Here is a 252096-nt window from a genome sequence, read left to right as displayed (position 1 = left end):
GCATATTTTTTTCCATGAAATCCTATGGGAAGTAACTATAATGTGCTTTATACAGGAGCTAATTGGGGGTGAATCTGTTTTTTTAAAAATCATGTATTATGTGTCCAGCCTTACCTGCATCTAAGGACATTTCTTGGCTGAAGTTTGCCTCATTCTGTAGTAATATAAACCTTATCAGTAAAGTAAAAGACAATTATGCACAGGTTCAATCTAGCTAAGACAAAGAAAATCAGTCTCCTCAGTTCTTCCCTTCAAGTACACTTAACACCACACAATTTCCAGTGTCTCCTCTGCAGTGATCAGCTGTCCTATCATTACTTGCCTTTTTTTTTACCTTCTTTATATCGTTTTTTTTTTTCTTTTCTGTGCATCTTTTTCTATCTAGCGTTCATTAAAGATAAAAGCAGCCTTTTCTCTTGCCTTGTCTTAACGCTTTAAAGTAACCAAACAGGAGATCTATCTAACAACCAAACGCGTTCTAAGAGGTGAGAGACAACCCACCTTGGTCCCAGCTTTAGTGTCCTTAATTAGTAAGTGAATGGCTGTGTAACTCATGCTTTAACAAAGCAATTCCTCACGTGTGTTTGGTGAAAAAATACGTTGTCCAGTGTCTCTTGTTCTCTTCAGAAACAATTTCCTCTGAGTCTTTCTAGCTGTTTTTATTTTAGTTTATTTTTTGTTTGTTTGTTTGTTTGTGTAGGAATCTTCTGCTCTCCGATTTTATTTATTACAATGACCCATGTATACATGCTTATGAAATTAAGATTTGATACACCGATATCAATTTATTTATGTAACTAAATCACTGTTTTATAATCTTGTTATTAATGAGTCAATAATTGATTTTTTTTGTTTTTGTTTTTGTTTTAATAAAAGTTAGTTTTTTGAAATGTACGTTCATGTCCTGTCAAAGTTGTTTTTTGCACCCTGACAAAAAAACACAGGGTTTTTTTTTCTTCTCCTTCTTCTTTTTTTTTTTTTTTTTTTACAGCTTCTCTTTTGTCTCAGAGAGTCTGCCATGGATCATTATGGGACGCGGCCTGTGAGCTAGAAGGCGTGCGTTGGTCGGCGTATCAGCGAGCGCCAATCAGTCAGGACGGTTCAGATCACCATCAAACAGTGGTGTCAGGAGAAGGCAGAGAGGGATCACTCTTACTGGCAGCAGCTTTCACGGTATCAGCCCGGCAAGCTGACGAGGAATATGAAATGTATCAATTGATATTCCCATGGTCTTTGTAGCTTCTGTCAGGCAGCCAGGCTCAGCCAACCACAATAACCTGTTTACATGCATCCAACACTGTGGTGCCACAGGATGACTAAATCAGTGTATGTAGTTTGTCAGGTGTATGTGCGCGCGCATGTGTGTGTGTGTGTGCATGTGTGTGTTTGTGTAGATGTGTTTTTGTGCATGCTGTTTCTTGTTTGCATGCTTTTGTGTATCTGCATGTGTCTTTCCTGTGTGTGTGTGTGTGTGGGTGTGTGTGTGTATGTGTGTTAAGGCCTTCAGGGAATGAATGGGAACAGGTGGTAGCTCCAGACTACAGGAGCTGCTGACAGCAGTAAGGTCCCCCGACTCCCAGCCCCTCATTAAACATTGACACAAAAACACTGCAACTGTCTGTGTGTGAACAGTAATGAAGCACAGACTGCTACACCGGTATACACACCGCAACTTAGCACAGCATGAGCCCTCAGTCCGCACACGTGTCTGTGTGTGTGTGTCTTCCATCTGTGTGCGCTCATTAATGAGGCACATTTGTCCATAGAGGTGTCCACTTGGATATTGAGGAATTCGTCAGGTTTAGCAACAAAAGCACCCGTCGGCTGTCAGAGGCCAAACAGAACTGTCCATTTGTTATGTGATGGATGCCTGCCTGTGAGAAATAGTGTGTGCGTCTGAGCATAAAAACACGCTCATGCATGTGTGTATCCATGCGAATAAGCTTACACCTGTTCCTGTGTGTGTATGTGCAGGCGTGAGAGAACATTTCCTGTGCGTCTGACCTGTGCTCAGGTCCCTGCTCAGTTCCAGTTGGTAATGACATCCCTCGGGTATAGTGCAGTACAGCAGCCTCCTCCGGTCTGTCTCACTGTATACTTCTAATGACATCATGATCACAGACTGGCCCCTTTCATGCCAAAAACCCTTCTCTTCACCATCACCATCAAAACTCTTATCTGGAGCATCCACTCCCTCTCCTCTTTCTCTTTTATACACACACACACACACACTCTCTGCCATGGCTTTACAGCACATCAAGGACTTGACATTTTCTTGCAGAACTGTAGATCTATTATGCTTTAAAGTTCCACCTACAGAAAGCACATTTTGAAGCTGAATAAAAAGAAAAGCATTTCTGAGTTTCAAATGTGCTGATTATAATGGCAGGTGAATGCTGCAAAACAAAATGTAGTGTATGCTGCTTTTTTATCTTTACATTAAAAGTCATAATCTGCAGAAAGGGATCAATGTTTCTCAACATAAGAACACAGGAGTCTCTTCAAGCATCAGAATCACTGAACCAGATTTAATTGTATCAACTTTGTTTCTGAGAAATCATGCCCCCCACTGCTCCAGCTCACTCCCTATAGTCTTTTCTCCAACCAGGAAACACGCTGTTGTATAGTGTTGATAACAAGCTCCATGCACACCAGTGATCACCTGCTATGTCCATCTTCACATACAAACCTTAGTTCATGTATTTTTTCACTTGTTATTCAACAGAATGGTGTGTTTTCAAAGACATTTTTGATAGAGTGATAAAATATTTGTTTAAATCCAGCATATCCGCATAGTGTCCACCCGCTCTCATCCTCTCCGCTGGAGTGTATATTAAATCTTCTTAGCAATGCCTGGTTTCATTTTATCATTCTAGGTAAAATCAGGTGTGAAGGGAAAGTACGTGTAACATATGGAGTCCTGAGGTAAGTTGAGGTTCTGTCTAAATACTGTGATACCCATGAGCCTGGGCCTCCATTGCTAGAAGAAACCAGTAAGGGTTATGAATCAGAGATGTAGCAACTTTAAAATAATTTGTTGTTGCAAACACTAAGCTATCATTTTACAATTCACCACAGATTGACCCAGAATTGGAAATTGACCAAATTTAAACATCTGAATGTTTCATGATGCTTACAAAACATTTAGCTTCCGCTCTCTGTTAGCATAAACACAACTCCAAAGCCACTCTAAGTGGTTGCATACTTCTTTCCTTAACAGTCATGGCTGACTTCTTTCCTTAAATTTGTATGAGCAGAAGCTTGACATGACTCAAAGAATCAGATATTTTCTAAAAAAGTTTCTCATCTTTTGCACTGATGATTTAACAAAGACAGTCTCATATTCATCAAGGCACAAGTTCTCCCTGTCTTCAAAATCTTCTCATTTTAATAATCTTTTTAGTACTTTCATAGTCAAACTATGTATCTAGGAAAAGCCCAGCCTGAACACTTATGGTATTTGAGAGTGCAGTCTATGTGCAAATATTACCTCTTTCTGCAAAAGGTCCAGGGCCTTTGTGGTGCTTCAAGCTTGCTATCATTACAAGAGCACAAAAAAGGATCATAGTGTTCTTCAACACAGCCTGCAGCATCAGCCCCGCTACCACAGGGACTGTCTTCCTCTCCTCCTCTTCTTATAGAAGGCCGTTGGAGTTTGATCTCCTCTCTCCCCCTCCATCGGCCCTGAGGCGTCTGATTAAATGCTAATTAAAGCCGTTAGCGCTGCTATCACTGCTGCTAACTCCTCTCTCTCTGTCACAGAGATTAATGCCCCTCGTTCATCATCCCACCTCGCCAAGCCTGAGTACCTGCTCGGCTCGCAAAACCTGATCAAGTCATCAGCCCCAAAACCCCTCTCCTCTGCTCCCTCCCACTGCATGAAGATGGACGAGGGGTTTAAATTTTAATTTGAAAATTGCCCTCAATTACTTCTGCGGTGACCACTTGCTGGAGCTTCTCATGTGGTTGAGTGGGAAGGGGTTACAGCAGCGGGTCAGTGGCTGTGATGAGCGATAAGGGGACATTAATAAGAAAGGCAGAGGTTCATTTAAAAGCAGAAAGGACAGTGGGAGCAGCTTTCTCATTATTTAACTCCCCCAGCTTTATTTAAAGGACTTTATTTAAGGATACCAAGTTAATGTGTCCTCCAGGACAGACGGTTAAAGCGCCTGACAGAGTGAGAAAGTTACGGCCATAACTTACACCCTGAGCACACACTGTGGTGCCATCTTTTTTACCTCTTTTGACATTCTCGCCGTTTTCAGGCAGAGCAGAACGAGCCTCGGAGGAACATAAAATGTTAGAACAAAGTTACACACATCATTTAATTTTATTCTTTCACAATTTCTGGCCCACAAATGTTTTATTGGTTCCAATATCAGTAATCATTATAAGCTATTGGAAGATATTGAGCTATGTATAACAAGTCAGCCAAATGTCATTTGAACTACCACCAGATCAGCAGAGCAGCATTTTGGAATATGCAGCTACTCTACAGGGCCTCATCTGGTGTTTGCTGTGCTAATGTTGCATATCACTTTTACTGAATTGCACTCCTTCTGCATGATAACATTTTTCCTCTTTCTCAAATACACTTCTTAGCAAACAGGTTGTTAGTGTAAATGCTATGCTATCCAGGTCTTTTGGTGTGAATATGTGCTGCATGTCAAAGTTTTGTTCACATTTTCATTGTAGAAAGGGTTTTCTCTACTGTTCATTCCCACGCCCTACCCACTTTGCAGCTTGAGCAACAAAACTGAGCCAGAATTATTGTCATCCAATGGTTTCCAAAGGCAATTAACAAATATAAAGAGATTTATGCACCTGTGACCTGACTGCTCCCACCCAAAAATACTTTCACTTCATCTCTTACTGTTATTGCCAACTCTCTGCCGGATGCCTGTCCAAAGGCTTTAAATCTGCCTTGCAGTGTTTAATGTCACAATGAATGCAGAGAAATGGAGGAGAAACCCACTTGACTCCTTTTCCTGTGCTAATGTTTTATAGACATAAAACACATATGTAACAAGATGCCACGCCTACATTGCATAAATGAATTGAATTCGATATCCTATAGCATGTCAATGTTACAGACTTTAATAAAGTCACAGTAGAGCTGAAAATGACTTCATGCTAGCTTCCACATTCTTTTACGCTTGTAGAATAGCCCTCAGAGCCAAAGAGGGCTTCAGATTCCAGGTAATGTGTCATTTAATAGTCTGTGCAGTGTGCATTGAGGTTGTGGGGCTGCACTGCAGGAATAAACAACACCACAGTCAAGGTTAGCAGGCTTCACAGGAAGAGATAGCTTTTACATTCCTTTGCCGGTTGATTAAAAGCCTAAATGAGTAACAGCATGATGTCCCCCACTCACTCCGTCATCCAGTCTGATTTTTTTTTTCTTTCCGGCAGCAGCAGGCACCATGCGTCCGGCGAACTGGAACAAAGAAGGGGGAAGAGAGACGTGGAGAAAGAGGGATGGAGCGACAGGAAGAGGGGAGAATGAGAGCATATATCAAGGCCGTTTTCAGTGACATTTGTGCTCTCGGTGTGGAGAGCCACTATGAATATCAATATGAACCCATGGAGAGGAAACGTTGTCTTTTTTTCTCTCACTGGGCTATTCATGCACACAAGAAATCTATTCAAGTCAATGTAATGGCCAATCTCGGAGCCTGCGCATGACTGTGTGAACAGTGCAGCCACGTCTCTACATCTTTTCTTTCCCTCCCATGAGTGTGGCTGGGCTTGTATTAGTGAAAAACACTTTATGTCAAGTGCAACTGTGGCTAACACTACAGTATGTTAATCAGATTGGATTAAATGCTTGCATGAGTTGAGCTTAACGGCACCAATCAGCAACAGCTACCAACCAACCAACAGTTTTCTCAGTATAATTTTTGGTGTTTTCACACAGCCTCTCCTCTCCTCTCCTCTCCTCTCCTCTCCTCTCCCTCTTCCTCTTCCTCTGGTGCTTAGAGATATAGAGTCAAAGGGATGCAAATCTACCCACTTCCTTCCTCCCATCCCCCATCTGCAAACACAGATAGCCCCAGGCCAATCCCAGGCCTTTCTATATGCAGAACCAGTGACAGGAGTTACGCACCATTCTCCCCCTGTAACAAACTGTTCTCTCCCTAACAAGCGACGAGCCACGCTCTCACTGGGCTGGATGTATGAAGCTGTGTGATTGGTTTGGTACGGTAATAACAATACGGGAATAGTGTGCTGGCTGCCTCTTCCCTTTCGCATGTGGATTTTTCCTCCTCCTCTGCTTCCCTACTCACCTTTGTGGGTGTATGAGTGTGTGTACGCTGTATCTGTGTATGTGTGATTGTGGACTGTTAGCTCTAGGCTTATTACTTTAAGTTGTCTCCAGCCCCAGCACTAATCCTTGTCTTCTTCAGGGAGGGATAACAATAATACAACAAGATCCAGAGGTACTAATGAAATCCTATCAGGTTCCTGAGTCTGAATGTCAGAGAGAGAGAGCGAGAGAGAAAGAGAGGTGGAGAGTGTATGAGGTATTGATTGAATAGAGACCAAAGCAAGACAGAGATAGAGAGGGGAGTGAGGAGGACGAAAGAAAGGCAAGGAAGTGTAGTCATGAAGAGAGAAAATAGTTATTGAAGAGCAATGTTTGAGGAGAAACATTGTGAAAATAATCAGAGAGAGAGAGAGAGAGTGAAAGTAAGAAGGGGACTCATGCTGAAGGGAGCGGAGAGGACTTATGGCAAAAGAAGAGATTAAGAGTGGATGCTAAAGTTGGGTGGAGACAGACAGTTTTCTCTTCAGTGACTGAGCATGCAGCAGCTAAAACACATCAGCTCTGACTTGAATAGGTTTCAGACCCAGACCAATTCTCCCTCTGCGTCTCCGCTAGACCCACCATTCACCCCTGGGATTGAATTAGGCTTGACCCATTATACAGTTGCTATGGGGACCCTGGCACCTCCACTGACGAAGTGAGAGCCACGCAAGGCTGAGTTGCTGATCTGAGTGAGTGTGTGTGTGTGTGTGTGTGTGTGTATTACTGATATGTGTGCTTGTGCACTTAAAATTTATGAACAGGTTGAAATAATTGGGCACTTTTTCCATATCTTTTTCTTTTAGTGTATTGTCAAATCGATAACAATCGACGGTTCCTTTAACTTAAAGAAATGATTAAGGAGACATAAACTCACCCACTTTGTCTTCAGAAACTCCAGATGTCTAGTTCAAGTTATTTAAACATTTTTACAAGTGTATAACAAAAATAAATTCATGCTGCCAAATTTGAAAAAAATTATGTTTTTGCTTTTCAGTCTTCAAAGCTGCATTATTCTGTTTTATGGCCATATACAGTAGAGACAGAAATACATAAGTTAAAGTGTTAGCAAACAGGTGACTGCTACACTGCAGCAGACATGGAGAAACATTAGCATTTACTGTATCTGGAACCCTGTTTCTGGCAATCTGATGAATGTAGGTCCACAGGTCTGTTTCAGTCTTTCCCGAACCCTGAGAAAAATGTGTAGCCCCTGCTTTAGCTTTATCTGATAAATGCTCCACCCGTGAACAGAGAAATTAGCAATATAGATCAAAACCATTTTTTGTACTCGGCTGTAAACATGTTTATTTCTGCTGCAAAATTGGACATTTTAATATGGGGAGGTCTATGGGGATTGATTCACTTTTGGAGCCAGCCTCAAGTGGCCATTCCTGCACATCTGCACTGCATTGTTTTGCAAAAAAACCCCAGCTGCCTTTTGTGACCATTGAGAGGAGTGGATGAACCAAAACAGTAAAGTTCCATCTTGTAAAACTAAAACAATGAGCTGAATGACATTAAAATGCTGCCTACAGCTGAGGGGAACTAGCCAACAATTATCTGTGGGTTCATTGCTACGAACAACCCTTTTCTCACAACAACAGGTACTCATTTGACTCATGAATATATTGGTATGTGCAGCTTTAAGAAGAGTTTTTTGGTTAATACCATGCCCATTATCAGTGTAGGGAAGGGTTGAAGTGTGTGTTTGTGGAGATGTACTCAATAGTTCTTCTGTGACCAAAGTGAATTCCAAAAGAAGTTTTATTTGTTTATTTATTTTCTATCTATCATTATAATTATTATTATTATTATTGTTTGTTTTTGAAATGTAATTTCAGCCTCTAAATAAATCCGGTATAAATTGGTATTTCCAAAGCTTTCCAAGTCCCTGTGGCATGCAGACACATTTTTCAATTTCCTTTTAAAAACATTTTGTACATTAGCAAGGACACAGCACTTTTTAAAAATAATTTCATTGCATCTGAATTTATTCATGTATTTCTTTCTTTAATTTTACTCATATCCCCTGAGAAAACCAGCGCAACAGAGATCCCAGTTAGCCGCTTATAACTGCTCAAGAACACGCGCACAAACAATTGGAAACTGGAAACCGGATATCATGTCTGTCTCTTCACACTGGAATTTTGTCACCAACACAGTTCTAATGGATGACCAGAGGAAGGATGCCACCCACAGCACCATCTGGCTAATGCCCCGTCCTCTGCTTATGAATTACGCTAAATTGCGCCCAAGAGAGAGAAGCCACATGTTCATTATGAAAGCTGCAGGGGTATTAGAGATCCCCTGAGTCGCACCAAACGAGCTGTATGTCACAGGACGGCGTGACACACAACACGGTGCCATGAAGCGGGGGAAAAAGAAGATACAACCTTCTCCAATTTTAATAAGATGCATTCATCAGGCAACCTTGACTGAGTTCTGACAGGGTTGGTTTTCTATTGTTTGAACTATGATCAACTGTTCTGTCAGGTAGAGTCTGTTTGGTTTGGCTGTTTGGTAAGTCATGCTGTTTCACAATCCTGCGTCCAGCATCCATTGTGGGATGGGAGAAATAAAGAGAAACTAGTCTGATGGATGTCACCCTCAACACCAAGTGACACATGGACCTGAATTGAAACACGGTAGCCATTTTGTGGCAAAATGCTTACAACAGCAGACAGTGTTCACAAACCACCATTAGGTGTCTTTATTTGTGTCTGGACCATCATGAGACCAGCCTAACAGCATCTGTCAGTCCCTGCAAACCCCCCTGGTACCATAAAAGACTGGGCCCCCTCAGTAAGGGAACCGAGGCTGGAGAACCCAGTGGGGACCAATAGGAAGGTATGGAGAGATATAAAATGCTCTGTTGTATTCTTTCTTTTTTTCATTCCACCACGGTGTGTGCCGTGCATTGCCATGCAGGCAGATGGGGGAGGTGGAGGTGGAAATAAAACATGCATGAGTCGCCTGCAGCCCAGGAAAATAATTACTGTCATTTAGCAGACATGTAGAGGGGAGCTGCGCAGCCTGGTCTGCCCAAAGTATACTGCCACACCGCCTGCATACCGATGAACTGAAGGGGAAACAGAGAGGGAGGGACGGACTGAGTGGGAAATAGTTGTGTGGGAGATGGCACAATGTTTCCTTGTTTGATGGTAACAGATGCTGTAGTTTATTTTAGGGATGTTTTCATATGTCACTCACGTCTGACAGAAACCTTGCACAAGAAATTAAAAGAAGCTCTTCTTTTCTTCTTCTCACAGGAGTTTCAGTTCGGCACAATGCAGTGCAGTATGGAGTCCTGTTCTGGTTTCAGAGGCACAGTATATTTCTCCAAAGATCAGAGAACAAGATTTGACCTCTGTGTCTTGACTGAGGCTAAATCATGCACTTTCTCTCTCTTTTACTCTGTCACTCATCTCTCCCTCTTCCTCCTCCTTCTTCTTTACATCTGTCCACCTCCTTCCTTTTGTCTCCTTCCTTCCTTTTCAGTTGCCTGGAGTCAGACCACAGAGCAAATTTATAGGTGCTGGAGGGATGCCAGTGGAGGTCAAATGCGTGAGCGGCTCCCTGTCTGCCTCCCTTTCATTCTTTATGGCTGATCTAGTGGCAAAGCCTTCATTACCCTGAATTATACGCTGCGATTATTACCTCTCCCCCCGGCTCATGCAGGACGGCTCTGGCCTTATCATCTTATCATCTTACCCAGGAGGAACGTAATGCAGGAACTCTCAATATATAGCGCAACATCTGCCTCCAACATGACTCCACTGCGGATCTTTGAACTTTACATCCTCACATCCACAGAATGTGATGTATGTGGTGCATGACAGGGACCACAGGCTTATTGGTGGGGAGCTATAATTGGCTGCAGAGGCATTTTGTCTGATGGGGGTGTGCATATGCAGATGCATACTACATATCTATATGTGTGTGTGTGTGTGTGTGGTGGTGGGGGGGGGGGTGTTAATTAGACTAACTGGTCCCTATATTATTGGAAATGGCAAGTTCTTCTCTCTGACACAACAGCTGAAATGCTGTTTCATGTAACTTAGTCCATCTGCTTTCCAGAAGCTGTACCACACCTCAAACACAAAAGTGTCTCAAATGTGCTTAAAGTATTTGGGTGTAAAGCCCACATTTTGTAAAATATTTTCTGTTGGCCCCTCAGATGTATCAGCTCTCACATTTTTATTTGCAGTTACTTCTTCCCATCTGGTTTTGATACTTGAGGGAAACCCAGCGATGACCCAGCTGCAAAGAAATCTGGTTGCTAAACTAAAGACTCAATTATATCATTTATATCAAACAGTACAGACAGTACTTTGTTGTTGCTACTTTTCTCACCAACACACCTCCATTACGCATTACCACAACAGAGGTGCAGTGTGAAGCCTGATAATCTGGGAAACCAGTAGGGTATTCAGATTGCTGCAAGCTTTGGCATTCGAGATATGTTGTACTTCATCACAACTCATTTTTGAGTGGGCACAGTGAGAGAACCTGTGTTGTATCATGGTGTAAATATCAATGCAGGCACAGAGGGAGGTAGTAGAAAAGGACTGGATGACACATACACTGCAGTAGGCTTGATCATATCAGCTACAAACCAGAAATATCTGAGTTTTGCCTCACATATTATTTCCCATAATATCAGACACTAAGACACTAAATTCATTAGTTATAGTCAAAACATTTTTGTAAATGTGCACTAGGTGGAGCTGAGTGTGTTATATCAAACTTGAAATGTGTCATTATGAATCAAATTAGAGTGTTAAACTTGTAGTAAAAAGCAGAAGCAATTTTTAGATATTTGATGAAGATGTAGTATTGTCACAATGTAAAATACTCAATTAGAAGTAAAAGTAAATAAGTAAAATTTAAAATGTACCTTGTGTAAAATTACATAAGAATCGGATTGATTATTATTAAGTTTATTAAGCAGCACTACAATTTCAGATATATATTCTGCTGGATAATTGAATCTGTGACAACATCACACTTTATTTTACATACTGAACAAATTGAACAATTATTAAATTTAACTAGTAAATATTGTTGTTACATGCAATGAAAAGTATTACATTTTCCTCAAAAATGTACCATAAAGTAGTAATGAAAACAACAAGGCTGGCAATATTCTATTTTTCTCTTGTCAGCAAATCTCATGAAAAGCCCAAAACTTTCAATGAATTGGTCCGTACAGCCAGAGCTTGATGTAGCTTATTCTGCTGTGTCCTAGAGCTCCACTATTGTCCAGATATTAAAAATATACTAATGAGCCACACTGTTGCACTGCTATCAGAAAAAAAGGTCCAGTCAGGGTCCACTTATGTTATCTAGTGTACAACTGCTGATAATGTACCCTCAAAGAGTCATAGTTGATCGTTAAGGTACAAATATTTACCTGTTCAAGGTTGACAGGGTACATATGAGTTCCAAACTGAAAAAAAGTCCATATCTATACTATTTTTCCAACATATTGGCCTGAGATGGGTGGTTAGTGTGTTAGGGTTACCAACAAAACTGTTAAAAAATTGGCTTGTGCATGCACTCACATTAATTAAGCCTAGGTTCCAAGATGGGAAAAAAGGTATATTTTATTAATGTTAGTGAACTTCAAGAGAACAGGACAGCAAATATACTCATTTTGAATATTTATCCTGGAAAAAACATTTTGATTAACAGGCTAAATAAATTGCTCCAATGGTGAAATTTGATATTCAATTTGAGGGAGTTCACACATGTATTAATTAGGGTGACCATATTTTCAAACGATCAAACTGGGAGGTTCATGCACACACATATATGCACTTATACATTGTAGGTGTTTTCATCAGAACAGGACACTTATGTCATTTTTTTTTTGTATAGCACCTTTCTTAACATATTTACAAAATGCTTGTACAGAAAAAATTGTACATACTGAAATAAAACAACAGTGTAAAACAACAATCACAAAATTATAGTAGAATGCTAGAAGTGCAATGCAAACACCAAAAGAGCAAACAAGCCAGCAAGAAGCATAAAAGAGGAAGGAAGGAAGGAAGGAAGGAAGGAAGGAAGGAAGGAAAGATGGACAAAAACTGACAAAGAGCCTTTAAAGAAAGTTTCCTTTCAGAAGATTGCTGGATACTTTACGCTTTGCAGCCTTTTTTCTTATGAAGAGTTTCTTTTTACGAGCTGTCCGGAAAACCATGGCTTATGGTCTTAATTTGATCATTTATTTTGGTATTTCCACCATGTGTAACCAAAACAGTGACAGAACGAAGCATTTTCATTGGTAGCCTACTTGATAAAGGAAGGAGTATAATACTCCCGGAGATCTTTAGAGCTCTTTGGCATGACCGTTAACCTTTGGGATACTGATCCATTCTGTCTGAAAGTAAGCAATTAGTAAAAAAGGTTGTTGTAGCAGCTATAGCAGACTTTTCCCATCTTTCACTTGCACTTGATGTGCAAACTAGAGGATGGAGCTTTCAATGAAGGAGCTCTTTCCAGAGGTGGGAGGAGTCAGGAATAAACATGACAGAAGAAGCACAGAGATTCAGAGGTAATGATATGCTGAATTGGAAAGTTAAGGATTTAGTGCTTTATGTTTGTTCTATGTAACCTTACTTTTCAAAATTAAGTGAACTGAAGTGGATGGCTAAATAGCATCATCTAGATTATTACCATCCTAGGTTTAGCTAGCTAGCTACGTCAGCCATTTAGCATCCCTCCAAAAATACAGTGCATGACCAAAGGTATGGCTTCATAGACCATCTCTGCTGTATGTTTTATCTAAGGTTTTGTATGATTGAGTTGAACAGAAGGGCTTGCTTGCTAGCTAAAAAAATCGCTATAGCCCAAGGCCAGCTAGCCAGCCTGGGTGTGTTCACTCTGGCTCAGGAAAAAGTGTTAGCTGAAGTAGAATTACTTAATTTGTTGTTTGGTTAGAAATATACTGACAGATATTTTGTCAGTTAGTGTATGTGCATTGGGTGGTAGTGACTGTAAATAACTATGATAGTGTTTCCTAAATGTAGAATCACACATTTGGGGGTCGATCACCGATCAGTGAGTTTCAATAAACCGATCACCGATCCAATCATGTCTTCCTTGTCCACGCTCCGTTTCTAAAACTCGGCATGCTCCTCCTCCTCGGTATAAGAGTAAATGAGACAGATAAAACACAAGCCATCTGCAATCTGTGCAACAGGAGCATATGCAAAAAGTATAAAATGCATAAAATGCAAAATATTGGCCGATCCGATATAGCCGATCAGATCGGCGTAAAGTCTACCAAATTGTTATACTCTTTGTCCTTTTATGTTCTTGCAGCAAGCACATCGTGTATCTTAACACAGCATCATCTTAACCTCAAATTAAGAGCTAAGGGTGGGAGAGACAGGAATGCTGGCCAACAGGTCCTGGTACCTCCAAAGCAACATCAGGACATCCTTGAACAGCAACTCCAGGTGGTTAGTGATGTAGTCTGTGCATTTATGATGATGCAGATAGTTTATTCAACAATTGATAATAACATCTACAACAAGGGCAGGTAGGCTTGTCTTTTCAGACCTTAACACTGTAGTCACCTCACGATAGCTAATCTAGGAGTGCAGATTTCCATCTGCATCAGTTGCCTGGGGCCTGTCAGCATTTTCATTGTAATGGATGGCAGTGAAAAGAAGTCTGAAACCAAAATCCCAATGAAATATCTAATTGAAATTTACTGAGGTCAAGGATTCTTTGAATATAAATCTAACAACAAATGTGATCAAACGTAGCAAAATACACTTGCACACCTGCAAAGCATTCCAGTGATGGAGTAGACCAGATTCTTGGGAACGAACTTCAGAACAAGACTGTGGTATGTTTAAAAGAAGAGGTTTGATACTTTGGGCTCATTTTACTGATGTCCTTTGGAAGGCTTTTCTGGAGGATGATACTGGAGAGCTTCTTGCATGCCTTTGTGCCTTGTGAAAAGACAAGCATATTATTTTTTGAATATAAATCTAACTACAAATGTGAACAGATATAACAAAACACACTTGCACAGCTGCAAAATATTGCAGTGAATAAGTAGACTAGATTCTTGGGACGTAACTTCAGAACAAGGCTGTGGTATACCTGAAAAGATGTTTTTCGAATGTTTTTCTGGAGGATGATACTGGAGAGTTTCTTGCATGCCTTTGTGCCTTTTGAAATGACAAGTATACTATATTCTATGTTGCAGTTGTAAAAACTGGCTTCCACAATCTCCGTCTTAAATAACACATCCATCAAGAATTATGATGGATGTATTTGAAATAACTCAGTAATATATGTGGTGGGGTTCTGTAAATCACAGTTACTTGAATTGAATGATGCAAGTCCTGTTTTTGTGCTGTGCTCACAGGTGATAAGTGAAATTGATATGACAGACACATATTGGACAAGATGCAGAGCATATTTTCACCCATGTTCTATAGCCTACACATTTGTGTTTTGCAGATATTGCAGTGTAGCTATTTAGGCCTATTTGCTTGCAGGTACAGTTTGGATTGTAAGATAGAACTTTTGACATTGTGTTGGGCTTCTTTTGAAAAGAAATTGTAAGTAGCCTAAAAGCCTAGGTTGAAAATTCAGTGATCTTACCATAGTGACAAGTCAGCACATTCAAATGGAGTGCACCCAGCTAATGATCCTTCAAGTGAGTGACTTCACCTACAGCTCATAGAGAGGCTTTGGATCTAAAAAGTACTATGTTTGTTATGCTTCCTAATACAGTGCATACTTGGCTTCAGCCTTTCCTTTTCCTTTTCACCAGTGGGGAGTGAGTGCAGGCAGTTGGGAAATTCATTGCCCTCATGGACATGAATGTTCTGGACATGAATGACTACTGAGGTCCACTTGGCAACCACTTGCGTGACTGTGATGAGGTGGGCAAACGTCACATGTGGTTTATGATTGATGGTTGCTATGCAACCACAGCTTTGCAGTCCCTTTCTTTGCTGAGGCCATCAAATGTCTTGGACACAACAACACACCTCAAATGAAAATATGATGAACATTTAAGTTATTTTCTAAATAAATAAGTATTTAGTTTTTGTTATATATAGGTAATGTAATCATAACATACAGATTTCTCTGCTTTCACTCTTTCACTCAATTGCTGCAGCCACAGTGAGAGTAACCACATCTTGTTGCAGTATGCACCAACATCCACCAGGTGGTACACATGAGCAGACCAGACTGCATCTCAACTATTTCTGTCTCTCTTTTGCACACATGCACACCTATACATATGGATAGTCACTGAGAATTTCATAAAATTTCAAATGACTTTCATTTTATGTGTAATGAATTTGAGACTACATTGATAAAAAAAAAGGAAAAATGATGGCTATGACGACCACATGGTAATTATTGACTACCACAAGAATTCAATTATTATTGGATTATGTATTTGGATAATTCTGGCTTTTATATTTTTTTAGAAGGAAGGGAATTAATATGACAACTACAACACACACCCTTCCACACATACCACAAGTCAGAAGTGTAAAATGTCTGCGCTTTGATTCATGAAGATGGGTTAGGGTTAGTTTTGGCACACGAGAGCCAGTGAGTCTATGGATGCTACCAGTACCTGTTGCAGATCTTTGAGGAGTGAGTGGATTCGTATATCTGTATGCATGTTATTGCACAGCAACAAAAAGGTAATCACACACAAATAAAGCTTCTAAAACAATATTTTTGTCAACTTAAAATAAAATATAATAATGCTTGTCTGTTAAGTCAGAAATTAATGTAATGTGTGGATGAATGAAATATGTGATGTCTGCAAACAAAACCCTAACCCATCTGGCTTGTGGATGCCTAGGAGGAAAGAGGAGAGAGAGAGACCTAAATAGGCTGAGGTCTAAACTACCCAGGTGCAGATACACTCTTAACGTCCTCTCCAATCTCATCCACCAGCACCTGAGTCAGGAAGCCCACATCAACGTATTAGGCGAAAGGCAGAGAGAGGGACATCACAGGTTGAACTGTTTCCTTTTTTCATTTTCTATTTCCAACAGGTGCCTGCTGTAATCAGTGAGGATGAGTCCCTTTATTGAGAGGCATGTGCACATCTTGCATATGCAATACAAGAAGATGCAACCTGAGACCTCCATAGTCAAAGACAGACATGCAGTGAACTTTTGCATGGTAGCACATATGGCATGACAGTGGAGGATGTACTGAAGAAACACCCTTAGGGGTAAGTAATATGAATTATAGTACATTCAGTCAATTTTCAGCTGTTCAAAGTACTAGCACCAGAAGTAAGGGCCAAGGAGCAATTGGATGAATGATGAATGACAGAGCTCTATCAGAGCTGTCAGGACATTTATATTTTAAGTAGCTAAAAGTCACCCTTTGCCAAAAACAGTCCCATTTTGTAACAGACAGCGCCACAGCGGTGCACTTGGACCCAAATGCAGAGACCAAAGGAAACACCAGGGATAAAGAAAAAGGCCTTTAATATTGTAATTGAAGGCAAAACACAGGCTGAGTGAAAACTAAATGCAAGGCTGGACAGAACAGAACACAATAGAGAATGACACTGAGCAGAACAAAAGATCCAACAAACCTGAACTGCCATCCAAGACTTAAATAAAGACAGAACAAATACGTTGATGGGGAACAGGTGACAAGGGCAGGGTGGGAGTTGATTGGTTAGGAGGCCACTGGAGACAGGGCTGACAAGACTGATACATGACAGGTGTGAAGGCTGGGGGAAAAGCACTGAGGGCTGGGCTGGGCTAAAGATCATGGTGCAGGGCAGGTTGGGGAGGAGTGCATGAATACAGAAGGGAACCTTAGCAAACTGAAAATCTAAACCTAGAAAACACTCTAACACAACCCAAATATAAATAAGCAAAACCAAATGACCAGAAGGGCTGAACAACAGAAGTAATAAGACCAGAAACCACAAACTACAAGTCCCTCATAACAATGGTTAATATTTACAAGTGTGTTGGGTGAATGTAAACGTATATGTGCTCAGGGACCTATTTGTTATGGTATCACTCCAGCTGGTGAATGATGAAATCTATGACATCCCCTAGATCAGCATATTCCTTGTGTTTAAGCTGACGCATTTTGAGCAGCCGGATTAAGTGTCTCTTGCTAAGAACTACTCCATGTCTAACCACAAGTGACTTGAGTATGTCATTCATACCCATATTAACATAAAATGAAATCAATTCAAAGTTGTCCATGTTTACAGAGCCTCAGCAACAATCAACAGTATCTTCATGGAAATAATAATTAACTCGTGGCCACGCATTAGTATCTCATGATGGCCATGAGATAATTAACACATGGCCATGCGCTGATTATCTAAAAAAAAATGCCCATGCCCATGAAGCCAACTTTAATATGACTTGGGGACTGAATGACTATAAGTCAACTTTATTTTACATTATACAATATATAAATAAAAATATATAAATATACAACATTATATTAATCTTTCAGACATCCTATGTATCGTAAACATGGGGAACATGTGCTACCTGATAGTGATGACAATGACATGGACAATGACACTGATCTGAACAATGACAATGATATGGACAACATGGATGCACTACTGAGAAATATATAGCTTAATTCTTAAATGTAGAAAAAAAAATCACATCACACAGGCTGTCTAACAGGAAACTGTAAATGACATACATTTTTATTTTGTTTTTTTGAAGAAAAATATGGCATTGTTATCACTTACCATCTTCAAGAAAATGGGCTCATTTTGTAATGTCCTGAGCTAAGAGAGGTGATACTGCCTAATGATTGTTTTGAAAAAGCTTTAGTGGCTGTTACATTGACATACATGTTGAAAGAACATTTTAAGTCAAACTCAAGTTGGTTGAACCTGTGTATTGTGTTACTTCAAGGAACATTCCTCCTTCAAAGTTAATCCACATGCCTTGCGCCTGCATTTCTATGAAGATGAATTTGAAGCCATCAATCCCTTACACTCAAAGTGAACCAAGGTTTGTGCTTTCTATTATACTGTAGGCAATCTTATAGCACACATCGATCAAAACTTAAGCATATCCATCTGGTTCTTTTAGTCTGCAAACATTTGTAAAATGTGGTTTACAAACCATCTTAAAAACCATGTTAGATGATCTTAAAAAACTTGAAAGAGATGGTGAATGTGACAAAAGCATGTCTACTTTACATAATGCATGACTTAATAGAAGGAGTTGTTATGCTCATAGTGAAGCTAGTTTTGTGCCAAGCACACAAACAGACACACAAAACCATACAGGAAATTAATGAAGAACTACAACAAGTAGTGATTGGTCAAAATGTTTAAAAAAACAAACAAACAATCAAAACAATAGACCAGTACAATTTTCTGAGTAAATGAGAGTAATGCAGAACTCTGGGATTACAGGGTCTACCACTCAGAAATGATGTCTGTTTAGGCTTTTGCCTTTTTTAATGGTGTTCCACCTTGTTGCATTTATTGGTATGTGTTCCTGATTGTAATTGCCAAAAAATAAAAAGGGAAAGTCTATTTTAAGCTTACATGTTAGTGAATTTCATACAAAACTTAAGGCTTTCTTTGGGGATGTCATCACTTGGAAATAGCACTATATGATACATCATCACATGTTATGGTGCATGCACTTTGAAGCAAAGCACCAATATTTTAAGACTGTTACAAGTAGCTGCAGAAATCTTATTAATGTAGCAAAAACTTTAAGTGACAGGCACCAGATGTGACAATGCTGGGAGTTTTCCCAAGACAACATTCTTAATGAATCTGAGACGGTGACAGGAACAAGAACAGATACTCCGTATTCATCGCTCCCATTAGATCAACAGAGATGTCTTCCTACTGTACACCGGAGTGAAGGTGCGGTAAGCCTCTTGTCTCAATGCCTTATGATTCCCACCTGCATGAATACAGAGTTAAAGTTGATCCTCAATGGAGTGCAATTAAACCAGGACAAGAAATGGACTTTCAGTTCCTTGATGTGAACAATATTGATGATGAAGTGTATGATATCCTTCACAACATCTGAAACGTTTAAGGGAATTGTGACTTCGAAGTAAGAAAAAAAGGGGGGTTGTGTTTGATTGAATTAATACCTTATAAATCTGACACATTGTAATACATTGATAAATGTGATTTTAAAAAGAGAAATATAAAAATAAATTGTATGACTGAATGGTAAATGTTTAAACTGTAAAAAAGTGTAGAAATGACACATTTAATTTGCTGTATTATTAAAATAAATAAAATATAGCCTACTTCCCTGTGACCTTAGTACAACGAGTGAACGCTGGCGCAACTTGCTGCCGCTGCTCGCCGGTAACTTTTTAACTTTTTAGACTTTTCTGACCCTGTAACTGCCTTCACTGATGTTTAGTTTCTAGCACGAATCAAATTCCAAAACAACAGGTCATACAATTCTGAATGCAATTCAGTAGCATCTTTAATTAGACCCTCTCCACCTGGTAAACACTTGCTTTTTTCAGACTCCTTGCTTCCAGTTTATGAAGCATGTATCATCAGGGTAGTTTTCTCATATTTTAAAAACTATGCTCCCTCTAGAGCTACAAAAGACAACTGTTTTCACTGGCTACTAACCATGCCAAGTAAATGTAAAGTCTAAGAATGTCAGTACTAGACAATTCTACAAAACTTTGGATTCGTTCAAATTCGATTCGTTAAGATATTAATTACAGGCCTGTGATGGGACGCAAATACAGACATACTACACACCCATCCACCTCCACATCCTTACTTTGTGCCTTGCTGCTACATTTACAGCACATGGCATTTTGCATTGTCACAGAGTTGTAGCACTGGAAATAACTCCTAGGATTTTGGTAAAACTAGGAACTAGTAAGTTAAGAACATGTAACTGAATATTGTAAGTACAGCACAAATATGTATACCATCATTGCATGTCAACCAATTATTTCCTCCTACGGCTTACTTCCTGGAAACATGAGACAGACTGAGTGGTAAAGTGAACACAGAAGAAGGCCATGTAGCTCATAGAGATCCTGCTCAGCCACCAAGTCTATCAGTGGGCACGATTACAGAACTTGTGCTGTATCATGACCTAACTGTAAGCACAGACTCAGTGGGGGGGTTGTAGACAGGAATTGTATGACACGCACACACATACAGACACACGCGCTGCCCCCACCCCTCCTAGTGTGCTGCTATATCAGGCAGCCAGGCAGGGAGTCAGGGAGCAGTAACAGGGCTATTAGGACTCCCAGGGACCCTATCGATCTCCTTATTGATCCCCTCCTGCCTCGGCTGGTCCAGACAACTGTAAGGGTTTATACAGCTACTACAGGAAAGAGCAATGGAACACTACAGGCAAGTGCACATGTAACAGCAGAGGATAGACATGACAAAAGCAGTAAGCGAGGAAGCTTTAGTGAGAGACTAGAGGCTGGAGTATCAGTGAGAGTGAAAGAGTGGAAGAAAAGGAAGATTTCAAAAGTTTAAAACCTTATTGTCATTTCTCCCTTCCCTTTCCTGCACTTTCTGTACTTCCTTTCCTTTCTGTGTAACCATGCTGGGATCAACAGCATACAGTCAGTCAGATATATTTGTTATCTGGTTATCTGTAATAGCATCTCCAAAGTGGTGAAATGACACCATAGCTGAAGAGCAAATGAATGGTTTTACAGCATAAAGATGTTATCCAACTCTTGGAACGAAGAAGATTTATAATCTGTGACAAAACAGGAAAAAAAAATCTAAACCACAATCCCCAGTGTGACAGAGCATCATGGATATCAAAACCAGGCAGACTGGAACCTTCATGCTGCTTCCAACTGGATCACATTAAAGTTACATATGTGACTGAGAGAACTGGGATGGATGGATGGATGGATGGATAGATAGATAGATAGATAGATGGATAGATCTCTCATCAAATAGTGTTTACCAAGCAGAGAGCTGCAGGGCTCACTCACTATCCACTGTTCTTGGTGAAAAACACTAATACAATGTCGCCCCCACTGGACCTCTCATGGTACTACTACTACAAATATTAGTCCATCTTGCACGTACTGTACTATATATGCATAAACTGTCCATGTACATATGACACAATCATCTAAACAAACTAATAAATTATATTAACTCTCTCTCTGTGTGCCTTAGGTCCAGAGTTGGGGACCATAAAAAGAGTGAAGTTGTGTACTGCCAAGTGTGTAGTCTAACCCTGAGGTGTATTAATGACAGAGGGGATGGCAGGCACTCATCAGAGTCCAGCTGATTAATAACTGGCCCTTCACACCTTCACTCACAACTAATGGCTCTCTGTCTTACTTTGTCTATAATTATCACTCAATAATGAGGTCTAAAAGAAGACACGGTGTATGTGTGTATATGTGTGAAAGAGCAAGAGAGAAGGACAACTTAATTTGTGGGGTTATAGCCTACACACTAAATGTATTACATGTTTACAGGTTTGCAAGTTTTTCCTTATCATATGGGCTGCATCTAAAGTCCACATTTAATCTTTATAGCATCATTGTGAACAGTTTTAATTGGAACACATTTTTAACAAAGACATAATGTTTTATGAATTATCCAGGGCAACAGGGACATTGTTTCAAAAAATAAAAAATAAATGTTACCATGACCATGAGCCACAACATCCTCAGTGTGAGTCTGACAGGCTCTTGAATAAAGACCTAAAAAGATGTTTAATTGTTCTCTGTTGTACTGGGGTGCAACAGTGACAGACGAAAAATTTGAATAAATGAATGAATGAACGCAAGAGATACAGATGCTTCTATACAAAGCATGAGGAGTGACTGAATGGTTTGATGAGAATGCAAATTATGCAAATCATACCTTATGGCCTTTGCAGACACCAGATCTCAAACTAGTAGAACACTTAGCAGATATTTTGGACCAATAATGATCTTGATCACCATCACAAAAAATCCCAAATGAGTTTGTATCCTTTAGATCAGGGGCAGACAAATAGCGGCCTATGGGCCAGATCTGGCCCTTTAGCACAAATATTTGGATTCTGCTGAGAGCAAAAGTTTTGACTTTGACGCTTTACATCAACAGTTTTTCATAACTTTTCACAAATCTAAGTAACAAAATAAATATAAGCCTTGTGTAAATCCAAATAACACAACCTTAATAGATCTAATACCACACACACGTGTTATTTAAACAGTACATGGTGGTGAAATTAAGTCTAATAAACCTACCAGTTTTAATTTCACGACTTTAGCATATTGGACGACAACAGTTTGTTCTTCACAGACACACAATTAAGTGGCAGTCTAACATAAATGGCATATTGAAACCATTTTTTAAGGCAACAACAGACTTTTCATCAACGATAGACGAAGCAGGCCCTATTTAGTACATCAGAAGCAATGAAGCAATACAGACTTAATTTTGTATGAGTCATTTTAACCAAATGAGAATTAAAACTAATGGGAAACAGGACATCTGCCTTCAGATATAATCCTAGACAGTATTATCAATTGATTTTAGTTTTAAACAAATTAAAATAAATAAACAAGACAAATATGGTGGTGTCTCTACTGCACTGGTTAACAGCCTCCCCAATGAAATATATTAAATGTGGAATTTATGTCAGGAAGTATTGAAACTGTCTTGACAGTTCTTGGTGGCCCAACATCTTGACCATACTTAATGCTGGTTTTTCCTATGATTTATCACCAATGTGGGGAACTGACCCCTCATGCTTTTTGTTCATGTGGCAGTTGCAATGAATGTGTGAAAAAAGGTCACTGTAATCTTCTAGCTACTGTATGCAGCAGCTGTAAACCTCTAATAATACCAGAGATAATGTCAACTAATCTGTTAATGATAGGGACCCTCATAATTTATGTGCATGTGTTTTTGGTCTGATTATGAGGGTCCCTCTCAGGTTTTTTTTTGTGTGTGTCACACAGGTGTATATCAGACCACCAACAGCTTCTTCCAAATCTGGGCACCAAAGGCCCCAAAACAAACCCTCTCATACAATGATTTCATACAAAGAAAACTAGCCCTCAGAGGAAAGGAAGAAAACACTTTGAAATCGGATTTCTCACCAACAGTGGATCTGTTACCGCCTGAAATCCCCATGAGCAGTATTGCATTCCCTGATGAATATTACAACACAGCATAGGTGAACACTGATTATTTGCAGACTATCTTCTATACACAAAGAGCATTTTAAGGGCCATTCTCCTCTTCTCTTGAAAGTCATGCATGCATGCTATCAGTCCTGATGATTTGTGATAACAGCACTCAAGATAGGGTTGTTAGAAAATACACTTCAATAGGGATGTGTTTTTCTAACATTATCATTACAGTATTCAAAATAGACTAAAGTATTGTTTGTCTCACATGGTGTTACAGACTGCTGAATATATAGCTCAGCCACAAAAATTTATAAACTGTTTAACAGTTATATAGTGGCGCTATTAACACTCATTACTTGATAATTTCTCTCTGTTAGGGAGCCGATATCTGACCTGGGCATCAGACAAAGTGGTGTGTTAACGTGTTGGAAAAAACATTGTTGTGGTGCAATATCTAGATACTACCCAGGCTGGGCTCAAGGGATTAACTCTATACCGATAAGACCGATAAGAGTCATAAAACTATCCCACTCTCAGAGTGCTAGTAAGAGCTCTGATAGCTGTGCTGCATTCACAAGTATGGGGATGAATTTCATTCATACCATCCTAGAATAGCTTGCTGTGCCATTCATAATGAAGTGACTTATTAGAAAGCTGACCAATAAACAAAGTGCAAGGTGCACAGTGGAGACCAAGGCATTAGAGATGGAAAATTACAAGTTATGCAAGAGATAGTTATGCTATCTTTGATCTAGCTCTGTATTCCCACACTTCATGAAGGGGACATGTTATTTAAAGAAAACATTTTGTTTTTACAGCAATTCACACAACATTACCACTGTGCAAATAATGATTGGTCTGATTTTTTCCTAGATGCAATTGAAGCACCTGCACCAGCCTCAGTAGCACTGAGAGATATTTTGTGCATATGCAAATAAAAACAATGCAAAAGCCTTGCTGAAGAGGATAATATTGAAAATGCTGACAGAAAACTTGTAAATGTAAGAATTGGTGTTTTCTTAGGACATTACTTTGTTCCAAGTGAGATGCACAACAGCATAGTTTATTATTCAGCTTAATGTAACAAGTAAGTCATGTTTCCACAGTCAAGAATGGTTGCACATCACAGGTTTTAATGACAATCAAGGTCAAAGTGCATGAAAAGCATTCAAGGCTATCATTCATTGAACAGGATTTACATAATCTTAGATATGAGAAGAGAGAGCAAGAACAAAAGAAAAGATTCAAATAGAATAAAAGAGAAACTGACTACATTAATGTGTATAGAATTCAACAAAACATATATATATATATTATCCAATTACAGGCACTTGAAGAGTTTTTCCCTGATTTAATAGTGTGAATTAATCCAACACATGTATATTTATTACATTAAATAAAATTTGCAAAGAAACAGGATCATGTGAATGATAATGATACATGCACAATGGTCAGAGAAGATGATAAATATCTTTATTTTCCGATGGTGCTGATTTTATTTTATTTGTGCAATGTCATACTGTGTACGAATGAACCACTCCTGAAGGCTCCTGAAAACAGGTTTATGGAAAGACTACCTTGTGACTGTGGTGTGATAAAGCTCACGTAAACTGTTTTGACAAAAATGTTGTGCAATACTGAAACATTTTATCAGCATGTACTGTCTCATACCCTGGGAACACTGCCAGCTGTGTAGTTGGTGCCGATGACTACCATCAATTTAACAAGCATCAAATAAAAAAATTTACTTGTATACATGGGCATGTCTATATCACTTGCTTAAAGTCTACTCAAATATGCTTCCTTCTGTTGTGTGCATGAAACACCTGCTTTAGTCAAGTGTTGAAATCTATCAACCTCATTTGTAAATGATAGTTTTTTTCAGTTTTGTGGCCAAACTAACATTTTTGAACGCCTGGTGCTGTGGATGCAATTAGGTGAGAAGTGGGTAAACTTTGTCAAAAAAACAACAAAGCATGCATGAAGGTCAAATATATATAATATAGTTAGATGCAAATTTGAACATATGCTAATTTACAAAGGTTTTTGCAATTTATTGCCATATCTTTCAAAATAATATGAAAAATATTGTGGCCGACAAAAAGTATATTCTGCATCATCAAATACAGGAATTTCTGGACTGTTTCTTCATTTGTGCTGCTTGAAACAAGCATATTCGGGAAGTAACACCTGACTTAATCATCCACTCATTCATACCTGTAATTGTGGTCATCAGGGCACATGACAAGTCAGCAGTAAACCAGCCTCATTCTTTCCTGTTTCTCTGGAACAGGTTTGTCTTTCACCTTGTTGTTTTTTAGCTGAAACTGTGGATTCAAGTGCAATTTCAAACTTGTTACTCACTGAAATTACAATCTAAGGCTAAAAAAAGTAAACTTTTAAATATAATAAAATAATTTAAATTAACATGATTTTAGCACTGGTATTGATTAGACTATTTCCATTCTAGGTATTCTGAACTCCTTATATAACATTTTTTGAAAGGAACTACCCAGAAGTTATTTATTTGTGTAGCAATGCGTCTTTCTTACATCTTTAATCATCTGTGGACCCAAATTTCACAACAGAAGAGGCCTTTAGCCCCACTCCTGACACTCCTAATAGTAGAAACCTTGGCACAGAACATTTATAAGAATTATATAAACATTCATGAGTAGAGCCTGGTGTGCAAACAGATAATGATTACAACTGTTGAAAATATTGTACATTAATAAGCACTTATGTGTCTTTATCTGTGTCCAACTACACTATAATGTGTTGTATAAACCATTTATACACATTATTACAGTGTTTATGCTAAATAGGAAGATTAGTATACAATGTTACTGAGAGATGTTTTCCTGATTCATTTACAGCTAAACACCTGAAACTAATTCACAAATTTAGGTTGACAGTCAAATCCATTTCTAGGCAATCTGAAGAATTTATTGAATGTGTGAACCATCAATTTCAGTCAATTGTAATAGATTATCAGCTCTTGACTCAAATAGTCTTCTCTTTCTTCCTTGCTGCAGTATCTGCTCTATCTCTCTCATCATTCTGACCTCAGATTAATACTGTGTTAATATACAACTGAGGAGGCAGGAAAATCCCAGCCACCTCCCCTTTTGTCTGCAGAGGCAAAAACACTGTCAAAGACTCACACACCTTCAACTGCAGCTAATTTGTTGGTACTCAAACTTGGTGAGAGGATTTATATACACTATAGGCAAGTCTGACATGGTCTCTTCTGAACAGGCACTAAACCAATCAAACTACAAGACTTCTACTACTACTAACCTCCTGTCTGATACCAGTATAATCAGAAAAAAGAGGAAAACTGCATCTGGAAAATCCAATAAAGACAACAACAAGTGAGGTAAATGAATCATGAATGTGAAGAACCACATATGTTCTCTGGTCCGTATGGTCCTGCCTGGCATCGGATTTGCATTGATATGCATGGGGGCCTACCTGGTGTCCGTGGAGAACGACTCAGAGAACACTTGGAGCCTCATCCCTTCATATATCATGATTGTGACCGGCTTCCTTGTGGTCCTCGTTGGGGTCTTCTGGACCATCTGCCACAGCATAAAGAGCAAGCTACCCCTAACCCAGAGAGGTGGACCCCAACAGCATTTCCAGGTTTATACCATTGAAAGGTAAGACTGCTGGTACCATCCATTAAAAATGAATATTATGTGAACAACAGCAAAAGGCAAATTTATATCATTGCCTGCATTTATGGATAATGAATAATGGCAATAATAGAAATGTGAATAATTACAATGATGAAACAGCTTACTTAAACTTTTAAACTTTTTTTTACCTGGTTCTGTTAAAACAATTAGCTTTTTTGTAATTTAAATACTTTAGGAAAATACTTACTATAACATCAGTTGTAAATGTAAAACACATCAGTTATACTTCCTCTCCAAAAGAGAGGAAGAAGAACTGTTTGCTTTTTGTCTAAGCATCAGGTCACTACAAATAGAAATTCTCCCATATACATTTTTATGTATTACACTTTATTTCAACTATTATTCTCTTTTATATTGTGCCTTTTTAACATCTGGCTAGGGGCATAATAAAGCTTAGCTAAACTAAAACTACTGTTTTTTTCTCCCCTGTCTTTTTAGACCCAGCTCCTTCCCTCCATCTTATGAGGAGTCCCAGGGCAGCCATATCTCTTTGGATACAGTCCCTGAGTTTGTGGTCATGAGTGAAGAGGGGGTGCATGTAGTGATAAACATGGCTCCTCCGCTCTACAGCCAGGACAGCTCAGAGGTCCCAGACTGCACATGGAGCTGGGAGCAGCCTCCAAGTTACAGTCAGGTGGCTCAAATGCTGCAGGAACAGGTGGATGCAGAAGAGCAGATAGAAACTTTGTCTGGACGCTGATGGAAAAGACAATTTTGACTAACAGGTTGAGCTAAAAGGGAGGAATGCCGATTTGAGATGGACATGACTTCCTAAATAAACTAAGAAAGAAATTCCAGAAAAGTGGGAGATGCCTTCAAATGTGGTTGGATCACTCAGCAGCCAAATGATGGACAACAGTAACGTGTTGACATCATTTTTGTGCCTTGAATCCAAACCTCTGAACTCTAATGTCTGAGCTGACCCTATGTCCACAGGCCTTTTGCAGCCTGAAGGTATTTACAGGTACAGAAGAACTGCCTGTTGGGTTAAATAGTGGTTTTGTGTTGGTTTCCTAAAGCATGGAGAGGCACCACGTTTGAGTTACTGAACTACTTGGTAGTGTGATACAGTATTAATGTGGTTGGATCCATGGACATTTGGATCAATACAGAGCACTGTCACTTTTGCTGTACCTCCAGTTTATGTACTGTTATATTTGTTCACAAGTAACATTAAATACAGCTGTGTGCACGGAATTGAATGTCCCTGTTTCAGGGTGATTTGTAATATGAAATAAAAATATAAAGTTGCCTATGCTGCACTGTGTTATATACTATATTGCAAACACATTTTCTGTGTGCAAACCTCTGGGAGATTTGTTTACACTGCAAAAAGACAAAACCTTTTCCTCTTTTCATTTTCAAAAGATACAGAAATCAAAGGGACATTTGACACCTAATTGCAGCCTAATTGTATTTCAAAGTTTGTTTGTATGTAACCAATACAACTTGGCTAAACTGACTATATTTTGGATTAATTCTAATTGAAAATAATCTTTCTTGATTGTGCCACAACAATTATGAAACTCAATTACAAGCATTAAATAAATAAGTTAAATAAGAGAAGACAGTGGGACAATACGCCAAAAATGTCCCCAGGCAGACTGAAACCAGAAATACTGTATTTTGATCACATGGCAACCACAGGAGATTTATGCCTAATAAGATTTTTTAAGTTACTTGTAGCTGTGTCAGTGGTTCATTTAGTATATTATAATACTAGTGCACTTTGTATCTTGAGCTAATAACATCTTTGGCTCAGAACAATTGATTGACTGTTCAGTTTGTGCTGAACCTGACACCTCAGTTGAATAGTTCACCACCATTAAATTGCTGGTGGGGCAACAAAGTTCTGTAACTTGTTTTGCAGCTTATTTGTTTTCATAAACAAATTAAAACAGCAGTACTTGGCACTATCTTAATTCACCACCCATCACACACCCATCTACAGTATTTGATATTAGACCCTGACATAAATTCCAGTTAAAACATAAACCATTGCCTTAGCAAGTGATAAACTATTATTGATCCTCACACATGCTCTGAAATAACCCCTGACATTATAAAACAGTTGGATGGAGCAATAACCTGTATTGGCTGACAGGTAATGTCTGGCTGACTGAGTGAACATATCCTTGCGGATATCCACTGGCACATCCTCAACTCATAATGACGGCAATCAGTGTGTTTATGAGTTTCTGCTCTCAGTGTCCCATTCAGGCTGTATAAAGATCAACCCTCTCCCTTTCTTATCTCATCACAACAGCTTCAACACATTTCACACTCGGTTCAAAAGCAGGTGCTGTGCTCGACAAATAAAGACCCTCTTTACCTCCAGGATGTTCAATCAGTGCATGATATATAGTATCTGCGCAGCGTGGTGCTGTTAATTATGAAAAATGTGTTTAATTAAAATCCAAAAACGCCTCAGGGCAACATACAGTATCTCACTCTGATGTATTTTTACTTGTCCCCATTATACATGTCCAAGTCAATTAAAAAAAGCCAAGTGCTACACACAAAAAAGTTTATTTGGATAAAAAAAAGAAGGAATAATATATTCAAATATGTTTGCATAGCATTCCCAAAGGCCTAAACTGACAAATTAAAGAAAAAATAGGCCAAATAACACATCATTCTAAAATATATTTTCTTTTTCTTTACTTAGTTTTTTATTTTATATTTTGAATACCCTGTGTTAAATTTAATTTTTGTAATCAAACATCAACTAATTCTGTTGTGATTCAGTGTCTGCTTTATTTTAAACTTTGAAGTAAGCTACTTTGCATGAAATGGTTGATAAAGAACATTGTGGTATATATGAGTGTATGAGCAATATGAAAGGTGAGAACTGTACTTTTGTATAAAAACTGCATGGTTATTTAAAAAAAGATCTCTTAGGCTCCATCAATCAATAATTCTTGGCAAATGCAAGGCACAACATAGAATCAGCCAGGCTCACATGCACATTCATAACATATTTGCTGTTTACACATTTTTCATTATGTATCGTTGCTAAATTAAATAGCTCCCTGTTTTAACCACATAAATTTGAATAAATGAAAGATGATAGTGGTCAAAAACAATTGAAAGAACAGTGTCAAACAACAATTTTCCTTTTCAAACAGATTGATTCCAAGAGTTAGCACCAGTAGCCATGAACTCTTTTGCCGTCATGTAAGGAAAAATGAAATAGAAATTAAAAATGAGACTGAAGCTACAGTGAATGTGTATTTGAAATTGCAGAAAATTACAGGGCAAAGTATTGTTGATGTTTTCTTGTGTCTGTGTGAGCAGGTAGATGCATGTGTGTGCATGTGAGTGTGTGTTTTTCCTGGTTGCTCATGTGATAATGTTAGGGCCACGGCGTCCTGTCCTCTCATGGATGTTGGAGATCTTCAGGGCGATAGCAATGAGAGGACCCAGCACCACCTACAGTAACAAACATGTGTTAATAATGTACATAGTTGTATTTCACACTTTCAGCACCTATGACCATGACATGAAATTATGACTACGAGAGCACTGATTATGACATGGAGCCTCTCACACTGACAGTAAGTGGTCAAATAGCAGCTCATGTGGCAGATATCATGAGATTTGTGGTCCCAAAAACAACAAGCAGACAAACAGATAGTTGAAACAGATTAGGAGCAGATAAACTAGTTCAAGTTATGTCATCTTGTTATGGCCCCATAAAAACTGTGTCAACATGCATAAACATTTTACAGCCTAGTTTGTCAGTTAGTGCTTGTTATTCGTTATAGATGATTCATTCATTAAATCAGAAAACTGGGAACACTGCAGTGCAATAAAGAAAAAGGAAATGCTGAGTTGTGACATGACAGGAGTTTCAACTAGACCAGGTGTAACTAAACATTTTTATCTTAAAATATATATATGAACTATGAAAGAATAAGGAACAATCAGTTGGATGCTCATACAGTAAGTATATAATGGATGCCCTACTAAATTTGCCCTACTTAGGTACAGTACATATTGCTTAAGAGTTATATGAGATGACTCAGCAGTTATGTTGTTTATAACTCTGAAATGCATAGGGGGTGAGTGATGGGATGCAATGCACACACATGCGCGCACACACACACACACACACACACACACACACACACACACACACACACACACACACACACACACACACACACACACACACACACACACACACACACACACACACACACACACAAAGCACACGAACATACATACATAGCAACAATGTGAGACTTAATGATGTCATGTGGGCTGCAAAGTCTGACAGTCTGGCTTTGCTGCTCTGAAAAGTATATATGAAAGTTTTTGCAGTACTTTTAATCTGACCTAATAAGTAAATGGTCTAATCATGTACTATATGCCACATCTGATGATTTATGCGTGTTGGGTAAGGAGCACAATGGAATTGAATTTATGATCTAACATTGATCAATTGGTTCAAGGTGGGTCAGACAATGGGGACATGTAAAACATAAGTGTTAAGTGACATACTTTTTTTCCAAAAAATAATTCATACTGGTTTATGCATGAATCTGCAGTAATTTAGCCAGAAGAGCTTACTATGTTAATTCTGTGTCTTAGGAAAATATCAGTCAATATTGATGAATGAACCACCTTGTTTGCAAGACTAAAAACCCTCAATTTGAATTTGTGATGACACTTTAATGTTAAATCATTACATAGTCAGCAGGTTAGTTATTGATTTTGCTGCCCAATACGATTCATGTTTTTGCACCAAAATTAACCATGCATTAATCACATATTGTGGATGCTAAAGTAAAGACTTTATGCTCAAATAAGGATTTTATGACTGTAAAATCAGAACCCTATTCATTGTTTATGGATCAGTCTCTCTGATTTGCAGCTTTTGGCCTTCATTGCACAAACTGGGTCATTCCTCTTTCTAAAAGCAGGTACTGATTAATAAAACTGCATGGTTATGTGGCCAGACTTAAATGACACTGTTTCACCACCATAACTGTAGCTTTACAACCTCTCAGCATGATTAAAGTACATTACCTATTACAACAACCGCAACCACACAAGAAGCGAGTGTTATTAATTACTCCAAAGTCTACAGGTCAATCAATTGCAATAGGAACACATGAAGGTCGATTTCACGATCATGATCACTGCACAGGGTGGTGTGTGAGTACCAATGTAGTTGTAAATATCATTGTGCTTCTGTTGTTGTTCAATCTGATTGATAAAAGACATTAATATGCTTAACTATTCACACACTTCAAGTTAACCATTCAAAAAGATTGGAGTAAGAAAATTCTCTTTTCAAGATGTGAAGGAAGAGGTGATTCTATCCCAAGATTATGACCAGTGAAATAAAACAGCTGGGGCTTTCTGTCATGAACTTTATTTCTAGGGATCTGAACCATTTTCTTTAACCCAACAGATAACATGCACTTTCTTCAACTATTACATTTTATACGGAATCTATATACGGGGAAGAATTTATTATTTTGAATCTGAAGAATCTCCTCATGAAACATTTTAGCTGCTATTGTCTGATATGTTTAATGCATATAAGATAGTAACTTGTAACTTTTCAAAAGTGTAGGTCATCTTTTTGACCATATGTAGACACATACATTTACACACACACACACACACTTAATTTTTTGATCTCTCATGCACACACACACACACACACACACACACACACACACACACACACACACACACACACACACACACACACACACACACACACACGGTCACAGACAAACCAGACAATCTGTACCTGTGTCTCTCTGTTGTGTCTCTCAGGATCTCTCTCAAAGCTCTCAGCATAAATGCGGATGGTGGCGCCCAACCCTCCACCACTCCCACTCATCCGAAACACCAGACGAGACGTGTCACTGAAGACGATCCTTAAACCCTTGAAACATGCAAGTTGTTAGTATTATCAGTTAAACTGTTTATCTTTTCAATGAGCTGTTCTTTCATTTTATCTTACTAATGAAGATAAAAGCCTACTAAAGATTACACATTTAATTGATAAAAATATGAAAAAGAAGGAAACACATGATTGCATTTATAACCAGCAAATATTTGGTTTGTTGTTTTTTTGTTGTTGTTCTCTAATCATTAAATTTACTAATCAATAAATAAATATAAGAGACAAAAGTGACACTTTATTGAAGTCTCCCTACTTCAGCATTTTCAAGCAGCACACTAACATTTAATTAATGGTTTAACACATTTAATGTGTTTGTTAATTTACAGTTTTGTAAATAATTATGCTATGAGGACATATTTTATATCATTACAACTATGTTTTACTTTATTGTCATTCATTGTCTGTTTGTATACCAATCTCCACTTATGGGCGGTGTAATAACTGACAAATACATTAATAAACACTAATATTTGCTAACATTACAGTGGGTTATAAGCCATGTATTACAAGATTGTGTACTGTTTTTAAAAGCTAATACAGGGACTTGCAGTAAAGCCTTACAATTCAATTCAAATACAATTCTGTTGCAATAACTATAAATATCCACTAGATGTCACTAGTATCAGCTACATTTCCACTGTATGCAACAAGGAGTCCTATACAGACTGCTTGTATCCCCTAGTAATGTCTGTCAAGTTATGTGAGCTCATGACTCCAGTACTATTTCGCAAAGCTTTATAAAATCTAACCATGAATTTACTACAAAGATGCATCTTGACTATTGTTCTATGTTCAGGTTGTATTAGAGCAGATTCACACCAAGTAAAAACATCCCATTTTAATCGGCTCAACACCCTCATCTGTTTGAACTTTTCAGGAAAAACAGGATACTGTTGCGTTGGGGTAACCAGCTACGACTCCATCTGGCTGACGTAAGGAAGATAAGACCCTTTGACTAATGGATGGGTGATGACTCTTATCTGTCCTAAATTCCACAGAGCTTCTTGCCTTATCCCATTAGAGCAAAACACAAGCTCAGGGGTAAAAGACTGTGATATGTTTTGAAAAAAGCAAGGAACATGAATGTGATGTGAATATCCTGATGGATTTCATTAAACACACCCTTGACACTTAATGCTTGGTGATGTGACAACCTTGACTCCACTGTGCTATAATTGTAGTAGTGGAGTAGTGAACACAAAATATTCAGATTCATCACCTTATAGACAAAAAAAAACATAATACATGTCTCGATATTAACACATCATATCTAGTTTCTTCAAGAATAGAAAATGGAGTTTTATGAAAAAGTGGGTACACTGCTGCAGTGCGACAGACAACAGTAAACCTAATCTAAGGCCTTTACATAACACCTTTACAAATTCGGCTGTGGAACTAAAAGGAAAGTACCTCTGGTTTTCATTCGCCCCCTGCCTAATCTGTGTTTGGCTTGGCAGGATAACATATCAGACGCTGGGTGAGGAGAGACAGTGATAATGAGAGATGTCCGTCCGCCTGCCTGTCTGTCTTTCTATCTGCGAGTGTCAGCTCATCTCTAACTATAGAGTAGCAGTTATCAGGAGGCTGACTAATGCCTGTTAAAAACACCGTCCTCTGCAGAGCTCAGAGGCCCTGAGTGGAATGCATACCAGCCACAAATGGTGCAGGACGTGTCTGTCTGTATGCCCATCTCTCTCACTCTGTACCAAGAAAACTGCAATAATTAATTTTTTTGTCTAAATCAAGTGAAACTGAAATAGACTTTTTGACATTTATGGCCCATATAATAAATTAGTATGTCATAGAAATGCAGGGTTTCTAAATTATTAAAAGAAGCAGTAGCTAAACTCCACAAATTTGGAGAAAACCCACTAGCTAAGGTAAAGGTAACCCTTAGAAGATCTCAGTAACTGATATCTCAGCTTTGGTGTGGCTAAGATACTTTTAAATCATATATTTTAAAAATGTATTCAATTGTAAATGTATTTATATTGATTCGATATAAATGTTAATAATAGACAGGAAGACATCTACCTAGCAAAACAGATAAACATACGTTTACCATCTGTCTATCTATCTATCTTTCATATGTGGACAATGCAGAATGAATTCAGTAGCAGACTACAAAGTCACGTCACACTACTGCTGTGTAAATCCCTCATACTTTGTTGTGTGTGTCCATGCATGCGTATGTGCATGCGTGTGTGTGTATCCATGTGCCAACTTCTCCCCCTTCAAACACTCTTGCTGTGGAGAGACGACAGCTGATATAACTCTGTCCTGGGAGGAATGTGTGCTGTAATAACAAACACTGGGGGCAACTTGGATGCTAAGGATTTACTAGCAAGGTTAAATCAAATTTTAGGGTGACTGACTGACTAGCTGTTCAGCTGCTGTAACCATGGTAACACTGAGGAGTAGTGTTCACAGCAGGATAGTGATAAGACGTTCCTCTTAATGCTGTAAAGGCACCAGAGGTGAAGTTGATGGACTAAGTTTCCGGCAAGCAAAAGCGTGAACATATGTAGTCCACTCAAGTGTAGGTATCCACACTTATCAACATGGACAACTGGTACACAAGTAAAAGCACACAGTGTGTGTATGGCATTAAGTAAGGCAGAGGCTGAGAGGTGCCGACGCCAGGAATGAGTTTCCACATATTTCTGGGCACAACAGAACAGAGGGAGTCAGCTGGGTAAAGGGGGTGTTGGTGGGGGTGGACAGGGAGGGTATGCTGACCAGGAGAGTCATCTGTGTGTAGAAGAATACAAATGTGCTGTATGTGATGTGTATGTGTACATATGTTTAGGGTTTGTAATGGAAGATAGACTGTCATGTCCAAACATGGAACCTCTAAGTGGGTGGTCTGGCTCAACAAGAGAAAGAGAGAGAGAAAATGTTTGATTGTAAGATGTTTTCAGGCAGACCTGACCTGATGTGAACAAACTCTTAAGTCACACTGTCTCATCCACCTCAGATTTATGTTTGACCTAAAATTCTGAAGATCTGGAATCTGTGCAAAAAGCGTGATTGGTCTAGTAGGTGTTGAGATCCATCTTCAGATTGGTACAAGGAAGTAACACATTTTTAGGTTGGATATAAATTACATGACCACTGAAGATCTCTAGTACCTATTGATGAAGTAGTGCCTCATCACTGGCCTACTTAAATGTCTAAGGACCTATCTATTACATCAAATCAAATCTTGTGACTTCAGAATGATTTAAAAATGTGCACCCACATTTTTATTTATTTATATAAATTAGTATGCATAATGGCTAATATTATGCACATTTGCTAAGTGGTGAGTGGTTGAACAGAATGTACTGTAAATATACTTTATAGTATATTGTATTGTACATACAATATGTAATTCTAAACTGTACATACAGCAAACATCACCGCCTTTCCTCTTCCTTGAATTATACCATGGTTATTCTTTCCTTTCTTTTTTACAAATAAAATGGAGCAAAACAGTGTAAACCAATGTTTCCTGCTGCCACAGATATCCACTTTTACTGTGTGGTTAGCAGAGCACAAAATAAGCACCACCCACGAGTCAAATGCCGGTAAAATAAGCATGTGGCTGGTAGATTTGCTTCATTCACCAGCCAAAAAGATCTATTGAGTGGCTGGTAAAATTTTAATATTCACTAGCAATTTGGCTGGTGGACAAAAACGTTAATTGTGTACCCTGTTGGATGTAAGCCCTCACTAAAATATCCAATTTCATGTAACAGTTACCATTGAATGTTGAATGTTACCTACTTAAACCAAACTGAACTTCAATCACACAGGAACACCAGTAAAATGTGACTGTACCAAAAGACACATAATACGAAATACCTTTTTATATTTTTATTAAAGATTCATTTATAATTTCATTTTCTTCACTAAATAATGAATCTGTATGATATAGTTTTGAATTCTAGCTACAGGGCAGTCAATGTTCTTGTAAGCAAGATAAATTATGTGCTACATTAAAGTCAATCATCTGTAATAAATGATTACTATTAAATGTATCTGAAATCTTTATGTTGAAGTAATGCTTTTTTTTGCCAAATATTCTTCGTAGATTCCTTCATCAAGTGTAATAGCCTAATATTCATATTGTTAATTTCCAATCCTTTCATTTCATTACATAACTGACCTGGTTTCGAGCCACTGTTCCATCCACGGGGTCGATGTACTCGAAGTTGTCAGCCCTCTCAACGCTGTATACATGGTCTCCTACAGCAAACTTCTGACTGGTGAATGCTTTATCTGAGATTACTGAATCCAGATCCCTCATCAGGTAAAAGGCTGCACGTGGGTCCAGGCCTTCATAATCAAACCTGCCAGTCACAAAACATGAACAAACACACACATGCTCAGTTAGAAACTTGCATACACAAATAAACTGTACAAGTGGTTGGATGGCACAAAGAGAGTAGCTTGGTTGTGAGGAAAAAAAGTCAGGTAAAAACACAATTTTGAAGTGTTGCTGTTTGTTACATTATGTTTTTACTGTATTAAAGAACTTTTCTACTTTTATCTCTGTTACCACAAGTTGGTTTAATGTTCTAATGGCTTTTCGACCACATCAGTCATTGGACCGAGACAGATTTTCCTTGTTTATGCTTTACAGACGTTTTTGTCTGGTCCCTGGCCTGTCCTATATGCCCTCTCCATCAACGTGCTGTGGGAACTTTGTATCAGATTATGGAAGCTCAGTGTGGGAACATGAAAAGCTGCAGCAACTGTCACTGGGAACATTGACTGCAGTAACTATCTCTGCCTCTCACAGGGGAGAGGTTAAAATAAGAACAAGTGACAACCAGTGAAGAGGGCTAGAGGGGAAGTGGACGAAGGTGAAGGCCTAGGAGACATATCAGGCTTCGGTGGGGATACAAGGGATTGAAAATCACTCAAGTTGGTCCCAGAGCCTGTCTATTTAAATAAATTAAAGACATGCTGATTCAAACAAGGAATGTGGCTCCATGAGAGATAAATTAAATGGCTCAGCTGGTTACCTGCAGAAGTAGTTGCGTCCAAACTTGGCCCAGTGCTCTCTGACAATCTGCTCAACACCTTGTTTCCTAGCAGCCATGATGGACAACCACACCAACACCGACCACAAACCATCTTTTTCACGAATGTGGTCTGAACCTGGAGGAGGAAGAAGTGTGAGAGAAAACTAGTTGCATGCTAATTCATTATTTAGTTAGTTATTTATTAATTATAATTTGTTTATATATTCATTTAATTTGATTAAATTGGTCACAGTAAATGTAGGCCAACTCTTAGCACAATGCGTATTGTGATGATCATCATATGCCTTCAAAGAAACAGTGGTTCTTTATTGATGGACATGTATGTGTGTTAATAAAATGACCTTTGTTTGAAGAGGGTTTAGAGTCTTGTGATGTGTTATAATTAAGTTGTTAGGATGTTCTCTAGTCTCAGCTATATGTTTATAGTATCTTGTTAGATGATGTGATGACTGACCAATGGATCAGAGCTTCTTTTTCTAGTTTCTTATAAAAACCACACCCTCATTTCCCATCCTTGAGATAGGAAGGAAGATTCCTGTAATCCCCATATTGTAAAATATTACATTCTTTTAACAACCGGAAAGAGTTTTGTGTGCTTAAGGCTATTTTCTGTGACAGAGGATACCAAAAGTCAAAAGTCATTAGCCTTTCCATTCATTGAGGAGCTGAACTGAGGCTTCAATAGATAACATTACTGTCATGTGCCTAGCACAATTTCAAGGAATATGGGAGTGGTACTGATCTTCACATCACAATCTTGGCAGGAAATATCAAATTATTCCTTTAAGTGTCTGAGACAGAATACTCTCTTCAAGATCCTGGATAAATAAACAGTTTTTGCCCGTTTTACTAATTACTATATAATAAAAAATAACCCTTAAAAATAACAGACTTGGTTAATAACCTTTTTTGATCACGCACTAATTTACCGCTCCACAAACACAGCTTATAACCAGCTTATAACAAGCAGATATAGTCAAATATAGTTGATTGACCGCTACTATACTGCATGCAACACAAGGTCAGGGTGGCCTTGGAGACCTACCAAACATCCCAACACAAGTATAATGTCTCCACACATACACACAAACAGAGGAGCGTTCACACCCTTAAGTCTTTTTCATTGGGGAGCTATTAGTCTGTTCTCGAAGACAGCTGCGCAGTAAAGGTGTCTGTTAAGGAGACACTTTAATAAGATGGAATATGTTAACAATGTTTCACTGTGAGGGCTTGGAGCTGAACTTGCATGTTAAATGTATATTTTAAAAAGAGATAAGAAGTGAGATAAATCATAATGAAAAAACAAATCTATCTCTTTTATGGTATGTATAATTCTTCTTTTGTTTTCTTCACTGGACACTGAAAATAAGAAGTGTACTTATTAGCTCTGTCCAACTCTAGCAGTATACAGCTGTTAAGAAACCAACAGTTGTCAATATTTAATCCCTGTCTGACTGTCTGTCTCCCTTTGCCACATGTGGTCACATAATCTTATTATTGTATCAACAAAGCAGAACCAGACAGTTTCACTCTTTTTTAAAATTCCTATCACTTTCTCTTTTTAGCTCAACTCCTGTAACCTGTTATTGCTGTTAATAACAACCAGACTTACAGGCGCAGCCAGCGTTTTTGGGGGAGTATTTCTCTGTGTTCAGTATAGCAAAGTTTGACAGAACTGGTTAAATTAACACTTGTAATAGTTCATGCTGTCTGTGTGTGTCTGGGTAAGTGTATGAGAGTTAGTAAAGAGCAGGAGTGGTATACAGCTCAGATGATTTACTATGCAGGGCTCCCTCTGAGCTTTTGGCCTTACATGGGTAGACAACGAGTAAGCTCCCATAGTCCTCAGTGCTCTCTGCGTCTCTGTTCCTTCTAGTTCTCTCCTCCTCGTCAATATTTCTCATATTTGGACTCTCCCAACTCCCTCTGCTCTCTGCTTTGCTACAAGCTTCTCCTCTCTTCTCCTGTTCACACCCACTAGGCCTTTTCCTCTCACTTTTTCCTGTCTTGTTTCATTGTCCTCAAAAGTCAAATATATTCTCCTCAATATACACAATAAGCCAGCAAACTGAAAACAAAGGAAAAGATAGGACTAAATGTTTGTTGCTATGAGATCAGTAATGGGTGCTGAAATTAGAGAAGGTCAGAGCTGTAGTAAGACGGGCAGTGGGAAAGGCAGGGAGGACAAGCAGCAGGCACCAGACAGCAAATGTGTGTATCATTTGCGCATGCACATTGTTTATATTTTCTAATCATGTAAGTGTGTGTGTGTGTGTGTGTGTGTGTGTGTGTGTGTGTGTGTGTGTGTGTGTGTGTGTGTGTGTGTGTGTGTGTGTGTGCACACATTCATAGAAAGCATTGCCACTGGAGGTCTGCCTGCATGTTGCAGTGATTCAGGGAGCCCCTGTCTCCTTTTATAGCAGAAGAATGGGGATTATTTACACATGCAGCCAGGGTCATAGCCCTCACATCTATTAGATTCTGACTAGAGCTGCTGGCAGTCAGAATACACTACTTACAGCACCCTTGGATTCTACACCGAGAAAAAGGCTTTGTGTGAAAGAGCAGTGAACAGAGAAATTGTGACCAGTTTAACCTTTAAAAAGATCATTTTTGTTTCAAAGTACTTGGATCTTATTTTAATAGTTTTGGCAAATATTCTATCAGGAATAATATTATTGTTTTCAGCAAGGAACAGGGCAAGGAAGCTTTCAGACCATCATACAGGTTTGAAAGCTGCACTGATTAATATCTTAACAATGGGTCAAATGAGTGTGTGTTGCTTGTAATAACAAAACCATCATCAAATTTTGATGTTGCCTACCACTGTGGAGCATTTTAGCATCTTTCAGCATCTTGTTTTTGTTTGTTTTGTGAGTGAAGCATTTAACTGCTAAAGAGACACATGTTTCTCTCAGAAGCTGGTGGAGAGTAAAACAGAGCTACATGGAGGCTGAATATTTGACTGTTTGCTAACATGGTCATTTTAAGTTTTTAAGCATTTTTGCATCTCTTCACTCAAAAGGCTAAAAAAACTAATAAATGCTGTTTCAAACAATCCTCAAGGTTATAAGGTATAAACTGGACTGGACTGGATGTCTGAATGTTAAGGTCCCGCTGCACATTCACCGCAAGAGCAGCAGCTGGCCAGTGCAGTCCTCCAGCCATGGCCTTGTTTGCAGGCTCCTCAACAACAGTTGCTGCTGAAGGGAGGGGATTTCTTAGTCACACACACACACTCATATTTTCCAAGCTGGTCCAAGGGTTCGAATCAGTGACCTTATACTTACATGCTGGCAGGCTAGTGCTGCCCTTTGTCTGTATTCACATTTCTGTAAGCAGTCTTCATAAGGGGAGTGTTTTGTTGTTTGGACTGAGTGAGTGTGCTGAGGAGATCATACCTGTCCCAAAGCTCTCCTCCCCGCAGAGGGAACAACGCCCAGAATCCATTAGGTTCCCAAAGTACCTCCAGCCTGTGGGAGTCTCATACAGCGCCAATTTCATGGCTTTGGCTACCCTACAAACATACAGAGAAGAATTAGAAAGAAACAAAAACAAAGTTAGAGACAAAGATTGTACTTGTAAACATACAATGTATTTATTTCCCTCTAATATCTAATACCAGCCTTTCCCACTTGTGATAGAGGGATAAGCTTACAAACAATCCCATGACCTTTGAGATAAAGAAAACCAAACGCTGTATGAGAAGCATAATCTGCCAACAGCTCATCCAATAACTTAATAAGGCAAAGGCAGCAAGAACAAAGTGAGTTAACCTTTTAGCTGATGTTTGCTTTGAAACTGAGCCATGTGCTCGCATAGAGAGAGGAGGAGAGCATGTGTATATGTGTGTATGTAGAAATATGTGCATGTCAGGGTCACATTAGAGGTGGACAATATATAGATATTATATTGTTATCGTTATACTGTGACATGGCATAAATGTTGTCTTGTCCTGGATTTTAAGGCTGCATTACAGTAAAGTGATGTAACTTTTTGAACTTACCAGACTGTTTTAGCTGTTCTATTATTTGCCTTTACCCACTTGGTCATTATATCCACATTACTGATGATTATTTATCAATAACCTCATTGTGTAAATATTTAATGAAAGCATCGAATGTCATCCCTACAATACTATGGCAATATCAATATTAAAGTATTTGGTCAAAAATAGTGTGATGTTTGATTTTGTCCATATTGCACAGCCAAAGGTCACAGGGATGGATAAAGGTGTAGAGAGTACAATATGTGGGAGGAGAGGGAGTGCAAAGAACCAGACTACAAGGAAGACGATCTAAGACAAAAGTCAAATAAAAACAAGGAGTCAGATTAAAATTTCAATAACATGATGAGGAAAGCAGTAAATATTTAGAAAAGGGTTGACATGTTTTGACAAAAAATTTCAAACAGATATAAATTTAACTTTATATTAAATAGCAAACAAGCACAAGTAATCAGAATAATCAGATCATAGCACTTTGACTCAGAGCCAGAGCCTTTCCTAAGCCATTTGGGTTTTGTCTGTTTCTCTGAAAATCTGAAGCATGTTCATAATGTGTCTATGTCTATGTGTCTCTTTAACCAAGGTAAAATAACATTAGTTTTTTTGTTCTTTTACATTCAACATCGTGGAGCATATTTCTCACAGAAGTTAGAGGAGACCAAAACAGAGCTATAAAGAGAGTTAATATTAATATTTAAAAACTCAACAAGTGGCCAGGAATACAACTCCAAATAAACACTGGTATGGCTCTGTATCTGCTGGATGTGCTGCTAGATTTGCTAACAAGTTTGCAAATAAAATAGAAAGATGATAGACCAGACCAGACTTTTGTTGGAAATGTCCTGACTACAGTCCAGTCTTGATTTGAGTCATTTGAGTTTAAGTAAAAGGGCACATTCATTACTGAGTCAAAATGCAGGGAGTCTCTCAGTATTATAAAAGTTACCACCCTGAGTCTGCTTACAAGATGTTTAGTTTGCAAAAAAGATGAACACCCAGAGTCCTCCCCATTCCCAACAGATTACTCCTAACCCACATCATCCACAGCTCCTTGGTGACTGCCGCAAAATGTAAACTCAATTCCCAGGACTCAGCTAAGAGTCATTGCACAAAATATTCAAGCAAACAAAACAGTATTTCTCCCAAAGACACAAACACATAGAACTGTCAGTCAGTCTTTAATATTCTTATATGGTAATGTATGTGGATGTGGGTTTGAAGTGGTGGTATACTGATCCACAAAATCATCATGCACATAAATAAACACCACACGGTACCCAGGGCAATTGTTTACATGTGGATGGGTTGAATTACCAAATAAGAGTAAACTAACTTTATTCCCCTCTAGGGAATCACGAGCTGGAACGGAAAGCCTGGCATTCCAAAAAGAAAACAGAAAATCTGGCCTTCTGACGAGCTTTTGACGTTGTAAACCGCACGTCCGCAGCCAACACAAGCATCAAAACTGACCCCACCAGCTCTCAATGTTCAAACAATGCTGCAAAATTGTTGGGACAAGGCTGTTATTAACACTGAGAGAATGGTGAGAATAGTGTTTTGTCAAGTTTGATCCTTGCACCAGTTAAGCTTTAACTTATCAACAGCACAGCTGTGGAGCACACCCACCCAAACATAGTATACACACAGAGAGACAGAGAGAGATAGAGAGAGAGAGACAGAGAGAGAGAGAGAGAGAGAGAGAGAGAGAGAGAGAGAGAGCCAGAGAGAGCCAGAGAGAGAGAGAGAGAGAGAGAGAGAGAGAGAGAGAGAGAGAGAGAGAGAGAGAGAGAGAGATTTGAGACAAGAGCAACAAGCAAGTTCAGCATGGTCTTTCTCCACTCAGACATTTGACATAACTAGGGTTGCAACTAATGATTATTATCATTATTGATTTATCTACTGATTATTTACATGATTAATTAACTATTCTTGTGGTGTGACAAATGGTAAATTGACTGCACTTCTATAGCACACAACCACACAATGTGCTTTAGAATACATGTCAACATTCACCCATTTACACACATATTTGCTGATCTTCCAATAAGTGGATGACCTGCTCTATCTCATTTTTGCCATTTTTGCTTAAAAGATTGTTTTAACAATTATTCAATTATTAAAATTGTTGCTACTCTAGACTTTATATTCCTTTAACAAAAACACAGTAAAAAAATATATTCAGGATATAAATCCTATAAGCTGACCTGAGGTCAGCCTAACTGATACTGACTGAGGCCAGATAGGCTTGTTGGATACTGCCTCCATGTCCACAGGCTTTGCCAAAACAGAAAAATGTTGGCACATAAGTATGATGGAAGACACAAGGAATACACTTGGACAGTTTCTATTTAGGGCTATAATCCCCCTGTGTGTAGGTGTGACCTCTAAAAAGGTTTTGCAGTCATACCATGTCAATTTTTTCTCACACTAGTAAAGAACAGAACTTCAGTTTAATGAATCCATGTGTTGGCAAGTGTCTTAATCTAATACAACACAATAATTAATGGCAGTACTTCATCCCATGTTGAAACACTGCCACCATTCTTGACTTTTGCCCAGTAACTTAAATCAGTACATATAGTAATTTGTTCTGAAACTGCCAAAGTGTACGATATACAAATTAACAGCCAGCCAAATAATATCAGGTCATTCACTTTACAGATAGATTTAGAAAACAATTCATACAATGATTGATTAAATTAGCAGATGCAAAATGCATCAGTCAGTTTAATTTGTCACAGTTCATTCTTCACCTTGGACAGTATATTTAACCAAAATAGTGGAAGCTCAAAGGACCAATTACTTGCTTTCAGAGCTCTAAACAACATCAAATGACCCACCACTATGACTCCCCCCCCCCCCCCCCCCAAGATTTTCAATGAGCTAAGAGAAAATGTACACCTCCAAACAATTGTTTTTAGATGGCACATCACTGTTGCATGAAATGAGGCTACAATGTAAACAAAAATGATTCTTCTTCTATTAGATTAAATGGAATTGAACAGAGTTAGAAAATATCTGTCTTTGATTGATTTGGATGCCTTCTCTCCATCCAGACCAGGCTTAAGGTTTTAGGCTAGGTCTATCTCCCATTATCCTCACTCTCTGGGCTCAAACTTAAACTTACAAACTTAAACACAAACGGACATGCACACACACTTACAGTGGACAGTGAACACATGCAAGCACACACTAAACAATCAATAGCTCCTTTGCTTTGTCTGTTTTTCTCATTGTCTTTATATATCTCTCTCATTCCTCTCCAGATCTGGGGAGTGAAATATTACCAGCTTCTGGCCTTGGCTTAATATTTGACCAAACATAGCATGCAATGCCCTCTCTCATCACATCACCCTCTGAAGAAAGCTCAGCCTTGACTTAAAAGCTTTAGATTGGCATTCTGACAAAAAAGCAAAGCATGCTGGGTCTTCACTTGTAAGTTCCTCTTGGCCTGAACTGGACAACACAACATAGACACTCAATACTGTGAAAAAACTGCAGTGGCTTCAGTAGCCAACACTGAAAACAACACTGAAAACACTTAAAATAAAGAACTTCAAGTTTGTGTAATTAGTGCTACCAAAATACTTTTCTGATATCAGTTCAACGCCATTTTCTCTGCTTTTCCAAGACAGTGTCAATAAGATATTTGTTATTTCATGACACTATATTCAGGGGAAAATTGTGCTTCTTGGGTCAATGTTTGACTTGGCTATGCAATTTGAGTTTGATGATAGCATTTAACAGTTTTTCAGCATTACAAATAGATTTTATATTTTTTTAAGTACATAAGTCAAACCCTACCAAAACTGGACTGTACAACCCCTGTTGTGATTAGACAAGTTAAGTTCAAACAGTGTGAATGGACACAATCCATCATAATGTACTTTATTCTCTGAAATAGTGCAATAATGGCTCCTTCATGCCAGAACCCAGACTGAATCTCTTGTTTGAGTTGTGTCACCCTCCATCTGTGCTAAAATATTGTGTTTGTTTGTTTGTGTTTTTTTTCTATTTCTCATTCGAACAAAACAATGATACAAATAACAACATGATACAGATACAATACTCAGAGGCATTGTGGGACAAAATGAATTAATAAAAGAAAAGTCTGTGCTGGGTGTAGTCACTGGTAGCACATTGTGTCTTACAGGGCCTTACATGTAGGTGTTGCTGGCTGTTAAAGACATTAATCTTTTCATGACCTTGTTCATCCTATAATCAGCGCAACAGCCATTAAAACAACACATTTGACTCCTCTATTATGTAGTCTTAATCATCCACTAGTACAAGCACTTGGACTTCATCCTGGCTACAAGCTCAGTCTCTCTTCTTATAACATCTTCCCATCCCTGGAGCATAGATGCATTATAGGAGCTGGATACCAGACTGACAAAATGGTGCCCATGCCTTGTTTGTCAAGGTGTCCTGTCAACAGTTTTACAGACATCTCTGTTACACAGGTGGTTTATGCGGTAAATGCTTTTGGGGCTGCAGGGAGATTTTTGACTGCAATACTGTAAGTGACCACTGGGGAAAATTGGCTGCAAGTCTGTACAGTGGAGCCTTAACCAGCTCTTATAACACATCCATGCCCTGAGGGGTTAAAGGAGAGGCAGATGCTTCCTCTACCCAAAGTACCCTCCCACTTTCTCTTCCTCTGACCCCCTCCCTCCCTCAGCCACTTGCTAACAGTATGAGACATAGGCACACATGTACCCCAAAAAAAAGAGCCATATTTACCACCTGTGCCTACAGCCTCCTGTCCATCTGACCCAATAATTATCCTGAACAAAAAAACATCCTCTGCTCATCTGAACACATCAAATAGATTGTACTTCTCTCCTTTTTGCTCTGTCTTCTTTCTTCTAGACTCCCACAGCAATGTACATACTACAAACCATCACATTTATCAGGTTATATACAGCATAGTTTGCTTGACTACGCATAAACATACAGCAGGGCGGGTTGCTCAGTCTAAACACTCACTCACACACACACACAGGCTGCCTGCTTTCCTAAAAAGGCCTACACTTGGGTTGAGTCCAGGGTCAGACACCATACTACTAAGTGCCTCAGCACTTCCCAGACTTTGTTAAAGACATGCAGATATTAGCATTACATGTCTGAAGGCAGCAATATTACTTTAGGAAATCAAGTGGCGGTTATAAAACTTAAGAGTTGAACAAAGTGACCTTGTACAATGTCCATAATTATCATTTAAATGTTCATAGAAGAAGTAGGTGTGCATTGCATAAGTCCACATACTCCGGAGAAAAGAAATGAAAATCATATATAATGCAATTTATTTCCCCTTTCTTCAGAAAGCCCAGAGCATGATTTTATCTGCAGTTTAAGACATCATGCTGTAAGGTAATTCTACTTCTCAGCAGATTGCACAACCAATTTAGTTTCTAGGAAATTTAATTTTCTCTATCTTCAGTACTAAAAATGTAAAATGCAGAGAAACAGAAGAAGATATGTGAAAAAGTAAATTATGAAAAGGCCATTTCATCTACAGTAAGTGTGTATGAGTGTGTGTGGTCTGTCATAGGCTACTTTTGGGGACACATTTCAGACTGAGGACCAGTTAAATGGGGACAGTTTGTCCAACTGGGGATAAAAGTCATGTCCCCAGTTGGGGAAAAGCTGTTTTTTAGGTCAAGGTTAGGGCAAGAGTTATGGTGAAAGTTAGGGTTTGCAGGAATTGAATGCAAGTATTTATAATGTTCCCAAAAGTGACTGTGATCTGATATGTGCTGTATGAGAGATCGGTGGCCTAGGGTTGTAGTGTGACGTGACATTTGTAACTCGTGTCTCCGTTGATATATGTGTGTGTGTATTTGAATAGCTATCATTATGAGAACCAATTTGAGTTTTATACGTGAGAAGTAAGGATATTTTAGCCGGCCTTCTGACACACCTTCAAAGGACTGTTTGAGGCTTCAGACTTGGTTTTAGGGTGATGGTTAGAATTGGGTTTAGGCTCAGTTCAGAATAAGTGTTATGGTTAGGCATTTAGTTATGATGTTTAAGGTTAGGGGCTAAGGAATGCATTATGTCAATGAATGTCCTCACTGAGATAGCTTGTGTGTGTGTGTGTGTGTGTGTGTGTGTGTGTGTGTGTGTGTGTGTGTGTGTATGTGCATATGTATTACCCCTGGCAGATATTAAGGAAGTGACCTCACTGCCAATCCTGATCTCCAAGGGTTTCACAGTTATAAGGGAAAAGTGATGCAGTATGAGATATGTGAAGTGTGATGTTCATCAAAGAATTTTGGTCATATGTGTTAGTAAAAAGGCACCCCGACACACACACACATTACTTGCACACTGCACTGCTCAGGGCATAAGATGTGTCTTATGATGTTAAACCGTAATAATCACACTGAAAGAGCTGCTTGAAACTTTTGCTCACATTGGCCCCATGTCAGGAACACCTCATATCACACACACACACACACACACACACACACACACACACACACACACACACACACACACACACACACACACACACACACACACACACACACACACACACACACACACACACACACACACACACACACACACACAGGTTTGTTCTGCTATACTTGTTTGGACCCTCAGTTACATAATACATTCCCTAGGCCTTTATCCTAACTTTAATGTTAACCATGACCACTAAATGCCTAACCTTAACCCTTTAACCTAATCTGTACTTAAACCCAATGATAAGCTTTACCCTAAAACAGGTCTGTCCCAAAGTGAAGATGTCCTCACTTTCCAAAAATGTCCACATATGCACACAGGCACTCCTATGTCAATCCTGTGTGTATGGATGTATCTATGTATATATGTTACCTAGCAGTACAGAAATGTGTGTGATGTTACTGTACATTAAAAAGCATCAGTTAGGAGGGGATAATGGCCAGTAGTCGTATACCTGGTGACCACTTTTGTAGCTAAACCATGAACCATAGCAACAACCTTAGCAAAAAAGGCAACAGAACAAATGTCATGCGTGACCGATTTGATGTCAGTTCATTGACGTGGTTTCTCAGAGTCTAGTGTTGTATTTAGAAAATAAACTGAAAATGCATGAATTTAATCTTGGTGAAGACAGAACCGTGTTAAAATACACACATACATATTGCTCTAAGCTAATTATAGTTGTTTTTTTCTGGATCGGTCATTGTATTAAATGACACATTTCCATTGAGCAGCATTCTGCTGAAGGCCTCAGTGGGGTGCAGTGTTGGGATCCCTCCTACTGGAACAATGTTAATGGGGGTGACTTTAACTGTGATCATATCCTCTCACTCAGCACCCTCTGCCCTGCTCTCGTCTTACATAACAGAAAATATTTATAGGCTGTGAGTAAGTAAGTGTGTGTGTGTATGTGTGTGTGTGATCTTACAGTCTTATTCAAAGTGGTTGAGTCTTCATCTGAGTGTGTACTCCCTCTCAAGAGATTGGGTTGTGGCAAGAATATGAGAGTTTGAAGTGGTGTGACAAGAGAAAGAAAGCCCCTTAACAACTTGTGAATGTAGTGTGTGTGTTTGTGTTATCAAGTGTGTTAGTGTGTGTTCTACTGTACCTGTCGAGGGCAGTGCTGGTGGCCATACTCCTGGCAAAGCCCTTAACCCCCAGCTGTCTGAAGTAGGGGATGGTGGAGAGGTTGGCAGCCATGATTGCTACTGAGTCTGACGGGTTCACAAAGAAGCCATTTTCCCCAAGGATCATGTATCGGTCCTGACAACAACACAAAGTCATATAGTGCACTGTGAATTTTCTCATGTGAACTACTTATTACATATTTTGTCTAATAACATAGAATGAGAGCTACAATCCAACTAAACCTGATTGATTGGCATTACAGGGTGGCTGGTAATGTTCTATAGTTTTCTTACTGCCAACAAGTCCCATGAAAGACCAAAACCCACAAGGTCTGTGTATTCCACACCCTTTACGCTATTATTGGCTGGGGGTTACACATGCCCAAAAGTTGACACCCAGAAACGTCCTAAACACAGCAAAATAAAAAATAATAAAAATACAGGCAGAAGATGAGGTCTTTCCAGATATATACACAACCACAAACTTCTATTGGGTCATAAGTGATGATTAAGAGGGATTATTATACATGTATGTCTATACATTGTTTTTTGTTTTTGGGGGGAAATTCCTACTCATTCTGCCATTAAGTAAAGCAAATACAAATGTCCATAAATGTAACAAAAGCATTGTATTGATTCAAGACAATATGACTATAAATCTGTTCAATTTACAATTGAACAAATTAGAGTTCCAGCCACAGGTTACTATTGAATCCAGTGAATTTGTATGAGCAGTTCTACTGTTAAGTCCTGTACAAGCCACACCTAATGAGCAACTAACTTCTTTCTGCCAACAACCACAATTACTGTTGAGACTTTGAAAGATATTGGTTACAGTATTATGTAACAGCAACCCAAAAAAAGAAACATTCACCCAGTGAGATTACAACTGCTGGTGCTAATGACTGTGAAGATACCAAACCTGGGGGGAGAAACAGAGCAGATATGACATAATTCTCCTGATGCTAAGCTAATTTACTTAGCAGAATGTGTGTGTTGTGTGTGTTGTGTGTGTTGTGTGTGTGTGTGTGTGTGTGTGTGTGTGTGTGTGTGTGTGTGTACAGCAGAAATGCATATTGGACGACTAAGTGGAAAAAGTGAGCTGCCTGTTGGACCATCATGGATATACTATTATTCAGTCTTATTCATCACCTTTCCCCCAGTTATCAACCAGCCTATATAAACAAACACAAAATAAACAAAGCTGTCCTTGTTATCTACAGGAGAGTTACACAGATTCATTTTTTATCAATAATAAAAAATTGAACACATTTATGTGAAAGCAATGACTGAATGTCATAATCTAGGACCTCTTTCAGCCTGCATTGTCAAGAATTGTGGCTCCATTACAATTAACTGTCATATAAATAACAGGTATCATGTCAGTGCTATGTGGAACATTTAGCATCATTAAATCATTGTAAATGTACTTTATGAATAAATAAAAACATGATTGCTGACAACTTTGACCAGCCTCCACATTGCACTTTGTATTCTAGTTCATGGGCTTTCAACCAAATCTACTATTGTTATATGGTATAAAGAGAGATTACTTTATGTTGTAAATCAAGAGACACAGTAGTAAAGCTTTCAGTGTTTCTGGAAATATCTGACAGTTGGATGAGATAAAGTCCTATAATTTATTGGCACTATACATTTAACAATGTTTTCTGATCTGCACCACTTTGCCAAGATTAGTGTTGCTGCAGCTGCAATGAGGTCATTATTTTGTATTTAAATGATCATTCCTTAAGCTGCTTCATAGCAAAATACCCATCACCACTGTCAATAAAACTACTACATTACTACAGCTTTACTCAATTTTATATTTACTTTAATATTTATGCAAATACAATGCCTGATGCTTTAAGCTTTTTGCATGTTTCTTTTCTATATGCCATGAATATGAAAAAACCCTTAACTATGAAATTATATGCACTGAAGACTGAATCAGTAGGTCAGTTGAGGCTGAAGATGTTTTTACAGTGGCACTATACTACAACAAAGGTTTTGCTAACATTATTGCTGTTTTTATATCCGGCAATTGTCTATGCCAACACTATTGATTTGATATAATTATGGTATGTCATATATCAGGATTCTAATATTGTCAGCATATAAAGTAAATTTTAAAATCGTTTGCCACATTTCATTGTTAAATTTGTGAACACAGCTGATTTGATGATTTGATGTATGTTTAGAAACGTAATAAAAAACATCACTTATGATGATGTCTTACCCCATCTGCATCAAATGCAGCTCCAAAGCCAAAATCCCCTCCTTTCATAGCATCTACCAGAGAGGTGGCATAGGTCAGGTTAGGCTCAGGAGGCCGACCACCAAAGTCCTCCAGAGGGACACAGTTGACAGCTGAGTTAGCAGGGGCCCCCAACTCATCACATAGGATCCTTCGTACATAGGGGCCCATCACTTTAATACAGCATGACGAGAGAAGAAAAGCAAACGGTGTCATTGCCAGTCACATTAACAACAATTCTGGGTTCATGTGATAGAGATAATGAATTGTCTCACCTCCGTTCATGGCATCTATGTGTATCTTTAGCTGATTTGGTCCTGTGAGGAGACTTTTTATGGCACTAAAGTCAAAGATGTTTCGCAGCAGTTGCAGATACACATCCACTGAGTCTACAATCTCCACTGGATACACAGAAAAGGGACAATTAGTGCTGAATATGTACATGCATAGGTGGACATTTATTCAAGGAAGTATGAGCCACTATTCATGCTAACATATAATATTAGTGATTTGTGTTCAGTACACATTTATTTAGAGAAGTGTGTAGGGGGAAAGTGGATGAGTGATTACTGTACCTCTGAAAGGTTTGAACTTGTTCTCCAGGTCAAAATCATGTCGTCCCAGCCTGGAGAGGTCAATGCGGAGGTCAGGGCAGATGGCATACTCCTCGAGTGTCCGGCTCACCTGATAGATTCTCTCCATCACTGTGTCCGGGGATGGTCCTTTAAATACAATGCAGGAAATGCAGTACATTATTATCTGTAAACTAAATGCATATTGGTCATAATTTACAGATTTACATCTTAAATCTATCTCTGGACTCCATCCCTTCTCATTTCTCACCTCCATTTGCCACATTGAACTTGACTCCAAAGTCTCCACCGGGGCCTCCAGGGTTGTGACTAGCTGTGAGGATGATTCCACCAATGGCCTTGATCTTCCTGATAATGCAGGAAACAGCCGGAGTGGACAGGAGGCCATTGTGACCGATTACCAGACGACCAATCTGCATAGCACAGATATTAGTTGAGGAGTGATGTTAGCTGGATATAATCCGAGGATGTAGCCTCCAGTAATAATATTTTCAGTTGAGCTAAAGTTGTCTCATGAGTGTGAAAGTTTAGGGATCTACTATTTTTGCAAATGCTGAGTAAATATAAAATCAGGCAAAGGTGTTGAGATACCTATAAATATAGCAACAGGCAGTGGTTCTTTCTCTGGCTGTGACACTAAATCATAAAAAAAAAACTGTCCAACTGTCCTCGCCTCAACCCTATTCTGAAAAAGAGCTCATTGGTCTAAATATGATTAAAAGCAACACTGGCCCAAACAACTCGTCATTCTACAGGTGACCAGTTGACAGCCCACTCTAGACAGCAAATGATCGGCCCCAAGAGTGTGCCTAAATAACTGAGCGGCACTCTCTATTTATACAGTAATTGTATGCCACTTACAGTATAAAGTGGTAATACCATCAGCATCCAATAATTCCCCTTGCATATCAGCTATTCTAAATAAAAGTGTCCTCACTGGGGAGGAATTTATTCTCCTGACGTCAGTGTATCCTCGTAACATCCGGCAAGCTGTATGTGTTTAGAAAGGACAGGCAGAGAGAGCAAGAGAAGGTGTAGAAATAAGTGTAAGAAATGCTTGTAGTCTGTATATTATGGTGTTTAATTATGCATGAATACAATTATAATTACGGATATACAGTATGGGTTTAATTATATATGAATACTAAGTGCAAAAGCATGCTTACAATGTTTATCTTCTGTTGCAACAGCTACAACTATCCTGACTTTTGGTTCACTGCCAACATGAGAGGGTATCCCTAAAGTGTGCAATTTGGCCCAGGAGAGACAGAACAGCAAGAGGTGGGGGGAACAAACGTAGGCAGGAAAATAGAGCAGGATGGATGGAAGTGCTGATAAGGTTGACATCAAGAGACATTTGGCTGGGCCAGCAGAAAAAAAAGTACTGATCTCAAAAACAAATTATATTCCCTTCAGATTTTCCTTTGGAACTCATCCAAATCCATCACAAAGATCTCAGAGCAAGCGTTTTCAATGAACTGTGGGGATTTTCCTGCTCTCTGTTGCTCAATCTCTGTCTTTCCGTTTTCATTTCTCTGCTGCTGACACTCGGAGTTCAGACACATGTTGGAGTGGTGACAAGTGTGTCAATACCACGACTTATTACATTTTTGACTCATCTGAAATCTGATGTAATACTGTATCAGACAAAAAAATGCATTGGTTTCAAACTATGTGCTCACAATACATTGGTCAGCTTGATAAATTTTTGTAGCTAAGACATTAGTCGATTATCTGCAACCATTTTAATAATCGATTAATCCTTGAATTCACTGGCTTTAGCCTCCATTCAAGTTCCAAATGAAAATATTGGATAGTTTTCTCAGTCTTCTATGAGAATACATTGAATATTTATAACTTTTGGACTGTCATGTCAAGCAACTGCTGTGACCATTTGACATTATTAGCTGACATCAAACAATCAATCGAAGTGGCAGATTAATCGATATTGCAAGATGCATCGATATTGCAAATGATTCTTACATAAGTGGTTCTCAAATTTTGTGATGTCAAAACGGACACACATTACACAGACCCCCATTTGATAAGATTTTGTTGCAGGGTCCCCCAATCTGATAAGACTTTTGCTTACACATTTTATTACAGAACATCTGAAACCCATGGCCAAATTACTATCACACATTCTGTCATTGTATTACGGATAGAATTATAGTGAAAATAAATAAACCCTCTTTGCGGTGTGGACCCCAGGAAGTCCCTCAAGGACACCTATGGGTCTCTAGACCGCATTTTGAGAACCACTGTCTTAGTAGCCCTAAATTATAGGTGGAGTCACCAAATTAACTGCATCCTTAGAAAGATGCAGTAATTGGTGACTTCACCATATGAACATATGAGTATGAAGCTAAAACTGCCATGATTCATGGCAAGTAAATTCAATCTTTGCTCTCCATTGAAGTGAAAATCAGCAGCTGAGACCAAATTTAGATTTGCCTGCCTAAAGTTTGGTACTTTGCCATAAGTCAGTTTTAGTGGTTTCTAATAAAAAACATGGTGAGGCCTACTTGTATCAACCAACTGGAGATACATTACATCCAAATATGCTGGAAGTGACTTGAATAAGAATTTACAGAAAGTTTTACAACATGTTGATAGTAGAATATAGAGTACATGCATGAGAGTACGTGTGCTTCACCCTGTCTTCTCACCCCGTTGGCAGCTGCCATCTGCACTATCACCTCGATGGCAGCTCGGCTGAAGTAACGGCCGTCGCTGCCCACCACCATGGTGCAGCCTTGCCGGTCCCGCAGGTCGATGGAGGACAACACACTCTGGATGTAGTTCTGCAGGTAGTTCTTCTTCCCTTCGAACACCGCGGTCTTCCTCCGCAGTCCGTTGGTACCGGGCCGCTGGTCGTCGAAGGGGGCGGTTTGGACCGTCACGACCGGGATGGGGCTCGTCTCCATCCTCCTCGTCGGTTCCCAACGGGAGGACGCCGATCAGAACAAGTTGGAGTTCGTTTTGGTGTTGGCAGTTGGTGGGGTCCGTGCGCAGAGTGAATATATTAGTGATGTGGTGAATTAATAGCTCAAACCTGTCAGCCAGTAAAGTACAGTACAGTTGTTCTTCCCTGCTGAGGAGGAGAGCAGTGACAGCTGTCCCACACACTGGGATGAATTGGCTGCAATGAAAGGAAACACCCGGTCAAAAAGCTTGTCACCTCGGTAACTTATGTTAGAGCCAAGAGAGCTGCATCCCTCTGAACTGAGCTGAACATCCAGCAAAACCGTCCCCTGCAGTTTGACAACTCCCTCTTTTCCTAATAAGCCGGAACAACTGACAGCAAGAAAAAAAAGACAGCAGGGAGGGCCAGAATCTTCAAGGCCTACAATCAGCTGAGCCCCTGGCCAAAAATAGACCTCTGACTGATGGCAGAGGGGAATTGTGTTGGGCCCGGGCTGCAACCGGACACTGCCTGTGTCTGTGCTATATACAATTCCCGGTATGAAGCCATATGCTGTGACTTATGGAGTTCATTTGATTGTGAATGTGAATGAATGTGATTTTTTTTCTTTTTCATTTGGGTCAAGGTTATGTTCAGATCTTAAATATTTATATCTCGGGTTCAATTATCTAATCTTTGACCTTGCAATAATGATCTTGCAATCCCTTTATTTAAGATAAACTTTTTTTTTTTTTTTTTTTTAAATTGTGCGACACAAATCTTACATAGCAGACCCATACTTACAAACATAGGCTATAGGGGGTGCAGAAGTACAAACAAAACAATATCAAAGCCAAAAGGCAGCAAAAATGCTTTACAGGTCATTTCCACAGAATTTCTCCAGAATTTCATATGTTTTAGCAGCTTTCTTGTTTCTGATGTCCTTGATTGTGACAGCATATCGGTACAGTTCTTGTCTAAAGAGTAAAATATTTGGTTTAGATTTGGCCCATTTGTTTTTATGGATGTGACATTTCCCCCAAACGTATGAATGATCAATTGATTATTTATATTTATTTGAGATAAACTGTTTACTTCAAGTGTGAGTCAGCCGACGTCAGGTCTGCTCCAAAATGTGGTAAACAGCGCCACCGTGAGGCAGGAAAAAAGAATTGAATGCTTCTTGTGAGTGACAGGGAGCTTTACATCTTGCCATCCGAAAAATAACAGCCTAAATAATAACCAAACTGATCAGTGTGTACACTTATAAACTTTTCTTTTTGAGAAATGGGGTCAGGGATGTTTTGTGTTTCTGGTATGCACATCAAGATTTTCTAGAGAAATATTTAATGCAAAACTTTTTTTTTTTAAGTGAACGATTATAGTCTGATCTCTATATCAGCAAACTCCATTCAAATGCCACTGGGGCTTCAACGCCCATAAGTTCAGAGCAGCATCCATATTCATTTGAAGTTTGGAAATTTTGCCTAAAAAAATTATATCTTTACAACTGCCAAAAATACAACTGCGTTTGGGGTGACGTCGAATCAGATGCTTATTTAGAGGATGCAGGCCTAAATAAATGGGAGTACAAGTTTTAATGCTTTAGGACATGTTAAAAGCAACTCATTTGGGGGGCGTTTTCAACTGTTTTATCACCCCAGTCATCATATGCAAACTGCAAATGAGGCAACTTGTTCTATTCAGTTATTCTAAAGCTAACTATGCAAACTGTATAAGTTATATTGTTTAACATTACACATTTGAACATACAGGCTACTAGTTTTAACTATCTTTTAACTATTGATGCAGAAAGCAAAACAACATGTAGGCCTACAAATTTAAATGACCAAATATGGGTATGCAAAGTCTGCTTTGTATAAATCAATGTATTTCTAAACCTAAAAAAATAGTGTCCCACATTGCTACATGTACTAATTCTGAAACGATTTGACACAAGGAACATTAATATATTTGCCATTTTCCTTTTGAGTACAATATCTAAAAATGATCTTGTGATTTAACAAGGAAACATCTCAGGGATTTCATAATGATATTAGATGTTGCTATTATGTATTGGATTCATATGTAAATATGGCGTACAAGTCAGAATTGCAAACAGTGTCCCACACCTATGTAAGTAAGAACACTTAAAACAATATGCATCATTATTTTTATACATTTATTTTTACACGTTAATTAATAACAAAACACATTCATCATCGAGTTTTCACTGTATCGTCTTCCACAAATATATTACCACTCAATCTTATTTACATTGCTTCCGTTTAAGACATACTTTTGAATGTCAACGCACATAAATATCATGCAGTTAAGAAATTTCTTTAAGAAATGGGCTAAACGTGTCTTCACATAGCGTCACACATACAGACACTGTAATGTTTCATATGCAGCCAGAGGCTTCAGCAGCGAGGGTATGACAGTCTGAGATGCTCATTTATTAAAGGAGCAGTGCTCAGCATGGCAGGAGGGCAGAACGGAGTCCTGGGAGTCTGCAGGAGTGTCGGAACCAAACAGGCAGCAGGGCCAGACATGAGATGAGCGTACCCGAGGGCACTGTGTGGGCTCTGCTGGAGATTTGGGTTTTGTGGACTGGTGGGAGAAGGTTTGCTCATGATGCTCTCGATGCTAAAGGAACACTTTGCCTGTGGTCCAGGCTTTGGATCAGTGGGCTCTGTTGTGCAAAGTTGCGCTCTGAAGTCTTTAGGCTCACTGCACTTCCCGTGACTGTTCAGAGTTTGTGGTAGAAGGTGATAGGAAGAGGGGGGCATCATGATCCCCTCCTGCAGGGGCATGTACCGGATAGGAGCAGAGGGAGGGGGGCTTACCTGGCCCCGCACAGAGTATGGTTGCCCATACGGCCGGTAGCAGTTCAAGTTTGAATAAAACATAAGTCCGTCTTTTCCAAACTCGGGCTGGTTTCTCTTGAACCGCTTCCTGCGTCGGAGGAAGCTGCCGTTGTCGAACATGTCCTCTGAAGCGGGATCCAGAGACCAGTAGTTACCTTTGCCTGGGTTCCCAGGCTCCCTCGGGATCTTGATGAAACAGTCGTTGAGAGAGAGATTGTGCCTGATGGAGTTCTGCCAAGCAGGGAACTTGTCTTTGTAGTAGGGAAACTTGTTGCTGATGAAATCACAGATGCCACTCAACGTCAGCTTCTTCAGCGGGCTCTGCAGGATGGCCATGGTGATGAGGGCAATGTAGGAGTAGGGAGGCTTTACCGAACTGCTCTGGGCTTTCCTGGATGGCGGTGCGTCTGCACAGAAGCTGTTCTCGCTCTCTCCCGAGGAGTCAGGCTCCGAAGAGTCAAATTCAGCACCTGATTCTGCTGAGGAGCCCGGGTCCGTAGAGCAGTCATTTCGATAAACCCTGGTAGACTCATCCTCGCCCACGATATCAATCTCATCCTCCTCCAGAGGCAAGGCGGCCTGTTGTGAAACTTCAAATTCACTGGAGAGAGTCATGACCAAAATAACTCGACTGTTTGCGGTGCGTAAAAACCAAGAGGCCCTCCTATTCATGCGTAAAAGCGCACCAAGTGCCTGGCTCTTCTCAAGCCTCGTGTATCGGCTGTTTGCCGTAGTAGTAAGAGCTGATGCTTTATATGCTGAGAGACGGCTGCCCTGGAGGCCAGTCCCATTAACCCTCTGAACCTATCAGAGTGGCCACTCACCGCGGGGAGCCAAAGAAGGCAAGCACACAGGTGGGGGCATGGGGAGTTAAAATGAGCACGGGCAATTCATGCAAAATTTACGGACGGCAATTTGCTCCATTTCAGCCAACCTGGCTAACTTTATGTATTAAAGCCAACAAAACTTTGTCACATACAAACTAAATATCCTAAATAAGAAATGAAACTGCTTTAAAGCTTTAAGGAGAGCCTAACTGAATAATGACAGCCTAAAACCTCTCTAAAAGCTTAACTTGGTGATTATTCACTACTTCACCAGTGTGGGCTCTACACATTCCCAAAAACCCTTAATGCTACTTTGGCTCATGACTTTTTGCACCCCTGCAACAAATTCTGTGGACACCTTGACAATCATTAAATGGTTTGTGCAGCTTCTAGATGTTAGCATTGTCTATTCCAAGCATAGGCCATCAAGACAAATTCATCTGAAGTTTAGATTAACTCTTCATACTTTAATCGTCTGGTATTCGCAGTGGGAGGTTGGATGTTCTTGGGAATCATAACACCAAGCCAAACCCGTGATAAGAACCAAGTGTTTCCCCCTTTAGACCCCCGCGGGTTCGTTTAGTTTGCCACCTCTGGATGCCCGCGGGTGCTGTGACCATGAAAATGGCCATGGTAGGGCTCCCCGCAGCCAGCAGAGAAAAGAGGCAATGGTCGCCTTAACGAGGCCATCAGCATCAGAATCGAGTAGGAAACGGCTCAGCTACACGGTGCGCTCTGGGCTACATGAGTCAGCTCGGCTTTACGACCGGGATGAATAAGCAGAGCCATCCTCAAAGCAAACTGGTCCAATAGCGGATATGTGCTAAAACCGTGCTGGTAACCATCTCCATTGCAAATGACCGAGCTGGGAAAACTCCACCTATTTCCTCACCTGACTGTACCAATAAGGACTAAAGTAACACATACAGGAAATATAAAGTGTTGCATCCACAAGCTTAATTGAAGCTGTAGGTTACAGCACTCCAGATGTTTAACATTTAGTCCTAAATGAAACTGATCTTGATATTTTCCTGTGCTTAAGGAATATTATCACCTAAATATTATGAAACGTGAGGACAATATTGACAGAGTGATCAAGATGATAAAAATTAGAAACATTTCAAGATAACAATTTAATACATTCCCACTGGAAACAAGTCAAATATATATTTTTAAAGATTAAACACACACAACTGTTTAAATGTGGTGGAAAGCTGAATAAATGTAAGAAACCATCCAGTTTAGATGGGCAGATGTGGAAATAAAAAGTAAACAGGTGTTTGCAGGCTACTAACAAAATGTTTTTGAACAATAATTAGAGCTGATTTTACTGGATCCAACATTGGAAACTCTTTGAATGTCTTTTATGAGAACAAAAAACTAAGATTTTAATGCTTTTCCCCCCACTGTGTTTAGTATCATAGTGAACTTACCACTTAAAGACAAAGGCACTTTGTCTCTGTTGTTATGTTAATGCCTGCCATTGTCAGCTAGAATCAGCCAAGTTTACTAATGATTTAAACCATTTTATTTGTTTGTAACAAAACGTTGGCACAGAAATATGTTCAGAAAAACTTTATTGTTCATAAATAAAAATGCAGAATGTTTGAAGCCAGAAACATAAGTGAGGCCATTTCATTTAGCAAATTACAGTCTGTGATCACAGCTTGACTTGTATGTCACTTTGCAACTTCCAAAACTAGGAGGGGCTCTGACCTTTAAAAATGGCAGATTTTACAAAAGCCATCTTTTTAAAAAGGTACAATGTAATGATTAAATGTATGGATCTTTTTAGCATCTTAGAGGTCATGTTGAGAAGCACATCACACACCATTTAACTCTAGAGCAACATAAACACTCTGACTTTGATATACTTTTAAAATAGGTTGTGATAATTTATCACAATTTAAAACTACTGTATTGATCACTACTTTACAGTAACCTTAGCCATCCTCGGACGTACCTCTTCCTTTTCTTGAAAAGGAACTGGAGTGAACAGCCCCGAAATGTTCTCCAGAATCAACAGTTTTAGCTTTTGAAGACGAGTGCAACACTTCTAACTTCTCTTTGCTCCTTGCACTACAGCTGAGATGAACTTTTCCTGCAGAATGTCCTTGTCCAGGTTCCTACCTGTGGGGCAGAGCAGAGACATCAATGAACATCAATTTACAGTGAGAAGCATTAACATAGCATGCATGAATTTATATCATACAAGATCAGGTCTAGCCCAAGGCAGTAAAATGCGAAAGAAAGAAAGAAAGAATGAAAGAGAGAAAGAATTTCTACATTTTGACACAGGCAAACTTCTCTTTATTTTATGGTTTGATCATTTCCTTGCAATCTCCTGAAGAAATCCTTGGAAAGAGCTACAGTATGTAATGTGTTACTAATCATATTTTCAGAGAATCTTACTTGAAAGAAAACTATAGTGTTTAACTGTATGCTTGTATTGTATTGTATGTATTGTAATTGTATATTTACAAATTCAGCATTTTCAGCTGTCATGTGGCTCCCAAATAATTTGGCCCAAATTGCAGTGTTCTTCCAGGGTAATTCCAATTTGATCATTTCATTGTAACTCTATTACTTTGCTGCCCTCAGAGTGTTGAAAAAGAATTGTGTAAGGATACATGAGTGAAAGACGTGTGTGTTTCTTTACCTATAAAGACCAGTCGGCTGATCCGCGAGTTCTCCTCCCAAAGCTGTGGAGTGTCATTCAGCTCATACAGCTCGTGGACCCCCTGCAGCATCACTTGGTGGGCTTTACCTTCAAATGATATTATGCCCTGAAAACACACAGAAACACATAAGTCACATGCCTCAAGTAACACATTAACTGACAGTGAATGAAGTGTTTGGAACTGATTAATACAGATAATAAAGCAGCAGTTATTGATCACTGCTGCCACCGGGCTGGCTATTGTGCTTTACTGTACCTTTAACCTGATGACAGTCATGGGTTGCCCTTCTTTGTTTTTGAACATCTTTTCCCATAGGAGATCCTAAAACAGTGGAAAATGGGTATTTACTTTTCAAAGGACAGTATTATGTTAGAGCTAATTAGTAACGGTAGCAGGAAAACAAAAAAGAGAATCTGAATGATGCAGAGTGTGTACCTGGATGAAGAAGTTTAAAGCGTCCTCAGAAAGATCACCAGCTACTTCAAACGTCACGGTTAAAATAGTCTGAGAATGACAAATAAAATATCGAGATGTTGTCAGAATATACACAAAATTCGGAAAATTACTTTATTGACATTCTTGCTCACAATTTGAGTACTTTCCAACATTTCTCACTCAGATAAATAACAATTTAAAATAACCTAAAATGTTCTAAGATTCACATTTTCACTTCAAATACAGGCTTTTATTTAAAACCCATTTTAACATATATTTTTTTGGTTTACTGAAACCAGCAAAGTCATTATGAACGTTAAACAAAAGAAGTGTTTTTACACCCTATTTGATGACTTTGTCAATGACCGTGTCAAAAACCACAACTCTGCTCGGCACCTGAAACCCAGCAACGCCACCCCTCTTTATCTGCCTACATCCCCCTTCTCTCACTCTTTTTTCTCACACGCTCCCTCCTCTCCATACTTCCTTACAGCATTAAAAGGGCACTTTGCAGATATTTGGGGGTTTTGTGTTTAAGTGTTAAGGTTACACACTTCCTTGTCATTTGGTATAACAACAGAAAAACAGCATTCTCATTTACATGAAAAGAGCAACATGGGGAAAGGGGGGGGCAGGGGATAAGGGGGAGGGTCTGGGGGACGGTTGAGCTTCATGCGGGAAAAGGGAACCTGGAGAAAACAGACAACAATGCCGTTATTTACACACACAAACAACCCTCATCTCTTCTCATCCTGTGATAAAAGTTCACGGGTATAAAGCACAACTGAAAACAATATGTGGCCTAATTGCTGTGAGGAGTCATTGGCTCAAATGCTTGATGACATAATCATGGGATAAATATTTTTGACATATCTGATGTTTAGATATTTGGGATACACTGCACATCTTCTGTTAAAATGGTATACTAGAGGTTTCCCATTCGTAACTGACACTCATAGGCAAATTTAATGGGTGAAATGTGGTTTATACATTATAGTTTATGACAGCTGGATTCAATTTAACAGCTGTAAAGTCATAACACCAAGCTAAGACTCTGGTCAGTGACTGTGTGCCCAGTGTACTGAGGATTATTGTGTGTCAATGTCTTTGCTGTATATGACCCAAATTGAGTCTATTTGTAGTGTAACAAGAAAAAACATCAAAAGCCTCAAGTTGATCTCAACACAAAAACCAAAGCTGGGAGGGAGTTTTTACTACAATGTCGGAGCCTCAGGGAATGCAGGGCACAACTTTAGCCTCAGGAGAATGCATCCCCCTAATTCTGTAGGAAATGATGTGTTAAAATAAATTAGCAAACAAAACAAGGCTAACTTTAAGAGTTGTGAGGAGAGTAAGTATAAAGGAGTTGAGTGAATAAAAACTAAAGAGATACAAACAATACCTTGTCCAGATGTGGTCTGGTAGACTTCACAAGCTTGAGCTTCTCTTCTAGACTTTCAGAGGAGAAAAAAAAACATGACATAATTTTAATTTTTATTCCACAAAAGAGATAAAAATCCCACTTAGAAAGACTATAAAAAAGCTCACAACCAGTTGTATTCAAGAAAGATTTAAATCAGACTTTAAATGTGTACAAATGTATATCTCATATAATTTGCACACTGTCGTTACAGACTGATCAGTGCTACATCTTGAGGTTTTGTATGTGACATTTTTAATTTCTGAAGCTGCATTAGCAGCTTGTGTCAGTGAAAGAGTTAAAATAATAATGACATAATTGTACGATTTAAAATTATTGAAGAAACTGCATTCCTCTACTATATTTCTTTTTTGTCTTGTGGATTTCTGGATAAAGTTACTTTTTGGGATTATAAAACAAGAAAAACCTGATTTTTCTGATTAAACTTCTCACAACTGGTAGACACACAGAACCAGTTATGAGGATTTTCAAGTAGTTACTGCTTTAATTCTAAGTGGTACAAGCCAAAAAGTTTAAGAACCACTGTTTTAAGCATTTTGTGTTGTCTTTCTTACATTGTTTGCCTGTAACTTATTATTATTATTACTGCCCATCCTGCCCAGGGAACACTTGTAAGGGAGGTTTCTAAATTAGGTTTTCCTGGTTAAATAAAATTGGAAGACAGTGTTTTTTTACTGCTTTCCTCTACGTCCTTTCATTTATCTGCAGAAGGAGAGTGGACAATGTGTTCTGCCTTACAGTATGCTGTAAGGCCACTGTATGCTGTATCAGTGCCTAATGACACAGCCCTGAATGGACTTGTGAAAACTTTAGAAATGGCAATTAAATCCTACAAAACACCCCCAAACAAACTACAGCCCTTGTTCTTTCCATCAGACCTCCTCGTCCTCCCCCCCTCTCCCTGACCTCACAAGGAGGCTAAATGTTGTGTCCAGCAGCTTGAGCCCTTCGTGCTGTTAGTTAGTACCACACAGGCGGAGCGGCGGGGGGCCGCTTCAAACAGCCAGCGTGGGATCTAGAAGAGGAGGGGCCCCGACTCTCAAAGGCAAGGGGAAAGGAGCTATCTGTTGGGACAAGGGGGACTCCTTGGGAGCCAGTGGACACACACAGCTCTAATCCTCTGCAGCTGGCCTCAGAGACACTGACTAAGGGCATGTAAGAGAGCTTTAACACTGCGGCCCGTTTCATTCACATGAAGGGATGAACACTGACTCTATTCATGAGAATGACATTCTACAGGGGATACAATATGATGACCACCCTGGGGTGTAACAGGGGGACGCTCAATAAAAGACTCTGTTAATTAGAGAGAAACGTGGTGAGCAACAGTATCAAAGAGTGTTGGGTACACAGTTCAGACAGACTAGAAACAAAAGCCATCAATTCAGAAAGATTTCAGCAGTTTAAAAAGGCTCTTGATATTACACTGCAAGTTGTAAAATCAAACATTATAGATACTGTACATGTGCACATACACATTGGTATGAGCATATGTGTTGTCCAATTACTAACAACTGTAGCACAGAAATGTCAAAGATATGTTCGAGGTCACATAAAAACAAACCAGTAATTAATTTGTCCACCAGAGAAAACACATTTATTTATTTACTATCAAATGTCATGCTCCATTACTTTATGTGGCTTTTCCATGTCTGGCCAGCCTGGTGGAGGTATGGGGCCAATAAGGAAATGGACACTGGATAGGGGTGGATGGGGACACTAGGAGGTTTTGTTTTGATTACTGTCACTCATTAATGTCTCTTTGGTTCTTCCTTTTTGAGGAAAGTTTTAATAAATAGATCTAGAAAGAAGAAATGTCCTGCAATATACATTTCTTACAAATTTAGGGGATCCCTATAAAAAAATATTGAATGGATCACCAAATATTATGTAACATTCAATGACAACTTTAGATGATATGTTGTTATCTATATTGGTATCAGCCTCAGAAATCCAGTAAAAACATTTCAAATTTGACAATTATACACACATAATTATGTTGCATTGCTAAATTAAATTCAGTAAAATATTTATTTTCAAAACTTTTTAAAATAAAACTCTAAAGTAATAGCTTGTCATTTTTGGAAATATGCTTATTCACTTTCTTGCTGAGAGATAAATGAGAGTCTGCTTGTTGCCCTAATCACCAGTAAAACAGTAAATAATTGTTGTTTTTTTAAAACAGTTTTATTCAGATTTAAAAATCGAGATGAACATGTTAGTTATTGTGCTTTAGAGGGGCTGGTAGACAGATTTTGTTACCTTTGGACAGAGCCAGGCAACCTATTTCCCCCATTTTCCTGGTTCCCCATGTTTCCTGTTTAGTCTTTATACAAAGCTAACTGGCTGCTGGCTCCAGCTATAAATTTAGCGTTACCGCACAGACATGTGAGTGGTATCAATCTTTCAGCAAGAAAGCAAACGAATGCATTTAACTAAATGTTAAACGACTGCTTTAAAATCAAACCTTGGTCAGTGTAAATGTGAAAATAGCTGCACAGTTACACAGTGTTATGATGTACTGAGCAGTGTTATATCTTGGATTTTTTCACTTCTGGATCTGCACTTGCAGTCTGTGTATTGAATGATAACCATCTGAAGATTGGATGGTACAGTCTTTGCCTTTGAACAGACATGGCAAAGATATATTTGCAGCAATTCAGAAACACAGACAGTTTATTTTTTCAATTGCAAAATGTCTCATTTTATCTTGGTCACAATTCTTTAATAACCAAATTTAAGCGAGACTTATATAATGTTTTATGTGAAATAACCAATTATCCACTGATATATTATTTAGTTATTTTTTTCATTTGATTTTCTCAAAAATTATATGGCATGTTTTCTTCAGAGTGAATACTTTTTATGTACATGAAACCATTATGGTACAAAATCAAACTTACTTTGCTCCATCATTACTGTCGAACGAATGTAGATCCAGAACTTTAGAGAGATCAACCCTGTGGAAGAAAACCACTGATCATTTAATTTTACCCTCACCCACTTTCATTTTAACATCAAACAATAACATAGAAGGTTTAAAGTAAGCAAGAAATTTCAGTTTTTGCAACAAGTTAACAAAAAAGAAACATGTAACAAATAACAGAACGGTGACCAAGTGGAACAGGTTCTGACTGGCTGTGAGAATGTTTTTCTGATTAACCCCTCTCTGCACGGTGTCTTTCATCTCACCCTGGTCTGAACTCTGCTAGGGGGGCAAAGCAGAGCGGAGACACACCCAAACCTTTGATACACACTGCTTGTGTTAGTCAGATGTTACCTGGGTCCAATAACATGCTAACACTGAGGGAGCATAAGCACGCATGCACATTCACACTCATATAGCCCTGTCGACTGGACGACCTGGGGTCAGAGAGCAAAGACTTGTGGGTAACTGGACACCAGTGAAGGTTTGGTGTTTACTCAGGGTGCAGCCGTTTGTATATCTATACGTGTGTGTGTGAGAATTGGGGTGCAATGTCACGCCTAAACTGCTTCATCTTTGATACAAAGATCTGAGCAGGAGCCGCACGTGGAGTTCATCTGTTACACTCAACAAAGCAGAAAACTGGCCACAGAAAAGCTTATCACACAAAAATAATCCCACTGTGCTTAGAAAAAATAACTTACCTTGATCTCTGTGTCTCTAAAATCTTGACAAGGCCATTTATAGACCTGAAGTGAGAGGAAAAAAATGTTCATATCAAATTAAACCTCTCTTGTTTTAACATATCTCCCTGACATCTCTGTTGTTTGTGACGGTATGTACAGGCTAAATCTAACATTACATTCTCCAAACATTCACACAGCTCAATAGCATTAGTATAAATAAAAATAAATAAGTAAATAATTTAAGGCTGACCTGACAGCATCTCTGATTTCTGCGAGTTCCTCTTCATTCACCAGGTCCACCTTATTAATAACAGTCAGGTCAGCGAGGGCGATCTGCCTAAAGACATGAAATACATACTGTGTTTATTTGGCTAACATGAACATGCTCTTGAAAAGTTGCAAAAGAAAAATCTACACCAAGAAGCCCCAAAAAAATGAATGAATAAAATTGCAAAATGAAAAACTCCAATTTCCCCATCTATGTGTGTTCATGGGTGGCAGTGGACGGTGTCAAACTCAAATGGGAGCCGAGCGCTGTTTAGTTTAGAGGTGAAAACACAAACAAAAGAAGAAGAATGCAAAGGGTCATGCAACTGGTCTTTATTCATCAGTGTATTTGTTCAACAAAAACACCACACAGCTGCTGGAGGAGACAAACAGAGAGACAGGCAGGCGGGTGGGCAAGAGTACGGTCAACAGCAAGTTATGAGACCTGGTGTGATGGATTTAGTCTTAAAAAATGAGCTTACCTGGCTGCCTCATTGACCAGTCCATTAGCTTTTTCCTCTGTTAGTTGCTATAAAAAGGGAGAAATGATTGCATATGTGATTACAAAATGAAAAAAAAGGATTCAATGTGCAAAACTGCTAACCCTAACCCCAAAGACTTCCTTCTTTTAATATAATCTTGAGAAAAATATGTATATATAAATGGGGAAAATGCTCAACATTTGCAATAGCCAACGCAAAATGTGACAGATAAATTGATAAAAAGAAAAGGTCCTACATTTCATCTACCTCTCTCAACACATGAAACCACAGGAGATCACTTTTCATTTGGTTTGTGTCCCATGGTTGCACCTGGGATGCAGCGTTTTCCAAAGCACTTTAATATGTGATAACAGACAGAGCAGGAGGTGTTAATCTAGATCCTGACCCCAAGTGTCAATCTGACATTAGTCGGTCACTCTCACCTCTGATGGAATGAATGACAAAAATGTATTAAAAAAAATCTTAATAGAATGACCGATCGCTGCTTTATTCAACAACCTCTGTACCAGGAAACAAAGGCCTCTCTGTGGGCATGAGGCTGAGAGCTCCAGTTAAGTTGAAACCCCTCTGATTCATATTTCAATGGACACATGAGGGTAGAGGCAGGTGAATGGATGTGACAGTCCTATTACAATGGTCATAGCTCTGATATCAATTACTCCTTCACTATGAGTTATCCTCTCCTTCTTTCTGTCACGGATTCCTTCATCTTGTCTCTCCGTGCCGCAAGGACAGAGCAGCACCTCGGCCATAAAATGTGTCACCTCACTGAGCATGACACCTTCAAATTAGAGCCCATTATCTAGGTGTCATTTGTCCTGTTCCTTTTAAATACCATAGGGAGGGCAGGATGTGTGTGTGTGTTGCTATGCGAGGGCAGAGTTACAAACAAGTAAGTCACAAGTTTAACAGGTTATTCTGGCCTTAAAGTCACAATGAACACTATTCATTTAGGTGTTGCTCAGTAGCTAATATTGCTGATACAAGATTTGGTCTACAACTTATGACTGAATCAATCAATTAATCTGAAAAATGCCCTTTACAATGCCCCACTGTCCAAAGCGATGACTTCAAACTACTCGTTTTGTCTGACCAACGGTTCAAAATTCAATGAATTTCTATTTACAAGCAAACAGACAAAGAAATTCCCACATTTAGGAAGCTAAATGAATGCTAAAGGAAGTAAATGTTGAGCATTTTTGCTTGATAAATGACCTGAGCAACTAATCAATTATCAAAACTGCTGATTGACTTAACGTTTGAACAGAAAATAAATGTTATATTTATTGTACATTTGTTGTATTTATTGTATATTGTTGTATCTATTTATTTATTTGTGTACCACAGTGGAGTAGCACTCTTAATCACGTTGTACTGTAATGTACAATGACAATAAAGGCATTCAATTCAATTCAATTCAAAAAAATATAATACAGTAAAAGCCACTTCAAAGTTTCCTTATATCACATACCTTAAGACCAAACTTGGCATCGATGACAGTGATGATGCCTAGGATAAACAAAATGTTTGTGATGGGTGAATCACAGGAAGTACCACAACTTGTTCACATTCTTCTAGCGACTGCTGCTGCTGCCTTTTGGTGTTTAGTTTTGTCTGTTTGTCTGAGTCACTTTCTCTGACTTATTTGCAGCACACTTTTGGTCTACTGGCCTGTCACAACAGAGAGGACAGCTGAGTATTCGGTGTAAGGAGTGAGACAGCAAGCTTGAGAACACATGCACACACACACACACACACACACAAAAACAGATACATGAACAAGACAAAATATGTCCCGACAAACAAGGCAATTACCATTTAGGCAAGTCATAAAAAACTGTCTCATCTAAACTGGACAGCAGTTGGAGCTGTTACAGCCTCAAAACTGGATGTCTGAGTAATAACGTTGGATTTTTCTTGTTAATCAGTTCCATGGTGAAACAGTTGAGCTTTTTAAAGTTTAACAGTGTGACCTTTAAATCATACAACCTCCATTAATCGTACAATGTTTTGAAATGGCAGCAGCTTAATGCATTTCTCCTCTTAAGTAATAATATAATTAATAGTAATACCAGTCACACCGATAATGTCTGAGAAATCGAGACTAACAGATTAAACACAAACAATATTCGCAACATCGTCACTGTGGGAGGGACAGAGATTTAAATGCTCTGTCATCACAAATTATTCTAAACATCTTACCATCCAGATAGATGTCACTGCCAAGCTCTGCATCCACCCAGAACATGGAGGCCACAGCTCCTGCCAGAGAAATCAAACTGTAGATGTAAGTGACTGACATGCGTTAAAACATACAAACATACACAAAGTGTTAGGCAGGGAAATGTTATCCAACTAAATAAACGCCCTATTCTTCTTTTTGTCTGAAACTGTTCTTCTAAATTAATAACTTCTGCATGAGGCTTTAAAAAGACTAGAAAAAGTTGACAATATAAATGTGGCCCTTGGCACATGCAATTTATTATACTGTCACACATCAGAGATTTTTGAGATGAAAACTGCAGCTACTGAATACTGTAGCAGTCAAAAGTTTGGACACATTTTCTTATTCAAGCGAATGGGATGGTGTGTCCAAACTTTTGACTCAGTTTTGGTACTGTACATATTACGACTATATTGAAATAAATCACGTCAATCATTCAGTCAGAAAAAGTCACATTTTAGTTGTGTTTAGTTTAACAGTCTCAGTCTTCAAATATATTTCATTTAAACAATAAAAACAGTAAAAAATGTCACATCCTCTGCTGAAACCTGTGTATGATTTTTGTCTGATAAATGACTTACAATTTACAAATTATCAGAATTGTTGATTCATTTTCTGTCCATCAACTCATCGTTTCAACACTGAATGCATATCTTAAGTTTAAGTTTTTAAAATGCAGCAGAGCACTATTTTAAGAAACACTGCAAGCTTTTTCATCTGGGTGAACTCTGTGGACCAGATAAAAAACAAGAAGCTTTCAATTGTTTATCTCTTGCTGATACATTTGGTTTGTTTCCATTTTCCTGTGGACGAGGTTATTATAAGACCCTATGTTACCATGCCAGCCTCAGCTTGCTCACATAATGCACTTTTGTCAAACTGCCAAGCGAGAATAAGAAAGCATTGTAAATATTTGATGGATGTGTAATGAAAACACTGTTTTTGAGTGGCATGTTTCACATAACTCATCCAAGCCCTTCCTGGATGGAAGGGGAGAATCCCCCAGGGAGCCTTTATGATTGACAGTACTGCCAGGGCCAATGACAGACCCGTCCTGGTCGATAACAAGCCTGTCTCAGCCAATGACATGACAGAGGACTCAAGACAGCCCCAGTCTGAGCGTGCTCTGTTGATTCTGCCTTGCCACCAAAAGGTGTGCGTCTGCCCATGCCGCTACCTCCTCTGACACCTGTCACTTGACGACACACCCCAATCGGCACAGTGCTCACCGTGTAATGGCCTAATATTGATTTCCTGATTCAAACCTAGGAGGAGAACGGCTGCTATTTTTTTGTTTTGTTTTTTTGCATCGCTGATGGAAATAAGCTCCTTAGATGCTCCTGTCACAGCAACACAAGACTGTTAGAAAATACATAACTTCTGATTGGAGCTTTAGAAAGACATTAGCAGGTTTTCAACATATTAAGATTTTTTAAATTACTTGATCTCATAGCTTGATCCATAAAATACTTGTGAAAACTAGGTGAAAACCCTGTCTTGAATAAGCCTTACAAACTGAACCAGGATCTGCTTCATAAAGCCAAAGCAGAGCTAGTATGAGCAGTGTACGTCAAGTCTGGTTTACTTCCTGACTTTGAAACACAGATCTGAGACATCACATCAATTCACCATCAAAAAAATGGAGATATATATTAAAGACAAAAGTACAATGTTAACAGCCACAAAGCAGCATATCTGAAAAATATAATGACGCCACTGAAATAAACAAAGCTATAGGGAACTTTTGGCAGATTTATTTAGACTTTGACACTTGTTGAACTTGTGTTATTTCAGTTTGATTTTAACTGTTTATATTCATGACATCAAGTCCTGTGAAAGTAACATTTTATAGCAAAGAGGATAAGGTATTAAGCAATAAGCTCTTTCAATTGGATTCTGCCACTTGGTTTGTTTAACAGTCTCTATATGGTTGAAATGCTGTTTAAAGACCTTCAGTTCTGCTGTTACTTTGATTTAGTGACAGTTAAATAGAAAACAACCATGCAACCTGCTTATTAGCTTTATTTTTAGCATTGCATGTTGTTGTTAGGAAATCAAAACCGTAAGATAAACAATTAGCAAAGATGTACAAAAAATCATATAATGTGAATTTGGTTATTTCTTGCATTAAATCAATGCTTATGTTTGTGAGTCAACTGTCAAATCTGTGTGTGGGCTAAAAGCAGGACCAGGATGCCTCTCTGCCTTTAGCCCACACGCAACCCACCTCCTGGTGAAACAGCTGATGACTCCATGAGGTTTCAAAGAAGGCAAATAACTGTCTACATGCTCCCCAGGCGAGAAATGTAACTTATGTTCAAGATCGGGAGCTTGAAAAACAGTGAAAAACACTTTAACTACAACAGTCTACTTGACATCAAAAACTTCTCTTCTTTTAACTTTGCAATTGTGTATTACCTGGATCAGCAAGTCCTGTAGTTTCTAATAAGATGTAGTCAAACTTTCCTTTCTTCTCCATCAGGTTCTCTATGGCTTTTAAACCATTGTCCCTGAAAAATAAAGAACAGTCACTGTTGATGAAAAATGGCTAACTAAATGTAACACAATGCAATAACATGTTATATTTTCAACTTAGTACAAATATCACACTTAAACTAGTTAAAAGTAACAAATAAGTACTGTGTAATATCCCCATTTTCACATTAGTTGGTGCATGCAAATGGTGATACAAAAGGTTAATAATTTCAACTAAATTACAGTATTTATAACAAAAATGAAGTAACAAGTTAAAAGCAACTGTAATTATGATACATTTTTATCTATCTGAATAGGTTATAGTTAATGAATGTACTTGACAGAGCAGCAAAGGCAGCCATTTCTTAGCTCCAGCCACTCCTCATACAGCTCTCCATCCTGGCTCACTGCGAGCGACTTCTCAAGGGCGCTGCCTGCAGGGAGAGGATGCAAACTAGTGATCAGGATGAAGCCACTGATAGAGACTGAGCAGTTTTCCAAAGCCAAACAGAACAGGTTTTAATGTTCTGTGAAACTGCTCAAAACATCATCATTTAACATAATCACATGAATCTACATAAATGTATGAAAAATGACAGAGACTAATAACAAGGTCCTAATCAAATACGATGCATGCTATTCTACAAGCTGTGTGTGTGTGTGAAAACATTCATGAGCTTGTTGGAGTTCAAAGTTGTTACTATGCTGCTCTCTAGTGGCAAGTCGAGGGAACAACACAATAATTCAAGTTAAAGTACAAACATATATCATGGAACATCTTTCTTTGTAATAATATTACCAGTTTAAATACTTCCTAAGGAGCCTTTTAGTTTACCTTCTCCAAATTCATTGAGAATGACCGCAATCCGTTTGTTGTGTTGTTCTGTTAAGATATAGTTCAGGAGGGTTGTCTTTCCAGAACCTAAAAAGAGACACAAATATATAATTTGTAAAGAATAATTAAGCAAAACAAACCTTGGTTAAACTATATTATTACAATAGATATACCCTTGTCTAATACTAATGCTGTTTGGGTTGTAGTGAGGATGGACTGATATGTGTGAGACTATAATCTCTTTTATAAGCTCATTAAAACTGTCTGTAGCACAGACAGTCTCTCACCGAGGTAGCCGGTGATGATGGTGACGGGTATCTGGTCTGCAGAAGGACCGGGCTGGGTGTCGATGGGCACCAGCTCTGGGCAATCATCCTCCTCCTCCATCACCATGCCATCCATACCAGAAATAACGTCTGTTAACAGTGACACTGAATCAGACACAAACACATTTCATAATCCATTTTGTGAGCAGGATTAATACATTTGAGAAGCTCCTCAATCCCACTTGAGAGGAAAACAACTACCGACTAACATTAAATATAACTAACTTACGTTTAAAAACTGTATAACACAACTCTGATTACTCATTGTGTTATTCATTTAACATGATAAAGATTATCCACATACAGTGGTTGGTGGACAGCTGCTTTCTCCTGGTCATTCTGCTCCATACAAGTCTTGACAATACAGACAGTATTGAAGAATAACATGGACTTGCTTGCCACAGTATTAACACTCAGTGAAAGGGTAACGTATCTATTATGTGTGGCTGACATTGACTTTATTTGTCTTACAATATTCTGTGTAGGAGCCTATCCTGCCTGCAGCTGGTTCAAAATGCAGCAGCGAGACTCCTCATCAAAAAAGAGAGACCATATATCTCCTACTGGCCAGTGACTACCACTTAAGCACAAATTTGGTTTTAAGATGACTATATTTGCCTTTAAAGTATGTGTAAAGTAAGAATAAATATGTGTTCTGAGTTTGACATACCACAGAAAAGTGTGTTGTTAACCACCCTGCCAAATTTCAATGATTAAAAAAAATTGTGGTAAGAAGTCGCTGAAACCCCGCCCCCTATCAAGTGTCACCTGTCAATCAAAGTCACCATCTCTACCAGAAACATGGATGCTACATCTGAGAGCTTACTGTTGCTAACTCAGCTGCTAGCCCGGAGGCTAGTTCGCAGCTAACTGTAGACTAGTAGTAGTGGTAGTAGTGTGCCCTGAATGTATATATACCTCTACAGCAGCAGGGGTGGGTTTATGCCAATCACCGCAGCCATACATAATGCAGAGGTGATTTTTCAGGCCCGCCCACTAAATCTTGAACACAGAAATCTTGAAACACAGTTTGTGAAGCCTAGCTCCACAATTCAAATCTAAATGGTTGAAATGCATTTATAACCTATTTCATGTGTTTAGAAGAAAATGTCTAAATTCACTTTACACGGTTTTTAAAGCACTGCATGGTCAGGCACCAGGTTACCTCTCTAAACTGCTCATCCCCTATTCCCCCTCCAGACCCCTGAGATCAGCTGGTTCCCTTTCCACGCAGTTAAAAACCAAAAGGTCAGCTGTTCGGCCCTAAATAGTTGGTCACTAACTAGACTAAATCTTCCCCCTTCATTGATATTTTTAAACCTTGTCTGAAGACCCATCTCTTTTCAGCCTCTTAAATGTCATCATGAAGGCATGCCTAACCACAGTCTGGCTTTTGTTTTGTTTGTTCGTTAGATTGTAATCCTCAATCAAATAATCCCGTAATTTGATCTGTCTGTAAAGCACTTTGTTGTTTTTAAATGTGCGTTGTAAAATAAAATCGACTTGTGTTATTCTACACTGCTCAATTTGCCGCCATAGCAAAATAAACAAACATTACTTGATTTACGATGACAATGAATAAATTACCTGAGTAGTCCTGTCAAATATAGGCTACAGATGTTCAAAAGTTCAGGTCCTAGTCGTCCACTGCTGCTGCTCTACGTTTTGACAGAGTGCAACACAAACTAGACTCGGTTGAAAAAGGAGAAGCAGCGACAAAGGTTCCGCTTTGGGGACGCAAAGTCTGCAGGAGAGTAAAAGATTACAAAGAAAGGAGAGTGAGTAAGAGAGACGCAGTAAACCAAAAAATAAAATATAAAATTTATAATATTTTCATGTAGATAAATACACAGACATCTGGTTTTCCTCTGTCTCTCTTTGAAGGTAAAAGTGCTGTAATATCTAGTTTTAACCAGAAGAGGACGACAGAAACCGTATTAGTGTACACAGCGGCGCTCCAGTATTCACAATTAATAGAGAATGATGCTTAGCCTATGAGTGAAATATATGAGGACTTTCAGCATAGTCTCATATTAAGAAAATATATAATAAACCTGTCATACAAAGATTCTTGACTAATACGTATGTTGCTGTATGATATCTCAAAATAGGCTATACAATAGGATGACTCAACTCAACTCAAATTATAAAATGTTAAAGTCACAGACCCACCGTGTATAAACCTTTTAAAATAACAACAATATAATAATATAATGATAACAATATCAATATATAGCAGAACTGTTGGATTGGACAGTACATGATATTGTGTCTATGTAACCTCTTAAGTTGCTAGTCTTAGGATCTTATTTTGTGAGCTTTTTTAAAGTCCTTTTGGAAACAATATATTTTTTCCCCATCATTTGCTACATGTGTGACAATAATACAATCACAGAAAACAATTAGGCATCATAATGCAGTAAAGATAACATAAAGGACAGGATGTAACTTTCAGTTCAAAAGTAAAAGTAAAAAAAAACCTACCTAAAGATAGGCAGTAAAATCAGATTTTAAATCTAAAAAAAAAAACAATCATTGTAATATACTAATTGTATGTGAACATTTCTTATTGTTTATGAGTTACTTTCTAAATTCAACTGAGTCCATATTATGGGCAATACATTGAGAACTTGGATTTATGTGAAATTTCCCCAGTATAATTAATAAATGCACGAGTCACGTTAAACTTCCTAATTTTGTTTTCATATTACATTATTGGCTTCCAGCCTAACTGAATGGTTGGTTTGAGTACAGCACAGCAGGAGTTGAATGAGTGACATCACTGACTCAAACTTGTTTCTATATGGAGGAAACTGAGTGTTAAAAACTGATCATTTTCTCTCCCCTACTATATTACTATTTTTTTTGTCACTCATTAGAGACTGGATTTGTTTCCCCTCTCACTCTTACCATCTCCTGTCACTCACATATAGTCTAGCCACAAGAGAAAACTGTTAATGTCCCCTTCCAGTCAAAAGTGTGTTTTTCTTCTTGTTCCTACAGTTGAATGTTTGAGCTTTACTGTGCAGAATGATGTATGTGCAGAGTGTGACACTGGAGGGCTGTTTTCACATTCACCTGCTGAAAGTGGAAAGTTTCTCTGTGCCTATGAGTAGGATTTAATATATCATAATATCAAAAAATAATTTGGTTCAATATTCAATTTAAACAAGTGTGATGTGGAAACTGAAAGCCACCTGTGCACAAACACTGAGAAGTGACCTGACAGTGAAGTAGGAGTGAAACTTGTGACATTTGCATAGATTCTATACTTTTAAATGAGGGAGGAGTAGGTCTTATATAGGCCTAAAGTAGTTTAACTTGGTAGGCTACTTATATTTTTTCTGCAAAAAAACAGTCACACTTGTTTCAAACAGAGTAATGTTTTATGTCTTAATGCCCCCTGGAACTCCTTCAGGAACCCACTAGGAGGTCCTGAGACCACAGTTTAACCACAGTTTTTTATTTATTTTTAATGTTTTTAAAGGAAACCTACAAACAGGCTGATCTCGGCAGCGAGGGAGAGCTTCTCATCCAGCGTGTCCTACCCCCCCCCCCCCCCCCCCCCTCTCTCTCTCTCTCTCTCTTTCTTTCTCTCTCTCTCTCTCTCTCTCTCTCTCTCTCTCTCTCTCTCTCTCTCTCTGTCTCTCTCTGCGGGATGGCTCAAATCAAATGCGGAAGTTTACACCCAGGAAAGCTGGTCCCGCCGCTACAAGCCAGATGAGTGTTGACATGACAGTCGCGCTGTAGCGAGGAGTGGAGGCGGCGTGTCGGTGACGGCGAGCTGGTCAGACCGCAGAAAAACACCGAAGCCAGAGAGCGGCTGAACCGGACTGTGCACACTCCTTTATGGCTTCTTTGAACAGCGCCGAGCGACGCGCTTTCGCTCTAAAAATCAACAGGTAAACTTCTTTTCATAGGAAGGTCTGGTTGTTTTGGTAACACTTGTGGTTTGAGTAGTAAGCGTGAACTCTCGGTGCCTCCCCGCAGACGTGTCTTTGACAGTTGTGGAGGGATTTCCACAGCGGAGCAGGCAGCCACATGTTGTGAATGTTAATACTGGCAGGTCAGTTCATTTTTGTCCCGGGAGAATTAAAAAAAAAAAAAAGAAGCAGCCTGGAGGATACGAAACTGTCAACTTTTCCTCACGAGAGCGTTAAGGAGTTATTACAGGATATGGCTAACTTCTTGTTAATGTGACAGCCATGTGATCAATCATGAATACACGAGTTTCTTTCATTATTTATGCAGCTGTCTGAGGAGTGGAAACAGTACTGAACTTATAGTAAACTGGCATATCTTTACTGCATCATTGTTGTTTCTTCCTCATGAGGATGCTGATTCTATATCTAGTTTTTCTAATGTGATCATTTCCTGTGGGGCATAAAGTCTGAGCTGTCTGTAGAGCTGCTGTAAATGAAGTGGGATGTGGTCATAGTTCCTGCTATGTCACTGACCAGGTGTGGAGGAAGTATATACATGGAAGCCCATTGTGTATGCTCCTCTTGTAAGACTCATTAAAACAAATACACTATCACTTCCCATGATTAGTAGCGCAGTACAGGCATGTCAAGTTTATGCCTAGCAGTCTCTTAAGTGTGTAAATCATGTCAGGACTGAGTGTTGTACATTTGGCTCATTATGTTGCAGCAGTTTAACAAACTTTGCACTGGGGTTCATTCACACTGGAAGTGGATGAGGGGCAGAGCGGGTGATTAGTTTTGGTCAAACTTATGAAGGACCAAATTGTTTACTCACATTTATTTTTGTAGTCCACAAACAGCACTCTTTTAATCCCCTTTGATCCTCTCTTTTTCTTTTTTTTAAAGCAATCTTGACCAAAAATCTGTTTCATTGCTTCTGCAGCTTTCACACGCTTTTATATGTGTGCAGTTTATTATTCAAAATATTTCTGAAAACTACTGATTTTCTTGATTGATTACGATCATGAGTTTTTGGTCTATAAAATTTCAGAGCACAGTGAGAAGCACCAAATACAATATCCTAACATATAAAGTGATGTCTTCAAATAATTTGTTTTATCCCACTAATAGTCAAAAAGATATTTTCAATTTATTATGATATAAAACAGAGAAAAGCAGGAAATCCTCTCACATTTGAGAAGCTGGTGCTAGTAAATTGTTTGTGTTTTTGCTTGAAAATTAATTGAATGTCAAAATATCTCCTGTCGGGTCTGTTATTTCAACTCTAGTCCAAAGTTTTTAGTTTTAGTTTTAGTTTTTTTCATCTAAAGTGTAAAATCCTCTTTTCACTACCACTCCAGGGAATGTAACATACTGTTGTTTTTCATAGCCAGGAGAAGTCATGTATAGGTGCTTTGCTGTGCAGAGCTGAGCTCAGCTGCTGAGTGGTGTAAGGGATCTTGGGTCAAGCCTAAATCCAGTGATGGGCCAGCAGAGGGGCTGCTTACTATAGAAGATGATGTACTGTCGTGGAGCAAGCAGTTCTTGAAGTGTATAGTTGAGGCATTTATGAATTGTCATAAACACTGCCTGGAAAAGAACCCTGAAGGATTACACCTTCCAGGTACATTCAGTGTGGGTATTGTGAGCTTTAAAAGAAGCCTAACAACCAGCACCAGAATCAACAAACATCTAACGGAGCTTCAAAAAGGGACATATCATCTGTGGCCTAAATTATGGACGTATTGGTCAAAAAAACTACAACATCACATCAAATGTCATGGGGAACGGCTGAGAAAATCATAGCAACAAGAGCCAAAAACAAACTTCTATGACGAGGAACAGTTATCAGAAATTGAAACTTAAGTCTATGATATTTACAAGGCTGAGAAACCTGTTAACTGGCACTATATGTCCTATATGTTCTTTATATAGTTCCTTTCTCAGTCTCTCTATCAGGATGGACTGTGAAGGAAATCCTGCACACTGTGGACACTGTGTCTCTCTGGTTTCACTTCGCTTTTTGTTAATGGCAGTTTAAAATCAGGAAATGCATTTTTTTCTTCATAAGCAGAAAAAAGGGTGGAAAGAGTGGAAAGGAAGTGCTGAGAATATGCCAGTCAATAATGCACAATGCAAAGATATACAGCCAAGTGCAATGTAAGATTTTGGTGAATAGTCAGAATGTAGCTAAAACCTCAATAGATTACATTACCCATAAGCATATGGTAACAGGTGTGAGGACAGCTGTGGACGTGGGGCCTCTGCTGTTCAATAATCTTAAGTGGCAGGGGGATCCAGATTGAGTTGCATCTGATTTCCTCTGGGTTCTGGCTTTTGACATCTGTTTGGTCAACCTTCATAGCCTCCTTTGAAAACATTTAATTAATGACCTACCCTGTGGTCAAGGTATTAAAACTCAACAACAAGTTGTGCTTAAAGTTTCCTGCGGTCACTTCTTTATTTTGCTTGGAGCAGCCTGTGTGACTTGAGTCATGCCAAATGACTGCTGTGTTTGTGTGTGCCTCCCTCTGACAGGAAACTGAGCTGTGATGGTGCTGATAGCAGTAAGACCCATTAAGTCTGGAGACATATGATAGTATGAGACACACAGTGGGGACATCCCTTTGGTCTGCTTCCCTCTTGCCATGTACATCACACCACTCAGTTTTTTTTTGTGTGTTTCCTGTTTGGCTCAGATGACAGAGCGAGGATTTATGGGAGAAGGGAGAAGATGTTTCAGGCTTCAACGTGCAAACTGAAGCAGTTAGTCACCTCCAGTGGATTGACTTGATAATAATAATGATAATGGTAATAATTGTAGCCTGTGGCTGAGCAGCCTCCCTGGTGGGAGTTACATCATGAGAAGTCAATGTAAATAGCTGCAGATAATCAAGAGCAGAATAATAGATTTGGCTATTTTGGTGGTGGAAGTGAGGTGGGGGCTATTAATCAGAATGTAGCTGTGAGAAGCAGTGATACTGCAGCTTTAGAGCTGGACTCGATTTCAGGAATGCTTGGGCAACAATTCCAGAAATGCTGACAGAAAGGCACCATATGCACACACAGCAAGTGCAGGCCTGCCATACACAGCATGACGCAACAAAATGGCCAGCTTCTTTCTATAGGAGTGGGATGATTAAAGGGTTTCTCGCTGGAACCCACAAAAATCTTACTTTGGGTGTGGGTTCTGTGACCTTACAGATATCACCAAACTTTTGTTAAGGCACATATTTTAAGAAATATTGCTTTTAGTATGACGTAATATAATATCACAGGATGTTGAAACAGCTCTGAGCTTGTATTGCTCACATGAAATCTTGAAGTCTAACAGGACCCAGCAGATTTGACAGCTCATAAATACTTGAAATAACGGGGTCACACACCAAGCTGCTTGAAAAAAAGTATTTTATTCTGATTAATGATAAATCACTTTTGGTCTTCCTCATTTACTCTGAATAAGTGATTAGTTCCTATGTCTTCCTCATACAGGATGACTGCACAGATGATTACAGTGTGTTATGACAGTATAACAATGGATATTCCAGTGTTTTACAACTAGTAACAATCAAAGTCTGGTTAACACAACGTCTGGAATGCCATTAGGCTCCAAAATAGCATTGTTTTACTGTAGTAAATGGTATAATTAAATAAGTAGTCATAGAAAAAAGGCAAAGCAATGAATGGTTAATTAGTATACTAATCACTAGTATGACATGACGACTGCTATAATTGATTTTCCGATTATATGATTCAAGATATATTTTCAGCCGTTTTACTGAGAAAGAACTGGATAAGTTGGTCCTAAAAATGTACTTGATGTTTTTTAACAGTGTTCCTAATCTGTCACCAGCAGTGTGTGATTAATAGCTGGAGTTTGATGTCAGTAGTAATTCTGGCTCCACATGGAATCCCTGGTAGCAGCTGTTTCAGAGTACCATCCTCATCAGTGTTGATTGCACAGTCTAATTATATCACATAAAAGAAAAAAGAAAAAGGTAATCATTGTCATCAGGCTTAGTTTTTAGCTAGGAAAATGCTTTCTTATCAATTCATCGTAAAAAGAAAATACTTTGCTTCTGTTCTGTGGAAATGTCTGATCCTAAAGAAGATATATTTATTGACATTTTTCAATTGATTTTTTGGAGTTTGGCATGATCTTAAGATCTTGAGACCTGTGATAGATACAATTGTTGTGTTTACATGCACACAAGAAATCAGGTTACACAGGAAATCAGACACAGCGTTTGCATGCACTATAGCAACCTGGTTACTGTATAATATGCCCACATGCAGAATGCTGGTAATCTGATTCCACCACTAACATAGCTTTATTGTGGATGGGGGGGGTAGCAAATTCCACAAAATGTAAAGTTTCCCTATCAATCTCAAGCAGTTTCTCCACATCATTACTGTATGATGTAATGACATTGTACCTTTAACATGAGCAAGCTGATGTTGTGATAGTATTTGCTGCAATGTCAGCACATTCATGTGGTTCTTTTTGGAAAATAAAACATTTTAAGAAAGAAACTGGTAATGACGGACATTTTAGCAAACTACTTTCTTCAGGATAAATGTACTTTTTTCAAAGCATTAATGGGTATTTTTTTGTTAGGATCACTGATCAATAGGCTGTAGTTTTCAACAGTATTTATTTAGCCCAACCTTTCATTTGAATTGTGCATTCAAGACATTTGGGCAGTGTGGGTTGCAGTATTGGCTGACATGCTGGTCCTGGTGCTGCTCAGATTTTATCACAACAGAATCAAACTGAACAAGCGTTGGTGAAAAATGTTCCTTTCGGGGAATGGCACACAACGGTCATTCTCAGAGATCTCAGACCTGAAGCCCTCTGCACCAATGAGGCCCAAACAAACACAGAAGCTGCTATCAAGACCAAAGCAGTCAATTTCAGTAATAGCTTTTTTTTAAAAACAGAAACAGTCAGTCCTAGTTAAATATGTTGTAGACATGTCCCTGAACTCCTATTCAATTCCTAGTCAAACAATCTTTACTTTTATTCACTAATGCTTATGATTTTTGTGTCCTTTCAGTTAAAACATAGCAAGTTGATAGTCAAATATTTGGCCCTTTTGAAGTAGTTGGAAGCCTTTGGGTTGATCCAATACAATAATTTGTTTTTTTTCTCAGTTTTGGTGGTTTCAGTAAAGAGTAATGATCAAGATGTTGGTCAGTATTGGACTTATTGCACAAGCTGCTTTCGGGATCATAATGCCAAAATGACGAAAATCCAAAGCTCTGCTTTTTGTCTTTCTGACAAGAAGAGCTTTGGTTTGCCAAGAAAAAGGCATTTTAAAGAGACTGACAGATGCTCTCTGGTGTGACAAGCTGTTTGTCTACTAGTAAAATAATGCCTTCTTGGCTCTGCTGGCAAGGGCTGATTACTGTTTTAGTTGCCCAGTCTTTTTATAGACAGATCATGTGTGTTTGTATATTAGCAAGCACCCGCATGCATTTGAGAATGTGTGTATCAATGCAAGTTATACTTAATACACAGTATATAATGCATGCATGGATATGGATGAGCTTTGCATAGCAATGAAAGATATTGAGGGAGGGCACATGTTGGTTGTGTGGTTTGGGCTCAGTCTATACACAGGGTAGGGCATGTTTCTTTACAAGTCTAGTTATGAGAAGATTTTACAAGGTTTAAATTGCCATGGGTACATGCTCAATAAACCCACCAGAGAATCTGTCTTCATGCATGAAAAGGAATTCTTGTTTGCTCTGATGTTTTCTTCTGTTTTTTTGTGTTTTGTTTGGTCAGCAGCTGAATAAAACCATTAAACTGGAGTCATCAAAGCCTTAGGTTGTCCACAGTAGGCATGTTTCTTCTGTGTTGCTTATTTAATCTAGTTAAAGAGGCAGTATTTAACATCAGAATCACATAAATCTCAGCAGCCCCATTCCCCTGCCATTCTCATTTCAAAGTGAAACACGCTAAAACCAATCGGACTGAAGAGGAGACGTTTGGTACAGAAGTCGTAAGTCTGTCTTGTCAGTTACTCTCCAGATAAGACGGGAGGTGGAGTTGTAGGAGTGTCAGTCCTTGTTGACTTGAAGCTTTCTGGTGCTTCAGTTTCTTACCTCCAAGCCCCTTAAGCTCTGCAGGTTTATGTGATTTGACTCATTGCATTACTAGGAGTGAATCTCCCCACATTGCCTGTCGACATTAATACCATAAAAAGTTGCTGTGTGAAGAGATATTATTACGGTGACGTGCATGTGGGAGATGGGATGTGAAACAAAACAACCAACAATCCTTGTCCAACAGCCTTGGTGCAAAGCCAGTAAACCAAAATGATCCAGTAGACCTGCTCAGTGACCATTAGTAAATGGTTTTGGTTGTCCAGGTGTGCTTTTGCATGATAATTGTTCTGAGTCAAATAAGGCTTTTAAACATGTTGAGGTTTAGACTAAGAGTGGCTTTTGCACAAGTTAGAATTGCATAACAACGCTAATGCTGATGACAGAGTAAAGGTGATAATGTGGCCAGACATACCTTTTGTGTGTGTATGTGGTTGCACAATGGAAAAGAGTATGGATATGTGCCTTGTGATTTGCAGCACACATTTGCATTGTTTTAAACTTTTTTAGGTTTTACTTTAGTTCGCCCATATTTTGTGATGTTTCTCTCTTGTCACTGCTCTCGAGTTTTAAGCGACTAGTGGAGCAGTTTGTGTTTGAATGAAATGCCGCTGCTCTCTTGGACTTTGCTCTTTGTGTAAATTTGTATACTATTCCCCCACCCATTCCTTGACCTTTGCTGGTATGCAGTTACTGTATTGAAGCAATATGTTGTGAGTTTGACAGGAGAAAGTATATCACATTGAAATCGATAGTGTTGTGTTTTTCATTAAAGCCCTATTATGTTGAACTGTAAAATATCACAAATGCATGTTGGGACATTGAATATTAGCTGCTGTTTATTCTGGCTATGTAAACTGACCCTATGATAGTTTTTTAATTGAACATAAATATTATTTAGATGTCTTACAGATTTTACATGCTTCATGACTTTGCAACTTCAGTGCTTTTAATATGGTGGCATTCCTCCATTGCATTGATGTTTATGGATTTGTGTAATTAATAACAGGTCTGTTGTAAAAATGGCCATGGGGACTTAATGAACAAATGAGACTGACCAAAAGGGAGGTAGTTGGCAATGTTGCCCTTAAACTTTTCCCTGTGTAGTAATGAACTCTTTGTGACACACACATGCACAAATGCATTCTGAATTTTCAATTTCCAAACTATGCATGAACAAAAACTTTCACATACACATGCTTATACTCACAAAACTGGCCTTTCAGCATTTAGACACAGAGAATAAAGCAGTTATAGTGTAGGGTTTGGTAGGGCTCCAATGATATGGTAGATTAATTACAAAGTAATAGACAGCGCATTAGCTCAGTGATGCAGTGAGATGAATTGTGTGCAACAAATTGGGACACTGTTGTTTCGTTCTCCCCTCTTTTTGGATAGAGCTACAGGCAAACACACAAACACTCACAGATGCATACACACCCACCCCATCCACCCAATCTATTTGAATACCACTCCATTCCTGTGTCATGTTGATTTCCTGCTTGTCCTGACCCTTAAATCAGGACACCATATTTACTCCACTGGCTGTATGGCTGCCAACATGACAAAGCCTTTACACAGCCAGCAGAGATGTGCTTCTGTAAAGAGCGAACAATGGTTTGAATGGAATCACCACGGCTCACCAATTCAAACTAATGCGAGTAGGAACAAAGCTGGAATTTCTGTTGCATCTCTTATTAAGACACACAGTGCGAATGTTGGTTGCAACGTACAAAAGTTGTGGTTTTCCATGAGGTTGGAGATGTTTTTTTATGTCTGTTTTCCAACAAAAGGCTTTCAAATCCCCACATATTTCCTATAGTGATATAATGACTATTATTCTCTGGCCACTGGTCACCGAGCCTAATGAATCTGTGAGAATGAAGCCTAATTTATGTGTTTCCATGTTTTGTTCCAGGCATTCGTCTGCAGAGATCAGGCGAAACTTCAGTGGGAATTATGGCTTTAATCACAGTCGAACCAGTTCCAACGCTTCAGCCTCAGTGTACCTCAATGTGGTGAGTTTTACTCTATAAAAGAAAAAACAACACAAAAACATTACCTTTTTAAAACTAATCTGTAATTTCTTATTTGTATACATCAGGTGTCAGGTCTATTACTGATTCATATCTATCTAGAATAATGTGTCATTAGCAAAGTCAACATTATGCATTTGAACTAATGTGTGAAAATAGCTGCTGGCAGGTTTCAGAAAAGAATATAGGTCACGAAAGGCATTTAGAATTAAATAAAGTGAAAATGCATTCAAGTTTTTAAATGACAAATTCCTTTTCGAGATCAGTATTTAATATTCATCATGCAACAAAGAGCAATATACATAAATTGAAAGCTGGTGTCACCTGTCAGAGTGGTCAGCAGATACACAGTATGACAGCACAGCCTGATACCCACTGCAGGGCCAAGTCATAGGTCAGAACATCATTTCACATTAATGTTGAGCCCCTATTCACTTTGCGAGATCATGACATCATGACATCACATGAGAATCCATCTTGTCAAGCCTCAAGTAATGTGCTTGTGTCTGAACCACCGGTAGTTTGGACCAGTCAGCGTCACAATTCCAGCTGCCTTGCAAGATAAGACAGACATTTTTTTGAAAGTGCCTGCCCTATTCCAAACAGTTTCCATAGATTACTTCTCAGATGGTTGTTTAACAAACCATGTTGTCAGGTTGGGCCTCCATAGGAATACTTCATTATGTGTTGCTAACTGTGTATAAGTGGAGTATACACTCACACAGCTTTAGTGCTTTTGCTTACACCACACACAGGGCTTTAAGCATATCTTCCTCACATCCTCTTAACTGCCATTAGCTCTGTGAATGTCTGACTCAGTGTGGTGTCTCATCTTTAAGATTATAATTTGAATCATGGAAATTCTGCTGCAGCATAAATAGCAGTATTTACAAAAAGCAGCTGCCTGTATTTCTGCAGTTTTTTTTAGGAAGTATCTTCCTTCTTCTTACAATAGAAGTGATAAAAGTATAGTGATGGAAAAATGCTTTTATTATTATTATTATTATTATTGCATTTATTTAACAGAGATTGTAAAACGAGTGTCTCTTCTACATTTTCTGGAGAGGATTGAATACCATTGATGACAGGTTGTTTTCCTGCCTCTTTAGTTGAAGCCAAGTAGAGAGTTAAGAGTGATTCCCGCTCTCTCAAAAGCAACCAGACAGAATGATGCACAGTAATCCTTTGCAGGGATTTGTTCCCACTACATTCTTAGTCTCTCTGTGGTACCCTGTGAACCTCTGTCTCTGCCTCCCAGATTCATATATTCCACTGTCAGTCTTTCTACTTTTTTTTTCTATTTCTGTCTTTCCCTCTCATTTCTTCTCTCTATGCAGCCCCACATATCTCTCATTGAAAGTTTTCTAAAGCTCTTAGGCGCTAAGTCTCCTGACATATCGGTGTACATGACTGACTGAGCTGCACCCCTTTGATACTTTCCCAGTGATGATCCTTCAGCTAGTCAGCTGACAGGGTCTGAGGAGGAATACTTGGGGCATCCATCCCACCCCATCTTGTAGTATGCAGTGTGGTTAATCTCTAACCTGCTTGGGAAATGGGTCAGTGCCTTGGCTACTGACAGGCCCTGGATGGGGGCCTGCTTACCTTGCAGCTTACACGAGCAAATCTTTAATATGGCCGGATTTGGGATACGGGAGAGAGGTTTTAATACCATAATCTCTGGGATGATAGTTTCCCATTATTCAGCAGTCGCATCTAGCACAGGGATCAGGGGAGGGATGTTTGTCGAGAGGAGGGAGGCATGTTTGTTGTGGCAGTTGTGACGTGGATCACTTTGTTCGTTATCACATTTCTCCCTCTCTTACACTCCTCCAATTTTTAGTGCCTGAAATGACGAATGTTGACTGTTTGTTGTAGGTTTGATTTAAAAATGGAGAGATCAAGAAGAAAAGCTGCATATGTTTTTGTGTACATGTGCAGTGCCTGTGTGTGTGTGCGTAAGCAGCATGCACGTGTGTGTGTCTCTTAGTTTCTGTTCCTGTCTGTTGAAACACCAGTTGATGGAGGGACGCCTCGTTTATGTCACTTCCTGATAATGTCTGGTCCCCTTCAACTCCAAACTGCACTCTGTACGCTTGCGACGGCTGTCACTACGTTTTGCGGGTACAAACAGCCCGGCTCAACTTCAACTCTCTGATAGACTTTACACACCCCTTCCACTTTTGGTAAAGCTGATTGTTTCTTTTGTTATCTACTGGAGTTTTCAGCTTCTAGGAATATGTGGATCATTTTTAAGAGGATCTGTGCACTACATTGTGGCTTAGTTTCAACAAAAAGCATTTAGCGTTAGTAGGTGCTCACTGCAGGTTCCCATATCCGGAGTACGCCATTTTGCGTGCTTCCTTTTTTATCGTTCAGTTTTCAGCAGGGTAAGTCTTCCGTATTAGCACAGCTGTTATTTAATTAAACTATAGAATTAGATAATTAGTGCATTTAATTGTTTAAAATGTCATGATCCGGCATAAGGTGGCTATATCTTTTAAGAACTTTGTTGTGATTGCTTCATGTCTGTTTTGTCTTGCAGGTCATATTGTACATTGAACAATCGGTACATTGATATTGTTGTTTAAATTGATGCATATTCCTAAAAACAGCCAGCAATAGTAATTGATATTGAAGTTATTGGATTAAAATGTGTAATTTTACTAAAAAAAAAGTGAATTTCTTGTAGCCTTTGTCTGCACTGCACAGCTGTTTTGATGTAGATTCCTTCACTTCCTGGGTAAAAATTATTTTCACTCTCATAAATTCTTGCCAAGGTATCAACTTTATAGTCAGCTCTTACGAAGCTGAGATAAAGTCTTGCTACTGATTTGGCAAGGAGATGCTTGTTTGCTAGCTCCCCTCATGACTCCATAGAGCAGCAGGCGATGATCAGAGGCATGCATAGATTTGCATTCATTTGTTTCTGTTAGCCTGCACCCTAAATAAGAAAAAAGAGGCCATGTTTCAATGAATCCCTGAACTTTGAGACAGAGAGCCAGAGAGATGCACATATGGAGAGGACCGCCACTGTAGAAAAAAAGTTGACAGCTCCTTCTCAAAAGGTTTCATCTGTAGGCCTGCCATGTATGATATTAATCATACGCTTGCTTTGTTTGGCTGTCTGTGTATTCTTTCCTTCTTGTGTTACATGCTAACCCTTGTAGTCTAGTTTGCTCTTGAGTGCTCAGCAGAGAAAAATATTCCTTTGGGTGGATTGATGTGTAAAAACATGTCTGAAGGCAAATGGAATTTGCTTTGCTCTCCAAAGTTGAGTATGGCAGTGACTCATGCTGCAGCAGTTATCTAAACCTCGTCTGCGTCTATTATTTGTCAGTGTACGTATGCCAGTGGCTGGTTTGGTTTTGTATTTTTCTCTCTCTCTGTCTCCTGTAACACTTTCTCTCTCAGTCTTATTCTCACTCTATCGCACACTACTTGTTGTGCAGGAGCTTCCTGTGTGGAACGGTGTGCATTATTAAAGCTTAAATATTCTTTTTTGGATAGTGCTAATGCAGATTTTTTTTTTCTCCTAAAATGATGCACTCCATAGGTTGAGAAACTTTGTATGGGCAGTTTCATTTGAATTATTTAGGAAGTCTGCCAGCATGATATTATGTTCTAAGTTTATCTCCAAGCTTTTGCCTACATCAGCCTGCATACTGTGATCAGATTGGAGTTCTGCTCAGTTTGTTGCCACTGTTTATTGAAACACCTGCTTTATGCAGCTTCCCCTTTTACAGCCATAGCTAGACGGGCATCACAAAAGAGACATGTCTTATCACATCTGTTGTTATTTTTTTCTTCAGAGAGCCCTTCCTAATGATGAAAAGCTAATTTATTCTTCCCCGTCAAGTGCCACAGAGAATTTGTTTCATTGTGGGTATGGATGATTTGAACAATATGTGCTGATTCAAAGACCCAAATGAAAATTTCAGCCCATTTGTACTGTACATACAAGTGATTACGGTACAGTTTTGCCTTTGATCTTCTGCAGCTGAAGTGTGTGCTGATACAGTTTACGTCTAAAAATAGGTCCACAGAGAAAACTGTCTGATACAGGCCAGTTTGTTCCAGTTTCTATTTATGCATGTGCTTCAATCTTTTGTTCCTCGATAGGTATGAGGTATTAAAAAAAAAAAATCATGATTCAACATGCCTAGCCACACCTCCCCTGTCTTTTATTTTTTTCTCAGTCCTCTTTGGCATTATTTCAATACAACTGAGGGCTGTATAAACTCAATCAACCATTTGTTTTTCACGAATGATTGATGCATTTTGTCTAATGTTGTCTCCTTTTGTTTTTGTCACCTTAACCCTAAACATGAAGGGTCTCGGGACACTTTACATCTATGCTTTTCTGACAAATAAGGAATCTTCCCCCTTGAGAAGCTCCAGTGATTCTCTGCTCTATTGAGATATTTAATTAAGATATTTGGTGCTATTTATCCTAATACTTACATTAATCTCATCTTCTTCTTCATCCCCAATGCTTCCCTGTCACCATCATCCATCAATTGTGCAGCCTCAGTCGTATGAAGCGGTGGAGCCTTTGGATTTGGAGGAGTTCTTGATATCACAGCTAAGAAGTGGAGACTCAGCCCTGATGCAGGAATTTGGAGACTTCCCAGAAGATGACCTGAAGGTGGAGCAGGTGGAGAAAGAATGGCGCACCGTTCGACACTCTTACCCCGAGGATGGGTGGGTCACAAGAAGACAGACACAAGACAAGACAAGATAACAAAATAGATAAACAAGGCAATAGGGAAAAAGGAATGAAGAGATTATTAATATAAGAGTACAGACAATTACAAATTAGTGTGTTTTAGCCCATGATTAGTGGAAATTTGTTTTTGGCTGTAAAGTAACAACCTTCATGCAATCAATTACTGAATCCTGGTCCTGCAAGAGTTTGGCAGGTTCCTGTTGTTAACATGGAATGGGACCAGAAATATTAGATTAAAAGGAATTTAGCAACTTTTGGGTTCTGAGTTACAATAACATTATAGACACCTAGTAAAGTGAGCGTAAGGGGTTACAATAAGAGATACCAGATACCAGACAATTGGAGATATCCACCTACCGAATTCTGGGGATTGCTTCAAAGGCGGCGAGAACAGACACTAAGACACATGTGTCCCTTACATTTTGCCAAGAACATGGCTTGCTGGAAATTATGCTCTCCTGCCATTCTCCTCTGTAGTGAACTGTATATCACTGCCCCAGTATGAAGGGCTGGCCCAAATACTTTGGATAGAGTTTTTTAAAGCTCTCTAGTTGTTTCCACCCAGTTTTTATAACAGGACATGGGAGATTGTCCTGATTCTCTGTATGACTGAAGCCTTTAGAGACTGACCTGAGTCTAGTTTATTATTTTTCAGGTGTACTGGGTGGGAGTCTAGATGTTTGGAAAATGTATGCAATTGCAGAATAAGAACCAGGAGCCACAATAATTTTTGTTTGAATACCTTCAATCATTGTACAATTATTCTGTCAGCGCATGTTATCTTAGAGCTTTCACTTGCCCCACACCTTGACTGTGAAGTACATGTTAAGATAGGAGAGGAATGTAGAGTTTTAAGTTGCCTGTGAATGTTTGCAAGCATTTCTGCATTAGAATGAATGTACATATCTTTGAATTTGCCTCCTCATCTCTTTTTTTGCAGACCGGGGTTGGATTCCCATGTGAGAGACTGTGTAATGAGGTACACCCAGCCATGGCTTGTGGTCTCTAGAAGGTAAATAGTCTCCCTCAGAAGCACAAGAGCTACTGCATACAGGTATAGAGTGCTCAGGAGTGGTATAGCTGACATACATGCTGTTTGTCTTCAAACAGATGCCTTAAAGTATGAAATGTGCAGTTATGATGAAAAAAATAAATGTTTTTATATGGCAATATCCAAGAGGTTTTTCCCTGATATACAGTGTCTCTTGATCATTTGTTTAGTGTGTAATTAAGTGCAGAACTTCAAGCTTTTGTATCTTAAGCAAAGATCCCAAAAGAACATAGACAATAATGCAACAGGTGCCAACTGGCTGAGACACACACATACACACACATACACACACACACACACACACACGCGCGCACACACACACACACACACACACACTATACTCACATGCATACATGTCACTATGTTGTATAAGACTTCTGTTGTGTTCTTGTCTAGTTTGATTAGAAGTGCAGGGGTGTATCAGTTGTAACCATGCTTGTTGTTTCTGATGTGTACATCTCTGTTGACATTGTGTGTTCGTGTGTACATGAAGGTGCCAGGGGGATGGCTGGAGTGCATACTCGGCGCGAGCTGGCCTACACAAACTCCTTCAGAAACAAACTTTTGAGACCGACGACCAGCCAGAGAAAGAAGAGACACCAGTAAGACACACAAACACAGTCAGTCATGAATTAAAATGTATGATACACACGGTCACGTTCTGAAGTTTTAGTTTTCATCTGATTAGACTTGAGATAAATAAACCAATGGTTCTTCAATTCGAGAAACCTTACTTACATCCTTATTTAAACCTGTTTTACTGAGTCTGTGTCTTAACCAACAATCTCTGTCACTCAATAAAGGAGAAGTATTAGTCCTTGTCACATAGCCTTCCACAAAGCTAGTTTTGTGCTACACTGCAACAATTATTCAGTCATTTCCTTCTTCTGTCACTCTCTTCCTGTACAATTCTTAAGACTCTTGTCTTGTGTCAGACTGATATTGTGTATCAGTACAGTTATTCTGATCAAATTCAACATTTACATGTTGCATTTAAAGCCTACAATTTTTGGTTAGGATGCTTCTGTGTTCTGGGCAGGAATAAACAAAAGAAAATATTTTGATACAGCTTTACATGCATCTCTTGCATTAACCTGATACATTTCAAGTGTAACTGAATATTTTGACATTTTGCTAAATGTGCTTAATTGCTTGAAAGTCAACTCTCATTCCACATTCACTCTCATGTGAAGCTTGATCAAGTAGTCAGTTTACCTAGCTTAGCAAAGCAGCTTAGTTTAGCATAAAGACTGCTAGATCTGGTCCCATATCCATAACAAAAAAAGAAAACCCAAATGCCCAAACCCCTCTAAAGCTCACTAATGAATGTGTTATAACACATTCATTTTATCTGTACACAAACAAAAATGGAAAAATGACTTTTAAGGGGAGTTTCCGCTGCCACTATTTCTTGGTTTCTTATTTCCTGCTTTTTTTGATCACAGTGAGGTTACCAGGCAACCACAGAGACGCTGAACGGTGCTGGTTAGATAAATTAACTGTTCTTCACTGTAACTTCCTGTAAAAGCACATATTATTGATTTTGCATCTATTTTTTTGTAGTGATTGACCAAACAAGATGTAACTTGATCAAAGTAAGCTTTTCTAGGTGAAAGTTAGGTTGATTGTTTTGAAAAAGCCAGGCTATCTGTTCACCCTTGTTTTCAGTGTTTATGCTAAGCTAAGCTGATCTAATCACTGTGTTGCTCTGGCTCCGCACTTAACACACAACAAATAAGCGTATTTACAAAAATGTCAAACTATTTCTTTATGTATGTTTCTCAAGCAGAATTAAAAGAAAAACTGCTTTTCAACTTTGTCCTTTAATGCCAGTATGTTGCACTTGATTAAAGTGTATTTTGTGAAGAAAAGACATTAAGTGAGAGCAGTATGGAAGTCCATACTAATCAAGGCTTGAGAGAGAGACGGCAGTGCTGTGGGAGAGTTGGGTGGGTGGGAGGGGGATGCTTGAATAGTGAAAACAACAGGGTTTTGTTATTCCTATCACTCGTTCCACTGTGGCAGTGACCCTTCTAGTTCACTCAGCCTGGCTTGAACACAACTAAAGCTGAATGTTTTACTCCAACACTGATCACCTCTATGTGTTCCACTAGACTGTCAACGTGATGTTGGGGTTTAAGCGTTGATATTTAATGTTATTCCATTCTACACAACTTTATAAATCATCACATAACTGATGTCTGAATGAGTATCCCTACCTCAGTCCTCCACTTATTTCATTTTGAGCCAAGTTCCCATCCTCTCTCAGTGCCCTCCCTCTAGCTCTTTTGTTTCAAAGTGGCCAAATCCCCAACTCCCAGCATCATGCAGTCCCAGCCAATCCAAGTCCCGTCAGTACCACTCCTAGCCTCTGGCTAACAACCCAGCCATCACTCACCACCAGCCAGCCTGCTCCTGTCTCCTCATCCTTGCCAATTCTGGTTAATCACCCAAACCAAAAGGCCCTTATTAGAGCCGCAGGCTTCCCATGATCTACATGCCAGAAAGAGAGTGACAGAGAGGGGAAGAACAGCACTATTGTCCTTCAGTGCTTAATGGGTCTCTTCTATGGTCCAGTCTGCTTTAATGATAGCCCTGGGATCATGGTGTGACCGTCTCTCTGAGCCTCAGCAGAGTGAAGCTCTGGGTAGAAGCTCGGTCAGTCCTTGCCTGTGGTTTTAGAGTCAGGTCGGGGGATTGATGGATGATGGGAGTGAAACAGACAAGGAGGGAGGAATGGCAAGAGGGACTATTCAGAGCAGGATGTATCATGGGAGCAGAGAGGTTGTGCCCTGCCCTGTAGCGGAGTCTGAGTAATTCCATATGGTGCCAGTACCAGTCTGAGACCTCTTACTGATGGGCAGAGGATGCTCTAATCATTTGATTTTAATTAAGTTTAATGACAACTATTTATCAAAGGAATTGCAGTGAATTCTTCCAGATTCCAGACATGTTTAACAACCGTTGTGATAATGTGCTTTAGTGCTTGACCCTGAGCCACAGACTTGGAGGTTTTACAGATGCACAAATTGAATCTGTTGGCCGAAGATAAGAATCCAACATGTATTTATGGTAAAGTGACGTTTTAGATTTACCCGCATGGTAATAGTACTATTTGTAGTATCAGAGCATGAGTAATTTCTGAGTCTTGTACTAGGTCTTTCAACCAGAACAGTGACAAACAAGGCCGAGCTAACAGGTGCCAAAAAAATAAATAAAATTTGTTTGACAAGGTGCAACCAGTACCATTTGACTTGTATTTCTGACGCCTGGTGCTTTCAAGAGGTTGCAGGGTGTTTGAGAGGACATATCTGCATGTCACACTGCTATTGTCAGCAAATTAATTAAACGTGATAAGTTAATGTTGCTGCCCGGAGCTCATTTTGCCCAACAGCCCAGTGCTGTTGCTGGCAGGTCACTGGGTGTTAAAAATGTGCAGCATCTAGTGAGCTTGTTTTTGAAAGCTGCCGCGACTCTGGGTCAGCAAGTCAGCTCGACGCTCTTTGCTGCTATCATTTTTGTCCAGTAAACCATCAGCCTGCTGGGATATATCTGATTACAAAAATTGATCAGCTAATGTAAAATGAATCGATATCGCTTGTGACACATAGATCCTCTCAGCATATTCTATGTCAAAGATTCAGTGGCTTTGTTTCCTGAATTCTGTTGACTTTATAATGTGCATAACTATGGAAATACAGTAGGAAAATGTTCATGACAAAGGAGGTGATTAAAACAAAAAATCCATAAAAATTACAGTACTGTACTACACATGTGCCATATGAAAGCACATGTTGAACAAAACTGTAATAAAAAGACTTAACTATCTCTTGAACTTAAACATGAGCTTTTGCTCTGTTCTCTACATTGGGAGCTTTGATCAGGAAAACACAGGAGACCATCTCTGTCTCCAGGCCAAAACAGACACTGTCTAGACACAATTACTGTTAGCTGTTTGTTGTGTCTCCTGGCAACATTAACATGGACATTCCATGTTTAGTGTAATGTTAGTTTTAACAGTTTGTACAATTCTGTGAACGGATGGGCAGTCTATGTCTATGCTAATTAAAAAAAATACAGTATAAGTTGAGTTTGAAAATTAGTCCACTGTTCCAACTGATCAACAGTTCAGAGATTTAAAGCTATGGAGGAACACTAGGGAGGTAAATCAACAGTTAATAGGTTGGCAGGCATTGTTATCATGACACATGATTAGTCCTTTTCAAGTAATATTACTTAAATGGTTGAAGAATAGGCTTTGATCAAATGCCCAGTGTCCACTGATGTAGTACAACGCACCCTGCACCCATTTTCATTTGTCTTCTCTCTGAATAACATCCCCTTGGACATTCTGCCTCAATACACTTCTTACTTTGCTCATGCTTTTCTTTTTCTCCTATTTTCTCCTGCTTACACATTTCATTCCCATCGACTCCATTCACCCGATTCTCTCACTGCCCCCCACTACTACCCCTTACCCCTTTCTTTCTGGTTTTGCCCCAGGTCAAGTCTCCAACTCTAGCTGGGCTGAGTGATGACTCTGGCCGCACGGTGACCTCCTCCGACTTTAACCTGCGGTGCCTGACCCCAGAGCAGAGAGTGGAGGGGCTGTTGGCCTTCAGCAGCCATGATGAACTGGACCGCCTTAACCAGGAGGCAAGGCACGGAAACAGATACCCTGAGCTGTTTGCTCTATACCCACCAGCTGATGAGGTGAGACAAAGAGAGACCCGGCATAATATACCAGTCAATGTCTATATTGTTTTTTGGGAAGTGTGTGGGTTAAATCAAATGTTTATGTTACTCTCTCTCCCTGCAGTTTTCCAATTTTTAAATATGCACATACAGCAAGGTACAGACTAATTTGAACATAAGTTGAAATCATAGCTAAAACATAACCAATCATGTGACCACAAATACCATAGTACTAAAGTACAAAGTACTAAACATAGTACGAGTATTTTATTTCATTTTTTGGATGATGTAATGTTTTAAATGGGAAGTTCCTTTAGTTTTCTATGATGCAATGTTTATTCTCTGTAACCCTGTCTGAATTATAACATTTGATGACGTATTTCTTTTGTGGATTTGCCTGCTCAAGGACTGCTGATGAAACCTAGCTATCTAGTTAACTTGGGGAGACTCAATAACTGTCCTTTGTCCCTGTTAAAGACACTACAAGTTCATTAAAATGTGTTAAATTTCACAAGACCTCTGTAATATACAATACTTTATTCTCCAATGTTTTTACCATCTTATCTTCATCAGGGTGTTTTTTCTCATTCCTTGTATTTGTGGTATTCTTTGAATACAGTCCATCAATTAATCACGTGACTTTATAAGAGAAATATCCATAAACCCTTGTTGCACAGCAGAAACATTAAGCTGCTGCGGGAAATGTGAAAACATTGCTGGAAAGGCTTCACACAAACTAATCCTTCAGGAAACGTTTACCTTTGGGAAATGTTGGAAGTGTAAGATACCACTGCAAAGAGGACAACAGCATGGAAAAAACACCACTAGTGTTCACCCCTCTCAAGATCCAAATGATGACTGAGCCCTGATATACTTTCATACTAGAAATACATTTTTAGACTTAAATTCTCTTAATCCGCACCTGTAAATCTTGTTGGATTTCCTAAATCTTCTCTGAATGTACTATTACTCTCTATTTTTCTTTTTTTTTGCACAGTTTTAAAACTTTTTTCTGCTATTGTGTTCCAGGAAGAGGCAGTGGAGATCCGACCCATTCCTGACTGCCCCAAAGAGCACAGTGGAGACCGCATCCTGATACGATGCCAGGCCATCAAGTATGTCATACATTTTCATAATGCTGTAGGAGGGGGAATAGCTCTATCATTTCAACAGCTGCCTTCTGTTTCGGTCATTAGTTGGACAAGGAACCAAGGCCCTCTTTTCATAAAAATGACCTTTTATTCAGCATTCAACATGCAGTACATTTTTGTTCCTCACATTCAATCAAGACTTTAAACTCTTGAGTATGTGGGTTAGGGTTAGGGTTAGTAGATATGACAGAAAGAGCAGTGTGGGAGGGTGGAGGAGTGCTGCGCAGTTCTTGTTGTACTTCTCCAGAAAATCACCGTCCCTCCCTCTCTCTGTGGGATTGAATTTCTTTCTTTCTGTAATTCATACACATAGACACTCACACACATAAACAAAGTTTCTCTTTCACTCTTGATCTTATGTGTCCTTCTTGCAACCCATAAAGACTTATAAATGTCTGAGTTGAACTTGTTTCTCTGCTTTCAGTGGTTTGGCAACTTCATCTCCTTTCGTTTAACCTTCAGTTCAAACATTTCATCATGTGCTGTAATACATTTTGTTGCTTCCTGATACAACAATAATCTACAGGAATAGTTCAGAATAGGCAAAAATAGAATTTAAGAATAGTACTAGATATAAAATCTAAGTACCACTGTTAAGTATGTTGGATATTTGTCTATCTTGATTATTATATTTTACTACATCTTCTCTTGGTAGGTTTGAGATTGACATTGAGCCCATGTTTGCTACTATGGCCTTATATGACCTGAAAGAGAAGAAAAAGGTAAGAAACCTCGACTTCATTTGAATACTTAAATACACAGTAGCCTCACAGTTTCTACTGTATGTTGTTTGAATGTTGTTTCAAATGTCAACTACAATCATGTTACAACTTATGCCTTGGAAACACATGTGACACATACAAGGGTAGAACAAAACCACAAATAACACAATGGCTCTGCAGTCAAAGCCAGTTTGTTGAAGCTCGTTGTGTGTGTTTGTTGTGGTTACTGTCAGAGTGTTTCTCAGTTGAGTTGAGTATACTTTGACCACAGGTCCTGTTCATTCTGAAACTCTTCACCTTGGAACATTATATTGTTTTGCAGTGTTTGGGATTCATTCTGCAGTAATTGTGTCCATGGGGATGGATGATTATTATTATCATTATCATTATTATTACTTATTGCAGCTGCTTAAAATGCAAACATGCTATTACTCTCCAATTTGACAGGTCATTTAATACATTGACAAACACCACTGTCAGATGATGCAAAAGGTCTGTTTACATTTCTTTATAAATTATGGTGTAAATGGGCATGCATCATGTCATAATCAGCTATTAAACACAAAATATGTGTTTTTTATTTTCATTTGTAACTCACACATTTATAAATATTACAAAGCAATAAATGTCAGATTCAATAAAGGACAGCTGCCATTTTCATAAGTGAAGCTCATACGAAATGTCTGTCATTGGTCGTTTGTGTGTGTGTGTACCTTGTTAAGTGATGTTAATTTAAATCATGATGACAGAAAGTCAAATAGAGAAAGCATCAGATGTAAACCTTTACCTACACTGAGACCACAAACTATAGTCTTAAAAAATGATAGCGTTTAGTTTAAATGTCTCACCAAAAAACAACAATTACAAGTACTCTATAAACTTGATCAAGTGGACATGCATATCTAATTTATCATAAGATGTTTTTCCCCCTTGTTGCTATGTAGCTGCTTACCATGTTCGTCCTGTTGATCTGGGGAGGTCTCGTTTCTTTTGGCAGTCTGTGTGGTTGTGAGGGATCAGTGTAATCTACAAGGTTTCATGTCTCATCATCCTCACATACTTATGCCCCCGGGGGTCGTCATGTTTTGGTTTTGTAACTACTAATACTGTGCAGTATTATCACGGTCAACCACTTTGAGCCATGACTGTTTGTGTATTTTTTCTGTGGATTTGCACAGCTGGATAGTCTTTTGGGTGAAGGGGCTGGAAGGATTTCATTTGCTCTTAAGTGCTCATGGATCTCTCAGTTGAGACAGGGTTTTAGCCACTAGCCTTGCCCTATCGTCAGTGCTGCCCAGCTGCTTTCTTGTTTGTCTGGGGGACTGGTGGCTCTAATATGGTCTGGTGGGTAATATTAGATCATTAATTGCTCTGAAATGTTGAAAACAGACTGTACAAAAGCCAGTCTTGGGACAAAATCCATACTGAAGTGAAGACAAACAGTATACATTATGTATTATATGAAATTTGTTGTACGTCACTTACAGCGTATACTGTAAATCAAGGGTATTTTCAGTTTCATCTTCTCACTGATGTCATTCTGTAAGAGCAGAGCTCAAGTGTTATATTGACACAGTGTATTTTGCTTTAGGTGACACATTTGATTATGTGCTGAACTGAACAATGTCCTTGTGGAGGTTAAATACAACTTCCTGTTCTTTACATTGAGAAGAGACAGAGCCAGACTGTTAAAGAGCTATGAAATGTGTCTCTGTCTGGGTGAAGGAGAAACTGTCATGCCTGTTTTGTCAGTTCAGTGTAATTGGAGTGGAACTGTGAAGCATTTGCTGCTGACCCATTTATCGCCCCTTTTCTTTCTTTTTTACTATCTGTTATTCTGCAGCTCTCCCTACAACACTTGTTTCTTTTCCTCTCTCTACTAGAGATACCTCTATAAGAGTTTTATTTTATTCTGCTGCCTCATTTTCTCTGTTTGCCTGCATACCATACTGCTTTTTCTATGTGTCTCGTGAGAATTATGCTGCTGTATCTGTGTTTGTTTTTGTTCACATCAGTTTTGTTATTCCACATCTGTGAAATCTGCAGCAGATGTTCGTATAATTCCATATAATACTCTAGTTATTAATTATGTCTCTGTTCCGTCAGCCAAGGTACAGACACAGTATTTGACCCAACAAGTGGCCTCCTTACTTTACTAAGAGGCTGTAGTAAGCTTGTTGTTGTTCTTTGACAAGACTAGGCAAGCCTAGTTTAGCTGGACCGTGACTGCAGACCATTGGTTAGATAGACAGAGTGATCAGAATGAGTAAAACACGTTTTCAAATATGTAGTGGATACTGTGCAGTCAGTTAGCTATGTGATCCAGTCTGCTCACCGTTTCATTGACAAAACATCTCTGACTCACTGAAAGCAGTTGTCAACCCAGAGACTATGACCACAGTATGCAGGAGGACCACAAATCCATAATGCTATTGGATGATCTCTTCATGGAAAAATATAAAAATGTCTGCTCAAAATTTTGTCACTTAACTTTTCAGACTTCAGATGTCGATTTGTTGTTGTCGACTTGTTAACAGCACCACCAAATAGATTTTCCCCTCTAAAATTCTGACATGGTGTCATTTTAATAAGTGTTCAAACAATCCAATATTTCAGCAAAAATCAAAGAGTAGAGAAAAGTCCAAAAACTGAAAATAGGTTTGTATATCAGATTTTTCTTTCCTCTCCCATTAATCATCTGGTGACTCCTCAGATTTATCTCGTGACCCTTTGGAGGGGCCTGATCCCTAGGTCGCACGTGTATCAGTCACACCTTGTCAGTGCTCTGACAAAAATATCATGTTGTAATAAGATCACTATATTTCTTGTGTCTCTTTAAATACATATTTACTGGTTTGAAGGTTGAGGGAGATTAAGGGGAGAACTGGTACTTTGTTGGTTCTGTTTAATGGGAATATGAATCAAAATATGCTATCAACACCAGCTGGCTTTGATTATTTGGATGTGATTTCTATAATTGAAATAACTCTTTGGTCAGTTAAATATAGACTCCTCCACTGTGATCTTTTTAGAACTTTCACTTCTGCAGCAAGTGTGCCTCATGTTATCATGAGCTGGGTCGCAGCTGTCACAGTTGCAACTTTTTCGGTGGTTTTCCTTTCTGTAGGAGGGCTCTGGCTTGTCATGTTAACAAATCAGATTTAGAAAAAACCAACAGTGATCCTGGAATTCTTTTCCGAGTGTGTAATCTGATCGCAGTTACCATCTTGAGGATTCCAGTTAACATTCTGGGCAGGTTTGTCTTCCCAGAAGTCTGCTATAGTGTGGTAAGTGTAATGTAGGTCCATGAATTGGATCACATGACACACATCAGGCCAGACCTGCCAGGACATATGGCTCTGTTCATATCCCGAGGTCATGAGGGAGGCAAGTAGAGGAACACAAGAGTGGAGTGAACAATGATATTCAAGGATCAGTCTTTGCTTTACAGGAAACCAGTGTCTTTTTTGGGGAAATATTTGATCTTTTACTGCCATTTAGCATTTCATTATGACCTGATACTGATGATAACAAAACATTCTGTCAACTGAAGTTGCCTTGTATTTCCTTTTGGTTAAGAAGCATCCCACACTGTCTCTCTCCAGATATCAGAGAACTTCTATTGTGATCTGAACTCAGAGCAGTTTAAAAACTTCTTGAAACCTCACGCTCCACAAGTGGATCACTCCTCTCTGGCCAGATCTGCCATCTTCTCTGTCACATACCCTTCGCCAGACATCTACCTGGTCATCAAGGTAATAACAAATCCATAACACATATGAAATAAATGCTAAATAGTAGTGTGTGGCAGAAGTTACAGGTTTTAGTCATTTTCCTCCTGGTTTTAAAAAACTTAAATGACAAATGACTTTTGTCATCTGTGTATTTGGACTTTGAATCATACATTCGCTGTATACCTTTGCCAACAGGTTTTTGAGTTTGACCCAATGGCTTGTGTACTTCCTGTCTTTGTTTCAGATTGAAAAGGTCCTCCAGCAGGGAGAGATCAGTGAATGTGCTGATCCCTACATGACATTGAAGGAATCTGACAATTCAAAGGTAATTAATGAGAAATTAACCACTGAAATCATAAACCAATTTACTGTACATTTTCCTTTTACCTGTAAACATTTTAATTGTGGGTACAGTATAAAGTGTGTTCTGGCAAGTTGAAAGCATTTTTTGGAAGCAGCGTTTAAAAATGACTCAATTATGCGTTTGATACGTCAGAACAAGGACAAGCTGGAGAAGCTGCGAGGCCAAGCGGAGACATTTTGCCAAAGGCTGGGTCGCTATCGCATGCCCTTTGCCTGGGCAACCGTCAATATTATGGAGGTCATCAGCACTGCCACCATTGAACGTGATGTCCCAGACTCCGACAACTTAAAATCTGGTGTGTGCAATTGTATCCTCGTGTGTGTTTGTCCTTATGAGTGTCAGTTTTGACAGTGATGGATTTGAAAATTTGCATGTGGGTATGCATTTTTTTTTAGAATGCGTGTAGCTGTGTGTGTTTCGTTTGACCCATGATCTTTTCACTTTGTTTCACCAGGTAAATCCAGCAGCATTGACCGGAGAGCACAGCTGCCCAGGAGGAACTCTGAACGTTACAGTATCATGGATGATCAATTCTGTAACATTTCTGGTTTCAAGCCTGCTACCATCACTATTGGCACCATTTTCAAACAGGTTGGACTGGCACCCAAACACAAAGACACTTACAAATCCATAGAAAAATGCTTGCCTTGAGATACAACAGTCTAACAGATAGAAGAAGCTAGTGATTGTCATCAGCCTTGTCTTACACTGTTATCAACCAGGATCTGCCATACATTCCATCAGGTCCCTGTAATGTTTCTTCAATGCAGCCATGACTTTGGGTAAATGATACTAGACATCAAGGACTGACCCACTGTTAAAAAGTATTTATATTATTTAACCTTGAAGCAAAGGCCTCAACTTATTCAAATGTTTTTATTATCATCCTGGCATTTTATCAAATCACTTCTAAGCTGAGTGTGCATGTGTGTGTGTGTGTTTGTTTGTCAGGAGGGAGATCGTTTGAGTGATGAGGACTTGCTCAAGTTCCTGGCTGAAATTAAGAAAACCTCTATTCCACAGAGGAGAATCAAGACCATACCAGGTCATCTCTCCTTTATCCTTTTTTATTCTTCATGTTTGGTTTGATTTTATTAGTATGTTTCTGTATATGTATTGATTACACAAAAAGTCAAAAGATAGTGTGATATATATGATAATATATAATATGCAGTATACTGTATTGGCAAGTCATTGACATTTGAAATTTGATTTGACTTGAAAATCCAATTTTAAGCACTGTAAAATTGACTGCTGACTGTGTCAAGAAGGCCAATCACCTATTTGACTATATTCAGAACTAATTAATTAACCAGCGGATGTAAAAGATAATTGTATAGAAAAGCAGGGCAGACCATGACATAGGAGTTAAATTGTCATCCTTCTGCATGGTGCCCCTTTTGATTCTTTTTATGATTTTTTGCTATCACATATCACATAGTATTAGTTTGTACCTCGTAAGACAGGTTACAGTATATTGTATTGGCATGTCATTGATGTGGGCATTTGATTTGTCTTGTGTCTTCAGGTTCCATTAAACTGGACATGTCTCCACTCCAAGACTTGCCACAGGCTTGTTTGTCCACTGAGCTCATCCCTCTCATACCTGTGGCTGAGAAAAACATTCGGCCTGTCAAAGAAGTGCTGGAGTTCCCCTCTAATGAGGTTTATGTCCCTCACAACATTTACAGGTGGGTTGGAGGGTGTAATATATGAATGAATGACCACATACTCATTTCACATTTATACTTTTGCGATGCATTTTTTTATCCAGTGGAAAGAAGGTGATAATATTTGTGTATTCTTCTAATCAAAATGTTGCTTTTATGTCTAATACGTTTTTGTTAGCATATGGAGTAGATTGTCAGAAAAACTGAAAACCACTTATGTAAAACCTGCACGTCTACAGGATGAAATACAAACAAGGTTTTGAAAAGCAAATGATATTTAGCATGAGGTGTAAACAGGTTTGTTTGCTCTAACAGACAGTTTGCTCCTCTCACAAGCCAGAGGCAATGTCATGTTGTACTCCTCATTCAAGAACTGACATCACTTTGTGGCTTTTCTCTTTTAAGTGTTATGCCATCCATCCAGGCTACCTGCAAAATTGTGTAGTGAATTAACAATAAGGAGGCAGCCTGTGAAAGCATGAGTTTAACATGGTTCTAAAGTGGTGTCATTTGTAATGAAAAATGTAAAACTGTAAGTGCGAGCAAGTCCTCTGAATGGTAATTACATACTGACATTCCCTGAGCATTTGTTCAGTGTAATCTGTGTTACTTCCCACTGTTCCAGGTTTCAACATAGATTACAGTGTTGTATTAAAACCACAGAAGGTCAAACTAAATTACTGGTTGTTACGACTTTGCTGTGACATTACTGTCACCTTATTACTACATGCTTAAGATGTTGCTGAACAGATGGTGCCATCTAGTGATGTATATATGAACTACCAAATTGTAATTTTTCATGATTTCTTTTAAATAACCAGTCTCCGTGGCACACTTTCTCTTCCCATGTCTCTCTAGGAACCTGCTCTATGTCTATCCCCAGAGACTAAACTTCGTCAACAGGCTGACATCAGCGAGAAACATCACCATCAAAATGCAGTTAATGAGTGGAGAAGACCCCAGCTCCTCTATGCCTGTGAGTGCTGCTGTTCAAATCTGTCATCTCACATCATTATTATTATAACAGCAAAACTGATTTGTGCTGACAATCCCACTGTGTGGGATCATGCAAGCGTGTGCATTCAGTCATTGCAACATGAATAAACACACACAGTGAAGTTAAGGAGTTAGGAATAGCATGTCAGAGAAAGCATTTTGAATGCCAGAAATTTCAACAACTGTCACAGTTATCACAGTGTCCCTGGTATTGATGGTCAAACCTGTCATTGTCAGTCTATACAGGTGTATTATGTGAATTATGTGCTGTTAGACAGAAGAATATCTGAACTCATTGTGAATTTAATTTGTGTTTTTTCTCCTTATTTGTTCTAAGGTGATTTTTGGGAGATCAAGTGGCCCTGAATTTGTGCATGAAGTCTACACCCCTGTTACCTATCATAACAAGCAAGTATACTTGTCATATGTCATATAAACAGACTGACTCATTCTCTCTGTCTATCATTGACTCTTTCTCTTGCACTTAATTTGAGTTTATTTTGTTTTCTCACCTATTTTCCTCAATCCGTGTCCTCACCATCTCTCTTTTTCTTTGTGTTGCTTCTTTCCTCAGGTCCCCAGACTTTTATGAGGAAGTGAAACTGGCTCTTCCTGCCCATCTGACTGTGAAACATCACTTGCTGTTCACCTTTTACCACATCAGCTGCCAGCAGAAACAGAACCAGAGTGGCAGCTGTGAAACTCTCATTGGATACTCTGTAAGATTATGTTTTTCACCATCTAACCTTCTAAATGATTTCTAAATAAAGTCATAGGGCCTGATTTACTAAAGGTTTGCAAACTTGACGTCACCTGGAAATGTGCAAGCTGATCTACTAACGCAGCGCACTGAGGCTTGTGTCTTTCAACTGTGTAAGATAATACACACTATACATTTAGTACGTTTGCTATAATTAACATGAAATATGGGGCGTTTCAACCCCAGTGTGCAAAATACAGGGAGGACAAAACGGACAAGGGAGGACAAATATGTTATTTAGCACATGCATTGTGATTTAGTATTAGTGAGGAGACAGAGGCACAATGACAGAATACGCACAGGACAGATTTCTTCCACCTGTGTTAATATTTTTGGAGTGGAATATTTTTGGTTTTACTAACAGAATTGACTTTGTCACAAATACTCACCCATATGGTGTTTTTACTGGTAATATTTGTTTTTTGTTATAACTCAATATATTTGTTAACCTCTTCTACTAGAACCTGATCACATTTCATTTTGCACTTGCAGGCTTTGTGCTCGTCCAAACACTCCATTAAGACACGCAAAACCTTCATTTAAATACTGCGCTTTCCACCCTGTTGCACCTGTTTTCATTCATGCAATTATTCTTAGTCGATCACCCGCAAAATGCACGCACACGCAATCTATTGCACTGTGCACGCAATTTAGTACCCTTTATGTGAGATCTTAGTAAATCAGGCCCATAGTGTTGTATGTCAACTGGCAGATCACTACTTTCAAATCACTCTGGAAAACATTACATTGTATAACATCTTTTTTTACATGCTTGCTGTTTGCCTCTAATTCAGTGGCTGCCCATGTTAAACAATGACCGACTGCAGACTGGTCAATTCTGCCTGCCCATTGTCTTGGAGCGACTTCCTGTGAACTACTCATTGCATGCGCCTGAGGTAAACACATGTACATATTATGTGTACATTTAAACCATCCATTTTACATTTATGGTCTGGACTTGCTCTATGTGTAAAGTGCCTTTAGATTACTTTTGTTGTGATTTGGCTCTACATAAATAAAGATTGATTGATTGATTGATTGATTGATTGATTGATTGATACTGTACATATTGTGTAACAAAGAAGTTAAGCGATTTTTTTCTGGAAAATGTTTTGTCTTCATTTTACTTGTTGAATAAATGAACTCTTCTAAGATGTAGATGAACATATTGAAGACCAAACATAGACATAGAAGACCACACACAATTGTATTTTTTCTGTTTTTCTTTTTGTTGTGTAGAAACTTCCCCCCCAAGTCCCCCCAGTCAAGTGGATGGAGAGTCACAAAGGACTGTTCAATCTTGAGGTGCAGGCTGTGTCATCTGTACACACACAGGTGAGTAATGGTTGAAGAAACATAACAAATTGACTGACTTTTTCACGTGTTCCCTTCACCTCTCATGCATGCAGGCAGATTAAAAATCAATCTATACACATAATATAACAAATGCCCACTATGCTTCTACCGGCCATTCCCCCTGGAGTATCACATGCACTTTGTCTCTTTGTCTCTGTCTCTCTCTTCATCCCTCTGTCACAGTTCACTGTAACAAATCATCCCCTTTCTGTATCAGGACAACCACCTGGAGCGTTTCTTCACCCTCTGTCATGCCCTGGAGGGTGGAGCAACATTTCCGCTGCGGGTTAGAGAGGAGAAGATTCCAGAGAGCAAGTTGGAGCATGAGCTAAAGCTCAGCATCATCTCCCTGTCCTCCTCCAGTTTAGAGCCTTTGGTTCTCTTCCTCCACCTGGTGCTGGATAAACTCTTCACCCTGATCATGCAGCCAATGGTCATTAATGGTCAGACTGGTGAGGAGCAACTCTAAGTTGATCAACTGTTTACTTGACATAACATTTATCTGCAAGAACTTCGATAATCAAATTTCCTGTTTTTTGTTTGCTATTTTTGTCATTAGTGATTGTAAACAGAATTCCATTGCTTTTTAGACTGGTAGTCTAACTGGTAGTTTTAATACATCACCTTGGACTGTGCTGTGCAGATGAATCGATAATGAAAACATGCATTACTCACAGTCCTGTGATTTCACTATTGTTGTAATTGTTATACACCACTGAAAAATTATCTGTAGTTACAAGTTCTTCTTCTCCTGGGTGAGGCTGACAGGCAGATCAGTGCAGTATCAGCAGTAATGTGGGCATTGTACCGGGCTCCTTCACTGTGATGAAGAAAGAGCTGAACCAGAAGGCAAAGCTTTAAATTTACGAGGTGGTCTACATCCCAACTCTCATGGTCACGAGTTTTAGGTAGTGACTGATAGAATAAGATTGCAGATACAAGCAACCAAAATTAGGTTGTCCAGAGGGCATCTCTCCGCAATTTTAGAGATAGGGTGAGCAGCTCAGACATCCAGGGGGAGCTTAGAGTAGAGGTGCTGCTCCCTCGCATTGAAAGGAGCCAGCTGAGGTGGTTAGGGGACCTGATTAGGATGCCTCCTGGACGCATCCCTCTGGTTGGCTGGCTGGATGGAAGGACGGACGCCATTGACAGAATTAGAGATCATGTGGCGGAGTTTAGCTCAGTGGGAGGAGCGCCCGCCACATGTGTTGAGGCTGTAGTCCTCGCTGCAGGCGACCCCGGTTCGAATCCCGCACCGAGCGGTCCTCTCCTGCGTGTCATTACCCCCCTCTCTGCCTCCTGTTTCCTGTCTATCTCTACTAACCTGTCAATTAAAGGCAAAAAGCCCAAAAATATATACTTAAAAAAAAGAATTAGAGATCATGATTACAAATCAATAATTTGTTAATATTGGGCACAGCACAGATATGTGGTGAATTTGGATAGAAGCATTGTACTGTAATGCTATTTTTAGGACCAAGTAATGATAGCATTTGCCACAGTGATGTTATGAAGAAATGTTTTGATTTTTTTTATGTTTTAACTTTAACATTTTGTGTGCATCTTTTTGTTTCTGTTTCGTAGCTAATTTTGCCCAGATAGCCTTCGAATCAGTGGTGTCTATTGTCAACAGTCTCCACAACAGCCAGGAGCTGATCAGAGACCAGCAGGGTAGGAACAGCCTCTTGGCAACCTACCTTTACTGGGTGTTCCGCCTGCCTGATCCCCCTGGAGACATGCAAAATGCAGGTACTGATACTGTGATTTATAAGTCCTTTCCAAGGATGTTGCTGTGATTATTTCAAGCATTACTGTAAGAATTGATTTTTTTTTTTGGTGTGGCCATGAACATGTGTTCAGGTTCAGGGAGTATACCCTCTGCAGAGAGCCGTTACAGCACCATGGGTCGGGCCACAGCAGCCACAGTTGGCTCTCTTCTTCTCCAGTCCAGGGTCCGCAGCAGCAGCAACCCTGACATCCCCGCTCAACACAATTCTGCTGAAGATGCTGAGGTCAAAAACATCTTCTCTGCCAAGGTACTGAATAGAATAGAATATAGAATATCCTTTATTGTCATTGTACAACAGTTGTCACAACGAGATTGGTTCGGGATTCTCTTCCCGTGGTGCAATAAAAAAAAAAATATTATACATAAAAACAATAAAATACTTTAAGAGCTATTAACACACACACACTACAGAGTATGTAAATATTCCAGCATACTCCCTTATACACACAAAACAGTCATTTGATATTCATCCCCACAGTACATTAGGTATTCTAATAGGCCACTTGATACCCTCTCTAATGAAAGCATCCATCATGTTCATTGTGATGGAACTTGAATGAATGAATGAGTGTTTTATTTTCATGTAACTCATTGAATTTTCAGATGCATTGACAACATACCAAACACTGTGGCATCTGCAACGCCACAATACAATAACGATATCAAAATATAAAATAAACATAATCATAAACCTCCTACCCACCAATTATACTCCAGGAGATATCCCACAATGAAAAAATAAAATACTAACATACAAACACAACTCACTAAGCACAAGATATACTGTAATACACAAATTCTAACAAAATCTGCATCAATTTGTGCCAACCTTGTATATTTGATCCAGTTCATAATAATCTGCAATCCATATAGAATACAGTCTGAGGAATGCTTTATCAGTCATATGCTACTTTTCTACTCCTATCCCATACTTTAGAAAGATGTTCAGAAAATGCAAAAAGATTTCAACTGAAGCTCCATTCTCAATATCTATCACATCTAAATCATGAACATGAACATTATGTATTTATTTACTACAATATTTGTTGTAAATAATGATGTAAATGATGATATGAAATTTTAGGGCCACAACAACCCAGGCTGCCGCATGTCCACCATTTTGGATGTACCCGGCCAACAGAACCCCACAGGAAGCACCAGGCCCTCCAACCGAAAGGTACAAAGTTTTCTCTTCCCATAACATTTGCTCACCACACCTCTCACCCTCTGTTTCACTGATAATTTGATTCAAATTATCATAAATCCGCTCTTACTCATGCTCCCTTAAACAAAATGGATGTTGCTGTATTGTGATGATTTTGGTGGTAATTTCAGTTATCTCCTTAAGATAGAAAGAAGCACAGTATAGATTTGAATTGATGATGTCATGTGGTTACATTTAGACAAAGGCATCAAATCAGTTTCTATGAGCCTATCCCATCCAAATGATTTTCATCTGAATGTGGCCTTACAGCTAACCCTAAGATGGCTAAATTCACAACCTGAGACCAAGCTGTACAATAACAACATAACAAAAATGTACAACAATTTGAGGTGATGTAACAAAACAAGAAGGCAGAGGCAGAAGATGCTTGAAATGCCATCAGTTTATAGACTAGTTGGTAGCAAAGATTTAGAAAAGATTTCAAACTTTAGAACAGGTTGTCCCAATCTACAATTTAAACACAAACCACAGCAGTATATTTTGTGTTTGAGGTTAATATGATACAAATTCAAAACTTGACTTGGAGTGGGACTTCTCTGATCATTTCTATTACACACTATTCAGACCATGAATGCCCTGCAGCACCAGTTCCCTCTGGTTACCACATGGTGGGAGTGTGACCTTAAGGACACAAGTTCTGCAGTTGTTTCGGTTTTAGTTGATGTTTTTTTTCCTGCTAAAAACTCAGCCAGTTTTTCCCAATTAATTCATAGCCCAGTGCAATACTTACTGATATTGTATTTGATATAATATTCTGTATTCTATCAGTTACCAAAGAGAAACTGTGTCTGTCTCACTACAGTCTGTTTATTTTCTGTCTTACAGCAATTTCATGAGGAGCTGGCCCTACAGATGGTCGTCAGCACAGGGGTGTGCAGAGAAAATGCATACAAATACGCCTGGTTCTTCTTTGAGCTACTGGTCAGTGTGTGTTTCTTATTTTAATCTATAGAAGAAGAATTTTGATTGACCTTTGATTTTAGCTGAGACAGTAAAAGTAAGAACTGCGATGGATGTTAATGATAAATGGATGAAGTAATAAAAATAGCTCACTCTAAACAATACATGACCTCATGGCCATACACCTTAAAAGATAAATTATAGTTTTATTGTGTGATGAATAAAGGGGAATTTCAAAGCACTGCAGCCTGTAATTTATCAAACCCCATGACAATGTATCTCTCTCTTTTGCAGTTCAGGTGTGTCGACACTTACGTTCATTCTCATCCTCTCAATTTATCTCACTTATTTATGTTTCTACCTAGAAAAACCTCACTAGACGATGCTCATTTTAATTAATAGAACACATATTATGTAAATTGAATGAAAAATGAGGATTGAAAGTGATGATAAATGATGAAAAGCTCTGTAAATGATCAGGTCACCATTTTCATTAAATCATCTTTGCATCTGTCACAGTACTTGACAAACTATTGCCTCAAATGTATATTAATCACTCTTGCCCTAAATTTACATTAATTTTGTATGTATTGTATTATTTAAAGTGTGTCATTGGAATTTCCTTTGTTGTTTATAGTTGGTAATTCATGTTTATGATTTATATTGGTCATGACTGTGTGTGTTTTTTATTAACAGGTGAAAAGCATGGCTCAGCATGTGTCTTACCTTGACAAGAACAATGTTCCTCGAAGAAACCGCTTCTCTGACCGATTTAAAGATGACATCACAACCATCGTCTCTGTGGTTACTGCGGAGATTGGGACCATCCTTGTTAAACAACAAAAGGTAAAGATGATGAAGATGATGACAATAAATTAAGCTCATCAACATCTCGAACCAGACCAGTGTACCTTTTACCCAAAATACTGCATCTGTGTACCTTCTGTTCCTGTGGGTTGTGTAGAAGCAATTGCCACTTCAGTGTACATGTTGTCTGTGTCCTCCAAACAACAGGGAGCTGGAAGTGCTAATTATATTTGTCTCTGTCTCTGCCTCTGTAGTATCAAATGCTCAGCTTGCACAGTTAGATGCTTGGCAAGATACTCTCAGTACAGCTTGTTGATTACTGTTTGTTGATTGTTGTCCTTTTTAGGAGGTAGAGCAAGCAGAGAAAGTCAACATCAGTCTGGCCTTCTTCCTCTATGACCTGCTGTCTCTCATGGACCGAGGATTTGTCTTCCAGCTAGTGAAAAACTACTGCAACACGGTACATAGCACTGAGAAAAATTCAATGAATTACCCTGTGGGAACTAAGAGGCGTCCATATGCACAAATATCTTTCTTTTGAGACTGTTGTCAAGACATCGTATTTAACTTCTGTGTATTGTAGTATTTTGTGATAACTTTTTTTTGTTTTGCTCTATTCTAGATGTCAGCTAAATGTGTTTCAATGCCAACATTGATCAGCATGCGTCTGGAATTTCTGCGAATCCTGTGCAGTCACGAGCACTACCTCAACCTGAGCCTCTTCTTCAGCAGCCCTGCTTCTGCTCCCACCTCACCCTGTCCATCCATCTCCTCACAGGTCAGCCCACCTGTCAGTCTACATTTACACTTGCATTTGCAGACCAACACTCCTATATGAGACATGCTGAGTTTGTGTATCCCAGAGGGTTTTACAATCTGTACAGCATATAACTTCTTTTTATCTTTACTTGCTCTATAGGGTTAAGGAATATCAACAAGGCTACAAAAAATATTATTGAGGGGTGTAAATGTTTTGGCTACTTTTGCATGGAAAATAAATCTTTCGGTTTAAAAAGTGTTTTTGTCTTAAAGCAAACATTGTAACTCTATTTTCTCCCTGACACTCTCTTTGTGTCTGCCTCTCCTTTCATCTTTCCATTCAGAGTTCCGGCTCATGTAGTTTCCAGGAGCAGCAGAGGATCTTGGGGTTGTTTGAGCTTTCTCAGGAATTTAAGCAGCAGCACTACCTCGCTGGTCTGCTGCTGACAGAGCTCAGTGCTGCCCTAGACATGGAATCAGAGGGGTATGACAACACACTTTCTGGTTTCCAGTTGTTCCGAAGTTTCTAAAACTAGTGTGAAAGAAATTGCCAGCCATCTTTTGCCATCTTTTGTGGTTTAGGGAAACAAACAATAATAAAGTGTGTGTGTGTGTGTGTGTGTGTGTGTGTGTGTGTGTAGGGGAAAGGTCCAGAGAAAGGCCATCAATGCGATCTATAGCCTGCTGTGTTCCCATGACCTTGACCATCGCTGTGTTAAACCTGAGGTCAGAGCCAAGGTGGCTGCTCTCTACCTCCCCCTGGTGGGCATTATCATTGACTCCACCAACTATCTGGACTTCACTGGTACATACACACATACAATAACAACAATATTTTCAAGAGAAGACTAATCTGTACTTTGCTCTTACTGAAGAACTATTTTAAGGTGGAAATGACCTGCCTATACGTTTGTGTATGCTTGATTACTACATCTACTTTGATTCTGATTCAGGTGTCAATTTTTGCACAATTAATACTCTCTAAGTTCATTTTGTATGTTCTAGTCCTCTTTTTTTCTGTTTAACACATTTGACCCCTGTTTGTCTCTGTAGTTTCAGATGCGCGCAGCGGGAAAAACAAGACAGGCGGACCTGAAGATGACCTTGAAAATACCCCACTCATTAATCAGTCGGTTGCTATGGCAATTGCCGGGAACCCCTTCAACACGCTGGGGAGGAATGTTCTCGTTTCCATGGCATCCATGGTAAAATTCTGAAATAATTTCTTAATGATGTGATGATAAAAGATTATAGCGGGCTTTTCATTGTTTTTGAAAGTTCAAAAGTGCATGTGTGTGTGCGTGTGTGTGCGTGTGTGTGTGTGCGTGTGCATGTGTGTGTGCGTGTGTGTGTGTGTAATTGTATCTGTAGAGTGTTCTGCTTCCTAACAGGTGAGCTGCACTGAGGTAGATTGATTAACTGTCAAAGCCACACACACACTTCATCCATCCTGAAAAATCACACACACACATACGCATACACACATGTCTGCAAGAGATGGTTTATGGGCAGGCATTGCCATCATAAGTGAACAGGGCCGTCCTGCCTGACAAACACATCCATCAAGTGTAGCTACAGCAACAACACTGGCACTTAAACTGAAAACTGCCTTTCCCTTCCTCTTTCTCTGCTTTTCTCCAAGAGATGAATAAGTTGATTGTATGTTATTACATAAAATACTGTTGTAGAAAAGCAAATATTCTTACAACTGACTCATTGGACTGGTATTCATCACAGATTCAAACATGGCTGCCAGAGTGCTTGCTCCTCATTCTCTGGCAGTTCTCATTCCCCAAACAACATTTCTGTGACTCTTTTCACTAACAGAAATGGTTTTCAAATAAACAATCAATGTTTTTGATTACATGCTGCAAATATTTGACATCGGTAAGCTTCACTCACTCCTGCTGTGGAACGAAGACCTGGAAACTAGGTTCTAGGTTGGACACCTAAAGCACTAGGAGGTTAATGGCTACATTTATCATAGCTGCCACACAGTGAAGCAGCAGTAGCTCTCTACAGTAGCGATTCATCATCACATGAATGAAGGTAAATGAATCTGCAGTAGATTTAATACCTATTAAGATGGGGAAAAGAACCATACTTCACTAAGGACAGTGTGAAAGAACCGACTGGCCATCTTTGTGGTTTAGTGAACTTTGTGAATGATATACAGTTAGTTTGTGAGATACACTTGTATAACTCAAAAGCAGCAGTAGTGGATTACCACTGACAGGGTTGATCCAAGTGTGGATCACCTGAGATTAAAAAAAAAAAAAAAAAATTAAATAAATAAATAATTGTGCTGTATTTTTTATCATTTCATAACAATGTACTTTGAGGAAATTCTTTTTATGTTTTCCTCTACATAGATTGGAGTCCTGTTTTGTAAGCATTACCTGGACTTCTTTTACCCTCTAATCTGGAATCTCTTTGCATTCAAGTGGTCTGGGTCCACATACCAGCAATTGTATGTGTGTGTTTCTGATTGAGTGCAGTTGCTCTTTTTCTTCAGTAAAAGCATATCTCTTTCTCTCCTCTCATCTCCTCTCCTCTTCTCTCATCTCCTCAGCAAGGTAAATCTGTAGCCACCCTTGCAGCAGACACCAGTCGCCACCTGTTGGTATGTTTCCTTTGGGTGATGAAGAACGCTGATAGGAATCTGATTCAGCGCTGGACTGTGGATATGCCTCCCTCACAGCTCAACAAGCTGCTGGAGCTCCTCACTATCTGTGTGTCCTGCTTTGAGTACAGGGTCAGTTTGCTTATTTATCATCCTGTTTTGTACAGTCACATTACTGAAAGACAGCTATTAAAAGGCATGCATGACCCTGATCTTATTCCCCTTGTTTTAATGCTGATTTAATTTTGCTGTGCATATTTTTGTTTGTAATTTAAGTTGATGTCTGTTTGTATTAATACAGATGTCATCTTTGCATTTTGCATATTGTTTATTGTCTGCATGTATATATGTGCATACAGAACTTCAGGAAATGTATTTATTTAAAAAATGGTTTGTGTTTGCACCTGGTTCATATGTGTCTCTGTGTGTTGTAGGGTAAACAGTGCAGTGACAAAGTGAGCACCCAGGCCTTGCAGAAATCTCAGCAGGCCAAGTTGCAGCTAGAAGAAGCCCTGCTGGGAGGAATGGGAGCCCGTGGAGCAATGATAAAACGTGTTGGAGGTAATGTCTTTGGAATTTAAGGAAAACCACTTGGAATTGCTTTTCAGTCAAATTTACTTCTCTATTTTCTGGCTAAAACACGGCTTTGTTCATATTTAATCAGCAAGTGTTCATGCAAGTCAGCTAACTTCTTACATGCAAATGGATTTAATTTTCGTCATATAAAACAGTAAATTCATCTAGTAAGCTATGTGGCCTCCTCTGACATAGAGGAGTGTAGTATGTTATCTGTAGTGTAATTCAGTAAATGTTCATTGATTTTTACCCCTGACACTAGTAGATAGAACCATGGGTCTAAGAGAGAACCTGAGATGGAGGAAAGACCTCACTCAGTGGAGACAGAGCAACGACAAACAAGATAAGTATGTTGACAACTTTTGTGTCTGCTTTTCAAATTTATCACGTCTGCCTGTCTCTATTCCTCCCTTCCTTTCTTTATCTTTATATTTGGTGTTCTGAATATATGTCTGAATATATGTCCCATCCTCCATCAGAACGAAGGCAGAGTTGGACCAGGAGGCTCTGATCAGTGGAAACTTAGCCACAGAGACAAACCTCATTATTCTGGACCTGCTGGAGACCATCGTACAGGTCAGAACACTTTAACCAACAACCATGCAAAACACTACATGCATAGACTATAGACACAAAAACATGAACACATATGAATTATAATGCAGTCCTTTGATGTCAGTACTGGGATGCTTTTTTAACACTTTACAGCTGCACAGGACACTGAAAGTCTGTATTCAAGTGGTTTTCCAGTCTTTCAACAGGTGTTGCCATTTCTTTCATATAATTTGGTAATTTTCCCATCTGTCTCCTATCCAGGCTGTGCCATTGGCTGAGTGTAAAGACAGCGTTGTTGGCGGGGTGTTGAAGGTTTTACTCCACTCTCTTACCTGCAACCAGAGTAGCACATACCTCTCTCACACCTTCAGCACACTCAGAGCACTTGTTGTCAAGGTACTTTTAATGTCTTGTATGGGTTGTACGTTGCTGATACAAGCCAGAATTATATATGTATATATGCATATGTGTGTCTGTGTGCACATTTTTGTGCCTTGTTTCATTTGTCTGTGTGTGTGTGTTTGTGTGCAGTTTGGGGACCTGTTGTTTGAGGAGGAGGCGGAGCAGTGTGCAGACCTGTGCCAGAAGGTGCTTCAGTACTGCAGCAGCCCTGTGGATGAAAACAGGACCCACGCCTGTGCCACCCTCTACCTCATCATGAGATACAGCTACAGCAATGCCAGTGTAAGCACACGCATACATAATTATCATATCATGTACATTAGCAATGTTTCAGTGGGTTACCCAGACACACCTACCTTTCTGTCAGATTAAACCTTATCTAATGTCTAAGTTTGCAACAGAAATTGCATTTATGTCAGATGAAATTTAGTTAAAGTATACTTGACGGTGCAGAATTGCTTATAATACATGTTTTTATGAACACTCAAAGAAGCAGGGAGCCACACACATCTTGTCCTATCTTCTCCACTTTTCCTTTCCTGCTCAGCTTTAATGTCTTTCCATGTCTATTTTGAGCGTGCCGCAGAAAGTTTCTGCTGAAGGATGTGTCTCTGAGTAGAGAGCAGAGAGATATGTCACTGTCTGCCTCCCCATGTTCCTACCCCTCTTTAACTAATGACAGCCAGACCTCTCTGTGTGTGTGTGTGTGTGTGTGTGTGTGTGTGTGTGTGTGTGTGTGTGTGTGTGTGTGTGTGTGTGTGTGTGTGTGTGTGTGTGTGTGTTGCTATACATATGTGTTAGTGAAAGTGAATATGTGTGCCTCTGTGTAAGAGTGTGTGCCTCAAGGGCAGGGTGACAGATAATGTGAAAGAAGAAGAGAAATCATGATGGAGATAGAGGAGTGTTTTTATCAGAGGTGAAGGAGTGATGGAGGGCAATAGAATGGACAAGATTGTGAAGAGACAGAATTGAAGGAAGGGAGGTTTAGGACAGAGTATCTTCTTTCATTTTCCCTGCGAGTTTGATAACTGCTGGCGCAGTCGACATTTCCTCTGTTTACAGTCTGTACACTTTAATGAAAGTCAGACATCATCCTCTGGAGCACACTTAAACACATGTACAGCATCTCCAATTTAAAGTGAGTATTCGCCCCCTTCTTGTCCAAGCGTATGTTTGTTTATATGGTGTATACAGAGGAAGCTGTGACATGAATTAGCGTAACAACCGTATGACTCATTCATACAGAGCTTACTCTCTACCTCCTCCATTGTTTATGTTTTCATCCCTTATTTACCCTCCTCTTGCTCTCCTTCTGACACACACACACATACACATACACACACACACACACACACACACACACACACACACACACACACACACACCCACCCACACACACTTTTTCCCACTCTCCATCTTTAATTTTAGATTGTGGTAATAAAAAGAGAAATGCATTCTTTTTTTCAAGAAATGGAACACATTACTAAAAACAGATCTGTTGTCAAAACTAGTCCAGTTGTGGAAAGGTTGGAAGAGAGTAAGAGGAAAAGGGAAGAAAAAAAGTACAGAAAAGTACAGAAAAAGACAAAGGGGGTTGTGTGTTGACTTAAGCTATCATTTAGGCTACTTTTGAGCACACACACATACACACTGAGTTAGAGGGCAGTGATGGGTGGTTAGGCTCTGGCTCCATGCTCAGTTGAACAGAATGGGGCCGTAGAGATGATCCATGGGTGATTATGTCTCTGCTAATGGGAGATCATTTCCCGCTTAGCTGGTCATGCTGGAGATAGATGGGACTTCACACATACACGGGCAGACTCTCATCGCACACATACACACACGCACATGCACACACAGAGACCTTGCTGCAGAGGATGGAGATGGGTGTTTGTCAGGCCTGTTATCTTGGACAGGTAGTGTGAAGAATGGAGAGACAAGGAAAAGGGACAAACAAATTGAGGAGAGAAAGCAGCATAAAATACACATTTTCACATAATCATCATTAATCTTACCAGTATTAATTTTGCTGATCTTCCTTTTTAAGTGTTTATAGAAATCTTTTTCTATTTGCTATCAAATGCAAATAAATAAGGAAAATGCACATGACATGAGCAAAGTGTTTCTAAAGATGCTGAATTCTATGGGTTGAAAAAGATTTGGGAATTATCCATTGCATAGCCGATCCTATAGCAACTCCACAGTTACATGCACGCGATTAAGTACAGTGTGTAAGCGTTTAGATCTTTGATTAATGTTTATTTTATATTCTGTTTTGATTCATTCTATTGTATCTGTAGGAAAACTTAATTAATTCACAGCATAAGCAAACTTGATTCCAAATAAATGCCTGATTAAAAATGTAAAAGAGTTGTTAGGTTAACAGACAGAAAGCTACATTGTCATACACAAAAAAAAATACCAATACAAAGAAAAAAACAAGCCTCAAATCCAAAAAGAAATGTCTCTCATCTCATTGCTAAGCATACAGGAACTTACATGAAAGCTTTGATGATCATCACCCAAACATCACTCACTTGGATTTCTATACAACTTTGCAGCTCTTTGTTATTCCCCTTGTATTAGTGGAGTCTGCCATCATTTTTGCTTTCTGTGTGTAGCTTTTGTTTAGATTTGATTCTTTTATTGCCAATATTGATCACAGGAGTCATGCTGATGCCACAAGAGAAGAGCATTTTTTTCTAATTAGGACATCCTGTAGTATGATTAGTTCTTCCTGATATGCAGTAGTATTAGTATCTGTTGCATAAAACTGTGATATTTTAGGTCATAAGCAAATTATGACATTTTTGAAAGACTATTAGGTAATTGGATTGCTTTGGAACTGTCTCAGATCAAAAGCCTCCTTTTGTTGAAGTTAATATAGGTCTGGCCATTATTGGAAGGCAAAATCTCATTGAATAGTAGAAGAAGAAATGTTCCCATTGTTGTAAGCTTCATGTGTCTATTATATTGAAGTGCCTTGTCTAGCTGTTGAATATGTTACTTTTTTCTTTTGTAAGAAAGGCATCAGAAGGATAACTACCCAGAGCTGTACACTGTGGTTATAATGTCACAATCTGTGGAAATCTATAGATATTTTGAAATTCAGCCTCTTGAACTTGCAGTTTCACATCAGAATTTTGAACTTTGCCCTATTTTATGATAAACATCGCAAGACTCTAAGATTCACAGCGGTGCTCTCTGTCTTAATCAGAACTTCTCAAGAGTGAAGATGCAAGTCACCATGTCTCTGGCCTCACTGGTGGGCAAGTCTGCAGACTTCCAGGATGAATACTTAAGGCGCTCACTACGCACCATCCTGGCCTACGCAGAGGAGGACACTGAAATGCAGAACACTCAGCTACCCTCACAGGTATAAAATAATTTACTCACTCTCATGGTCACATAATTCAACAACCGTTTGGTATTACATTACTGATATTGATTGTATTGTAACCAACCTCATGCCTCCCTTTTCTGTGTGTGTTTTTATTTTCAGGTGGATGAGCTTTTGAGGAACCTCAACAGTATTTTGTCAGACACAGTCAAAATGAGAGAGTTTCAGGAAGATCCTGAGATGCTCATGGACCTGATGTACAGGTGAGAAAAAGTAATCCACAAAAGTCTGTGTACATGTCTCTGCTTGTCCTCAGTGTCTCTTAATGTCTCAATCGCTGCCCTCCTCTCTCTCATCAACCTGTGGCTTCTCTCTATGTTGCTGCTGGTTCCTATTCTTTGTGGTCTGGGTTGTTTTGTCTCTATTTATTGCCCTCACTATGGTAACCATGTGGTAACAGTTTAGTCTTCTGATCTGGCCGTCCGTATTATGCAAATGCAAACAGTGTGTACAAGTCTGTGTGTGTGTGTGTATGTCTGTGAAAGCACGAAGGAGAAACACTGAAACAAAGAGAGCATACATGTGCTGTATGTTGATGTAGGCACTTTACCTCAACATGCTCTGATGTCACCTACATGTGTCATTTATCACGTACCTTTCTGTTTGGGTTTTGGTCCCAGTTACCTGGTGTGTCTGACAGCTGTGCAGAATAACCTGTTAGCTTTACACGCTTACCTAGACTTTATCTCCAAGCTCTCAAACACACATAGGTCATTGATGCAGAAGACATTTGGTCTCCAGATGCATGGATTCATTTGTAAATATAGTATAGTGACTCACCTCCTCTATAAATATATTCATTGAGAGTGATTTAGATTTATTCCCATGCTGTTAGGCTAATGATTATTCATACATTCCATGAACAGGAAAATGTTTCCGTATTTCTGTCGCGCATGATAACACTTATCTTCCCAAAGTTTGCACATTTAAATCTTAGACATTCACTTTATAAATGTAGACATGTATTTGCTTCTATTCTGTAAATAAATGAATGATTGACATGCTTCAGTCAAAAATGTTAGTTGGCCCTCAGTTTTGTGCTTATTGATTTACATGTTTATTCCACAAGAAAAATGCATTCAGCTTTCTTTGAATTTGGCTTTTTTTATAGCTTATGCCAAAATATGTAAACATAAATTGAATTAGTACTTCTAAAAATATACAATATCTTATCAGCAGCCAACATACCCACATCTTGAATCACTGCACCATCTGCAACAACTTAAGTCTCTAATTTATCTGGATGTCTCTTGAAAAATTTAAATACCTGTATGTGCATCTTTACTGGATATTACCTATGCTCTTTTGTACAATATGTTCTACATTTTATGCCTGTTTATCTTGTCTGTATTGTATTTATTTTGCATTTAATTTTATGTTACACCTTGTTGAATGAAGGAGAAAACAAATCTTTCTTCTCCAATACTCCACAGGATAGCGAAGGGCTACCAGACTTCTCCTGACCTCCGCCTGACCTGGCTGCAGAACATGGCTGAGAAGCACAACAACAGGAAGTGTTACACTGAGTCTGCCATGTGTCTGGTCCACGCTGCTGCCCTGGTGGCTGAGTACCTCAGCATGCTTGAGGATCACAAGTACCTGCCTGTTGGCAGCGTCACCTTCCAGGTAGAGAGTGCCAATACAGAAATACACAACAAATTAGCAAGGAATTAATAACAAACACATGTTCAGACAGAAAGCAAAAAACAAGCAGCAATTACAGCTGCACAAAATAAGCATTTATTATTCGTTTGTTGTGGCTGTTGGTTGTTTTGTTGAATGGAGGCAAACCCTCCTTTGCACAACACACCACACATCACACCTCCCCAGGGATGATTTCCAAATTTGGTTGTGTGTGTCCAGAGGGGGGAGCTGTACACTCATAACGTCAACATATAAATATAGTCTCCTGGTAGCACTGCTTAACACGATGCCTTTGAAGTTGAAGGGGGGGAAAAAGGCAAATGTGCTCCCGTGGGAACATGTGAACAGATTGTTCCCCTGAACTGAAAACAAAATGGTCTTATTGATGAGCTGTATTACACACACACACACATGTCTCACACACACAGCCACACACACACACACACACACACACACACACACACACACACACCTACCTCTGTGGCGTTCTGGTACAGGACATTCTAGCCTGCAGCAGTCAACAGGTCATTGATTGGATTGTCATCAAATTAGTTCCATTTCCCACTGTAGGACATTTCTTTTTAAAGTGAGCCACGTGATTGATTTTTTGATTAAGAGAGCTAATTGATTGATTAGCTACCTGATTTTCCCCTCAGAACATCTCCCCCAATGTGCTGGAGGAGTCGGCTGTGTCAGATGACATCCTGTCCCCCGACGAGGACGGCGTGTGTTCAGGGCGCTACTTCACTGAAAGTGGCCTGGTGGGATTGCTTGAGCATGCTGCTGAGCTCTTCAGCAATGTGAGGAAACCAAGCTGCACTTTTATTGGATGTCTGATGTTGACATACAAACCTTTAGAAGATGATTAGAACAGATGTGGGTTAAATGGTTAAAAATGCACTTAATGATTGCATTCAATGGATGAATATGACTATTGTAAATTCTGTCATGCCATTGAAAATTTGACTTTTTTGTTTTTGGTGCTAAATGCAATAATTCCTCTTAATGTAAGTACTCATACTAACCAACAGTGATGGCTGTCTTACCAGGGTGGTCTGTTTGAGGCAGTGAATGAGGTCTACAAGATCATCATACCAATCCTGGAGGCTCACAGGGATTTTAGAAAGCTGGCATCCACTCATGACAAACTACAGAAAGCCTTTGATAGCATCATTCATAAGGTAATAACTGTAAGGCTCTGCAGGGGCTGCTTCATTTATTCAATGAAGGTTAGAGTAGAAATGATGTGCAATTTCAAAATTAGGAATACATTTCTGATTTCGGATAGACAATTAACATAACATATTGTTATTCTCATGAATACATGTTTTTCTCAAATGGTTTACAGCCATATATAGAATTTTAAAAGTAAGTCTTCAAAGTGCTTTTTACCATAAATACCCCATAAAAGGCTATTATCATAATGAGAGGATATGATACTGTTGTCATTAGAGACTAATATAAAATTGTCTCATTGTTTCCATTCAGGGTCATAAGAGGATGTTTGGAACCTATTTCCGGGTGGGTTTTTATGGGGCTAAGTTCGGAGACCTGGATGAACGGGAATTCATTTACAAGGAGCCAGCGATCACACATCTGCCTGAGATATCTCACAGGCTTGAGGTAGGAGAGGAGTGAGCATCTGTTATACAAGTTGTGAAACAATGTGTGAGTCAGGTGGAGTTAAAAGGACTGACTGGATTGGTAGAACTAGATAGTGACATAGAGACTGTGACTGCAGCAGAGAATGACTCCGGGTGAAACTTACACTCATTTGTCTGCTCCTGAGTTTTCTGAGATTTCTGAAAATAATATGGCATGAAGAGCAACACAGTGTCAGCTTTAGTCCTGAATGAAATAAGTCATGAATCTGTTGCTAAATGAAATTTTAAACTTGTATTTGATTTGTGGCTTGCACAGTTAAAAAGTTTGACTTTCACGAAATGTGTCATTATTTAAATTAATTGGCTTGAATGGCAGTAAAATCTGTATGATCTTTGCATAAAGACCATAATAGAATGCACTGTGAACAACTAAACCTTTTCCCTGCTCCTAGAACTTCTACAGTCAGTGTTGTGGAGAAGACACTTTGGTGATGATAAAGGACTCTACACCAGTGGACAGAAAACAGCTTAACCCCAACAAGGTAACACACACAACTGAATCTTTCTCTATTATAATTTAATAAAGTTTGAATGATCCCAGTGGTAGATCTTTGAAGCATCAAATAATAATGTTATAAAGCAAAAAACATAAAAAAACAGTAAGAGGGGGTTATATAAATACATAAATGTCTAGACGTAGCAATGTAATGAAGCAACATCTTATGTACAGAAAACATTCCTTTATTTCCTAATGTAGACTTCATATGTGCAGAGCATACACATTTTCAAACATATATGTGTGTGTGTATGCAGTATTAAACACTTAAAAGCTGATTATGTGCAGGGTGTTGTCTATTATGTTGCATATATTGGTAAGCTTTTAGGATAAGTATAAAGATTTGTGTGTACACATCAGAATTTGTGCTAGCCAAAAATGAATAGCAAAAGAGTTGTCCTAAAAATAAAGATGAGTCCAGAGGGTAGGATTGCTAAAATCAGTCCGGGACAGTTTGAATAGATGCTGCGTTGAAGGTGTTCTCCTTCAGCACCCGTCTTGCTGGTTGAGGCTTCAGGGGAGGGAAGCACCATATGCACAATGAAAAAAATAGACAACAAACTAAAGAACTGATGTTTTTATCACAAGTGAATTGAGAACCCAGTTATATGAATAAAAATAAAATAAACAATCACTTGCAGGCATATATCCAGATCACTTATGTGGAGCCCTTCTTTGATGACTACGAGATGAAAGACCGGCTGACAAACTTTGAGAAGAACTTCAACCTGCGGCGGTTCATGTACACCACACCCTTCACCAAGAGTGGACGGCCGCGTGGCGAGCTCAACGAGCAGTACAAGAGGAAGACCATCCTCACCACCATGCACGCCTTCCCATACGTCAAAACTCGCATCAATGTCATCCAGAAAGAGGAGGTAGTTGCTAATCCGATGGATCCCAAGACGACCTTGTCCACATTTGTCACTTTGTAACCATGACAACACCCTTATACAATACCCTTGTCTCTTGTCTCCAGTTTGACCTGACTCCTATTGAAGTGGCCATAGAAGACATGCAGAAGAAGACTAGAGAGCTTGCTGTTGCCACACATAGAGAACAACCTGATGCTAAAATGCTGCAGATGCTGCTACAAGGCTCTGTGGGAGCTACTGTTAACCAGGTAATGTATAAGCATTGAACAGATTTTCTGAAATTGCTTCTATTTTTCACTACTGTCTGTCTGTTCATATTAAGGTTGAAATAATTGCTTACTTGATGTTTAACCAAATAATGGCTGTTCTCCTAAAATGGTTTCACTTTGCATCGTAGCCTTGTTTGTCCCCTGAGTACTCCTTCCTAATGTGTAGGGAAAATAAATCAGAATAATTTACCTTTTATTTATCTTATCACATGTACAGTTTCCATTGTAGTCACAGAGTGCAGGTGGTAGACATGACAGTGATCAAACATCAAAGCCTTAACCCCATCCATAACCCTAATCCTTCCTTTGCTTTTCCCCTGATTTAGTTAAAACGTCAATTCATGGCCCCGCTTCCTTTCATGTCTCTGCTGCACGGCATGCTGAACCGGAGGTCTCTTTGATCTGATAGCTTCCAGGTCCTGCCAGCATGGTGAATGTTAGAGTAAAGATGAAGCTAGCTACAGCGTCTCCGCTCCATCCCCCCCTATGCTTTATCTTCCAGCGTCTAATCTGACAGGTCCCTCGCTCCGACCTGATGGTTGTATACATAACGCTAATGCTCAGCAGCTCCGTAAACATATAACTCTTGACTGTAATCAGTACAGGAGGCTGTGTTTCTGTGTGCGGGTCCACAGCTCAGACCAAGGACTGAGGCCCAGGCTCAATGCGTTTATGATGCTAATCAGAGCTGTTTAACTGTGCCTGTCGTGATACAGCCGCTGTGCAAGCGCACTGCGGTTTTATGATGAATATAAGTTAGGATAACAAGATCTCATACTGGGCAAATGGGAGCCAAATGGCGGGTGTATGCAGGGTTAGTGGTGACATTAACCATGCAGGAGGCTAATCATGGTTCCCTCTCTGATCTGATCTCTTCCTCATGTTCTAGTTCAGCATCTCGGCCAATGGCTGTATAAGGCATTCACTTAGCAAGTAATTTCCCCCTGTTTGAATGAGGGGATTTCTCATCCCCCCTCTGTTCATACACTTTCAAACACTTCCTCTCTTACCTCCTCTCTTTCCTTCCTCTACTCTGTTTTTGCTTTCTATTTCTTTGTCTCTCTAACTTTGTCTCTTTGTTTTCGTCCCTTTCCTCCTCTCTCCGCCCCCCGTTGTAGGGCCCGTTGGAAGTGGCCCAGGTCTTCCTGAATGAGATCCCAGCGGACCCGAAGCTCTTTCGTCACCACAATAAACTGCGCCTGTGTTTCAAAGAGTTTATAATGAGGTAAGATACCATCAAAGAAACACACTGTACCAAAGTCAGGCAAAAATGAGGGAAAACACTCCAAAAAATCAGAAAAAACCCAAAAACCTTCATGGTAAGCCATAAACATAAGGACTTCACCAACTTTTTTTTACTTCAATTTGCATTTGTACTTATTCTACTGAGCCCATGCCAGCCACTGCCTCAGTAGGTGGAAATATAGAACAATACTTCAAAGAGATTTCTGTTTAGAAAATGCGTCATCTTTTTTTGAGACTTGACTGAGAGGGAGTTAGTCTTCTCCAGGATGCTCTATATAGACACGATTACTGGTGTCAGTGTAGGAAGATTAAAGAGCACCACAGAAAACTGTGACTGATGGAGACTGATATGCTTCTGTTTAAGCAGAGTGTCAGTCAAGACGCAGAGATAGAAGTGATAATCACTACCAAATGGCATACCACATGATAATTAAAGAAACCAAACAGGTGGGAGGAATGTGAATTAATATAACCCATCGTGACAGGGGATATTTTTTCATTTCCCATATGACAGTTGAAGATATTTTCCTCATAATGTCACTAAGCTGATTTTCTTTTTGAATTGCAAAGGTTTATTGTTCCCAAGAGTTTCATTATATTTTGTATATTCAGAACATAATTTAAACCATCCTACCCACAGCAGTGTGTCTGAGGATATGGTGATTTTTGTGCAGAAGAACCATTTTGTGTGTGTGTGTGTGTGTGTGTCTGTGTGTGTCTGTGTGTGTCTGTGTGTGTCTGTGTGTGTCTGTGTGTGTGTGTGTGTCTGTGTGTGTCTGTGTGTGTGTGTGTGTGTGTGTGTGTGTGTGTGTGTGTGTTTGTATGTGTGTGCCTTCATCTTGTATCTTGTGGTTTTCATTTTCTAACCCCCATGTCACATTCCAGCTGCCCTGATTGCTAGAAGCAGGTTGGCAAATATTTACTGTAATTTCAGAAAGGTTTGTTTTCAATCCTAAATCCAGGCGAGCTGGCACTGGACCCTTTGTATGCCAATATTCTTGACAGTGCTGTTAGGAGAAATAAAAATCCATTCAGGAAGAACTGTTTTCTACATTGGTCACCTTGCAGTTTATTAGGTATATCTAAATAAAACTAATGCAGTATGATACAATAGTCCTGTAATAAATCCTTCCTTTATGAAGGTTATAATGTTCAATTGTTCAGTTATAGAGATTATTTTATGGTCATTTGGGAGTAGTTAGTGGTGCTTTTGACCTGTCTTGGGCTATACCGAGGGACATTTTTAAATTAGTCTAGCTTAATTCATATAAATGGGATGGAATTCAAAGTGGACCCCTTTTGTGGAACAAATGTTCCACTTGATCGTGTTTTAGACACTCAGCTCTGGTGTCACTTTAGTCACGTCTCACCTCAAATTGACCCAACATTATTAGAACTTTTCTGGCCCCAGTAACCCACAATGAAAAAGTAAAAAAAAGAAAAGAAACAATATGTCAAGAAAGCTACAGGTGATCCAAGCCAAACATATTCTCTCTCATTTATTCAGTTCATAAAAATAAAGATAGATAAATAGTCTAGATATTCATGGGAAGAATTCATCAGAATTTATTTTCTACATTTTAAACCAAGCTGTTGGATAGCCAACCTCATATCAGCAGATCTTTTATGCCTTGGAAAATCTGTTACTCTTGGAAACAATTCTTAATGCCCATTGCACTGTGTATTTATTGTATACTGTTACACGACAATGCAGTTTCCGTATTACCCTTGTTAAAAGTCAAGAGATAAACTTAGACATGTGTTTGTAATCATCCCAGTCTCTCTGATTTCCTGCAGCCTGGTCTGTATGTCAGTCATTATATATGTTGTAATGGAGGACTGTGGGCAGACCCCATACCTGCACGCTGCTCTTACTGCAGCTCAGAGCTTGTGGTGCTTATCAACATATATTTTCCTCTTTCAAGCAAATAGTGTAAAATAGGATTTTTATTTGTTAGTCATTTATGATGTGGAGTTTTACCTCTGCAGCTCTGTTGATTGTTTTTGAAAATGGTCTTGTGGGTCATATACAGTTCTGTTCACATTCGAGTGGAAGTACTTAGAACCATCTAATAGGCATATAGGAGTTTCTTACAGTCAAGTACATTGTTAACTCATTTAAAGTCCAATATATGTCAAGTTGTTATAGGACGTAGTTAGCATGAAACAATGCAGTGCGCTTCTGAAGGCTGGAGGATAGAGAAGGGATTACCGCTAGATTGGTTTGCATAGAAATCACTGTTGAAGTGGTTCTTAAGTTTGAGGTTATTACATTGTATAAAAAAGGTCAAGGAGTACATTCAACACTCTTTCATAATCTCATTCAGTGCTGAAGCAATCCCATAGTAAAGCTGATTCCACCCTTCTTTGCTTCTCTTTCTGTTCTATCCTTTCTGCAGGTGTGGTGAGGCAGTTGAGAAGAATAAGCATCTGATTACATTTGACCAGAAAGAGTACCAGCAGGAACTGAAGAAGAACTACAACCGCCTGAGAGAGAGCCTGAGGCCCATGCTGGAGAGAAAGATTCCTGAGCTCTATAAACCCATCATCAGGCCTCGCCTGGAGAACAGGTAAACAGACCCACCAAGTCAAACAGCCAATACTGTTTTGACAAGAGAAACTGGGGTGACAAAAAAACACAAAATATCGATCTTTTTATCAGTCTGTATGATTGCTGAACCCAAAGGAAAGTGAGAACAAATTGAATTGTGCAGAGATCCATTCGCACTTTCCGTGTCACCTCTACAAATATTGATAGCTGAACTAGAGCCACAGTACACAACACAGAGCAGAACAATGCCACAACCAAATTGCATTCATAAATTAATAAAGACTGATTTCTGAAAATAAAATGATCTTGAATTAAGACATATATTAACAACAGGGAAACAACTGTAGAAAGAAAACATTCCACGTTTACATAAGTCTAACTAAATAAATCCTATCATGTATGACCATACAGTAGCCACAGTGTCCCAATTCTATATTACATACTTAATGCATTCAGTCTATATTATACTGTTCTTTATATTGGAGCTGCAATGATCAGTCGATTAATCAGTCAAAAATTAAATTATTATAAAATTAATGGGCAGCTATTTTGATCATCTCAATTGTGAATATTTTCTGGTTTCTTTAGTCTGATAATAATCTTTGGATTATGGACAAAACAAGACATTTGAAGACATTGTGCTCTGGGGTACATTTTTGCACCATTTACTGACATTTTATAGACCAAACAACTAACAGATTTGCACAAGAAATTATGCATTACGGGTGACATACAAAGACAATTAAACTGTGTCTTTAGAATTCCAACTGACAATTAAACTTTAAAAATGTAATAATAATTTAAGTTTTCTCATTTGTTCCCCACCTACCCATGCACACCCCTTTCAACAGCCGTAAGCAGCTGCAGTGTATTTGCATTGATAGATAACTGTGTCAATCAATAGTACACTTAGATGTCAAGTCTAAAGGTTTTTTTTTAGTATGCACACTGTCTGTTTTGAGTATACTTTATTTAGACACTTTTCTAGTGTAAACACTGCATACTCAAAACATTAGTGTGTAGTATGGATTTTGGACTCTTATGTATCACACTTGGGTCTTGGTGAAGCATCAGGGTAGCCAACGAGTGAGTCAAGTGTATAAAATGGCTACCACTTTTGGAATCTCTGTTTCTTTCTGATGGAAATTGGTAAAAGCCTTTTTGACATTCCAAGTAGTAAGGAGTGAATAATTGATACAAAAATTCCCATTGAAAACATTTATATATCATTACTTCCACCTGCCCTGACCATATGTTCACCTCCTTATCTTTCCCTGTCTTCTGTTTCTGTCTTTTCCCCTCTTCCCCAATCCACTGTCCTCTCCCTCTCACAGAGATTCCTTCAAACGTCTGAGTTTCCGCAGAGCTCTGGAGGAAAACTCCTGAGATGCCACTGCCTGTCTAAGAGACAGCGCTACAGAGAGGAAGGGGATGCTGTCACACAACCAAGGGGAAAAAAAGGAGATGAGATGAAAAGCAGCGAGGAAAAACAAGGAGCAGAACTGGTGGTGATACCCTTGTACTCCTCTGCACAGGAGCAGTACATTGTATCCAGGATCAGTTTCTCAAAAATCCAGCAGTGTTTATAAATATTGTCTCCTGTATTTCCATTTTTTTATGATTTCATGGTTGTTGTTACAGGAAGCAAAAGGAGGGAACAGATTGAGCACATAAAATTGTGGGATGGGAATCTCAAGCAAAGTGTAGCTTATCGAGCGTTTCATTGTAAAGTCTTCAGATGCTTTTGCTCTGTTGATTTTCTTTTTTAGATAACTGCAAGTCCGAGTAATGCTGCAAACATTTCCTCTGGGTTGGTTAAGAAGCAGACTAAAGTCCCTCTCTGAGGTCCTTGCTGGCCTAGGGCCTGTATGTGTGCCAAGAATGATACTGTCTTGTGTGCATGTAAGTGTAAATGTGTGAATGAATGGGCCTTTATTCAGATAGTGTTTGAAGTAGAATATTTTGGTGCCGTACTGAAATCACTTTGCACTCAGTGATGATAAATGATTTTGTTATGTGCTAAAGGGCCTCTGAAATTCCACCCTGAGTGTCTAAGCATGTCATGCATGACATGCTCTCTTGCTGCCAGAGCCAGCGAGATGATGTGGATGGATTTGTGCACTGGAAAAATTGATTAAATGAATTTCCCGTGTTGAGTCTTAAGGCCACTGTAGTCTTACTATTGTTAGACACACATCACCTGGCCATGTAGCTAATAGAAGAGTTTAACTTATTAAGAGTTATGTGGTGTCATTTCACAAGAGGTAGATAGATAGACTTATCTTTGGTTCCAAAACACATATGCTTATTTCTAAATCCACATTTTGTATATAGTAAAGGTATTGCATCAGATAGTTACAAAGATGTTTACAAAGGTATGAGAAACTATTTTGCCGTTTATTTTATGGAAATTTATTTTTTAGAAAATAGCAATAATGATATGAATTGAAAAAATAATTTAGTAGGCAGGATTCAGTGACTGAGTGTACTGTAACAATCTTAAGTGTATGTTCCAGTTGTTTCAGTACCTGTTTGTAAATAGGCCACTTCCTTCCATACACACAGTGCCAAATTTAATTTCTTCCTTATTTACTTAGGAACTTAGATCCTTAACCAGAGAAGCAATATGTTGGAAAGTCACTCAACACAACTCTGCTTTGCAATGTGAATTATGTTTACTCAATGTGTCCAAATACATTCCAGAGGAGAAATTTACTACTACTGCATTGCAGTGTTAAATAGTAACAACCTGATTTTATTTGACATTCATGAAAAGGCTCATTTCATTGGTGTTATGTTACAGCTCGCACTGTATTACAGTGATGTAAATGTGCTTTGTTTTTTCAAAACGGGGTACACATTTTATCTGCATTATTAATACTCAATTACCCTCCTATTCCTCTGTCTCCAGGCACATTTGTTATTTATGGACTATTTTTAAAATGGCTAAATAAGATTAAAGGTTATACAGATTGGTTATTATTTGTAAGTATTAATTAAAAATGTATAAACAGTTCTGAAACATGCAGTATACTGCTGAAGCCTGGTGTTAAAAGGTATATTTGTGGTATTCAACCATTTTTTTTCTTATTTGTTTCTTTTTCTGTTCATATTTGTTATGTTTTATTAAATGTGGAATTTTAACATGCATACATTGCTGGTGAAGCACCTAAATAAAACTTAATATAATATGCGTTGTTACCTCTGTATTCATTTTTATTGTTAATTTTAAGCTAGCTGTTACTATATGTACAGAAGTTTTTCTGGTAACAGATACAAATCCACCACACCAGACCAGAAAACAAAAAATCAACAACAACAACAAAACTCCAGTATACTTATTTGAATAACAATAATTACACAAATATTTGTGAATTTGTTGACCTTTGAATTTATCCTATATTTTTTATTCTATCTAGAGACATATTGTAAAAAAAGAAGCCAGCTGGCAATCAGTAATTATTATACTATTTGCAGATTCTAACGAGATTTTATTTAATGTATTATTATTATGTCTAACAAACAGCTTTAAATAATAAATAATGATAATGATAATGATAATGAAATAGTCACTACTATACATTATGTTTTACTGTTATTTAAAAAAATTGTTATTACCATGAAAGCCCATCTCTGCCAACGTGATGAGACCTAATGGGTAAACGTTCTCAAAATAATGACTAGTGTCTCGATATAATGACTTATGACTTAATAGTATATCATTATTTTGAGATAATATGTGTCATTATTTTGGGAAACTAATTCATTATTTTGAGAACGTTTCTCATGTTGATCTTTCCTTCCATCACATTGGAAATATCACATTCATAATATGTATATATACATATATACATATATATATATTTTTTTTAATTTATTTTTATTTTTTTTATTTTTTTTGTGATAACACAGTTACTGGCAGATAGTTAACCCCATTTCCCTTTTACAGGACAATACAACTCCTTAATGAATCAACAGATTGACAAATTTACTCAGTCTAAAAGCACTGTGGGAAAGAGAAGAACTACAAATCTGCTGCGTCGCGTCCCAAATGACGACATCACTGCGCGACTTCGGCGAGCCGGATACAGGTTTGTTGTACATTTTCATTCACGACAGGCGAGTAGTTGTGATGCTCAGTGGTATGTGGACAAATGTTTTTCCTGACATGTCGCTTAATACACCGTTAGCTGGAGGGTTGTGGTTTCTCACACTACAGCTGCTGTAGTTTTGACAGCTGACTCTTAAATAACAAAGAGAAACGACGCTGTAAAGTTACCCTACAAACTCAAAACGCTGTCAGTCATTCACATTATACAACTTGAGTGGGCTATGTGTAGGTGTCAAGATGGTCCATCTCTTAAAGTTTGATCTCTATTCTATTTTTTCACCATTGTATCGATATAAATAATACCATAATACCAAGCTCTTATGTGTTGCCTTCAAGGACCCTGTACTATTTAAGTGCATAGCTTGTATCTATCTCTGCACGCCACAAAGCCCATAGCAACTCAATAGCATGGTGTAGTCACTCTTTTATTATTCCATTCAGGATGAAGAAATGTAGGGACTTTGATCACCAAGCTGACATGTCCCTGTTTTGTATCATGTGAATTAGGTTAGTGATTGTTTTGAACCCACCTCTGACAGTAATGGGAGAAATGTTGTTGTTTTTTTAAATCTGGTTGCTGTTGATATTATCCTCCTTTGTGTGTTCATAACTTTATGAATATACTCCTCTACTGAAAGCTCTGAGGATATCCTGCTGTAAATGCTAATGCATGTCCATCTTGCCAAACCTGCTGCATGCCCCAAGCAGGATAAATAGAAACTATTGTGACTGAAAAAACTCCCATATACACCAGGAGAGTTTTAATGTTAGTTACTGCAGACAGTTAGACATTCCTAATGCTGGGATAAGGTGTTTTGCTATAATACTTCATTAACCTAGATTAAAAACAGGATTGCGAGTGAGGTTTTCCTGCTAGGAAACATTTGTCGAAGTGTGAGCAGATGGAGTCTGACATTTAAACTTGAGTTTGAGTTGAGTATACAGACCCTGACAGAGTTGGCGTCATCACAGTAGACTGGCAGAACACTTAATTCACAGTCTGAAGTCAGTACTTCAGCCCACAGGAAGCTTTACGGTATGCATTAATAGTTCTGGCTGAAACTTACATGAACACACACTCAGGCAATTACCCTAAGATAAATAAAAAGTTTGTACCTTGTCTTTATAAAATACAGTCAAAAAAGTTGAATAAATAACCTCCTGTTTTTGGTCTCTTGCCCACTAGGTTCAGTCCTCCTTTGCTAAACTTGCTAAATGCCATTTGTGGGACATGGAGCAAGACAGGGACCTAAATCCAGATACAGACGACCTTCCACTTTGCGCCAATACCAACCACATACTAGTCAGGCACTATGTACTAGACCTGACTGTTCATTTTGACAGGAAAGTCATCAGTGGTAGTGTCGTTCTGTTCCTGCAGCCTTGCTCTGGAGTGATGACTAGGCCTCAAGATGGGTTTGAATTTGGACTTAGAGAGGGAGAAGGCACTCAGGAGGCTGAAAAGAGTCAGGATGCATCTTTGTGTAGCTTTCAGGAGGTGAATACAATAAAGAATCTTGCAACAGATTTGGATTGGACAAGAGTTGGCACAGCAGCTGTGGATCTGGAGGGGCCCCCAATGAAAAACAGGGAAGGACTTGTGAATGCTACAACAATGATGGAGACCATCTCTGCTGCTCTGCCGGGCATTGGGAAACAGGCGCAAACAGAAGCTGAGAATATTCAGTCCTCACATTGGTGTGGAAACACTAGTGACAGTGATTTCACCTTAGTGCTGGACTGCTGTGACCTGGCTGTGTCAAAGGTCGAAGAAGTGGATGTCACCTCTGTGTCAGCCATGTCTAGCTACCTAGCAGAGATCTCATCTGAGAGGACAGGGGACTCCTCAGTGAGCCCACAAGCAGCCCTTACTCAGAAAGTTATTTCCATGCCCTCTAGCCAATGGAGGCAGCAGCACCAGCTCTTTTCACAGTGTAGCCGTGCCCCTGGTGTCCAGGATGGCAGCTCACTTGATTTTTATACAGACCGCTGGAGTCTGCAGGTGAGGAAAAGAGGAATCTCATCCCCTCAGGAGTTTCCTCGAGTTCTCAGGATCTGCTATGAGACGAGGCCAACCGGAGGCTCTGTGAGATGGACCAAAGACCAGGACAACAGGTTGGTCACAGAACAGTGGTCTCATGATATGATTAGAGTCCCTCTTGAATATTTTAAAACTGACAAGTCACAGCACAGCTCTGATTCCTGCTGCTTGAATTACAGCCACTTGCCATGTTAGAACAGAATAATACAGATTAATTAATTCACAGAAGCACGCCTCAGGCTATTATATTCCATGTGTTGATGCTTTACGTGTATCTGTGTGTATTTGGTAGATCCTTTGAGCATTAAAATGAGGGTTGTTTATAGTTTGCCATTGTTTACCCTTCCAGGGTGTGTGTTTACACTGCCGGCTCTCCCATCAACAACCGAGCCCTCCTTCCCTGCCAGGAGCCGCCTGTTGCCATGTCAACATGGCAAGCAACAGTTCGAGCCCCCAGCGAGTGTGTGGTTTTGATGAGTGGAGAGGAGCAGGCTGTACCAATTGGGGATGGGGACACATGTAAGGCATTATTTCACATGCATTGACTGACAACCGGTGAAAAAAGGCTTATTATTAATTACATATTTGAACTGAAATAAAAGTACATTTTACTGAATTGTATGGGACAAGGTTTCTTAAGTATTTAGAGTTGTTATTGAATGCTTGGTCATATATTTAGCCTTGTTTATTCAAACAGTCACAAGACATAAATGAAAAAACTGAGTGTTGTATTAACATCTTTATTAAACGTTTTAATTGATAAAATTATTTTTCACTATTGAAGTAAATTTTTGGCAGCCTGGTTGAAGGCACCAAATTTCAAGATTTTTTTTCAGTGACTTTGTGCTCATTGATGGCGTTTTCCACAACTGGGAAAACAACTGAGCAAATCAGACCCTGGTAGGCAGAAAATAATTATCTGAAAAGAAGATGAAAATTGCTACCAAGATGCCAACATATGCGGATTAGACTGACATCAACATCAGGTTTACTGCTCCAAATAACAGGTGCCATAGATTCATAGCGTCACCTGAAAAGTACATTGATAATTATTTGTCACTTTGGTTTAATTGGTTGGTTTGGATGAAAAAACAACCCTTCATAAACAAAATCAGCAACTATGAGCAAGATTCTATGCACAATATTAGTGAAGTGAAATAAAATGGAATGCAGTCTAAAGTCTAAACTGATTTCCACTTCCCATCTCCCCTACACTATGAATCTATCATTGACTTGTCTCTTACCCCTCTTCTTCTCCCTATAGGTTTCCTAATCTGGAATTATTACGTCACTATGCCCATGCCTGCATCCACCTTCACCTTGGCAGTGGGCCACTGGCTCCAAGTCTCAGCAGAAATTCCCCCAGCACTGGAAAAAGAGTTGAAGGATAGGATGGATTGTGGCAAGAGGCCCAAACCTGGGGCTGGGGCTGGGGCTGGGGCTGGGGCTGGGGCTGGGGCTGGGGCTGGGGCTGGGGAATGGACTGAGGCTGGGGAACAGACTGAGGCTGGGCTTATGTCCTCTCTTGGAAGTTCTACCACTGAAGTAGTGAAGAGCTCTACGGTCCAGACTGGCAGGTATTTTATTATTTTTCCTGTGTTCTTATAAGACCTCCTCCTCTCCAGACTGTTATTAACCCAAGTCTGGCCCTTCAACATTCCATGGTGAAACTTTCCTTTCACCATACCAAAAATGGTGCAGGTTAAGTTAGGGTGATGGATAAGGTGCAGCACTCAATCAGCTTTTTATGACAAGTACATTAAAGCTTATAACATATTACATTGGGTTCAGTGCCCAGCTGAAATGATCTTTGGAGACCAAAATAGTAAAGCTGAATTTTTATAGAGGCACAGCATATAAATTGCAGGCTGGGGCCGGACAGGGCTGGCGTGCTCTGGGCAGAGCAGGGTTGGGCTGGGGTCTCCTCTCCACTGCCCAGCAGGCTGGCAGGTCTGCCAGTGGTTTCCAGTAATCCTCCTCCTCCTCCCCTCATGGTTTTCCTCCTGCAGCAGTCCAGCCGTAGCCTGCTATAGGCCCCTGGAATATCCCACTACAAGGAAGGCCTTTATTTCCAGTGAATGGCTGGAAGGAAACTTGGATGTCGCACGAAACCCTTGGAACAGTTCTGATACTGAGGATGGAGTCGGTGCTGGATATTGGATTTAGAGTGAATGAGATTGCATGTCGGCACTTCAATATTTTTGGGAACACTGTGGTTTGTCTTTGTGACGTAGAGTATATATTCCATATTTCCATTTCTTTCATTTCCATTTTTAGCGCAGACAGAAAGGACACAGTATGCCATATGTGGTTCACTACCTCTAGTGCAGTATATTCTCTTCATGAAGAAAATTCATTAAATTGTCTTTATTAACCTTTAATTAAACTTTTCTTCCCCAATTTAATCTGTTACAGCGAAGACCAGACCACCCGCTCAGACTCTACACTCTGTTACTCTTCCCTTGAGGATGAGAGGCTCCCTGTAACTGATTATTCAGGCATGGTGGATGACGGCATCTCTTGTTCCCATGGTGACTACCCTTGCCGATTTACTGAGCAGTCGGCGAGGTCCCAGCGGGTGATTCCACATCGTGTATTTGCCCCCGTCTCCCTGCTGCAGAAAGCCCAGGTGGAGTTTTTACAAGGAGCCACTGAGTATTGAGATAATAATATTTTACATGATTAGAAAAGACAGTCAGCATCAGTTAAAGTTTGTGTCACTCTGCCAGTGGCTTTCAACTGACATCTCATGGCAGACTGGTAAATGCATTGAGTGTATTCCCTTGACAGCCACTTCAAATATTCCTCATACTGTAAATGGGAATTTCAGCCTGGAATAGCATTTAGAAGTATTAAGTCAAAGATTCTCAACTGATGAATCTTCTTGGATGCGTGGCGAAATATCTTCAAGAACAGTAAGAGTGATTTCCTTTGACTTAATACTTCAAGACAAAAAGTACAGTTGAAACCAGAAGTTTACATACACTGTATAAAAAGACATATAACCTTTTTTTTCCTCGCTGTCTGACTTTATATCAGATGAAACTTTTCTTGTTTTTAGTCATTTAGGATTACCTAAATTATTTAATTTTGCATAATGCCAGAATAATTTTTTAGACCATTTTTTATTACTTTCTTCAAAGTCAGAAGTTTACATACATTTCATTAGTATTTGATAGCATTGCCTTTAAACTGTATGACTTGGGTCAAACATTTTGGGTATCCTTCCACAAGCTTCTCACAATAGTTTGCTGTAATTGTGGCCCATTCCTCCTGACAAAATTGGTGTAACTGAGTCAGGTTTGCCTTTTCAGCTCTGCTCACAAATTTTTTTATAGGATTGAGATGAGGGCTTTGTGATGGCCACTCCAAAACATTGACTTTGTTGTCCTTAAGCCACTTTGTAGCTAATTTGGCAGTATGCTTAGGGTCATTGTCCATTTGGAAGACAATTTGCGTCCAAGCTTTAACTTCCTGGCTGATGTCCTGAGATGTTGCTTCAATATTTCTACATAATGTTCTTTCCTCATGATGCCATATATTTTGTGAAGGGCACCAATCCCTCCTGCAGCAAAACACCCCCACAACATAATCCTGCCACCCCCGTACTTCACAGTTGGGATGGCTTGCAAGCTTCCCCCTTTTATCTCCAAGTGTAACGATGCTCATTATGGCCAAACAGTTCAATTTTAGTTTCGTCAGACCACAGGACAAAAATTAAGGTCTTTGTCCCTGTTTGCATTTGCAAACTGTAATCTGGGTTTTTATGTTGCTTTTGGAGTAATGGCCTTTCAGCCCATGTCGGTACAGGACTCGTTTCATTGTGGATAGTGACATTCTCTTACCAGTTTCAGCCAGCATCTTCACAAGGTCTTAAGCTTTTGTTCTGGGGTTGATACGCCTATTTCGCACCAAAGCATCATCTTTGGGACACAGAACACGTCTCCTTCCTGAGCGGTATGATGGCTGGACTTGCGTATAATTGTTTGAACAGATGAACGTGGCACCTTCAGGCATCTGGAAATTGTACCCAAGGATGAACCAGACTTGTGCAAGTCCACACTTCTCTTCCTGATTTCTTGGCTGATTTCTTTTGATATTCCCATGTCACACGCACAGAAAGCAGTGTGTTTGAGGTGTGCCTATAATTAACTCAAATTTTGTCAATTTACCTATCAGAAGCTTCCAAAGCCATGCCATCATCGTCTGGGCTTTCCCAAATTGTTTAAAGGCATAGTAATCTTACTGTATGTAAATTTCTGACTTTGAGGAAAGTAATAAAAAAAATGTCTAAATTCTCTCTCATTATTCTGGCATTTAGCAAATATAAACATTTTTTGAAATCATAACTGACCTAAAACAGTGTATGTAAACTTCTGGTTTCAACTGTATGTGGTTGAGTAAATGTATACACTACTATTATGTTTCTCATTTCCATCAAAATACAAATAATCTGATTCACTAAAACAAGTGCAAGTATATGTTTGTCATTTTGTTTTTTTATGTTGTTTAAAAAAAACTTGTGGCTTTCCTTTTGTAGACTGGAGTCCTTCCACTATTGCCACGATGTTTGGCAGCAGCCAACGCTGTTCTGGGAGTCCATCCCTTTCCCCGCCTTGATGTTCTCATTGTCCCAGCAGGGTTCTCCAGTCTAGGCATGGCCAGGTAATGAAACCTATGTCTTTTGAAGAAAGGTGAAGGGTTTATAGTTAGGAGAACAGTTAGGAAACTACACCAAAACAGACAGAGACATCTTTGTTAGTAGTATTTGGCTGATCATCTAGCCTTTATAATCAAATGTGCAAAATTTTGCTGTAAATAATTAAAACTTGTGTATGAATTTTTACTCTTCTTGGCTTTGCATTTAAACTACAGTAACAGTCAAACGTTTGTACACACCTTCCCTTTCCCTTTAATGAGAAAACATGTCCAAACTTTTGACTGGCACACTGGGTGTATGGAGACCATTTTTTAAAAGGGCAATAATATACAAATTGTATATTAACAGAGTAGCAAGCTTTGCCACAACAAGACTGCTGCTCTGCCTGTGGTTTGTTCGGGTTTTTTTCCCCTAGTACAGCATTTTACTGAATTCAAGAGGGGCATCACATTGAAGAAAGAGAAAATCTAAACGCATACAAGTGGCAGACAGAGGAGCTTCACACTCTTCACCTGGCCTCTACTTAAACCCTCTTGCACAATCTATCACAGTCTTGTTTCATTGTCTCATCATTAACCTTATCCATTAGTCTTTCTTTTTCTATAGTTCCTCCTTTTCTTCATCCTGTTTCGAAAACTCACAACCTTTCCAAACAGCTCTTTCCTCTAAACTCTTACCCAAAATTTTATTCCAACCATTTTCAGTGCTGTAGTGAATTCCCACCACATCTTTTAACCTGTTCACAGTTTTTTTTCCTTCACTTTTACAATTTAGCCATGGAGTTCACACTTTGATCCAAAGTTTGCACTGCACTTTATACTTTATCCTTTTTTCATAGATTTTTCCAACACCTTCAAAGACCCCAAAAACCTAAGCCAAAACCCTGACCCTCCTGATCAGAGAGATGGCTTACCTCTACTCTGGATACAGCTCGATTGACTCAGCAAAGCAGTCAATAGTCTGCTGTGTTATATCTTTTTTCTCTCTTACCGGCAGTAGTTTCAGGTGGTCTTCAGACTCTCTGCTCTACACTAGACCTGTGTGTATTCATGTATGTATGTTCATGTGCAGTTTTAGTAGCGGTGTGGGGGTAGATGTGTGGGTGCAAAGCCGCAGGATGACAGATTCACTGTCTTATGCACTATAGATAATTCTCCTCTTTGTTCCCCCTTCATCCCTTACTGTGTCCTATTCTCTAACTCCTTACACCTTTTCCATATGAACTCCCTTTTTATTACTTTACTTTCCTCTGTTTTCTGTCGTCCTTCTATTCTAAAAACTGGCAAAGTACTGCGTCTGTGACGACTTCTTCACTGTCACTCTTCATTCTCTCATTTCATCTCCTGACTTTCTTTGCCCCCATGATATTCCTGCCTCCTGTGTTTGATGTCCTTTTCTGCCCTCTAAACTTCTCTGTACAGTCCATCACTCTTCAGTCTGGCCTCTAGCATTCTACTTCAGTGATAGTTTTGCATTCTCTCTGCAATACAGTACTTTCAGCTGGCATATGGTATGCCTGTAGGTATGACTGAAAGCCAGCCGGTAGCCATATGAATGAAGTTAAAATTGGAAATTGAAGCAAAATAAAGACCATCAATGTCTGGCCTTTTTCAGAATTGTGTTGATAAAGTAAACTGATTAGGGTGGTCAGTGAACGTTGTCCCAGTGTCTGCGGTCTGCAACCACAGTCTCTCTTTCTCTCTGTCTGCCTTCCTTCTCTCCCTCAGTGGCCTCCCTGGAGAAAAGTGCCCCAGACAGGATATGAGCTCATACCTGAATATGTATTTTGGGTGAATTTCTGACGTTATAGCGTGAGTGGTCTCAATCAGAGGCATTTTGAAGGACAGACAGTGACAACAGAGTCACAGTCTGGACCTAATTCTCAATTGTATATAATAATGAAGACAACCGTATCCCTAAACACAACGTGCTCTTTGATCTATGAAAAACCTTTCCCCCCTTCTTGTGAAAATCTTTCTCCCTGCTGTATTTATTTTGAACGGACATGAAGTGCTAACACAGGGGCTGTTCTGCTGTGGCTGTTGCCTGACGGATGTTTTCTTTTCCTTATGAGGATAGCTCCCAGGCACTTATCCTTCTTGCCCTGACTGCCTAAACCCCAGTTAGCTGCAGATGACAGAGAAGAGATTTAGGGCCTTCATTAAGCTTCAGACAGCACCTGCACTGACTCCCTATAAAACTCTGCATGGGTCTCAACCCTGTGTCATCTCACTGAATCCTCCCCTCAATGCGGGTGGTTCGGTCCCGCATGCCCCCGCACTTAACCACAGGTTTGTGCCATAGGAAGGCAGGGAGGTCAGCCAAAATGGAAGTGCAGATTAAGATGGAGATGAGACGAAGAGGGTAAAGGCGGGGTTCGCAACAGGCCAGCGGACCCCCAGGATGTGGGAGAGGATGTGTGGATTATTCCCAGCAACAAAAGCCATTAGCCCCTGGAAGGACTTCAGAGACTGGCGCTATTTAATCTAGAGATTGGGAGGTATGTGGGCCCCAGTGCTTGGGACCAAGCCAAGCACAGTTTTTGTGCAGTGCCCCAGTGGAAACAGCAGGAGTGGAGGGGCTGTGGGCCAAGGAGCTGTGGCAAGGAGGCATGAAGCTGTTGTAGTGTGATACAGAGAAGGGAGGGCTGAGGCAAAGCAGGGGGAGGATTCACAGTGGCGTGAAGTTTTTATACTAAGATACGGAGAGGGAGGGCAGGAAACCGAAGATTAAGAAGTCAAGTAAGGGCAGGTCTGCATTCAAGGGCTGTGCCACGTACTCTGTGCACCCACAAGGCTTTCTGAATCACATAGACACACAAAGGGAACTAGGCTTGCGCAAAAGTAGTTCAGTAGTTCATAGGATTTTTGCATAACCACTTTCAGTTTATTTTATGTAGCTTTGAGAGTATCAATCAGTTATATTTCAACATAATCCTTATGTTCTGGTTTACGAGTTCTTTAGTAGTTCAGATAATCAACAGATGCATCTTAGCTCACAACAGACATAATAACAATATGTCAAACAATGTTTTCTTAATCTGTCTGTCTCTTAGTACGCTCATATATCATCTACCCTTCTCTGTCGGTTCCTATGACAAACCATCCTGAGATTGTGGAATGTAGCAGCAGCAGTGGCAGTTTTACCTCTACTCATGCTATTAGTAAAACATTTAAGACATTGTGGGGCCTACAAGGGAGAGGAAAAAAAATACAGTATGTTTAAACATTGATAGAGTGGAAGTGATGAGGAATGAAGACGTGTCTGAGATGAGAAGAAGAAAATGACAGAGTGTGAAAGCATTGCTTTCAGGGGGCACAGTTGGGGAATCTTTCAAAGTTAATACAGTTTTTAATTTGTATAAAAAAGCTCATTGTCCTGAGTGATTGAAGGACTGAACCTCTAAATATAATGAATCTGCTCAGAGTTGTCAAGGTCAGATGTCCTGCTGTCCTAAATATTAGTAATTAGTAATGTGTGTGTGTGTGCGTGCACGCATTTATGCCTTTTTTTGTGTGCCTTAGCTCATACTATTTTTTTCTTTTTTCATGTGGATATGTAATCACCTCATTGCATCTTAACTACGTCATTTGGTTCCGACTGGGAGTGACAGGAAGGGCACGGCATTTCCTCCCACTCTTTGAAGCTGAAGCCTGTGTGTCCCAAAGCGCTGGCTGGACTTGTATTACTAATCAGAGATCACTCTGTTTTCAATGTGCCCAAATGAAGAGATGTTTAACGTCCCTGAGAGAACGGTGGTTTCCCCACATTTTGTTGAGAAATGACACAAGTGTTGAAACAGGCCTTTTAGTTGTGTGGGTGATGTGGGTTTTGTTTTGCTTCACTGTAGACAAGCAGATTCCTGTGCTTGTGTTTGTATGAATGCATGTATTGTTCACATAATGGTGTAAGGATGTGTATTTAGTGCGATGCGATGATGTCAGAGGAATTCCAGACAGATCATTTGTCATTGCCTGTTACGTGTTTTTTTGAGAAATTATCGTTTAAAAGTTTGCATGTTTTTGGCATATCCTTAAGTTGCAATTTAGTAAGATTGATGTGCTTTTTTTTTTGTTATTGCGATTGGGATTTTTTTGTTAACAGGCGAAGGGAGGGTTGCTCCACACCACTTGATGGCGGGCTCTGATAAAACCACAAACATATCTGTCTCTCAGCATGTCTCATTGCACGTTTATTACCAGCTTCCGTGATTGTCACTGTTTTTCTTACCAGAATCACACACACATTTGCAAACTCTTGCAAACGTCTTTATTACCAAAATAATTTTTAATATTCAAACTATGCAAACAATTAGCACTGATATTACATTCCTAATCCTCTTGCTTTGATCAATTCCTTTTAAGCAACACTCAACTCAGAGGTGGAAACTACCTAAAGTAAAATGGGAAAAAAATAAAGGATCATGTAGTTAAACTGCTTGTTCAACTTGCAGTACAGTCAAACGAGGCAGCAATATAGCTGTCACAGGCACTTGGTAAAAATTATAACTAGTGTGTAGCTCTTGACCTTTCTAAGTGGCACTGGAGGATTTTCAGCTTGACTTCAGTTGACTGCATTGTTTGTTTATGGGCTAGCAGGAAGTTACATTGACCATTGCGCCCTTTTGGGAGGAAGCAGTGAGCTGTAGTGCCGGAGGACTCAGTACCCTGCAGGATAATCCCCTGCTGCCTTGGAGCTTTTTAGAGTGCCACCTGAGCTCTTAACCTAACCCTAACCATCTTTTATAGGACCAGACCCATGGTTTTACATGTTTTAACCCATTAACTGGAAATCACATATAATTATCATCCATTCATTTCAGTATGGTATGAAAATCAACTTACAAACATTTGGTTAACTTTTGTTGTTAATTAATTTTATTTAAAGTTAAATTAATTTCTCTTTAAATCAAAGTTATTTTCTTCCTGCTTTGTAATACAATTGCAAAGGGTTTATTTATTTCAGGCAAACAGCAACCTTTTTAATGCAAAAAATTGTCAGTCTTCTCAGCTTGATTTTCTGTCAGCAAAACTCATGAATGCAGTGGCAACTGACTCACTTCTTAACAACCTTGAATGCACTGCTGCGGAAGGCTCTTTAAAGTGGTGAATGCTCACAGGTGCATTACCATGTACCGATATAATTTTACATCGTAATTTTCACTGTGATGGATAACATGTGAGGCCTGTACTTCAGCGCCATGCCCCCAAGCTCTGGAATTCTCTCCATCAATCCCTCTGAGACTGTCGTTCCTTTTCCATATTCAAGTCTCAGTTAAAACTTTTCTTTTCAATGAACATTATAACAGGCCCCACATTTCTGCAAGTTGATTTTTATGATGCATTAAAATGACTGAAAACTGATCTAACCTAAAAACTTGCATACTGTTGAAAGTGGTCAACAATAAGTGGGCCGAATTATGCAAAACCAACAGCATTTAAAAGGTAAAACTGATCATTAAGGAAAGATCATTACCTTTAGGGAAATGCTTTGGTGTTTGTTACCATCTTAAATGGTAATGAGATGAAATGTAATAGCATACCACAAAATACAAATTAACTAGATTAGATAATAATCTTAACCTGCCCTAGTTTCCAACATCAGTTTCACTCTTGGCCATGACTCCCCATCACTTAGCACCCTTACTGAATTGCACCTCCTGCTTCCTTGCTGACCTGTGCCATACCCTTTTTTCTCTGTTCCTCCCTTCATTTATTTCATAGTCCTCCCACTGCTTGTCCTCCTCTCTTCCTTCTGATGTCTCAGTGGATTTCTTGCCTTTCTGCTCTCCACTCCAGTTTGATCCATGATGTAACCCTAGAAGTGTGCGACACAGACCTGCTCTTTCAGAAGTCAGTTGGGGGGTTCAGGATGGGTAGGGTGGGATGTGGGGGGTCGGATTTTTTGGCACAGGAGACAGCTGTTAATCAAATAGTCAAGGGTGAGGTGTTCCTTTCTTCCCACCTTGAGTGGATCGCCCCCTCTTCTGTAGCCACACAAAGGAGCCCAGCAGGTTGAAAAGGCAGCTCTGCATGCCTGCACCTGGACAGAGGGTGAGGGAGTGTCCTATGCACACTTTTAAAGTGATTGCAAGTAGTCAAGAAGTTTAGGTGAGCTTTATTTCTTTTCTCCAGTTTCCCTAACCCTGCTGAACACAGCTCCAAACCCCACAAGTGCTGGCCAATGCTATCCATCTGGCCTTGCTTTCTTGTCTCTTTTTCTTGCTCAGAGCTTCCCTTGCGCTCTTAATGAAGATAGCAGGGTCCAGTTTAGCAAGTGTTTTGTTAGTGCAGGAACATTCCTTTCTAGTTATCTGGGGCCTCTCAACTTCCCTTCTCTATCTGCAGTATAGGTTTACCTATTCTGTCTTCTCACAACTGAAGTAGCCACCTTTTAACTCTTACACTGCTTGACAGGAGAGGGTTATGCACTTTGTTGCAAACATTTTAGTATTTCCCCACAGGAAGAATCGCAAACAATTTATGCATGATGGTTTTTTAATTCAAAATTTATGACCAATTTCAAGGGTGTATATGCTCCATCCATCCATCCATCTTCTTCTGCTTATCCGGGGTCGGGTCACGGGGGCAGCAGCTTAAGTAGGGAAGCCCAGACTTCCCTCTCCCCAGCCACTTCGTCCAGCTCTTCCCGGGGCCAGCCAAGAGAGACATCGTCTCTCCAGCGTGTCCTGGGTCACCCTCGGGGTCTCCTACCGGTGGGACATGCCCTGAACACCTCACCAGGGAGGCGTCCGGGAGGCATCCTAACTAGATACCCGAGCCACCTCATCTGGCTCCTCTCAACGCGGAGGAGCAGCAGGTCTACTCTGAGCTCCTCCCGGATGACCGAGCTTCTCACCCTATCTCTAAGGGAGAGCCCAGCCACCCTACGGTGGAAGTTCATTTCGGCCGTTTGTACCCGGGATCTTGTTCTTTTGGTCACTACCCAAAGCTAACATACCATACTGGCTTCTTCGGCTTAACCGGGGTCGGGTCGCGGAGGCAGCAGCCTAAGCAGGGAAGCCCAGACTTTCCTCTCCCCATCCACTTCGTCCAGCTCTTCCCGGTGGATCCTGAGGCGTTCTCAGGCCAGCCGAGAGACATAGTCTCTCCAGCGTGTTCTGGGTCTTCCCCGAGGTCTCCTACCGGTGGGACGTGCCGTGAACACCTCACCAGGGAGCTGTCTGGGAGGCATCCTAACTAGATGCCCGAGCCACCTCATCTTGCTCCTCTCAACGTGGAGGAGCAGTGGGTCTACTCCAAGCTCCCCCCGGATGACTGAGCTTCTCACCCTATCTCTAAGGGAGAGCCCAGGCACCCTACGGAGGAAGCTCATTTCGGGCCACTTGTACCCGCGATCTTGTTCTTTCTGTCATTACCCAAAGCTCATAACCATAAGTGAGGGAAGGAACGAAGATCGACTGGTAAATCGAGAGCTTCACCACGACGAATCTGTGCAGAGTCCGCATTACTGCAGACGCTGCACCGATCCGCCTGTCGATCTCACGCTCCATCCTTCCCTCACTCGTACCCAGAGGTACTTGAACTCCTCCACTTGGGGCAGGATCTCATCCCCGACCCGGAAAGTGCACCCCCCCCTTTTCCAGTTGAGGATCATGGACTCGGATTTGGAGGTGCTGATTCTCATCCCGGCCGCTTCACACTTGGCGGCCAACCGATCCAGTGAGAGTTGGAGGTCATGGTCTGAAGAAGCCAACAGGACCACATCATCCGCAAAAAGCAGTGACCCAATCCTGAAGTCACCAAACCGGACCCCCTTAATGCCCTGGCTTCGCCTAGAAATCCTGTCTACAAAGATTATGAACAGAATCGGTGACAAAGGGCAGCCCTGGCAGAGTCCAACCCCCACTGGAAACGAGTCCAACTTACTACCGGCAATGCGGACCAAGCTCTGACACCGGCCCGTATCAGGGGGTCCGCTACCTCGTACTCCTGAAGAACCCCCACAGGATTCCCCGAGGGACACGGTCGAATGCCTTCTCAAAGTGAGGAACTCCGGGCGGATCTCATCCACCCCTGGGGCCCTGCCACTGAGGAGCTTTTTGACCACCTCGGTGACCTCAGCCCCAGAGATAGGGGAGCCCACACCTGGGTCCCCAGGCCCTGCTTTTTGGGAGGCCACAAGTCCAACGACTACGACTACACGGCTTGTGAGCTACACTTTGTCTGGTCCCTCCCCCAGGACCTGTTTGCCATGGGTGACCCTACCAGGGGCGTAAAGCCCCTGACAACTGAGCTCCTAGGGTCATTGGGACACGCAAACCCCTCCACCACGATAATTTAGTAGCTCAGGGAGGGGTGTATATGCTCCATTACTCAAATTATAACCATCATCGTATATGCTGTTTTTTTCCAGTTGACATATATGCCTCCATTATGATCAGTGATTGGTAAATGATGGTGTGTTGCTTTGAACTGCCCTCCGATGTGAACCTGCTGGCAACAGCTGGCATATAGTCCTACGTTTAACAGTAAAACAGACACAATGTGCCATAACTCTGTATCAAAGGCTGTGGCAAGACAGGCCTGTCACTGCACATCCATTCTACTAACTAATGGATAAGTCCATAGGCCCCATTCCCTGGAGTGATGGATGGGTCCCACTGTATGGCGTGTATGGGGACGTTGCTGCTCTTGGTTTGCATCCTGGGGCATGTGTGTGACGGTGGAAGCTAGAGGCTGAGGGTAATTTAATTTGTCTGTGCAAAGCCAGACGGCTTAATGTCCGTGGGACCTCTGCACTGAACCGGCCAAAATGAGACATTTGAAACAAAGTGCTGCGAAATGCTCTGTGGTAATGCTTCCCATGTCTGGGTTTGCTTTTAGCCTTGGGGAGCCGTGCTCCAGGTGGTCTACCATTTCCTTTCACACTATAGCCTTTTTTTTTTTTAATTGCAATGTTACTTCATTTGAGCCATGTAGGGATATTGACCCCATTCTATCTGCTGAGTACCTCCTTCATAAGCGTGCTTAAAGGAGAAATCTGGTGATACTGTAATATATTTTTCTTATTGTCAGGAAAATACCAAAACCAACAATTAATTGATCCTGCTAACAAAGTGTTGCCTGTGTAGTCAGAACCAGATTTAGCTTATAGCTCTGTGGCGTAGACCTTCATTGTTGATAAAAAAAAAACTATTAAAAATACATCATTGAGCTACACCATTGCTGTGGGTGAAATGTTCCTTCATTACTCTTAACATGAGCACCATAGTTTATTTTGTGTTAATAGTACTGTACACCGTCATGCAACTGTAAATATTCTCTAGTGCACCAAATCCATAGTTGCACTGTTTATCCCTGTCATTTAAAAAAAAAACTAGCGTCCTGCTGGTTTTAGAAGTATTTATATATTCATGTACCGCTATTAAAGACGATGCTTGGTGCCACACAAAGGGTAGAAATGTTTAATTTTAAGGCGTTTAAGCATATTCTTCCTCAAGTGTCAACACCTGTTGATTAAGACCCAGTCAGTGCTGCCTCTTGTTAAGGTATTTCTTCAGTATGAATAATACAATGTTGTACATTGTCAATTGTCAAAATGATAATTACTGTATATTTTGCCCAGTGATTAGCTATTGTAGTATTGTGTAAATGTGTTTTTGCAAAAGTATTTACATAAACACCTTCAACACAAAGTATATCAATCAGCTGCAGGGTTTGTCTGACAGGCATACAGCTTAGCCAGGTAGCAGCCTGAACCCTGTAGAGGAGAAAAAGCTCTGGTCACTGGCTAATTTCACGCCCCGCAGTACTGAGCAGTCTCACTTTCCATCTCCACACCGTCTCATTCTAACAAAGAAAAAGGAGTATTTATTATTCCATAGGCATGAAATTAGAATCCTGTGAAATAGATTTGTCCTGTCTTTTTTACTGAGGCAGTAGTTGTATTGAATGAGGGAAAGTTTGAGTCTGTGAAATGTGATATAGGATTTTGATGGTGACATTTTATGTCTTTGGGTAGGTACAGTGTATTTGTAGATGTCCTCCTTTCTTATTGCCACTTATTGCTTGTCTTTTTGGAAATAGCATTGTATTTCTCGCTGTGTGGTGTCCAATATATTGACAACATACCAGCCAATTAATCCCTTAAGGAGAGCTTACTGTTGTAGATAAAGACTGTTTTAAATCTCTGCCCCAGCATCACTGCTCTAGCGTCCTGCATACACACAGACACCCTCACTCAAGAACATTCCTCTGGCATGACATCAGTTTGGACTCTGTACTAAACAAGGAACAAACCGCTCTGTGGATTGGTTTACTGTTAAGAGAGGATGGATCAGACATCTGCTATCACTTCCCAGCTGATACAGATTCAAAGAAGCTTTGCTGAAAGTATGTAGGGGTGTGTGTGTGTGGATGTGTATGTGTATGGAAACAAAATAGGGTCATAGCTGTGTATCACCATCTGAATGTGTGAAAACATTTTTTTTAATACATTGAAATGTGTGAATATGTAAAAAAGTGTTTTGATGAAATTAATTCAAATGTTTGAAATAATATCTGAATAACTCTGTTAGCAGATCTGTAGCTGTGCATGACATTTTGTTAACAAAACAACAAAAGATTTAGCACAAATCATTTCCAGTGTGTAAATGCATACAGACTTGCACAAAGGTTTGCAGTTACACATCAAAGGTTTGAAGTAACAAAAAAGGTTTACAGTTTATTTTATTTTATTTATATTTATTCAGGCAGCCTCACAAAGATTATGATCTCTTTGGCAAAAGAGACCTGAGAACAAGACACATTAATAAGACAAGAACACTATTAGCTGACGGAAATAACACAATAAACAAAGAATTAATACAATTACAAGAACCATAAAAAAAACATCAGATAATGAAGCTTTACAATCTCCAAGGGGAATGTAACTCAAATTTCAGAACAGTTTGCAGTTCATTTTAAAAGGTGCATAATACCTAAAACTAGTTCTGCCAACATTGCTGTGTACATGATATCTTAAGTTAACTAATTACTGGATCATGTATCGAAGTTAATTGATTTAAATGAGAGAAGAGATATGAGGTAGTTTGGAAGCTTCAACAGGAGAAGATAATAGATTAATAGATTAATACAATGAGATCGCTATTTCTTATTGACTGCAAGGAAGTCCTACTAACCTTGTGATACAGAGAACAATGATCAATATGACATTTTTCATTTATAATAAAGCGTAATGCACTATGATATACAGGGTTTAACTGCTGTGGTGTTGATATGGCAACATGACAATACAGGAAATCTGTTAAACCAAATGTTGAATATGAGTCTTGAATGTTAGTCTGCTGCCAAACCAAATTACTAAGTATTTGTATGACTTGGCAAGAGTAATATGGGTGCCATTTAACATTTTGATAAATAAATGAAATAGAGTGACTGGTGGAGGTGGAGAATACCTTGGTCTTCTCTGCATTTAAAATAAGCCTGTGATTAAGTAGTGATAATTGGAAAGCATCAAAGGCAGACTGAAGATGAGTCATTGCCCTGGGCTGGGATGGAGCATGGCACATTTAAAATGGTATCATCTGCAAATATGTGGACATTTAAGTATTGTTTAGGAATAATTCTGTTATTTATGTAAAATGTAAATGGCAATGGACGAAAGATAGACTCCTATAGCAACCCATTTCTGATTATAAAATGGCTTGACTGATTACCATCAGCAGCAACAGTCTTATTTCTCTCTGTAAGGTAAGAGTGCAATCAATTAAGCATGACTTCATCTCAACTTATAAACTGTAGTTTGTGGAGTAGGATTTTATGATTGACAGTATCAAATGCTTTTGAGAGCTCAATGATATGATGTCTGTACAATTGTCTGTAAGCTCTGCCTCCAAAGACACAGTTCAAATTGTTAGTAAAACCTATACATATCATCTAGGTCACCAAAGCACAGAGAGGCATACATGGCTGTCAAAAACTGACAAAAACTCACAAACTTTCTATGATATTTCCCAGCCATAATTGACAAAATTATTAATCAGTGCAGTCCTGTTCACCTTCAGAAATGAGAGGAAACAATAAACACCATGGCATTCTGGGCTGACATACTGTACATAGAAATATACAAACATAGGGATGCAGCAGGCATAAACCCGTATGAAAATTTAGCTTCTGCTGCAGTTTCTGTCCTGTTCGCCCCACTCAAAAGCTGAGGTAGAGAGACTCTTCAGATGGTGTCATGAAAAACAAATTCAGGGATTGTATGTCCCTTCAGACCCCCAATTCTATTCTATTTATTAGATAATGGTTTGAAGCTGGCTGGAGATGCATGCGATGAGCACAAACTGCCAGATAAGGTGCTGCAGCTCTTTGGCACTTCAGCCTCCTATTCATTTAAATTGTGTCCTGCAGCGGATTCTACCTCTTCCTCTGCATCCGACATTGCTCAATCTGAGGGAAAGCACTGAGGGTATGGATCTTGTCGATGATGAATTCTGTCACAGCACCCTCATGGAGTGATCTGGAATCAGATGAGAATCATAAACAGAAATTCAATGAATTTACTTTGGTGTTGAGAGGTAGACTGTAAGAAAAAGAATATACAACCCAGATAAAATAAAAGTACCGAACACATGTAGGATATCTACATTTATACACCCTTTGTCTCTTAAGGTTGACATAGAGATTAAGTTAGCTCAACAATTAAGGTAACTTTGAGTTTTTATCCTTTTGTATCTTTTCAATTTGCTGTGTACATATTTGTCTGACAAATTACCACATATAAATTATTTACTCCAGTTTGGTAAATTATAATGGTATTTGCACGTTATTTGCACATAGTTCGACTTTAATCTGATAACCAATATACTGTTGTTCTTTTGTAAATATGGACATAGTTCATGTGTATGGCTTTTATTCTGAATGGCAGCATACCACCTTGTCTTTACATACTGTTATTTGTCTGTTAAGCTGGTAAATAGTTCTTGTAAGTTTTTATCCTTTTGTATCTTTTTAATTTGCTATGTACATATTTGTGGCACTCATGTTTGCCAAATAATCTCATATAAATCTGTAGTTCATTAACTCCATTCTGTTAAAGTACTATATTATTAGATTATACTATTTGCAGACAATTTAGCCTCATTTTGTGAAAATTTAAATCTGTTAATCAATATGTACATACTATTCTTTTGAAAATACGCACATAGTTTTTTGTGACTATACACATAATTCATTCATATGTTTCTTTATTTTTTATTTGGCAGCACTCCAACTTGGCTGTTAAGCTGCTGATACACTTGCTTATCATTAATGCAATGCACTCACCAATGGTTGTGATGTCAAACCATTGTTCAAATATTAATTGCACATTTTAAAATCTTCTATGCACTCCCAATTTGAATTTTAATCTATTTGTTCAGATATTTTTTACACATTCAAACATTTGAATTAATTTGATCAAAATGTTTTTTACACATTTGATTGTATTCATACCAAATGTTGTAACACATTTAGATATGGTGATACACACCTGCAATATTTATGACACTATTTCATTTCCATTGATGTGCATATTTGATCTTGTGACATACTGCTGGCGTGTGGGGGTAGTCTGTTATGAATTTCATTTTCACATATTTATTAGTGTGTGAATGTACACAAACATTCTTGACCTCATTAGGTTATGACCCACATGGATCCCATCAGCATAATAGAAACCCGATCTTATTAGAGCCAGCTACCTATGCATGCATTAATAGGATTTGAGGTAAAGCAGCTGGAAACAACAGTGTAACCTTGAAACCTGACATTTATGTCTCATGTGCCAGCAGTACAAGGCCTCATTTCCTTCAGACTCAAGCAGCAGAGTTGCCTTCTTGTTTCTGATGACCTCTGATATCTTTTCTGGTATTTATTTTCAGGCTCTGATGCGATGCAGTGTACAGTATGTGGGTGGGGCAGTTCTCTGGGGGCCCCAGCCTGGCCCCTGTTCATGTGATCAGGCCCTACATGGAGTGGCATTTGGCCTGGCCCTATGGGGCCCCGTCTGGGAGCAGAGAGCTGATCTGCAGCCAGCCTGGAATGCCAGACATTTGAAGTCAGACTTGTTAAAAAAGAACGAAGGGTGGTAGGAGTTTGGTCAAATAGGCCCCTGTGTCTAAAATAGCCCACAGACTCTGTCAGAGAGGGAGGGGAAGGAGACAAAGCTTCTTCCCGTAAGCTGACATTAGGAAAGGCCAACATTTGCTTGAATAGAAAAGAATAGACAAAGCTGTGCTTTGTGTGCATGTTGTTTTTCGTGTGGCTTTTCTCCATCTACTTACCTGTCTGTCATTGTGTCTTGAAAGTGTGTGTTTGCGTTTTGTCTGTATGGGTATGGAGTTTTGTGAACAATGTGTGAAGTTTCAGCAGCTGTATCAGCATCAGTGCCCCAGTGGTTCAGCAGTTCAACAGTTATCACACCAGGGAGTTCACCCTGCACTTGGGGAAAGAGCAAAAAACTCATCACATAGAGTGACAGTTGGAGGATGCTTTCTCTCTATTTCTCTCTCGTTCTTTACCTCTCTCTACCACCCTCTCTTCTTTTCTTACTGTTTTTTTTCTCTCTCTCCATAAATATAGATCAAACAATCTATTTGTTCACCTTCTCTCTTCCTTTTTCTCTGTGCTTTCATGTTTTTTTCCTCATATTTATCTCCACTTATATTTTATCTCTTTCCCTACGTTGTTTCTTGCCTTGTCACTCATTCATTTACACATACAGTATACACACTCAGTTCTCATCATCTTTTTCTTCGTGTTTTTCTCTCATGGGGCTGTTTTAGTCATGTCCCAGCTACGAGCTGAGCTGGGCTGGGGATGTCAATTACAGGACTATGATAGGGCCCCTGTTGCATTATGCATGGAAGTGTCCCGCTGGGGAACAAATGGCCTACAGCCAGGAACGATGGATGGAGGGATGGAGGGATGAATAATGGATGGAGAGATGGAGGAGCGAAACACTATTGTAATCTGTGTCTCACCAAATTGAAGACTTGCCCTGGCTTGCACCTCTGAAGCTCAGTGCCAAGTCACCCAGGGTGACTCAGCGTCATGAGGTTGTCGTGTGAGAAAGCACTGGATAGTTTTAATCAGTATTTAATTTTGTGTTTTAAGACCCATTGGGGGTACAGGCATCTGAAAGGTCACCGGAGGTCTCTTCTCTGTTATTCCCTATGGAGACAGCCTTTCAGTATGATCAGCTTTGTTAATTGTTTTCTGGAAATGAATTCATACAACTGTTGTTAAGCTTTTACATATGAAAATATGGAGTGACAGCATGCAAGGCTCTGCACATGAGTTTGTGCATATATTTTTCATCATATTCATATGTAGTTTTCAGAAATACCACACAAGGTTAAGCAGGAACAAAAAATATAATTAATAGAAGATACCAATATTGGCATCCAATTAAGTCTCAGATATTGTAAATGTATTTCTTTATTGTATTGTTGAGAAGAATGTGACTAAACAGAGATGAGTAGAGTCAGTCTTTATTTAATCATAAGGGAAGTCGACAGCAAGCAGTCAATAATAAAGGAAAATCTGATACATTAAAAACAGACACAAGACAGCGATAACAAATATTCATATGCATTCAAGGTGTCAATAGTGGCATCACCCATCAAAAACATCTAGACATTTGTAATCAACTGAAAATGATTAGCCATGCTAAGAGACCAAATTTGGACCATTTTACAGGCTTTGTTTGTTTCTTCTCCACCAACTCTCTGAGTGTCTTTAATCCCGCATTTATATAGAAGAAAACTTATCTCTGCATATAACTTCTGTCAAGGATTTTTTTTTTGTTCAGAACCTTTGCTTTTGTGAAAGGGTTTGTAGAAGTAAAAAGTAAGCTACTGTATTACGAGTAGAGGGTGGCTTTGGACTTCCAGTTAAGCCTACAACTTTATTATTTATTAAATGATTTGTGTAAATCTGTAAAAGCATCTTGACACCAACACAAAGCTTATTCTGGTATATAAATGGTAGGAATGTTATTTTAAAATTAATTCTGTAAAAAATCCTGTTAAAATGAGCACCTGAAGAATCAAGAACAGCAACACAGGTGGCAATCACAAGATAATCAGGAATGAGAAGTGAAAATTGTGCCATATAACCCATATGGCCCAAATAACACAGGGTATAGTTTGAAGTTGTATTTCCCAGTCTCTGATTAATCCACATTATTTCTAAGAACAGTAAAAAGGTAGAATTTGTAAGCAGACTGTGCAATAACATCTGTATTTGCTTTGATAATAATGCTTAATAGCCTTGCTTGAAACTAATTCAGACAATGTAACTTATTGTATTGGTAATCAGGGACAAACATTCAGATCTGTAGTGGAGATGAAAGGTGTACACACACATGTGCAGGTACTTGTGAAACAAGTCTTCCCATGCATGTATCCCTGACAGGTCCCTGATGTCAACTAATGTCAGTCAGTGTATCAGTGAATGTGAAAGATGCTGTTGTTGTTCATCCCCACCATGGTGGGATGACACTATTTGTCACTGTAGTGATGGATTCCGCCTCCCTCGGAGGAGCATGTGCAAGCGCCGTCTCTGAAAGGCTGTCTTTGTGTTTCACACTCACTCACACACAAACACACATACACACACACACACACACACACACACACACACACACACACACACACACACACACACACACACACACACACACACACACACACACAGACAGACATACACATACGCACCCCTGGAACTGACAACAAAGGCATGCTTATCCAATTGTGGGGGAATAAGATTAAGCTACAAAGAAACTCATAAGGCTAATGTTAGCATCCCCTGCTCCAGTGAGAGCCTTTGTTTGTGTAATCAGGAAAAACATGGGATTAGATTTGAGATGCTGTCTCGGAAATGATGCCCATAAGACCCTATTGTATGATGTTGACATGTTCCTAAAGAACAGAAGGCAATGGCCTGACTGGTATCTGATAAACAATCCTCAGGGAAATAAAGAGTAGTTGTGTTCTTCAGATATCCGATTTTGTTTTGCTCCAAAATAGAGTGTCTGGGAGACCTGTGCTAACCTATGTCTTAACTCACTGTTTTCTTTTATAATTGACTTAGCTTGTCACCATAATTGGGTTATGGAAAGGAAAGAAAATAACTACTCTGTCATCTGATGTTTTAAGATGCTAATCTTTCCTCGATGAGAGCAGCTCATTTTACAGCTTATTGTAATTCATCAATGGCAGCAATTTGTGGTTTTATTGTAGCTGTGGGAGTAGACTGTCAATTCAACAGGTGAAGTAATTGTAGCTGCTGAGTCTCTTGAGTTGGGGGTGGGACCATTGACAAGTAAAATTGACGTTCTGAGGGGCGAAATACTAGCCTGGGTAAACCCATGCTCTTTCCAGTGACATTCCACTTCGCTCAGAAAGTTAGCATGGCCACCAAGACAAAATCTTCACCTGAGATAGGGAACCAATCTCAGAATGGGGAGGCGGGCTCAAGGCGATGATGACCGCAGAGCGACTCTGTTTACATCCAGCATGGCGGCCACGGAGGTGCAGCAACCGTTCGAAGCAGCAGTAGATTGTCTGCTAAATAAATTGGAAAGCAAGTTCACTTTGAAAATTTGCGCTACATGATTTTTCTTTCATAAAAAGGATGTGTTTGCGCTGCTCCCTACAGGCTCTGAATAAGTCATCTTCTATCGTTGATATGATTGGCTGTAAGTTTGTCCAGTAGCGTACAGAAGCATTTGATTGACATTTGTTGATCCCATCTCAAATACGAGAAAATGAACGGCTCCTCGCCGGACCCTACCTCACTTGTGGTAGGGTCTAGCATTAGCCAGACTAGCGAAACACTATATTCCATAATTAATGCATTATTGCTGTATATTGACAATGCTTAATGATTAACCCTGATGTGAAACACACAGAGAGAGAGAGAGAGAGAGACAGTTGCTCTCTAATGCTCTATAATGTAGCAGCATCTTTAACTTGTTTGTCACAGTAGTAGGGTGGTGTGACCTCTTGAAATGCAGAGGGGACCTGGAGTTTGCCATAAATTATCCCACCAATGTCAGGTCAATAGTGGTTGGGGCACTTAAGATCTAGAGAGTGTGAAAGGAACTCTAGACAGTTTGGTGTTGTTATATGGTCCAGGAGAAAGAGAGACCATTCATTCTCACCTCTTTGACCCGTCCCCCATTCTTCTGTTGAAGAATAGCCTGCCTCTCACGCACAGTCAGCCCTTAGCCCCTCAGGGCACTCAGAGCCTCTTACATAAGACAGAAGTAAAGAATGCTCCAGAAAAGTTTTCAGCCCTGACCTTGGCTTTGACAGAGCACTCCTATTGGTCCTGTTGTGCCAGCGCTGTCTCATAGTTAAAAGTCACATGTCTTGTATTCCTGTGTCTGTGTAAACTGAGAATGCAGAAAATGTACAGAATGTTTCTGACAGTTCTTATGCAATATCAAGAATAATCCAGTATCAAAAAGGTGATTCATTTTCTGTCAAATAATTTTTAAATACAGTTTAGGTATGTCATTTTTTCTGAAACCGCTGTAGAATCACACTTACTGCATACCTGACTTTAACTTTTTTTTTAATTCTTAGGAAATGCTCATGATGTGCCATTTAATAACAAAAAGAAAACTTAAACCATTCTCCATGTCACTGCTGAGCTCAAGTTTAACTACAAGTATGTGAATGAAGTGTGTGTGTGGCTGTGCTGTTCCCATTTCAGCAGTTGTTGTTCTGCCAGTAAAGAACACTGAAGTAAACTTTCCAAACCCTGCATCAAACAGGAAAGCTCTTTTTAAAATCAGATATGAAAAATGGACATTAAGAGAAATTATCTTTATCATTATCTATACATAAGAGTATTTACCAGCTCACATTTGCTAGCTGTTATATTGGAATGAAGCCACTCACAACCTTACTACCTCCTCTAAATGTTTTGTTGACTCTCATAGCTTTGATAAAATGTTCTGTTGGCACACACACACACACCAACACTTCCCTCAGTATAAGCAATCTCATATCTTTGGCATAACTTAAAGCAGTTTTAAACTTTTTTTGTTTATTTTATCTGAATGTTTATAGTGTATTATATCTAAATATGGGTGTATAGATGTAACTTTTCCTACTTCTATTTTTTATATATGCACTGCTGATTCACATAATCTAGAAAGATATCAAAATTGTAAGCATATGTTTAAGATCTGTGTGAGAATTATGCAAATTATATATTGATTAACGTAACTGTCCAATAAATCAGTTGTGTCATTACAGCTATTACAGACGCTTATAATTTAAAAAATATAGGCATATATCAGACGCCCTTCCGTCTCCATGATCCAAGATCTTAAAATGGTAACGACTGGATGTATAATTATATTTTATTGTAAAATCATCACAACTTCTAAACCCTCTTTAAATTTTATATTTCCAGCTCTTCCTTGAAGTCATGTTTAGAAGAAAAGTGGATTTTACCCATTGGCGGTTGACAATTTTAGTCCCAGGAACATGATGTTCTTGGTGTACGGGGCAGTAAAGTTCGGCATGAGTGCCGCCCTTTGCTAAACATAATGTAGAAGATGAAGAGAGGGATGGGCATCTTGTAACTCTCATGCTTAGTACTTAGTATGCACACACATGTTGTCGGGTTGGCTTTCATGGCGTGTTGAGGCAAAATTTTCAGTAATCAAAGGTGTGTAATATTACCGCAGTTATTCTTTGATCTTTTTAGAGGGTGGTACAGTATTTTTTATTGCACTTTTCTTTGTCACTTTGAATAATTGTTTTTTCCTGTTAGCTCTTGTCTTCCCTCACTCTGTATTTTCTTGTCCTTCTCTCATTTACTTAACTTTGTACAATCATTTTGTTTTCTCCCGTACTGTTTTCTAATCCATGTCCCTTTTTCTTTCTCATTCCTTCACTTATTTCTCAATCCTCTCTTCCCTTAATGTAATTTATTTCTGAGTTTGTCTTTCTTTCTTTCATCACTTCTCTTTATTTCTTCCATTTGTCTTCCCAGCCCCCATATAATTTTCCTGTCCCAGAGCGTTCTGTATGCTGGGAATCCTGGTTCTGGAGAGGGTACCCTGTCTCTGTGTGGGTCCAGGCTGTGCCATGAGATTGCCCACTCCTGGTTTGGTCTGGTCATCGGAGCCAGAGACTGGACTGAGGAATGGATCAGTGAGGGCTTTGCCACCTACTTGGAGGACATTATCTGGGCCCAAGCACAGCAAGTACTGTACACTAAAATCTCTGCCTTATTATTGTACTTTAATACAGCTATTTCATGAAAGTAATTTTGGTCTTTTATAGAATGTCACTCAAAGTCGACTAACACTTCTGGATCACAGAATGAACTTTCAGATACACCACTGTTGCCAACATTTTATGCCTAGTATGTTATAGCTGTCTTGAGAAAGTCCTCTCTGACAGAAAATATCACCAGGAATGATTTAGTAGATATTTTCTGTATTTATTTAGTTCATTTCATCTTTCTGGTCATCCAGAATTACTGCTATGATCCCAATGATCCAGTCATCATTAAGGCATTAAGACAATAATCAATGTTGTCATTGGAATGCATTTTGAGGACTGATGACCAATGGAGGTATTGAAGTAAAACCATAAATCAGGCACACAATGAAACAGTTTATAAAGACACCAACCCCAGTTCTGATCCAAAAAGCACAGAAAATAAACAAAAACAGTGCCTGAAAGGTAAGGGGAGTGGACCAAACTGAACAAAAGACACTCCTGGTCCAACCACAAAATAAACAATCACACCCAAACATATTTAATGAAAGACAAAGACTAATGGGAAACACTTCGAAAAAGTACAATTTCAGCCTTTCTTTAAGAAAATTCAAAAGCACTAGATGAAACATCAAGGTGAAAAATCTGCCAGATTGGAAGTTGTGTGCATCTTTCAACACCAAACATCTTTTTAAGGACCAGTCAGGAATATCTACACAGAGAAATACATAAACAAGACAGAAGAAGAGGGTGTAACACTGGTACAAAATGTGTACTTGCCACACAACTCTGATCCAGGAGTTGCTGTGCACACAGATATAATCCTCCCACTTGCTTTCCCACACCATCTAGAGTTACACAAATGTTTTTCTTATGTCAGTGCTGTTTGATCATGTCACCTTTATGCTATGACCTTTGCTCACACTGGTGGTCATCGCTGTTTATATCACAACATGTTCCTTTTGCCTTTTCATTTAATTTACTTTTTTCTGTTTTTGCTAATAAATTTCGACTTTTCCATGTTAATGTTTTACTTTACATCTTTAACAGCGTCCTTTACATTGTCCTTATCTCTCCTTATATCTCCCCCAGCTCTCTTTACAAGAAACAGCAGAACAGTCTGACCTGAAAGCACTGCTGAGGTGGAGAAGACTCTGTGATGAGTTGCAGAATTCAGAAGAGGAACTTCAAATCCTCAGGTGTGTGTCTCTCATTGGTGGAGCCCATCTGTATTAATTATCTTACTTTGGCTGCTATTATGAAGGAAATGGCTCTCTAAGTACATGGCTCTCTAGCAACAACATTGTCTGCAAGCATACTCAAAGCAGGACATTATACTATGCACTGACATGGAGTGGACCACAAATGCTGTCTGTTGATGGTCTGTAAGTTTAAATATCAGTAGAAGTTTCTTAAACCCTGCCATGATCAACATGTACAGAAGAGGCAACATACTTCTGTAAAACTACATTACCCTGCTATCAGTGCTTCAATTTTTAAAACAAACATTTCTTATATGACGTTGCATAAGTGTCGTTTTTTTCCTCATCAGCTTTTACAGAAAAGTGTTTATAGTCTGTCCTGTCATAAGTGAGAAGCACTGTTAGTCAATCATCAATCAAAGTAAATTGGTCGTGGTGGAGTGAGTGACTGTCAAAGAATTTACGCAAGTAATACAAAGAATCCTTTTTCTTGGTGCAAGACTGTCATTCATAATTGTCACTAATTCATGGTAATTGCTCAATTTTGTACTTAACACCACCAGTTCTGCTACAAAAACTAACTAATATAAAAAAATATTATATGCCAAGTGGAGTGACTAATCCTTCATAACATTTTGAAAAAATAAATACTGAATCAAGGGTTTTGGTACATCTGTTATATAACCCACATATACATTGTGAAAATCTCAGCCATATACTTGGTAGAAAATGATCTTGAAGGAGGAGAGAAAAAATATTGACCATTTCACATTGGTCTGGGACTAATTCACAATAGATACAGTCCACCTTTTTAAAGTTAGAGTCTGCTCAGCCTTTTGTCTGCACATGCATACACGTGTGAGTGTGAGGTATGCATTCCAGGTGTGGCAGGTGTGGCAACAAAGTATATCCAGGTGTACTGTACTGTCATGTCTCCGAAAAGCTCAGCACATTGTGCACGGCCAGCATGCACAAACACACAAGCGTTCATCTGATCCTGACAATGTGGGACCCACACCCTGTTTGCTTTATCCAGGGTGGAAGCACCGTGTCATCAGGGGATTACAGGTGTAAACTCCAGCCAGGAGGCAACTGTTTCACAGTGGAACTGGTAACAATTGTATTGTACGCTTCATATCGTCATTTTCCCTTTGAATAAAAAAAAAGACCTTTTTTACTGGGTATGACACTTGTAGCATAGTGCTCTATTGACATTCACATCTGTAAGTGGCCATACAGAGCCTAACAGCAAATCAATGGTATTGATTTCATGGTACTTCTGTTTGGCACTAACTTCTAACTATGTCACTTCACAAATAATGTCCTGTCATCACACAATGGAAACACTATTGAGTTAATGGTATTTAAAATTCAAACAATTTAAGTCTCTCCTGAATAGAGAAATCTGTGTTAGAAGAAATATTCAGTGTTAGTAATATTGATTTTACTTTGTTACTGAAGGACTGTCTCCATGAGTTTAACCCTTAGATGCATAAGTGGGGTCAAAAATGACCCCGAGGGTTGTTATTCTTCAAAATCTCTGAAATTAAAAGTTTTTACACTTCCATATTCCAGGTATTCCTCATAAAACATGTTTGTGACTTGAGGCCATTTGAATTTTTTAAAATGTTTTTATACATTTAAAGAAATTGCAGTTTTTGTGTCACTACCCCACTCTTCCATAAGTGGGGTCAAAAATGACCCCAAGCATTTCCTATAGAATCATCATATATACATATCAATCATATTGGTCAACAAAGTAGACATTAGTTAGCTAACTACAAAATAATGTTAGTAGTAATGTTTGTACTCTGTTAGCTAGCTTACTACTGCTAGCTCTGTTAGCTAGTTTACTAAGCTAGTGTAATGTTAGCTGGCTTCAGTGGTGTGCACAAGGGGGGGCAAGGGGGGGTGGTCACCCCGCCTCGTGGCCCAATTGTTGAAAAACGCGTGCTAAGGTGCCCTCTTGGGAGCCAAACGCGTGCTAAGGTGCCCTCTTGGGAGCCAGAATGCGTGCTAAGGTGCCCTCTTGGGAGCCAAACGCGTGCTAAGGTGCCTTCTTGGGAGCCAAACGCGTTCTAGGGTGCCCTCTTGGGAGCCAAACGCGTGCTAAGGTGCCTTCTTGGGAGCCAAACGCATGCTAAGGTGCCTTCTTGGGAGCCAAACGCGTTCTAGGGTGCCCTCTTGGGAGCCAAACGCGTGCTAAGGTGCCTTCTTGGGAGCCAAACGCATCCTAGGGTGCCCTCTTGAGAGCCAAACGCGTGCTAAGGTGCCCTTTTGAGAGCCAAACGCGTGCTAAGGTGCCCTCTTAGGAGCCAGAACGCGTGCTAATGTGCCCTCTTGGGAGCCAGAACACGTGCTAAGGTGCCCTCTTGGGAGCCAAACGCATGCTAAGGTGCCCTCTTGGGAGCCAAACGCATGCTAAGGTGCCCTCCTGGTTGGCAAAACATGCAAAACTGTGCACTTAGGTGGCAAAAACGTGTGCAAAAGTGCCCTTTTCAGTGGCGAGAACGTGCTGTATGTGCCCTTTTTTTCTTTTTGCCCCTGCCCTTCAAAAAGTCTGTGCATGCCACTGGCTGGCTTTACTAAACTAGTGTAATGTTAGCTGGCTTAGTAAGCTAGCAAACATTACACTAGCTCAGTAAACCAGCTGATATTACAGCATTTGTTGTGTAGAGACTCACTATATTCATAATTCCTTGTAATAAAAGCTAACCTGTTAGGTAACCTATTATATTGGTGATTGGTGTGTGTGTGTGTGGGTGTGTGCGCGTGTGGGTGTGTGTGTGCATGTGTGTGTTAAAAAAAAAGTTATAAATAAACTTGTTAAATGTAAAATCAGTTTTTTGTTGACTCAAATATAATAAATATAATCACCTTTAACCAAAATGAAAGACATTTTTTAAATTCATTGCAAAAACACATTGATTCTAATTGGGGTCATTTTTGACCCCACTCATGGAAGAGTGTAGGTATCGGTCGTTCATGCATCCAAGGGTTAAAGGGTTTCAGTGCTTTCAGGGTGCTAGTGTTTGGATATGTAACTCTTTCCATATTGAAATGTTCATTGCCCCCTGTATATTTTGCCCATTATGTAGTTTCAAATTTGGGCCTCGGTTTAATTAAACATAGAGCTTGAAATATGAAGCTGTATATGAGTGAAAGGGTTAAACGTAAACGTACGTCTTGCAATCTATCAGGGTGTTCCCCTATGAGGCAGACACATGGGTGATTAGGAGGATCAGGATTAGGTTTCCCCGCACCTGACAGGGTTAAATCAACAGCACAAAACTAACATCTGAAAAATGCAAATAATACATGCACTCACACATGTGCACATACATTCATGCTCATGCACAAGGACACATACATTGCAGCTGACCGTGGTACATGAGAACACATTACTTCTGAAAAGACAAGTAATTGCTAAAGTGGCACCCAAGGAAAGCCATGTCTAAATCCTCTCAGCTCTCAAAGGAATGATAAAGCATGTTGGGGCAACACTTTTTACATTTTAGTAGAGCTGAGAGGTAATTCAACATTAATGTTTATTGACTTCCAGTGGAGTCATACCATGATGATACATGTGTAATATAATATAATGTTATTGTTTTACAAAATCTGCGGTAGCTTTCAAAATGTTTTATCGAAAAGATTTTTATTAAAAATACAGTAATTATTTGAGTCGGTGTGCAGCAGGTAAGCTCACTGAACCTGCAGAAATGTAAAAAGTGTGAACAGGCACAAATTCAATTCAACTTGACAAAGACTTGGCTTTAAATGAAGCAGTTCTTTCAAGGAAATTCTTGTCCCTTGCTACAAAATTATAATAACACTCTCCAAGTTATGTGTTATAACATTTTGTTGTCCAAATAAACATTTTTGAAGCTAAATTAAAAGTGACAAAATTAGTTACTCAATATTTTATTTTACACATGTGAGGAGTTTTATCTTTTTGTTTTTGGTCTGATGGCTGACAATTCTGTAGCCTTAGTTGCTATGGTTGTTGCTAATGTTTTCCATGTGTTGTTTGCATTTTTCATTCACATGTTGGGATCAGATTCCTGCTCAAATATGGATTTGAGAAGTTGACATTTTGAGTAATGAACAAAAAAAAAAAGTGAAATCCTACTACTATGGTTTGTTTCATGATTTGTTCATGTAGCCTCCTAAATGGCCAGAAGTCAACTGTGATGCAGCTTCTGGAAGCTAACCAGTCAGAACAGAGTGGGCTCACTGGGACAGGCCCTTTAAGAGACATGAGCTAAAACAGCTTGTTTCAGACAGGGGCTGAACTGTAAATCATGCAAAGCTACTCTAGTAGAGTCCCACAATAAAAGTCTGTAGTTGGAAATGTGCATAATAGGTCCCCTTTAAATGCTAGTTTAAATAAAAGAGACACTGGAAGGTCAAGTGTAACTAAGATCTTCGTGCATTGAAACATAATATGAGTAAACTGCCTGTCACAATGCACACAGAAATGGTGAAGGGAAAATAAGTGCAACCTCCTCACCAGTTTACACACACAAACACACACGCTCACAAAAGCTAAATGGCAGGTTGTGCTTTCCAAGTTCAGTGGGTCACAATCGACACCCCGTCATCCAGCAGGGGCCCCAGTGGCCAGTGTTTATCAGTCCATTTCAGATGAGTTATATTTAGGGCAGCCTGGGTTAGACGCCATTCTCCCTGCTGATTTACTGGGCTGCTGGGAGCACCGCTCTACCTTATCCGGTTTCCACAGTCAACCCAATGTAATTTGTCAGGATATGGCTTGCGGAGCTATAAACCTCCTGTGTATGTGTGTGTGTGTGTGCACGCGTTTGACATTAAGTTCTGTCAGTAATAGCTCCTGATTTCCTCCTGCTCTCTCTGTCTCTCTCTCTCTCTCGCTCTCAATCTCAGACACACCCAGGTGTATGCATGGCTACACACACACACACACACACACACACACACACAGACAAACACTCTCACACACACATGGCCTTCGAGTCAGATAAGAGCACCATTTATTCTGAAATACATTGAGCTATTGTGTGATTCTCCAAGGCAGTGAGCAGCGATTCCTCTTAAATCTGTAGTAAATCATCTCTGACAAAGAGACAGGGATTTACACATCCGTACATCCCTGGTCTGGACAGTGGGAAGGGTGGAGTTTCTTTGTCTAACACAGCAGTGATTGATAAACATTTTTTCTGTCCACGTTGCGCTGATGGTGTCGCTGACGCACATAACAGATACAGTTTCTCTTCTGGAAATACACGTTCTGTCATTGTTTTTGTCTCTTGCCCCAGTCCCTCTTTCTCTCTGTAAGCCCCCCCCGCCCCCCCACCACACACACACACACAATTTCCCAGGGATACTGCATGTCCTGCTGTCTTAAAAAGAGTGTATTGCATCTTATCAGCAGTAACAGACAGACATGGGCACTACGGGCAAGAAACTGGACAGAGAGTTAAAAAATTAATCAGTGATAAAAAAACAGGAACATGTTATGGCCATTATACATGAAAAACTAGTAAATGAGACATTTTTTTCAACATTTAAGACAATATATTTCTTAATGTTAGTTTTGCCTTACGAAATTGTTAATCTATATGACTCTGAGTGTTTGCAGCTGTTAATGTACAGACATTGAGCATCATTACTTAGGTGTTCTGAAATGGACATTCCTAAATTAGGATGGTTGCTGTAATTTTACATTTATATGGCATGCGCAAATGCACAAAAGTAGGAATACGCCCTCATATGCATGATGAAAGTCCTTGTAAGAGTGTCCAGTCAAATTTAGAAATTCCAGGAAGTTGATGACTTCCTCTCTCAGTCCACTGAGCAAACCAAACATTCCCGTCTATCTCCTGTCCTCAGTTTCTCCCACACCTCCTCCTCTTCTTCTTGTACTCAAACCTAATCTACTTCATCTCCCTCCTGCTCCTGCTCTTCTGCTCACCATGCCCCCACAAAGACTCAGATAGATCAAATATTTAACCAACTTGTGGCGCTCAGTTGAAACCCCACTTCCAAGATTAAACATTCAGGTTTTACATCACACATCTGTGTGAATAAGAATTTTGATCTATGTTTTTGGTCTCCCTGCTTGTCTGTGTGTGGGTCTGGCTGGCCCTGTCTTGAAGAGGTCCTGTGGAAAAGTGCTAGCCGGTGATGAAGGGTGTATTGATTGGTGAACCAGGCGCCTGGCGTATCGACTTGGCAGGACGGTGATCCTTCAAGGCCTTCCTATTGGCACACTGAGTTAATCTGCTCAGCCGAATCAATACAGGCTAACTGAAACTATCATTGTGCAGCATCCCACGTCAGCGCTCTTTTTGTTTGGCTTTTATTGGTTTTATGTGTGTTTGTTTATGTGTTTATGGAGGTTGAAAGGGATGATTTGTATCTTTGTGACAAGGAAAGCAAGCCCAGAGCATGTATCTTTTGTGCCTGTAGACAGGAGTGCTTTCTTGTGGAAGTGTAATATGTTCACTCAGTGAGTCATGGGCAGTAAAGTCAGAGCGCAGCACTGTGAGGTCTTAGAAACACTATAGCATGCTATTATAAATCTGAAGCTTGATTTTCAGCCTGTCTCAGGCAAAGTATGGCAACTTGGCAATGTGTTCACCATTGAGAGGACCAGCTGAGTAGCTAGATTTAGTGTTGCTGACATTGTATTCTTGCTCTGTAGAGATTGTAGTTTTCCTACAACTCAAATGTCTGTAGGAGTAGGATAAAATAAAAACTCTGTGCCAAGGTTCTCTAACTGTTTATTGTAGGTGTTAAAAAATCTTCCTCTGTTGCATGTTCATCTCCTTACCTGACTTACCTTGCTCTGTGTATTTTTATTTCTCTGCTCTCTTTGTCCTTTTGCAGACCCAACATGGAAAACACTGGTCAGGTCAGCGAGTCAGGCTCCTCCACGGTTAAACATGCCCTCAACCCTGACAAATCTTTTATGCAAGTCCACTACCTCAAGGTGAGATATGTGTATGGCAAAGACGAAAAAGAGATGTGGGAAAGAGGAAGGGAAGAGGAACCTAATGGACTTAAACTAGTAGAGCAAGTTAAACAAAAAAAAAAACAGATTCTATACGATCCTAATGCTCAAGAAAATTGAGCCGAATGGCTGTAACGCTGTTGCCGGTATTTAAAAATGGCGGGTTTGATTCTTGTGTGGGACGGCTAATGACTCTTCCAGTTAAGACTCTCTGACCAATCAGTGGCCGGCAGTCTGTTGATGTCACATTTAGTGTCGGCTCGCTTGGAACCTCGGCAGAGCAGGTACTGAATAAGTACCAGGTACTATCCCTAATGGAAACGCAAAAAAAATCGAGTCGAGTCGAGTAGTGCTAGAACTGTATGGTGGAAAAGCACCATTATTATGGCTCACTCTTTATTAGGTACAGCGTTTGTAATGGATATTGATGTTGCTGCAAAGTTCATCTGTTTTGTCTTTGATGGATCATGATGTTTATTTCATTGTCTTTATTTGCCTCGTCCTTTGTTTAGGGCTACTTCCTTCTCAGGTTCTTGGCCAGTCAAGTGGGAGAGCAACAATTCAGGGACTTCTTCAGGTTATTTGTGAAGAAATACCACGGACAACTCATTTTGTCTCAGGTGAGTCTGTAGTACAAGAACCTAATTTTAACTTGATTAAGTTAATGGAGAATCTCCATGTTGACTCACAGCTATTTCAGAGGTAATAAAATCTGAGCTTAGATTTAAATGTTTTATATTGCCTGTCTCTCAGGCACAGTGTTATTTCCATAAATTAATTGGAGGCTGATGTACTGTAAACTTGATTGTCACTATGTTACAGTAGTTGAAAGTGCTCCAACAGCATTTTAAAGTGTAGACCGTACATCAGCTTGGCCATATATGTTTATTCTGCTGGGGCCATAAATCTGAGTGTTCACACCTGTCTCTCTCTCTCTCTCTCTCTCTCTCTCTCTCTCTCTCTCTCTCTCTCTCTCTCTCTCTCTCTCTCTCTCTCTCTCTCTCTCTCCTCTCTCTCTCTCTCTCTCTCTCTCTCTCTCTCTCTCTCTCTCTCTCTCTCTCTCTCTCTCTCTCTCTCTCTCTCTCTCTGTGTATGTGTGCGCGCGCACGCTTGTGCATGCATGATACGTGATGTGCTCCACCTGGCTCTTGATTCTCAGTGGCAGGCAGAGTCTTCCCACTAAATAATGAATGTAACATAAACACTGTTTGACCTTGCGCTCCTGACTTAAGATCAGGTATGCCTTTCTCTTTCTTTTTTTCTTCCACCCACACCTCCCTAAATGCCTTCATTTCTCTGTTTCTCGCACTCTCTTTTGACAGGACTTCCTGCAAATGCTGCTGATTACCTTTCCCGACATGGCGAGGTATGTAGGCTAAGTGGTTATGAATAGTGCTTACAGTGTAATCATGAATAATGAATAATGTCAAGATGCATAAAACCAGTTTGGTTACGGCCAAGTAGTGATTGCCTGGTTTCTTTCTGGCTTCAAACTAAAGATATGTTATTCATAATTTTTCATTTTGAACTTGGCCTTGCAACTTTTTTTTTCAACAAATATGATTTGTTAGTGGAATTTAGTGTCAAAGACATTAAAACTGTTTTTGAGTCTGGGTGGATTTGGCCTTGATTCTTTGACAAACTTGGTACTGCTGTGGAAACATGCCCCCCAAACTCCCAACACCAATCACTTTAAAAGAGCAGTCTCATCCACACTCGTATTAATTGAAGTGTAAAAGGATAACTGCTCCTCCTGCTCTCCTCCTCTCTAATTTTCTCCTTCCCGGCGCTCGCTTAGTCATTCAGCTCTCTATTTCTCCTGATTGCCTCATTAACCTCTTCTTCTGCCTGTCTCTGTCTTCCCTCCTGTCTGTCTTTCATTCTGTCTTTAGCCCTTTCACTTCCATTTCTGTGTGCTCACAGTCTCTATTTTTCTTTTTCTTTTTTTTACCCTTCAGCAACCTTTAGTCTGCTATTAGGGTTGTCTTTTTTTCCTTTTCTGTCATGTGGAGAATGCTGCTGGACTAGAAGAGATTGATTGAATTAAACAGAGGAAGTTGGGGACAGTCAATATTTGGGTCTGATGCCTCTTTCAGTAAACAGCCAACTAAAAGAGCAAGGTTTCGTATCAGAATAGACACTTTCTGCTAAGGTTCATAGCAACTGTGGGGTGTCTGTGCATTCATACAAAACAATTGGACTACTGTTTTCTCAGTTATCGTTTATTAAGTGAATAACCTATAAAATGGAATGACATTACTGATCTCAACATGAAAAAACAAGTAGGTCTTGTCAGCTCTATTGAGACTTAAAGCCTATGTCTATATCTAGACCTGTCATTAAACAGCATTTGTCAGGTCATGTGCAGTATTAACTGTATTAACCTTTTGTTTGCCATACAAAAACTGTAATCCTATGTAATCCTACTTGATCATGTCGTGGTGATGGTGTGGCAGATGTTTAATGTCAAACTCCCCATGTCAAGAGCTGAAATTTATTTGAGGTGAAGTCACTGCTGACATTTTTAATGTTCCATTTCTGGGTAAATTAGTGCTTAATAGAGAGGCTTGCCTCTTCTGGTACACTGTAGAGTGTAAAGAATTTTTTATGAGGTTTACATTTACTGAAGGCCCACTCTTTCCCTGCCAAAGTTGCTAGCAAATATACAGTTGGAAATGACGCAATCAGGCTTAACTGGACTGTAAGTTCAGTCTGTAACAAAATTCCAGTCTCTCTTAACCTTTTTTTTTTGGCCACACTAGCAGTGGTGTGGCTCAGTGTTGGTTGGGAGATCAATCTATTTATCTGCAGGCCCAACACTTTGTTCTAGTGTAAAATATCAACACATGTATTGGATTGATTGTCATGAACTTTGGCAAAGGCATTCATAGTTCCCTGAGGATAAATGATATGCATGTTTCTTTACTCAAGTCAACTCATAGCAAATTAAGTACATTTTTACTGATGAAAGTCTGACAATGTAGAGCTGAGAGTCTGACATGTCCTAAAATGCCATTGTACAGAGAATAAACCATTTTATGTTGCTTTAGTGGTACGAATATGAGATTAGAAAAGTTATCCATCTATTTTTTCTTGTATCCTGGTCCGGATAAGCATTCCAGCATAACAGGCTATTGACGCAGTCTTACAGTGTTTATATATTTGTTGTTTATTACCATTTAAGAGTCCTGCTGGGTCTGAAACAACTTACCTAGTTTTCCCTCCTTGTCAGCAGACATTTGTTTGCGTGTCTGTGTGGGTCTGTGTACAGCACAAATGGTTGTGTTTATATTTTGTAAAACCATTGTTTAAGGATTATGATAAAAGAGAGGGAAAAAAGATACAAAGGTGTACTCACGTGAGATTCTCTGGTCTACACTTTCTGATTGGGCTTGGAAGTTCCTTCAAAAAGGTTTTTGGCAAATGTTTGAAATCACTAACTGAGCTTCAAGTAGAAGAGTGTGACATGAGTGTGCAAAATTGTAAATTACAAAAGAAGTTCTCTAATTAGCCCTGCATTACAGATTAATATACAGTAATGGAGTCAGAGTAGCTAAGGGTGGAATTTTCCTGAAGCAAAGCAGGCAGGATTGATGGTGGGGAAATATGTTGTATTTACTATTTGACTTTGTGTGTACATTGTATACTTTACTCTTTGCATACACAATGCGGACTACCTTGGAATGTTTGTCTCCGTGCACATTTGTATTTGCAAGGCAGTGCTGTCACTGTGTGTGTTCTGTGTATGGTATATGACCGTTTTGATGTGCAAACCACCCACTTGAGATCCTCCTCAGCTACACATGCCACTTATACACACTTGCTTGCTGCTCATGCATACATGTAAATCCGATTCATTGTCTGTACATGCCTCTTTGCTCATCTTTGTTTAGGAAAGTGGGTGTGCCTCTCTTCTTGTTTAAGGTGTTGGCCTAAACCTCAAGTCCACCATGACCCTAAAAATATTCTCCCATAGCCATGTTTTCATAGAGTGTCTTGGGCAATAACAGTCATTCCTATAATAATAGGAATAATACTAACACTTGTGCCATTGTGTTCCAGAAAAGGCCTCACGCTCAGTGCTATTTATGCTGACTGGCTTGATCGACCGGGAATTCCAAAGGTATGAGGAGTCTGTCTTTCTTTTTATTCTTTTTGATCTGTTCCTTGATATTTTTGAGAAAATACATTTCCATCATATTTTAATATGAATATAGACATTTAACCCTAAATAGTTTCTACATATTCACATATTACATACTGTGTATATATACGTATAGTGTGTAGTGTATATGTATATATATATTTATATATATAGATATATAGATATACACTACCTGTCAAAGGTTTTAGAACACCCCAGTTTTTCCAGTTTTTTATTGAAATTCAAGCAGTTCAAGTCCAATGAATAGCTTGAAATGGTACAAAGGTAAGTAATGAACTGCCAGAGGATAAAAAAAGGTAAGGTTACCCAAAACTGAAAATTATACAAAAACACTTAAAAATGTAGGCCTTTCCTATAGAGAAATTGTGAAGAAAGTCAAGGTGTCAGTGAGTACATTTTCCTTCACCATCAAAAAGCATTCAGAAACTGGGGGAAACTCTGAAAGGAAGAGGCAGACCCAAAGCTACAACAGAGTCAGAAGACAAGTTTCTGAGAGTCAACAGCTTGCGTGATAGGCGGCTCACAGGACAACAGCTTTAAGCACAGCTTCGTAGTGGTCGTAGTAAGCAAGTCTCAGTTTCATCTGTGAAGAGAAGACTTCAAGTTGCAGGTTTGACAGATCGAGTTGCAGCAAGAAAGCCATTGCTAAGACGTCAGAATAAGAGGAAGAGGCTTGCCTTGGCCATGAAACACCACCCACCAATGGACTACTGAAGACTGAAAGAAGGTGTTATGGACTGATGAATCAAAATTTAAAATATTCTGTTCAGGGTCGGCTACCACAGCATTCTGCAGCACCATGCAGTACCCTCTGGTATGCACCTAGTTGGTCAGGGGTTCATCCAGATAATGACCCAAAACATAAGTCCAAGCTATGCCAGAACTACCTTAGGAAAAAATACCAAGATGGTAAGCTTGAAAACATTTTAACATTTTTATCGTTAATTTCCCAAATTGTGCACACAAATTCAGTGTTGACCGTCAAGGTATGGATGGAGGTCAAAATACTATACTATACAAATACTAATATGTTGGGATCCAGCAGTGTTACACTTGGTTCCATACACTGGAGTCTAAATCACAACACATTTGGTGCTTTTGGGGGGAGTGTGTTCTAAGCATTTGCACACAGATGACAGAAGTGGTAAAACATTTGTCTCAGTACTGAACAGCTTTAAATAGTGGTTTAATGACAGTGTCATAATGAAAATGATGTCTCTTATTAGAAGTAAATAGCTTTTAGTACATAAATACTACAGCTTGATGATGTGTGACTATTAGCCAGTAGGCAATTAGAAACTGATGTTTTTCCTGATAATAGCAAGTCCTAAAACCTGACATATTTCAATCACTACTTGGTGAAAGTTCAAAAATGTTTTTGTTTTTTGTTTTTTTATCCCTTTCTGCGCAGTAGGTATGGTTTGTTCTTGAAATGGTTAATTGTGCAGTTAATTTTTACCATTATGTTAAATCAGCAGCAGCAGCTGTGTTGCCAGACTGTTGTTGTATCTTGACAAGGTGAGCTGTTCTGCTCTGCTACTGCCGTCTAATCCAGAAAGAGCCATGATCCTAGATACTAGACTACACACACACACACCGACACGCACACACACAGACAGACAGACAGACAGACAGACATTTGTCTTTATATCCTTATGAGGGCATTCATTGACATAATGCATTTCCTAGCCCTTACCGTAACCTTGAAATCACAACTAAATGCCTAAATCCAACACTTACCCTAAACTGAACCTAAACCCAATTCTAACCTTTACCTTAAAACCAAGCCCTTAACCCTGCCCCTAAACCAAGACCTTAACCCTGAAAATTGCTCTTTGAAAATATGAGGACTGGCTAAAATGTCCTCACATCACAGAAATGCCCTAACAACGCTGGTTTTCGATTGAAAATGGTTCTCTCAAAGATATAAAGACATACACATGCACGCACACACACACACACACAATCAATCCACTGTAACAGCGTCTTCTATTCTCCTATCTCCATGGTAACTGATCTTAATTACCACTGCGTGTATGTGCATTTTTGAGTGTCTGCACTTATGTTGCTGTCTGGGAATCTTCACCTTCTAGATTATGTGATGATGTAACTGGAGCCTCTCAGGGGCCTCGGAGGGTGGGAGGGACAGCATGGAGGGACTGCAACGTTCTCACACCTGATTGGGTGACAGCTACAGTAGAGTGTTCTTGCAGAGGCTTTTTGTGTTTGATGTGCTAGTCACTGGCTAATAAGATCAGCCAGATCGATTGAAACCTTTTACAAATGCAAGTGCTTGTGTATTATGTACACAAGACACAAACACATTATAAAAATCTCTCTCTCTCTCTCTCTCTCTCTCTCTCTGTCTCTCTCTCTCTCTCTCTCTCTCTCTCTCTCTCTATCTCTCTCTCTCTCTCTCTCTCTCTCTATCTCTCTCTCTCTCGCTCTCTCTCTCACTCACTCACTCACTCACTCACTCACTCACTTTCTCACTCACTCACTCACTCACTCACTCACTGCTCGACAATGTGCTCTGGCAATGCTTGAATAGGAGAAAGGCAGGAAATGGTTTGACCTAATAATAAACAATAACATTCACCAATCCCAGAGTTAGAGATGTGGCCATCTTATTTTAGACCTCAGAGTGTAGATGAGTAAGCACTTTGGGAGGAAATATTCATCCCAATTCTTTATCCTAACTCCATCACACATTTCATAATAAATGTCTGTTATCAGCGACTGATATGTGACATTATCATTTCTCAAATTGCTTTACTTAGTATATAATAGTAAGCATGTCTTTCAGACAGAAGAAGACTATTTTTAATGAAACTGGTTTTGGAATTGTTACAAGAAACATTGTGACTGTCAATAGCAGGAGCTCAAACATTCTCCTTTTAAAAATTATTGCTGACTGTGGAACCTTTATACTTTTTTGTATGTTTCTTTATAGCTATCTGTGTCAAGACAGTATTACACACTATTAACTGTGATAGATTTGGCTCAGCATTGTTTTAATTTTCAAAAAAAAGTTTATACTCAAGAAAGGTAGTAATATATAATTTATGATTTTGGTATGAGTATCAAACTGTATTGTTATTGACTGGAATTTTTTTGTGGGATTTTGAAGTTCACCTGCAGCCCTAAAGATAGTTCAAGTAAATAATTCAAGGAAAATATTCACCAAACTTTAGATTGATCTCATGGAGGTATCTGAAAAAGATTCAGCTCAAACAAAAACAAAAAAAATCACACATAAGTACACTTCAGTGAACAAGAAGGAGTTTTGTTGCTGTTTTGTTTTGTTTTTGCTCATGCGTGTTTATGAGTGAGAGGTGGAACTTTTCAACTTCTTTAGGCAATCTAATATTGATTCACAAGAGAGACACTACACAGACAGGGGTGGGGACGAAGAGAGAGTTTGAGTAGACAAAAGCCTTGCTATTCAGGGAATGGTAGCGGGGATCTAGGCAGCAAAAGAGCTATGTGTGGTATCCTGTTACACAATGCCAATTTACTGCTTCAACACTCACTACATTCTATACAGCCCACTCCAACGCCTCCCTCTCTCTTTGTACCTCTCTGTGTCTGCCTCTCTCTCTCTCTCTCTCTCTCTCTCTCTCTCTATCTCTCTCTCTCTCTCTCTCTCTCTCTCTCTCTCTCTCTCTCTCCCTCTCTCACACACACTCTCTCTCTCATTCTCCATCCTTGGCTTCTACACACACCTTCATGCTATTTCTGCAGAAGCACTTTTGTATAATACACATAGAAGTACTCAGGCATGCAGTTATAGTATTGAACTTTGAATGTGGCTATGGTAACACTAAGAGCTGAATCGCTTTGTGTGTGTGTTTCTGTGTATGCGTGGGAATGTCTGTGGAGTGTGTCTGCTGAATCGCCTGCATATAATGTGGCACTGCTGCATCACACTTGTTTGTATGTGTGTGTGAGCGGTGTGACATTACAAACACAGTGCTTCCATGCTCTCGTGTCTCACTCCTGTCTGTCTCCTTTTGTTTTTCCCTTACCACACACACACATACACACACACACACACACACACACACACACACAGAGACACACTCACACAGACCTTGCCGTCATATCTCTGATGTGTGATTACATCACTCAAGCAGTGGCTTTACTGAAAGCTTTAATAAGGTTAGAGAGTAAGTCCTGTTTGTTTGTGCCTACTACCTGCTCTCGCTGTGTGTGTGTGTGTGTGTGTGTGTATGTGTGTGTGTGTGTGTGTGTGTGTGTGTGTGTGTGTGTGTGTGTGTGTGTGTGTGTGTAATGGTGGAGGAGTGGATATGTAGAGGACTGATGTGACTGTCCGTCCTGTGATTGCCAGTTATGGAGTAGATTTTCATTTATTTTTTTGCTTTGCCTATCTCCTCCCCTTTTTCCCTTCTTCTTCTCCATTCTTCCTCCTTTCTCTCATCCTCTGGAGTCAAGTCGCGAGTTTCCGTCAGAGGAACAAGTGATCGCGCTCCCACCTCCCTCTCCTCCCACCTCTCCTCTCTTCCTCCCCTTCCTGCTTGCTCGCTCTCTCTGTATCTCTCTCTCTCTCTCTCTCTCTCTCTCTCTCTCCCTCTCTCTCTCTCTCTCTCACTCTGCCTCTGCAAAGCATTCCACTCTGTCCCAATCACTTGCCCCCGGCTCACTGCTTTCCCTTCTTCTCTGTCGTTCAGTGGCTGTATGAAAGGAGCGCCGTGTGGTCACAGGCAAGGCTGGTGGAAGAAGTCAAAGCAGAGGTAAGCACTCTCTTTTCCTCTCTTCTCTCTCTCTCTTTCTCTCTCTCTCTCTCTCCCTCTCTCTCTTTTTTCCAGTTTCTCTGTCTTTTCTTCTCATCTTCAGGGAGTGTCTGACAGACTCAGGGGCAGCTCTCAGATTTAGAACCTTAGACTGCTTGATGTGATTGTCATCTGACTCTTAACAGTGTATTTTCCTTCACTGAGTTATTCTGCCACTATCTTCCCTCTCTGTTTCTCTCTGTCTCTAACCATGTCTCTTTTATATGCTCTGTTTCACAATATTTGATACCATCTTTACCTCCTGCACTCATCTACCGCTTTTGCTAATTTGCTCCCAGTTTCAGTCTCTCCCTCTGTCTGTGTCTGAGTGAAGTGCGGCACACAGCGCTGTACATCTGTTGCGTGTCATTCTGTGCTGCCTATCAGATTTCCCATAAAGCTCCCATGTTGTTCTTAATTGCTTTCCCTTTATTTTCTAATTCTCCCATTTATTTAATGTTAAATGAATCACACCTGAGCAGAATTATTTGTTAAATTTATTACTAATTTTGGAAAACACACACAATGTTTAAATGATTGCATCTTAAAAATGATTTGCCTGTTTTATTGATTTGGAAATATAAAACTGTGCTGACTTTTGGAACATTTCAAACTGTATTACGACAGTGTATTTATTCTTAGATATAAACTGTAGCAGTAGAGAGGCGGTAGATAGAGTTTGGCCTTCATAGTGATTGGCTGTTTAATGGAGATCTATGGTGTAGGGAGTTGCTGCGCTCCAGGCTCCGTCTCAGCAACATACTTTCACTATTACTCTTTTGTCTCAGCCAGCCGTTAGTGGTGGTTATATATGGAGCACGAGTAAGCTCTGAAAGCTTGGAATTAATGTGCGAAAGGGAGGGAGAGGGCGGAATAGACTGTTTCTGCACTGCATGCTTGTATATTTATGTGTGTGTGTGCGTGTGTGCGTGTGCAATAAACACTCTTGTCAAGGCTTTTGGCTCACTGGGAGTGTGTTTATAAAGTATATTCTTGTGTGCTTTTCCACTTGAAAGATGGACGTGCGACTTGAGCCTGTTTATATTTACTTTCCGTTATTGGATCTGACCACTCACTCTTACTCACCTCTTTCTTTCTCTTTCTTTCTTTCTTTCTTTCTTTCTTTCTTTCTTTCTTTCTTTCTTTCTTTCTTTCTTTCTTTCTTTCTTTCTTTCTTTCTTTCTTTCTTTCTTTCTTTCTTTCTTTCTTTCTTCCTTTCTTTCTTTCTTTCTTTCTCTGTCCTTGTTGTACCTTTCTCATGACTATCCTGCTGTCCTCTTTCACATCACCTTATCCCTCTCACTCAAAACATACTTTGTTGTTTCTCTCTACTTCTTCACTCTCCTCTTTTTCCCGCCTTCATGGCTTCACCCCCTTCTCCCTATCCTCCCTCCTGCAGGTTGTAAAATGGATTCTCCTCAGTCAGAGTCAGGGGAAGGGCAGAAAGCGGAAGAGAATGGAGCCCAAGGTGAACTACAAAGAGGTAGGAGGCACTCTACTGTATTAAGATCTCCATCTACCTCCTCTCTATGCTTAACTCTTAGAGGTGTCCCTTTCTCTTCTGCTCTCTGTATACCTTTGACTTAATGCGATTCTTGAGCTGTATTATTGTTTGTCTGACAACACAATTATCCCCCAATTCTGTTTATGTGTTGTGTCTGCAAGGACAGACTGCCCTGTACTTATTTAAGTCTGTGTTTATGTTGTGTCCTCTACCCACATATTTAACCTTTTAAGAGCTTGTATACATCACATACCCTCTAGTCTGTGAGTGTGTGCGTGTGTGTGCGTGTGTGTGCCTGTGTGTGCGTGTGTGTGGTCATGGTCAGTGTGTGTGTGGGATGGTGTCTGTGTTTGCCTGGAGGGGGGGATGGACACCATTTGGCCGTGACATTCTGAGTTTGGCCTTGAACCTTTGTCGCATCTCTTTCCCTCTTTCTCTTCCCATACTCCCTGTCAATCTACCCTGTTTACTTCCCAATAAAATAGTAAAAAGCACCAAATACCAATAGCCAAAAAGAGATGGTCGTGTATGTGTGTGTAGTGTTAATTAAGGCTCTCTACGGATGGCTAACCCCCTCCACCCACTAATTGACACACACGCACACATGCACACACGCCTGCATCATTAATGAACGCACACTGATCTATAGGCCACAGAGGGCCAGAAGTCATTAGCAAGAGTAGCTAACAGCTTTTATATATCACTCTCAATATGCTCCCATATTGTAGACTGAAGGAAACATTTGCAAAACCTCTCATCTATTTTGTACCGTACATTTTATGGCATGAATAAGTTAGGCAAGTGCCTTGGGTGTTTTTTTTTTGGAAGGAGAAATTAAACACCACTTCATGGCCAAAAATATTGTAACTAGGGACATTTTTGGGGGCTTTAAATTTGCCCTCAACACTCTGAACCGCAGCTTTCAACAGATGTAATGTAAGCTTCATTCATAAACACAAGTATAAATGTTTAAGCTGTACCTGAAATCCGGAGAGTATTCAGCATAAAACCTCGTAGTGGAACATGATTTTCTTTTTCTGGATTGGATTACCACAATTCCTGTGTTGTAAGATGGAGCTCACAGTAGGACTTGAATGAAATGCCTGTGGAGTCTGCAGCCAGTGCAGCCCCCTCCAACTACCTGATACTACCGTCTGGCATATTTACAAGGTACACACACACGCACACAAATGCACTTACTTCTGAGGGGGGCAGCAAAAAGGCCTCTTCCTGTTGGGGGCAGAGAGTGCTGAAATCAGCCTCATGAAAGAATAGCCAATTACTGTCCACTTGGCCATACACAATAGTGAGAAAGAGGAGGGAGGGACGAATGGACGGACGGATGGAGCGAGGGAGTTGGGGGGTGTAGGGGCGGGGGTGTGGGAGGTCAGCGTTTGAAGTTACACCATAAAAGCCATCCTGAAAGGAAACACGAAGTGACCCCCACCCCCCCACCCCCCAGCTCCCTTTTCCATCCACCTAGCTCCACACTCCCCTGCGGCTGGGTTCTCTCTCCTCCTCTACGTCTCCCTCCCTTCCCTTTGTTTCTGTGTACAGAGAGTGCCCCATGGATGGACCAGGTGTATTTTATAGTACTCCTTCATGTACTTCAAACACCAACAGCCCAATGTCTCCTCACCCCTCCTCCCTTCATCTACCTCTCCTCCCTTTCTCTTCCTTCCATCAACCAGCCTGTTGCAAGCCTATAAATCATTTGGCAGACCTGATCAGCAAAGGAGGAGAAAAGAAAGGAGGAAGGCAGTTAAAATAGGGAGGTAGAAAAGGAAGAAAAAGTTGAGATGAATCAGATGTGAAAATACAACTGGAACATGGAGCCATAAGAGTGAAATATGAGGAGCAGCACTTGATGCCATAGCTGGGTGTTGCACATCCCCTGCGGGTATATTTTAGATCAGTTTAAATTGGGACGGAAACATGTATTTAAGCCACAAAATGATGAGCTTGTGTGGGAAAATACAAAGGGAAGGGAAACGACAGGGGATTCTTCAGGAAAGAAAAGAAAGTGTTGATGTGATGTGCAGATAGAGAGAGAAAGAGGAGAAAGAAAACAGAAATCAGTAAGACAGGATTGGAGAGCAAGAGCATTGAAAAGCAAGCCGGAGCAAGACTAGTGGGTTAGAGGTTGATGATTGCGAATTCCAGTAAGGTAATGAATCTGTTGCGGACATTTGAGGAAATGAAGAGCAGAGTGGATATTTGAACAGATGAGAGAAGCACACGAGAGATGAAATATTACTTATGGGTCAGATGATGTAAAAGCAGTTAAGAGAGGAAAGAGATGGTGAGTAAGTGAATGCATAAGGTAGGACTTCTTGTGGGCAGGAATTAAGCCGTGCCAGAGTAGTATTAGCACTAATGATGTGATGGATGATTGGAGAATGTACACACATACATATACACACTCACAAACCTATAAATATACACAGTGAAAAGAGCCTCACACCCCCCACAGAGTAGCCTGAGATATGGTCAATCTAACAGAGCAAAAGTTTATTACCAACTTCCCCTGTTCTTTTTCTTAGTAAGCCTTCGCCTGCATATGTGCATCTGCTGGAACTTTATTGATTTGTGAGCGTCTTAGTGTGCGTATGTAACTTTTGTGCGACGATGAGTGTGCATGTGTCCAGTGTGTGTGGAGAGGTCTGTTGAGGGATATTAGTCACGCCCGCATGGTAATGGGCCTCATTTTGCTCTCATTTTCATCTGCGGTCTCCATAATGAGAGGGTCCGTCTGCCCCTGCTGATCAGGACAGGAAACCCTGTAGGGGAAAAAGGCTGTGAATAGTGGGAGACCTTGGCCAACTTTTCTGGCAAACGTTAAGCTCCTCTGTTCTTTAAAGATGAGATTTGAAAAAGTTAAAATTGATCAGTGTTCTTGTGTCGTTCAACAGTAGGGTAAAACAGTTCAAAGATAGGTATCATAACATGCCTGAACCATTCCTAAAATCTGAGAGTGCAGCTTTGTCTCATAGTGAACCGATTCAATATCTGTAACTTAAGGCTTCACTGAACAACAGATTTTCCAAATAGATTTAATGGCTGACAGATGCAGGAAACCCAAAATAACATTATTTCCACTTTGAAACTTGCCCTGGTCAGAATTAAAATAGTATTCTGACCCAGACTTCAATTTACTTAATGCTACTGGAGTAAATTACCTCCGTACTTAGTGTGGTTCTGTTTTATATGTCTGCACTCACAATAAAAACTGATGCAGTGTGACGCATCCTATCGCCTTTGGTGCAGATGTGATAAGGTTCTGTATATAGAAAGTGTTTACACAGCTCTTCCTCTGGATAAACAAATCCGGGAAATTCTGGATTCTTGTCATTACAACTATTTTTAGTTTGCAACCTCACCTTTCTGAATCTAAGGCTACGTAATTATTGTGTCTGCCAAATGAATTAAAAAGATTTTGATGGACGTTGTGATTAGGATTATAAATCAGCATTAATGAAATTCAATCATATTCCTTTTGTAGCATTTTTTCAGATATACCAAATGATTTCAAAATTCATAGTATTAGTTTTACAGGCTAGAAAAAACAACACAGGGCATGGTTATACACGTGAATCAGATACAGATTGTGCAGGGAGACTCAGAGCATTATGTATCTCAGAACTGGGACATCTTTCTGTGTTCTGTGTAGACTTGTGCTTAAGGGATGATCGGCCATTTTTTTGGTCAAACTTTGCTGTTTGCACCATAAGAGTAGTTAATATTATGGATATGTTTTGGATTGTAATATTAAAGATAAGCTAATAATGTTAAATAGAACATAATGCTGTGATATTGTTTCACCAAGCACAGACACACAGACGCGTGCTGTGACTCCCTCAACCCCCTCCTTCCCCTACTACTCCCACTGCCCTCTGGTGATTGGATTGCCTATTGGGGATCTCGAGTAACCATGATTGGATAATATGAAAATAGAAACGATCGTCCACCCCTAGTGCCACAGCAACTTCACAGATGCAGCAGAATATCTGGACAATGAGTCAGCCTCCATCTCAGTGTCACTCTCTCACCTCATTTGCACCTACATGGCAATCTGCACTTTCCTGGTCGATGGTACGGTTACTGTGAAAACATACGTGTTTGCAGCTATGTCAACAACAGCAGGTTTACAGGAACAGCCTGTCTTCAGACTGTGTTCAAAGTGCACAGTGTCATCTGTTGAGGCACACAGGGTTTTGAGTTTACTTCGAATTTTGTTAGATCAGGAGGTATTACAATAGCAGTTAAAAGTGATAATAGTGGGTTATTAATCAAAGTCTGGTCATTCAGATACCATTTACGTCACACTTTTAAGCATTTAAAAATAACGAAATGCAGTTTTGGAGATTTAACTACACCAAATTTGAACCCATGTTACTGAAAACATTGCCCTAAATCAGATAGCGTCTCAAACCCCATTTAGTGGCTGGTCTGGAGATTTCATTGTATCACATGATGAGAGGCGTCAAAGTAACAGTAACAGATGATTTTGCTCTCTTTGCAGAGCAGGGACGCCAATACCATCTTCTATTTTAGGAGATAATGTAAACCCACCGAGGAGTTTGAGTGGTGGCTGAAATCCCTTGTGCTGTGCTGAGGTGCAATGTTGATAGTCCGACAGGGGAGGTAGTAGTATTAACTGGAGCCCCTGTGAGAGGGTAAACAGCAGTTGGGTGGGGTTTGCAGGTGGCGTACATTACCCACCAACATAGTAGACTTCTGTAAGTGGAGGACTCGGGGGCGGGGGGGGGGGGGGGGATTGCTTCAATCTGTGCTGTTTGGCACTTTGTTATGGCTGTGATTACTGGAAATGTAGCTGAGGAGTGGGAGATTGCTGATTTGTAAGCATTACAGTAAAAGACTGACTATTATTCTAGTCTTTGTGCTGCTAGCATATAGTAGACTTTTGTGTTGTAATTGCTGGTCATAATAGAACATTTTAGTAATATAAAAACTGTTTTTGTCTTCCAATCTGTCTCTTCCTCGTTTATTAATGGTGTTTTTATGGCATCTGTGTTGTTGTTTTCTTTTGTAAAATGTCACCCTTTCAAAGTACACTCAGCCATATTTGGCAATGCAGACTCCACCCCTGTGCAGTATTGACGAAGACACACATCACACATCTGGTTTTCCCTCATCTCTGTTTTCCTATCTCTTGTGTACTTTCTTCTCATTTATACTGCCCTAACCTTTTCTTCTCCCTTACTCTTCCTCTGACACTTTTTCTTTCTTGCTCTGTCTTTCTCTTTCTGTTTCTCTCCCTCGCTCTATCTCTGTGATTTATTGGCAATGAATCAGGGATGAGGGAGTATACTGGAGGAGAGATGGGAACATTCAGGGAAATGGCTGTTTCCGGCCAGACTTCATCACATCAGGATGGGAAATGGTCGGAAGAAGAGAGTGTGCGTGTGTGTGTGTGTGTGTGTGTGTGTGTGTGTGTGTTTCTGTGTGTGTGTGTGTGTGTGTGTGTGTGTCCATCATCAGACCAACTGGGGATCAGCTCAGACTGAGTCCACTAATGTGTGCGACAACCCTTTAAATGTCTTTTAAACACAAATTGAACTTTTTTCACATACAAGTACAGATTTCACAAAAGATATCCTATTGGATTATAAAACTGGAAACGTCATCATAATGATACATACTCATGGATCAGACTGTTATATATGGTTTACTTTCATGTGTCCAATTCATGTTCACACTCCTTGCTCCTGCTTGAATCTCAGCCTTATTGTAATGGAGGGGCATGTGTCCACCCGTGACACAAGGAGCCAAAGCATCAAGCTCCTGATTAGGGACTCCCATGGCAGATTGGTTTCAAGTGAGAGGTCAAGCAAAGAGCAATGCATTGGTTTCTTGGCTATTTTCTACTTGTTGAGTGAGATCCGTCTGGGCTGCTTTGTGGTTGTTTTTTCCTATGATTGAGATTTTGTGTTGTTAAGCTGAAAGCTGAGGTGTTGTTCACAAGTAAGGAGGAAAAGATTGCCAGATAAATTGGTTGATTTATGTGTTGATGGAAGCTAAACTAAAAGATGGAAAAGAGAGGTCAGTTTCCACTAGAGCCTGAAAGGTATATCCGTCATCTGCCATTATTGGCCTTTCCCAAAAAAATCAATATATATCAGTTTTGGCATATGTTGTCTGATATGAACTGATTAGGCAGCATTTTATGTATATTTCATCCTTTTCTTTATTCAAGTTTAATACAAACTTATCAACCACTTTATTACGAACACCAGTGCAATCTAAAGCAATCCAATCCAACAGCTTGGCCATAAATTCTACTTTTAAGAAGCTTAAACATTGTCAGTTTTAGCTGACATTGTCAGATAAGTGATAATTTCTACTTTACTATGTTTATCATTGAGGTTGTAGTGGGTGATGGTTGTGTACTTGATTGCAGTTTTATTCCTAATATTTTTTCCTCCTCATGTATGTTAATAGAGTGAACAAAATATAAGGAACACCATTCATGAACTTTGCATAGTGAAGGAAAGTATAAAGGTACAGGATGGCTGGACTCTCTTAATTATAAGATGAGGAGGTCAGAAGGTGGAGATTGAACAAAATGAAACAATGCAAGGACTTTATAGTCCCTGGTGTGAAAGATTTTCACCACAGCTTGAGAAATTGCTGTGAAGAGGTTAAAGGTGGGAAGGAGAAAGGCAATTTCAAAGAGTCATACACTTTTTATTATACAGTATGCGTGACACTGGCCTCCCTCTTTCTCTCTCAACCGCTCAAGGCAGATGGCCGCCCACCTGCAACCTGGTTCTGCTGGGGGGTTCTTCCCATTAAAGGGGAGTTTTTTTCTTGCTGCTGTTGCCAAGGACTCATGGGGGAATGTTGGGTGTCTGTAAAAGACTATGGTCTAGACCTGCTTAATGTGAAAAATGCCCTGAGCTATCTTTTGTTGTGATTTGGCCCTATATATATATAAATAAAATTGAATCAATATTGAGTTAAATGAATGGCTGAACTCTTTTCACATGAGCTCTGATAGAAAGTGAGCGATAGTGAAAGAGTAAGAGAGAATCAGGGGAGAGAGGGTGAGTCGAGGACATTTAACACGACATCAAAGCTGGAGTAAAACAACAGATCAATAAAAGTATCTCTCTGGCTTTGTCATTTTCTGCAGTATCTGTTAGGAAAAGTGCTGACCAGGAGGAACAGATTGTATGGGAATTAAGGGATCATTGTGGCAAACAACTGCTGTTTGATTCACCCATCTCTCACACTGGCTTTGCATCAATAAGTGGTTGATCTGACATTACATGCCAATAACACTTTTCAGTCCACTTGTATGCCTGTTTGAATACATTTTTCAGTCTATACCTATGTTTGTGTCAAACATGACGTAATAAGCCATAAATCCAACAAACACTTTTCACAGAACATATACACAGCTGTATGTCCACATGGTTTATTTCGCTGGTATCCGGTAATGTTCCCTCCATTATTTAAGAGTGGAGAGTTCAACCTGTAAAAGTCATGCTGTGATATGACTGCATATTACTGTATAAACAGTATAGACTGAAAGTAAAATCCACACAATGTCTGTAAAAGTATATAGAGTATATATATAGAGTACTGTGTTTCTCACTTTTGCAACCAGTTCAAGTTATTGTACATTTGAAGTTACAGGCAGTCGCATTGATGGAGATTTTGCTGGTAGATGGTACAATTCTACAGAAATAGACAGAGATAGAAGAGAATTCAAATTTATCAACGAGCAAGTGTTGGAGATAGGACGATTTATGTGGAGAGAAGGGAGGAGAGGAGAGAGTGGAGATGGCTCCATTTGTGTTGTGTTAATGAGGGAGAGAAAGAGAGAAAGAAAGTGAGAGAGTGCCAGCGTGTATTTGTCTCATTTATCACTCAGCAGCAGCTCTGTTTTCGGGGTCATTTGAAGCTCACAGCCTGTCTCATCTCGTCCGGGGGACTCCCTGCAGTCTGCGTGTGTGCTTGTGTGTATGTTGCGAATTTATGTATATATGTGTACAGTAAAGAGGGGAGGGGCATGTAAAGAGATCACCAGTCAGTGTTGACGGCGCTGACAAGCTATTTCATGACAGGCATAGCTGCTCAGAAATACCACTTAGGGCTGCATGACTCCCTAAGGAAACGCACTCATGCACACACACACACACACAAGGTGAGGCGTTGGTGATGTGTTCTGGAGGGAGGAGAGAGTGGTAGTTATATAGCGCAAATGTAGCTCCAACAGGGCTGTTCACTGAAGTGGTCAAAAAGACCATACACACACAGGCGCGCACAGGCACACACAAACAAGTACACGCATACACATGCATTCTGAATCCCAGAAGCATTTGAGTGTCATTAAAGTGCAGCTGTGTTTGTCTTTCCAGCACACATGGAAAACACATCAGGGACAGACAGAGAGAACACAGCCAGCTCAATATGACTGCAATATGTACAAAACAAGCACAGCACTTTGTCACTCACACAAATACACATTGTTCATTGTGGAGTCTATTTAAACACAACTTCAGACGTGCAGTACCAGTCAAAAGATTTGGAGACACTTTCCCATTTATTTGAATAAGAAAATGTATCCAAACTCTTGACTGGTACTATATAATGCAGTGCTATAAAATGTATTGTAGTATGGAGGCCATAGTGTTAAAAGCAATGACACTCAGATATTTAGTGCAGAGTCATGTTCAATATTGGGTTGGCTGTAAAATGATGCTGGCTTTTTAGTGGTGGCAAATGAATCAATGCTCTTTACATAAGTCCTGATTTAGACGTTAACTCACAGCTTTTATAGATATAGTATGTAATGTTGTGTTTGTGTGTGAGTATGAATGTGGCGTTCTGAGTGCTAAAACATTTTTTTGTCTCTCCTGGTAATGACTAGGAATCCGACAGGGTCCTCAGACAGCCCTGACACAATTAGCCTTATCAAAATCACACACTCGCACTAATGCACACACACACACAGAGGCATAGACACACACACACACACACACAGACACACACACACACATACATGCAAAGCAATGTCAACTGTATGCTACTATGCCCACGGGCTCCAAAGATTATAGAAATCCCTACACATGAAACCAATAACCATGTGTCTAAGAGATGTGCGAATGTGTGTTTGGGTTGGGAGTGTTGTCACACACCCTGTCGGGCTCATAAGGCTTTGTTGAGGTCACAGTCGTATTCATGCCATACGAATCGGTTTCTGTCCCAAAAGCACCAATGTTTATCCTTTTAAGCCATAGCGTTTTGAATTACATCCTAAATTCCTGAAGAACAGAGACAAATCAATCATATAACCATAGACCATGTCATTCCACAGCACTGAGGCTGCAGTTAATGATCATTTTCATTATTGATTAAATTGACAATTATTTCCTAGATTCATTCAATTTTCTGTTTATCAATCAATCACCTAATCATTTCAGTTCTAGAAATGTTCTCATCGTAATGGTGAACATGTTGCATGACAACAAAAAAACTGTGTATGCTGTAATTCCCACTGCCAGGGGATGACAACATAAAACTACTGTCTTAATGTTTCCATAGTCTGGTGTAATCTAGTATAAAGACAGTCAGACAGACTGTTCAGTTGGTGCCATTAGCCATCCTGCAGACGACAACTCTAGCTCCAAACCCCTCACCCCAGTTAGGGATATCATGTGATGCAAAGCTGGATGTGGCCTTATCATAGGAAAAGGGCAGACCGAATGTCTTCCTGGGGAGAAACTGGTTTCAATATAAAGTAAATAACAAGTTTTGAATTTCTTTCCATCTGTTTTTCCATTGGTGTCTGTGATACTCTTGCTTACCCTATCTCTCCTGATTCTGTGGTGTCCTCTCATGTCATTCTCTAATATCTACCTCTTTTTTCCTCTTTATTGTATGTTTGTGTGTGTGTGTGTGTGTGTGTGTGTGTGTGTGTGTGTGTGTGTGTGTGTGTGTGTCTTTGTCTTTGTGTGTGTCTGGCTCTTTGTGGCTGTGCATGACTACACAGCTGTGTGTGTGTGTGTGTCTGTCTGTCTGTGCAGCAGATATCTGGGTTTAGTCCATCCCACATACCTCTGTCAGCTCAGACTGCTTAAACCCAGCCAGCCTGGAGTTCACACAGGAGACAACACACGTACATACTGCACACACACAAAGATTCAAAAGACTGACCAATGAAGATCTTTGTCTTTATGTGTCTCAAACATATTAACACGTATGCAGAAAGACAGTCATACACACAGGAAATCCATAGAGTGTCTTCCTGCATGACCTTTCTATTTGATGGCTCTGGTTATGTTAGCCTCTTTCTGCTGTCTCCTCTTCCTTCCTCATCTTTCGCTGCCACTCAGCTCTTCGTGTTTGACTCTGTCTGCCACAGTCATCCCGTCTTTCGTCCTCCTTGTTTTCTCTTCCACTCTGGCTCTGTCTTTCTCAGTGTATCTTTCAACAGCAGTAGATGCTATCGCTCCACACTGGAGGTCATCACCGGTGCATGTTTGTGTTTTACCCCTATTATTGTTGTCATCCAGCTAAACCTGGCTTGAATGGATAAATCCTTTGAGTTTGTGTGTGCAAAGATGTGTGTGTGTTAGTGCTTTTGTGGTCAATGTGTGTGCTGACATTTAGATACCTAACCGCTACAATATGGCACAGCGGAATTGCTAACATTAAATTGCATGAGCTGACAAAAGTTTTTTAACCCTCCACCATGAGTGTGTGCTTGTGTCTGTTTGTGTGTCTCTGTGCCCTATTAACCCAAGTAATTATAATAATCAAGAGCAGCACCCACGACTGAAAATATTTATCCACAACCCCTTTAAAGGAAAGTGCAGTGTGGCTGGTAGCCACTGTTGTTTTTTTAGGTTTTTTTCTCCTCTGGGATAATATTTAACCACAACCCCTAGGCTGCTCTCACTCTCACAGGATCAGGCCAGAACAAATGACATGAGGAAATTAAACCTGGGTCCTCTGCTATTTTCAGCCTTAGTCACATTTCATACTTCCGTACCTTATGTGTTGAGACAGTGGGCAGTTAAGTATCTGTGAGATAAGTGAATGTGCTCTGTGAGTGTGCCTGTTTGCGTCAAGGATTACTGTTTCACTAAATTCCAATATGATGATGATGATGATGATGATTTTGGATTGAGATGTCAGTATTTCCCTCAGAATTTGTTTCTTGGCAGGAAAGAAACCACCGAAGCAGGATATGGAACATCTCAAGAAATTAAAACCTTCCAGTGAAATATGATAACAACAATAAGATGGAGAATAAATACATTTGTGCGAGTCTGTCAAAATAATGCTTTAAATTTGATTAAGTTTGAGGGCTTTGCATGAGAAATCAGCCACAACTACACAAAGAGAGCCATTCTGAGCTTATACATACTGAATATCGACATTGCATATAAAGTTGGTGATATTCTATATTTTTGTTATCAACAAATCCCACAAAAAGACCAAAACCAGCAGTATGTTAGTGTGTCTCTTAATACTTTCCAACGTCACCATTCTGGCTGTCAGCCCCAAGCAGGAAATAATGCTTAAATAGTGCTTTTGTTAGGGGCTATTTTCAGTCAGGGATTTGGTGCTCTTTTGAGTATTTACGACAGCATGAGAGTGTTTGTGGGATCAACTCAAAATAAACCACAGTGCCCATGTCCATTGTAATAAAATAACGTGTCAGCCAGTGCAACAGGCTCATTGATGTGTTTTTGGACAACAATAGAGGTAGGTTATATGGCATAGTTGAAGAAGCTATATCAAGCTTTTGATATTCAGACAAGAATAAGGAAAATATTGAATATCACTGGACTAAACATTTTAGGTGACTTTTAGAGAAGTACATTGTTTGTCTGCAATTTGTTTATGTCTAGTTACAAATACAAAAAAATTGTATTACTCTTTTCTCCACCATGACTTTCTCCTCACCTCTGCCTTTGTCTAAGCTGACTTCCAGGTGTTTGGATGTGTCACTGTTGTACAAATGGAGCAGATTTTTCTCTCTGAGGCGCAAACAGCAGTCCTTTTGTTCCAGCTCTGTTTCAAAGGCCTCCCTCTTTCAAAGGCATACGGGTGGTGCAGGGGCAAAACAGTCACCAGCCACTGCTGAGACCTGAGGTGCAGTCCCCAGTTGTGAGTCCCACTGGTTGGCTAGGGCACCTGCAAGGAGGCAAGTTGGATCTAAGGGGGCTTGTTATGTTCTTCTGGGAGAGCTGGCAGGTGAAAAAGCCACTGCCTGCCTCTGACTCGCCAGACTAACAGTAGCACAAGAAGTGACCAGGGTTGTCCTGCAGGGGAATTGGGCTTTCCAAAAATTGAGAAGCAAAATATGAAAATATTACAAAGAAGAGGCCTTTTTTATGTTTGTGTAGTTGAGGAGTGGTTTGTGTCTCCACTGGGAATGGAACAATGGATTGTGGGAGGAGGAGGAATGGCGGTAGGGAGGCGAGGGAGGCATCCGCTGGAGACAGTTAGATTTGTGCATTGCGTCAAAGCATAGAGTGCCAGAGATTAATTAAACTTCCTCTGTTTTTTTGAGGTGTGTGCGTGAATGAGTATGAGTCAGTGCACTGATGAGTAGGAGAGAAAACATGTTAATTGCCCTCATGATCAATGCCAAATGACAGGAACATAGAATTTTACATTAAAAACACCCCACCTGCTGCACAAAGAAAGAACAAGGTGTTGAGATAGTGATGGAAAGCTATCTGATGAGCTGCGGAGTGCATGCTTCATGGCCGTTCAGAGTGTGTGCACGTCTGTACTTGCACACATGTTTCGAGTAGGTATATTTTTTATGTGTGAATGTTGGCCCAGTTTATTTCCCCTCAGAGCAAATAGTCACTCTCCACCACAGGGCCCACTGTGTATGCTTTTTCAGCTTAACCCCTGACTTGCAACCCCACTGTGACCCCACGTTGCTTTCTGATTGGCCTGAGCCTACGAACTTGAAGGCCAAGAAGACAGATGGGGGAGAAAAAAAGGCAGCTACTGGAGACTACCAATCCTCACAACCAGCAGCTGATCAAACACACACTCACAAACACGTATTTATACAAACATGGATAGTCTGGGTTAAATATTGGAGATCCAGGGATAAGTACACATAATGCCAGCGTGTAGAGCACATACTGTGGCTATCCTGTGTGTGCATACTAATACATGAAAATGTATCCAGCACACGTGACTAACACAGCAAAACGATACTCATAGACTTGTTTGTTTTCCAAATGAGCTCTGTTGATTGACATTGTACTGTGCGTGTTTGGAATTGTTAATTGTTTCCAGTTAAACACTTGTTGTCAGTGCATGTGTTTGTGTCAGGAGATACATTGATGAGACAATTGATCCCGGTAGTCATTGTGATTACAAGGTCAGAAGCTCTCTGTCTCCTTCTCTTGTCATTCTGTTTCTCTAGTCCCACTGTGTCTGATTCTCGAGGAAGCTCTCTATATGTTTTCCAGTCCTGATTAGGCTCAGGACTGATTACAACAGCCATAAGCACACACACACACACACACACACACACACACACACACACACACACACACACACATACAAATATACACCCTCATCTCACTTTCTCTCTCCCTCTGTTGTTGTTGATGATTAAAGCAGTTTTCAAATTAGAAAACAAAGAGTGAATGCTGTCCATGATTAGATTGCAGGTAGACGTCATCAGTCTATCATCAGTCTGCGGCCAGCACTATCTGTGAGATCATCTGACGCAGAAGCAGGTGTGACATAATTTGAGGAGATGATAGCACAGAAGACAGCTCCATTTCAGAAGTTGAAAGGGTAACATGTGACTCACAGATAACCTTTCCCCGTCTCCCCTGTGTGTTCCAATCCATTACCCGAAATTGGTTTACAAAACCTATGATGTCAGCAGGCCTTTTTATAATGTATTTCTAGACCTTGTGAAGCCACAGGATTGCAGTATCATATCACCACATTGTATGAATTTATTTTTCTTGAGCCATTTAGCATATTTATAGGTTTTGTATTTATAGGCTCCTGTCATTACTGCTGTATCTTTTTAGTCTCTCACATATGCTTCTGCTACAGTATAAAAGGGGCATCCTGTGAACATGTGACCATGTGCTGTGATAATTAAATACAGTCATCTGTTTCCTCCTGAGAAAGATAGTAAGAATAAATCTGCTGCATAGATTCGCACATTATTTGGATCTATTGGTTAGAAATACTTAATTGTTTACTTTTTGAGAAGTATATAGTGTGAGTGGCAAAGATGTTGCTGGGATTCAGAGAACTGAATGACCATTTGCCAATATTTAATATTCTCTAGCTGCTGAAATGTGTCCTAACACTATTTGGTTTTCAATTTTTTTCTTGCCTCTTGCTTGCTATTTTATTCCTGACCATCTGCCCTGTTTTGTTGAATTCTGTGCAGCTGAATAGAGTAGTTACAGGCTAATTAAAAGCGTAAGTATTTGTGATGCTTCTTACGCTGTCATGGCTGTTGAGAGAATCTTAATAGCTGCTCGGCGCACTGTTTCTCTTCCAGACCCGAGCGCGCTGTTGCAGTTACAGAAGATAAATGTTTGGACCTTTAAATCAAGAGTAAAATAAAGAAGAACAGAAAGAGATAAAAGAGGGCATTTAATTGGAGGAGCCAGACGCTGGACCAGTGAAAGGAGAGTGAAAAGGAGTTGGTATGTGGACGGGGGCAGACAGTCATGGAGACAGAGGCAGAAGGAGAGAGAAAGGGAGGGATTTGAGGGAAAGAAAGAGTGAAACCTTAGTACCTGAGGCGTAAGCTGAGGCCTTTAGCTGCTGGTGCCAGAATGTGTTTTTACGAGCCTGCGGTCAGACAGAAATAAAAGGCAGCCGAGCGGCTGAATGGCATCACACGCACACACACACACGCATGCATACACATGATTCAATGGCCTCTCAGAAATCACAGTTTGGTTTTATAATGTCACAGTTATTCAATGTCTCCAGCCCCAATAATGCAGTGTGACTGAACAAGCAGTGGTACTCCCCAGTGGTACAGAGGTAGGGAGTGAGAGAAGGAAGAAAGGGGAAGTAAGGCAGGAAAAGAAAGCATTGGCAACACCTCTGTATTCTCTGTAAGGTGCCAAGGGAATAGAAAGTGGTTCACTTATGCTCTTTGGCGTCATTATATAGATTTTATGGTCAGTTAGTCCTGTCGTTGACTTTTTTACTCAATCTCCTTGGTGCCATTTTTGTCTCGCTTGCTCTCTCTGTCATTAGATTTTTTATTCTTTCCCTTATTGCTCAAACTTTTTGCCATTTCCCCAGTCTTATTTCTCTGAACAGAGTTTCTTACAATTAACTTAATTTCTCTGATTACAAACAGTTGCAGGGACCTAGGGTTCATGCCATAAGCTGACACTCAACTGAAGTTGTCATAACTGAAATTAATAACATAAAAATAGGAGACCAGTAGTCCAGCAGTTATCTTTTTGTAAATCCATGAAAGTGGAAGTTGAAACGTTGGAGAGGGCAGTGATGATTCATTTGGCAGGGTTTACCTGAGGTGCTTCTTGCAGAGATGTGATGGTAAATGGTGACTCCTTAAGGTAGCAAGAGACTAAAAGGAGTTGATATCATGAATCCCTTTAGCAAAGAGACTATGGAATGAAAAGATGGAGAAAATTTGAAATATTTTGGCTCGATCCTATCTACAGTATGCATAAAGGCACCACTTCTGAAAAAGTACACAGGCTCGCTCTCCTATGTACTGTACAGAACGCAGAGTGCTACTCAGTGCCGTTGCCATGGAAATACTGAACAAGTGATGGATTGTTGGAAAGGGGCAGAAAAAGATTTTAGATTTACATTTTTTTTTAATTTGGACAACCTTTTTTCATCTCTCATACTGCCTCAGAAAAGGAAGTGCAGCAGAGTCGACAGAGACTCACAGATGAGAACCAATTCATTTGCAACTCAACTTAGTGTATTGCAACCTGATCAGTGTTAAGGGAAGAAATGTCTCAATAAAGCCTACTGATGCTGTTTTGTGTGTGTGTACACCCTGTAAAAAAGGCTATAGAGACTCCGCCGTATGAACATGTTATACAGCGGCAGTAGTATGACTAATGTTGCTTACTGTAGTCCCATACACCCACGCACATGCACGCACGAACTCAAAGGTGGCAGCTTATCTCATTTCTTCCAACTCTCCCACTTACATGGGAATACCATCTACAGCAGTGCACACACACACACTCATCTATATATATTTATTTCGTTTATAGTTTGTGGTGGACATCATATCCTGTGTTTACAATAGCTGTTTGTCTCATTGCGCTGTCAGTCACTGTGGCAAACAAAGTCTATATTTGTGTGTGTGTGTGTGTGTGTGTGTGTGTGTGTGTGTGTGTGTGTGTGTGTGTGTGTGTGTGTGTGTGTCATTGTTCTGTAGAGGTTTGGAAGTCAGTGTGAGAAGGAGACATTTCAGCAGTATATTTCCCATAGGTCTTTGCGAGACCCGGCTCAATATAGACCTGGTGCAACCAACCCGTGTCAGCGGTTTGTATGGAAGAGTTGGGTGTATGTTAGTGTGTGCATTGTTTTATAAAAGTCCATATGAGAGAGAATTACAGGCGTTCAGTGTGTGTCTGTGTGTGTGAGATACAGACTGTGTGTTTTGTATTTTTCACCATTAGCATTCCTCAGCTTTGACGGACAGTATGGGAATGAAATACTTCTTTCATAAGGCCAAAGTCTGCATTGTGTGTGTGTCTGCGTGCACGTGTGTGTGTGTGAGTAGATCTTTTCCCATTAATCATTGAGATACAGAAGGATATGTTTCCCCCTTCAGTGGTAAAGTGCTTTCAGCACTGTACTATTAAGGGCTATTGTTAGAGTTACCCATGACCTGGTCATGACATGGGATGCTCTGTGTGTGTGTGTTTGACTGTGTGTATTGGCTGTGTGTAAGTGTTTGTGTGCCTTAATAAGGGAGTACTCAGCCATGGAGTTCACCTTTTCCCCTATAATTGCTCTTTCTCTCCATTTGCCTCACCCATCCAGATTTTTCCTAATCACGAGGGCCAAATAAATTGTGAAGCATTTCAAATTCCAAAAAAAACAGTGTATCATATTTTAAAGTATGACTTTGTTTTGTATATAAAATCGCTATCTTCAAAGTACTGCAAGTAGTAACTGTAGCAGTCAGATAAATGTAGCGGGGTAAAAGAACAAGTACCTCAAAAAATGTCTAAAGTAAATATTACTGTCTGCAACCAATACAAGGCTAGGACTGTTCTTGTATTTGCATATGTATGTGTTTATATTATAAGAGGGTAAACATTTTATGGGAGAAGGTGTTAGTTGGTGTTGATGAGACTCCACTGTGAAGATGTTTGATGGGATGAGGCTTGCAATCATGTTCTTGCCTGTGAACACTATGTGTATTTGTGTGTGTCAGTATGATGATAACAATATAATTTAGCTTGTAAAGCACCATCATTAGCCAGGAGTTTGTTTTGGAGACAGTGGTGCAGACATATTGATTACCACCATAGCAATATAAAGTACATACAGTACAGTTAAACAGGACCTCACAGTAGGCGCAGAGGGATGTGTGAAGTAGTGTGTGTGTGAGAGAGAACAGTGTTTTATTGGTTTGGACTCCTCACTTTTCAAAGGGTGGGAGAGTGAGAGGGATCATGGGTGGGCCCCAAAGAAACCCTTTAAGAGATGGAGACGCCACTTCAGAAAACACTCAGCCTTCACAAAATGGAGGGAGGAGAAAGGGGAGAGTCGATAGAGGGTGAAGGGAAGGACTGGATATCAGATTTTCCATAGAGTAAGATAGTCATCAGTGTGTGTGTGTGTGTGTGTGTGTGTGTGTGTGTGTGTGTGTGTGTGTGTGTGTGTGTGTGTGTGTGGGTCAGGAGTGGTACAGTAGTAGTGTTTGATTTGACCATTTGCCAGCTTGAGTCTGGGTGTTATTCCCTCAGCTCCAACAGCTACATGCTGAAATACTTCCTAGTTTAGGTCAGGTATTTCCCAGCAGCGCTAAGGAGGTTGTTTACCAAAGATAGCTCTTGAATGGAAAGGGTTTTTTTAAACAAAATATATGTTGCACACATGCAGTCACTTTCTTTACTCCTGCTGTGTGTTTACCTGTATGGAACAGTTTTGTCTGGCTCTTTCTTTGTCACTTTCCCCCCTTGTTACTGTATATCACTCGCGCTCTGCTTCACTCAGTCACACACACACATACTTCATACCTATTTTCACATTCGTCTCTTCAGAGCTTTCAGCTATTAATTGTGTCCCAGACTGGGACCACAGAGAGAGTGTGGTTTGGTGTGCTGGGTGTATCCAGAAGAGGCAAGGCAGGCAAGGCTGGGCACAGCTCTCCCTGGAGGAGGAAGTTGCTCTCTCATATCGTTGCCCACATCCATCCTCAGAATAATCGTCCAAATTCACCGCTGAGTTTTCACTGTCCCTAAAGGTGTTTGTCATCTGAAGAAAATAGGCTGTTTCCTTTAGGTTTACCTCACAATAACACAATGAGTACAAAGCACTATGAAGAAAAAACAGAGATGTATTTCCTGTTTTTTGGAACAGTTTCTACTTCCAATTCCAATATAAGCTCTGTCATCGCTGTACTCAGGGACGTCACTGTAGTCTCACAACCTACTAAGAGTAAATGTTCTAGATCTATATGTTCTATAGATGTCTCTTTTTTGGCAGTATGTGTTCCTTTTTGTTCCCTTACAGTACTGCTCATTTTGTTTCTCTTTAATTTGACAAAATGTAAAAATTACAACTTGACTGCTTTGTTTCACCCCTCTTTCCTGCCTTGGTTCATATCCTACATGTGTCCTCTTTTGCCTGTTTTGTAAATATTTCCCAGTTGGAAAAGATTCAGTTGGCTTACCATATTTATTTAATTACCACCTCAGCCTAGTTTTATTACGCTACCGTTTCCTCTCTTTGAACATCTGAATTAATTGCCTGACTGATATTGGTGTGTTTTTTCATCAAGCTTTTTCCAGTACTGAGAAGGAAATGAAAGTTGTAGGAAATGAAGTAAATATAAATGTGTTTGTGAGTGAATGCACAATATGTCTTGGTAATTTAGCCAATTTAGTAGTTTGAAGTTGCTGGTGGTGTAATGAATACTTGCAGTCGTGTGTGGTTATTACAAGACGGTGTGACATTTCTCTCACAAAATACTCAATAGTTTGTTTTTATGAAGGAGCATGGATTAATCATTAATTGTTTTGTCTCTTCAGGTGACATCAGACCAACTCGTGATGCTTTTGGAGCTTCTTTTAGAGGAAGCGGACCTAAGCGTGGCAACAATACGCACCTTGCAGCGAACCTACAACCTACAGAATCAAGACGCTGAGGTAAGACCACACACCATCACACTCTTTCATACAGTACATTCACCCACACAGACATGCTCAGACAAGTGAGCATAATGCACCCACCAAACATCCAGGCGCCATAATCTCTTCTCATAATAAAAAGTTAGAGGTTTCCTCTACCTTCTCCATCCCAAGGCACAGCGCTTAGTAATGTGTAGTAAATTCTCCTGTAATAGCAGCTCTCTTCTTTACAGCCACCATTACCGACTAAATCCCACAAGTATTCGCTTCATGTTTTAGTACGGCACAAAGTTCCCTAATGGTACTATTAATGATGTCTGTGTGTGTGTGTGTGTGTGTGTGTGTGTGTGTGTGCAGTGTGCAGTGCGGTTTCCTTGTATGTGTTTGTGCTGTGCAGCTGTGTGTGTTGGCACATCAAGAGTTCTTTACTGTAAAGTGCCGCCTCTCAGTACAGGAGCACAGCTGCGGCAAAGCCCGTAAACTGTCCTTGCTAACCTCCGTTGTTAACACATGGCTCGTCATGAAAAGAACAATTTGATACATATTTAGTCTTTTACAAGTTCTTATTAATTATATGAACTGTTTTGTTTTGGCAGTAATGTATATAACTGGGCTCAGATGTTCTACTGTATAGAACTAGTTAAAGTTATTGTGTTAAATCCAGACATTTACATGTGCATCTAAGCATTTTTTATTATACATATTCTAAACTCACAGTCAGGCCACTTGTTTAAGTTCTCACAATAAAAAAGGTTGTTTCTAATTGTTATTTTTAATATATATTTTTAAAGGGCTGGTATAGCTTTGGGATAGCTTAGAGTGATGTTGGGGCCTCCTGTGCTGTACAATTTTTAAGTTATTTGAAATTTTGAAATTGCGTCTCAAGAACGAGAGATGAGGAGGCAGAACTCATTATTATGCCTGAACAGAAAGTCAAATCAAATGCCTAAGGAAGCTTTAGTATGAGCCCATCCCTGCTGTAATTTCTGTAGTCAGACTTTGCATTTCAGCCAGATGATGAGCAAAGCAGGTCACTGGAAATGTGCTGTTGCTGGTTGTTCAGCAGCTTTACAGCCTTCCAGAGGATGGAAATTTAGGTCAGGAATGGCTGAAATTCATGTTTTGGAGATGATCTTGTCTCCGTTACCAGCAAATAGTTGTATGCATGTTCTGCACATTTATCCACCAACTGTCTGCCCAACGAGCCTCAGTATGCTACAGGATTTTCAATCTTTGGATGACGTAAAACAAGCTCATTTGTAAACATTTCTTTCTGTTACTCAGCTAAAGGAATACACACACACACACATATATATACAGTATATATATATATATATATATATGTGTGTGTGTGCTAAAGCTAAGCTAGTGACCACTGGCTACATTTGAAAAAAGTATTTTTTCTTGGTTAGCAAACTTAGACACAATTCTGAATCATCCTTTTGAAATCTAAACTGCAACAGCACATTTTTCCCCATCCCATACATGATCATTCTGGTTCATAGACCGTTATGAACTGTCTTTTGTCTCCAGCTGCATTATTATGTAGCATTCCAATAGTATTCCAATTAGAGAAGGTGGTCATTAATGATAGCGATTTTATTTAAGTAGCTTCTGAAACTGGAGGACAGAGAGGAATCTAGGCTGTAAGGAAAGACGGATTTAGAGAAATCTAAACAACTTCTGGTAGAAATATATATGTATATCAATGTTTGCAGTGTAGGTCATTGTTGCCTGTTTGCTTATTTAAGTGCATTTGTATTGGAAAATGAGACACTGTATCTGAACCTGTTAGTGATCAGTATCGGACTATTCAAATGTACACCTGATGGCAATTAAGCAGAGAGCAAATCTGATAAAGCAAAGTACGAAACACATAGTTCGCTCATTTTGTTCTTTAATGTTATTATAATATGTCAATCCTATTATCCTGGTGTGTGGTATACTTTTTTATTTTTTAAATATACTCAGTATTTATAAAATGAGCCAAAAAGGCCATTATGCCAGATCTTGAAATTATGAGATAAAATCTAAATCTAAAATGTGCCTTGTGGTGATAGAACCAAGGCCACTTTGTGTTTGGCCTCGGGTCCAGCTTTAGCTTTTAGCCTCTTTAGCAGACTTCCTGGCAGATGAAAGGTGAATCTCATCTGCAATTTCCAGGAAAAACTTTCAGTGTTGGCTAAAAATACACAGGGCCATTATGCACATATTCATGCATGGAAAAACACACACTTACTACAAACGTGCACACTCTCTTTTACACAAGCATACACACACCTGAATGCACTCTTCTCAATGCAATGGCCCAGTCCTAATGTTAGTAAACTCATTCAGAAGAGGTCAATCACCTGTCTCTCCTTATAAAAGTGGCCATTAATTCTCCTCTCTGTCTGTTGCTCTTTCCTTTCAGTCTTTTTATTGGTCTCTCTTCTCCTCTGGTTACATTCATCTTCTCATTCAGCTTTTCTTCATCTGGTACTGCATCCTCTTCACAAGACTGATGATGGATCTCTATGAAATTCGAGGATAAATACAGGAATGAGTGCAGTATGGCCTCCATAGCCCCTCACTGATGGAAAATCTGAGCTTTTCAAAGTGTATGACTATTGGATTATCAGGAATGATTGATATGGCTTCTGAAAGGCAGTTAGTCATATGTCTACTCACAACACATTGTTGAATGACGAAACCCAATGTGCACTGTGCAACCAAAGGAAAAATTGCACATTCAAAACATCGGATAACAGTAAATCAGCAGTTCTGAGGATGTTTTCAGATAACAGGAACAGATTTTCCTGTTTGCTGTTTTATAAGGTATTTTTCCAACTTAATCCGATGATAATCTTTTGTATTTGTTGTATAGTAGCATAGTTACATGTTGTTTTACCACCTGTTAGTTTTTGTGTAACTCCAAGCAGAGGAGGGAAGTGTATAGTGAAATGCTCAGTGAAAGTGATGAAGGAGCTGCCTCTGGGTTAAAGGTGGGGTATAGACAGAGTGGCGTGCCAGCTTAAGTTTCTGTGTATGTGATGTTGTACACTATAGTGAAAAGAAATATGTGGCTGACCGCCGGTGTGCGTGCAGTGGGACTACTTTGTGAACAGTGTGAGTGACTGTGAATACGCGTGTGAGTGCATCTGTGAGCCAGAGCATGTGTTTGCATGTATGAGAGAGAGTGCGTGACTTTGGCCCACTTCCTTTCATATGAGCCTCATGTGATGTGTGATGCTGTGTGACTATGTGTGCACGTGCATGTGTGTGCATGTAGCTGTGCACGTGCACTTCTGATTTTGCGAGAGCTGATGTGCATGCGTGTGAGTGGAAGGCTATCTTAGGGTCAGACACATAGGACACATTGTCTACTGCTGCTCAGACTAGGTCTACTCCTCCAGTGACTGGAGACTTCACGGGACCACATCAAGAACTGTCTGGTTCCAACAGCCACAACATGTGGAGGAGAGGAGACAAGAGAACAAGTTATTATTAAGAATGAATCAAGAAGCATCTAAGAAAGAACAAACAAAAAGCCAACTGAAGTTTATTTGTATAGCCTTTAATCATATTTGCATGCCCACATTTGACTGGAAACAAAAACAGCTTCTCAAATGAACAAGAACCTCTCAAAAGGTCTTTGGGAATTGGGAAGAATCACAGTCGAGGGAATCCTAGTCAAGGCTGAAAAGATCCCAAGATAGGAAAACAAAAAATGACTATATATCATTTTAATAAACATTTTATAAACATTTTCAACTGCTTCTCATTTGTTAGGATGTGTTATATTTGAACAAATTTGAAAACAAGCAATGAAAATGTTATCTTGGGCTTCAGGGAATTTTGCCATTTTTCATTGTTTTTTTAAATTTCTAATTAGTGAATTGAGAAAATAATCACCAAACGAATCAATAATGGCAATAAATGATATTTACAGCACTAGATGAAAGACATACGGAATGAAAAAGAGAATTATCTTTTTATTTTCAACACTTAATGTTCCTTCTTTTTTCATTTATGACTTCATGCAGTTTATAGTACATTCTCACATTTTGGCATTAAAATCAGGGAACTGTGTATGAAGTTTCATTTGAGTGCCAACGCTATTAAATGTGGACACGTCAAACTGCTGTAATGCTGCATTTACATCTTCACTCCATGCATGTGTTCTGTGTATGAGACTGTGTGTCATGCACACATGCAGTACGTTAGTATCAGTCGTAGAGTTTCTGTGTTTGTGTCGGGATCAGTGGTGGTGGAGGGTGAGAGAGGGGTGGGTGGGGGTGCAGTAATAAATGAAGGAATGTCACTGTGTAATTGCATGTGCTGTCAGAGAGAGGGGCCCAGTGAGAGGAAACCAAGTAAAAAAGGGGGTAAGGAGAGGTGCACCAAGCAGCTGCTCTGCCCCAGGGCTCTCCCCAGGAATGCAACCCTGCACGAGGAACAGCTGCTGGGGCTACACAGGCCAGAAGGGCAGGGCTGGCACCAGAGGGTATACATACTGTACACACTCCCACATTCATGAATACAGACGTGCCTACCCTGGTTTCCATGTGGGCAGAAGGTAGAAGGACACATTACTCTAAACTTACATCATTTGCTTTTTGTTGTGTCTACTTTTTGCAGAGTAAGCAGAGGCAGAGAATATACGAAAAAAGAGGAACTAGCCCTTCTGAGACCAATTAAACTCACGCTATTTAGCAGGATGTGGAAGTAATGGGTGGATTTAAATGTGGATGTTGTCAATGTAGGGTTGCATGCCGCATAAACAGGTGGAAAGTAGCACAACATTTCAGGCACAAACTTAGCAGATCAAAAACTCCTATTAAAGGACCAGTACTTAAGATTTAGTGGCATCTCTTGGTGAGGTTGCAGATTGCAACCAACTGAATGTCCATCCCCTCACCCTCTCCTTCCAAGTGTGTAAGAGGATCTAAGGAGGCCACGAAACAAGCAAAAAGCAGCTCATTCTAAGGTTACAAAAACACAGCAATTGTTATTTTAAGGTGATTATAAATGAATTCAAACATACATGCAAATATTATGTTCCACTGTTCTGCAAGTTGCCACTAAATCTTACACACTGGTCCTTTAAGAGCATGCACACATTCAAACAGCACTCCATTTGGCACCTTTTTATGATTTCCAGAATGCTACCTTCCAACACAGTGCTTTAGAAATATCCAGAGCTTGAGCTGTTGAAATTGATTCAATGGCCAAAAATTGCACACTTGGTCACTGTACTCTCCAAAGGACTAGTTTATTATCCTGAGTGTGTGAAGATAGTTATGGAAGAGATTGAAACCCCCACAAAAAAACAGCCAAGGGAAACTATCAGACCTTAATGTAGAGACAGTGCTTTAAAAGATTTCTCATCAGGTTTTTTTTATCACTCTCCTGTCTCTTTTATCATCCTCTGTCTGTCTCTTCCAAAAGAGCGTATCAGTATACACGTGTACATGCACACAGACACACATACACACACACACACACACATGCTCATAGCAGATGATGAAGGATGATGGCTGAGGCAGGGACAGAGCCAGTCTCTGATCTCTCCTGTAACCGCGGCAACAGAGCTCCTATTGATCCTCTGGGAGAAAGGCCAGGCATTAGCTTTCACACAGACACACACACACACACAACACACAACACACATACAGTAAAACACGCACCTATATACACACAGACACATTGAAAATACACACATACACGTTGTCAGAGAATGAAATTGAACTTGAACTTTAGATTGAGACGATTTCCTTCCTAAAACAAAGTTCACATCTGCTATAATCCTCCGATCTTGGATGAATCTATTCATTGTCAGCGGAGCAGCTTTCAGCTTTGTCTCTCAACTTTGTCTTTTGTTACTCTTTCATATTAATATGTTGAGCGGACTGGCGAAACGCATGGAAGTGAAATTTCTTCCAAGCGATTTAAGACCTACGAAAAGATTACACATCATTTCATCAACTGCATTTTGCTGAAATTGAATTATGTCTTCATTTTATATTTTCTGCCCCAAAGCTGTGTAAAGTTCGGTAAAAGTTTGACTGAAGAACTTATGTGGTCATTTTCGTCAGTTTAAATTTGAGGGAAACACTCTTGATGAAACTATACAGTAGTAATATTACAAGATTTCAAGTGTTACATCGTGGCCATTTCAGCAATGAAATGGTCAAGTGCAGTTATTTTGATTTATAACTGGTTTTAATGAGAAATAGCATGTTGTTTTTTTGTAATACCTTTTATGTTTCCCTTTTTCTTTGGTTTCTTGGGTCACATTTAAAATAAATATATATTTATTTTTTAAAAATGCATTAATAGTTGTCTTTTTTTTCCCTCTTACAGGTCCGACATCGCTGGTGTGAGCTGGTGGTCAAACATGGATACACTCAGGCTTATGAAGATGTGAAACACTTCCTGGTTCATGACCAAGTACATACACACAATTTTTGAATGGTTATCCTGCATGACATGAATTAAAATACTGATTCAGTTTAAAAGAGAAGGCTATATAATTAAAAGTAAAATTAAAATGGAGGTGATTTTGTGTCTGTGTGTGTTCCAGGCCATGGGTGTGTATCTGTACGGGGAACTGATGGTTCAGGAGGATCCTAAGCAGCAGGCTCTGGCCCGTTCCTGCCTCTCATTGGTCAGTGAAGAAATGGACCAAGCTGCACGCAAAGTGGTGGAGGAAATGGTCCTATGACATTGGAGGTGAAGTCTTATTCTCATTTTACCGATTTCCTTTTAGCTACAAGAGTGTGACATTTAGTTGTGTGTCCAGGGTAGCAGTCTTTAAAAACACAGTTGCAAAATGGAGCCAAAGCACAATACATTTTTCATCTTGTTCTTTTGCACATTCATTATTGTACTTGTTATCCCAAAATCAACATCATCTTAGCGGAGCTCTGGTTTCATCAAAATGATATTGGCTCTCATTGGCTCTGAATATGGAGAGGAATTATATTGACATGTCTCCAATCAAGCTGAGCCAGTAATGTTTGTGTACGATTATAAAAACAGAAGATCTGGCAGTCTGCTCAGGGTTTTCACTTGCTTTGTATTCACAGTTCAGTTTGCAACAAAATGGCTGATAATAGGCTGTGAGTTCTACTTGAACCACCCGTGGGGAACGGATCCAGTAACATAATAGCACAACACAGATCAGATGGGCTGTAGCTGCTCAAATATTCTGTCATGTGACACCGAGATGTCAGGCTATGTATTGTTATTCTTCTTCAGTTTTTTCTACATTTTACAGACAATATTCCGATTTCTTATCTAACATTTTAGTCTGAGATGGCATCTGTAAAAGAAAGCTTTGTGTTTGATTGATCCTGATTCCATCTGCCCCAGCGGACAGTCCACTCTTGAGTCATTTGGCTTCCTATACGGCACATTCCTTCCTGATCCCACTGCGTGTGTGTGTACATGTTTGTAGACTCAGAATGGGGCCTTTTCCGTAGCTTCACAGCAGCGCCGTCAGGATGTGTTTGTCAGAGAAGGAATTTGGGAATGCGTTCCTCAAACAAATGAGAGGGAAGAGAGAAAGAGGGAGAATGGGTCAGCGAGCGTTTTCTGAGGGGCTCAGAACCGTCTCCACTCAATGTGGGGTAATTTTTCTACTGTTGACCCTGAAATTCCTCCTCTGTGTGTGTGAGTGTGTATGTGTGTGTGTATGTGCAACCACAACTGTTACCCACTGGGCTTTCTGAATACTCAGAACAGTGAGGGGTTTATTGGTCCCACAATAAATGAAGGGAAGAGAGAAATGTATGGTTTAGACAGACTGACAGAAAAGGGAGGAAGAGAAAGAGCGGAAGGGAGGACTGGAGTGAAGACAGAAGGACTCTTTGAAGCTGGTGAGCTTTTCATAACAGACCTGCTTTTACTGGAATTAACCTCTGATGGCAGAAGGCAATTAAACTGATCCTTGTTTGATAATTCAACTACAGTAACCAAATCATTCTTCAGAGCTTTTGAACAATATAATTGTGAACCATGGATGTTTAAGAGGATTTTTGGGTTGCATTTTGCCTTTATTTGATAGTTTCAATAGATGATAAAGACGGACTGGAAAAGAAAGGTGGGGAGAGAGAAAACAGGATGACACGCAACAAAGATTTAAAGCCAGAATTTGAATTTGGGGCACTGCAATTGCATGACATGCTCCTGAAACTGCAGGGAATAACATAACTGATATTGTTCAATTCTGATCAGTACATGGACATTTGTGATGTTAGCTTTCTCCAGCAGCACCCCAACCACTTCAAACTAGAGAGAAAAGCAAGGAAATATTTAAATGTTAAAATAAATAACCTAAACTAACCCAAATTTTGCTGGAATGTGTTTGTTCATGAATGAAGCTGGTTGGGAAAATAAATGTACTTACAGTACTTCACATGCATTTTAGAAAGCATAACAGGACATTTAACTTTAACTTTAACCAGAATATCACCAGGTCAACTCCAGCCATGGTACTTTGTTACATGTTGTACCCCTCTCTCTCTCTCTCCTCATGTTTCCTGTCTATTTTAACACTGTTACTATCTAATAAATGCAAAATCCAGAGTAAAATAATCTTTTTTAAAAAACGATTTTGGTAAAAAGCACATATTACTAGACCTTTTATTAAAATGAAGACCTACTTGGATCTCTTTCTGTCCCACCTTTTCATTCAGAACCAGCCTCTAAAATCAACCAGCTTTGTTATTATCAAGCATGCCCCCAATTCAGCCAGTATAAGGTCAAACAAGGCGTCTGTGACCTTGGTCAAACACTGGCTGCATCAAGAGCCGCTGCTAAATACTTATCCACATAAACCTGAGTGACTTACAGCACTAAATCCTTTTTCAGGCCATGACCATCCACTACAAGACTGGCTTTTATCTTCAGACACAAACGTGCGCCACACACACACACACACATACACACACACACACTGAAAGAGACAGGTTTATACATTTGCACAGGATGTGAAAGGCTTTCTAGACAAGTGCTCGGCATCTGGTTCACTCCTGATAAATCTCCGACACGCGCATGCACGCTCGCACACACATATACAGCGCACGCTCACACACACATACGTACGTAGCGCCTATCTGTCTGTGCCCGCAGATCTCGTCATCATCCTTCACTCCCTCACTACACCTCCCTGTGGAGCCTCCACCCAAGTACAGGAATGAATGGAGGAATGAAATGGAGCAATGGCAAAGATGCACGAAAGAAGAATAGAAGAAATTGGAGCATTTAGAGATTAATATCCCAACTTTTACTACTGCTTCCCAAACAAGCCTTTGTAGACATCAATGGATCATGCTGTTCAACTCAGCTCAAGTCCAGATTTCTCTCCAATTAAAGTGATGGATGAACTGACCCCCTCACTGCTTTTTCATATTGCACTGTTGGGAGATTTATGTTTTACTGCTCAGTTTGTGTTCCCTAATCATCCTTTCTTAAGTAGAACAGTCCTCCCTGTACCTTTTACACCCTCTCTCACACTCACACACACACACACATACACACAAACACACCCCAGTACAGTGGGATTAGGCTGGGGCAGGCTGAGAGGGTTTTAACTGAAAACATGTCTGTCAAGGCGCACTCCCAGCTCTGTGTTTTTAAACCTAAAAAGCACAACCCTTTAAAGGAGAAGGGTGGTCTCTCCCTGTCCTTTCCTTTTTTCTTTTTCCCCTCCCTGCTTACTCCCTCATTCTTTTCTTCCCCCGGTACATGCCTCTGGAATCCCTCTTGATCCGCTTAATGAGGGGCATATCGCCGGGTTAGCCGAGCGTGGCGAATAGGAGAGGAGGAGAGGGGTAACCAAGGAAATAGTGTGGGAGAGGGAGAGAGGATCTACAGGTCTGGTCTCTCATGACTGCACTGCGATGGCAGGCGTAAAGAGAAAAAGAGAAGAACAGAGAAAGTTAGAGATCTTTCATATCTGGGTGTTGCAGGTTAGTGATGGACTGGAGCTGGACTTGAGGATGTTGGCAGATAGAGAAAGACAGAAGATCTTGTTCTTTTATGTCTGGGCTGTGAGGGTTCCTGGCGTGCTGATTTGTGACTTATGATAAAATCACATTGCCAGGGATTACCACACAGCCCTGACCCAGCCGGCTGCCATGGCAACCAGAACCTCTCCTGTACACACACACACACACATACACTAGACTCTCCATAAAAACGAAGACATGATTATCTTGGAGTATGTGTGTGTGTGATTTTGTTTGAGGAGTTGATGATTTGGAAGTGCGAAGCAGAAAAAGGATGATGAGGGGGGGAACTAGAGGGTCTTGACATGGGTGTGTGTGTTTGTGTGTTTGTGTGTTTGTGTGTTTGTGTGTGTGTGTGTGTGTGTGTGTGTGTTTGTGTGTGTACTCACGTCAGTCAGCCAGACAGGTTTTGTATCCTCTCTCCAGCCAGGCACAGAGCTTAGCTGATTGGTGAACAGTGATTGATTTCCTCTTTGTTCACAGTGGCTAAGTTCTGCACCTGAGGAGAGCATGACCCAGACAAGCAAACAAAGGAAAAACAACCAATGTGTGTGAAAGACAGAATAGAAGTATAACTTTTTTTCCAGTAGCACGTGTGTTGAGCCTTATTTTCTCAAATCAATTATCTAATGTGTGTTTATTCATAAACACAGTCATTTTATCCTCTGTTGTTTTTTTGCCTCTTTACGTAATTATCCTGCATCCTCTCTCATCTCCTCCTTATCCTTTTTTCCCTTTGGTCCAACCTCAGTCTAAACTCCTCTCCTCTCCTCTCCCCACAATTCAGTCTCGCTTGCTTGTCTGTAAAACTTTCCACTGAGACCTTCTCGCTCATAAGAATTGAACACACAAGCCTCCTCACAAATTCAAAATGCCGTGCAACATTACTAATGAGAGCTACGCTACGCTCTCCTGCTTTGTCTGTTGTTCCTCCCCTCCTTCTTTCATCTTCTTTTTCCTTGCTCTCTACTTCCACCCCTCCGCCTCTGTCTCCTTTCAATAACTTAGTATAAAAGCTAATCCCGCAGATGATGCTGGTTTGCACGCTCTGTAGTTCTAGCGAAGGTGAGAGCCAAGTACATCAAGAGAGAGTCTGTACTTCCACTGCTAATGAGGCCTGGGGAGACCCAAACACTGCTAATGCTGCTGACAGATATTTCATCAGGAGCAGTAGCCACCATCATCATTCTCTTACATCTCCATTATTCTGTCTTTCTTACGGCAGACACTCAGCGATTCTATAATTTGTACTAGAGCTGCAACTATTTGTCGACTGACAGAAGATTAATTACCAACTATTTTTATAATCAATTAATCGTTCCGAGACATTTTTTGAGAAATAATCTCCAAATTCTCTGATTATATCTTCTCAAATGTGAATAATTTATGCTTTACTAATAAATACATTATATCTTCTTTGTTTGATATGTTTAATGACAATGAAGTGTGGTTTTATAGAGGATTAGGGTCCAGAATATTTCTTGGCTAAGTGCCTTGCTGGTATCGCTCTTCTCATGGAAAGCAAATACACACATTCCCAAAAGTGTTGAACTATTCCTTTAACCTAACAGCTGAGTTGAGATACAGAAGGGTAAAAAAGCTTGACAGGGCCTGCAGCAAATCAGTGCATAAAATTATCCTTTAAGTACTTAAATTGCTTCAGGTTTAAAACTTCAAATCACTTTGGCAGTGAAAAGTGCCATCTGTGCATCCCTGGCTGATATGTATTGATTTGTGATCTAATCTCAGCCTCAGGAAGCCAAGATACAGACATCCATAAAGCAGATGGATTCTCACAGAGCGCATTTCCACACTGTGAAGGAAAACAAGACTCAGGCGTCAAAGATGGAAATCTTGCAACCATTTTGGAGCTTTCCATCATTTAGGGATGTCAGTTTCATTTTATTGGGACAATTTAGTGTTTCTACAGTGGATTTACTGCATGGTTTTAGCTTCCATTGTTTCGCCTCAAGATAGGAGACACAAAAGGCTGTGATCCTGTAAAACACCCACTGATAACAAGAAAAACAGGAATTCTCAGTTGGGTTACAGCACATGCTTTGTTTCAAGCATGACAGAGTGTGCCAAGAGAAGTTTCCCAAATTAGTCAAGATAAGCTTGAACACAAATCACAGTGCAAACTGAAGGTATCTGCTTGCAAGACTAAGTTTGTTAGCAGTATCAGCAGGTATATCGTGAAATGTTCTATTTTCTGTGCACTGTCTGAAAACACAATAATCAATACATCTCATTCTCTTTCTCTCATTCATTTGCATCTTCCTACCAAACAGAAAGTATTTTCAAAAACAGTCCTGCTAATGACACTCATCAGCAACACCCAATCTGTCAGTAACTGCAGCTGAAATATATGCAACATATTACTGATGTATGAAAGTATAAAACACTGACCCACAGTAAGTCACTGCATAACTTTAGCTACATATTATACTGGAGGCATTTCAGAGTCCACTTTTACCAGCTAATTGGAATGCAAAGCTATACTGTTCTGGAGCGATTTCTCCCTAATCAAAACCGTGACAGATGGTTGAAAACGCATTTTAAAACTGGTCAGTCTTTTTTTGGCAGTCAGAATCTGAGCCGTGAGGAGGTATTATAGCGCTCTATATATTCACGACGACAAAATGGCGACTAAACGAGGACAGATGTGTGAATTAGAAATGAGGGCCATGTGGAGCCTGCCATTTTTAGACCTATATTTAGGGCCTGTTAAAAGAGTAATGACCATCAAAGGCCTGTAAAAGAGAGGAATTGCCATCAGAGCCCATATCTAAAAGGTGATTTATTACACCCTAATGGGAGGGAAATGGCGCTCTGCACATCAAAGGACAAAGCAACATTGTATAAAGACACCGAAAATAAACTTATTCGGCCCACGCCACCCACAGCCTATTTTCTTCATGCAACTAAACTTGACTGATTATCTCTTTAATGTTGTATATTTTGTGGAGCTCTTGCGGGGGATGGATACTATTTCAAAGTATATGTTTGCAACTTTTACATTTTAAGTGAAGCAATGTGCATGCAGATCTTCACAGTGGAATGTAATTTTGATCGATTTACAACTCGATTTTTATGATTGGACTTCTTTTTAAAATAGTCCTTTAATGTCAAATATGTATCGTCATTGTCATTTTGGATAGCTTCTACCATCCAGCAGTGGTGTTGCTGACACTGCAGCGATGAGGTTTCTACTCCGTCAACTGCATCTCTCAGCATCAAGTGCAATCCAACAATCTTTGCTGTTTAAATGACATGCAGCCTGAGTTAGCATTACTTTTTGCTTCACTGCAGACACTGCAAAAAATAGAAAGGAATAAGGTTCAAAGTAAGCCAGCACTTCATGAGAAAGACAGAGATTTGGGCTTGGTTTCCTGTGCCTACTGAGCTGATAATCAGTCCTACAGAACCACTGGCTCAGTTCAGCAGGAACAGGAGTCCAGTCCATTCACCACCAACCACCAAACACCAACTCTGCTGAGGCACTGGTCCCAACTTCCCTTCAACAGATCGCAAAGAACAGCTGCTGCTCCATCGTGCATATTCATTTTTAAGGGTTTTTGGATCTGAGATGTCTTTGTTGAGACTTGCTGATAAATCTGCTGTGCCAATTTTATCAGCAAATATTGGCTTATCACAGATATATCTTGATCTGCTTAATAGACTAATCACTTAGTTGTTATTTTGATACAATTCTTTTTTTTTTTAACTTCATTTTCTCTCCTTCACACTTGTCATACGTGAGGATTTACTGACTACAACTTTAATCTTTTAAGGTTTTGAATTGTTGGATGTGCAAAACTAGCTATTTGAAGATGTCATTTTTTGGTTCATTGTTTTTTCCCCCAACAATTTATAGATAGAATAAATTAAAGAAATGATTTATAGCGAAAATAATTCTTAGTTGTAGTAGTAGTAATTTGTGGGTATAGAATACACAGTGTTCATTGTTTGTCTTCAAATCAGGTAGAGAACAGTTCAGCCAGAAAATTGGAGGCATCTTAACAAATGTTCTGTAATGCTCCAATCTACTCTTGTCTTTGTCTTCCAGGTTGCTAACTACAGAAGGAGATAACAGGAGTTTGACACATGGAGCATACGAAGGTCCGGCACTCACCTCCTCTTCCTCGGTAGGAGAAGGGACGCTCAGCAGTGTGAACACCAGAAGGCTGCGCCCTTATTCTACAGCCCAGGCCAACTGGCTAGGTTTACAGCACAGCAGTTCTGCTCATTGAAGTAAAGAAATTGCTGGTGTATGTGAAGCACTAATAATACAAGCTGTTCCTGGGAAAATACAATGTTGACTAAATGACTGCTCTGATCAGACATTAAACAAATGCTACACTGTTTCACTTGTTTAAATATGAATGATAGGCAATGGGAAACATGTCATGGATAAAGACACCTTTATTCATGTTTAAAAACCTGTACTTCTCTGTTTAAGTTAGTTTCTGTGTATGTATGAATGTGTGTGAGCTGCACACGTCTGCGTATGAGTTCATGTCTGTTTAGTCTGAAGCCATGATTCGGTTCTAAAGAGTTTAGACTGGAAATACTTTTAGGTTTGTCATGTTTTTACACATAACAGATTACTTCACTCCTGCCTGTAACGACACTGGAAAATAAACAACCGACAACTCTCAGGGTATTTCTATACTTGATGGTCACGTAACCACCGTGCCAATAATAATGGCAATTTCTGTTTTTTCTCAGAGACGTTTTCAATTCAACTTTTCAATGTGGTTTCATTCAAATAAAAAATATGTTTCTTAAAATTGTTTCATGACTTTCTTTCTGTTTTAAGATTACTGCCTTGGCATTTTTGCTATAATTTGACAGTTAAATGTGCAGTGAGAGACAGGAAACACGAGTCAAGTGAGGGGTTTGACATGCAATGAAGGCCAGTATCAAACCACAGACGCTGCAGCCAAGAAGAGTCGAGCCAGAACAGCCAGGTCAGCTAGTGCCTAATGCCTTTCACACTAATTTTACATGCAAATAAGCAAAAAATCATAAATCATATAATATAATAAGGATATCTGTATTATTGAATTAAACTGTGTACAAATAATAAAGTTGAGGGAGATTAAAGTTATTTTTTTCTTGACAAAACCAATGCAGAAAACTGGTTTAGGAATTATGTCTAATTATGTATTTTGTGAAATGACATATCCACCCTTACTGACCATCCTGTCACATGTCTGCCTCCTGTAAAACATGCGACATGAGTCCACCTGTCCATCAGGAATTACTGAAGTAGTAATTTCCATGATCCAGAATTATAATACATGAAAATGACCTTGTGTTTATTCTAGTTTTTACTTTAAAAAGTGAAAAACAAAGCAGAAACATCTGGAATAAATAACTTAAAAACAAAATATCAGGCATCCTAAATAATACAAAATGTTGCTTTGACATCTAAAATAGTCACGACGTGTAATGGCACATCATTACAAAGTCTTATAGAAGCAGCGAACATTCATATGGCCGTGGTAATTATTAATGTCTGTGCTTAAAATGATGGATCAAACATAAAGAGAGTCATTCTTCACCTTTATAAATAATGAAACAACGGAACATTTACATTCAAATGAAGTGACATTACATTTCATTGTGCAGTCATATATTCAGTATTGTTGGAATCTTTTTCATATAAAACATATTTTTGCACAGATTATAATTATACAATTTGCATTTGGTTTTCTTTTTCCTCCAAACCTAAATGTCTTCCAGTCAGCATGTGTAGCGTGAAGGATTTGCACTGTGAGACAATTATATGAGTGGGAGGACTTTGACACGATGTGCGAGCTGTTGCTTCTTTGCAGTGTGATCTGTCAGTGCTGAAGTGTCCTTGTGGGCCTTGTAGTTGTGTCGCGCGTGTGTGTGTGTGTGTGCGTGCGTATAATTGTAGCCTCTCCACATAATCTGTCCTCGCTGTGCTGTTTTGACACGCTCCTGTCATTGTACAGCAGCATATCTACACAAGAGCGGGGCAATTTGTCATTCTGAAAACATGCGCTAAACAAACAAAAAAATCAAAAAACCGCTGAGCTGAGGATGAACTCACTGCTGTGAGGTTATGCGCATGTGTGTGCGGGTATGCGGTCTCACCTGCTTTAGAGTGGGTGAGTGTGTGCTTGTTTCTCAGCAGGGCTCTGTGCTGCATACATATGTGTAAGAGTGTTTTGAAGCGCCTTGATCCTGAGATGAACTCTGTTACCGTCGCTTGATAAGCAGCTTCCTCTGTTCAGTCTGAGCTCCAGTGAGCCGAGAACGCACACTGCTTCACTGACCAGACCGGTCCGATCCACCACCTGGACTGACACACAAGGATAGAAAGATTGCATCCAGCTTTGAAAATGGAAAACTGCCATTAAAAAAAAATGGGATAAACCAAACAGCTTAATAGATCTTTCCAGAAACTACAGTAAAGCACGTATTTGAAATTAAACTTTCAGAAACTGACTCTAATATCATATTTGAGTATTTCATGATGTATCCACAAACTAATTGACATCCAAAAATTTTACTGTGGTGTACAAGGAATGAGAAATCCTGAAGAAAAATACAGTTAAAAACCCATGATTGCTTCTAAGAAACCAAGTCTGGGTGATGTGTAATATGCAATGCAGGATGCCATTGATACTGAGCCTACTGTACATTACCCGTTACATTCAGATGAATTTAGCATTTTAGAGCAGTACATAAACTTTGGTTTTCCTTTCACTTTGACAGAATCTCTCATGTATATTTCAGACATCTTGTGATTGTTTCATCATCTGTTGTTTCCCAGGTCAACAAGTGGCTATAAATCTCAACCTTTTTCTTTTAAACTCATCCATTCATCATTTATTCACTGATTTTCTTTTTTTCATTATTTTGTAGTAAAACAACATGTGCAATGAGTTATTGTGCATGACCATCTTATTGTGGAACATATGGGACATAAATTTGACAATGTCTGATTTTTCGGGGGAAGAATCATAATATTTCCTCACCGTCTGCAAAATCTCTGTTGATCCACTCAGCGATTTTTGGGAGAAAACAGCAAAGTTGACCAAGAGGTCAAGGACTGATAATGGAGTTAGTGATGGCTGCTGAGGGTTTGGTGACAGAAGGGCGACCAGTGATTGTAGGTGGTCAATGGGAGGAGGACAAGCTAATACTGAGAAAAGGGGGCAGAGGTGGTTCCATGCATCCTTGGCACGTACCTGGAGAACAAAGTTAATGTAAATGTATGGTTAGGGGACAGATTTTTATCTATGGACCACACTGAAATTAAGAAACACCGTTTATAGTGTTTTTCCTGAAAATAAAATACAAATCAATAATTCACAAATGATGGAGAAACACAACCTCACGCGAAGAGAACAAGATCGTAATAGGAGTTATGGCAGCGCCGACAGCAAGTCTCCCAGGGTTATGAGAGGAGGCGGACAAACAGGAGACAAAGAGATGAAACTCAGGCCAGCTGGCCAGACACTCACTGAGAAATCAATACTACATCACCCTTTTCACCTCGCTCCCCTCCCTCATTTGGATTTCTCTCTCTCTTCACCACTGTCTCCCTCTATCTCTCTCTGTCTCTCTTTCTCTCTCTCTCTTAGATAGGGGTCATCCATAATTTATTTTTTAATGTGTTTTTCTTCTTTTTCTGTTTTTGTTGTTTAGCTTTCAGCGGCGACACACCAGCCAAGAGCAAATAATACTCCATCTACATTATGTTGTTGAGTTATGATATACTGTAAACAGACTAGCTAAGATTATATCTGCACTCCTTCTCCAGTCACATCAACAAACCTCAAAGCCTCAATAACACTGTTTTTTACTGTTTGGCTACAGCAGTGTTGCTAATGTAACAATAGCAACAAGACTTTCAATTTCTATGTTTGGAAAAATAATTTCAAATGTGAAGCTGAGCTAAATGCTAACAGCATGTTAAGTTTGTCACAATTATGTACTTATATCATGATGGTGCTACATAAAATGTTAAGGCTTCAAAGACCATCATCAAGGCATCTGTACCAAATTACCAAATATCATCACAACACAAACCATCAAATAGTATTCAGTTTAGACCAAAGTGGTGGACCAACTGACCACCATGCTAGCCGCATGGCAAAAAACACTGAAATTATTTTTTCCTTTTTATTTTTTTTTATTTTTTAGAACAGTCTTACCAGCTGTTGAGCCCTGTGGTGCCCCTTGTTGGTGGGATGGTGGTAGAAGGTCAGCAGCCTCAGCAGGGGGTCACAGTCCTCTGGCCTTGCAGTCACCAGCAGCTGAGCCGTGGCCTGCATCCAGTGGGCACACTGAACCAGCAGGAACCAGGCCTCAAACACTTTGTGGTGACCCCTGCAGGACAGAAAAAGAAGCAGTACTCAACACTAATGGTGAAAGGGCTACCTGAACGCTGAGCTCCAGTGGGCATTGTGGGAAATTAAAGGTTTTTCTGTGGTGGTGCTGCAGCAGAAGTGAGGCACAGAACTTAATTACTGTATATGAGCACTTGCTGCCTGACCTCTAAGAAAAAATTCTAAACTTCATAATTGTTTTTTCTAATTAGTTATTTTATTCAATTTCACATTCACAAAAATCAGTGGGTTACATAATAAAAAAAGTAGTACACTAGACCTTCATGAGTCTGTAAGGCTAACAGTGTAATGGGCAGGTTTATCTGGGTATAACCTACCAATAATTTGGGTGGTTTACTTTCAAAGTAGCTTGGCTCCAGTTTTCTAAAGGTATGTGTATGAATGTGTAACACTGTCCTTCTCCAAATTCCACTCAAACCACTGTTGTAAAGCAGACCTGATAATTGTCAGTCCAATAATTTACACCTAAGTTGCTGTTCAACCAGCTGGAAAAAAACTTGGCCATTAGGAAGAGACGGAGGAAGAATTTTAAAACATTTGGACAAATTCAGAAAACGATTAGAGTGCACCACACACACCCTCTAATAACAAGCTATTTACATCATAAGAGCTTTATTAATGTGTTGCAACTCCAGTAGTGGCAGCCAGTGATATTAGTCCCTCCCCCATTGATGGGCTGATCAAACAAACAAAGCATTTCCACAAATCTAATTCACAGTTTGATGTTGCATTACTTTTTTTCCAGTTTTGACATCATATTTAGGGGTAAATGTGAATACTCCCTGCAAATCAACAGTCAAGAACATCAGTTTATTGCTTTCACAGCACTTAACATCTCAAGCAACAAAATTACCACAAGACTTCGTGTTATCCTTAGTGCACCCTCTTTGAAGTTTATTCCCATTTACATTTAGCTTTATATTACATCACACTCTGAGAATAAGTGCAATATGTGGCCATATTTGAGTGGAATGCTGTCCTGTCTGAATCGAGTGAGAGATGGCAGGGCCCAGAAAATGGGACACGACAGAATCATCACGTAGTGCTGTAAAATGTAAATATGCAGGCAAGCTTGAAGATATTCAGACAAAGAGCTGCAACAGAGTGAACCAGAAACAAGCAGCTGCAACAGCAAGACTATAACTTGAAGTTGGAAGAGGATAAGGATCTCTCTCAGATTTCCCTAATACCATCATTAGAGCTCCCCTCCTTATCTCCCCTGTTTCCCCTTGGCTCCTAAATATGAACAGCAGCACCCCTCATGCAGGGCCCTGGCAGCTGCATCTTTGCTCGGAGCAACACAACACACTACTTTCCCACCACTGGCTCAGAACGATGTTTTGGGAAATTTGCACGGAGATTCAAAATGGAGTGGTGGTGGGGATAATGGGGACTGTTAAAAACCGCAGCTGGGGGGTATCAACTCAGCCGTCTCCGTCTCTAGGACATCAACTGTTTTATGCTTTTTATCTGCATCCCCTATCCTCTTTCTCTCTAAATCTGTCCAACCAAAGTAACTCTTTTCAGCTTTGCTCCATTTCCATCTAATATGATGTCCTTTTTTTCTCCATCCAAGTTCTCCTTTGTTCTTCTGCATTATTTTTCTCACTCATATTGGGCTCTCCAACACTTCTTTTCTCCACAGGTCTGTTTTCCCCGAGCTAATTGCCTCTAATGAGTGCTTGGGGGAGCCACACAGTGCACCAGGACCTCTCTGCTGTGATGTAAGGGGAAAATATCTGACTAACCACCCTCTCAACAGCAGCTAATGGAAATAAGAACACCACACAGTCATTCAGTGGGGTGGTAGAAGCAGACACACATTAAAACATTCACTGTGCAAGATTTTCTCACTCTAACCCGGTTCTGCTGCTGTCTTCGTCTTCCTCCTCCTCCTCTGTCAGTCTCTGTAATGAGCCACTGAGCCAGTTCAGGTGATGTCTCCAAGACTCCTGAGGCATCTCTGCAAGAACAGAGTCAGATTTACAGGTATGATTATTACTTGAAGCACATATTTGCACTTTTCAATCAATTACTATCCACACAATTCAAAGGCAACGGTCTATCCAGTGTTACTCAGGTTGCTGAATATTAAAACAGTCAATTTTCCATGTGGGAAGACTTTAATGGACATTTTTCTAACTATCAGAACAACTTCTCAGAGGAGAACTGGATAAAATACTGGTAGTACTTGCAATTACTCTTCCCTGTTTTCCAGCTATTGTATTTGCATGCAACATTGTTATGTCAAAAATAACTCCCCTACCACAAACCAAATTTTGTACTAAAACCTTGCCAAACCGACTAACAAACTTTAACAAATACTTCAAGTGCTTGACATCTTGATTTCCCCCCCACCCCCAACCCCAGGCGATGTTTTAACAATGTAATGCTAAGTCTTAATTTACAACTTTTCAGCAGTGAGCACAAATCATGATAAAACCTCAAATCTTCAACTTTTCACAATATCATTTCCATTCAGTCTCCAGTGAAAAATAGCCCTTCAACACACACACACACACACACACACACATACACAGTAATAATTAACTCAGAGTTCTGGCAGGGCTCCAGTGTGTCCTTAAATGGCTCCATTCATGTAAATCATTCCTGCCTACAGGCCAGTCTGGGCACACACTGATAAGTACAGCTCTGCGCTGCCCCTGCACTCACCTACTGTGCATCCGTCCAATAATAAAAGATTCCCATACATAAACACTGCAAATACATATTGAATATGGATATGGATTTTTATTAATGAGCAAGTTAAGAGGCTGTGTTGTGTTTGTGTAAGATGATGAAAGGTTCCAGTCGTCCACAATAAAGACTGCTAGTAAAAAAGCAGGTACTCATTAAACTTCTGCATAGATTTCATATGAGTAATGACACTTTGACACTTTGAGATATAAGCTTAATTTCGACATCATGTCAAAGCAATTATCACAGTTCTTAACTTATTGATTAGCAAGAGCAAAAAATACAAGGGCCCATTCACTCCGCTGCAGGAAAACTCTGTTTGCACAAAGTTAAAGAATACCTGTAAGGACCTTTTATCACAATTCAGGGTTTGTGCATTGTGTCCAAATGAAACACTTTCAGACACAGACACACACACACACACACACTTGCAGGAATGAGTGTATATGTTTGTACATACTGACCTGAAGGCTGGGTCAAGAGAGGACCTAGCAGATTCTGAGGTGACTGTGGGAAGAAGGCCTTCAAAGATATACTCATCTGAAACAACAAAAAGCAAAATTTTTCCTGAGCTTCATAAATGTAAATCATACATACCTCAAACTCATACATCACCATGCTCTGAAAGCCTGAAAAATGACATTTTGAATGGGAGGCTGTGTAACCGTGATACAGTAGGTGCTAATGTGTAATGTAGCGTGTAATAGGTATAGCGTTTAGTGCAGTGTGACTGCAGCCATTAAATCAAAGTCTACTGTAAATAAACTGCAACACTGCCATCTATTGGTTACAACAGGTAGAAAGGACTTCTACTATATTCAAAAATTGTGTATCAGATAATACATCACTCCTACATAGCAACACATCTGTTTCCTGACCTTATCACAACACAGTAATGGAATGCAAGTGCCAGCTAAATCCCCACTATCACACCGGAGATGCGGATGCATGATGGCAACAAGTTTATTCACAGAAGACAGCAGAGAGCCTGAGTAAAGTGCACAGGGACACATCTGTGAAACAGCTCATAGAGGTTTTCACACAGTGCAGCTGATGCATCCGTAGTAAGTTATTACCTGCAAAATGAGGACTTAAAAGCAATTTGCATTTATTGTCTACAAGGAAAAGATGTGAACTGCAGTGTGTGCAGTGAGCTCCCTGCTGGAGACCAAGTGATAATTATGTGGAGGATTTATCAAAAGTTAAGTGATTTTGCCTGCAGAGGGGAGCAAATTGTTCATTGCATGTGCATTAAAGCCTGCAGCATAAAAGTTACCATACTTTCATTTCCAGGAAAGATGTTGGAAGAGAATCACTGGTATAAAAAGACTGAACTTATTTCCACTCACTACAAAAAAACAATATGTTTTAGTTCCCTGATCACCAAATGTATCAAGTGTGTCATCAGAAATGCATCCAGACAATAACAGTACAACAAAAGTGTTAACACGTTTGGTGACAGATTAGGGAACGAGAAGGAGAGCTAGATGCTTATTGTCATATCTCTGCTGTCTGTAGTCACACCAGATTTCAATATTTTGGCTTTCATCAGCTTAAAACAAGGCTGCCACCTGACAGACAACAGAGTTTTGGAAAATAGTGACAAGAAAACATTTTAATTTGTCTTTCCACAACAACTTCAACTTCAGCCAGAGAGTCTCTATACACCTGAAGTCAATAAAAACAACAGAAAAAAAGAAGCACACAATATTACATGTAAAAGTACACACACACACACACACACACACACACACACACACACACACACACACACACACACACAGTATTGTATCTAACCCTAACCCTCAGCAACACTTCAAGGAAAAAAACTGTAAGTGATTTGGGTTCCCAGCCGCTGAAATTAGGAAAGGTCATAGTAAACATAAAAAATATGTGTTTTCAGTCTGGATTTGAAAATATCAACAGAGCTTGCCTCTGAAATGTGCAGTGGTAGATTTTTTGAGTTGAGAAACAGTTAAGTAACCAGCACCAAGGGCATGTAAAGCACGTGATGGATTATATGGAGCAATAAGGCCGTAGACATATGAAGGGCCAGTCCATTTAACACCTTCTAGTTAAGAAGGAGGAAATCAGTTCTTGTATGAACATGTAGCCAATGCATAGTCATCAGTGCTGGTGTTATATGATACAACTTCTTAGTCTTTGTGAGGACTCTGATAGCTGCTTTATGGACCAGTTGATGATCTTTTGTTGCTATCTTAGCTAGGCCTGAGAAAAGTGCATTACAGCAGTCTATTCTAGATGTCATGAAGGCATATATGCCTCAGTTTGATAAAATCCAGCATATTTGGGCTATTTTACAATGGTACAAAAGGCAGTTTGTGTATATACTTGTTATGTGGCTCAAATGTAAGAGATGGATTGAATACTCTTCCAATCCACTGTATGGATCTAAGAATCATTAATCAAGCAAAGAGACTGCTTACAATCAACATGAATTACATTTTAATTTTTAAATTCATTTGCAAGTAACTGAAGCTTAAAGATTTGTGAAAGACAAAACATCAACACTTGCTCCAGCTTTTCAAATCAGCCTGAAAGACATTTTTGCTTATATTAGCTCATTGCTGATATTTCAGTATCACTGTACATGACAGTCAATAAATCACAAGAAACTGAAGTGGAGAAATGGCAAAGAACTATTTTAACAGTGTCACCATGCTATAGTTTGTCCACTAAGAAGATGAGGTGTACCTTAGGTTGCAACAGTGACAGTTCCCTGATGAAACAGTTGGTAAAAGTGTGGATGGCAGACTTAATGCACTCATTTCCTTCTAGTTGCTTAAGGATGGACCTGTCAAACATAAACACACACACACACAAAGACAATATTATAGCAACACATCAACAGAATCTGTTAATAAACACATGAACGTCATATCACCCTGAATGTGACTTCTAATCACTCACCTGAAGATATCATTTACAACCAAGAATATCGAGCAGTGCTGAGCGCAGGCTTTAGGCTGAAACACACAGAAACATAAATATTATGCTAGTTTAGTACGATTGTAGAAACAATTTCTGCACAAATACTAAAACCCAAAGGTAGCAATGATGGTAGCAACACCAACGTTTGTACAAAATGCTGACCACTAGATGTCACTGTTGCATCATCTACAGACAATCCCCTCTCCAGCACCTCAGTTTGTCCCTGTTCTCACTCTCTCCCCATTAACCACCCAGTTAACCACTCTGTCAGCCCTTCACTCACACACCCACACATACTCTCTCATCTCCGCCTAATGTACGCTCATCATGTGTTTTAGATTTAACACGTTCTAAAACGCCCCAGTGCAAACACTTAACAGCTGCACTGTTCATGTCTGTCTCCCCCTCCTTGTTTATACATCTTCTAGTCCTTAATTATTCACCCTCCCACCCCCCACTCTTATATAGGGACAATATTCTTCACTATAGGAGGAGCATGGGTGGTGTAGATTACAGATTTTTAATCATGTAGGGTAACACAGTAGTAGAAATAGTAAAATAATCAAACATCATATTCAAAAGCTGCTATTTGTGTCACTAGTCAAAAATAAACTGTATCTTAAACAATGATATACATCACTTTGCTCCATCTCTGACTGTAATGCAGTAATAAGCTACAACCTGGTTGTACAAAGGGGTATTAAAGGCCATTTGCCCTCCAGATTAGGGATATCTGACACAATATAAAAATGAAAAAGGGCCAGAGTACCAGACTGATTATAGCCACAGTGAGGTCAGACAGAACAGCCCCACCCAGTGTTTATGTGGTGTCATTACAACATTGAAAAACGAGAAAAGTCCACACACTGAAGGTCCCAATGCTGGTATTTACTTGGATATCACCAGCGTGACGTTTTGAGCATAATAATCTTCTTCACATACATTGTCATTACAACGTTCCAACATTCCTTAAATAAACACTTTCATCCTCAGTTTTGATATATTTGTGTCCTTTCTTGTTCTCTAAGACCAACAAAAATGGCATTAATCAAAACAAAGCAGGCTTTATATGTCTGTGTTTGATGGTTTGTGTGGGCATCAACAATATGTTGGCATATGTTTGTGTCTGTCAGTGTACATCTGCGTATGTGCATTTCATGCCAGCGTGCATGCATGTGCGCAAACTGTCATGGTTCTTCCTAGTGAAAACAGATGGGCTTTTTTAGCGTCCTCCTCCATACCTTACCACTAACACTTCAAGGAGGGTCAATTACAGCACACAACAAACATCCTGTTTTTGGCAGTCAGGCCCAGGAAGTGAGTGTTTATTGTTATTGGGCCTACGTCTCACTGGATCACAGGGGGGTGGGACAAGCCAAAACGAGGAATGCAAGCCTAATTTCATGTTTCCCATTTTGATTGCAATTTAAACAAGAAATTGAAATAAAGGCAAAGAGTGAGACGAGCCAGTCGGCTTAGACGCCTGTGTGTTGTTTTTTTGCCCTTGCACGCATGTCAATTGCATTCACAGACACACGCATGGAACTCACTTCTGACGTCCACACAACCTGAAGGCTAAAGTGAAAGTTAAACGTTTGCCTTCCACCCACTTAACGCCAGACACGCTACGCCAGATGTAATATTATAAACAAAGCATGGCGACTAAAGATGCGTGTGAGAGGGTTTGTATCCATACATGTGCGTGTGAACCACCAAGGTGATAAAAACAGGGGTCAATCAGAGCTGGATGACAGCGTAAACAAATGGATACATGACAGGAGACATAAACAGTCAAGGATTGCCTCTGTCTCTCATGCACAGATACACTCACACACACAACATTTTAGTCAGCTGTTTACACAACTCCTCTTTCCAACATACATACCTGATTAGTATCTTCTAGAAACTCAAGACAGAATCAAGTGCAATCAACAAGCAGGCATATTCCCATACATGCAGTGCTAGTGATTTATATACATATACATCAGTGTGTTCCAATCTGTCTTAATATTTTAAGCAACCCTAACCCTAACCCTAAACTCAAAACGTATGCATTGCTAGTCTGTTATGTACACAGCTCAAGTGGACCATCACTCTGGAAAACAGGAGTGACCCAACTGACAAAATTAACCTAATTTAACGTGAGGTAAGATGGCAGGTAAATTTTAGTTTCTCTGAACATTAAAGCTACCAAAGGCAAAGCAATCAGTAACAACTAGGATGTAATTTCTGAATGTGCACACAAGGTGATTTATTGCTGGTTAAAAAGGGGAAAAAATTGATTATTTTCAGTTTGCCTCCAGTCCTCACACAATGTTGTTTGTAGAAAAAGGTCTAGATTGAGGTAGACATTGGTGCATCTAGTTTCAGTGTTCTGAAGTTGCCTTGAACACATTTTGTTATTTTATTGTTATCCTTGCTTTTCACAGTGGCAGCAGTAATTTGTCAAACATGTTCCAAGTCATTAGCCAAGACAAAAGAACACTGAGAAAGTGCTGGTATTTTTTGATTGTGATATAGTAACAAGGACATTGTCTTTATTAAACAACAACTATTAAAACAAAAGTCAATTCTAACTTTTTGAATTGGGCATGAGTTTAAGTTGAATGAAGTGCAGCGTGGCCAAAGACGCAAGTGACAGAGAGTTCAGTACTTACCCAGCACAATAAAGGCTGTGCAGCAAAAGCCAAATAACGTGAGATGGTGTTTCAACCTAGCCAAATGATGTGAGATGCATGCAGAGCAAAGCCAAATGGTGTGAGTTAGCCAGGCAAAAACAGACAATAAAGGTCCACTAAAAAAGTGATGGAAAGTTTCCAAGAACTATGCATATGAAAAACTCCATACAGCATAATAAAATGAGAGGGTATAATTTTCAAATTGTTTGGTTTCACAGTCTGCAAACAGTTCAAAGTGGAAAACACATATGGGGTGTGCAGTGATTTCTGATGTGAGACACTATAATTCAGGGCAGATGAGTTAAACTATGTACATAACAAACCCATTTAACAGCAGCAATATGTCACCAATTTATCAACAGTCTCAAATGCTGCCAATATACACAGCAGTTGAAATTGCAGAAAATGCCACAGTTCAATGGTAACATTTTAAACATTCTTTCAAACTCTTCATGGAAAGCATTTTGTGCTTCTTTCTTGAAAAGTCTTCAAAAATACAATTACTATATTTATATAGTTTATATGCAGTATTTGCCTAACTGTAACCTTTACTATAACCTTAACCTAACCCTAATCTTAAAATCTGACCGAACAATCAGCCATTCCTAATTAATTGGTCCTAAATCTTAAATTTGTCCCCAAAAGTAGCCTTTGACAGATTACACACACACATACCCACATGTTTAGATTGCATTATGGTAGCATAATGATTGAATCTCTAGCCCCTAAATCTAACCTTAACCATCACAACTAAATGCCTAAGCCCAACCTTTACCCTAACCTGAACCTAAACCCAATTCTAACCCTTCATGCTTAAACCAAGTCTGAGGCCTCAAACAGTCCCTTGACTATGTGTCAGAAAGTAAGGAAATGTCCCCGCTTCCCTGGTATAAAACTCAAATCGGTTCTCCCAATGATAGCCATAAAAATACAAGCATGCACGCACTCATGCACACACGCACATTGTAAGCTCTCCACAAACAGTTTACTTTGGCCCTTTGACTTTGCTTCCATGGACTATTTGCTTCCCATAATAGTTCTTCATGGAGGCAAATGAGGTAAAATACTGCATATGAGATTTAAACGATTGGTCCCACAGTATTCCCTCCTCTGGATCACTTGTTAAAAGCTGGTTTATCTAAACATTAAGTAGTTACATACTAATAGTATTTAATAGTTAATAGTTGATACTTAAAAGTTATACTAAGCTGTAAGGCCACTTCAGAGTTCAGCTGTTGGACAAAACACTGATTTTTCATGCATCTGATGGTGTCTAGTCCCGAAATGCATTAGTGTGTTCATTACAAGTTTATGATACAAACGTTACCGACCAGCAGTGACTGTGCCAGTTGCTGCTCCAACCTGTGCAGTGTTGACCCTGTGTTGGCGAGAACAGACTCCAGCAGACTGAGCACTGCTTCTTCTAGGCTGGACAGGCTGTGATACCACATAGAGACAACAGTCTGCTCCTCCAGTAACAAGCAATTGCTGAAAAAATACAGCACTTATTAACATACATCAAAACACATCAAAATTCAAAATAGCTATGATTGGACACAAGAAGAAAACAGTTCTGCAAACATACTGTTACAGGCTAACAGGAAAGCAGATTCTGAGTCCCTCTGTGTTTGTTTTACCTGGAATAGGCGGAGCTCAGCGCATCCAGGAAGTCTACGCTAAGAGCTGCCCTTGCACAAATCAATGGCCGCTGAAGTAAAGCACCAATGAGAGGAGCAGCCTCAGCACACGTAACCAGGGGGACACATGCCTCTGATGCAGCCAGAATACGGTCACATGAACACCTGCAAAAAGTTATTCACCTACTGTTAAGCATGGACAAAATCTATATTGTCATGAGCTTCCCATCAACTGTGTGCAAAGATAGGAATTCATACTTTAATGCATGATAAATGTAATATTCTTTGAGAATGCTTTTTCAATTCTGAAGCCAGTTTCTACTTTGCTTTACCTCTCACTTCTGTCGATTGGCAAACTGCAGCCTTTTCCAATGTTTTCTTGCACTAGTGCCACCTTCTGAAACGCAGAGTATAACAAAATTGGCATTAACAGCATGTCAGCGTACGCACATGCAGCTTGTACAGTATGCAGGATGAGAATTTTGCAAAAGCAATGAAGAGCAAAAACCTTTCTGAGGACTGTGAGATGGTACTGTGTTGTTGGTACACCCATATGTTTCACTAATGTCTGTGTTGCAGTATCATCGTCTTCTGTGGTGAGCTGACACAACACTTTCTGTGGAGGGACAGCAACACAATATACAGCAGATGATTACAGCGGACAAGACTTGAATACAATATGCTACATCAAAGCTAATTAGTTACTGGAATATAGGATGACTCTGTTGGCATCATTTGAAACACATGAGTGGAGAAAAGGCATTCCAGTAAGTGAGAATGTATGGACAGCATATGAGCAACTTGAGAAATGAACATTCTTTGTTACAGAGGGCCTTGGTGTTTTACGAGCATTTTTCAGAAGGGGCCTCATCATACACTGATAAAACTAGACTAATAAACTCAGATGATTCTCCTGAGAAGAAAAGCTGTTCATAATGAAGGAACAAAAAAAGCGAAAACTAGGCTCGTAAGTCACAACATTACAAAATGCTTCTTAGATGTCAACAATTTCTTGGTAGTTTCTATGAAAAGAGTTATTAAGGGATGGTTTTTCTCTACAAATATAATAGATTATATCCAATGTCAACATTCTTAAACATAAAAAGATACCACACAGCATTCAGTGGTTTAATGATTAATAAACTGAATGTTTGGCAAGAGTTCTCTTCATTGGTATTCACTCAGACGTGTGATGAAAATCCAAAGACCTATAACTTTAAATTAGGAATTGATTTAGAACCAGTCCTTTCTGTTCAACCACAATAAGTCTATACACTAGTACAAGCTGGAAAGTGTGATCCAACAGAAACAGCAGAGGCCTCACATCTTCGGCACACATCTGTTTTTACAACTTCAATGAACCAAAAACACAGAAACATCAACACTAAGTCTGCTCTTAGTGGTGTGGATGTTTCTGTAGATAAAAGGGGATCAACAAGAGATGAGCAAAGAAAGAGATGGAGAGAGTCACAAAATGTAGAGGAAAAAAAAACAAAAAGTGAAGGAGGAAAACCAAAATCCCAGACAGAGGAGCAATGCAGTGCTGTTGGTGGAGCTGTGTGGTTTCTTTGGCCAGGCCCTACAGCACGCTAAGATGCTTACCCTCCACATAGTCTCACAAAACAACCCCAATCACTACCATCTGAGCACCCTCAAACCCTGCACATTGAGTACATACAAAACCAATCACACTTATCCTACCCTTGGTAGGGAGGCACAATGGGGCTCGAGGAGAAGAGAGGGAAGGAAACCTGGTTAGACGGAATGGCGGAAAGAGGCTGGAACGCACAGCAATGGCTACATTTTGGAACAGGGGAAAAAGGGTGTGGTCACCAGAGGAATGGGATGTAGGGCAAATGGATAGATGGATGGCAAATACTTTAGGTCAAAAGTCATATTTCTCTCACAGAAACCAGCAACCGAGCTGGCTTTGGGGGCTTGGACATGTTGCTGCCATAGAAATTATCCCCTCCATAAATCTAAAATTAAAACAGAGGATATAGAAAAATGCACAAGGCAAAGAGTTGGGTTGGTTTTGATGGGTGCCTGTTAACAATTACTAAGCCATGATTGAATTCTCCCAAAACCAATGAAAGATTCAAGTATAGCCTCAGATGGTCAAAACAGCAGAGACAAAAAAAGGAAGATGAAATGAGGGAAAAAGTTGTGCAGCAAAGTCAGGATGATAATGCTACATAAATCATTTGAGCTTGAACCTCGTGCACTGACATAAAGATATTAAGTTCATGTGCTGTCTTCTTCTCAGTTAAAAGCCAAGTGTGTAATCTTTGACCACATGTATTTTTAGGTATTTTAACGTACATAAATAAAGAAGTTGTGAGCAGTTTGTATTTCTCAAATCATCAAGATTTGTAATATTGGTTTTACTACAAATTTTCGAAATAACACTGATGTAAACAACCCTTTAATAGCACCAAAAAACAACCATTCTTTTGATTCAGTTTCTGCCAAATGTTGTTGTGCATGTTATAATATCTTTGAATCAGTTTAAGAGTGGCAGCAGTTGCCAACACTCATGAACTGTGCTGTAAATTTTAAAAATTAAGCAACAATCGTACATTTGACTGATGTACACTTAGTCAAAGAGAAGAAACATAAAAGATCATTTTTGGCAGTAAGATCCATTAAAAAGGGATGACACCTAAGAACAAATAGAAAGATAATTGTGTCTTTGATAAAGAAACTTTCATCTCTAACACAAAGTGTCACAACCAATGGAAGTAAAGAGACAGAAATATGTTTTTAACCTTGAAAACAACCACAGTGGCTCCAAGGCCTACCTGTGGTTCACCCTTTTTGAATCACCAAAGATTCACATCAAAGATAAAGCTATCAAACCATCCATCCTCCGGCCCTCTAATATTACACTCTCATGCTTTACTTATCTGTCATCTCCTAGAAGATCATGCTATGTTACTGCAGCTCTGTGTGGTCCCCCTGCTAGTACAGGATGTAGAGAAACAGACCGTTTGAGCTAATGACTATCTGACATAGCCTGCAGCTATGTGGCTATACCCAGCATTCATCAAACCCAGTGAGAACACTCAGATGTGGAGAGGAGAAGCAGACAGGGTGGAGTAAAGCCAAGACATGAGGGGAAAAAGGCAAAACACTCTGCACACCATCATAACTTAAAGAGAAAAATACATGTGGCTACTAACAATATAGGCAGTAGCAGAAGAAACAAACATATGTGATATTTAGGTGCCACTTAGCACCAGATCCTTGGTTTATTATGGAGGCAGCAGGAAAACGATGTTGGGGAGCAAAATCAGACAGGGCTAACAGAAAACAGGCTGCATTCTGCATTCCAGGACAGGCAGTCCAACACAACACAGACACAAGCAGAGACACAGAGACGGACCATCTCTGGCCTAAAACCATACATCTGCCCTGCACCCCCAGACAGGCTGTGCTGTGGTAAATAGGTTTTTTTATCCTTCCCGCCATTCCCGTCATTTGTGGGAAGTGGAAGCCTCTTCGGAGGAGAGGAGAGGAGAGGAGAGGAGAGGAGAGGAGAGGAGAGGAGAGGAGAGGAAGAATGAGAAGTAGTTGTTGAGTTAGTTGTGACTTTGTGTTTTCTTGTGCTTTTTGGACACTTTCATCTAGTGCCCTACAACATAAAATGCATGTATGCAATTTTAGCATGAGTGGACCCTGCGAACCCTTTAAAAAAGCAGTCAAAGCTCTACTTAAACCACTGAGCTACAATTAAGTACTTTTATACTCAGTTGAAAATACAGTCTCAACCTAGTTTTCTATATTAATCAATGCAACTGTTATTTGATAAGAGTCATAGGAAAATACTTTCAGGGAATTTCATCTGTAATTTTACAATAGGCAGGGCTCTCTGCAATTGGATAAGATAATTTATACTTAAATTTCCTTGATCAAAACTTGTAGCCTAATTCTAACCAACTCCTTCCCTTTACATTCAAAATGGGGCAAAAATGGCTTCATATGTATACATAGAGATTAAACCATGTCCTTTATTTTTTTTTACACACCCCATCCTCTTTTCTCTGCACGTATTTTCATATACTGTACTTCCATATAAAGACACATAAGACAGAGACACAAACATTACCATGGACACATGCACTCCGCTTCCCCTCATGTGGGTCAAAGACCATCTGGCAAATTCAAGGTTTACTTTCAAGGCACTGTTTTAATTAGCAAGATGTTTTATTAGATGAGAAATTAATCAAAAGAATACAAACACACAGTTAATCTGGCAAAAATGTGAAGGTTCCACATTGTTTATCATAAGCCATCTGTGTGAACCCTCTCAAGTTGAAAATTGCAGAATATTTTCTTCTCTCTGTTCTCTTTCCCTCCTTTGTGTGCGCGCCTTGAAAACACAGTAAAGTTACACAGTGAATAAGACCGACTAACTGTAACATAAAGGCCGATCCTTCTCTGGTGACAAGAGGCAGTGAAACAGTCAATTTTAATTTGCTTTGAAAATATGTTTTACAGTTTGGGGCACTAAAGACTTAAGCTAACAGAGACCCAAACTTTCTCATTCATCATCCCAAGTCCCACTGGAGAGGAGACATAGAGGGCTGGCGAGAGAACTCCTATAAAAAGTAAATTAGACAGAAAATCTGTTCAGCAGCCCAAAGGCAGTCAAAGAGACATTCTTTTAAGAGTGTTTGTTGAAAGAGTGATAGTCAATCTGCACGTAAAGACGGTCCAGAACAAATTAGCATACAAACAACACACAGGCTAGGCCTGGAAGTAATGAGGAAAGGCATATGATGGGCGAGTGGAAGAGATGATAATAACCACAGATTGCTGTGAATGGGACTCACAACTTGATTGCTCAGTTAATACTCTAAAAACCTTTATGAACTTTGTCTTCTTCTTTTCAGACTTCCTGTGGTTACAATTTACTGCATGTTTAATTTACGTGATCCAAATATAGACACATTTGTGGCATCTCAATTGACTGTGTTTATTGGATTATGTGGATTATTTTGCCATGTTTGGAGGATGGCTGCCTCATCCGATCAGTCACTAAAGCACATATTAAGATCCATGTTGTACAAAGTACATGTCTAAGTTTGAACAAAATATGGCTCTTGATCTTATTTTACATTAATTCTCTCAAAATATTTGTTGCAACTGCTGCTGTCTAACTTTAACCAGAGCAAAGAACCCACCCCTCCTCCTTCTATCCTCCGATTACAAAACAAACTAGAAACCCTATCTTGTGATGGTATGGCTTCGCCAAGTAATCAAGTTGCAGTTCACATCCATGTTTGTCCAGACTCGTATAATATTTTTATTGAAGAGCTTGAAGGAATTTAATAAAAGGTATTAAGTGTATTTTCCTTGTAGTATGTGTTCACATGCTTGGTCAATCAATCTTATTCTGATCGAACACAAAGTTGTAGCCGTGACAGTAGACAAAGTTTCATGCTGCAAAGAAGCTACAAATTCTAAAACTGTTGAAGCTTCACACACATCTTCAACCCCCCACCAGAGAAGATCTAAACAATTACCACAGTTTCAAGGTGGGCACCTAAGATGGGTGTCATCAGTTTAGTATCTGACCAAATGTGAAATATGGTAACAATCTTCTCCTCTGTCCCGGTGTTGAATAAAAGTCAGAAGAGTGCAGAATACTATGATGTCACAGTGAAGTTGACATTTTGGATATAAAATGTCATCATTTTATCCTATGAAACATTTGTGTGAAACTTTGTCACAATTAGTTGAGTAAGGGCCATAAACGTGTTATTTGAGGTCACAGTGACTTTGCCCTTTGACCACCAAATTCGAATCAGTTCATCCATGTGTCCAAGTGGATGTTTGTGCCAGATGTCATGAAACTCCCTCCCGGCGTTCCTGAAATATCGCTTTCACAAAATTGGGGCGGAAGTGAGGTCATGGTGACCTTGTCTTTTGAGCATCAAAATATAATCAGATCATCCTTGAGTACAAGTGGACATTTGTGCTGAATTTGAAGCAATTCTCTCAAGGCTTTCCTGAGATATTGCATTCATGAGAATGGGTCAGACATACAACCCAAAAACATAATTCCTCCAGCCACAGCTGTCACCAGCATAGAAGCATAAAAAACGTTGTACATACAGAGATAAAGTAATTCATAAATTAATTGAAGATAAACTTTTGAAATGAAAAATATTTACATATATACATTGTGGACTTCTCAATGAGGGAGAAAGAGTACATGTCATTTTAAGGATTTTTGACAAACTAAGTGAACATTTTTTGTGGAAAAAACATATCAGACACATTTATTATTCCAAGCAGAGCATTTTTATATGTCCTAAAAAATGTTGGGAGGGGATCTTTTATTATTAGTCACTATTAGTCACTGCAGTTCTGTATTAACACAAAAAGAGGGATAGAGAATGCCAGTCCATACCCGTATCCACTGGTTTGCCTTTCTTTCAACAGCGTTGCTTGGATGCTCCGAGTACAGTCCCCACAGATTCTGCAATAGCAGCCTTCTGCTTGTATCTGGAAACAAATTAACACCATACTAGACATGAGTCACTACACTCTCAATCAGAATTAAAACATGATAATTGAAGCAGCATTAAGCTTTGACAGTGGTAGATTTCAGATTTTATGTCACGCCCCCTTTTACAGAATAAAACACACATTAAAAGTATCAATAACCCTCATCTTTGTTCAGAAGTCCTGAAAATCTAAGCACAGTTCAATCACTTAAATCCTCAAAAAGTTATTCACTGATTCCCAGCACTTGTGAAGTGAAAGGATGCACTCACCATCAGCTGTGACATAAGGGTTCCAGCACAGCCGGCCTAGAAACTGGCCTATGACAGGTAGTCGCTTCATGGTCTCTGTTGTGGAGCTCTTAGGGACAGAACAGACACACAGAGAGAGAAGAGTAAATCAATGTAAGACATGGTTTTCATTTTTAAGACTCTTACACATCTGATCCTGAGAACTTCGAGTTTAAACTTAAATGGAATAGCAATATAGTTTTATCATGGGGCCAACAGAAAAACTAAAATCACCTCACTATATTACAGATGTTTACAGACACATTCACAGGTGTACAGTACATTACATTTGCATTGCTTTGTTTTCCATGTTTTGTTCATGCCACAGCTCCCACCATAACAGTAATAGTGAGAGATACACAGAACAGAACAGGGCTCTGGTAAAGGGTGCTATACCTGTAAGGGTTTAAGTATGTGTGTGTCTCTGCTTGTTTATCCAACTCGCAACAACAGAGCATGTGATTTATTTCACCTCACAGCCAATTAAACCAGCCAGAAGGTTTGAAGCCAGAGTAGTCACCTTTAATCTCGACTCCCTATACATTTTAGTTTTGAAGAGATGTACAATTTCCCCAGATGACCTTCACTTGTAAAATTTAAGAATTAAAGGTTTGGAGAGGATCTTATCATTTGTCAGGATAGCCTGAAATTAATGGGAAAACTCGACTGAGTCTACCTGAGTGTGAGTGAATCATAAAAACAGACATCACAATCCCTATGATCTAAGACAGGAATGAAAAAGAGTGTGCATTTTAACACTGTGTTGGCAGTGCACCAGAACCTGAACCATTCAATATGTTACTTATAGATTAATGCACAAAAAAGTGTGTTCGTTATAAAAGTCTTTGGCATTATTTGTGCCAACACATGATGGAAAGATGACAAACAACTAATGTCTGAATTAAACTGCTTCACAATTAGGCTTAACTGAAGTGTACATTGTTTATGTTTTACCATTATTGCTTTTCTAGGTTTAATACATACACACAGGCCACATCATGTTTTACAATATGATGAATGAGGAAAACAGATCAAAGAGGTAACATTAAAATCAAGTAGAGCCGCAATGAGTTGGCAATTAGCTGCCGAATATTAAATGAACCCCTCACTATTTTAATAAACGATTAGTTGTTGTTATTCACTTTTTCAAGAAGAAAATGTCCAAATTCTCTTATTCCAGCTCCTTAAATGTGAATATTTTCTTGTTTCTGTAGTCCTCCATGACAGTAAACTGAATATCTCTTTGGGTTGTAGACAAAACAAAGACATTTGAGATTTATCTTGGGCTTTGAGAAACAACTATCCACATTTCTCACAACTGCCTGACATTTTTTGGACCAAACAATTAATGGATTGATCAAGAAAATAAGATTAATCAATAATGAAAAAAGTTAATTAGCTGCAGCTCAAAAATGAAAATTTCATTTTATGGGCAAAAAAAAAAAAAGATTTTCAATTGAAAAGTTAGCACTTTTTAAACAGACCTTCATGGAGTTTTTTTGGAGCCAACATCTAACAGCATAGGTATTTATAGGGTAAGAAGAAAAGAGGAGGGGAAGCGGGAAAAAGAAAAGAGGGGAAGATGGGAAAGAAGTTTGTTGCTATGTCAATATTATGCACCAATACAACGTTTCATCAGAAACAAGCATAGAGGAGCCTCAAAGTAACACGGGATAAAAGTACAATTTTGAGGTAGCTTGAGGCCTATGTTCAGAAGGAGCATCAGACAGACACAAGGACTAACTTGACTCATTCAAGTGGATGAGATCACCATTAATGGGAAGCAGAATGGTAATAGGCCGAGTAGGGTTCATCTAAAAGCCCCCACTATGCCCCCCACAACACCATCAATGCTGTCTGGAACACAGCTCTCACACTCGCCTTCCTAGAAATCGTACAACACATGGTAAATGTTGTGTGTGTGAGTTTGTATGCGCATTTGTGCGTCAGTGATGCAGCTGAAAAGGAATGCTCATTTACAATAAGGACTTTACAATGCTTTGTGGCTGGGGACTGTAGAAATGCTCATAGAAGTGAGCCATCACAACAGAAAGTAATTATCACTGACTACAAGCGCCAAATCACCATCAAAGGCTTGTCAAGATTGTCCCTAATTACAAAATGTGCTTTGAGTCTGTATCTTGTCTTGACTATGGACAGAAGTGAATGATCACTATACTGGCCAGGGAGGTAAATGGGAGCAGTTTATAGAACTCTTTGGACTGTCTAAAAATGAAGAGAAAAGTGAGGAAACGCTTGTTCCTGACATCACTGAGGCACAATCAGAGTAGCACCAATAATAAATAGCAAAGTTACTATGGTGAAGCACATAAATATACACCAGTGTGTTGGACAATTCCCCACACCCTCCATCTATCTTAGGTTAATGCTGCAGGATTTTCCTATCAATTCCTCTGAGGAGTGGTGTAATACTATATTAGTAGTTCAGCAACCGTGTAAAGAAATTAGGGGATTTCTATAGTGACAATATAACATTAGAGGCATCTCTATAACATTAGAGGTGCCCAAAGAGGAGTTTTCATCTTTGGGCATAAGCCACAAGAAAGTTGTTAAGTCATCAAAGGATGCAGAAAGCTGCCAAGAAGCAGGCTATCCTCAGCTGGTCTTTTATGAGCCCGCTGCCAGTAAAAAGGATTTCAATCCAATTAAGCTATACCATTCTTTTCTCTCTCTTTGTATCAGCTCCATTATCCTAAACACACTGAAACCTCTGCATGACGTATACCTGAAACCCTGCTAACAGAACAGAGAGGGAGATTTTTTTAAAAGGCTCACACAAAGATTGATTCTAATCATCACCAGTGTTACAGTAAAAGTAACAGACTGTAGAGAATGATAAATGTAAGCACCAACAAGAAAAATATTTATTTTGTGAGAAAAAGAGTACATAATGTGAAACAGAAAAGGGGTTATAAAAGTACTGAGACTAAGAGCTAAGGAGAGAGAGCTGGAAGGAGGAGGCAAGGCCTAGTAACACTGAAATCTCACAGTCCTTCACCCCTCTTGTCCTCTGCCCCCTTCCCAAATTTTCTATACCTGATATGGGGATACATTAGGTTAGTGCTGGAGGTCCCAATGCGGCTATTACCTGACTAACTCAACACTGCGGCACTGCCAGCCAGACATACACCCACAGCCTCTGCAGAGCACAGAGCCACGTCTGTTAGCAGGTCCCTACCAACGCTGGTCTTGCTGTTCATGCCCTGATTTGGACAGAGAGCGAGCATGTGTATGTTTTTGTGTGTGTACTAGATGTGCTGGTGTTGGAATTAACTTAGTGCTTCATTAATCTGACGGCTGTTTGGCTGGTCGGCCTAATTGATTAACTGTTTTAATATATTTCAGTGGGTAGATTGGAGATTAGATTGGAACCTGTAAAATATGCCTCTTAGTAGATACCGCCAACTTTATTGGACTCAATAGGCATCTGGGAAACTATATTGTATAGAAGCAGAGCTATCCAAATCTGTGTATATACATCTCAGAGCTTCTCATGCATTGTAACAAGGTGGACAATGGAATAGCTGTGAAGATACGACTTCAACTTCTCCCTGTATCTGCTCACCGTATTGTGGATGTGTGTCAGGAGTTGCTGGAGGAAATCCCTCAGTCTGCTCAAGTGTAGGCAGGTGTCTTTCTGAGCATCCGGACTGTCAGCCTGGCCCCAAGCCACCGCTTTCTCCAGCCAGAGCTGCATCTCCTGAACATCCAGCAAGGGCTCTGCCTTTTGTTGGAGCAGGACCAGTGGCTGAGACATTGGTCTGTTTGTCCAGGGTCTGGTCCAGGTGAATTTACTCAAGAGTTAGTGGAGATCCTTGGTGAGACAGACAACAATACCATTATCAGAAATATCTTAAGATGACCTTCACAAATGTCATAAAGAATTAGCTCACTTTTATTAAATAAAACATTAACCTTAGAGAAAAAGAACAGATGCTATTTCCTTGCAGAAAATAATATTTATGTAGTATGTGGCTATTGTCCAGGCTGTCATCTTCGAACTGAATTAATCACAAGATGAGAGGCGATGAGAGGACGTGGGTGGCTAGCCATCACTGCTAAATGATTTCCTAGGAAAAATGACTCGGCATTTATAACATAACCTCAATATTACATCAGTTATGAACATACTAGGGATGTTTCAGTCTGTCAACTAATTCTTACCCAAAATATAACCCATTTAGGTTTTGTATAAAAGAATTATTACAACTCAAAATAGAAAAGAAATGGTAAAATATACAGGAATACCATTTACCATAACTGAAAAACAATACACTAACTATCAGCCTAACATTAACAGTCAGGCTGCACTTTATGTGTGGCCCACACCATCCACCAACAAGCAGAAGTGAATAATATAATAAGTGGAAGCAAGAATAAGTGGAAAATAAATTGAGGCAAAGAGTGTTAATCTGGTTAAGCTCCTATTACCACAGTCTAATGATCAGACTTTAAAGCTCCAGGCAATCAACCCTTCTCAAAAGCTCTCTCTCTCTCTCTCTCTCTCGCTGTCTCTCTCTCACAAACACACACAAACACGCACACACACAAAAGCCTACTGAGAAATAAACAGTACATTCTTCACTTTTTATGACGATGGCGAGAAAAAAACGTGTGGGGTGAGGATGTGTTTTGTGTCTGTATATGGCCTGAGAATAGTGTGTGTGTGTGTGTGTGTGTGTGTGTGTAGCCTATTTGTTTTTTTTGTTTTTTTGCCATAATAACAGGTCTGTGTGGGACACCACAGGGTTGTGTTTTATGATCACCTCGTTACACACGATTTGTTTAATGTCTTGCCATCATCTCTGCTGGAAAGCCCTATGGCTCGCTCATGTGAATATATAAATACTCATTTTCGTGGAGGAAAAAAAGTCCAACCAAATTAGGAACAAACGCCTCTTGTTGACTGATGTTGGGCGCTCGGTTCTTAGTAAAGCAGAGGTGGAAAAGAACGGATGCTGGTTACCCAAGCAGCAGTTCCACTCACAGTCTCTATCATGCTCAGGCACTTACATGAGCACACGAGTATACTGTACTAACACAAAGTTGTAAATTTGCACACATGTCGGACACGCACAAAAATATGTACATGCACAAAAATGCACTCAGCTGTCGGTCTGGTGTTGGCTGAACACATTCTGGAGCAGGAACAAGATGTGACTGGTCAAATATTATCTTTGAAGATTTGTTAAACTAAACTTGTGGACTTTGGGTTAGGGTGAGTTTGCGGTTCCAATTATGGGATTGTTGACATTATTTCTGTATAATCAAATCAGTTAAACATCACTTTATACAAATTTACTTCTGTATGCTGCAGTATTTTATATTTAAGGACACCTGGATTAAATTAAGAGACTAATGCAAGGGCTGTCTACATGATTATCTAATAAAAGGAACACTTTGGTTTTGGGGTTTTTTTCATTACTTTACCCCAACTCAACATTTATCACATATCCACATGCAAACCCTCACTTGCAAATTAAATGAAAAACATGAATAACTGTGCAGAGTAACATAATCGATAAAGAAGCTTCTGTGAAGGTTACAAGGGGTCATTACATGGTTTGAGGAGTATGACATCATATGCTATCGCCTTGACAGTCACAAGATCCTAATGCAACTGAACACCTATAGGAGATACTGGACTGACATATTAGACAGCCATCTCCACCATCATCAAAACATCAAATAAGACATTTCCTTTTGGAAGAGTGGTGTCTATCCCTCCCTTTGGTGCCCATAAAAACGAACCTAGTACCAGGACTGGTCCTGCTCATCATTTTCATGATCGATTTATCTGTTCATCAGATTTTTCTTTTAATTAATTGTTCTATAAAATGACAGAAAATTGTGAATACAATTCCTCATCCAAATGTGACATCTCTAAATTGATTATTTGTCCAACTAACAGTCTATAAGCCAAAGATACTCGGGACAGATGCAAATCCTCATTAGAGAAGCTGGAACCAGACAATGAATGAAAAATGACATTAATGATTACATGATTTCTAAAATAGTCATAGATTAATTCTCTTTTGATCGACTAATCCCTAAATGTACTAGTCATTTCAGTTGTACTTATCACAGCTTCCTAGAGCCCAAGGTGGCATCTAACTACTTAAAGCAGGAAACCATGCTGATTTTTATTTTCAATTTGTTTTAATGAACCAGCTAATCTACTAATGATATACTGTTTCTGCACAAAACTTGAAATCAGAAGGTGCTATTTTCCCTCTCTGAAGAGACTTTATAGAGTTGGAAATACAAACCATATTTATCCACTAAAGCAGGAGGAGCCTGAGAGGACTCTCCTGTCAAATGACACGAAAAAAGAAACATGTTTTGGTAAATCCTGGTTATAATACCTCTAAAAACACAAACAGCAGGGATTAAAGCAAGAAAAGCTTTGTCAGAAAAGTTGTCCAGGAGGAAATCTATAAGTATATTAAAAGATAAACTATAATAAAATATAAAGTAAAAGTAAAGTATTAAGTAAACGTAAATATATTGAATTACATTTTATAGGAATTTAAAACTGCTCAATTTCTAAAATCAGGCGTGGTGTCTGGTAACTTTAAGCCCTGAAAACAGGCGCACACACGCACGCGCGCACACACACACACATACATACACCTTTGAAGCATGTAAAGAAAAGTAAATAGCAAAGTTTTTTACCCAACACTAACGCGTGCAACAACTACACCACACCACAGGATGCCAGTATTCCCTCTATTCTCGTGCAGTTGTGCTTGGTGAAAAATGATATCGGTTCAATATAAAGATGGAAAAGAACCGCTGATATACACTTACTGCACCGTAATAACTTAATAAATACATCACGAGTGAACTGCTCCTTTGCCAGGAGCGACCATTATTTCAGCTTTTGGCTTCACAGACATATGATTGTTATGTACAGCGCTTTCAAATGTGGACTTACATGTACGTAAAACGCACAGACACCAAACTGAAATCCCCAAAGAGGCGTCAGCTATGCATTTATCATCTCTGTCTTCAACAATTATTCGGGCTTCGTTCCGCGGGCTTCGTCTCGCCATGTAAACAAACTGAACTTCCCTCTTTTCTCAGCGGTCCATGTACGGATGAAGACTATTGGCTGAGAGACGCAGGACGTACACCGCGACGTACTGGCAAGGCCTGCTGGGAAATTGAGTCACATCTCTTCAACAAGTGCAGGTGGACAAAGTAATTCAAAGTAATGTAACATTACATTTGATTACTTTTTGATTAATTTTCTAATTTTCTAACAACTCTAATTTTTTTCAACTGTAAGAGTAAGTGTAGTCCACCAAATTATTCGTTGTTATAAAACAAGATTTATCTCTCATCTGAAAATGTATTCATTAGTTCATGTTTTTATATATAGGCTAATAAGATATAAGATATTTTATGAAAAAAGTCAAAATTCTTGCATATGCTTAATTGGTACTGTGACATCATTTAAGCCTGCGTCATGATTTGACTAAATAAAAATTAAAAAATGAAGAAAAACCTCCCCCTGAGCAAAATCTTAAAGGTCTGACTTCAGAAGTAACCTCTTGTGTAATCATCACCATGCTTGCCAAACTCTGATGAAATCTTAATCGAAACATTTAAGCTCTATTTTAATATTGTCTGATTTCTTATACAGTGTGACTTATTGAGTTGGCCTCAGTTTTGAGATAAACCTGTTATCCACTCATTAGCCTTTCATGGGTTGAAAAGAGTTTGGGAGTACCTGGAACAATGACCCTGCTGTGTCTTTCTCAGTATGTGTAATGCAGAAATGTATCCAAATGGACCTACTCTACATGCTCATGTTCCCATCTTTGTGTGTGTGTGTGTGTGTGTGTGTGTGTGTGTGTGTGTGTGTGTGTGTGTGTGTGTGTGTCATACATTTCAGGGGTGAGGGTCCAGAGGGTGAAGCAGAGTGCATACCATGGCCAGGAATTCAGGGGTCCCGGAGCTTGTCCCTCTGGAACCCAAAGCAAACTTTGAAGGGTTCCCGGCCTGTATGGCTCGAACTGACAAATCACCCAGAGGCTCCATCCAGACCCAGAGCAGCCTAGCACACTGCACCAGGAAATGGTTGTTTAAACATATGTAATGTCATGTGTTTGAGTTTCTGCATGCATGTGTGTGTCTGCCTATGTGCAAGGGTGCCTGCATGAGAAAGAGATTATACACGTATATGAGTGTGGGTTTTTGAACAGCGCACACATGCACACTTGTCTCATATAACAACGTAGTTCTTGTGCATGTGTCTGTGTGTGGTCAAATGCGGTGGTGACTGTTAATGTGCATGCTTATACCACTTGAATACCACTGAATATACATGTACAAGCCATGGTATGTATATGTGTATGTGTGTGCAGTATGAATGCTACAGTGAAGCAGTGCAGTCTGTCAGATGGGGAATGTGTTTAAAGTGGTCTGGTGGCTCCATATTAGACATCAGAATTTGTATGGTAGGACAGCCAAAGACTATAGATGTGTGTGTATGAGTATGTGTGTGTGTGTGTTGGGGTGGGGGGGGTGTGGGGGGGCAGGTGTGTGAGCGTGCTCAATTTCCCCTCTTGTAGTTTGGTGCCTGTGGCCTGCTTCCCAAATAGAACATGGAAACTGTGTGTGCAAATGTCTGCGAGGTGCAAAATCCGCCCCCCCTTTACATTTTCTTTTTAAATTTTTCCTTTAAAATATGCTCAATCACATCTGTTTGAAACTGTAAGAAGTCACTATTAGTTTCAGTATGTTCAATTGAGCTTTTAACTTTACGCCTAAAGCTTCTTTGTTGCTTCAAAGTTTTCTAGAAAGATTATTCAAAGACATATGTGCCAGTCATATTTTTTCCTCTGCCATCATTTATCAATATTTCATTATCTGAAATGATGACTCAACATGACATTTACAGTAAAATTACTTTTCTTTGTCAGGATAGGATTCAATGTAATCTCTTTTTTTATCATCATCATCAAGATCATTATAATCCATTCATGCCTCACCATGTGCATTATGGATGCATTTGTGGCTTTAAGAAAGCTCTTACATCTCTGGCCTGAAATTGGTACACACATACATAGAAACACACACTTGACCTTAATTATACATATTTAATCCAAAAATGTAAAACTGTTCCTGACTTTTGATTAAAGTACCTTCACGTAACATATTTATGTTAGTGTCTCCATCAGTAAATGTCCAGTAAAAGCAGCAGTTAAAATCGTAAGGCACTGGCTCAGATTCATCATCAACTCCACCCTGGCTGTCTGCCTGGGCCAACATGTAGGTTAACCAGGGCTAGATCACTCCACGTGCAGTGTGCAGCAGTGTGCAGTGTGTGTGTGTGTGTGTGTGTGTGTGTGTGTGTGTGTGTGTGTGTGTGTGTGTGTGTGTGTCTAAGTCTTGTGAAAACATCAGAATATGGGTTTGGAACAAGGTCCCTGGCAAAACTCGAAAAAACGAGAGAGAAGGAAAGAAAAACCACAGCAAAAACTTGAGAGAGTGTGGTTTGATGCCCAAAGTGGAAACCCACACACTGATGTTTTTGTGTGTCTGTGTGTGTTTGTGTATGTATGTGTGTTTGCCCTTGCGGCTGTGCATGTGTGTTGCTATGCCTATGGTTGAATGGGCACACATGTGGACGCTAGGAGAAATGTAGTGTAAACCACGTGTGTTTTTACTGTACTGCTACTCTGTGATTATTACAGGGCCAAGAGACTAGTTGTCACGCAGCGGGGCAGCGACTTGTCCATATGTCTCTGTGTGTTTGTTAATATGTTTGAGTGTGTGTGTATAGTGTATGCTTTAATGCTCGGAGTGGAGGCCTAATCACAGCCAGAAATTTGACATTGCCAGCTGGGCAACTGTACCAGCTTGCTGTTCAATGTCCACAATTTTTGACTTTGAAATAAACTCAGTACATGAAACACGTTGATTGAATCACAAAGAGGATTTTTTTTAGAGATTTTGCCTTTTAGACAAGCTTACTAGATAATAAGTACAACATGACTTTCTTATCCTCTTTCTCGTGTCAGTTTGTGTATCACACTATATTATTTTGTGTTGTTTTACGATCTTGAACTCGCAGGTGCTTTATCTCACTCATGGTATCCAACTAATGTTTTTACACTGGATCAATCAAAGCAACACAAAAAGCACAGAATGTCACTTTCGGGCCAAACTGTAGCGCTGGAAGTTTTTACCAGTTTTTCATCTGAAAATCATAAATCTAACCATCACCCCAATGAAAAAACCTCAACTTTAAATAGATTTCAGGGAAAAAGGCAAAGCACGTAATCACTAATTTTTGAAGTATAGTTGTTTTTTGACCTTGTGGTTTGGCTGGAGAGAGATGGAGCCGGGTGGAGAGCTTGGGTATCAGTCTCTGGAGCTTATCCCAGGCTCACTGAGACCAGGAGCTGCACAGCTGCTGACAAATTTGTCAGTTCTGATCCAGACCAATCCTATTACCAGTTCTGGTCCAGACCAAAGCCATTACCATCCCAGCTTTGCCTCTGTGGCCCTGTATGACCTAATGCCTGTCTCACTACACCACACACCAATGCTGCTCTGTTTGATGACCTGTTCTGCTGTGTGCGTGTGTGTGGTGACTCCTGCTTGATACCACAAAAGGAAAACATGACCTCTGTGATAAATCGCATTAAGCTTTGTTTGCATGTTCTTTTTCTTTTTCTTTTTGCATTCATTTGGTTGTTTTCCCAAAGCACATCAACTCACAAGACCTACCTATTCCTCTGGATTTCTTTAATACTCACATAATTATGCATATGCTCATGTATGCACACTCACACACTTTATAAACTTTGTTTTTGTGTCAGCCAAGTTAATTTTTTTTTACATTTGTGCAGCTTTGATTAAAAAAACAAAACAAAACAAGATGACAAGATACAATGTCATTAGAATACTCTTAACTATAAATTAGCACAATACATTTGACTCCAGTTGCAACAGTGATAAAATGCTGACAAAAAAAGGAAAATAGACCTAAATTGAGCAATAAATTATAGTTCTTCACAGTTTCAGAATAAGGACTGTATTCAAGAAGTTGTCAATTTCAATTTTTTGGTATCTCCTGCTGAGGTTACAAATATGGAAAGTTTGGTTGGGGATTCCAACATTTGAAGCATAAATCATCAAGTTGTAAAGTTCAATCTAATCTACCTTCTCACAACTGGAATGTCATCTTGAATTCATTGATTCTAACACAGATTCAGATGTCTCATGCTGACACTTTAAGGTTGAAAAAAGCCATAACGTGTTGAAAGTTTTCTGTCCTCATTTGGGTTTTCAAAGATGTTTCAAGATCATTTCAAGTACTGAAATGCCAAAAAACGCCTGACTGTCTCCCTTCTCCTCCTTTCCTCCTCCTCCTGTAGTCTAATCACAGTTTGTAAACAATGAAATGAAGCATTAATGTGACGATCTGATGGGGATTGTGGCAGGATTGACTTTTTCGTTTCAATATTCATTTTGTCATTGATATCTCTCTGTTTTTTATTTGTTTGTTTTTGCCTAACAAATGTATTGAGTGAGCGCTATGAATGTGTTCTAATAACTAGTCACATCAATATTTTGTAAATGTATCCGTACGTGGGACCTAAGTCACCTAACATCAGAAAAAGTGTTTTCAAATGTCCAAATGACTTTGGAAAGCATTTTTGTTCATCAAAAACATAAGCATAAGAGATGAGGTGCTGTTTCGACACGTTTTCTACTCAGCACTACTGGACAACAGTGGCAAGTGGGAAAATTCAGTCCAATAATGAGTTAAAAAAGAATTACTGCCCTGAATTGTTACACATGCTCCCTAAATGATCAATTTGGAAAACAGACTTTGTAATTGAACTTGAAGCTTTTGTTAAATTGTTAAAACATTATGGTGTTTTCTTTGCTTGCACAGATGATGAATGGTGTCCCTTTCACTTCCATCTTTATAAGCTTTCCATATTGCTTCTCTTTTTATATTTGTTTTACTTTCATTACTTCACCTATGTTATTTCTCTTCCCTTTTTTTCTCATGAAAATTCTTCATCCAGGCTTCTCCATGGAAGTTATTGACTGTTTAATCACTGCCCAGATAAACATTTGTTGTATATTTCTGTGTGTGGGTTAATTGTCAATTCTTGTCTTTTTGAAGATGCATACGGCTGTCCCTCAGCCTGAGGACACTTGAAGCAATGGTGGGGGTGGGAGGGCATTCAAATTAAAGTAGTGGAATGTGCCGTTAAAAATCTTCAGATCCGTTCGGGCTTAACTCTGAATGTCAGGCTGTTATAGGAGAGAGAAAGAGGGGCATGGAGATGGAGAGGAGGGGAAAGAAAGAGCACTTCACAGAGGAGAAAGGAAGAGCTGTCAGAGGTGTCTGCAGACAGGGGCCAGCTCACCCTCATAAATGGATTTGTGTCACACACACAAAGTTTAGAGGAGCTGTTTTTCATGTCTTCCTGTGTCTGTATGTGTGTGGTGTTTTTAACTTGAGATTACTTTTGTACTTTTGTGTGTTTATTTAGAGCTGTGGTTATGTTTGACAGCACTTAATGTCAGTTAAGCTTTGACACTGAACAGTTCTCATTTTAGGTATGTCAGAAAGCTAGTACACCTTTACATAAATTTACCAAATAAACTAGGGAAATGTGAATTCAGTTGAAGCAGTAAAACAGGCTCAGCTTTAGATATTCTATTTCAAAATAGCATTTCTGCCAGTTTTAAAAAAAAAGTTATTTTAAAATGCATAAAGAAGAGATGTGGGAAGGTCACATCATGTGGCAACAATTGTGGGAGTGAAAATTTTGTGACTTGCTTTTTGAGGATTTTCAGCTTCATGATAGTTGTGAAACTTTTTTCAGTTAAATTGAGGTTATATTTAGAAGTAACCATTTCAGTCACAATTTCCAGAGGTAAAATGTCTTGGACTAAGTAGAGTGTATAGGTAAAAGTTAAGAAGTATGTTGCTTCCTCATAACAGTAAATCTGGGGGTTGCAGTATAAGAAAGCTGTTCTGTTCCAGGCCCTTTATGCATATTCTACTCAGCTATCACATACGACCAAAATGACACAAAAATTGCAAGAAGTAGAAAATGAAAATGCCAAACACAGAGGAGACGTAAAAGGAAATCTAGACTTACACAGGCTGCTCTGCTTTAAAATGTCGGGTGCAAGGAGATGAAGTGTGTAAAATTGTGCCAAGAGGAGCAGGTCTTTCCTTTTATAACCCATTTTACATCTTTCACATATAAGAAAAATCACATATTGTCTGATAAGTTAAAATATAATATGTGGGACAAAATACAAAATGCTTTACACTAATCCAAATATTTAGATGCTGTATCTTTTCTTTCACACACAAACACACACATGTGGTCACAAGGACACACTCTTTATGGCAATTCCAGGCATTTTTAAAGCATGCTTCTTTATTGCTTAGAGAGGAAGCTGGGGATTGGCTGAGAAAGGGAGAGAGGTTCTGTGACCAATGTGAAACAGCACAGCATGAATAAGTCCGTACACACTGGCACGCACATACACACACACACACACACACACACACACACACAAACACACACTCGCACACACACACACACACACACACACACACACACACACATACTGTACTTACTGCAAACTGCATGTTCACAATTATGAATACTTTTTGGGAACTTTTCATATGACCACATAAGCTTTATTAATTTTGTATATGAATTAATTTATGTTGTGCTTTCCAACAGTAGGTGTGTGTGTGTGTGTGTGTGTGTGTGTGTGTGTGTGTGTGTGTGTGTGTGTGTGTGTGTCTGCAGATTAATCCAGTACACTCTCTGATTACGGGCGGTTACATATAACTCAGCTGCCTGCTACAGTCTGTTAATCAACCAGTAAGAAGAGAACCAGCTGTGACTTGACATTTTGCAATCAGTCAGTAAGAAAATCTTCGCCAATGAAACTCCAGCAGCTGTCACATAAAATAACTTATTCCAAACTTAGTCACTTTGTCTTCACATTATTAGAAAGATTCAGTGACTATTTTTATTTGTAATTCTTATTGGCTGATCTGCTGTAAAAAGAGAAAATGTTTTGGTCCGTTATTCTTTGTTGTATGAATTATTAGTTTCAGGCCACCAGTTTGACAAACAGAGCAGACGCACAATTTGAAGTGTCCCTGTTCTTATGCAGTGTTGCAACACTAAAAGCAACTCTATACGAGGACTCAACTTGACCTGAAATTGTCAATGAGTTGGCCCCTAACACAACTTTGTCATTGTCACTGATTCATTTTCCAAGTTCAACAACCCGATACCAGAGCTGTGCATCCCTTTTTTACCATGACATACTGTATCACACACATTTGTACACACATACATATATGGTGCATTCATACAATCACGCCCGATGGACAGAAACACACATACACCCACATAGACACACCTGCTTTCTATTAGTCCAGTAGATTGCAGGGAAATTGAGTGGGAGTGTTAAACACACACACATCCATCTATCTGCCCCTCTGTCCACGATAATTACACACTTCCTGCTCTAAAATCCTTCTCCGACAGCTTCCACTCCAATCATGTCTCTGTTTAAGTTTCAGCATTTGTGTGTGTGTGTGTGTGTGTGTGTGTGTATGTGAAGATTGGTTTCCAGAGCCACAAGTTTGCATTGATTCATCAGTGGTGAAACAGATACACCACATACTGTACTCTGAGTAAATATATGACACGCAGATATGAAAGAAAATTTGTGTGTGTGTGTGTGTGTGTGTGTGTGTGTGTGTGTTGCACTCTAGGAACCGATTTGGAGATGCCACAGTCAAGAAATTAAGAAATTAGTTGGAATAATGAGTCTCTCTCACTTCACCATAATCATTTCACTCTGTCTCAACAGTCTTTTATTACAGTATTTAAGCTTTTGGGTAAAATACAGATAAGTGACTGCAGTCTTTAGTTGTTCAAACTTATCAATACCATAGAAACAGTTTTTAATATTTATCTTATGTGCTGGATTCTACTCAATATTTATCTCACATGTTAACATTCTGTGATTGGTTTTTGTCCACACATTTGTTTAATTTTTTCTGTCAAAGTGAGCTAAGTAAGACCTACGTTAACCAAGCCAGTATGACAATGAAGTATTGAATCTTGATTCCTCATTAAGTTTAAGAACTTTAAAGAGCACTGGTCACACACTGGAGGTCATTGTTAGTGAGTATCAGTGACATCTATTTTATCATTCTCTCTGCGTCTGTGAATACTATATAAACTTATCTCATGACTCTGTGTGTATGTGCTCATATCTGTATGTATATTTTCTGTGTGTGTGTGTGTGTTGATTCAGACTGAGCCTCCCACTGGGGTCCTCACAGCTCTGCTTCAGCCCTGTTCCTCATTAGGCATCTGTCATGGTGCCAGAATCAATAAGCGCAGATGGAAGTTTTAAAAAATATCTCTCCTCTCCTCTCCTCTCCTCTCCTTTCCTCTCCTCTCCTCTCCTCTCCTCTCCTCTCCTCTCCTCTCCTCTCCTCTCCTCTCCTCTCTTTGTGAATGGGTAGATCATTAGCGAATTCCAAAGTGTTTACCATCATCGCCAAGGAAAGACCCTCCTCAACTTTACTGTACTTTCAATCATTTGTCCCACTATTCTTTCTTTTATGACTCACAATTTATGATCCTACATCCTTTAAGTATAAAAGTGTTAGAAAAGTGTTAGAGACATGTGCAATCATATGCTCCAGTTTTGTTTGGCATTGCACAATCATGTATTTGCTCAACAATGCCAGACACAGGCTGTTTCTTTCTTTCTTTCTGTCTCTACAACCCCCCCATTTGTGTCTAAAGATGACACATCTGTTTCCATACATTGTTACATGTTTTCTGGCAAAGACAAACATTATAGTTTAAACAAAGAGGTGGGTGGTGTGTGTTCATCTGGTGTGTGTCTGTGACTGAGTAAGAGTGTGTGTGTGTGTGTGTGTGTGTGTGTGTGTGTGTGTGTGTGTGTGTGTGTGTGTGTGTGTGTGTGTGTCTGTGTGTGTCTGTGTGCATGCCACAACGACTACATTAAACAAAAGAAAGAAAGGATGACAGCATCCAACCTCAGTTTGTCATTTTCAGTGTAAACGGCCGTACATCATGCTAACATCTTACATGTGCTAGGCCCAATCACAGCAGTCACACACGGCCATGTCAACACAGCAGTAATGAAAACAAAAGGATGGAAAGAGGGAGCTGAGAGAGAGATGGATAGAAACAAATGGAAATGGAAAGTAAAGAGAAAGACAAAAAGACAGAGAGAGAGGTCCAATGCAAGTAAAATAAAAGTGAGGGAGGGCAGAAGCAGAGAAAGCCGAGGGCAGGATAAATGCTTCCAGTATTAGCGGAAGAGGAGAGATTATGACATGGGTTGGCACTGCTCTGTAGCACTCGTCTGTAACGCAAAGAAAGAGTGGGTGGGTTTTCCACCTCCACAGAATAAATGATGCGAGGGGAAATGGGAGTAAACAACATCAGTCATTATAATTACTCTCATACGGCTACTCCCATCCACCATCAACCAATCCCCCACCCCCCCTTCACTCTCTTCCTCCCTCCATTTTCCATCTGTCTTTACTCACCAATCTTTCTGTAGCTTTTTACAACTTGATTACACCTTTTACTTCTTTCTCTCTTACTCACTTTCTTTTTCTATCCACCCTTGGCAAATTCTATTTCCTCTGTTCTGTCTATATCAAAATCAACCCATTTGTTTCAGGCCTTTGATCTCTGACCTTGAGTATGGGGTGGTCTGAATCTGCACCGAACAGAAGAAATATGAAGCCGTGAAAGTTGGAGAAAAATACTACAAATGTTCGCACATCAGCATTTAGTTTAGAGTGTTGTCTGAATGCAGCAACAACAGCCAAAAGTAATAATAATCTTGGCAAATTTCGTGAGCTTTTTACTGCAGACTATGAGAGATACAATCTTTGGCTCTGTAGGTGGACCTCTCTTGCAGCAGAAGCCTTTGAACTGTGCTGAATGCATACTGAATCATGTCAGCTGTTTATAAGAATTGGATGTGGCTCCCTCGCTGTCTTGGACCCACTACACTCCTCTGTCTTACTCGCTCCTCTTCTCTCCCTCTTCTCTCGTAGGATTCCTGGAGAGCAGTTGTTGTTTGTAAGAAAATGTGCTCAACAAAGGCCTTGTGGAGACCAGACACTCATGTCATGTGTGAATAACAGAATCCCTGTCTATAAAAGACAAAGTTTTGGCCCAAAATGTTATGTATCAATTTCGGAATACAATCATATGCAGAAGATTTGTGTTCAGTGTGAGAAAGAAATTGTGGATCTGGACAATGTAACTGTTGTTTTGTCATGTTAACTGTTAAAATACAACTATATACAAAGTATACAAGTACACATGGATGTCAAAGCTAACTTCCAGTTACACATTTGATAACTTGCTCTCCCCTCTAAAATGAATTCCTTTTAAACCATCCACTTCTTTCTTCTAATCTTCACTCAGTAGTAGATGACTGATTTCAGAAATCTGAATTCCAACTTAAATGATTCTCATACACAGACAGAAAAGGAGAAAGAGAAGATAGAGAAGATGCTAGACCGGCTCATGCAACACACATCCAAACGAATTTGCCTCCTCATGCTATGCATCCTTTTTCTGTCCAATATATCAAATGCCAAGCATATTTCTAACATGTCATTCTCGTAAGGGCTATTTTCTTGTTATTGAGTCCTGCAGTCTGCAATACTGAGCTTTAACACTGAGCTTATGTAAGTCTGGCCACTGGAGACTTGGATCTCACATTCTTCTGGATCGGTCTTGTAGGAAGAACGCACTCCCTCTGTGGGAGATAAAACAGCCAGCCAAGGCAAACGGGTCCCTGGGTGGGACTGAACACCAGCACCAAAACCCACCCAAACCACCCACTAAGAAACTGCTCACAGAATAGAAAATAATAGAATGGAAATAAGCTGTGTTATTTTCTTAAATAGTTTGATATTTTGGGAGATATGTTTGCTTGGTTAGATGCTGAGAGTTAGATGAGAAGATCGATACCAATCTCGTGTCTGTTCATCATCTTAAGGGGAAATGGCTGTACATCAATATGAAGCTTGAGCCAGCAGCAGATTAGCTTAGCTTGGCATGAGCACTGGGGAAAACACCTGGCTCTGTCCAAAGTTGAAAAGATGTCGACACATACACATTCAGAATGGTTGTGGTTTTATGGGGAGTTTACATAAAATTTAGGTGCTGGTAGGCAGATTTTTTCTTATCTTTGGACAGAGCTAGAATTGCTGTTCCCCCTACTTCCAGTCTTTATGCTAAGCTAAGCTAACCGTATCCTGGCAGTAGTCTGATACTTCAAAGTGTGACACTGATTTAGCACCGCACTTCTATAACATTGTCAAATAGTTGAACGATGGACAGAATCAAATGAATGAAAGAATCAAAATTGATGCAGCAGAACCAGAAATATCGTCATACTTTATTACACACACTCTTCTTTCTTGTCAAAACCTGATGCCTCATTACCAACAATGCAACTCAACTGCAACAGTTTTGTTGGAGATCCAGGTGTTGTGCTAATAGCGGCTAATCTAGCTTTGAATCAAGCAGAGAAGCAGAGAACTATGTCTGGTAAGCCCACTTCTTTCTTACTCCATTAACCCAGAATTATTTTAATTTCAAACTGGTAGTCTTCAGCGTCAAGTTGTCACTTGAGTTTTTCACATTTTGCGCAGCTCCCTCCATCTGGAGCAATGAAATTCTTTTAAGACTTTTTTTTT

At 39.6% G+C, this 252096-nt stretch overlaps 7 protein-coding genes across 10 annotated transcripts; 3 read left to right on the top strand and 4 right to left on the bottom strand.

Annotated features, from left to right (window-relative positions):
* Positions 1–26830: 26830 nt before the first annotated feature.
* Positions 26831–27841, top strand: LOC128364911 (transmembrane protein 252-like). The gene is made up of 2 exons (XM_053325531.1): positions 26831–27102; positions 27580–27841. The coding sequence occupies exons 1-2, from the start codon at positions 26831–26833 to the stop codon at positions 27839–27841; spliced, it is 534 nt and encodes a 177-aa protein (XP_053181506.1).
* A 2434-nt stretch (positions 27842–30275) lies between these two features.
* pgm5 (phosphoglucomutase 5) lies at positions 30276–55762 on the bottom strand. Its single transcript, XM_053325039.1, has 11 exons — positions 55230–55762; positions 52811–52973; positions 52543–52689; positions 52243–52368; positions 51950–52140; positions 49692–49846; positions 41505–41620; positions 38083–38218; positions 37221–37404; positions 32912–33049; positions 30276–30573 (listed from the first exon to the last, which is right to left on the bottom strand). Exons 1-11 carry the CDS (start codon positions 55485–55487, stop codon positions 30484–30486), a joined length of 1704 nt encoding a protein of 567 aa, XP_053181014.1. The 5' UTR covers positions 55488–55762; the 3' UTR covers positions 30276–30483.
* A 2126-nt stretch (positions 55763–57888) lies between these two features.
* foxd5 (forkhead box D5) lies at positions 57889–59132 on the bottom strand. The gene has a single exon (XM_053325040.1). It carries the CDS (start codon positions 59005–59007, stop codon positions 57889–57891), a length of 1119 nt encoding a protein of 372 aa, XP_053181015.1. The 5' UTR covers positions 59008–59132.
* Positions 59133–60728: 1596 nt separating this feature from the next.
* On the bottom strand, positions 60729–75631 carry cbwd (COBW domain containing). Its single transcript, XM_053325249.1, has 16 exons — positions 75549–75631; positions 73923–74051; positions 73636–73722; positions 73138–73234; positions 72744–72835; positions 70304–70363; positions 69573–69610; positions 68081–68127; positions 67582–67668; positions 67350–67394; positions 66623–66679; positions 63681–63732; positions 62279–62347; positions 62099–62164; positions 61822–61948; positions 60729–61292 (listed from the first exon to the last, which is right to left on the bottom strand). Exons 2-16 carry the CDS (start codon positions 74035–74037, stop codon positions 61219–61221), a joined length of 1113 nt encoding a protein of 370 aa, XP_053181224.1. The 5' UTR covers positions 74038–74051; positions 75549–75631; the 3' UTR covers positions 60729–61218.
* Positions 75632–77726: 2095 nt separating this feature from the next.
* Positions 77727–132224, top strand: dock8 (dedicator of cytokinesis 8). Of its 3 annotated transcripts, none has more exons than XM_053326102.1 (48): positions 77727–77863; positions 85914–86013; positions 90560–90735; positions 91701–91772; positions 92305–92413; positions 96315–96524; positions 97536–97621; positions 98313–98379; positions 101985–102134; positions 102358–102438; positions 102610–102772; positions 102932–103068; positions 103429–103522; positions 104006–104168; positions 105006–105123; positions 105481–105551; positions 105718–105862; positions 106698–106799; positions 107143–107238; positions 107477–107711; positions 108844–109008; positions 109120–109295; positions 110133–110225; positions 111099–111194; positions 111870–112019; positions 112327–112440; positions 112603–112758; positions 113084–113223; positions 113381–113544; positions 113793–113944; positions 115312–115494; positions 115797–115923; positions 116204–116285; positions 116418–116514; positions 116755–116889; positions 117025–117177; positions 120113–120271; positions 120398–120498; positions 121729–121921; positions 122596–122739; positions 122989–123120; positions 123428–123562; positions 123996–124085; positions 124741–124977; positions 125079–125222; positions 126362–126468; positions 128888–129058; positions 130374–132224. In XM_053326102.1, the coding sequence occupies exons 1-48, from the start codon at positions 77811–77813 to the stop codon at positions 130423–130425; spliced, it is 6276 nt and encodes a 2091-aa protein (XP_053182077.1). In that variant the 5' UTR covers positions 77727–77810; the 3' UTR covers positions 130426–132224. The 3 variants fall into 3 exon arrangements, with proteins under 3 accessions (XP_053182077.1, XP_053182076.1, XP_053182078.1); XM_053326101.1 differs by having other exon boundaries at positions 116201–116285; XM_053326103.1 differs by lacking the exons at positions 77727–77863; positions 85914–86013 and adding an exon at positions 88130–88421 and having other exon boundaries at positions 116201–116285.
* A 1374-nt stretch (positions 132225–133598) lies between these two features.
* On the top strand, positions 133599–212905 carry aopep (aminopeptidase O (putative)). Of its 2 annotated transcripts, XM_053326106.1 has the most exons (21): positions 133599–133657; positions 134337–134543; positions 134775–135265; positions 135541–135710; positions 136456–136570; positions 137134–137149; positions 137489–137515; positions 137617–137820; positions 139732–139856; positions 159876–160089; positions 161201–161307; positions 168181–168283; positions 168817–168924; positions 169627–169670; positions 172367–172427; positions 177161–177223; positions 178662–178745; positions 198026–198142; positions 204470–204556; positions 204690–204838; positions 212189–212905. In XM_053326106.1, exons 2-20 carry the CDS (start codon positions 134382–134384, stop codon positions 204828–204830), a joined length of 2439 nt encoding a protein of 812 aa, XP_053182081.1. In that variant the 5' UTR covers positions 133599–133657; positions 134337–134381; the 3' UTR covers positions 204831–204838; positions 212189–212905. The 2 variants fall into 2 exon arrangements, with proteins under 2 accessions (XP_053182081.1, XP_053182080.1); XM_053326105.1 differs by lacking the exons at positions 133599–133657; positions 134337–134543; positions 134775–135265; ... (2 more) ...; positions 137134–137149; positions 137489–137515 and adding an exon at positions 136681–136768 and having other exon boundaries at positions 137607–137820.
* A 620-nt stretch (positions 212906–213525) lies between these two features.
* Positions 213526–240374, bottom strand: fancc (FA complementation group C). Its single transcript, XM_053326107.1, has 15 exons — positions 240238–240374; positions 236866–237114; positions 233262–233349; positions 232895–232989; positions 226985–227092; positions 226809–226873; positions 226477–226641; positions 226171–226327; positions 222141–222196; positions 221925–222024; positions 219674–219749; positions 218373–218475; positions 216318–216492; positions 215136–215348; positions 213526–214451 (listed from the first exon to the last, which is right to left on the bottom strand). Exons 2-15 carry the CDS (start codon positions 237055–237057, stop codon positions 214254–214256), a joined length of 1791 nt encoding a protein of 596 aa, XP_053182082.1. The 5' UTR covers positions 237058–237114; positions 240238–240374; the 3' UTR covers positions 213526–214253.
* Between the last annotated feature and the right edge of the window lie 11722 nt (positions 240375–252096).

The sequence above is a fragment of the Scomber japonicus genome, chromosome 9 (assembly GCF_027409825.1).
Source record: "Scomber japonicus isolate fScoJap1 chromosome 9, fScoJap1.pri, whole genome shotgun sequence".
Taxonomy (NCBI): Eukaryota; Metazoa; Chordata; class Actinopteri; order Scombriformes; family Scombridae; genus Scomber; species Scomber japonicus.
Note: the sequence above shows the minus strand (reverse complement) of the source record. Positions and strands in the feature narration are given on the sequence as shown.

Bases quoted from the DNA above. Each gene is read 5' to 3' on its own strand.
- LOC128364911 (XM_053325531.1), top strand. From the start codon at position 26,831: ATGAATGTGAAGAACCACATATGTTCTCTGGTCCGTATGGTCCTGCCT. The intron at 27,103-27,579 runs GTAAGACTGCTG...CTGTCTTTTTAG, and splicing joins CAGGTTTATACCATTGAAAG to ACCCAGCTCCTTCCCTCCAT.
- pgm5 (XM_053325039.1), bottom strand. From the start codon at position 55,487: ATGGAGACGAGCCCCATCCCGGTCGTGACGGTCCAAACCGCCCCCTTC. The intron at 52,141-52,242 runs GTGAGACAATTC...GCTGTATTAAAG, and splicing joins CATAGATGCCATGAACGGAG to TGATGGGCCCCTATGTACGA. The intron at 49,847-51,949 runs GTAAGACATCAT...TGTTGTTGTCAG, and splicing joins CTGCATTTGATGCAGATGGG to GACCGATACATGATCCTTGG.
- foxd5 (XM_053325040.1), bottom strand. From the start codon at position 59,007: ATGAATAGGAGGGCCTCTTGGTTTTTACGCACCGCAAACAGTCGAGTT.
- cbwd (XM_053325249.1), bottom strand. From the start codon at position 74,037: ATGGATGGCATGGTGATGGAGGAGGAGGATGATTGCCCAGAGCTGGTG. The intron at 67,669-68,080 runs GTAAGCTCATTT...TCATGTCTTTAG, and splicing joins CTGGTCAATGAGGCAGCCAG to GCAGATCGCCCTCGCTGACC. The intron at 62,348-63,680 runs GTATTGTTTGTA...TGTCATTCTCAG, and splicing joins CCAGACCACATCTGGACAAG to ACTATTTTAACCGTGACGTT.
- dock8 (XM_053326101.1), top strand. From the start codon at position 77,811: ATGGCTTCTTTGAACAGCGCCGAGCGACGCGCTTTCGCTCTAAAAATC. The intron at 96,525-97,535 runs GTGAGACAAAGA...ATTGTGTTCCAG, and splicing joins TATACCCACCAGCTGATGAG to GAAGAGGCAGTGGAGATCCG. The intron at 110,226-111,098 runs GTACAAAGTTTT...TCTGTCTTACAG, and splicing joins CCAGGCCCTCCAACCGAAAG to CAATTTCATGAGGAGCTGGC.
- aopep (XM_053326106.1), top strand. From the start codon at position 134,382: ATGGAGCAAGACAGGGACCTAAATCCAGATACAGACGACCTTCCACTT. The intron at 169,671-172,366 runs GTATGTAGGCTA...ATTGTGTTCCAG, and splicing joins ACCTTTCCCGACATGGCGAG to AAAAGGCCTCACGCTCAGTG. The intron at 172,428-177,160 runs GTATGAGGAGTC...TCTGTCGTTCAG, and splicing joins ATCGACCGGGAATTCCAAAG to TGGCTGTATGAAAGGAGCGC.
- fancc (XM_053326107.1), bottom strand. From the start codon at position 237,057: ATGTCTCAGCCACTGGTCCTGCTCCAACAAAAGGCAGAGCCCTTGCTG. The intron at 226,328-226,476 runs GTAAAACAAACA...GTATTTTTTCAG, and splicing joins CTGAGCTCCGCCTATTCCAG to CAATTGCTTGTTACTGGAGG. The intron at 222,197-226,170 runs GTCGGTAACGTT...TGTGTGTTTCAG, and splicing joins AACTGGCACAGTCACTGCTG to CCTAAAGCCTGCGCTCAGCA.